General features: G+C 46.4%; 1 long non-coding RNA gene and 2 pseudogenes across 1 annotated transcript; all 3 read right to left on the minus strand.

Annotated features, from left to right (window-relative positions):
- Nucleotides 1-12430: 12430 nt before the first annotated feature.
- LOC126528666 (U2 spliceosomal RNA) lies at nucleotides 12431-12604 on the minus strand (annotated as a pseudogene).
- Nucleotides 12605-57180: 44576 nt separating this feature from the next.
- On the minus strand, nucleotides 57181-201154 carry LOC129384087 (uncharacterized). Its single transcript, XR_008611851.1, has 3 exons — nucleotides 201008-201154; nucleotides 107986-108068; nucleotides 57181-57373 (listed from the first exon to the last, which is right to left on the minus strand). It is a non-coding gene; the product is annotated as an uncharacterized lncRNA (long non-coding RNA).
- On the minus strand, nucleotides 81373-87195 carry LOC140213171 (uncharacterized; annotated as a pseudogene).
- Nucleotides 201155-288358: the final 87204 nt, after the last annotated feature.

Below are 288358 nucleotides of genomic sequence, written 5' to 3' on the forward strand. Positions count from 1 at the left end.
GTGGTATGTGCCACCCTCTGAATTTCATATTTGCGTCCTTTCGGACTTACTGGGCACTAATTCAAGCCAAGGCCGGTCTATTTGAAATTAATTGAATCTCTCTAAAGCAGAAGAAAAAGTTTGGTTTATGGTCTTGCAGTTCGTACACTATAAAAATCTGCAGTCAATGTTGCTTATATTGAGAGTTAGTTCACTACTGTAGGCCCGTTTCCTTCACTTCTTATAACCAGGCTTCGGCATCACCGGCGGGCGGGCACTGCCACCCCCCGAAAAACTTAAGAAGGGCCTTGGGATTCGGAGCCCCTCCTCTCCTCCATAGTCGGCGCCTATGCAACACAAAACAAAATAAAGCCTTGTTGCTTGCAGGTAATAGTTAAAGCTCGCAATAAATAACCCGGTCATTTAATATACTAAATTACTTAAAACGCCCATGTTACGGTGTCTACTGCAGTTATACCCCAGGACGCTGATGGTGTTCATTTCTAGTGATCCCACTCAAAAGGCAACTGATCCTTTTTTTTAAAAAGAAGATACCTTTAGAAGAGAACTCCCTGTGTTGAGGGTTATGTTAACTGTCGACATCGAGAGTTGAAACGCAGCCATTCCCTTATATACAGTAAATATGCAGATATTTCGCACAGTTCGTTGTATCACAAGTGACTGCCGCACCAAACCATCTTGATGTGATCATAGAGGGCCAACACAGTATCGGGAAGCACAAAATACTAAATATGCTCGATTCAGAATTTAAGATATTGGGGAAGTATCACCGATATTCTTTTTTATTCGTTTCAATTTTCTGTTGTCGTCGCATTTACCAAAGCTACCGCAGCTGCTCCGCCAATCGGTAAGTACCTTCGTCCAATGTCGTGCCTTCAAATTTAGTTTTATGTTACGTTTAAGACGCCGGAGCACCCTGTCGGAATTTTTATAACTGAGTGTTTTAAAGACGCACGCATACTTTCCCCTCTGCAGCACGCTTTTAGGAATGCGTTTTTCATAGTGCCACAGTTGGTAACGGTTGTTCATTCTTTTGCGATTATCATTGTAGTGCCGTACAGGTTGGTTTATCATTCCTTGTTTTTAGTAATGCGCAAAGCGAGAAGACGGTAAAAGCAGGAGCCAACGTTTCGACAAGTGAACTTACCTTTTTGTAGGCCTTGTAAAAGACGGGTATGCCTGTCGAAACGTTGGTCCCCGCTTTTACCTTGTTATGACTTTGCTCTTCGTCTTAGTTAGTTAATTTGGGTTTAATGGCGGAAAAGCGACTAAGGCTATGCTGCGCCAGCCACAACATATCAAGCAATCAAATCTTAAAGCAGCAATAGCTGCGTTACCTTATAGTCTGCACAAAAAACCAGTTTCTTCTAGAGAGCTCAAGGAGTGAAGGGCACTAGCGGATCATCTTCCATTATTGAGGCTGGGTGTAAAGGCATGTGTAAGTTATAGAGATTCCGTAAAAGCTTCCGTCTCTGTTTCAGTATGTAGACCTGTCATAATAACGTGCATTACTGTGAGTGGTTCATGTCACTTCTCGCAGGTTGGCGGGTTTTCGTTTTGAAATAGAAAATTGTGTGTCAGGTGTGTGTGCCCAATTGGAAGTCGACATAGGATAGCCTCATAGAAGCGTTGCTGGTGACTGCAAGACTTCCACTCGCCAAGCAGGGGTTTTATTGTGTGTAACTTGTTATTTGTGCAAGAGTCTCATTCTAGTTGCCACTCTGATGTCGGCCATATGAATCACTCGGGTACTGTCTTTGTATGGAAGTGTTGTTTGCGTTATGCCTTTGTGTGCTGCCATGAACGCACATCTATCTGCTGTTTCATTGCCTGGTATCCCAACATGGTTTGGGACCCAGAATAATCGTATAGTTCTTCCGTATTTATTATCGGCCAACATTTTTAGGATAACGCAAACCAGGTGTTCAGACACTGAGTTAAGGTTTAGAGCCCTGAGTGTGCTTAACGAATCTGTATATATGACAGCATTCATATACTTGTCGGTAGCAGTTTATTTTACTACCGTCCATATAGCACAAACTACGACGGTACTGAATGAAGAAAAATTATTTATCCGAAGGCTATTTTTCCTTTTTTGTTGATTCCTATACCTACGTATTGACGTGCGTTTTAGAGCTGTCAGTTTAAAATGCCGTTTAATTCTTACATTTCTCTTGATTAGCTCGGAACAGTTGTACTATGTGTTCTTGTGGAATGTCTTTTTTCTTTAAATGTGTTAGTGTGCAGTCACATAGCATTGAATAGTTGTACCATGGGGGCAATTATAGCGGCCTTTCAGCAACCTGCAGGACCTCATGACGAACTTCATAAGTCTGACAGTATTGTTCGTGTCGTAAGATAAGTGTCCGAATCATGTTCGGTTTGTTTGTGCAGTGTACCCGAGGTTTGCACTGCATTACGATGCTGTAGCATATATGTTGTGGCGATCACCGAATTCTCAGCACGTAGGAAAGTGTAAGTAGTGCACTGCGGTGCTGTAATGAAGGCTCATTGCAGTCAACGTATAAACTTTGGACAGGTAATGTTCTGTAGGCACCGCTCGCCAGTAGTAGGCCGAGATTGTGAACTGGATCAAGTCGGTTAATGTAGGACTGCCTATCTGCACCATAAACTACACTACCGTAGTCGAGGATGCTACACGTTTAAGGGCCCGTATATACGTAATAGACATGTTTGGACAGATCACCAGTGCTTATGCGATAGAACCTTGAGGATATTTAGTGCTTTATTTGATTTAATTTAGTTGCGTCAACGTGGGCCAGAAAGTTCAGTTTTGTGTGAAAAGTTACGCCTAAAAATTTGTAGTCTTGCGGAAATAAAAGTTTCTCATTCATTCATTCATTTATTCATTCAGTCGTAATTGACTCCCACCCATCGGACCCAGATTCGATCGCGGCGGCAACTGCGTATTTTTTTCTCTTTCCCGGCGATAACTACTAGGGACACCAGACTTCAGCCGCAACGGATGCTCATAGCACGACTGAGCGCGGGCGCGCGGGCCTCATCGTGAAAATGATGTGCGATGAATACAGGGTCTAGGTGCATCGAGGGTTCACCGCTTCGAGTGCGCAGTGTTTTCATCGCTTAGGTAGTTCACCTTCAAGCGGGGGAGATATAGCACGAAAGTAAATACGCTCGCTGCTGCTGCCGCTTTTCCTCGTGCCAGCGGTTTTTGACGGCGAGTGTCCGTGCTGATCGAATGAGATGTGTCTGCTTGCCCGTACGCGTGTGTTGCCTTGCTTGGTAATTGAGTTAGTGAGCGAATTTATACGAGTTTACACATATAAAACAGCTATCGTGACTTCGATTCGCTGTTTACCAATTTGCTATAGCAATCGTTGCTTCGCATGATCGGGTGAAACTGCGACTTTTCTTTAGATTAACAAAATGAAGTAATCATGCGGAATTAACTTCATTTAGATCCAGAGTGGACCGACGAAACTGTTGGAATTATCCGGTGAGTCGAATTAAACAAAAGGCTGAAGAACCGCCGAAGCACAGCATTGTATGTGGTAGTACTTGCCTTTAGAGCTAGCTTCGGCGCAACATATAGATCATTTAAGCAGCGAAATATAGTAAGCAGTTGAAGGGACCACTTTGTTTATTTATTTATTTATTTACTTATTTATTGATTTATTTATTTATTTAAAATACCTTACAGGCCCTATGCGGACATTGTGTAAGGGGGGTTACAAAATCAAGGCAAACAAGAGTAAGCATCCTTCTAAAGTCTAATACAAAAGATACACCTCAATGCAGGGCTCATCAACATTACTACCAAGATCAAAACATGAAAAAAGAAAAACTGAAGTAACGAAAGGCCACAAAGGTACACTTGAGGAAATAACCCGAGTAAAACTTAACGTAAGGAACTAATACTAGAAAGTAAAATACACGAAAAATGAACATATCAGGGAGTACAATTCTTGAAGGGATATTTCGGGAAAAAGACGCAAGAAAGCAATAATATATACAGGGCATACAAGTGAGCACGTGACGCAGTATGAACGACATGTTCCTTAATTAGCACACGCAGAAGCGCCGGGCACCATGACGCATGACACGTTTACCGGCAGGCCTTCAGGGTTTTAGAAATATTTTCGCTATTTTGTTGTGTTTAAACATCACCTCCACTTCCTTAACACCGACGCTCTTGCGGTGAGCGTCGGTGTCGGCGTAACCGAGCGAACGACCACAGCGAAAGAAGAAAGAGCGAACGCTGAGCACGGAGGGCAAGGAAATACGCGAGGAGGAAAGCGGAGGAGGAGCGTGCAGCGGAACCACAAGGCTGAAGGTACAGAAGGGGGTTATGACGAAAACGTGAGAAGAAAAGCGTAGCGCTGCGGCGATGGCTACGAGATGGCGCCAGAGTAGTGCCCGTCGTCTTGGAAGTCTGTTGACGGCGGCTGCTTTAAATCGCGCCCACACGTTAGACACGCACTGTTTCTCGCGATCTTCAAATTGCCAAGGTCGTCACGCCATACTTCGCTCCATTTGCAACGTACCACACGAGACAGATTGTCTGCCAGCCAATGTATCGCGAAATGAAAACACGTATAAAGCGGAGCTCAAAGTTCGCCTTAGAAAGGATCGTAATCGTCGATGAATGGTTTTAATCTTACGACCTTTGTTTTCGCTAGCTTTCCAAATACACAGATCGTGTTTCTCAGATTTTCGGTGCACCATGCATGAGAGCGCGCATGGATAAGAAACTCGTACTGGGCCTTAATGACGGCATCCAAGACGAAACAAGCATTAGAGATGAAGCGAGGGCTCAACTCGCCGCAAAAACGTCACAAAGAGCTCTGAATAGCTGCCAGTATGCTTATTAGGTGTCTAGCTGCGCGCACGGTGGGCGGAAATGGCGTGTGCCTGCCTGTGGAATTATATCCGTGTACAGTGGCCCCTTTCCATTCGTAATAGGGTTCATCGCAATAATTTAGGTATGCGTCACCGCATAACAAGTCAGCATTGCGGCGGAGCTGGCAAATCAACTTTGAATCAATTAGCGAAGGCCAATTTTGAGATCGAAATAACGAAAGATTGGGCCCATAGAAATCTGTGGGTCCCAACCGCAGCTTTCGATCGGGATCAAAATATCCGAAAAAGTTAATGAACTACACTCGAATTAACGGAAGCTTTCTGTATACCACACTTTACATAACTGAGCAGACTAAAAGTCACTTCGCTAGCAAAGCACCTACTTGTATAGTCTTGAATATCCCAACTTATATTTTAGTGTGTGTAGGTTGCACACGATTCCCGAGAACTCGGGCGTCAGCGTGTAATTTTGATATACTTACCACGCGTCCTTTCGAGCAGACCATGCTGGCTTCCCTCAAACCTTTCTTTGCCCAAATGCAAATAATTATAGATGGGCAAATGTGATCTCTTTTGGACGAATCCAATCCGAATAGTCAATATAGCGTAGCCGAATGCAGATGAATACACTTAAAGCAGGCATAATAACTTCACTATAGGTAACGAACATGCTTGTATTGGCTAGTAAAAAGAAAGAGTGCTAACTATAAGGGGAAATTAGATTATTTTACAGCGTAAGCTGTTATGGCCTTAGTGTTACAGCGATTTCGGGTCGCGATGGTGTCCGCCGCCAGCACCTCCGCCGGTGTCCGTAGCAGCTGCCGCCGGGAATGAGGAATGGATTACCCAGTTCTTGCTGGAACCGAACCAGGGCCCTCTGCGTGGGAGTCAGCTACCTTACCACGGAGCCACGCCAGTGCTTGCTAGCATGCAGCGGGAAAATGTCCTAGGAACCCGCCGTGTCACGCGCGGAGACACGCGATGTGACATGCACGCTGCGCAGCGTCGATAAGTGCATGTTGTGCATTGCATTTGCATAATATTACGCGAGGCAGAACGTCACGTTGCAGGTACACGTGTTGCGGTACAAGGCAATGAAAGAAGGTTTGATGAAGAAAAGGAACTTTAAGGAGATGTATACAGGAATGTTAGAAAATATATATACATTTTGTACCTGAATTAATCAACCTGGCTAGGCGACTATAGTCACCGCCGCGTTTCCAAGGGGATGCCAAGAAATCATTAGCATCATTAGCATCGTGTCGTCGCACTTGCCTTGGAATGTGAGATTTGCGCTGCGTGACGTCTATACGTGCGCCCTTTGCATTGCAGTTCATTGTTACAGCTGGTGGAACGCCATGTAGCAGTTGCACAGGCAGTGGTGCAAGGTAGGTGGAGAAGTCTGAGGAATTTCAGGAAGATTTAGGAGATGCATAAATACTTATGTGATGGAACACATGTATGACATACTTGAATATTTGAAGCAGACTTGGTGACTGTTTTTCACTCTGCCATTTCGAAGAGAAGGCCTTTAAATAAGCATCATCATAATTACCATCGTATTGTCTGATTTGACATGCGCGCCGCGTAGCGTCAATACGTAGAAACATTGCATTGCAATTCCATTATATTCCACAAGGTGCCCTGACTTGGAGCAGTCGCATATAGCAGTAGCGTACTGCATATAACCGACCCTGGATGTAGCAGGCTAGGTGATTATTTGACACAATACCGTTTCGAAGGGGTTGCCATCATAATCATCACCATCATCAACAGCGACATACCGCTGCACGGGTCGAGGTTTGGGAAGTGTGCGCCACGTAGTCTGGATACCTGTGCTTACGCTTCCGTACACGTTATGGCGCCTCCTCGCAAGGGGCGAACCCGAAGAAGCGATTCGTAGAGCTACGCGCGCGGCTACAACCAGGCAACTTCGGGCTCAGCAGACCGCTGTGCAGAGAGCAGGACAAGCAGTAGCTTGTCTTCGACGTCGGGCGGACAGTTCAGATCGTTCTCGTGAAAACGACGCGAAGGTACTTTGCCGCGAAGACCTGTAGTGCGTGTTGCCGAAAATGGAACTCATATTTAGCCGCTCCTCCAGCTTTCGCGGTGACTGTGCTGAGTGTGCCGCGCAGGCCTGTGGCTTCTTTACATCGAAGCTCACGAAATGTCACTAAAGAAAGTGCACAAATAACATCTAACGATGAATCGCTGCTGCATGACTAGACGTAAAAAAATGTTAACCAACACTTTGCCAAGAAAGAAAGAAAACATAGAAATAGTGGAAATAGAAAACTCAACGCAAATAAACAGGTTGGCAAACACCAAACCTTTCTAATAGGAATAGAAACTATCGAATTGTCGAACACAGGTGCATACAGTTACAGCAGGCCTTGGTACAATTAAGCACCATGCTTGTACTCACTAGTAAAGAAAACACTGCTAACTATCAGAGAAGACTTAAATTATTTTTAAAAACTTATACACTTAAACTTAAAAACAGCAGTTAATATATCAAAAGCTGCATAGACAGCCTATCAAATTTCTTAGAGCCTAGTGGCAAACAAGAATTCTAAGAATGAATAGCTTCTGTATGGCAAGCTGTAAAAAAGTGCTAAATGAATGGTTGCCAAAAAAGAAATCAGAAGGGGTGAAAACGAAAAACTAAATTTACTGAACGATCTCTTTGCTGTGAGCGCATGCAACAAGACATGCTGCAAGAAAAAGATCACTTATGAAAATTTACTTGACTAGACGGCTAATAATATTAAATGATAGACTATAAGAAAAATCGGGGTTTGTGTGTAGCCATAAAACCGAAAACAAAGCTTGTTTGCGTCTTCACTACTTCGAAAACATTCGTTATCCGCTTCTGATTTTTTAATATACTTTGTTAATAGACGGATAAAACTAACAGCTTTAACTCTGCTCATGCTAAACATTTGGCTACTTTTACGTAATAAAAAACACCGAATAATTTATCATGTTTGTATTGAATAGCTAGTATGCAATATCCGATTCATATTCAATACTTGCAATATTACTCGACCCCTTCGTTTATTAGTGTTCACGAAACAGCGCCCGCTTCTCCTTCTTATATGTACTCGGCATCCACCTCTAAAATCTTGAAGCTTGATGATATTTGTCGTTTCTTGCAAGTACCAATCTGGAAAAACTTGGATATGCCTGCTGTAATGAGTAACCGTGTCCAAACTGCACACGCTAAAAGAAAAGCTGGGATGTTCAAGAAAAAACAACTGCATATTTTGCTAGCAAGGTGACATTTATTGTGCTCAATTGTGTAAGATGTGCTTTAACGTAGACTTCTGTTATTTGAATCTGGTTAATTATATTTTTCTGTTAATTCGACGCAATAGAAAGTTCCGGCCGGCGCCTACACATTTCTATGCGCTGAACCTTTCATTTCATTCTCAAAATTGGCCTTCGCCAAATGACTCAAACTTTATTTGTGAGCTTTGCCACAATATTGCCCTCCTATACGGCTAAGCACACTTAAGTTATTGCAGTGAAGCATATTAAGAGGCGAAAGGGGCCCATGTCACGGGATATAGTACACGTTTATAGCAATACAGGCACGCACGCTCCATCTCTGGTCACAGTGCGAACCCCTAGACACCATCCGTTCTACCGCACCTTGACAATAGACCATTGTCAGTTGAAACGAGTTTCACGTCGCCGGCCGTAGACATCGCAGCTAAAGGAGATGAAGGGACTAGTTCGGGTTTTGAAAGAGACGGGCTTGGACAAGCAGCTGTGACAGTGATGTCACGTGCCACGCAAGAGTGACGTACTCTAACTGACGATGTGTGTGCTGTGCTATGTACTCTCTCTCCTTCCCATATTTCATCCCCCCCATCCCGCTCTTATGTGTAGGGTAGCAAACCGGTTGAGCTAAGCTGGTTAACCTCTCTGCCTTTCCTTCACCCCTTTTTCCTTGCTTCTTTCCTTCCTGGCAGCTATTCAAAGCTGTTTCTGACGTTCCTGCGGCGATTTGAGCCGTTGTCCCACGCTTCTTTCGTCTTGGATACCGTCATTAAGGCCTAGTAGGAGTTTCTTAACTATATGCGCTCGCATGCGCCGTGCACGGAGAGGCTGAGTAAAATCAACTGTCCTGTGGGAAAGCTAGCGAAAAGGAAGGCACCAAGATGAAAAACATTCATCGACGATTACAATACTCCCCAATGCCAAATTTGAGCGCCACTTTATGCATGTTTTCACTTCGCGATACATTGACTGGCGCAGACAATCTGTCTCGTGTGCTACGTAGCAAATGGAGCGAAGTACGGCGCGACTGCCTTGATAACTTGAAGATCACGAGAGGCAGCGCGTGTGTGACGAGTGGGCGCGATTCACATCAGCCGCCGCCAAGATACTTCCAAGACGATGCGCTCTTCTCTGGCGCCATCGCGTAGCATTGTCAAAGCACAACACTTTTCTCCTCACGTTTTCGCCATACCTACCTTCTCCGCTTTCCGCCTCATGGTTCCGCTGCACGCTCCTCCTCCGCTTTCCTCCTCCCGAATTTCTGTGCCCGTTGCGCTCAGCGTTCGCTCTTTCATTATTAGCTGTGGTCGTTCACTCTGTTACGACAACGCTTGCCGCAGTAACGGGTACCTAAGAGCTGCGCTATACAACTAAAAAAGTCGAGGGGACGTTTAAAGACAACAAAACAGCGAAGGTCTTAAGGAACACGTCCTTTGTACCATAAAAGTGGTCCCTTTCCCTCCGTAGTATTCTTCGCCACTTAAAGGATCTATGCTGCGGAGAAGCTAACCTTATAGGCAACTGTTCCCAGGCTCAATGCAGTGTTTCGGGATTTTATTCTGTCTTTTCTTTAATTCTACCGCCAGACAATTCGACCAGTTTTGTCGGTCTAGTGAGTACCAAATTACCGGAAGTTAACTGTGCCTAAGTTAACAGCTAACGGAAGTTAACCTGCGCAATTTGGCAATGTGAAGAAAATGTGGCAGTTGCACTCAATCAGCTGAAGCATCGATTGCAATAGCATATTATTGGACGTGGATACGAAGTAAAGACAGCTGTTTTATATGTCGAAGCTCGGAAATAGTCGCTTAATAACTAAATTACCAAGCATGGTGTCACACAATGCGTTGGCTGGCTAGTTGGTGCTAATCCATAATTACTTTGTTTAGCGCAAAACAACGGACACAAAGAAGACGACAGGACAAGGCGCTACTCGTAATTGACATCATTTTATTGTGTCATTCCTTTATAGACAGCAGAATCTAGAGGAACATGCGCAGTGAGCACCATGTGCAGGAACTGCCAACATCCGATCACAAGAGCGCACTCATGCGACAGAACAACAAAAAAAAAACTATATTCAGCACTGCACAAGGTCAAAGAAGGCCCACTAATGCACTAATGCACACAGTGTATTAGTGCACTGCATCACTACAGCCTTTAACTGTAGGTATCATTGTGTGAGAACAGATCAATGGAGATGCAGAGACAGTTGGGCACCTTAAGACGACATATTTATTTTGTGTGAAAAGGTGAATGATACACGAAATCGGACAAAAAACATGTGCTTTGATGTTTTTTAACACAAACAAAAAGCCGGAGCAATAAGGTTTCATCATTGTGCCATAGAAACTTTGTTTGATCTCAAAGGTAATTCTGATTCGGCACATATGCTTTGTTCCGTTTTTGTTTGCCTGAGTGTGCTTTAATTTTTACACATTATACTTTCAAACCCGTTTTTATTTTCACAGTCCCAACATCCCACGTCTCGGTTAGACTTCCTGGAAAAGGATGGAGTGATGGAGCAGACTGGTGTAGTTCTATTAAAAACAGATTTTGGCAGTATAGCAACAGCTCTGCAGCAAAAACATGTGCGCTGAAAATGAAGTGTGCCCACCCAGATTTCTGCTTGCCTAAGTATGCCTGTATCCAAGTACTCTCTACAGCAAACACACAAACACACACACACACACACACACACACAAACACACATATATATATATATCTATATATATATATATATATATATATATATATATAAAATATGTATATAGGCAATTTCTCGTGGTAGGTGCTTGTTATAGTTTTCAGGAACAACCTTGAAACCGCTGAACTTGTGCACTGGTCAAATGAAAATACAAAGCGCAATAGCAAGCACCAATGCTTGACACGCGATTTCTTGGACACCAAAGTGGACAGCATTTCCATAGAAAAATAGACTCTAGGATAGAGCATTCTAGCACTACAAAGCACTCATCTGTCATGTGAGGTGTGCATTACCACAAACTCTTTAAATGTGGTAACACGAGAAAGGCTGCTTTTAATGAGAAAATAAATTTGGTAAAGGCAGCTGGGAAACGTATTGATGAATAATGCAATGTGCCACATCTACTCGGTTCAGGGAACATCCAAAGGTGCCATAAGGCTTTGATAACTGTGGATGAGGGAAAAGTTGTAGCCCTATTTGGAGCATGAGAAATAAACAAATTCAAACGTAATCATGAGCAACAACACGTAATGCAAATAAATAATCTTGCTACACCTTTAAAAATGAGGCAGTGAAATGAAATTAGTGTGACAATCTGCTTTTTTTTTCTTCACTTGGTTTGAATGTACTTATTTTATTAACAAAAAGTGGAGGGGGCTCGAGCATATTAGAAATACAACAGTCTGTTTTTATGTTCTGCGTTGTCTACATATAAAGTTTAGTAACATTAACTTAGGAAACTACGGTGAAGCCAGTGGTTGAGCCTGTGTGGTGCATAACAGTGGCAATGGCCAATGCAAGTGCTTCCATATATAGTTGCTTATTTGAAGTACATACATACTTAGGCGCTGAGCTAGTGGAACGTTCATAGAAGTTACCAATATAATAAACAAGTAAAATAGATGGTGAATGGCAGAAATACAGAGCAGAGCACAGGGGGTGTATTCGATAAGTGGGCACCTAGTGCACATATCCATTGCATTTGCTACTGAAGCTCGTATTCACTGGACTGGGGTACGCGTGAGATGCTCAGATACTCCAATCAGTACATCAGCACCAGGTAAAATGAGCTCATCCGCTGGGTGAATACTTAAAGATCCCCCCCCCCCTTCTCCCCAAGCTTCGCGGAACATCGTACTTTTGTGACCCTAATGCTTGATATACCACCCCTGCTTGAAATGCTCGTCTTTGTCATCAAAAGTGTAAAACAACCAGGTTTGACAAGGAAAACTTTTTTGGAGGACATGGTGGTAATCACCGGTACCGATGGTTGATCCAAAGTTGTACCAAAGAAGTCACCTTAATTTCTCCTCCTTTCAGAAAGCTTTGGAACTCTGCCTAAACAAATTGTGGTGCATTATCGGACACAATGGCATCACGAAACCCTCCTCGACTAAACACTAAGGTTAGGGCGCACATAACAGCTTCAGGCTTTACTGAAGAAATTAACTTCAGGGCCCTTGGAGGGGTAATCTACCAGAACTACAGAAAAACGAGCCTGTTAAAAGCCTGATCGACTGGACCAGTAAAGCTTATCGCCATTTTACATAGAAGCTGTATATGGCTAGTTTCCAGTGGATCGACGACCGTAGACCAAAAACGTGGGCCGATCCCGAAGATGGTGCAATACCGGGCTGACCTGCGGCGGAGGTAAAGCAGGCTTCAAGCACTCCGCTAACTCAAAAAAGTAAATTTAATATCTAGGGCCCAAATACAACCCCTATCCAATATTAGGTTGATAAGAAGAGATACCACACTTCAAACAGCGTTGGCCATGCCTACGTTCGTATCGCCCTCTCTCTGTCAGCGTCCGAAGCGCTCACTGGCGTATCTCCTTTCGTCGCTTTCCGCTCTCCCATGGCGGCGGTCACGTCCAAACGTCACGCTTGTATAGTTTCCTCCGGCTTCTGGGACGGCGTCCCGTCGTCAACTCGTATGTATATACAAATATAACCGAACGTATATATAAATATTACCAAAGGAGGTAGTTCGTGGGGAACCAATTTGGTGTCACCTGCGTTGTGTGTGACCGCCTGTGAATTTCGAGTGACTTCAACACCATTACTGCACTGCGGGACACCGACAAACGCATGATCGCCTTGGCTACGAAGAAGCAGGTTTATCCTCGGAGTGCGGTGAGATACAACTCGGTTCTACGTGCCGGGATTCGTTAGTAAAAGATGTCGTGCCGTGTCGTGTCACGCTTTGCAAAAATAAATGGATATATATACCCCTGGTGCCTCATCATCTTCCGAGGCTCCACATCGAGGAGCGACTAGTCGTGACTTGCCTTTAATTTATGTGCGCACGGTGTTTGAGACCCATGCAGAGTGACACCAATGGAGAGTTAGACATTAAGAGTCCAACATACACAGGTTCGCTGGTCATCCAGCTTCACAAAATGAAATGGCACTGAGATTTTTTCCATGGCTTGAGTGGCCATTCGACTGGCTTGAATGAAGCAGGAGTTCACTTGGCATATTTATCTTCTTTCTCACACAAAGTGCAGCTGCGAACGAGCTTGCCCGTCTGTCTGAGGCCACCAGCAAATGCCTCGGAATTTGCGCTTTGTAATAGTAATGGCGACGTAACCTTCATGAGTGAACGAGAGAAGTTTCTGTGGCAGTAAAACTGGAAGAATGATGCGTTTTCTTCGGAAGAGAAGACTGTCCACGTCTGATGATTCGGACTGCAGTGATGCATATGGTTTGTATTCTGGCGGAAGATTAGAAGCATTTCTCCACCCACCGATGATTCTGCCTTTAAAGGCCTGACAAACTGGGTCAGCCTGTGTAGCTGTTCGAAACTCTTCAGCATTCCATGCAATCATGAATGACACTATTTCTTCTTCTTGAACTGGCTCTGACTCAGGAGGAACAGGGAAGCGCTACAATGGATGTCCTATTACGTTATGGCCGCCCTTACAGTACTCTGTGTTAAAGTTGAGTAAAAGGGTCGAGCGCTCCGTCGATAAATACTAATAGAGCCATGACCACACCCTTTGAAAGTCATTGCAAACATAGCTTGGTGGACAGTTCGAAACGTGAACCGATGACCCCACAAATAAATGTGCCAATGTTTACAAGAAAAAAGGCAGGATAATGCTTCACGTTCGCCTACTGAGTACATTCGTACTGCGGTGGTTAGAACATGACATCCAAAGGCCTCTGGAACGAGCTAATTTCAGCATTTTTGCTCAAGGACTACTAAGCCAACTTCTAGAGCGTCCACGCTTACAATGATGGCTCGGTGCGGTTTGAACAATCACACTAAAGGACGCGAATCAAGCACTTCCTTAAGCATCAGGAAGCTAGCTTCAGTGTCTAACACAGGGAGTAGGCTCCAGGCGAACTCTTGTGCTTCTCTTGTAAGTTTTCTAAGAGAGACTACCAATTCAGCACAGTGCGCGCCGAATTTACCGGAGTGTCCTGTGAGATAAAGAAATGAGCTTTTTATCAATTGACGTTGGAAACTCAACAATCACTGCGATTGTGTCTTCCATCGGCGACATGCTGCTTGCAGAAATTAAATGTCCTAGGAAAGTTAGTTCTGGGAAACTCGGAATGCACTTATGGTTCAACTGCAACTTATTCTAGAAAGGACCCTTTCAAATTTCTATCGTGGTGAAGAGTATGAACCTGTCGCGAGAACAAGAAAGACCGAAAACATGACCTTTTTACATGACTATCCTTTCAGATTGATGTTTATTTTCTTTCAAACAAGCAGCTCACACCACTCCTGCCTATCCTTGTTGTGCCGGCACCGCGTGCTCCGTGGCCAGACGTCGTAATAGGGATCCCCGCCTGCAGAGACGAAGTCTGCCATGAACGTGTTTGTTACGCCGAGGGGCTGGAGAAAGTGATGGCCAGGGAGTAGGAAGGAGAGAAAACGGGGCAATGTGAAAACTGTGAATGGCGGTGTTATCAACGAAAGCAGGTTTCAGCCTATCATTAGAAATTACTGTCGGCTAGTGATCGACGTTAATTGTGAAGTGTTTGGGCTTGCTCTCTAAGGCAAGATACGTCCCGTATTGGAGACTCCCGCGACAGCCGAGTGGCGTCAGTCCGCAGAAAAATGTGGGATGTCGTAGTGAAGTCCTTGAAGGTGGTGTGCTTCGGTGGTCTTGTGGCGAGGCTACACGGATCACTGCGCGGTGAACGTGTTTCAGTTGATAGATGAGTGAGGCCGCGTCCCATGTAGTGGAGAGGGGCTGGGCAATATTGGCCAGAAGACGCAGGTGGTACCATAAACGAGCTGGGCTGCAGAACTCTACAAGTATTTCTTAAAATCAGCACTGAGACGCAAAAGTACTACTGGAAGGGCATCAACCCAGTTTGACGAGTGGCGATGGGCCATGAGTGTCGCCTTAAGTTGTCTGTGTAGGCGCTCGACATGTCGGTTAGCTTGCGGGTGATACACGCATTCGTTTTGACGTGATGTATGCTGAGGAGGTCACTAAATTGTCAGAAGACCTTACTCTCAAACTGACGTCCTCTATCATTTGTAATCTTGACTGGGACACCGAATCATGACATCCATGCGCTTATGAGAGCATCAGTGACAGTTTTTGCCGTGATGTCCAGAAGTAGCGTCACTTCAGGCCATCGCATAAAACGGCCGATCATAGTTGAGGCTAGCGATGTTGTTTTGATGCAGGAAGGGGTCCGATGATATCATGGCGAACATTATGGAGAGGTTCAGTGGGCGGGCGGAATGACTGTAGATGACTTCGTATGTGGCGATGTATCTTAGCTCTTTGGCAAGCCAGACAAGAGCGTGCCCATGTCCGCATATCGACATTCGCGCCTGACCAGACGTAGCGCTGACCGACGAGCGTTTGGCAAATCTTTATTTCAGGCTGAGCGAGAGTTCAAATGCTCAAAGGCATGGCGTCTGATATGATGCGGAACGAATGGGTGGTAGCAACCCGTGGACGTGTCAAAAGGGAGGAGCGAATCGTCCTTCCAAGGAAAAATGTCGCAAGTTGCAAGCTGTTTCCCACGGAACACACGTTGGCCTATTAGCCTTCTACAAGACATCTTGGAAATTAATTTACACTTCTACAAGACATCTTCAGGACGACTTATCAAAACTTTGTTGGACGTCTTAAAACGTCTTGTAGCCGTGTTCAAGACCGTCTAATGTACGGCCAAATTAGGCATATCAGACGTTTTGCAAGGCATCTTAGTCATCTAAAAGACGTTTTGCAAGAAGTCTCGTAGACATCTTGAAGACAACTGAAAGTAGCTTTGCAAGATGTCTCATAGGTGTCTTAAGAACGTTTTGCAAGAGCTTTATAAATCTGGAAAACAGAGCACGAAACCTTATCTAGCCTTATTTATAAGATCTTCTTTTATAGCTGCTTTTTATACAAGCAAGTTAAAAGTTTTAAAGCGGCAGTAGTCTGATTTGAGTGTTTCGACTTCCATTCAACTGCCGGTACCTCGAAACTTGCAATAGGGCAAACACCTGCCAGGTATGTCAATTCATAGTGGGACTAAGAGTGCAAGGAGAAACAAACACAGAGGCGACCATACCTGAATCTGCAGCAGCGAGAATCTAATCAACTGAATAGATTCCTGCCCACCAAAACGGCACTTAGCTGTATTGGTGCCACGAACACCGGCATACTCCGCACGTGTGATAGAATCCATGTGATCAGTTCACTTACATTCTGAACACCAACTCCACATTCCATAAAAAACGCGAGCACGTCACTGCACTATTACTGCCTTTTTTCCCATTTCGTTTCTACCACATAAACAAGGTTGAGAAATACAAAACGTTGATTAGGAGACTCTTGGCACTGCGACATAGACATAGAAAAGTAATGGGAATGCTCTCACTTGTTGCATTCTTTAACAAGATGTGGCTACTCCAACAGCAGCAATATCCACAGCCCAATTTTATACTTCACTACAGCATGGATTCAACAAACCCTGTAAATAAAAATAGAGTCTAGGTCCACATTTGACTCAATGCTTATTCACTCATTTTTTAATAAACAAAATAATAAATAAAATGAGCAACTACACAAGCAACATTTTACTAAACATTGCAAAACAGTATAATGAAGAAAGCAAGCGAAACAAAAAAAGTAAACAACACAGCACGCATTCGGACAACACAGTTACACAAGAAAGGCAATTCAAGTGCCATGATGCTAACATTAAGAAACAAAGTGGCAGAATGACATCGTAAATTTACATTTAATAAATTTAGGAACCTTAAAAATTTTAGAACCTTTCCACTCTCCAAGTTGGAGGTGAGTTTAACTTGTAAAGTTTTGCATAGGTTATGACAAGGAACAGTCCACATATTATTACAGTACTTAAAAAGGAAAAAAAAGAGACTGCAGTCTCTCTACTGTTACAGGAAAACAAATAAAGGCGGTGTGACAGTGAAAATACAGTCGCTAAATACAATGAGCAGAACGAGAAAGTCTTGCTCATCTTCCATTTCCATCTCTCACCTTCCCCATTTTTCCCTGAAAGTATCAAGTAATATTCTAAACATGAATGAGTTCAATGAAACGCACAACGCGTTGCATACGTAAGACACAGTTCACGAGTTAACCCATATCGCCCAAGAAAAAAAAAGCCCAGACTCCTTAAACAACATGTCTACAAAAGATAGTGACGTGGAAATATACTTAGTCTAAAGTGTAGAGGACTTAAAATCTTAGCATGACAAAGCTTATTTCAACACAGAATGTGTTCCAAAATGTTATGAGGTTTTCCCCTTGAGGGGAAAACATTGAAGAAAAAATAAGCAAAAACACTATGACAGTGATACATCATAAAGTACAACGGACTTGATCTCTCTAAACTTTAGTTCCAATGCCTAATGTCTTACATTAGTTAGGCAATTCACATGCCATTACATTTACAGCAAGACAAAATCAGCAAAACCTTTACTCTGATAAAACATCAAAGAAAAAAATATGGCAACAGCAAAAACCTTTTAGACAAGTGCAAGGCACTTCATGTTTCTAAACCTGAGGTTAGTTAGCTAAATGCCAAATTGCAGCATAAGATATACAATTTGCGGATTGAAACTTACACTCCAAGAAAATAACTTAGCAGAGCTCTTACTGTGACAACAAAACATGAAGGGAAGAAAAGAACTGATAGGGGCAGTGAAAATATATGTCATCTAAAGTACATGGGACTTAACTTCTCTAAACATGAGGCTTCTTATTTAAACACCTATTGTATTGGGTAAAGTCAAGAGCACCAACAAAAAGATTCACAAGTTGTTGGATAAATGCCAAAAAAGAAGCGGTCCTTACTGTCATAACAAAACGTCCAAGAAAAAAAAAGTGTGACTGTGAAAGTACATGTACAAATAAAACACAAAAAAGCTTCATTCCTACAAATATGAGGAGAGTTCAATACCTAATGAGTTGAATAAGAACCAGAAATAACTCGCAAACTGTTACATACGTGGCAAGGAACAAATCAGCCGAGCCCTTAGCCATATTAAGCACTGAAAGTTGTCGACAGAGAAAATTTACCCCATGTGCTTATGCCTCTACATTTTCCTTCCTAGTTCCCTTTCTATGTAACCATTATGGTAAAAATTGATCATTCATGTAATAGAAACACATGAAAATAGCTCATGCTTACATTTGATAACATAATGGGTCATTCCCCGCGAAACATCCTATGACCCTAATTTGATAACTCTAGTAAGATGCACCCATGGTAGAGGTGCGTCCATGCGAACTTGCCATCTTGAGTTGTCTTCCTACCTTGGGAAATTTGCATGTGTGGAATTACTGCGCTGAGCAGGAGGCAGCAGGCTTGGAGTTGATCCTGTTACATAAAAATATTTGACATATGTGTCAATAAAATTGATGTTGAAAATTAATGCTTATACCTTACCCTGTTTAAAGTCACATAAATTATTATTTTACATTAACCCTTAGAAACATGGGCATATCAGTAACAGGCATATCAGTAAGGATTACAAATACATCACGTAGCATTTCTGTAGCAATAAATATGGACTCCACTAAATGGCTTCTGTGCATATTGTACAGGAAAGAACAGCAATAGCTATTTATACTGAAACACACTGTATTGTGATCTGCAAACTTAGATGCAGCTGTTTTCGTACATATGTTGAAAAAGTGGTAAGCACAGCAACTTGTAGAATAGAACCAGTGACCTGCTCGTATGCTACTTCCAGCACATTGTGAAATAAAGGTTTTCATATATCTCTTGTCAGTGCGCTAAGGAAGTGGCAATAAAATAGCTGTGGAATACATGTGCAAACATGAAAATGAAAGACGCACACAGTCTCATTTCCTTTGTGCACTTCAAGGGTCTTATTCCATAAAGAAACTGGCAACAATATGAACTATACTTCGGACACTAAGTTTGTTTTACACCCTTTGGGTAGTTTAAGATCTCAAATGGTTGAAATGCACACTGAGGTGAACCTTTTTACAAGAACTGCTTCTATTTTGTTGTTTTCTTGAATGCAGAAGAAATGTGGAACTGGTGATAGAAATAAACATGCACTTACGACGAAACATGCACATGGTAGTCTGAAATTAGGTTTCAAGTATAGTCTACTGCCTGTAATGTGTGTTCATATTGCACTACACGAATGCATAAAACATTTTGTCTTAGTGACAAGGTTTCAATGTCAAACTTGAGGAAACTTTTCATAATTTAAGTTCATTGTGAGCATTATGCAGTGAAAATTTCCACGCTTAATATTGTGTTGTTATGTTTCACAACTGCAAAAAACTGTGACATGACCACAAATTATTGCCTAAGTTTAACCAAGCAAAATCATGTAATCTATTGGCGCTGCTATCCTACTAGAAAAAAAAACATTTCTGTGTAAAGCTGTCACTAAAACAAAATACATGCTAATTTTCAGCTGAGAAGCGAAAATATAAATGGAATTTCTTGCATCTTGCTTGAGACCTCATCTTGCAAACCACGTTTTTGGAGGAAGCAGTAAATATTATAGCAATGTTACTAGGAGGCAACATGTCTTACGTCATTGCAGCTGTCTTGGCACGTGCCGGGCAGTTCTTGAGCCATGTCTTTACACCCTCTTGGATGTTTTGGAGTGAGGCCATTGACATCCCTGCCATCCGCCGGACAGCCTCTGACAAAAAAAGAGAGACACATATGAAAACTACATAACATCGAAATTCCCTAGCATTGTTTCACAGTCGTTAATGCATTAGATGGTGTTGTGGGTCCATTTTTCATCATACTATAACTAGAAGAATGAAAACAAGAACTAAATGAACTGCAGGACACCAAAGAAGTGCAGTTTAGACAACTTGAACCCTTTCTCCCAAAGCAGCAGTAACAAGCTTGTTACTGCCCACAAATGAAATCGGTAGTCGACAGATAGCCCAACACTAATTTTCATATAGTTCCTATAATTCCAATCTGTTAGCGCCGAGAACTTGGAGTTGCCCGCTCTCACGAGTGACATCATGGCCAGGACGTCGTTCGTTCTGGCTCGCTCGGCTGCCGCGCGCCCTCATTCCCTTCGTGCATGCTTAGTGTAAGGGGGGCTCGAACTGTACTTACCGAAGGATATGTCGGCTTCTTTCTGCTGTCATGCCTGAACCAGAGTTTCTTCAAAATCGCGCGGGTTGATGAAAGTTGCAGCTTTGACATCACAAGCTATGTAGCATTGAAGAGGTCTACTGGTTTTGCCATGCATATATGCGCCGTCTGTCCATATATATTATGTCAAAAGGATGTCTGCAAATTCAACACGTAAAATTGTGTATGATGCTTTGCTAAATACTTAACATTCCCTTGGTACTTAGCTATGAGAGACATTGTATCTTACATGGAAGAAAAAAACTTGGTATTTGGTGTCAACATGTAATCCATGTTAGAAAGACACTGCCCAGCGAAGCTGCAATCATAATTCCTATTACTCTGGGGAGTTCTAGTCAAATATGGCCACTCTATTAATGCATAAAAGAGAGAGGCGTGCATTTTGTATGAAAAAGTTTGCTGCTACTTTCAACGCTCTCTGAAACAGGCCCCCATAAACCAAATGCTCATGGCTGCTTACACGACGGCGCGCCATATAAACTATTTTCATAGGTTATTCACAAATACTATGGTGGCAATCACCCGAAAGAGAAGTTTCGTGGTCAAGATAGAGCCAATCAATTGCAAGCGATCAAATGTTTTATAATGGCCCGCAGCAGACAATATGGCCCACCCCTCGCGCAACGGTAGCAACAGACTGTCGTTATGGCAAGGTAGGCATTGTTCGCGACAACCATCAGTTTACTACAACTTTGAGTTGAAATCGTGAAGCAGTTTTTGCAGCAGCAATTGCAATGCCTAAAGTGTACTCGAGGTATTACAGCGCTGCTTAGGGTGCCTAGAAAAGGAAACTTCAAGCGCCTTCCTCACCATGTCTCAATCCAACGTTAATTATACAAACGGAGAACTATTAGCTTCGTCAGTATGTTAAAGAGAACCCCGCAAACCATCATAAGGTAGACAGCACAAGCCCTACACGCATCACGTGATTTTTGACTCTCGATCGGGGAATTATATTATCTTCAATATGTCCCATGCTACAAATGAATGACGCTTCGGCTTCTTTCTGGCTGCAGCCGTATGGTCAAAAAGGCATATTGCACTAAAGATTTGGGCCGAGCAGCATATGTCAGTTGCCAGACTCGTCATGTATATTCCTCAAGCAACAAACAGCAGTAAATTGCTGAAGTGAGTTGAACGTGTTGCACGGAAAGGGAATATATATTGGTACATTCCTTTTCGTATTGTGCAAACACCTGTAAGCTTTAATTAGCTTTACTTCAAATTACCGCTCGAAAAACGAACATTTGAAGAACTACCTAATCTTGATAAGCTGGTGAGGGTAGACGCTCCTAAAGATAAGTACTAAAGATTTGAAAATTCGCCCAGTTATAGGCCATTGCAATCAGATTTCAAATATCTCATTAATTTCTGTGTATCTGCTACAGTTCTTGAGATAAGTCCTACACAATGACAAAACAGCATGATTTTATGGGCACTATATTGTGTAATAAATTTTTGCAGAACGCTTGGTACTGTCGCTTATTTCGCTCTTTGTAGACCGCAAACTGCCGAGATCTATTGAAGCAGCGTGTACAATTACTGGAACTGTAAAAATGAATTAGGACCCTTCAACTAATTTTTATCACAATCACATGAAAATAACTTTGTGCACTTACAATTGCCTCATAGTAGCAAAATGGGGCACAGATACTTTTGCAGATATCTACGATGCTAATATATACTTGAAATTGCAATATCTCCAAGCAGTAAGTTGTAAAAGTACATGGCTACATTTCAGAGAATTTACGAAAAATTTGTTCAAATTTTCTCAGTTTTTACATAGTTTCAGTAATTGTACAGACTGTTCGGCTACAAAGAGCTAAAGAAGCTACAGCACGATGCTTTTTGTGAAAGTTTATTACATATGTATGACTATATTTTGACATTGTGCATCACATACCTCTAAAACTATAACAGCTACACAAAAAGAAGTACCATACTTGAAATTTGCATACAAAGCTCTATACTTGACTGAATTTTGAAACCTCTAATACAAGCAATAAAAAAAGTTTCTTCGAGGACCATCTCCCCTTAAAGAAGGAAGTGGTGCTGGTAGAATATAAACCGTAGTAATAGTTAAGTCCTCGTGTTACTGCCGAGCGTTTGTGTGAAGAAATGCCAAAATTCAATATTGTAAGACGAACTACTCGTCATGAGGAAACATGTTTACCGGATTAAAATCAAGGTAACTGTTGTAGAAATCATATATTGTCAGCGTTTGCGACATACTTGTTGCTTCGCGGCAGATATGGTATCACAATTGGATTCTTGTATGCTGTGTTTTTGCGGTTGTCGCTCTGCCTATGAAGAAACCGCAATGGGCTGGTCTGCGCTCCTTCGCCTGGCACTGTACCATTGCCTTTGAAAACAATTTTTGTATAAGAAATAAGCTCTTTGAATGAATTTGCACGAAAGAAAACATTGCAAAAATATATTTGAGACGACCGCCATAAGTATACAAGAAGAGGGAACGAGAGCGAACAAACGGGCTGTTTATGTGTTCTCTCCCTCTGTCCCCGTCTTTATTTGCGGTCAATATGATATGAACAAACGAAAATACTACAGAAGGCACCCAGACACTGCCCGAACTGTAGCAGACGATAGGCGTGAGTCCATGCCCTGACGCCATGCGATGAGAGCTCACAGCGGCCCTGTAGGCTTTTCCCATGTCTTATAGTGTAAAAACTACTGTCATAGCCTCACTGCTGGAGATGCTTGTGACCAAATTTGCTACTTTTAGCGACCAGGTAGAACTTAACGCCTTGTTGCTCGCCGAAGCTTCACTTTCCTAATGCATTGCAAACATTTCATATCACACAACCTGCTGAGCAATCATCACAACTTGGAGCAACAGTTGATTCACATGCCTTCACAGGGCTGATATACGTGAATCTTAAAAGAAGACACAGCAAAATAAACAAGGTAGCTTTCAATCTGGCTTTTCTTGGACTGCTCTAATTATCCATATCACCGGCGTACAAGGGATAGTACAAAATACACAGATACATTACACTGAAAACAAAATCTATTGTAATTCTAAGTTGTAATATAACATCTCTTTTTATCTCACGACTCTTAATCTTTTTTGCATTTACAATTTTTGCGTTTAGTGCTAACCAATCATAAAACCAGAGGATCCGATACACCATGAGAAATTACTACTGATGAAGGCAGGATGGGCTAAATTATTTAAAATTTCTGATAAGAAATGCACATACAACCCTTAATCTGCATTTCAAGTTGCAAAGTCCGCATAAAAGGAGGTATTTAGAGCTAGAAGCCATGCTTAGCTATGACCTGTGTAAAGATTAACTGCCCTCTTACACCTTATGAGCTGAACATATATAGTGCATACGTTATTTTGGAACTACTTTATTTGGTCCAATTGAGTGTTGGGGCTAGTTGGTAGCGCCTTACCAAAGTCTTCCAACTCACACCCAAGAAATTGACTTTCCTGTAGTCCTCGACTTGGTTTATTTTCCTAGGAGCTGCTATGATACACTTCACACCAGAAAAATAAAAATAATATAGACACAACAGAGCTGAACCACACAATGCAATCTGCAGAAGCATCCCATGCACACTTTACTCGTTGCACGCTAGGAATTCTCACTCTGTACTTGGCCACAGCCACAATGACATCCTCGATATCCATCCTCTATCAAAATTTCTTGTGCTTCGAATATTATTCGGCCAAGTCTTTCCTTTCATGATTAGGCATGTTTGATCTAGAGGCTAGTAACCATCATTGCGGCAATGCGCTTCAACATGCCCACTAACAACACTTTTGACATTAGACCGGTGTTTGACGCTGTAGTTCTGCGGAAACCCGCAAGGTAGCGGGAATTAATAAAGGGAAAATCAGACATCCAGCCAATTATAGCAATTGCTACAAAGGAAAACCATACGGGTTCCTCAAAATAAAAGGCTCGCAGTTCCACCGCCTTTCCGGGGCAGCCGCTCTACCACCTGAGGTAACCAGACGGCTAGGAGATGGCAGGGTGATGTCAAATTTATCGACAACTCGAAGCAAAGGCAAAAGTTTGACGTAACAGTTTTGCGAAAACCCGCAAGGCGGAGAGAAGTAATTAATGAAAGGAAAATGAGACATCCACGCAATTGTTGCAATTGCTACAAAGGAAACCATTCGCTTTCCTCGAAAGAAAAGCCTCACAGTTAAAAAAAAATCGTCCTGGTCCGGAACTCGAAACCGGGACCACTGCCTTTCTGGGGCAGCCACTAACCAGACGGCAAGCAGATGACAGGGCGAAGTCTTATTTATCTACAACTCGGAGCGACGGCAAGAGTTTGATTCACATACAACCTGTGTTGTCAAAGATATTCATTCAGGCAAAGCCATGTTTGACCTACTTGGCCTACAGGATCGCTCTTGCATGATAATGGTACGTGTACTGTAAGCTATGCCTTTCCAATACAGCATGAAATTGTCTTAAGGCTAATTGCACCCACTTGTCTGGAACAAGGTAGTGGAGAAAATGCGACATTGACACACATTTGCCTATGACCTTTTCTTGCTGTGGCTCATTGTCATCATCAGACTATTTTATGTCAACTGCAGGACGAAGGCCTCTCGCTGCCATCTCCAAATACCTGTCCTGCGCCAACCGATTCCAACTAGGACCCGCAATATTCCTAATTTCGTTGCACCACCTAGTCTTCCGCCGTCCTCTACTGCGCTTCCTTTCTCTTGGTATCCATTGTCACCATAACGGTCCAACGGTTATCTAATCTGCGCGTTACATGACCTGCCCAGCGGCATTTCTTTCTCCTAATGTCTATTAGAATATCGTCTATACCCGTTTGCTCTCCGATTCAAACCGCAGTCTTCCTGTATCTTAAAGTTATGCCTAGCATTCTTCGTTCCATCGCTCTTTGCGCGGTCCTTAACTTGTTCGCAAGCTTCTTTGTCAGCCTGGAAGTCTGTACCCGTATGTCAACACACGTAAAATGTGCTGATTGTATACCTTCCTTTTCCGCGGTAACGGTAAGCTCCTAGTCAGGAGCTCACAATGTCTGCCGTATGCGATCCAACCAATTTTTATTCTTTGAATTTCCTTCTCATGGTCAAGGTTCCCTGTGATTAGTCGACCACGGTGAACGTACTGCTTCACAGACTCTCGAGGATGACTTGCGATCTTGAACTCTTGGTTATTTATCATTATCTCTGTCTTTCTGCATATGAATCTTCAACCCCACTCTTACGCTCCCCTTGTTAAGATCCTCAATCATTTGTTGTAACTCGCCCGCAGTGTTGCTGAATAAAACAATGTCATCGGCAAACCGAAGGTTGCTGAGGTATTCGCCGTCGATCCTTACTCCTAAACCTTCCCAGTTTAATAGCTTGAATACTTCTTCCAAGCACGCAGTGAATAGCATTGGAGATTGTGTCTTCTTGTCTGACCCGTTTCTTTACAGGCATCTTCCTGCTTTTCTTGTGTAGAATTAAGGTGGCTGTGGAATCTCCGTTGATATTTTCCAGGGTAATTACGTAAGTGGTCTGTTCTCCTTGATTACGCAATGATTCTTTGACTGCTGGTATCTATACTAAATCAAGTGCTTTTTCGTAATCTATGAAAGCCATATACAGAGACTTATTGTAATCTGCGGATTTCTTGATAACCTGAATAATGATATGGATGTGATACATTGTAGAGTATCCCTTCCTGAAGCCAGCCTGTTCCCTTGCTTGACTAAAGTCCAGTGTTGCCCTTATTCTATGGGAGATTATTTTGGTAAATATTTTATATAATACTGGGAATAAGCTAATGGGCCTGCTGTGGCTAATCTAATGCAAATACAGAAGTGCAGCTCTTGTATAATATGTGCATGCTTGTGACTGTTGTTGCTGGTATTGCTTCAATCAAGTGCATGTAGTGAAAGGAAAAGATAGAAATACCAGAGAAATCATCAAAGCACAAGAGATTTCGAAACCGCATGATATATGCATCTGTATGGTTTTGTTGCTCTTGCAAATAAGGAGTCGAAATCCTACCATGTAGTAGCGACACTAAAGTGGGGCGTGTCCGCAGAATGAACCAAGTGCTTTAGCACTGTTGTCTCTAGTTTATTTCTGGTTTCCTCATGTACAACGCATCTAGAGTTACTATAACAAAAATAAACTCCCGTGTTAGTTCACTATTGTAAATGCACATTTATTGTTCCCGTTGTCTTGAAACTCTTGATGCGTTGTGAAACAGACTTCTATGGTCTAGAGAATGAATCCTTGCTTACAACCAACTCTTCATGTAACGAACACATTAGCCACGACTGCTTTACAAATGTTAATAATAAACATCTGAAAACTTATAGCAGATTGAGTATTTCTATACACCCCATTTTGGATGCAATTTAATACACAAAAAAATCTATGCAATCAGTCTTTGAAACTTTGTTAAACATGAGAGACAACATTGTTAAACATGAGAGACAACTTTCTTAAACATGAGAGACGCACAAAAATGTTTTCATTGCCAGTGTACTCTTACATAATGGGGTTTCAACCACAATACAATCTAATTTATTGAAAAACTTTGTGAACTCACTCTGGAGTACAGTGAAGAGCCGCAAGACAGAATACACTAGCTTGCCCTTCTAGCCACACAGCCTGTACTTTTGTCCAAGCTGATCCTCGAACAGCCTGGCCATCACACGGGCTGTTGCAGAATTACCATTACTGCCTCCGACGCCGGTGAGCGAACTGACCTGTGAAAAGAAATTGTTCTTTTTAGTAAAGGTTGTCTTTATACATTTCATTAGCATCTGTTTACAACATGTCAAGGACTTGTTTTGTATCTTCAGCGTATGATATCTTCCAGGCATCCAACCAGCCAACCTGTTATATCAGCAATTTCAGAGTAGTCACTGCACACTGCTGAGAGTGCCTTGTCAATCGCAACAGCCTAGTCTTTGCGTGGTCATCTCAATTTACATACAAAGGGAACCTCACCTTAAAAGCAGGGGTTTCTAATAATCAAAAAATGCTATTCAAGGAAATGTTTTAGGATCGCATTGTACTAAAAACAAATTATTCCAGCTTAGCAACTGCCACTGAATTCTTTAGCACATAAACTACTGATAGACTCTCGTTACCATTTTGTCCGTACTATTTCTTAGGCCATGAAGACTTCATTGCAGAGCTCTTTGGTTCACGAGAGCAGAATGGTATTGCATGACATGCAAGATTGTTGGAGCAAAGCAGGTTCATCCCACAATTGCCAGTGATCTTGTGGCTATAAGTGATGACCTTCCTTCATAATTCTTGGGCAAGAAAAATTGATAACCTTTTCAACTAGAATTTCCTCTGTAACCACAGTAATATTTCATGATCCTAATCATAAGCGTTCTCCCGCTTTTGTGGACTAGAAAAATTGAAAACAACTACTTTTAACTACAATTGCCTCTGCAATCACAGTACAATGTCAGTAGTGGAAAGTAGACAAATAGACTGGGGCTGATTAAGAGGCCTATGTTGATTTACCACCAACTGTACAATAAGCATAAAAGAAACTAGAAAGTAGACTTGTGCCAATTTTTTCGGCAGCACATAAATAGCTCTGCTGGGAACTGCTAATGTGAACACTGGTCACAAAATAGACAAATTCTCCATACGAGGAAATATTATGCACATCGCACATAGTATGGGAATCGGTGTTGTGTGCAAAGCTTTTTCACAGGTAGCTAGCTGACTATCCTGCCTCGATTAGGGTTGAGCTAAATGCTGTCAGATGGCCCGTGTCCATGTAAGGCAAGAAATTGCGCAATGTGAGCTTGTGGGCACGCAAGGCGGCCACAACAGCAAGGTCGCCACGCGATACTGATGACCAGAATATGACTTGAAGATGACAATGACAATGGCCTAGCTAGTGGAGGATGATGATACCATAAATATGGCGGGATGGTGCTATGACCGATATATTGTACTATATCTCACAGGTACACACCGGAACATTGATTGAAGAAGCAATCACCCTATGCCCTCGATCATTGCGCTACCGTCGCCGCCAGCTACAAGCGCGTTTGCGTGCATCACCTAAACCGCGCCACGGGTGCAACTGGCGCAGCTTAGCGAGCATGCACCGACCGGACTGTGCCGAAGACCGTCGCAGCAGCGGTACAGAACACCAAGCTTTTAGTAGGACATGGATGCAGCTTTTCGCGCACAAGATGAGGACAAACATTAGGCTGACACATGACAGCACACTTAAAACAGTGGTTTATATTGAAGAAAGTGACCAGATATATAGCAGAATCTGACACATCACGTGTGCGCCACCCGCAAAAAAATCCTATTTCTACGCAAGAAGGATACATCCTTGCTGGAAAGGGCGATAGACGGTTTTGACACACAGCTATTATCGCACCTGTCAATCGATTCCACTTCGATAATTTCTCGGGTTAACTGATTCCATTTTCGCTCACAATGCGCTCATGCCCTATATAACGGTTTACACGTGACCGTATTTGTGGCGTGTACCTGATTACGCATACATTTTTCTACAGTGGGCATCCAAAAAGCCGACTCCCGCCTCTCATTTGCGTCGAACTATGTAGGTCAGAGCGGACGATGCCTGAATGACAGGCTACGGGAGCATCGCTACAATGTGACAGTAATGAGAGAGGGACTTTCGGATGCCCACTATAGAAACTATATGAGTAATCAGGCAGACGTCACAAATACGGTCACGTGTAAACCGGTATATAGTACATGCTCAATTAGCAGCGAAAATCGTAATCAGTTAACCTGAGAAATCATCGAATTGGAATTAATTGACTGGTGTGTTGACAGCAGTGTGTCAAAACCGTGTATCGTCCTTTCTAGCAAGACGCAATTTTTCTTGCGTAGAGATAGGAATTGTGTGTGGCCGGCGCATACGTGATGTGTCACAGATTCTGCTATATATATGGTCACTTTCTTCAAACAAAAACACTGTTGTAATTCTGCGCTTGTGTCTCAGCCTCTTTGTCCTCGTCTTGTGCACAAAAAGCTGGATTTTGGTATAGAAGGATGCACAGTGCCATGCTAAACTTTTGCGGCAACCTTAAAATTGCAATTTATGTCCATATCCCGCTAAGAGCGTTGGAGGAAATAGCTTTAGGAGAGTAACACTTCACCGACCATGCCATGAAGTGCAGGTAAAATAAAAGGCAAGCAAGAAACAAACCAGCAGTTAACAAAAGCGTGGAAATGCGTAGCTGGCCTGGTGGGATTTCTATAACCAGCGAAACCCACACGGGCACAAGGGCCGTACAATGGGGGTGAGCTGTACGTGGATATGTGTGCACCTCTGCAAAATTCACAGATCAAAGGAATGCCCGTCCGTAAGGTGACGGGGCATCTATCGCAATTTCCATCTGGCGAAGGCTAAACCGTACAGCATGTTTCATCCTGGCGTCAGAGTACAAGTCCTTTAATTGTTATAAGATATGCACACAAAAATAATCAATTAATGATTCCTTTAAAGCACAACACGATTCCGTATCATGATTTATGTGAATCAGTCCCTCTCCTATTGATGGAATTAAATACGCGATGTTTGTGGCGTTATTCATCACAATCGCCAGGTTTAATTTAGACTGGCATGCGAATTCTGAAAACCTGTGTCTTACACGGGTGCTCGGGGCGGCATAACAAAGTCACAATAGCCAAAGTCATTCACACATGTGTAATAATTGAGTGTCTTGAAAACTGCTTGCATGCCGTCTATTTTTGTCAGCAGAGGTTGAACGGCTAAATAAGTGCAAGCATTACCCCTCACCCAGAAAAACAAAGTCACGCAGAGACTCCTCTGGGAGTTGTCTAGGTACGCGTAAGCAATTTGCTATCTGCGCTTATCTCCACGCAGCCCGGTGATGCTATGAGTTGCGATCCTAACAGTATAAACGACAGCGATGCAGCTACAAGAACTGATGAGAACGGCGGCGCAAGGTCAGAAAACTACTGCAGGGGGCGGCGGCAGACGGGGCAGGCGCAGCGATTATGTTCCGATCATTATAAGCCGTTATCGCTCTTAAGCGCCTTATCCATCCGCATCGAACCATACTCTAGCAAACCCGCCGTGGTTGCTCAGTGACTATGGTGTTAGGCTGCTGAGCACGAGGTCGCGGGATCGAATCCCGGCCCCGGCGGCCGCATTTCGATGGGGGCGAAATGCGAAGACACCCGTGTACTTAGATTTAGGTGCACGTTAAAGAACCCCAGGTGGTCGAAATTTCCGGAGTCCCTCACTAGGGCGTGCCTCATAATCAGAAAGTGGTTTTGGCACGTAAAACCCCATAATTTAATTTTATTACTCTGGCAGCGGCTGCGTATCGCGCGGGCATTTTCTCGAAAGCTGCCAGCGATGGGGACGGGTCTCGCGTTCAAGGGAGTCGCAGGGGCCCCAATCTAGAGAGCGATCTGCGACGGCGGCGAGTTGAGCTTCGTAAGCGCTGCGTTCTCGCCGCTTGGTTTACGTTGAAGCGAGAGGCGGCAGCAGAAAGGTGAATTCGTTCGCTGCTGCGGGCCCTATTGTGACAGTGATCGTCTGATTCGACGGGCGGACGGGTTTTGTGGTTGGGTACGCATAGAAATTCTCACGCATTAAAAGGAAAAAAAAAAAGAAAAGCCCCTTCAGACGCAAGTGATCCTAATCGCGAAGTGCAACGAACGGTAGTCAGCTCGGTGCAGCCACATGTTCCGATTGGGCGCGTTAAACGTGCCCTTCACGCGGTATCTTTGGTATAAACGCTCGATTCAACTACATGGCAAGCCTGCAATTTATAAAAATTAAATTATAGTGTTTTACGTGGCAAAACTACGATTTGAATATGAGGCACGCCTTAGTGCGCTCAGGGAATCTTGACGACTTGAGGTAGGGTCTTTAAAGTGCGCCAAAATCCAAGTACACGAGTGTTTTTGCATTTCGCCCCCATCGAAATGCTGCCGCCGTGGCCGGGATTCCATCCCGCGACCTCACGCTTAGCAACCCAACGTCATAGCAGCCTGTAATCATAGACAAAAATACCGGATGTTTACGATAAAGTAAATAGCCTATCACCATATGGCACTAAGTTCCTTATTCTGCAGTATTAGCAGAAGACGCAGAAGCAGTATTAGCAGAGAAATATTTTATGGTAAACCAATGCATTTCGTAGCAAACACTCGGAACGCGTATATCTAAATTGAAGTCATCCTGAGAACTCGTTGAAAGTGGATATGACATTCAAAGTATAAAAAAAAAAATTATGGGCTTTCACGTGCGAAACCCACGGTCAGATTACGAGGCACGCCGTAGTGAGGCACTCGGGAAATTTCGACCACCTTGGGTTCTTTAACGACCACGACATAAAAGTACACGAATGTTTTCGCCCACATCGTAATGTGGCCCACGCGGTCCGTATTCGATGCCGCGACCGCGTGCTTAGCAACCCAACACCATAGCCCCTTAGCAATGACGTCGGATGGCCTTCAAAGACACCGGCTAGAACCTGTACATTACGACATGTGCGTTAAGGTAATTTCTTTAAAGGGTAATTAAAAATTGTTAATAAGTCAAAGATTTTGATTTCTCGAGCAAATAATGCCGGCCGCTGCGTACATGAGCACAAAAAGCAGAACCGCGCCGCATGCAACAAGCGATAAAAATAATAGCACGCCGTATAATACGTGCGAGAGCTCGCACGTAGGCACGGCCCTATTAAGACGCATTTCGTCGGAAGAAGCGGCTGTACAGAACAGAAGCCGTGCAACTGATCTTACTACGAAGTCGCCTATAAGACCCAGAATAATATCCAAGTCACAGCAACCGCATTTCTATTGGGGCGAAATGCGGTTGCCGTGATCATATCGGGATCGTGGCACGTAAAACCCCAAATTTTCATTAACTACGAGTTCGCCTAAAGTTTTATCATGAGCCCGCGAGATTAAGCAGATTTAGATTCATGGCTTACTGTACGAACGCTGATGCCAATTAGCGTAGGCCAAGAACAATTAGCGGGTCAAATGGGTGGCGGCAAAGCAAATCATGCGCAAAGTGGCGTGCTCTCATCTTCCTCCCGAGAATGCAATCATGAGCAGTCAGCCATGATCGCAATATTTTAATAATGCCGACCAGCAGTCAGACGATTCGAAGCGTGACTGTACATCGACCGAATACGAAGTATGCACACTCAAAATAAAACAGGTGTGTCACACGCAACCAGCCCACGTTGAAAAGAAACACCTTGAAGCGTGCGAACTGGCACGAACACAAAGGCGAATCACATTAGAGGCGGGAATATTTACGAACGGCGTCTGCATTAGAGGCGGAAATACTTTTAAATGGGGCTTTCATTAGAGGAATCAATGTTTTTGAACGGTGCTGATGCGCCACCCAGATACTGATGAATAATAAACGTGCCAAACAAATCAATTGGACTACGAGAGTTTGCCTCATCGCGTACGTGATACTAAATGCACGAATAGCGGGCCAGTGGAAGCGCAAACAACGCAATATTATGTCGCGAAACGACCGACACTGGTTCACTCCTTGAAAGTTATGGGATGCGTACAGCACCCGCTGTGAAAAGCCTGCCATAAATAATTAACACTCCCTAATGTCTGTGCATATACAGGGGTACTAACTCTCGCGTACGCATTGCACGGACCGTGGATGGCTGCAATTAGGAATTAAAGTTTGTCTGTTAGCGCTCCATCTTGCAAGCGTGTCAGGATCACGGAGAAAAAACATGAGAACGCAAAACATAGTCGCTCACAAGGTGGAAAAAAGCACTCATTTATCTGTGAAATTACATGTCTTAAGGTTAGATTGGACGCCTGGCAAGCTCAAGGTATACCCTTCGAGCGCGGCGCGCTGACGGGACGTGTTCATGCTGTAAGGATTGGGGGCTCAATCCCATCACTCGTAATCAGTTGTCCAGATTGGAGTCTGGCATGAATTAGAAGGTAGCAGGTCCATTACATCGTCCAACTTATCCACGCTGAGGACGTTGTTGAAGGGAAGGACTTCATCTCATCGAGAACGAGCAATATGGGTTTATTTACAGTGTCTACTAAGGACGTTGCAGTTCATCAGTCTAGCATGACTGCTAGAGAATGTAGGTCAGTCTATCATGACTGCGAGAGAAAGTACTGAGCAGCCGCACAACAGCGGTTTATAAACACTCGGTCCTTCCTCGATCCCAAAGTGAGGGAAAACGTTCGACCAAGAGACGAGACGCCTTTTTATGAGAGGGATGACACACACACACGCACACACACGCCCGCACAGGTTCACGGTCCCCCCTGAGGGCAGACGGCCTTCGCAGAACTCGGAGCTGACCCCCGCAGCACGGCCGCCATGGTGTCCATTGTATTGCGTCTTGAACGACGCGTGGGAAGGGGTCTCCGTAGACGTTCCCGCGGCAACTCCCCCGCTCATAGCAGATCAGGTGGGCGGTGGCGGGTTCAGGCACGATACCTGCTTCGTCGAACTCGGCTCCAGCGACGGAGAGACGAGGACGCGCGTATTGTTCTCCACACACAGTCGACTTAGTGACACCGTGGCTAGCGGTTTGCGGTGGCATTCCAGGAAAAGTTGACGCCCGCTGTCGCAACTGGCTGGCAAAACTTGCATGTCAGTGGGCCGTTATTAACAGCGCCTCCATGGCCAGGCAAATCTCGACTGTCCAGCGCTGACAACCGCTGGGCGGGAAGAGAACGGCTGGTGGCCAGGGGGTGATGCCTTGGCTCGCAGCGACCACTTGTGTATTCTGTCACCGCCCCGAAAACATCCAACAAGGACAGGCAACTGCAAAACGAACCCCACAACACGGCTCTGCGCCGAGATGACGTACCTTGGATCTCACTTTAGACCCGCTAGGCTTCAAAGAAAACATAAGTGCAGAAACAAAAAATGCTGCATTTCGCTACGCCAATTTTTGAAGCAATTTTTGTGCTGACAAATTCAGCAATCATGAAGGGAATCCTGCTAAATGAGAGGAGATTTTCTTGGCTTAGCAAAATTGACACTAGTAACCCTAAAATTTAGGCGGGACCCTCAAACGGAGAATTCAAATTAGCCTGCTCAAACCATCCGCATTGCTATGCAACTTTCCCTTCTTATATCTAACGGAGAAGTTGTACTCTCGGAGAGTGAGACTATCGGAGCAAGCGGCCATTTTTGTGTGACATTTCATTGCGCCACGTCAGAGGACAGTGGTCTGTCTCGAAGATGAACTTCGCTCCGTACAAGTAACACGACAACTTCTGGGCGGCCGAAACTAAACAAGCGCATTCATTCTCAGAAGCGATGTAGGCTTCCTCTCTTATATTTAGATTACGGCTGGCATAGAGGATAGGATGCTCCTTGTTATCGTCGCCGACTTGACTAAGTACCACGCTCATACCTCTGTCGCTTGCGTCGCATTGAACTATGAATTCCTTTGTGTATTCTGGCGCGCGAAGGACAGGACGAGAAACCAATAGCGTTTTCAAACTTTGGAAAGCGTTCTCTTTGTCCTTAGCGTAGTGCACGCTATTCGCTGCTCCCTTTCGGAGGGTGTCCATTAAAGGAATTGCCATTTGCGAGTAATTCGTAATGTACCGCTTATAGTACCCCACAAGGGCCAAAAATGAACGAATGTCTGTTTTCGTGCGTGGCTGTGAAAATTCTCCAATGGCAGTTGTTTTCAGCTCAGCCGGCCGTCTCGGGCGCTGACCGACAACATGGCCCAGATACGTAACCTGCGAACAGCCAAACCTACACTTTTCCGCCTTCATCGTTAAGCCGGCTTCCCTCAACCGTGAGAACACCTGTTTGAGGTGTGATGTGTTCTGTTCCCAGTTTTCCAAAAAAATTGCTACATCCTCAAGATATGGCAAGGCGAACTCCTGCAAGTCTTTTAGGACAATATCCATTAACTTAGAGAAGGGAAACGGCGCGTTCTTCAGCCCAAAGCTGAGGGCGAGAGGGCGAAAAGTGCCTACAGGTGAGCTAAACGCGGCATAGCGGCTGGCACTTTCTCAAAGGGGAACTTGCGAGAATTCCCGCACGACATCTGTAGTTGAAATGTATTTAGCAGCGCTAACTCTTTCAATTCGTTCCTCAATGTCTGGTATCGGGTACAGCTGATCCCTGGTGATGGAATTTTACTTCCTGTAGTCAACACACGGACGAGGGTCCTTGTTAGGGGTTTCTACCAGTATTAATGGTGACGTGTAGGCACTCTCAGCAGGCTCAATAACTCCCAACTCTAGCATGCGCTGTATCTCTGCCTCCATAATTACTCTCTGCCTTGGAGACACCCTGTAAGGCTTGGATCTTACGGGTTCGGTTGATGTCAGCTGTATTTCATGCGTTATTAGTTCGGTTTTACCTGGCCGATCACTGAATCTGTCGAGATATTTCCCTAACACCACTTTTAGCTCATCTAGCTGCTCGGGTCTTAGAGCGTTCGAGCTTACCGAAAGTTTTACTCATTCTTCTAGGCCGATTTCTGAGTTGGAGGTCGCCCTATACTCCTTAAACTTGGTACTAGTGCCATCCTGCTCTTTGATGGTACAATTAACGACTCCGCTCCGCTCTATATACGGCTTCATCAAATTGAAGTGATATGTCCTCACCTCCTTCCTGCGACCGGGCATTTTCAGAGCATAGTTAGTATCTAAAAGTTTGTGCAATTAGCAGCTATAGCACAAGATGCTGAGAAAATATCTGATGAAGAAATAAATAAATTTGTTTATTCAGAATTTCAAAAACATCTCCAGAAAAATGGACATTCAACCATAATCATTAACTAAATCAGCTATATTTGAATATCTATAAATTGATTTTTGTATTATCGCAACTTAAAACTAAACAAATCAAAAGAGTTTGGAAAACCTTTTTCATTTCTTCTAGCTGTACTAATAATAAGCTTCTTAGTTATAAAATTAAACTTTCGAGATTTAGAGGTGATAAATAGATAAAAAAACCTAAAAATGATCTTTTTACAAACTTTTATCGCTCCAAACTACTACAAAGGTGTACAAACTTGGAACTACAATTGTGTAAAGGAGCAAAAATTAATAAATTAAAAGCAAATAAAAGTTATCTAGAAAAAATTTTAGCACTCAATGGAAGTACATGAGTTTTGTGAGTCCCTTTGCATTTAACCTACGAATAAGCTGTGCGATTTCAGATGCCAGAGGAGAGAGGCTATCATCCGATGCACCTAATAGTACTATTTGTACTGGAACTGGGAGGCGATGGAGCAACAGCTGCTGGAGAAGTGCCCGTATCCAGCTTTTCTGGACACAAGGGTTTAGTTCGCGTGAGTGCCACCACGTGGCGTACTCACCTTAATCTTTTCAAGCTTCCCGCGTTGACGCGTGATGACGTCAACCAAACAAAAATAAAAAAGTAAAATCTATCTCTGCGCATTGAACTTCGCCACAATGCTTGTCCCGCCGGCGTTATCAGTGTTCTTGATCAAGCGTAATCGCTCGTCGCCTGGAAATTACTCGTCATCCAGCGTTTACTCGCGACGAGCAATTGTTGATTCTGGGCTTTTGATGCGGTTCTTTACTTTCTCTTTTTTTCTTTTCCTTTTCTTCTTCTTTTGTTTTCATTCTACGGAGTAAAGAAGCTAGCCGAACCGTCAGAAGCGTTTCGGGGCAGCCTTTCTTCTGTCGGCACACATTGTTAACGTCCGAACATCGCACAGCGCCTACTAGAGACGCCGTCGAGGACGGATTTTGATTTTCCCCTGTCGAATTCGTTGAGGTGCTCACAATTATTTCACTAGCGACTTTGCAATGCGCACTCATGGGCTACCGCCGCAGCTGCAAATCTAGATGTGCTTAAGTATTAAGACATATACATGGATATGTTGGTTTTTCACCTTGACACAAAAGTCACGAAACAAGAGTTGAGCAAACTGTCCCTGTGTCATCGCAGGGTGTGAGACCGGGCTAGTTGGTATTCCATGCTAAAGTGACTAGCGCAAGAGTGGACACGGGACACTAAAGAGGCGACAAGGATAAGCGCAAACTTTCAACTGGGCGCTTGTCCTTGTAGCGTCTTTAGTGTCCCCTGTCCACTCTTGCGCTAGTCACTTCACTCTGTGTCGTCATCCGTTAGCATGCAATGGCAGAAGCTGCTCGCAATATTAGGTAACATTTACTGGCCACCAGGCCAGGTACACCCTTGGGTACGACATCAGTACTTGCAGTTACTTTCCAAAGTAGTCTCCTATGGCGGTTATCCGCGTGCGTGAAGCAAGAACGCTATTTAAAATTATTGTGCAGTAATATATGCGGGATTTGTATGTTCTCCACATTATATACCATGTTGCCATTCCGCCTTTATTATATAGCCGCAGCTATCGAACGCCGTAAAGGCTATCCAGATATTAAACCCCTGATGACCATCGGTTATCTTCCCTCCTCATTACATGTCCTGCCCATGTCCATTTCTTTTTCTTGATTTCAACTAAGATGTCATTAACTCGCGTTTGTTCCCTCACCCAATCAGCTCTTTTCTTATACCTTAACTTTACACCCATCATTCTTCTTTCAATAGCTCGTTCCGTCCTCCTCAATTTAAGTAGAATCCTTTTCGTAAGCCTCCAAGTTTCTGCCCCGTAGGTGAGTACTGGTAAGACACAGCTATTATACACGGACTGGATTCTAAGAGATGGGAAGCGTACCAGAGGGCGGCCGAAAGTTAGGTGTGCGGATGAGATTAAGAAGTTTGCAGGGACGACATGGCCACAATTAGTAGATGACCGGGGTTGTTGGGGAAGTATGGGAGAGGCCTTTGCCCTGCAGTGGGCGTAACCTGGATGATGATGATGATGATGATGATGATGATGATGATGATGACATATTCAAAGACCTCACGCGCAACTCCTGGCACTTACTTGTATGCAAGAGTTGTGCGAATGCCGAGGACATCCTTAACGAATGTTGCATAACCCATTATGAGGCTTTACTTGCCAAAACCACGATTCCATTATGAGGCACACCGTAGTGGAGGATTCGGGAATAATTTAGACCACTTGGGATTTTTAACGTACACCTGACACTAAGTACGCGGGTTTTCGCATTTTACACCCATTGAAATACGGCTGCCGTGGTGGGGATTCGATCCCGAGACCTCGTGATTAGCAGCCGAACCCAATGAAAGCTGAGCAACTACGGAGGGGAAGGAATGTTGGCAGTAGGAGGAAGGAGACCGCCGACACGTGAGACAATTTGTTCCCGTCCTCACTGCGCGGGAATGGGTACCATGTCTTCAAGAATGACACCGTAGAATGCACTGCAGTCAATGTGATGAAGTCCGCGTCCCAAATCATACTGTAACTACTGACGACCAGGCATCTCGCTAATACGTGCAGTCGCTTGACAGCTGCCGAGCGCTGGCGTCGGCCACAGGACCTAGTTGACCTTTGTTCAACCTTTGCCGACATTCTCGCCTTATTTCGCACCATTGCGTTTCCGCTGAACTGCTTCAACAGCCGATTTATTTGTGCCGGAATTTGGCCACCCAGTCAACGTTATGGTTTCTTATTTTTAAGTCATCTTTTATATTTAGGCTAATGCTGTCCAGAAATTTCCAGCGGTTTCACCTTTCCCAACATGCCCGCATTTTTGTCGGCCTCTGTTCATATTTTGGAGGATTTTAATAGGCGTGGAAACCATTGCGTGGCCACCTGACCAAGCGGCTCAAAAAGTCATTTTATATCCCTGAGGTCTTGTGCAAGTTTCCGCCTTGTTGCCGTTCATCAACCTCCTGATTTCCCTGTCAACTGTATCCCATTTTGACGACTCCAGTCCCACGGAAGTTGGCAACGATATAATGTCCATGGGATTAAAGCCATTTAAATCAATTCTACTGTGCATACGACAGCCGCTTTTGCTCACTATGAATGGAAATATTGCGTTAATGAGCGCCACTCTTAAGCATTTACATTGACATCAAAAAAATTATGCGGGTCCCATGTATGTGCGAATCGATGTAAGCAAAACTTTCTGTGTTTGTTGTCATTGTCATACGTAAACTCCTCAGAGTAGACAGGCACTCTCTAATGAAATGCTGTTAATGTTTGCCTGATTACGCCTGCCATTGTGATGCAAATAAACGAAACTTCAACTCATTTTCTCAGAAATAAACGCGGAATGAAATGCTGACGTCATCCTAAACAACATCAACAAGCGCCGTAGTGCTCGATCTTATGATGTCCCTATTCGTAAGCTTATATTCGTGAGTTTTTTTTTCGGGGGGGGGGGGGGCGATGTGCTCTTGAACCCTAGAAATGTCCCTCGGACAACACTGATGTGCTCGTTTTTATTCTCAAGTACCCAATGAAAACTCTCATCGCTGCAACTTCATGATGTCCTGGTGGCAGGACACCATGGCCTGTCGCGCAAGTATGACCACGCTGATTCAATTGGGTTGACATATACTGTTTTGTGCGTCATACATCGCCACATTCATTTTTCAAACTATGCCAGAGCTCGAAAAGGCCGGCCAACTCACTACGTCCATTTCCTCTGTTTACTTCCGCAAAATGTGTGTTTATCGTTGTGGTTACCAAATACGCCCAGTCGTATGCTACCACTCAAGCCTTTCTGGCGGCTGAGCAACTGAAGTCGCAGGCTTTATTCAACATGGCGTCGACGTTCAATATGGCTATCCTCAATTACTTTTCGCAGACTTCTCTCACCGCCTTCCCTCCAGTCTCATCTCTTACACTACTCGCTCCTGCTAGACACAACACAAACACGCAACGACCTCAATGAAGTATCAATTACACGCCAGTAGACACGCTGTCGATGTGTATTTCCGCTGAGCACCGGGATCGGACCGTGGTCCTGTCTATGGTGACATTATCCGTCTACAGCTTCGCTCAACAACACCGCTCGTTACTCATCACGTTTTTTTTTGTCGACAAGAGCATAGTGTATTTCCTCTGGATGTGTCTTTGGCTTTAGGGGTGACCTTGCATGCCCGCTTATTCTGTTACGTTGACAACGACCGTTGTCGTCAGGATGCCGCCTCATTCTGAGCTTCGCAGTCACCAGAGTGCACAGAAAGCTGTCTTCACAAACAAACCACCGGGATTCGAGCCCATATCCCAAATGCACCATCTTGCATTTGGGAGATGGGCAGGCTAACCATTACGCTACCACCTGCCTCCACCAATTTCTGTTTATCTGCCTTCCCACTTCACGTTTTTGCGGCAGACGCAGGCAGAACGGATGCAGAAACGAAAAAAAAAGTTAGGATTGCTTGAGCCGCCAGCTGACACATGACCTTAACTTTGGCAGGTTATTCTCATTGGAGCGCATGTGGGCTTGCGGCTGCGTGCATATTGAGGGTCCTCTTAGCTTTATTGTAGGTTTGCTTTCACCGACTCTTTTTAGCTAGAACTCAAATGCCGGACAAAAATGATACCCACCGCTGAATACCTTTTCTTGTTTTCTTGGTTTAAACCAAAAACGCTCACTTACACAAATAATGATTTTTTTTAAGGAATGGCATAAGCTTGCTATATTTCGAGGTCATGTCGTTGTGTCAATACGGGCCGGCACCATGTATCTACGAAAGGGCATCACAGTGCCGATGCATGCGGCAGGTTACTGAATGAAGAAAGCAGGAAACAACTATTTTTCAGTTCTCGCAGCATATTGTACACAGAACACAAGGCACCCACCACCATGACATGTTATTTTTGAACACAGCGGCACACAATGGCGGCCTGGTATACTTCCTCCAGGTATTTTATTTTATTTTTTCACCGCATAACCGCAAGCACAGGTTGCGTCACGCGTATACCGCAGCCACGTATTGTGGACGCGCTCCTTTTCCTCTAACAATGTGGCCCCCGGCGGCTTCACGCGCTACCGTAGGTGGCGGATTGGACTCTCACACCAGAAGTTTAAATACATGACCTCTTTACTTAGAAACGACGCCATGATTGTTAACATATTGTTGGCTTGGATATGCTTGGCACGAGGCCCAAGACTCAGTCTTCTAACGCGTTCTTATGTTTGCGTTCGCGTCTCTGTCTTGAAGGGGCGCGCACCGTAACATGCTGAAATGGTGCTTGTGTTGAGCGTATGTAAGGCGAAAAACGCAGTTCTAAAATGTCTGTTCACTAACTTGTGCAGTAAACCCATGTTTATAGTATTCGCGCAGTATAGTAGTAGTATAGTAAGAGTCACGAGTGTGGCATCCGTAACTGCAAGCGCTGCTTTATGGTCGTAACTTGTCGGGACAGCGTAGTTGTAATCTACAGACCCTGCCACTAAGGAATACGTGGCAAGGCATGGCTGATGAATAAGTAATTGCGAAGATTTTCAGTAAAGGTTTGTTATCAAGAACGGCCGGAGCTTATACTGCCGCAAAGGACGGATGCTGGGCGGTGACTCCAATCATTTACTCGGCACATCAAACATCTGCACTGGAATTGAACTGGTTTCTCCAACTCTTGCTTATATTTTCTCGCCCCTAAGCTGCGACTTCGCCTGCCACCCGGGCCCCAGCTTTTCCTCTTTGTCCCCCGCTTCTTTCCCAATCCGCTGAGACATGCTTCCACTGATGCTTGCTCCTCCTTTTTCTCAATAAATGAAGGCATTCATTCATGCATTCCTAAGTTACTGCAGAAAACAGCGTGTCTTTATCTCCATAAGCACCCGGTCCCTCACCTGGACTCTCCCATCGCAAAACAAAGTTGCTGTGTTGCAAATGGCTGGGCGTCACATATACAATTTTCTAGGAATGGCCAGTAGCACGGCGGGCAACTTTATGTGGGTGACGAGACAGTATACAGAACACCTTCTCTGCTATATCCACACTCAGTGCTCTGCTTCGTGAGCTACCATTAGCCGCTACGAACCTAGCTGGCCTGGTCGCGGGCAGCTCTTTTTGGATTCATGATGCGTCGATTTGAAATATATATATTTCTTATATAAGCCTAATTGACAGCGATATAGGCGAGGTGAGTTACGGTAGCTGGTTGGCTTGGACTAACGACGCTCTTCACGCAGCACTTTCGTCTTATGCGTGTTTGCGAACGAGAATGAAAGACAGGAGGGTAACACGCCTTCCTGAAATGAAACATTCGGAATAACCCTTTGTTTGGCGGTTGGACATAGGTCGAAGGTCCCCGATGCGAACCACCTGCAAGTCTGTATCACCTTGCAAAGGGGAACTCAGATGAAACGTTGTCAAACGGATAGGCTTTTAATTATCATAAGTATGTCTTTATATAAATTCTTTACCATGAGGTGAAAGCCATCTAATATGCATTTAAATTTTCTATGTTATTAAAACATCGTGGTAATAAAAGGTTGCTGCGCTTTACAGCCCCCTAAATTAAAAAGTAAGTTATGAAAAACAAATTAGTGCGGTAAATGTGTAAACGCAGACGCAAGAGAAGGCCTAGTCCGTTTCCCCGTATTCACTCAATGAAGATGGAGCACCTCTACTCTCACGTTGTAGTAATGTCAAGAACAAAACACTTCCAAAAGAGTCAGTCACGAATGTTACTCATTCTAAGGTGAGCTTGCGCTGGAAAGAAAAAAAAACACTCAAACATAACGATGGCTGCGCGCAAAGTGCTTCCTCTGATTCCGATCTACGGATCAAGGCATCGGTGCGTCAGATTGGAATGCTCGTACATTGCAGCGCAATCTCGGGTCGTCAAATGTGATGGAGAATGAACGTCAATATTCGCTTCACGCGCGCAATGTGATAAGATTGCGCGCGTGAATCCGTGACAACATACTGGATATACCCATACTCTTTCGCTGTTGAATCCGTGACAACATACTGGATATTAGAAACACATGCAGGCGCATCTTGAGCTAACTGATAATCTTGGATCTGTGGTTAGACGCGAAAAAAAGCCCCCCCCCCCCCCCCCCCCCTAAAAGAAAGAATACATTTGCTTTCAATATTAGCTGAAACATAGTGCTAGTGGTTTGAAAAGGGCCCCCACCACTGCACAGCGGCGCCGACATACAGGAAATTCAAGAGCAAACCACTTTCCAATTACTGGCATTTATCAAACCAGCATATCGTGGTTCAATGTAGCCCTGTAGCCCAGGGGCAAGTTCTATCGCGGGTACTGTGTCGGAGCTCATATTTCATGTCAGCATTATTGTCACAAAATCACAGTACTTTTTTCTACAGATCTTATTATTAGACAGCTAAAATACATCCAGTGAAACCCTCACCTGAATATTTCTGTACTTTTCGTTCTAACGTACATATCAGTGCTGATCCATATGTTACAAAGCACTGAAAATGTGCCCAATGCTTTGCTCCAGGAAGCTGTTTTTATTCCTTATAAATCCAGGAATCCGAGCCTGATGACACCAACGCTCAGAAACCTAATCGGGAGCGCGCACAATGTTCTCGCACACCTTGTGGGATGTACCGTAGCGCCGAGGTGCTTCTTGTATAATGTATGAGAATCGGTTGTAAAGACAGACGTGCAAGGTTGGGCGGTGTGCTTAAGCTCATAAAGTTGATTTGTGCCAAGATAACCTGTCCAAGCTTTCACACTTACTTTATAAGAAGTCAACAGCACCATCAATATGCCGGCTGTTTTTAACTGCAAGAAACAAAACTATTCAAACGATACAAACAATGTTAACATCATTTTATCATTCGAATGCTCAGATTGGTAACCTCTAGATGCGGAGTAAGTTGAGAAGTTGTTTGCGTAAATAACGAAGCTACGTTAATTAAATTTTCAGTAATGGTTCTTACGTGGCTAAAGAAAATGAGCAGTTTGGAGCGCGAACTCGAGATTATGCAGCCAAGCGAAAAAATTTCGACTATACATGCTTCTGTAAGATCCAGGCAAACTAAAATTTTCCAAGTAAACACTCTTGGAAGACGTAACTGACGCAGAAAAAGAACATCTGTAACGTCACAGAAAGAACAGCACTTCACGACGGGACACAAAGGAGGACCCACACACAAACTGCGGTAACTTTAAGCGCTTTTCTTTATGTGATATGAAGCAACTAGCCCGTCAGTCATTCCTTCCAAGCCTGTAAAGTCAACCTGACCACATCTAGCCTTTTGTGATGCTGTCATCAATAGTATGGCCCCGTGAACATGTTCCCCATGGCCCCACAGTCGCGTTCCATCTCGAAGGCAAGCATTTTAAAGTTTTAGTGTCAATACGGCAGTGAACATGTGCCGCCGAAAGCTTGCTTGGTCGCAGAAGCGATGCATGACGGAATGATGGTGCAGATTTAGCGCGTCGCTGGCATCAAGACAATGCGCTGCAGCCGAGGAAAGGAAGATAACGAAAGTGAACAGCTTGGTAGCTGCTCACGGAGCCGTGCCGATGGTGGCACTGCCATCATGACGAAATCTGAGGCGGTGATATTTAAGGCTGAGGCGTTTTTTTTTCTTTTATTCTTTTATTCCTTTGTTTACAACGAAGACGTTAAGAGTAAGCTTTAACTCGGGCCCAACTCCGACGCGGCCTATTCAAATAGATGTAAAACGCCGAAACTCTTTTCTGAGATAACCCCTGGGCCGATTTTAATGAAATTTGCTGGATTCGGGAGAGAAAGGTAAATTCTAGTGACTATTGCAAGCGAAATTTCTATTTAAGGCTTCAATTCTGGTAAAAGATTTTCAAAAATTCGAAAGCGCGAAAAATACAGAAGCACGAAGTTTACAAATTAATAACTCCGCATCAAGAACTGATATCGCGGTTCTGTAAACAGCATCTTTTAGACAATTCAAAGTGGACAAATCCAATATGCCGATTTATATCTTACGTGAAGTCATTACGTTGTGAACAAGGGTTTTCCACATTACTAATTTCTTTAGATTCATGCGTAATATATCAATTTTGACCGCTTTAGATGTGCTGTTAGATGCAATGTACAGAATTGGGATAGTTTTCATTGTCGAAAGACAGAGTTGTGAACTTGATGGTTTCGTTTTCTGAAAATTTGCGATATTTGCCAATTTTGAATAAACAAATGATGACATAAATCAAAAATGCTAAACCAACAGTCACTAGATTTTAAACTTTTCTTTTAAGTGCAACAAACCTTGTAAAATTTGATGCAGTGGTTGTGGAGAAAAATGAATTCTCCTTTTAGATGTACTCAGATAGGACCACCAGAGCTAAAGGTTCCTCTTAAAGGCTACTTTCCCCACTATTGCGTCCGCGTGTAGAGCAAAATCCCGAAGATAGCGTAATACCGGCCTGACCCGCAGCGGAGGTGAAGCAAGCGTTCAGCTCTCCCCATACGTGGGCTGATCCGGAATGTAACGCCATGCCAGGCCGACCTGCGGCGGAGATGAAGCAGGAATTAAGCAGTCCCCATACGTGGCCCGATCCCGAAGTCAGTGCAATGCGGGGCCGACATACGGCGGAGGTGCAGTTCGCCATTAAGGGGCCCACCTACACAGCTTTGCTGGTCATCTTTCTTCAGAGAGTGGGAGGGCACTCAGATTTTTTACTTATAAAACATCAGGTCATCGAAGGCGAAACCAGGGACACCAAAGCCGCCCTCTGGCTCGGCCTAGAAAGCGCCTTCGACAAAGTGACGCACTCTGTCATCCTCGCGCAGGTGTCCCATATAAACCTAGGTGAGAGATCACACAAATATTTCAAAGACTTCCTCACCGGCTGAACGGCGGAGCTCAGAGCCGGCGACCTGAAGACGGACGAGAAGACATTAGGGAGCCAGGGCACTCCCCAAGGCTTCGTCATCTCACCCAGGCTATTTAACCTTGTTATGACTCAAGTTGCCAAAAGACTATGCCAGCTTGAAGGACTGAAGCACACGATATACGCGAAGGCGAAACCAGGGACACCAAAGCCACCCTCTGGCTCGACCTAGAAAGCGCCTTCGACAAAGTGACGCATTCTGTCATCCTCGCGCAGGTGTCCCATATAAACCTAGGTGAGAGATCATACAAATATTTCAAAGACTTCCTCACCGGCTGAACGGCGGAGCTCAGAGCCGGCGACCTGAAGACGGACGAGAAGACATTAGGGAGCCAGGGCACTCCCCAAGGCTCCGTTATCTCATCCATGCTATTTAACCTTGTTATGACTCAAGTTGCCAAAAGACTATGCCAGCTTGAAGGACTGAAGCACACGATATACGCGGACGACATTACGCTGTGGGTGGAAGGGGGCTGTGATGCCCGCATAAAATCCACACTACAGACGGCCGTCGACACGACCTAAGAAAGCCTGAAATGTACGGGACTGCATTGCTCCCCAACTAAGTCGGATCTCCTGCTTTACCAATCGATCAAAACGCACCGAATCAAGAAGCAAAGAAAACACGAAAAGAATAAGATCCGCACCAGGGATGGTAACACAATACCGACGGTCAGCAAGATCCGAGTCCTGGGAATGACGATCGAAGCGCTCGGCAGGAACGGATACACCATCACCCGCATCATGGGTAAGGCAGCCAACGCCGCCAGACTGCTCAAGCACGTTACCACCAAGAAAGGAGTCATGAAGCAGGAAAACTTCATCAGACTTATATGTGGCAGACTCCTTCGTAGTCTGCCACATAGGGTACGTGGCAGCCTTCCACAAGAGGGTGAAAAGCGAAAATAACAAGCTAGACATCCTAATCCGGAGGGCTTACAAGACACCACGCGGTCTACCCGAAACTACCAACACGAAACGTCTCCTCCAGCTGGTGTTGCATCTGGGTCGCAAGCCCCAAGGGTAGCGTTGGCCTGGCGGCCTGGGGCACAGCTGGAAGCATCCCAAGGTCCTGGCAAAGGATGAGTCGACTGCTAACAGAACAACTTGTTTATTAAAGCATAGCAAGAGAGCGGCCGGTCAGGTCGACCGAAGTGGAGAAATGGGAGACCACGTTACTCGACTGAATAAATCGAAGTTTCTCTCTTGGCGTCCGGGGGCAGCTGCTTTTATGCTGGCGGAGTCGAGGGCAAGAAGGAACGGCTCGCGAGAGGCGCCCATGACGGCGGCGCACGGACACGTTGAGACAGAAGTGACGCATCCGCCGGGCCGGCGCCGGTCAGACCTCCTCGCTTCGCAGTTGGGGAGCTCCTCTCCCCGGCTGCCGCGCTTTGACAAGCGTGGGCACCAACATGTACACACACTCACACACACACACGATGACACGTGGCATTGAAACATGCCTGGACGTGCATAGCAGGAGGCGTTGGGACAGCGCTGAACTGGCCAAAATGTCCGCCGCTGTGAACGAAGCCCCGGCATCCGTTGCATCCGCGCCGGCATTACAACACGTCGGAGGCGAAACGTAATACAGGACATACATAACACGCTCGACGAGATCGCCGAAGCTCAAAGAGCCGCTCAGTTGGAAAGGCTGTCATCAACAAAGGCTGGCAGAAAGATCCTGCGCAGTCTAGGCATCGGTTATCACGAACAGCAGGGACCAAAATGCCCCGTCCCCGACCACGTACGACGGAACGTGTGGATTGACCCCTTGCCGAGGAACATGCGCCCGGAATTCAACGAAGGCAGTAGACGAGCTAGAGCCAAGACACTGACGGACCTGCACGCGGAATACACCGGCGCAAGGTACGTGGATGCAGCCGAATAGGCCGGCCGCAACTGCTTCGCGATCGCGGTGGTCGACTCCGGAGGCAAGGTGCGGGCGACCGCCAGCACATCGAGCAAGCAAGTGGAGGAAGCAGAAGAAATAGCCATCGCCCTGGCCATCGTAGACCGAGAATGCCACCTGATCGTCAGCGACTCCAGACAGGCGGTAGGAACTACGCCAAAGGAAGAATTGCCCCAACTGCGGCAGGCGTCCTGCTCCGACAGGCAGACCGCGACAAGTGGACTCGAATCAAGTGGTTCCCGGCACACGCAGGACAAGCGTCGGAGAAGCATGGCAATCGCAACGAAACGGCACACGCCTGACCGCGAGGACTAAGCGACCGCGCCCAAGGCTACGGCTGCCCGCTGTGGTTCAGCGCCAAAGACCGGATGACCAGCCATAACGAACTGACCAAGGCTTTCGGCTGGCCCGCAGACTTCTCCCGCCGCCCTGCAAAGGGCTGAGCAGGTCGCAGGCCGTGCTGTTCAGGCAACTACAAACGAGAACGCTTCCAAGCCCGGCGCTATTGCATAGGACGTACCCAGAATCGCACCCACATGACAAGTGCAGAGCGTGCTGCAGGGAGACGGGCACATTCGAGCACATGCTATGGGATTGCTCCAAACATCCAAGCGAAGCTAACTCAGGACGTATATCGCCGCAGCTTGAGGAAGCAATGCGGAGCGACGACCAAGGAAAACAACTCCAGGCCGTCCAGCAGGTCATCGAGACACTGGCTAGGCAGGAGCCTGGCGAGCCGGCAATGGCGAGCGGGGATCCCCGCAGAGCACCTGCCACGATGACGACGTAGGCCATTTCCGAAGCGCGCCTTCGCGCTTTACTGCAGGCTTAATAAACGTTTTCCCAATCCAATCCAATTACTCATCCGCGTTTGTCTTGCATGCGTCTGCGATGAAGACAAGAAGCAGTTATGCATAGAAAATCTGAGGTGGCGGCGGCAGGTGGTAGCGCTGAAGTTAGCATGCCCAGCCCCTGCACGTACTTATATCTGCATTGACATGGGTTCCTGGTGTTCTAGCGACCAAAGCTCTACTTTTTCTGCGTGCTCTAGCCGTTGTGAAACTAAGGATGTAGTTAGCATGCCCAGCCACTGAATGCAAATTACAGCAGTTACGAGTGGTGGAATCCCGCTCGGGCTGATTGTGAATAAAGCTTCCTTGCTCTGTCCACCCTCGCGATGGTGAAGCTAAAATGAGGAGGAGGCGTGACGGACACAACGTTGATGGTCACCATAACAGAATGGATGGACGACCTGCGAAAAGGACAAAGCACACCAAGTATTTAGCAGTTGTCGTAGTATAAATCGCTACAATGGCTAGTATGCCCTCATGGGGATGGTAGACCGAAGTGCTTCTCACTGCTAACACTGGACTGATAATAAGAAAATATTCCTTTCGTAGACACCACGGTACACTGACATGAGCAAAACAATATCAGTTTATAAACGGATAGTGACAATTATCTGGCGTCCTTCTTGTGTGTTTGGAGGGCATAAAGGTCCTGGCAATGAAATGGTAGCATCTTTGTTTTTCCTGCACTTGCACACAAACAAAATTCGTTGACGAGATCGGAAAGTGATCTACCAGCAGAGAAAACCAACCCACAAATAAAGAATAATTGCTGGTTTCAGATCTTCCAATGTACTTTGCGCTTAGCTACTATCTGCAATATTTTTTTTTCTTTTTGTGCTCTTATGGAGAGGAAAACTCCACATTACTAAAATATCAACAACACTACACAGTCGTACAGGGGCAACACGTTTGAACAAAATCATCAGGTTTTCGGTCAAAGCATTGTTACAGGCGGGAAGAAATCGTTGTCATGCCCGGCCGATACAATACCACCATCTGAAATCTTATTTACTTATACATATTTTTTGAAAAATCACTATAACTCCTTTATACATATGCTTCGTATGAGTTATATACTAGCTTGTCTGGTCAATCTCAAAAATGTATTCTCTGTGCGGGAGAAGGCTTTCGTGAAAAACGACGCAACCTAACAGTAAAACATCCAGCACGGTTCCTATCCAGATTATTGACGAAATTGTGCACTGAGAATGTGTCGACTTGCGTGCGATTGAAAGTTGAATTATGATCGTTGTAAGCTTGTGTTGCGTCTAGCACGAGCGAGTAGTGTTAGCAATGACATTGGTGTGATAACGGTCAGCTCGGTCTGTGATTTGTTCTTTTGGATCTCCCCATTGAACGTCGCAGTCGTCACGATGAGAGCACTCCTCTGACATTATTAGCTCAGTCGGCTGGGAAGGCTCGAGTGGTAGCTCACCTTGAGGGGTATTGGGCAACAATTATTAATATACGTACTTTGCGATGATGAAAAATTGCACAAACACCAATGCTGTTGTCTAACTATTCATAAGCAGGCCCCCAAATTTCAATTGGCCCGCCCCATACATTCAGTAGGCCCACCCCCAACTTTCAAGTTGGCACACCATCAAATATAAATTGGCCCACCCTCAAATTTAAAGTCGGTCACGCCAGAATTTTTTTTCGCCCAGCCTTAAACTTCAAGTTGGCTCAATCCCAAATTTGAATTGGGCCACCCCTAATTTTGAAGTTGGTCCACGCACGAATTTCCATAAATTGTCCTCCAAATTTCGAATCGAGGCACCCCAAAATTTAGGTTGGCCCTCCCCCCTATCGCCCCCCAATTCAGATTGGCCGACCCCGAGATTGCCCCCACATTTAGGTAGCACCAAGCCCATATCATCCCCAAATACAGATTGGCCCGCCTCCACAACACCACCAAATTTAGGTTGGCCCACTCCAATACCACATGCAAATCGAGGTTAGCCCACCCCCATATCCGCCCCAAGCTAACGCTGGCCCACACCTCGATCACCTCAAATTTAGGATGGCCCACCGCAAGTCAGCCACCAATTAAGGTTAGTCCACCCATAGATCCCCTACCCCAATTCAGTTTCGCCCAGCCGCACATCCCCCCCATGGTTAGGTTAGCCCGTCCCCATGTCACCCCCAAATTTAGGTTGGCCCACCCCCATATCATCCCCAAATCCAGGTTGGCCCATCTCCATATCAGTTCCAAACTTAGCCTGGCCCACCCTCTATCACCTCAGATTTAGGATGGCCCACCGCAAATCTCTCCCACATTTAGGATAGATCATCCCCATATCACCCCCGATTCAGCTTCGCCCAGCCCCATATCACCCCCGTAGTTAGAATGGCCCACCCTCCATATCCCCCAAATTTAGGTTCTCTGACCCCCGTATGGTCCCCAAATCCAGGCTGGCCCACCCCCATATTCCCCCAAACTTCGGCTTACCCACCTCTATATCACCTCAAATTTAGGTTGGGCCACCCCCATATCAGCTTAAAATTCAGCTTCGCTCATTACCATTTCACTCCAAATTCAACTTGGTTCATCCCTGTATCACGCCTGAATTTATGCTGGTGCCACTTCCAATTTCATGTTGGCCACCCCAACCCTTTTTTTAAACACCTATGTATTCATGTGGGAAATGCGTCAAGTTTTTTGGCCTTACAGACATGATATTGCACGATTTTGCTACCAAATTGCTGGGGTACTCGCCAAAGAGTGCTGCGTAATAAAAGCAACTGCACCGAAGGAGCGACGCCATATGTTCATCCTAAATACTGACGGCTAGCCATGCTAGCTTCTCTGTAGAGCGACCGGGGAGGCACAGCACGGGACATTTATTCAAATGGTTTTTTTACGGCCACACCTACGGATTCAAACCACTTGGTTGTAGGGAACACATTAACAGTAGCTATTAATCCACACACTGCCCATCTTCCCCTAGTTTGTGCGTTTCCTATTTGGGTGAATCTTTAAAAATAATTAACGGTCGGGTAACGACTCAGCTTAGCAGACCCTTTGTTCTGCACGAATGTTGCATAGGAATGGCACTGGCCACCGGGTGGCATTGCGGCCCAGGTGGACCTGATTCGCTCGGAGTATGTGCCATTAAGGACAGGCGAAAGTTGAAGAAAATTGACCTTCCAGAAGAACGCAATAATAATAGCCATTTTGTTCTCCCAGGTTCCACGCTACAAAGCACGAGTTTCTTTTTTTGCATAGAACAAAGCTATGCGCAAGCTTCTAGTTATGATGTCCAATGAAAAATATCTTCATAAATGCGATGACTTAACAAATGAACACGACACTGCTATGTTTTAAAAAGGAAAAATAGAAAACATAATATTTAAGGAGAACCACTGGAAAACCAGAACCGAAAGCAAATCACGAGTTTTGTGTCTCTGCCATCTGGTGGGAGACTATGCCACTCCTATGCGGCTTTAAAAAAAAACTGTTTCACTGAAAAACCAGCACCGAAAGCAAATGGTTGGTTTTGTGTTTTTGCCATCTCGTGAAAGACTACAAAACTAGGTCCTATGCGGCTTAAATAAAAGTGCGAAGCGGGAATCGAACCGCGGCCACCGCGAAGGGGGACTAAAGGTGCGCGTGATTCTACCACTCGGCCACGGCTTCCGAGGCTTTGCCCGTTGGTACGCTCATGTTTTTATAAATACCACGTGAATTTTTGCGACAGTGTCACAAAAAACGCTTTTGGGAACAGTGTTACGCCTTGTGTGGAGAGTCGAGATAGGCATCCATCGAAAGCTGAGTGTCCGGACTACATACGCTGCACGGGGTATTACGATAGATGCAGTATAGTTTAAACACAGGGACCGTTCTCGCCTCGAAAATCGAGTACAAATTTTCGTCGTTTCCATAGGCTTCCATTGCTAAATTTTTAACCACTGTGGGAACAAAATTCTTACGTGCCATAGAGTGATCACTGCATTTGGCTCGTGTGGATTGTCTTCCAGAACACGTCTGTCACCTGCCTTTTTCGATAATCGACCTGCAGCTTTTGTTATTCGCGAAAGACCCGCTCGTTCCATTGAAAACGCGCTAGCTTCGTGCCGGGGCCGCTTGGGGCGCTAGTTGGTACGTGTCCACTAAAGCAGGATATGTCATCGAAGGTGGAGGCCTGTGGTCTAAGCAGATGCTGAATATGTCGAGAGAGGTGGAATGGCTGACGATCGCCGAGCTCTGTGATAGATAGGAACTCTTGCAGGCGGCGTTTCTGGGAAAGGATCATGCGCTCCAGGATACTGGCCTCCTGGGTGCGTAGGCCGTCAGAGACTGAAGTGCAGCCTGGAAGTCACGTACCTGGAAGGCCAAGTCACCAGGTAGGGCAGTAAGTAGGTGAACGCAGTAGGTCTGCTGAGAGGTTACGTGCGTTGCCTGGGAGCTGGCCTCCAGCTGAAGAAACCAGATGTCAGGATGCTTGTGGCTGTACGGCGGCATCTTGATGGCGTAGTGGGCCACAGGGATAGAAGGAGGAGCAGAATGTCGAGCCGAGCCGTCGAGGAGCTGTCGGAAGGTGTGGCTATGTCCATGGTCCGGGGTCACCAATGTTGCGAGAACTGGAAAGACCTAAGGCACCACTTTCTCGCAAGGGTACCCCTTCAGACTGATCCCTATTTCCTTTCCAACGCCATGTCATACCTCTCCTGCCTCTTGTTTTGCAAGTACCGCTCGGTCATGGCCAGGCTTCGCTACAACACCAAACGAGGACGTCGTCAAGGTAACATAACGCACCCGGACAGTCTATAAAGGCAGGTCAGATCTGCTGAAAAGCGAATCGCGCAGATACCAAAGCGAAACCTATTCCGTTAAAGCGGTGGAGACCATCATGAGTAATAAATGTTGTAAGATCTCGGCTTTCCTCGGCTAAAAGGACCTGGTGATAGGCAGATTTTAAGTTCAACTTACTGAAAACAGTGGCATAAATCAGTCCATGGAAATGTTAATCAGCTCTTCGTAGCGGAAAAGCGTTGACCAGTATGGCCTTGCTGAGTTCCCGGCGATCGACGCAAAGTCGAGTGCAATTGTGATTTTTCCGAAGCACAACATGCGGAGAAATCGACTCGCCGGCTGAGACGCGTTCGATGGGGTCAGCTGTCTCCAACTGATGCATATCAACTGAAACTTGCTCGTGGAGCACCAGGGGTAGAGGATGAAATTTTGCTGTTGCTGTTGCTGTCGAACGTCACGAATGAAGCCATTGACGAGTCCCAATTGTCCTGAGAACGGACGGGAAAATTCCTCTGGAGCATCCTCTCTGTGGCAGAGAGGATGCCTTGGCACCTGCATCAGCTGAAGTTGGTGACACTTGATGAAAATGAGTCAAGATTCCTTCATGTAAATGCCCAGGGGTTTGATGGCTTCTAGGCCTAGGAGGGAACTGCCTTGATAGGTGACAATGAACGTGATCCTTGGAAATATATTGCGGTATTGGAACACAGCAGAAAAATTTGCTGCTTGTATTATTTCTTGCTGGGAATAGCTCTTGAGTCGGAGGCTCGAAGCAGACAAAGAAAATCTTGAAAATGCTCGTGGTACAAGCCGATGCTCATTATGGAAACTGGACCTTTTGGGTCGACGAGCAACTTGAGTGGTGTGTCGGCCACGAACACTTCCGTGTGAATTGTCGGAAGGGGGCTAGGCGCCTACATTGTAGATTGCTGACTCTATGTCTGCAGACGAACAAATGATATGAGCTCTTACAGGAGACGCTCGACGTGCTCGGTTCTGCGAACAGCCTGAAACGTAATGTCCCAGTTTCTTAAAAGCGCGGCGTGTGACATTACTTCCTGGACAGCCTGGATCGTATGCTCTGTGGTGAGTTGATTTACAACTGCAATAATGAACTGTGGCGTACTGACTGGCCTCGTGAAATTCTTACGGAGCGCCATGCTGTCTGGTGCCATCTTGACCCCGTGGGGTCGAGGAAGTAGCTTGGCAAAAACCGCAGTCTTGAGCACCCAGAGAAGGGATGCGACCGTCAGTGACGTCATTTTGCCGCTGAGAAGAAACGCCCTGCTTTGAATACCCCTTGAATACCGGGAGTGCCTTGTGTGCTAGTTCCACACTCCATCCAATTTCTTGGGCTTTCTTGGACGTCATCCATGGTCCCTCAAAAGAAGGTGCACCAGGATTTCGCTGTGTAGCGCTTCGTCGTGCCAGGCGCCGAACACGGAGGCTGGAGCCAAACGTTTTAACGAATTGGCGGTCTTAAGAAGACTCTCCAGCTTGCTGTCTTTGGTCCCTGAAAATAATTCGATGAACGAGGCTTTGATGCTGTCTTCGGGGTACTTCTCCAGCACTCGGATGATATCTTGGAACTGCATAGTGATGGGGTCCGCTTGCGACGTTAAGTCGTGGAAAAGGCGTTGACACTGGAAGCTCAAGTTCGACAGCAAAGCGACCTTTTTCCTGTCGTCGAGCAAGAACTTGCCTCCCGTTGCCAGTAGAAAAGTCTGGAACGAGCGTTTCAGTGTTTTTTAGGGTACTGCAGGTGTACCGGGCGAAACAAGCAAAGGCCGTAACGCCGGACAAAGCAGTGTGAGTAGCCGGGGAAGCAGCAGCAAGGGACGATTTGGCGGCTTCCATGCCTGCATTAGAGCAGAAGGTTTTACTTCGTCACCGCACTGTGTGTGTAATATATATATATATATATATATATATATATATATTGTACGAAGCTTGAGAATAAACCTTAGTGTCACTTGAAAGACGTTGTTGATTATACTTGATGAAATATGTTTGATATATCATGACATATCATATATCATATATCATAATGTTTGATATATCAATTTTTCAGTCAATATGTGACCGCATTATAACATATTGAATGTAGCTCAGCTCGACTTTCCTTTTAATTTTTCATGCTGCCAACAACACCTGATGAGTTCCTTGCTCTTCTCTCCATTTTGAATGCTCGGTGTTGTTTGGCTGGATGGCATTCAACCTTACCATATAAATTAGCTGCTCATCTGATACTACATTTCTTGTTAGGCTTAACAAAATGTTCAAATCTAAATTTTTTTACTAATGAGCTTAAGAAGAAAAGGCTTACTGCCATTTTATAAAAAGGTGACTGTTGTCTGAAGACAATCTATGGGATCATTTGTGCTTGGCTTTCTTCAGTACAACGTTACAGAGAAGGCAGTGGCCATAGGCTTGACGAAATCCTTATAAATGTTCGATGTTATTTCTTATCAGTTTTGTTGCCGGAAGGTATATTCAACTGACCTAGTCCTAGTCTCCTTAGCTGATATTTTACATGGAATATTACCAAGCGAAGCATTACGCATGCGCTTTTCTCGATCTCAGTAAGAATTCGGCACAGTTGAACATATCATGGTCTAAAAGCTTTTGATTATGACGCCCTCCTCTGCTACTTTCCAAGAATTACTAACGTAATAGAATTCAAATTGTCACTCTTTTCTATGCTATTTCAGACATGATAACTGTAATTTGGGTAGCTTCAAGGGCTTGTTCTTGGTGCTGTTCTCTTTATAATGGAGATCAATGATATGCGCCTGACTGAAATTATTAGTCACACTGTATGTTAGTAGCCAGTTACCCGATTATACTCAATTCTTTTGATGGCATTTGAGCACAAGTATGTAAACCTGACTTTGATCGTGCAAATAATCAATAATGGTGCAATAAAATTAATGGCGGTTAATGTATTTAAAATCATTTATTTGTTTTCCTTACTACGCAACGGCTAATAAATGGAATACCGGCTGTATAGGTTCGTCAGCATCGAATTACCATGAGTAAATACGTCACATAGTTAAGCGCCAAATGAAACCATATTACTTGGATAGAGAAAATGGCTTAAGGCATACGAGTCCTGAATAATGTGCTTTACCATTTCCGTCATACAGCAGTGGCCCTCTAGCATGTATTTTATTCACATATAAACTACGTTGCAGCGGGTTTGCGAAATAGATGCCATACCGAGATCAGCTAATTGCAAATCATACTAAATCATGCCATAACGATACTAACGTATAGTCCTTAAAATTCGAATGCAATACGTCCTTGAACTAATACAAAGCTTACAGCGTCTCTTATAGTTAGCTTGAATTGACGCATCTTAATGTAAAGGCTACTAATCAATTAGCTCCTTGTGTATACCTTCAGGATTGAAGCGCTAAGCGCTATTTTGGTTTAGTTCGTTAGTCACTTTGTCCAATACATAAAACATATGGTAGAAACACTGAAAGAATATGCATATATGGCTTGTACAGCCTACTTGATCAAAAGAAACACACCGCTGTGATGTCAGGATAAAAGCCATACTCTGGATTGTAAATAACCTTACGAGCCATAAGAGGTGTAACTATAGAAACAACAGCCTTGTCTCTTGTTTTCCTACTTCGAATCAGCAGGCCCACCAAAAAGAACGTAAAACTGTACTCGAGACGCTTCAGTGAGGGTGTAAGTAGTTTATCGTCAATCTTTATGGCAACGCTAAAACAAAAATAGGTAAAAGAGTTAGATGACTGAATAAATAGAAACGTTCCTATAAGTGTTGTTTATTGACGTACATAGTTTTAACGTGAATCATTACAGCGATTCATCACATTGTTCCCTCCGTGAAAGGCCGGGTAGTATTATTTATTCTTGAGCAATGAAATAGCAGTTGTGAACGCTGCTCTCATTAGGGTAAAGGAACAATAAATCACAATAGTGACACCATGCACTTATTTAACCCTTCCTAGGGAACAGTATTTCACCCGCTAACAGCTTAATGCTTTCGCTCTGTGCAAGACACGCCAGCATGCTTTGGAACATACTCGGGTGTTATCGTTGGCTCAATATGTTGTGTATGTTCTCACGGAACTTCGAGCAATCGGACGGCATGCGCGACACGAATTGTGTAGTACTCTCTACCTACCTTTATACGTACCTTACCTGCGCTACCTTTCGGCTTAAGCCCCGCCGTTGCGCGATGATACTGAATTCTGCTTATATAATTTGAGCACTAGTATGTAAACCCAACTTTGATCGCACGAATAATGAAAAATGACCACAATAGTGAGCACAACACATGAGAAGCCGTTCTTCCGTACGTACCCTTAGGTTATAATAAGGCAACGCAAGAAACACACAGATCACGCAGAGCAAGCTGGTGTGCATGCTATTACGGAACTTCGAGTAATCGGTTCGTATGCGCGACAGAAATTGTGTAGTACTTTATATTTACATTTCTACCTACCTTTCCTGAACTACCTAACTACCTTACCTGTACTACCTTAAGGATAAAGCCCAGCCGAAAGGCAATGCAGCCTGAGTTTCGGCGGGGCTTCAGTGCTGCCAAAGTGGCGAAATTCCTCGTCGTGAACATGTTCCTTTGGCATGGTGCTCCATAAGTCTTCATTACCAGAAGAGAAACGACCTTTATAGTAGAGCTCACCCAAGACATTCTGCAGCACAGCGAGACAAGCTACCGAAAGACACCTCCCTGCAATCTGCAGAAAAATGGTCTTGCAGAGTAGCTGAGCAAACCCCTAGCCGATATGTTAGCAATGTACGTCGACGTTGAGCAGAAGACGTGAGAAGCCGTCCTCCCGTACCTAAGCTTGGCCTACAACACGACAGTGCAAGAAACACGCAACTTGCGCTGTGCAAGGCGGTTTACGGAAGTAATGTCGCGACGGACTTTAGACGCCATGCTTGCCGCACCTCACCGATGAAGAGAATCTCGACGTCGCCGCCCATCTGCAGGGCGCCGAAGAAGCACGTCTGCAAATGAAGCACCAGCAAAGGACGAAGAGCCGACAGTGAATCTTCGCCGACGCTATGTGGAATACCACCGTGGCGACTGTACTTGAATATAGATACCGAAACGCCGACAAGGGTTTTATGAGAATATTTTGCTAAGCTGTTTCCGACACCACCAGATCATCCAACGTCTAGGCGCACTCAACTGTGAGATCGTGCCAGACGGAATTACGAAATCACAGCGGCACCACTCGTGAGCTGAAGTAGTCCATGTTGTGCGCCTTAATCCTTTTTCGAGGGCTGGTGGACTCTTGGGCTTTTTTTTTCACAGCGACGCTGTATATAGCAAGGTTTCCATGTATTTTTTGTGTACGTGCGTCAACAATAAAGAAAGGTGAGCATGGGCTGATACCGGAGGTACTGCAATACCGGGCCGACCTGTGGCGGAGGCAAAGCACGCTTCAAGTGCTGTGCGCCTAATAACCATAATATTGAATAATAAATTAAATACATATCACGACCCAAGCACTTTATACAGATGGTAAACCAGCCAAGGTGAAAGGTGCGGCCCCGTACATTATCCCTGGGTTAATCTCGACGGTCCATTAAAGTCTTTCTCAATTGTTGGTTACGTCTGTGTTTCTTAATGAGGCTACACACACATTCAGCTGCCCGCAGTCCACCGTTGTCGCTTGCATTCAATGTCTCGACGTTGCTCGATGGCGTGGTTACAGCATCCGCTCGCCACTGACGCTTGCGATTCTTCAAAATTGCATTGCTTCAAAACTACATCTTTCCGTCACGTAAGACAATGAATGGTTGAGACTCCCTTACGCCATGGCTTATACCCCCCAAAAGGCGGCCTCCCCATTATAACTACAGAACAGAAGTAAAATTCTGCGCCGGAATGATCGGCCTCAACGGTGCTAGCTGTGGAAAAAGACGACGACGCTGGAGCCATTGCTGACGATAGTTTTCTGTATACAGGCGGCCACAGACATGTTTTCGTTTCACCTAGCCACATAAAGTTTCGCTTTAAAATCAAGATGCATTGTTTTAAGTCGATAAATATACAGAAATTGATTGTCAACATCACATGGACTATTGAGCAGGAGGCACTGCTATATCCGCAAGGGACAAAATGTATGTATAGCCATGCACCATTGACTCGCAAGACGATTTCCACCGCTGTAAGGATGGCTGTGGCGTACAAAAGAAAGACGGAATGGTGATATCGACTGGGTATATATTCTCAGGCACACTGTGATATCGATAAATTCATGAACACGCACTTGCCATGGATTAGCCGTGATGACACTGCTCCTGAGATCATAGTTGGAAATTTCAATGTGGAAATTTTAAATCCAGAAAAGGAATGGCTAAAGCATTTTGTACTAGAAGAGTGTGCTTTGAAACGCCATACCAATCCAAGTCACCCAATTGCCCAACAACAGTCGTGTACAAATTTAACTTTGACTAAGATTGTGTCCAAGGTCGTAACCGAACCAATCAGTGTAAATCACACTAATAAGAAAGCTATCGTCACTACCATCACCAAATAATGAAAACAAATACATGTGCCCGATTATAACGCTGTGTGATGCGCTACAGCCAGGCCGCGCACATTGTCAGGTTGCAGCGATCGCCACAGAGGGTGAAAAATCAATCGCGGCGTGTTCCAGTATGAAGCGCGCAAACGGAGCTACTGTAATTCTGTCGGATACTTTATTTTGAAGTTTCTTGTGCTAGGTACCTTCAAGGCGGCAAAATATTTGACCTAGAAATACACATTTAATAAACGACTAGCATAGTAAACAAGAAATTATTGAGAATACTAGTAGGTCATAGTTTTTATGAGACATGTATAAAGTGGCCCTGAACCACTTTTTATCAAAGTGTAGAAGGGCATTTCAAGTGCAAATATGCTATTTCAGAAATATTTGGCCACGAAATGTGCTTCAATATATTCAGCAGAAGCGAAATTATTGGCAATCAGAAACGACATCCCCCGTGCTCCCGTTCCTTCTCCCATGCCTAGCACTGCAAAGGCTATGACATAACCTTCTAAATGTCACCATGGCGCGTAGTTAGAATTTCATTTGGCATGTTAATGTAGACGCCAGGATTTCCGCCTTTAGTGCCTATGACGCGCAAACAAGCCAAATGCGGTTGTCATCAGCGAGCCAGGGTGCGCTTAGCCAGCGGACGCTGGCGGCAGCGGTATTTACGCCATGTAGCCGACCGTAGCTTGATATCAGCTACCCGCAAATAGTAGCCGATGGTGAAATGGTTCATCTAGAAAAGAGTGAGGACACGGCATTCTGTTGAAAAGAAAGAATTTGAGAGAAAGGTGACTTCGCGATCCGCTTGTGAGCTCCACGCACCCCGTACGACGGCACAACTTGGCTGAGATATTCACAGCAGCGTAAGCTACCCGCGGACTATGTTATTTCGCCAAGCCAAAGTGGTGGTTCAGGGCCGCTTCAACCAAGTCCCTGCTTTATTAGATGAATAAAGATTTTCAGACGCTTATTCGGATGTTACCCGACTCCTTTCTCACCATCTTGTTTCTTCGCCTGCAGAAAGGCCACGTACAACATTTAGTCGTATGTTTGCTGCAAATTGTACCTCGTTGCCATCGATCTACATGCCTGCAGCAAGACAATCCTCGCCTTTATGATGCCTGTACAAACTTACCAGGAATCATGAAGAAAGCTAACATGCCATCATTTGCGCGGACACAGGCCACATCGGGACATTTACATGAGGCGCACAGTGGCCGAATAGGTGTTTAATTTAATGGACCAGTCCCACCTACTCGTTCAGCTGCCGCGGTGGTGATTACAGCAACATTAATGAAACTACAACAGAAAAACGTCAAGTGTGTCATCAACGACAGGTGCTGAAATGATAGCCTTCGGGGTGGCTCTTCATTTCACTCAAGAGGAATCACCTCACCCATGGTCAATCTTCTGCCATTCCAAGGCAACCAGGCCGAGTTTGCTAGCACTGTGCCATAGATTACATGAGAAGTTAGTTGCAGAGATCAAAAAGTCCACCATCGCTGTGGCATACATGACAATGCTGAAGCGGACGCAGCTGCCCGATCTGCCCATGATGGCGTCAACTGAGTTGCCATCCCTATTTCTAGAGCAGGCGCAGCGAAAAAGCTTTCTTTGCTTACACGTAAGCTAATCGTCCTTGTTGGAATTCATCCCATTTCACACGTGCACGTCTTCATACCATAAAGCCTCAGACCTACCCTATCCAGCTTTTCTGGAAAAACACCACTTAGCGCCACAAAGGGCCGCGGCGCCAAACCAGTGCGTTTTCAATAGAACGACTAGTTGTAGACCATTCGTGCCTTGTAACATGGAATGAGCCTAAACACAAACGGGATCCTGGAATTATGGAAGCCTCTATACAGTATTTGTGGTTAGAGAAAGGAAACAATAAACCGAAGTTTTCATGCCTAAGCATTCTTTGGCGAGTGCCCAGCGAAATCTGTACATTACGCGAAAAGTGTACTGCCTTCTACGTGCAAAAAATGGGGAAGTCTTGAAGTTAGGACATTTAATCATTAGATTACTTTAAGTATGGATGATTAGTTGCTTTTTAGGCAATAATGAACTTCTGAAACAAAAATAAATTATTCAGATACAATACCCATAGGAGTACATATGGCTACACATAAAATTTATGGGAAAGCCTATCGTGGGTGTGGGACAACTAGAATTTTGGGTTGGGACAATCTTAAATTTGCGATGGGCCAACTAAAATTGGTGCATGGGCCAATTTGAAAGCTGGGGGTGGGCACGCCTGAATATTGGAGGTGTGCCAATGGAAAGGGGGGTGTTGGCCAACTTGAAAGTGCAGGTGGGCCCATTTCAATTCAGGAGTGGGCAAACTGAAATTTCGGGGTGGGTGAACCTGAAAGTTAGGGTTGGCCGAAGTAAAATTTGGGGTAGGGCCAAGTGAATTTCTGGGGGTGGGATATCTTGAGAGTCAAGGGCGGCCCAACTGAAGTTTCGTGGAGGGCGAACTGAAATTTGGAGTTGGCATAACTTGAAAATTGGGGGTGGACCAATTGAAATTGGTTGTTGTGCCAACATCAAATTTAGGGGTGGCCCAACTCGAAATTTGGAGGCGCACGAACTGAAATTTAGGAATTTTCGGGGGTGGGCCACAAAAACTTTGGGGGTATGCATACTTAGACAACTCCAGTGGAGTTTCTGCCTGCATTTCTGAGCGTAAACAGCGCAATACGGCGAAGGCAAGCAACGGACATAAATGAGAAATTAGTGCTATGCATTGCTTTTCTGTGCAGGATGCACTGGAATTCTAACATAGATCGCTGTCTTAGAGGCGAAAAAGACATGATTGAGGCTTTCGGCTTAACTTATCTTTCATTTCTTAGAAGACGAGCTGCATCAAAATTACGGGCAGCAAAAGCGGCTTTGTTGCAGAAAGCATACGCTAAAATAACTTTCATGCAAAATATTATGCTTGAAGCACAAAGGGTGCGTTAGGATGAGCTAGAAAAATAGATGTTATGGACACCGAAACTGACAAAAATGCCGCTCACATGCTGAAATGACACACAATTCAGATTATTGAGTCTTAGCTAGCTCAAAACATTGAAACATCGTGGGGGCTTGTGTCATATCCGCTAACTACGGTGTGGACGCACCGTCTGCTTAAGTGATAGTTGCTGCCTGTTAAAAAAAAGACAATTACCAGCCCCACATCTGTGCCAATATTGATATGATAGCATATATGCTACTCTTGTATAACAAACTTTGACGAAGTGAAGCTTTATTGCAGCTAGACTTTACATGGCATCTAAAGCACCATTTGGATTTCAGTACTTCGAATCGATTTCGACACATCAGGCCGGACGGCGATGGAGCCACAGCTGCCTAGAGTGGCGCACGCACTTGCGCAAGTTTTCCGCAGGCATCCAGATGTAAATATTCTTAAGCTAGCACTTAACACAGCTGCGTTTCGTGGCTGCTTTTATGACTAATGAGCCTGACCACCAGCTGCCCAAAATTTAGTACGCTACCTAGAAGAACAAAAAGGCTATTCGTATTGCGTTCTGCGCGGCGTGTCTAAGACATTCGGTTGTTCTCAGTACGCAGGCAAAATACAATTTACACACAGCTGTTGACATAACGTAATGTTGGCCACATCACCATGCTGGCGATAATATCGTGAGTGATATCTCCTATAACTAGCGACGAAGTTAGAGGGGCCTTGCAAGACATGAAACGGGAAAAAACGGTAGGAGAAGATCGACTACCAGGAAGACCCACTAAGCTTCAAAAAGACACTCCCTCACCAGAAGGGAAATTGGCCTCTTCGGGGCAGTATTCGGCCACTCCCTTCCCAAATGACTCATTCTATTGCCCAATGGCCCTCAGTGCCATGCAGCTGCTGAGCGCCTGATCAAGGCGGCGGCGAGACCTGTAACGCTGCAGAGGGTGCTAAGAACTTCTGGACCCGGACAGGCCGCCATTGGAAACTGACCCTTGCAACGTTTACCACCTGAACCTTATCGATTAAAGCTAGCCTAGTAAGACTCTTTGAAGAACTATAAGGCATTGTTTGAGATAGCATTGGGCTTAGTGAGGCTAACACTGGTGAGGGATATAGTTCACTGGCTTACGGCCACGTCATCTGCTATAGAGTACTGCCAAATAAGAAGCAACATGGGGTAGGATTCATAATCCATAAGAACATACCGGGCAACATTGACGAATTCTACAGCATTAATCAGAGGGTAGCTGTAGTCGTAATCAAACTTAGTAAGAGTTATAGATTAAAGGTAGTAAAAGCCTGCGCTCCAACTTTCAGTCACGATGATGAACTAGAGTAGTGGGGAAAAAGGTGGCTGGGGAACAAGCAATTGGCAACTACGGCGTTGATTCTAGGAAAACTCGAGGAAAGATGTTGGTAGAAATCGCGGAAAGGAATAAGCTGCGAATAATGAACACTTTCTTAAGGAAGCGTTGAAAGAAATGGTGGACCTGCAAAAGTTCTAATTGTGAAACGAGAAATTAAATTGATTTCACACGTTATGCCGATCCCAGCATATTGCAGGATGTAGAAGTGTTAAGCATGGTAAAGGGGGGGTGCAATGATCAGAGGTTAGTCAGGGCTAGGATTCACCTCAATTTGAAGAGAGAAAGAGTAAAATTAGTCAAGAAGAAACAAACCGACCTAGACGCAGTAAAGGTAAAATCAGACCAATTCAGGTTGGCACTTGCAAACAAGTATGCAGCCTTAGAACAAAGAGATGAAGATGACATAGAGGCAACAAAATGAAACCGAAACGAGGCTGGCTTCAGAAGCAGCAACTGAAGTGGGAATTAAGGCACCAAGGCAACCAGTAGGTATACTCTCCCAAGTGACAACTAGCTAATAAAGAAACGACAAAGAGTGAAAGTGTCCAACGCGAGATCAGTTAAAATTCGTTTAACTGTTAAAACTAATGAACAAAGAGAAAATAAGGGATATTATAAATGATAGCGTGAGAAATACGGAAGCAGTAAAAATGGACGCAGCCTTCAAACAGTAGAGAAGGAAACTAGGCATTGGACGAACCAAATTAAAGATAGGCAGCGTAATATCATCAGCAGTGTCGAAGATATAGTAAAAGCAGCGGAAACATTTTATACTGACCTGTACAGTACCCAAAGGAGCCCCGATACCCCCATGCGAAGTAGTAATGAACAAGTTATAGAGGCTCTTTCAATAAACAGCTATAAAGTTAGAAGGGCCTTGCAAGACATGAAACGGGCAAAAGCGGCGGAAGAAGATGGACTACCAATCGATTTAATGAAAGATGGTGGAGACAATGCGAAATGCGGCCATTTGTACGAACTATCTATCTACTTGAATGGACCCAGAGAGCTGGAAGAATGCCAACAATAAGCTAATCCAAAACAGATAGACTTTTAAGGATTGAAAAATTATAGGCCCAATTAGCTTACTTCCAACATTATATAAAATATTCACCGAGATAATCTCCAATAAAATAAGGGCAACGCTGGACTTTAGCCAACCAAAGTAAGAGGCAGGTTTCAGGAAGGGATACTCTATTATGGATGACATCCATGTCATCAATCAGGTTATCAAGAAAGCAATCAGCCTCACTATATGGCTTTCATAGATAACGAAAAGCCATTCATTTTATTACGGATACCAGCAGTCATAGAGGTATTACGTAAGGAAGGAGTACAGGACACTTACGTAAGTATCTTGGAAAGTATCCACAAAGATTCCACAGCTACCTTCATTCCCCACAAGAAAAGTAGGAAGATACCTATAAAGATATGATGCAGACAAGCCACACAATCTCTCCAATCCTATTCATTGCTTGCTTGGAAGTGTTCAAGCTATTAAATGGAGAAGGCTTAAGGATAAGAATATCTCAGCAACACTCAATTTACAGATGCCATTGTCCCCTCCAGCAACACTGGGGACGAGTTACAACAAATAATTGAGGACCTTAACAGAGAGAGTATGAAAGTGGGTTTTAAAATTACTGTGCAGAAAAGAAAGATAATTATGGGCGAGAGAACAAAAGTACAAGATCGCTAGTCAGCCTCTAGAATCTGTGGAGTACGTTAACCTCGGTCTATAAACATAGGGGACCCTGATTACGGGAAGGAAATTTACAGAAGAATAAAAATGGGTTGGAGCGCATTCGGCAAACATTGTCAAATACTGACTGCAAGCTTACCATTATAGCTAAAAAGAAAGGTGAGCAGTCAATGCATTCCACCGGTGCTAACATATGGGGCAGAAACTTGGCGACTGACAAAGAAGCCCGAGAACAAGTTAACGACCGCGCCAACAGCGACGGAATGAAAAATGTTAGCCATAATGTTAAGAGACAGGAAGAGGGCGGTGTGGATCAGAGTGCAAACATGGATGGCCGCTATTCTAATTGACATTAGGTGAAAGAAATGGAGCTAGGCAGGTCATGTATAGCATACGTTAGGTAACCTGTGGACCATTAGGGTTACAGAATGGGTGCCAAGCGAAGGAAAGCGCAGTCGAGGGCGGCAGAAGACTAGGTGGGATGATTAATTTAAGAAATTCGCAGGCGCTAGCGGAAATCGGTTTGCGCACGACAGAGATGATTGGTGATCGCAGGGTGAGGCCTTCTTCGACATAAAATTGGCTGCTTATGATGATCTTGCCAGGTATCTTTGACATAACGGAACAAAGTAGCAAAGAGGCATTTACAGATTCTTGCTCTTTGTGTCGGTGACTTTTGGTACCTGTGCAAGCTGAAATCTACGAAGTGGAGTCTTTATGCGTTCACCTTGCAGACGTTTGGGCAGAAATCATGGCGTGCATGACACGGATTTGTAATAGTTTCTGGAAAGCACGCGGGCACTCACGGATACAATAGAAGCTTCGATCAGGGATGTATAAAAGCCGACTCGTTTGGCCTACTGGTCAAATTTCGACGATCGGCGAATGTGTTCGGTGCTATCATTGTGCTTAGAATGTAACGTGCTTTTGTGGGCACAGGTTCGCCATATTGAAAGTTAATTAGCTAGTGACAGCTTTGCTGCTGTTTTTTCACGGCCATTTGTACGTGACAATGCAGACTCTGAATGGGGCTTGATCTGCAGGCACCTGCGGCCAGGCGCATACCCAAATGGTGGACGGGATGAAGCACCTTAAACGCACTCAGTATTGTAGAGTGGCATAGCGATAGGAGTGAACACATTCAGTGATCACCGGAATTTGATCAGCAGGTCAAGCGCTTTGGCTTTTATACATCACTCGTCGAATGTCGTACTGAAATTGCTAGTGCCCGCGTGGATTCCAAAAACTACTACACAATTCATGAGGGGCATGCAATGTTATAATACAAGGTTCGACAAGGGCTTATGTAACAGAACAGGTGACTAGACCAACAAGGCGGCCATCATTTTTATTTAAGCTCCTCCCAGCCCCACTTCTTCGCCTTGTGAAGCACCTTTCTTGCTTCTTCTTCGGATAAGTTACACTTCCCCCTTTTTCGGCATCAATCCTCCTGGGGTGATAACGAAAAACGTTGCCTATGGCCGCGAACTCCAACTGTCAATTATTTATGTACCCTACATTGTTGAGTACACCTTGTTGCACCGATAAGTCCACTACTTCAAAAGGTCCAAGAATATTTGCTTCACTGGCCGGCAATCGCTTTCCTTGTCGCTACTTGCCAAAGTGAAACTTCAGGGCTTTTTTGTATCTGTATCGCTCTTCAGATGATGTGTAACGCTCAGTTAGCAGTAGTCTGTCTGCAATTCCAAGCTCTTTGTCTGTGCTTAGCTTTGGAACCTCACCATAGGAAGCAAAATACGGACTGCACAGAAGACTGCTTGTATGAGTCCGGTTATAATGAGCCGCAGCCGCTTCTCGGCAACATTTCGAGCCGCCGCTAAAATTTGGATACATCGACATGAATTACTTTAAATCCCCTATCACCCTCTCCAACATTCTCTTTCGCTGCGGGTGATAGGGCGCACAACGCCGCATTGTCATGCCACTGTTCTCTGCCCACTCTTCAATCTTCCCGCTAAGGAATGGAGGCCCATTGTTTAATATCACAACCTTCAAATCGGACAATGTCCCTCTGTCAATGAGGGCTATGACACTGTTTGCATCTTCCTTGCCGGGCCATACAGCCACCATTCTGGTACACTGATCTATTACGACCACAAGTGACTGAGTTTCGTGTACACCTGGGCTCTTCTTTTTCAGGTCGGCGAAGTCTACATATATGACTTCAAAAGGTTTGTGCGAGTGTACAGGTAACATAAACTCGTCTGGTCGTGGCCGGTACTTGGCTTTGTTTATCTGGCACAAATGGCATGACCTACATAACTTTGAGTGTCTCTTTTTAGGTGTTCTAAACCTTTGAAAAATCTTGTATGTGCGCCATAAACCATCGTGGCTGCCAGACTGTGCAGCGTCGTGGTATAGGGGGAGTATTCTTGGAAGAAGAGCCTCGGGTACCATGAATTTTCCATTTTCAAAATATAGGTCGTCATATGCTTCGCCCAGCTTGGTCATATTAATCATCTCATTTGGGAGCTCAATTGCCAATCAAGACAATGCATCGGCGTCTGTCAGATGGGTGCCTGAACGACGCAAGATTTGGAAGTCATATCGTTGTAGTTCATTTATCCAACGAGCAAGCTTCCCTCTTGGTTCCGACGTGTTCAGGAGGTAAGTCACGGCTTGATGATGCGTGTATACTTTAAACTTTTTCCCATCGCTATCAGACCGAAAATAGCGCACTGCCGTGAAAACAGCCAGGGGCCCCTTTCTCGGTAGTAGCATGCTTAACTCCATGAGGACTGAAGGTGTAGGAATAATAACATATCACTCGTACTTGCTGACTCGGGGAAAGATCGTGTGTTCTTTTGGTATAAGATTGCTCCAACAACGCAGTTAGGAGCGTCAGTATTCATCTCAAAGGGCAGGCTTCAGTCAGGTAACGTAAGCTCTGGGTCAGACGATACACGATGTAGGAGTTCCTGGTAGGCTGCCTCACATTCTTTAGTTCAGAGAAAAGGGACATCATTTTTGCTAAGTTCAGTCAAAAATTTTGCCATTGTAGCAAACTCTTTGATAAATGGTCTGAAGTGACCAGCCACCCCGAAAAAAAACTCTGAGTGAATGCAGACCACGTGGCTTTGTAAGCTTCGAGATTCGTTGCTCCGGTTCATGTTTGGTGCTGTTGGTAACGCCATGAAACACCCTTCCAAGAAAAACTACCCGAGGCTTGAAGAATTCACTGCATCGAATTCACGAACTCACTGCACTAGTCTGCATCACTAAGCGATGGCAGACTAATGCCCAAGTTCTCAGAGTGCTCTTTTTCTGACCTCAAGTAAACTTTATTGTCATCAGTGTAGACGTTGCAAAAGCATCCCAAGATGTAGCTTCAAAACATTTTCATCATCTTTGAAACCAAGTTGGCGAATTCTTCCAGCCAAAAGGCTGTCTGCTATATTCATGTATGTCAGAAGGTGTCACAAATGCTGAAAACGTTTCGGTCTCCTCCACTAAAGGCACTTGCCAAAAGCCCTTGCAATGACCCAAGCGAGAGAATGAATGAATGAATGTATGATGTTTATTGGCGCAAGGGCCAGGTGTAGCCAAAGAGCACCAGATCCATGGTGATGAGTTCACAGTGTAGTTATGAGTACTATGAAGTTGATGTGATGTGGCTGTAAAGGCGCCTTAAATATAGTCGCTCTAAAGTGCGTAAAATCTATTTGTAATAAGATTATGTCGATGACAAATGACGTGTACTATGAGCATGAAAATCCATTGCGAAAGAATGATACAATGTAAAAAATATGTCAGAAGCTTAAATTGGCTAGGGCACTACTGCCCAGGCACGTACCCAAGGGGGGGCCCGGGGGGGCCCGGGCCCCCCCCGAAATCAAGTGGCATACCCCCCCCCCCTTCCCACCCACGCCACCACTCCTCAAACATTCCTAAAACGCGGCCAGGTCAATGTTGAGACTTGGCAGCTGTTCATCGGTCAGCATTATGCTGCCTTTTTCACTCCTTTTAGGTGGCGGTAGTTATCGGCATCTCTTGTAATGTGAAGGACGGTTTTCTCATAGATTGCGCACCCACGCTATTAACTCGAGATGCGTTCAGTTGTCACCATCTATTCAACCGTCCCGCGCATAGCTGTTGCTTTTGTTAGTTCAACCTTCTTTGTTTAGGCTGATCCTTGGACCAGGAGAGGGATGCGGCTGTTACTCAGCTGGTCTGTACTCTCATGGAGCGAATTGCGGCCGGAGAAAACGCCAGTTGCGTTTAACTTATCCCTTTGCTTCATTATTTCCTCGAGTTACGGCTCGCCGCGAGGCTGGCAGATGCGCCGGAAGCGCTGCCCGGAACCATATACACGTGATATGGGTTAGATATGGTGGGAAATAAAATAATGTTAAAGAGCGTCCATCATGAAACCCTGCAATAACCCTTAAACCCATAAGCAAGATAACTGTCGCCCGTTACCTCGTCTGTTTTTCCCTAATTGTATAGCACTTTTCGTGCAAAATTGGCAACTGGAAACAAAAATCGCAAGGAGTTGAGAAATTAAGCGATCTACTAAGGGAGAGAGCCAAGGCAACAACCAAACTGCGAACAAAAGCGAATAATAAAAAAGTTACCCGTTGTTTATGAGAATATTTATGGATCAATATCTTTTTATTTAAAAAGGAAATAGAGAAAACGCCGCCGGAAGTAGAGAACAATTGCTTGTTTTGAATGACGCTTCTACAGTTATCGGTCGAACCGCCTCACGTAGCCGCTTCTCTGCTGTGCTTATGTGGGTGCTTTTCTAACCTTTCGCGGTGAGCGCAGTACGTCTAGAATCGCAGAGTCCTGCGCTCTACGCGGTTGTATGGGACTGGCGGCCGCACAGCGTTACGCAATTCGCGGAACTGTCAAAACTGATCAACAAGGCGAAAATAACTGATATTCGAAACTATAACATGAGAAAGACTGAAGAAGCCGTAAAAAATGAACGCAGCCTGAAATCAGTAAAAAAGAAACCTGGCATAGGACAAACCATGATGTATGCACTAAAACATAAGAAGGATAATATCATCAGCAATCTCGAAGATATAGTAAAAGCAGCGGAAAAATTCTAAGCTGACCCAGTACAGTACCTCACTTAGGCACAGTAATGAACAGGATACAGAAACTCTCCTACAACTAGCGATGAGGTCAGAAGGGCCCTGCAAGACATGAAACGATGAAGAGCGGGAGGAGAAGGTGGAATACCAGTCGATTTAATCAAAGATGGAGGAGACATAATGATTGGAAAACTGGCGGCTCTTTATACGAGGTGTCTATAGACTGCAAGAGTCCCAGAAAATTGGAAGAATGCAGACATTATACTAATCTACAAAAAAAGGAGACGTTAAAGAATTGAAAAATTATAGGACCATTAGCTTGCTGCCAGTATTATATAAGATATTTACCAAAATAATCTCCAATAGAATTAGGGCAACACTGGATTTTGTCAACCAAGGGAACAGGCTGGCTTCAGGAAGAGATACTTTACAATGGATCACATCCATGTCATCAATCAGGTTATCGCGAAATCTGCAGAGTACAATAAGCCTCTCTATGTGGCTTATATAGATTACGAAAAGGCATTTGATTCAGTAGAGATACCAGCAATCGTAGAGGCACTACGTAATCAAGGAGTACAGAACGCTTACGTAAAAAGCTTGGAAAATATTGCTACATGCGTGTGGTATTTGTTTGTTTGAACGAGGTGCATAGGCGCCATCACTCCAGAAAAGAGGAGGAAGAACGAACTGGGCTCGCGGTGTGAATCTAACCGGTCAGCGCTGCAACCGTTGTTGTAAATATAATCTGTAAATAGTTTCTCGTCTTACTGACTCGTCCTTCGCGTAAGCATATCTACAGAGGTTCTACAGCTACCTTAATTCTACACAAGAAAAGCAGGGAGATACCTATAGATATAGGGGTCAGACAGGGAGACACAATTTCTCCAAAGCTATTCACTGCGTGATTAGAATTCAAGCTATGAAACTGGGAAGGCTTAGGAGTGAAGATCGACGACAAATATCTCAGCAACCTTCGGTTTGCCGATGACATTGTTCTATTCAACAACAATGCAGACGAGTTACAACAAATGATTGGCGACCTTAACAAAGAGAGTGTAAGAGTGGGGTTGAATATTATTGTGCAGAAGATTAAGATAATGATAAATAGCCGGGCAAAGGAAAAGAGATCAGGATCGCCAGTCAGCCACTAGAGACTGTGAAGGAGTACGTTTACCTAGGTGAATTAATCACAGGGAACCCTGATCATGAGAAGGAAATTCACAGAAGAATAGAAATAGGTTGGATCGCATACGGCAGACATTGCCAGCTGTTGACTGGAAGCTTACCATTATCATTGAAAAGGAAGGTGTACAATCAGTGCATTTTGCCAGTGCTGACATATGGGACAGAGACTTCAGAGCAAGTTAAGGACCGCGCAAAGAGCGATCGAACGAAGATTGCTAGGCATAACGTTGAGAGACAAAGAGAGCGGTTTGGATCAGAGAGCGAACGGGTATAGACGATATTCTAATTGACTTCAAGAGGAAAAAATGTAGCTGGGCAGGTCATGTAATTCGCCGGTTAGATAACCTTTGGACCATTAGGGCTACAGAATGGCTACCAAGAGAAGGGAAACGCAATCGAGGACGACAAAACACTAGGTGGAGCGATGAAATTAGGAAATTCGCGGGTGCTAGTTGGAATGGGTTGGCGCAGGACAGGGGTAATTGGAGATCGCAGGGAGAGGCCTTCGTCCTGCAGTGGACAAAGAACAGGCTGATGATGATGATGATGATGATGATGATGATGATGGAGGTGGTGGGCCCCCCCCGAAAAAAAATCCTGGGTACGTGCCTGCTACTGCCTCGTTAGAACCCTTGAAACACAAGGGCCTGGAGGCACGTGCTATCCAAAAATTATCACAGCGACATCCTCTGGAATAAGGACGCTCTACTTATAACATGTAGGATAACATCATTCGATAAACCGAGGACTACTTTAGTGCTAGAGAGTGGTTTGTGGCCAAGAAACATAGCGGGGTGAAGAGGGACAGAATAGCGGTATGCAAGAGGAAAATGTTTGTTTCTCTCAGCTTCGACCTCCCGACACTCCAGGAGGACGTGAAGGACGGTTAGCCTTTGAACACATCTATGAAAGGTTGGAAGTTCATTTCCATTGAGTACAAAATTATGAGTAGTACGAAATGTCTGCCCTATTCTCATACGACGGAATAGGACGCGCAGCGTATTATTTGTTTCTGTGTCCCACATGCCTTGCCAGTGGTTTCGAACTTTCTTTCGAAAGAAAGGCTTCAGATTTGCGACAGGGACAGCAGCGGTAGGATTAACAGCAGGCGATGGAATTGACGTGGCCGTCTTATCCACCGGAACGTTGCCCTCCATGCCCCAAGGCACCCAGCATATAATAGTATGCTGATTAGACAGATAAGCTTTGCACAGGTAGGAATAGAGTTCAGTAAGGACTGTATTTTTGTGCTTATAGAACTACATCAAAGCCTTCAGGATGCTTAGGGAGCACCTATATATAACTGCGTTTCGAAGTTTCCATTTCCGCATATACATCACAGGCGAAATACTACGTAGGCTTCGGCCGTAAATATACTTGATTCCCGATGTAGCACAGCGGATTCCGAGAAGCATGGACCGCCGGCTGCGTAGGATACCCCGGCATGTGCAGCGGAAGCGTCTGTGTAGAACTCTGTGCAGGAGTGCTTATACTGAAGTGCTAGAAAATGCATTCGAATTTCGACCTCTGGAGCATGCTTTGTACCTTTTAGAAAGGATACGTTACATTCTACCATCTGCCACTCCCAAGGGTACGGTAACAGCTTGGTTGGAAGCATTAAGTGATGCTGCAGGAGCGGGACATCCATTTCAACGCTAAGCGCCCTCACGCGCAGTGAAAAGGGCTGTCTTACAGAGGGAGGATTACGAAAGAGTGTAGCATATATCCTATCGTTTACGTTATGAAGGCATGGATGCTCATAATTAGGGTGTATTCTGAGAAAATATGTGAGGCTGATGTATGGTCTCTGTAAGGGGAGTGACCATTCATTTGATTCTGCATATAAGCTTTCAATCAGGATTGTTCTAAAAGCGCCAATGGCTAAGCGGATACCTAGATGGTGGACAGGATCTAGCATCTTTAGCGCACTTGGGGCTGCAGAGTGATATACCGCAGCACCGTAATCCAATCGTGACCCAATTAGGCTCTTCTAAATATTCATTAAACACTTCCTGCCCCTACCGCATGCATTCTGGGATAGAAGTATCAATGAGTTCATTGTTTTTAGACATTTTTCTTTAAGATATTTATTGTGTAGAATGAAAGTGAGCCTATAGTCAACAATAATACCTAGAAATTTGTGCTCTTTGTTGACAGCTATTTGTTGTCCACACAGTTCTAAGCAAGGATCCGTAATCAGGCCTGTATTTTTTGTAAAAAGAACACAAGAACATTTGTGAGGAATCATTTTTACAAATACCTAAAAGAACTAAAGCCAATACTGAAAGGATGGTTGAACGGTTAATTCTGTCTGCATTTTCTTATGTGAATGGCTTACATTCTTCTATTTGTTTATATTTAAGAAATGATTGGGGATAATGGGATGAACTTGACACGCTCTCAAAGTACTCCCCAAGTGTGTCTGCCTGGTCTTCCAGGGTGTCGCCCTGTGCGTTTACCAAACGGAGCGAATATGTTTGCCGCCCTCTTATCCTATTAACTCTGTTCCAGACTTTGCCCTTATCTGTATACGAGTTGATAACCAATATAAACTTCTGCCAACTCTCTCTTCTGGCCTGTCGGCGTGTTCTCCTGCCTTGGGACTTTACTTTCTTAAAGTTGATGAGATTCTCTGCAGTGACAGTAGTGCGTGGCAACCCCCATGCTTTGTTCTGTTTCCTACAAGCAATCCTACCTTCGTCGTTCCACCACGGGACACGCCGTTTGCATGCCAAACCACTTATGTCAGATATGTATTTAGATGCGGCATCTATTATGAAGGCTGTAAAATACTCCACCAGCAGCACCAATTCCTAACGAAGACATGTCAGCCAATGAGATACTAGTAAGAGTTCGGAATTTCTCCCAGTCGGCTGTATCAACCTTCCACCAAGGAGCCTGTGGGGGATATTCGTTTGCTTTAGATGTTCCTAGCAGTATGGTGAAGTGGTCGCTCCGTTAAGGGTTCTTGGTACCTTCCCGTTCAAGTTCAGCAGTGTAGACGGGGAAACTATGCTAAGGTCAATTGGAGAAAATGTTCTGTTTGCAATACAGTGATATGTAGGTTCTTTGTTATTCGGCAGACATGCACCAGCAGAAAAAAGGAAATGTTCAACAAGACGACCTCGCGCATCTATACGAGAGTCGCCCCAAAGGCAGCTGTGCGCATTGAAATCGCCAAGAACAACATAAGGTTCTGGCAATTCATCTATAAAGGACTGAAATTCATGTGTGTTTAATATTTGATGTGGGGGTATGTAAAGCGAGCAAATGGTGATGAGTTTAGGAGAATAACTCGAACCGCCACTGCGTCAAGGTGTCTTTGTAGCTTTAAAAATTGACACGTTATGTTTTTATGAATTACAATGGCAACACCACCCGATGATGCGACACCATCATCGCGATCTTTGCGAAACATAGCATCATCATCAGCCTGGTTAAGCCCACTGCAAGGCAAAGGCCTCTCCTATACTTCTCCAACTACACCTGTCATGTGCTAATTATAGCCCTGTTGTCCCTGCGAACTTCTTAATCTCATCCGCCCGCCTTACTTTCTGCCGCCCCCCGCTACGCTTCCCTTCCCTGGAATCCAGTCCGTAGCCCTTAATGACCATCGGCTATCTTTCCTCGTCAGTACATGTCCTGCCCATGGCCATTTCTTTTTCTTGATTTCAGCCAAGATGTCATTCACTCGAGTTTGTTCCCTCACCCAATCTGCTCTTTTCTTATCCCTTAACGTTACACCCATCATTATTCCTTCCAAAGCTCGTTGCGTCGTCCTCAATTTAAGCAAAACCCTTTTCGTAAGCCTCCAGGTTTCTGCCCCATACGTGAGTACTGGTAAGACACAGCTGTTTTATACCTTTTCTCTTGAGGGATAGTGGATAGAGACCTCATGCTCTGCGCCAACCCAGGCATCATATAATATGTGGACGTGCTCGGCAAGGTACGCTGCAGTTACCATAGGATGGTAAAAACTCGGATTAGCCTAAACTTGAGGAGGGAACGGAAGAAACTGGTACATAAAAAAACCGATCAATGAGTTAGCGTTAAGAGGAAAAATAAAGGAATTACGGATCAAGCTACAAAACAGGTATTCGGCTTTACCTGAGGAAGAGGACCTTAGTGTTGAAGCAATGAACGACAATCTTATGGGCATAATTAACGAGTGTACAATGGAAGTCGGTGGTAACTCCGTTAGAGATGATACCACTAAGCTATCGCGGGAGACCAAACATCTGATTAAGAAACGCCAATGTATGAAAGCCTCCAACCCTCTAGCTAGAATATACCTGGCAGAACCTTCCAAGTTAATCAACAAGCGCAAGACAGCTGACATAAGGAAGTATGGATAGAAGTCAACATGCTCTCAGGAACGGAGGGAGCCTAAAAGCAGTGAAGAAGAAACTAGGAATAGGCAAGAATCAGATGTATGCGTTAAGAGAGCAAGCCGGCAATATCATTACTAATATGGCTCAGAAAGTTCAAGTGGCTGAGGTGTTTTATAGTGCTTTATACAGTACCAGTGGCACCCATGAAGATAATGGAAGAGAGAATAGTGTAGAGGAATTTGACATCCCACAAGTAACGCCGGAAGAAGTAAAGAAAGCCTTGGGAGCCATGCAAAGGAGGAAGGCAGCTGGTGAGGATCAGGTCACAGCAGATTTGTTGAAGGATGGTGGGCAGATGGTGGGTCTCAGGAGGATACACAATGCCTCATGACCTCAAACGTACCGGAATCTTGGAAGAACGCCAACATAATCTTAATCAATACGAAAGGGAACGCCAAGGACTTGAAAAATTATAGACCGATCAGCTTACTGTCCGTTGCCTACAAAGTAATTGCCAAGGCAATCGCAAATAGAATCAGGAACGCCTTAGACTTCTGTCGACCAAAGGACCAGGCAGGATTTCGTAAAAGCTACTCAACAATAGACCATATTCACACTATCAATCAGGTAATAGAGAACTTTGAGGAATATAACCAACCCTTATATATAGCTTTCACTGATTACGAGAAAGCGTTTGATTCATTCGAAACCTCAGCAGTCTTGGAGGCATTACGGAATCCGGGTGCAGACGGGCCGTTTGTAAAGATACTGAAAGATACCTATAGTTACTTCGCTAGAGCAACTGATTCGAGAGATCGTATCTCCCTGCTCCACAGCCACCGTAGTCCTCCATAAGGAAAGCAACAAAATACCAATAAAGAAAGGCGTCAGGCACGCAGATACGATTTCTCGAATGCTATTCACAGCGTGTTTACAGGATGTATTCACAGACCTTGATTGGGAAGAATTGGGGATAAGTGTTAATGGAGAACACCTTAGTAACTTGCATAACTTGCAATTCGCTGGTGATATTGCTTTGCTGAGTAACTCAGGGGAGCAATTGTAATGCATGCTGTTAGGAATGACCTGCCGCGGTGGAGACATGCAGAGTTTTGACAGCCAGGTGCGACAGCGGCGTCGACATTTCTGGGAAGCCACCGTCATTTTCCAGTCGAACGGCGCCACAAAGTCTACAGTGCGCGCAGGACAGTGCGCCGCGTCAGCGACTCTCCGTCGCGGCAAGGCCGAGATGAGTTCGACGAACCAGGCATGTTACTGAACCCGCCACCGCCGATCTGGTCTGCCGTGAGCGGGGGAGTTCCCGAGGGAATGTATCTGGCGGCAACGTCCCGCTCGCCTTTCAGGACGCAAGACAATGGAGAACCGGCGGCCACTCTGCGAGGGTCAGCTTGGGGAATAAGAGGCGCCTGCTTTGGTCAAGACGTAAGCCCTAGCTCTGCGAAGCCCGTCTGGCCTCGGTGGGGGCAGTGAAAGCTGTGCGTACGTGTGTATGTAAGCCCTCCCGCTCAAAGGCGGCTCGGTTACGATGACTGGTCGAACGTTTTCCTGACCTAGAACGTTTCCCAGACCTAGGTAGATTTTCAGTTAGTGCATCATTTGCACTGAGAAGAGCTCTTAGATTCATTAGCGCGTGTCCCGTGTGGATGGAAAGAAGCAGATTTATGACTGGGTTGCTCGTGTGTGTTGAGGGCGACCGCCTTCTGACTTCTGTAATAAGCGTGCGTGGAACGAGTTATTAGCAGACGCACTTTTTAAGGGTTCTGCGGTGTGCGTAAGTTACGCAAGTTCAGTTTCTCAGTTCAGTTACGTTTCTTGTATGGCCTCGAGAACGACACGTGTGTAAACGTGATGGAACGTTTGCGTGCAACGCAAGCATGTGTTCGCAATAGGGACCACATAGCTAGCGCAATTGTGGTTACGTACCTGTGGAGTTGACCAGACTGTTCAGTGGCACCAGTACGTGCGATAAGTACGCCACTGTGATAGGATAAGAACCGGCTGTTCGTGAACTTAGGCTGCTTATGTTCGCGTATTGGTGGTAGAGAGCCTTCGGTTTAGTTCTGCGTAAACCTTTACTCTTGTGCAGTGCGACGGTCAGGTTTGGTCGAACTCAAGGGGAACGTCAACGTTCGCTTTGGCGACACGAAATTTTGGGACAAAATTTGGGGTTCCCAGTTGAGTGGCTTGCATTGAAATTTTGATAGGAAGCCTGGTTGGTTAACAGCTGATTCCGGGCGTTTGCACGCTGAGTGGTAATTTGTTGCCAGGATCGACCTTTCTGTGCCGGTTGTTGTGAGATGTTTTAGGGCATTCCAAGGCCGCAGTTGTTGCGGAGAGAAGCCGTATTCTAGCTCGCCAGCCATTCTCTTCCTGCCCAGCGGTTGTCAGCACTGGCCAGTCGAGATTTTTCGGGCCATGGAGGAGCTGTTGGGAATGGCCTGCCGTGGTGCAGACATGCAAAGTTTTGCCAGCCAGGTGCGACAGTGGCGTCCACATTTCTGGGAAGCCACCGTCATTCTCCAGTCGAACGGCGCCACTAAGTGTACCGTGTGCGCAGGACAATACGCCGCGTCAGCGACTCTCCGTCGTGGGAAGGCCGAGATGAGTTCGACGAACCAGGCATGTTACTGAACCCGCCACCGCCGATCTGGTCTGCCGTGAGCGGGGGAGTTCCCGAAGGAATGTATGTGGCGGCGCCGTCCCACGCGCCTTTCAGGACCCAAGACAATGGAGAACCGGCGGGCATGCTGCGAGGGTCAGCTTGGGGAATAAGAGGCGCCTCCTTTGGTCAAGGCGTAAGCCCCGAGTTCTGCGAAGCCCATCTGGCCTCGGTGGGGGCAGTGAAAGCTGTGCGTACGTGTGTGTGTGTAACTCCTCCCGCTCAAAAGCGGCTCGGTTACGATGACTGGTCGAACGTTTCCCTCACCTAGGGATCTAGGGAGCACGGAGTGTTTATAAGTGGCAGTTTGTCAGCTGCTAGTATGTGCTCGTCAGTGTGCTCGTGAGCAGTGTGCTCGTGCTCGACAAGCAGTGTGTATGGAGCTTCGTGCTCGTGAGCTGTGTGCTAGTGCTTGTATGCTGTATGCTTCGTCTTGCGGGCTCCTTTTGGGAGCCACGCTAGACTGTCGCATGTATCTCTTGTTTAAAATGTAAATACTGTAAATAAACCCTGTACGCCTAGTGCCTCCCAAGTTCCTCTCTACGACTTTCAACCCTTTCAATTGGTGGCAGCGGCGATATCGTCCGACAACTCTGACGATGCTCACTGGCCTGGACAGACAAAGCAGGAGGGTGGGTCTAAAACTAATCTGCAGAACACTAAAGTAATGTTTAACAGTTTCGGAAGAGAACAGAAATTTACGATAGGTAGCGAGGCACTCAAAGTGGTAAGGGAATACATCTACTTATGGCAGGTAGTGACCGCGTATTCGGATCATGAGACTGAAATAATCAAAAGAATAAGAATGGGCTGAGGTGCGCTTGGCACATGAACGGCAGGTCGCCATAATCTCTCAGGAGAGAAGTGTATAGCAGCTGTGTCTTACCAGTACTCACGTACGGGGCCGAAAACTGGAGGCTTACGAAAAGGGTTCTACTTAAATTGAGGACGACGCAACGAGCTATGGAAGGAATAATGATGGGTGGAACGTTCAGGGATAAGAAAAGAGCCGATTGGGTGAGGCAACAAACGCGAGTTATTGACGTCTTAGTTGAAATGAAGAAAACAAAATGGGCTTGGGCAGGACATGTAATGAGGAGGGAAGGCAACCGCTGGTCGTTAAGGGCTACGGACTGGATTCGAAGAGGAGTGAAGCGTAGCAGGGGGCGGCAGAAAGTTAGGTGGGCTGATGAGATTAAGAAGTTTGCAGGGCCTGTCTGTGCGTACCTATATCGCCACGAAGACCACATATTAGGACAATACATATGTTCGTACCTTTGTTGAATATTCTGGGTCACCTATGTGACATGCGCTAAACAGTTTCGATGGTCATCCACCTTCAGAGAGTGGAACAGCACTGAATTTTTTTCTATAACCGCCTCAGAACGTTCGGTGCCGTGCTGTATGAGTAAATATTTTGAAATGCAGCGCAAACGACTTTCAAATGAAATTGTTCGCTTGGTCTTGTCCGATAGCGATTGGTGCCGTGTCGAATTGCAGAAGGGACGCAGAATACGACAGGAGTCAGGCTACAACCAATAAAGAAAAACGGATCACCGACTAGGCGAGCGCTCACATGTGCAGCCGGCCTCAGTCGCTGCGGCGGCGCGCCTGGCGCATGACGCTTGCATGTGGCGCGTTGGCGCGTCACTGCCTTGTCGCCAGGTAACGCAATAGAGGGTGAAGCGTAACTTCATCTGTACGCATAGTTTTTAAATTTTAGCGAGAAAGAATGAAAATATATTACATTTAAGTTCACTTGACATTCTTTTTATCCGATGCTCGCGTCAGATCACGTATTGTGCGAACACTAGGCGTAACGTCTTACCTGTTGCTAGTTTTCGCCGAATGTCCCCTCTTGTTGAATTTCTTTCTCTATGGTATGTTCTTTGCATGTGCCGCAAGGGAACTAACGTTAAGTGCGGAAAACAAGTAGTGCGGCTGCTTAATCATGGGGTAGCACTTGGTGGTGACGGTTCCGAGTTTGTGGGACTGCAATCAACGAAATGCATCGGCTAGCGTTCTCTCCGGATTGGACTTCCTATGGTTGAATGTGCAGTTGCTGTGAACATTGGTGAGGTAGACTTCGCTGATGTTTGTAGTACGACTCAGTACCACGTTTACGAACATTTGCGTGTGAGTGTGGTTGTAGTGGTACACGACTTAATTGTTTGTGCGTGCCACCCTGTGATTTATGAATGATGATGTCGCCTGCTCAGCGGTCAGCTGGCATCGCCTCACCGATATCTTCGTCTTCTTATCGATACCGCAGGTAACTGTGCGCCTCGCCTCTCAATAGGTGTTCAGTTTTGCCGTATCTTTATGTTGAGCTTCCGTAACTGCTGGGATTTGGCGGCCGCCGTGGTTCCAATCGTAAGTTTGGAGCCAAGCTCACCAAACTGCAACCACATGTATTGCGGCTTCCGGCGTGGGTCGTATTGGATGTATTGCAGTATGCCTACTGACCCATTAACCAGGCTATCGGTAACCTCCATGTTGAAGGCAAGCACGTATGGTTTGTCAGTGCGCAGAATTTTATTACCTGGCAGGTTTCCATGTTCGGCTTAGGATAGTGTTTCGATCTTGCGCATTGCCTCTTTCTCCTGTTCCGTAGACCGTAGATGTGGTGGCTAGATGGGTAGGTGTGCCGTGCGCTGGGAGTGAAGCGTAGTTCAGCGCTTCTCCGCTTCATGACGAGAAACGTGGCGTTGCGGTCGGAGGCCTGTCACAAGTGGTGCGCATCGTGTGCTGCAGCGACCGTATTACACTGGAACTGCCGCACATTCAACAACGTGTTTAAACTGAAAACTGCCTTCCGAGTCACACATTAGGCAGTTAGAAACTTCTGAATGCACCAGAGCTCTGTCACTTATGAAGGTAACATGCATACCTTTTCCATCACCTGTTTCTTTCGCGGTCTGAGGAGCAAAATATATGAGCTATTACCGCTGTTTAGTTCGCTAAACATATTAAACTTGAGTCTACAAGGTGGAGCGCAAATTCTGTGTGGACGAATTAGCCCTTCAACAGTTCTTCTAGAGCGAGATAGACGAAAGTTTGCTTTGCGGAATGGATATATAATAGGTAGGGGTTGTATGCGAACGGCGATTCGTGGTGGGCTGGGCATTTTTATGTAAAGAAATGCGGAAGACAAATCAATTGGCTTCAAGGAATGTAAAATACATTCGCATAAATATTGATATTCGCACAACTGTAACCCTTTGGTTCGATTTCTGTACCCGTAGTTGGACTATTATAAACGAGACCCGCTTGCAATATTACATGGCAATGCTTCTTGACAATGCAAATAAGCTTGTTAGTGATGATAAACAAAAACAAATCCTTACGTTGTTTGATGATGTATGATGAGCGGAGTAGCCTGCAGCATAAAAAGTAATACTTGAAGAGTCATGATCATCCTATACACGTATCTTTATATGCAATAGTTGTTCAGGTAATTCTTCGGTCACACACGCAAACCAGCAACGCCTAGCTTTTACTTCAACTATAGCTTCACATATTACACTGTACTGCATCACGGCGCTCACAATGCATGCAGCGTAGTGTAAAGTACAATTTCTTTTCTCGAGTACGTTTAGGAGCTAAGTTCATGGTCGTCACAAGGAAGTGCATGCGAGCAATATATTAGAGCGATGATGCTGTTCGTAATTTCGATTTTACGCAGCTCATGACCAATCACTCCTAAACGCTTGAACTGTCGAAAGGAAACAAAAATGTTAACGCCAGCGGCAGGGCATCCGCTGGCCGTTTTGTTGTAAACCACGGCTACTGCACTACAAGCTGAATTTTTCCCACACAGGATCATTCTGTCGGCCGTTATTGAGGTGGTTCATTTCTGCACTTGTCTAAAGTACCCATTCTTCATCTGTTGAACGCGCGACATTCAGATTCTCATTTTATTTGCTTAAAGTGTGTGTATGTTCGGCTCGCTGTCTCTTCAGGATTATTTCAACAGCCGACATCGCGTCTGAACCTTGCTTGTGCTTTTTCCAGGAATTTTAATCAATATGTAAGCCGCTGCGTCAGGTAGCATCGAGAGAACAGCGTCACTCATTAGCCGCACATACGCCATCTGAATCTGCACAATCTTCCTGCCGGTTGCATGCTCGGTGGCGTGCTCCTTGAATTGGCGCTGGAAAATAACTAATGCTGTTGAAACATTTCGTTTAACGCCGCGAAGGGCAAGCTCACGTCTCTCTGATAGTTATGGGTCTCAGCGCATCGAAACCAATGATATTTTTGCCCGTAGCTTGCGTGTGTAGCCGAACTTTCAATTTGGTAGAAAGCAAGTGGTGCCCCTAGGACTTGTTTTCTTCCATGCAGGAACAGTTTCACTCTGTCCCCCAAATATTACGAGCCTGTTATTCACCAACAACGCCCACAGTCTTCACTTTGCTTCTTAAAGGTCTAAAGAAATTACAGTAACTGGGAGGACTATCTTGACTGCGAGCGCAGTGCACCGTGCCGTCAGCGTGTTAATAGACGATATAAATGACCGCTTATGAAAATTACCTATTGCAGCAAGAAACATCGCACTTTTATACACTGCTTCAGCATAACCATCTTATTTCATCTTTTACGGTCAAAACCAATTGTTTTAAATATAACAGGCGTGCAAAAACAACACACTCAGGAGCAGACCAGACGCGCTTCGCGACAGGCCTGTGACCGCAGTGCCGCTCCTGCTGTCATGATGCGGAGAAGAAAGCAACTACACTGGTCGGCTCACCTACCCATCTATCCCCCTTAACCGATACCCAATGATCCTATCCTGTGCCGTGCGTGCTACAGCCTTATTTTCGGCTACTATGGCCGTGCTTGCGTTTGTGCTAGTAGTGAGAGTCTTTGTCAGAATAGAACAAGCTGATGCCACAGGGTCAAGAAGCTTGTGCTTCCTGCTGTGTGACGAAGCGACCTTAGATCAGTGCGATTTCCTTGAGGTCTAATTCAACACCGTCCCCAATATTTGTAATTATGCTGGAGGACCTGATGTCGTTTTGCCGTACGATCTTCGTGACTGGAAAATATGAGAGATGGTGACATGCAATCGCCCTATTAAACAGAGTTTCTGTCTTGACGGGCTTGACCATCTCGGCTGTACGAATGGGGTAAGCTGGTGTAACGCCATTCTCCGCAGAGGATGACGTTTGACCTGCTGAAAGGCTGCAGGTATTTGCAAGAGATGGTGCAGGGTCACGTGTCGATTCTCTGAAGAATTTCGGCAGACATCATACTAACTTCTTTGATAATCACGCACTTGAATTCTTGAATGCATAGCAAGAGGTGTTCAATACTTTATCCTGGAGTCCGCCACACGTGTTGAGGCTAAGCTTGGATGCTGCGTGTACAGTTACTCCGCCGAATGCCCCCACTGCCTTTACTGTTGTTGACCAGGCCACATAGGCATTTACATTGTCCGAGCCAGCAGTGTTAGAGTGCCTCTTGTAGGCGTCTATGATGGTGCTCAGTAGAAATGTCGTCCCGGATGCAGCCACTCCCATGAAGATTTGCAGTGGTGGAGAGTCCGAGGTGATGGGGCGGTGGAAGACCGCTCGGACGATCTATTAATGTTTTTCATTCGTTTTCCGTATGGTCCCCTAGTACTGATCTCTGCTCATGACATTTTGGCACGTGCACATGGTGGGGCAGTGCTTAAACTGACCTTTGACTCGACCGCACCGATTCCTAAGGGATCAGAGTCGTCGTTCTCCATGACCGGCTGATGCAGTCTCAGATCAGAAAGTTGAGGAGTTGTGCCCCGTTCATTGTCATTGGGTGGGTGTAGGGGATCACAAACCCCCCAGAGTTCGTCAATGTTTACATCGCTCTGGTAGCAGGATTTTCGCTCTCAAATGAGGTACATGTTTGCCTCGTAAAGCCGCTCGAATCAGTTTTGATTTAAGATGCTTTCCTCCTTACGGAACGGATAGAAGGGCATGGAATGTTCTCCTTTGAAGTAAAGTAGTTCGTCGATGGAGTAACCGCAGTAGCGAAATATCACTCGCTGAAATTTCTTCTTGCAAGTGCAGTTGTTGAAGTCTGTAGCGAACTGCGCCATTATGATGGCTTCTATTTCATGGGCACGGTCTTCGTAGCGCTCGATCATACTCCCTTTCCAAAGATCTATGCTGGATTTGTCTAAACCTTCTTCCGCCATTTCTGCGTTAGTCTCCTCGAGGCAGGCAGTGTTTACAAAGATAATTTTGTGACTCGCCTCCGACATGTCCAGCTTGAGCAAACACCAGGCAGCCTCTTATGCAGTGAGCTCGATAGCAATGAGCATCTTTACACCCAGATGTCAGTGGCTGCGCGTAGTCGATGTCGCCGTCCACTTTCACAATTTCATGTACTACCCGGTTCAGGCTGAACGTAACTAGGTTGACTTTATTTACATATTCCACCACGTAATTGGTGGAATGTCAAGCATGATGATATGTCAATGCCAGTATATCATATGTCAAACACGATCTGAAAATTAATTGAATTTAGTATGGACGTGTCCCATGGGTTAAATTGATTCACCCACTTTTTTGGCACGGTACGGGGTAGCATTAGGGTGGGACGAGGAATACCCGCTCGAAGAACCGAAACATACTCTGCCTTGTCCGCGATACCATGATGCTCCCAGAACTGTTCCTTTGAATCGTAGCTGGTCGTTTTGAGGGTCTCATGCATGGCTTTGCTATTGCTTCAGAGGTGATTGATGTGTGTCTTCCGCGTCTTAATATTCATACTGGGGAAAGGCACTGTGACCATGTATTCCTCAATCGGCACGGAGCGGCGCTTGGTGCTATTGTGCTTGTTGCAAGTGTCGTTGTGTTGGTATACCTGCGCTCGCTCCTTCTTCAAGTACCCGGCGTCGAGGGAAAGCAGAGTGGCGGCGATTTCCAGTGTTCGCGGCTTGTACATAGATATCTCCTCTTTGGGGGTATCATAATGTCAGAGGAAAGTGAGTGCGTGTGCCGACCCGCGGTGCTGAATTTGATGCGCTTTAAGTAGTCGACGACACTATAAGGCCTGAAGGCGGATATCCGGGTATTGCGGAGTATGCCGAAAATTAGACGCAGGAGTTGGTCGAAGTAGATGGCACCGACTACTGGTGCGTCAATCACCACGTGCGCTCAATAAGTGCTGTTCATTTCTTCTACGACCACTACGCTCTCGCCAGGGCTAAGGCGGAGACGCTGAAGCAACTGTAATAGGTCGGGACAGTGCATCTCGGAGGCAGAAACGTTTAGAAATGCGGTGGCCTTACCCAAGTGGCAGATCATAGCAAACATGTGTTTCGGTTGCTTCATACAGCACTGCACGGTGTTGGGTATGCCATGCATTAAGGCCATGTTGTGCCCGACCGCTTCCTGCACAAAGACTTCCTCGAACTATTGCTTCGTTAGCGGTTCCACCGCCTTGACATTGCGGAAAGCCACAGGCGTGTCCCTATCTACTTGGGGTGGCACCTCGGAGGTCAAACTTGCGGATCTTGTTCATGGCATGCATGAAGACGGTTGGCTTTGCACTGGCGTCCACTAAGCGCTGCTCACCGATGTTATTTTGTCGGAAGGAGAGCACCTCCGCATTTTCGTCGTAAATGGTGCCCAACGGCTTCTTTCCCTCACCTGGCGCAATAGCGAGAAACTCGTCCTCGTCCAACATCAGAGTTGGTTGAGCCGGCGTCATGGCTGTTGAAATCTGTGCATTCCGAGCGAAACTCGATGTCGTCCTGCGCGTCCGCATTTATAATATCAACCAAACGGACCAAGCCGCACTTGATGTTGTAGTGCTTGTATATCATGTACCTTGTACAGCGTGCACACAGCACCCTGTGCCACGGCAGCACATTACATTGTCTCAATGCCACGCCAAGTACCTCGTCTCCGCTAGCATCCGCCACTTCAGATGCGCACTGAGGGCACCGTCTTGTTCGATGGCACGAAGCAGCGATGTTACACTACGTCCACGTGGATACAAACTTTTACAAGGGGTCCCTTAATGCCATATTGTCCTCCGCTATGCATCAGCCGTCGCAGTTGCCTCAACGAGATTTGTGGAGATATGAGCCTCTCACCCACCGCATTGAGTTGTGGGAGGTGAGCGGGCGTCAGGGGATATTTGTAATCGTTGGTCATGAAAAGATGAGGAATGTCACCTTACCGCATGTACGTGTAACATACTCTCAATTTACTGCACACTCAAGAACGACACAGTCTCGATAGTGTAAATTACAAAGTTCACGTTTTCTTTGGTGGGGGGGGGGGGGAGGGGGCAAATTTGTGCCCAGAAAAAATGTTACGCTCACACTGACGAGAGCAGCGAGAAGAGTCGGCGATCGTAGAAAATATGATCTGCGGGTCAAGCGCATCGGCTTTTATACATGACTCGTCGAAGGTAACAGCATGGGGAAAGAAATTCAGCAAGAGGGAGTACCAGAAAAAGACTGGCAACAAGAAATGCGTCACGCTAGAAATGCGTCACGATGCCGTCCATTAGTTGCCGGGAGCATCAGAAAATCAGAATAGAAAATGATGTAAACAAACGGTGTTTTATTTCTTTTAATCTTTTCCTCTGAATAAAATGTTTCTCATATAAATGAAGTTATACTTTGCGACATATATTTCTTGAGTTACCGAGCAGCAAGCTCACGAGCACGTCAGACGAGCCAGATTCATGCGTCATGCGCCAGACACACCCGCGAAGCAAACGAGGCCGGCGGCGCTTATGAAGTTCGCTTGTTCGGCGACCCATCTCTCTGCCTTTTTTTCTTTTGGATGTAGCCATGTTTGTAGGTTTTCCGACATACTATTCTGGTCCATTCTGCATTTTCGATAACTCAATAACGCGCAACTCTAGCAAGCGCTGTTTCTCTGCCTCCATAATTTACTCTGTCGAGGACACACCCTGCAAGGCTTTCATCTCGCGGGTTCGGTTGATGTCAGCTCTATTTCATGCGTTATTAGTTTGGTTCTACCTTGCCGATTGCTGAATCTGTCGAGAGATTTCCCTAACATCCCCTTTAGCTCATTACGTAAATGATATTGCGCGACAAAAAAGAAAAACTACACGGACGTGAGAGAAGACGACACACCAAGTTTGGTGTGTCGCTTTCTGTCACGTCGGTGTCGTTTTTTTGTCGCGCAATATCATTTAAGTAATGGATTACCAACTTACCCGGAATGCTGCTCTCTTTAGCTCATCTAGCGGCTCGGGTCTAAGAGCGTGCGAGCTTACCGAATGTTTTGCTACTTCTAGGCTGATTTCAGAGTTGGAGATCGCCTTATACTCATTAAACTTGGTACTACTGTCATGCTGCTCTTTGATGGTACAGTTAACTACTCCGCTCCGCTCTACGTACGACTTCATCAAATTGCAGTGGTATATCCTGAAGGTTTCTGAAGGTTTAGTATCTGAAGGTTTGTGCAACACTTTAACGGGCCCGTCCCAGTGAACTTCAAGCTTGTTTTTTCTTGAAGGTTTGAGGATCATTACCGGGTCTCCGGCGTTAAACGTACCAAGCTTCACATTCTTGTCGTAATAGAACTTGGCGTTCTTTTTCAGCTACGCTCATGTTCTTTTCGGCTAGTTTTTGGGTTGCACTTAGCCGTTCCAGTAGATTACCACGCATTCTACCACTGTTGGACGGTCTCGTCTTTCCTCCCACTCTATCTTAACATTCTCAGTGGAGAACAGAGTATCCTCCCATACACTAGTTCTGCTGGCGAGAACCCTGTAGCCTTATGAGAAGCCGTTCGCAAACAAAGTGGCCGGAAGGCAATTCTCCCTGTCCTCCTTGTGCTCGTAACAGAGCGCCCGCAAAACTCGCTTAAGCTCTGAGCGCTACCTCTCTACAATACTTGATCGATGGTGATAGACGGAACTGTGTATTAACTTTACCCCGCACTTTTGCAAGTATGTGGAAGTCAGTGCGCTGGTGAATACTGACTCTTGATCCGCCTGAATTTCGGCTGGAAACCCAACTCGTGCAAATACTGTCAAAAGCGCGTCTACTACTTAGGTGGAGCTGAGCTCTTTCAGAGGGATTGCTTCCGGAAACTTTGAAGCCGAACACAGCATGGTAAACAAGTACCTGTAACCCCACTTTGTCTTTGGTAGAGGCTCTACCGTGTCTATCACAAGTCGTCTGAAATGCTCTATTATTAAGGGCACTACCTTTGGTGAAGCTTTCCATGTTTCTCCTGGTCTACCCGAGCGCTGGCAGGCAGCGCAGGAGCTTACAAAAATTTTCTAAGTCTTTGAAACAGCCAGGCCAGTTGTATTCTGTAAGCAATATTTCCTTTGATTTCTTTATGCGTAGGTGGCCAGACCATCCATTTCCATGAGAGAGACTCAAAAGGTCCTCCCTGCACTTAGTAGGTACGACTAACTGATCTAGAGTCCTACCCTTTCGATCTCTGTAGCGCCGATACAACAATTCTCCTGTCGCTTGTATCGTCACGTTGCGCCTAGCAATGCCTTCTTTAGCTGTGTGATGTAGTTTAGCTAAGCTGTCATCCTTTTTTGTTCGGCTGCCAGTGACTCGTTTTGTACACGTAAGAGCCCATCAAAGTTCTTTGAGGCCGGTGATAGGAACGACCCTGTCTCGCTTGCGAGTGCATCAGCTGGCTCTTCATGTAGGCGTGAACGTTGATACCCTAGTGATCCGCTCTCATTGGGCTGGTCAGCTGGCAGGCTTTCCTCAACCGTTTTTTCGACCCTCGAGCCTAGCTCGGATTCAGTTACTGAAGTTACTTCTTTTGCTACTTCCACTGGAGCAGCTTGTGCATTTTCAGCCGAAAGCGACGCGATTTTACCAGCTTGTCCTCGCGTCAATGCCGGTACTACGCCCTCTCCCAGTGTAAGCCCTTTGTCACGTAGTAACTAATCCGAACGATTCGAAAAAATGTAGGGGTACCGCTGCGACAAAAATTTAGAAACTTCAGCCTCGGTCACGAACTCCCCAAACGGTCCTCTAATTTTGACTTTGGACACAGCGAGACAGTCGCTGTGTTTTTCTACAGCCTGTTTACACATGCTACTTCTCCAGTGAAGTCATCTGCCGTCACTTAAGACGGACGGACAATGTCCATCGTGGCGGCACTGTCTCGCAGCACCTGGCATGGTTTAAAATTAACTTGCAGGCCGTGAAGATATGGGATTAAACGTTCCATATTCTCGTCTTTTGCATCCACGTAGGAAAAAACTACGCTAGGCTTCCCGCTGTTTAGAGCGATATGTCCCAGTTTGTGGCACTTATAGCAGCGGATCGGTCTGAAAGATTCAAACTTTCTCATCCTTTTTCTACGGTTTCCTATTCTGATTTCTCCTCGCTCCTTTCTTAGGGCTTTTCCTCCTGGTCTCCAGGTTCCGGTCATCATTCTGCGAACCTTTTTTGAACGGAAATGGTTTCCGCGGTCCATTTCGACCGTCCCAATTTCCGTCCTCGGCGTTCAGCTTTCTACGCGTTGCGTACTCGTCGGCTAATTCAGCCGCTCTTTCGAGTGTTTACATGTCCTCCGTCTTGCACTCACAGCTTCACAGATTGAGGGATGCTTATGTAACACTGCTCTAGACACATGCATTTAACAATAATGTCTGTGCTTACGTAAGCTTCCGTGCTTTTCAACCATTCGACTAGGTTGGCCTTTAAGTTATATGCAAACTCCGGATATTCCTCGCTATCCTTCTTGCCTGTGCTTCTAAACCTCTGCCGAAAATCTTCGACTGAAAGGCGGTACTTCTTCAAAAGACTAGCCTTAACCTTTGCATAATCATATGCGTCCTGTGCACTGAGTCTGGGAATTACTTCCGCATCATCACACGGCAACATAGACAGCAACCGCTGTGGCCATGTACTCGGACCGAAGTTCATCTTCTCGCAAGTCCTTTCGAAATTTGCTAGGAAAAAAGCGTACGTCGTTCCCGACCTCAAACGGCTTTAACAGCCTGTCCATGCGGTATGATTCGGCTTCACTTGATCGTCTCAGAGCCCCTTGACTTCCTTGACACTGCTCCAAACGTTTGCTTTCAAGTTCAAGTTGCATTTTCCTTCACTCGCGATCTTTCTCACGTTCCTCTCTGCCCCGTCCTTCTCTCTCCCGTTTTCTCTTTTCTTAAAAATTTGTGACCCATTTTCAGTGCCCGCCTCACTGGCCTGATGGGAAATTAGCTGCAATAATTCCGATTTAACATTTCTTTACGTACCTCTAGGCCCAGTTCCTCACCAACAATCAACAATTCGTCTCTCAGCAGTGTTCTTGACTCCACGATTGCTGCTTTACTGCCTTGGTCCTGCTCGCTATCCCTACCTAGGGAAACACAAGCTAGCTAACAATCAACAATCCAGCTTCCCTGCTGTTCTACACAGAACAACCGCAAAATGAACCACTGTCAGCCAGTTGTAATGCTTGCAGTCGGGCATGAAATATATGGTAGCTGACCCATGCCTTCGTCTAACTCATGCACGCTCAGGACGTTGTTGAAGGGAGATACTTGTTCTCATCGAGGACGAGGAATATGGGTTCATATACAGAATTTACATGAGGACGTTACAGTTCATCAGTCTACAATGGCTGCAAGAGGAATGCACACTGAGCAGCCGCAAAACAGCTGCTTATAAACAATCTGTCCTCCCTAGATCCCTAGGTGAGGGAAAACGACCGTGCAACCTGCTACAAACTCAGAACGTTCAATGCCATCGTAGCCGACCCACTATTATTGAGGAGGGTTACGCACACTTCCGCTCATGTTTCACTGACCACGCCGAGGTGAGTGGCTTCTCAAAGACGCGGTGCTTTTCCCCGAGCAGGCGCCTCTTCATCCCAGTGTTGACTCTGCAGACAAAGGCCGCAGCGTCTGTCCATGTATACTAAGCTGCGCGAGACGGCAGCGCAATATATCTTCCAGGGACTCCCCTGCTCCAAACAGCCCGTGGCGGCCCACGGCGCATCCGACCGCGTTTAGTCATAGCGGTGGCGCTCGCTTGGGGACTCGGCGAATTGTTGTTTTCCCAGAACATGGTATCGGCAACGGGCCGGGCGTGTTCGAAGGTCTGGTTCTCTGAATATCGCCCCCCCCCCACCGCTGCGGCTGGCTGGAAATATTTTCATGATTCCAGATTTCTTTATTCCTCCAAGAGAAAAAGGTCGGGGACAAAAAGCTGCCTTGAAGCAGCTTGACGCGGTCCGGGGCCAATTTACAATATGGCAGCAGTGAAGGGAAAAAAGTACCATTTGACATACATCATGAATCAAAGAACCATACACAATTCAGAATTATAATTAAACCTAATGTAAGACAAAGTAAAATTCAAATATACAATGCACTTAAAAGTCGCACAAAGTATGAAATTGCAGTACAGCAGAAGAACAAGGATAAAAACATAATTGCAATTCAACACTACGAGATAATATATGAAGTTCAAACACAATGCATAGCAGTATTTACTTTTCATAAAACGGCAAAAAAATATAAAAATAATAGCCTAATTTGGGTTTGAACCAACCACATGCTCAAAAAATTGCTGAACAATTGTTTTTCTGTTTAGGTTCATATTTTCTGTGTACCAATTGTTGTGTTAAGGGTGCTCGGAACCAGCAAATGCAATATTTGGGAGCCATACGTTGTGCGAAGTCAGGCTAGATGCCATTTCTCTTTGTGTTGGTTCATGTATGAGTGTGCGTTCGTGTCACCGATGAGAGTTGGATTATGAACTTAGCCCGAGGTAAGCTCAAGTTATTTAAGGCGCGAAGAATGGTAAATGACACTAGATGATAAATGGGAGATATTCCATGTTTAATAAACAGTGGTCTGGCATGAGCTAGACAGTCTGAGCCAGAAACTATGCGGATATCTTTTTTTGCAGAAGTAGTAGTTGATTTAGACGCACGCGAGCCGAAGTTTCCCATGCAAGATGACAGTAGCTTATTTGAGAATGAAATAATGAAAGCTATATTAATTTTTTAACTTTCACGGGAAACAAGTCGCGACCTCGTGAAATAGCTCCTACAGATTTTGACAAGGTTAAAGAAAGATGACGGCAGTGATCAGCCCATTTAAGATGATCGTTAAATATTACGCCAAGATATTTATATTTACTTACGATTTCGATAGCGTAGTTTCAAATAAGCAGTGGGATTAGTATGGTTACTTTCCGATTTACAGAACGAAAAATAACCGCCTTTGTTTTATTATAATTATTCTTTAAGCTGTTTACATGTGACCAGTTATGGACGCTTTCTAATATGACGTTCGCTTTATAAAGGAGTTCATTCGATGAGTTTCCAGATAAAAATAAACTAGTGTCGTTGGCATATATTACAAATTTAGCTTTCTTGAAGACATGGACGAGATCGTTTATATATACGTTAAAAAGGAACGGACATAAGATACTGCCCTGTAGTACTCCGCATCTTATATATTCAAAACTAGAGCTACAACCATCGACACGTAGAGATTTCTGCCGTTTTCCAAAGTATGACCTTATCAGCTTAAGCGGATTGCCTCTTATGCATAAAGTTTATCTAAAAGAATGTTATGATTAATACAGTGAAATGCTTTGCTGAAATCGACAACAATGCCCAGTGTTAGCAGTTTAGTTTCACGGTTTTGCTAAATTAATTAGTTTTGCTCAAGTACCGCTGATTCCGTAGATAAGCCTTATCTAAAACCAAATTGGGAATCTGTGAAATGGCGACTATCATTCGGGTAAATTTCCAAACGCTTAAGCAAAATTTTTTCTTGTGGTTTCGAGAAAATTGGCAGAATCAATATTGGTCGATAGTTGCCAATGTCTTGTGTCGTCCCAGATTGATGGATCACAATCACTTTCACTAGTTGCAGTCTGTCTGGGAAGGCGGAGGAAGATACCGATAGGCTAAATATATACGATAAGTGAGGTGCAAGAAGGTGAGCTAAAAAGTTAATTGGTTTTACTGACAGGCCCTCTGCGTCAAGGCTGGAGATAAACTTCAAGGCCATTAATGTAGCAATAACTTCGAATGGGTGCGTAGGGTGGACAAAGAAGGAGTCAGGTGTCTGTACAGAAATTAGGCAGGTAGCATCTTTGTTCTCGTCTCTTTTAGGGAGACTAGTAAAGTGTTTATTAAAGCTATCTGCCAGTTCAGTGCCCATTAAGGTTACACCGTTCATTGTAAGACACCCTATAGAATTACAAGGCTTGGGCATGTTAACGACTGCGTTTATTGCTTTCCAAATTAATTTTGCATCACAGCGGCCGTCTTTCTCAAATATATTAGTATAGTAATCCTTACGCGCCTTGCGCTGTTTAATTTATTTCTGAACTGTTTCAAGGCAGTCAGGTCGGCTAAATCTCGGCTAGATGAAAATTTTTGATACATCTTGTCTTTCTTTTTTATCTGTTAATAAAGGGATGGCGTAATACATGGTTTTCTCATTTTTTTTTAAGATTGGCGCTTTGTGGACCACGGGAAACATGCATCATATATTTCACGAAATTTATATATAAATATATTCTACACTTCATCTGTACTGCTGTTAGCATAAATTTCCGGCCAGTCAGCACTGTTTATCCTTTCTCTAAATTTATTACGATTTGTGTCATTAATTGACTGATAGGCCGTCAGGGCATTTCTAGTGAAAGTTTAAAGTTCTTGTACAACCAACACAAAAATTGGACAGTGGTCGTTAAGGTCGGACGACATTGTACAATGTACTAGCACATTCAACAATAGTGTCTGCATTCAGGACGTATAAATCTGTAGTTGTCTGGCTGGAAGCAGTTTTCTTGCGGGAGACACTATTACGTTTGTAAAACCATTGGATTCAATTATGTTGACATAGCTAAGTGACGTGTACTTATCTTCAGCTACCTTTATATTGAAATAGCCACCAAAAACCACAATATAACGGTTAATAGAACAGAACTCTAGAAATTTGTTAGCATAATAGAAAAACTGGTCACTGTTCCAGCTCGGGCGCCTATAGACTACAGATACGATTTGATGGTTATGACGTAAGCTGAGAATTTCATAGTCACTTGTTATAACTGAAAATTCATCAACAAGCTCGAATGTGTAACAAGATTTAATATAGACTGCCAGGCCGCCCCCGCGGGTCCCTCTGTTCAAGAAAAAGTGCGAGAATGATTCCATCGAAATGAGATAATGTTCTGCGCACCATGTTTCAGTAAATATGAAGATATCAAAAGATACCGGAAAATTATGTAACAGCTTATCTAGTTGTTCGTGTTTATGCCTCATTGAGGGAATGTTTAAATGCAACGCTGAGAACAAGCTTTTCTTTTTCATGCTGGATCCCAGTTCACAGGAGCAAACACGTTGAAAATACCGATTGACTGTCATCAAGAAATGATAAGAAGAATAAAGCACGTGAGCATACGGAAAATGGTTAACAGGCGCAACATGTGTAACTGGAAGGCCGAGTTCTTGCTGTCATATGCAGATATCTCTGGTATAGTAACAATAACCACGTAGGGCTGTCAGTTTGTACGATATAAAATTGGGCAATCGAACTGGATGCGTCATCCCAACTGAAACTGTTTAGTGCCACAGCCTTAAGCACAGGCAAACAACAACGTAATATGACGGAATTCGTTCTGCGTGTAACATCCTTACGAGGGATGTACGAGGGTATGACAAATATTCTACAGAATAAACATGTCGCACTGCAAGTGCGCTTGGTTTCAGAAGCATAGACAGGTGACATGTTTTCAGGCGTTACCATTTCTGAGCAAGTGACAACTTTTGCTTTAGACACTATGTGATGATGCAGTGAGCCTCGCAATGTCATCTCTGCATGCAATTCTGATTGTGGGCGTATCGTCAGTTTGACGAGCAAGAATTTTACCATTGCGCCGCCAAGCATACTTCCATTTGGCTTGGCGCTTCTGCGCAGTTGCCTCGCCCAGAATGCGCGTGAGTTCAGGGCAAAGGTGCTCATTAACAAAAATTCGCATGTCAGAACCAAAACCAATGTCACAGCATACCAATTTTGCAGCGTGCGCTTTTTGAAGGAAAGCGTCAGGGACCTGCCTCCGATTGAACTGCACAAGTATATTTTTTATTGCCGAGTTTGCTGTCGGGACGCGATGAATTACGTCAATGTCAATTGGCAAAATAGAGGCATTCACTTTTGCTGCAATTCTACGTATTATCTCGGTTAGGTTCTCTGGCATGTTGCAATGAACGCCTTTAATTTCAACATTTGTGTTTAGAGAGTATTGTTCGGCATGGAGGAGACGACTTTCATGAGCCTTCAACTGCAGTGCAAGGTCACTGCAACGACTTTCAAGTTCAACGTTCGCCTCTTTCACTCCTTTGTTCGCCACTTTCATTTTATCATACTCTTTACTGATGAACGTCAGGCTGGTCTTCAACTCCCTCATTTCTTTCCGAAAATCTCTGTCAAATGCATCTCTAAAATCTTTAAACTCTGCAATACGTTCATGTTTCAGGTCATCGAAAAGATCCATGATTTCTTTAGACATTGCCATGCAAATACACCATGGCAGCAGCAGCAACAGCAGGAAACAAAACGAAAAAAAAATAATTTCAGTAAAATAGAGCAGCACAGACCTGCGTGAAAGAAGCACACGATTGTTAGTACGTCGTCACTGCACCGTTGCCGCTCCTGCCAAAATGAAACCTCGAGCGGGAGCGCTCGCTGCATTTGTAGTGGTCGTCTCTTCGTAGAGCCGATGGAAATGATAGTCCAGTTGACGTCACAGGCCTCTAGCAGCACGTGTCATACGGTCAGGTGACAAAGCTATGCTGATATGACGAGCGCACAGCTAGGTGACCAGCTATGTTAAGCCGAAGAACTTGATGTGGAACAGGCCTGCGTGGAAGAAGCACACGATTGTGAGTACGTCATCGCTGCACCGTTGCCACTGCCATTGCCGCCAAGTTTGTAGCTCAGTGCCCTTGCAGGCCGTTCGTAACATTCCGAAGAGCGATAATTAACACGTGACTGTGTTGACTGCCCCAGCAGAACACGCAGAAGATAGCGCCGAGGAGCTCAAACACCAGGAACTTGTAAATAAACAATTCTGTGTTTTGAACGACTGAAAACAGGCTTTGAACCAACGGATTTGTCTTGAGTGCGAGTAGAAGGAATTCTGCGAGCCTCTAGCATGGTCTCGTTGAGAGCCTGTGTTTTGGCCACTTCGGTGTATGTAGCGTATCATCGTGTCGGCTTAGGCCAAGTTGTGAAAACACGCGATCGCCCCTGTATTTGTGATCTTAAAAGGCAGGAAACAAGGCCTGGGAATGGGAGAATGCTTGGAAATTGGATGTTTTCTTCATATTTTATGGTATTGCTTGTGATGAGTCACGCATTTTCTACGCCATGCATATAAAAGCGAATTGCTTTTGTTTGTAACGCCACCCATTCATCATTAGTTATATCACATATTTCGCCTAATGTCGAATTAATGGTTGCATACCAAAATGACACATGTTTGTAATTTACTTTATTCAGCGGATGCGGCCCGATGGAGCTTCGTACCGGAACTACTGCTGCTTACGTGGTGCTGCAACGTTGGATTAAGGCACGAAAAGCCCGGAATTATTTTTTTATGGAGAGCAAAATAAGTTATGTCCTCATTTTCAAGGCATCGCGCGTTTTCTTTATGAAATTGGACGTGGCATAGATTTGATGAAGGCCTTTTAAGATCCTTCGCAATATTTTTGATTAAATAAAATGATTCCGTACCAAGAACGAGCGCGGTTCAGTAGTAGAAGCACCAACAACAACAACAACAAAAAAATGCCGCAACGATCAGGGCAGCCGGCACAACTCGTTCCTGCTAGCGTTCAAAACGCGCGCGCCCAGAACCAAAACCGGAAGTGGGGCTGAGGCATCAATGTCGGCACTAGGAGCGCTACAGTCGATTCGGCCCCTGGGCTCTATGGGAGTGTCCGCTCTTGTTTAATTTCTTTCTGTATGGTTCCAGTGTAATCGGTGGCGCCAACGCGGCTTCCAGAAAGTACTAGACGATTCGCGTCGGGCATACCGTGAGTATGGAGGGATGCTATGAGCGCCCCTTTGGGAACGGTTGCGCCACCAAGCTCTTCTTGATATATTCCGAATGTCGTACCTATATCCCCCAAAAAAGAAAAGAAAACACAAATAATATCCGTCACGAGACTTTCTGGACCCTTATTGGGAACATTGTTCCTGTACCACTCTGTTGTAATCGTTTCCCTACTTTTCTTCTACCAATCTTCCTATGGCCGATCAATTATCTCCATTTTCGATATTTTTGCTTTCACTCTGCTTTCACTGAAGCCCAGGGCTTCAAAAAGGCCAGTGGTATCTGAATTGACCGCTGGCCAGATATCTTCACATTCTAATAAAACGGGTTCCATCGTTTCCCTATCTTTACCGCAGCAAGCACGTATTTCTTCTTCCAATTGTTCTATCTCGATTCATAATGCGTTCCTTATGGCATGCTGATCTCGCTTTGAAAAGTAAAGAGCTTTGCTTTCAGGTATCGTAAATTGCATGTTTCGTGATTTCGTTTTTTCCAGTTCTGAGGCGAGTGAAGCTTACAGTAAAATTGATTATGAAGAACGACTGGAGGAATATGGAAGACAGTAAATGGGCTGGGAAAGCGTTGAGGTATTTATACAGAAAAAAACATTGTTTTACAGTAGAGGAAAATAACTTGGAATCCTACCAGCAAGTATGCGCCCTGTAGGGTAAGCAACAGAGCAATAAAATCGTCACGCACAAAGTCAGAGAGGCTGAAAAAATATTATGGGTGGCGGCAATGGAAAAGAAACTTTTTTTTTAAACTTTATTTTTCAGGAACATCAGAAATATATGTCCAAGAATATTTGGACCGATAGCCTAAAATGGCTAGTGGCCGGTCCAGCGCAATATACAACAAATTTGCATAGGTCAGTTAGAGAATAGAAAAAGAACGCAGAAAACACTAAGAAACATATACATTATACTGGAAGAAGAAGAGTACGGAGCAGACTAGTCTCTTACATCGGCGCCGTCTTTTTTGATGTCCCGCTGGCCAATTTTTCTAGGTACGACAATTTCAAGCACATCATCAGATTCGTGAAGTTGCCCAGACTCGACTGATACGAAGTTTCGAAGTTGGAACCAATTTTTGACAATTTTATTGGACTTTCTCTGTTCATCCCACTACCTGCGGAGCTAACCCTAGCGAGGAGCAGGGCCGATTAGGCCTTGCCGGACTACGTGCCAGGCGGACATGGCAGACTCCCGTATGGAAGAGGAAGAGGTCAACAACGAGGAAGATTTTGGTTGGTAAGTGACTACCGGGCTACGATCCCGTGCTGGAATGAAGAGCAGCAACGCGGCCAACGCGGCGCGAAGTACCTCGCAATATTCCGGTGGAGACGCCGCTACGGGCGCCAGTAAGGGACCCGCCACCTACACCGGCTCGATTAAGAATCGTATAGTCAAGGCCTCAAGGATGCCTAAACTGCCCGAGGAGCATCTGAAGATTATAATCAGGCCACGAGGAGGACTAAATTTCAGCAAAGTAAGTACCACCGCTATTGGAACTGCCGTGATCGAGGCTTCAGGCCTAACGGCAGAGCTAGCAAGTGAAGACATGGTGTGCCCTAACTTCACACAAAATATCGTCGTGGTGAGCGCGCCTGAACAAGACCATGCGGCAAAGTACGTGAGAATTAAGTCCCTAAAAATCGTGCAAACGGAGTACAAAGTCAATGCGTACAAAACGGCCCCGCACGCCACGTGCAAAGGGGTGATTATACGAGTCGACATCAGGGACTCCCAGTTCACTATCACATGAAATATCGTGCATGAGCGCAATCCGCTCGCTTTGGTCACCAAGCGCATCAAGACGTGGGGCTCAGTCATCTTCCTCTTCGGTGGACTGAGAGTGCCAAACTTTGTGCGCTACGGGACGACCTTGTTGAGATGTTATCTCTACGGGGAACAATTTGATGTGTGCTTCCCTTGTGGTAGGCTCGGTCGTGTGCTTGATCGTGTGCCCCACGCCGGACTCTGTTCAGTGTAGAGGGTGTGGAGCCCTCAACCCACGAGCGGACCACGTTTGCACGCCCAAGTGCAAGTTCTGTGGAGGAGACCATCCCACCGAAGACAAGGCGTGCAAGCAGGTCTAGATTTCGAACACCCTATGTGGTACGAGCTCACCGAAGCGAAGGCACCCGGCCACGATCGGCCACGATCGGCCACGAGGGAGAGAAGCCGCTCCAAGTCGGGAGAAGCGCAGGTGCAAAGAGAACGCGCCCGGTCGCCATCGGCAGCGAGGGAGAGAAGCCGCTCCAAGTCGGGAGGAGCGCAGGCGCGCTTAGAAGATGTAACAACTGGTGCCAAGCCGACAGTTGGGACCGCCTGGGCGGATAAAGTAAAAGGTACGGCGAGAATCGTCGGTGGCGCCACTACGCCGGCGGTGACTGGAAGCAATGATGCCAGTATAGAACAGTTAATTAGGGAGGCCAACTCTTTGCGTAAAGTTAACGAAGAGCTGACAAAACAGGTAGCAGAACTGAATAAGACCCAGTCAAGAAACAAAACAGGCTGCCAGCTTGTCAGCTTGTCGGCTATACGTTATTTTGGCTTGTAAGCCTGCCAGCCTGTAAGTCTGTCAGCCTGCGAGTCTGTCAGCCTGTCAGCCTGCAAGTCTGTCAGCCTGTAAGTCTGTCAGCCTGTAGGTCTGTCAGCCTCTAAGTCTGTCAGTTTGTAAGCCTGGCGGCCTGCAAGTCTGCTTGTACCTACTATTGGCTGCCGCCGCCTAGGGCAACATTATCTGACGATCACATTGAGCGATAACTTCATTTTCGCGAGATTTCACGACTCAGCCGTCAAGATTCTTGCATTTGCCCGACGCTTGTGTGCAGCTGTCCATTGTTGATCCTCGCGAAAGTGAAACTACCTCTGAAAGTGATCTGAGAATACCTCTCTATAGTGGTCTGCGTACCAAGCATGCTTGACTACGCTGATAGTTGCTGTATAGAAAATACACCTTCGATTGATCGTTTCAAAGTTCTATTACACAGTAATCCACCCGGCCATATTAGAACTACCATATTCATATATATCTAATACAGTTAAATCCCGCCGCAACGTATACCGCTACAACGAAATTTCCAGGCCAACGAATAATTCTTAATTCCCCGTCAGTATCCCATAGAAATTAATGCCCTACGTTTCTCGGCACGAGCCACTTTTGGTGAGCGTTTCCGCTTCAACGAAATTATCGCGGTTAAAATCGAAACCAGAACAAGTGTTATTGGCAAAAGAGAAGTCCAAGTTAAATCCAAAGCCGTAGTAAGCATGAAATCATGTGATTGCAGTTAAGCCATTTTGGGGTTTTTTTTCGTGGACGCGTCCCTCGCAGCGTATCTCTTCGACGACGACAACGAGCTTTCATCCGTGCGGGGGACAAGATGTCAACGCAAAACCCTTTGCCTAGAGCAGAAAGCTGAAATCATCGCCCAAGCGGTGAGTGGAAGGAAGAAAGCGGCAATCGCTGAAGACTTTGGGATTCCGGCCAGTTCGCTGTCTATGATTCTAGGGAATAAGGGCAGCGTAAAAAAGGCACTTGCTTCAGGCACATCTTCCAAGCACAAGAAGGTGACGCAGCCCCTCCATGAAGAGCTGGACAAGGCGGTACATGCGTGGTTTGTTGAAGGACGAGGTAAGAACGTCCCCCTCAACGGAAACACCGTCCAGCAAAAAGCCTTGAACCATGCCTGCCTATTCGGCATTGACAATTTTAAAGCCAGCGTTGGCTGGCTGAACTGTTTCAAGGCCCGCCATAACATCATCGGAAAAGCGTTGTGCAGCAAATCGATGTCCGCAGACGTTGACGGAGCTTGGAAGGTGAGCAATGTGGCCGGCATTTTAAGCAACTTCACGCCGCCAGACATTTACAACGCCAATGAGACCGGGCTATCCTACGAGATGTTGCCGGCTAGGATGCTCGAATTTAAGGGGCAGCGCTGTCACGGCAGCAAACAGCAAAAAACGTGTGACGGTGCCTCTTTGCACAAACATGGATGGCTCTGACAAGCGTCCTTCATTATTCATTGGAAAACGTGCCAAGCCATGCTGTTTCAATGGATACCGTAGCCTACCTGTGCAGTACAGGGCGAACAACAAGTCATGGACGACCCGCGCTATTTTTACAGAGTGGGTGGTGGCATTCAACCGCAACATGAAGCGGCAGGACCGTAAAGACGGTCAGTCATGCACAAAGAGTTCAAATAAATCAACGAATATTACATAACATCGAGCTACAAAAAAATGTTTTGTAACAAAGCGCAAGAACAATACAACCCAATTGCATAGGCTTGAAATGGCATGAACATGTAAAACAGCGATCGACAAGTAGAGGTAAAAGAATTCGAAAGCATGTACTATTCCTGATAATAAATGGACTGGGCGAAACGCTTTATGAGAGAATTTTGATTGCACGAAGGATCAAAATCATCATGGTTTAATAGGTTCAGAAGGGAAGGTAGCTTAGAGGACAAAGATTGTTCATCATAAGAAGTTCTAGGGGTGGGTACAGTCCACATTTCTTTGTGCCTGGTAGAACGAACACTTGTTTTTGCTTTTAACTTAACAAGATAATTATGGTATTGGTACCATACTTCACAAAAGCTTTATAACACAGCATCAGCCTATAATTATATAAACAGAACACTGGAAGAATTTCATACTTTGTAAAAAGAAGTTTTGTAGAAGAAGCATAATGTACAGCAGCAATATGTGGTATAGCTCTTTTCTGCAGCAAATACAGCTTGCGCAATTTGTTACGCCAGTAGTACGCCACACTATGCTGCAGTACTGCAACATAGAGGACAGTAACGCATTGTAGATCACAATCTTCACCTTTGTAGGAAGAATACATCGCGTACGTGCAAGGACACGAATGGCAGACGACATCTTTGAATGGAGGTTTTCGACATGTACAGGCGCCGACAAAAGTGGTATACTCCACGTAGCGGGTGCCGGAGCAATGGCAAACTGCATTGCAACGCCATCTACAGGCAGAATCTGGGATCGAGACAGCCAATGGGTGCCCTTTATTATCTGCATGGATGTCGCTTGACTCGTGTCAATGTTTCGTGCTTCAGCTCGCCAAAATACCGAGCGACGCCGCTGCAGTAGCAATCTGCGTGGAGTATACCACTTTTGTCGGCGCTTGTACATTCCATGCAAGGTGCTTCGAAAAATGTATTCCAAGGGTTTTAACAGAGTCCACCAACTCTAACTGCTGAGAGCCCAAAAACAAATTCAACGTCTTTGTCAGTGTTTTTCTTTTAGGCGTGTACAAAATAACTTGTGTTTTTGAAGGGTTTATTTTTAAAGAATTCACCGTGGCCCAGGCATCTAGGTTAGACAGCGTTCGGGGAATCGCACAGTGCTTTGCTGCAAAAACATGAAGCCATTGAACAAACCTTCAGGCTCTGCTCAATGCTCTCTGCCGGAGCAAGGGCCGCGTTCCGGTTTTTTCTGCAGGCAAGAACCAGCATCACACATTACACATCTGCTGAGGAGTTTTACACATACCCTCAGTGGCGACTGCACTTCACGCATGGGAACGAATAGTAAACGTCAAACTTGATTAGACATCTCATAGCATCACTAGAATATGATGTAAAGTGTCTGTCACATTATCATTTTGCAGTAACATTGTGCACACTGTATACATTTAGCATCATTTTATGTATATAACAATTATTTACGTATAACTCTGCGCTTCCGTTGGTCTATGTGATTATATGCTTATGAGTGAGGACTCGACGATACTTCGAAAACGTGCCGTGTATATAATGCTTCGTACATTGTATATGTGATCGTCCTGGTGGAATTGTACATTGATTGTGACTAAGTGTTCGTATCGTGTCTTTTTGAAATAAGCTTTTTAACACGATGTTTTTATTCTTACACTGCCACCTAAATATTCGGACGATTTTCCGCCAGTGTCACCCCATGCAACAAAAAGGGGCGACGTCTGTAAAGCTGCTACTGGTAGTTGCCTATCGCATAAACGCTCTGCTACACATGGCTCTAGTTACGGCGCTGCTCCTGCCAGCCAGCAGCAGTTCTCTGTCTTGCTGTGCCGTGGCATGTAGCCTCCGCGTATTCGTAGAACGTGATGCAAAATTGTCGTGAGCAAAGCTAAATCTTTCTGTACCTTTCATTCCTTCGTCTTGGAGAGAAACTGCGCCTTCTTGAGAGGTCACTCAAAGAAATTTGGAGGGCCCTTAAGGTTCGCCTTTAAAAGTAGAATGCGGTAGCCTTCAAGGATACTTAATTTCTCATGCTTCCCGGCAATTGCAGCTTATGCGTTCGTAACGTTTACCAGGAAACACTGGCCGTAAATGCTATGCAAGAAGGCGAGCTTTCTCGTAGAAACCCGGCCTATTGCGTGTACTGATACTCTGTTATTTTTTTTGCACTTTATTGTTTCAGTCGGAGAAGTTTTAAATTAAAAGGCATGCCCTTTTGGCGTTGTTTTTCATGGCATGCGTTTGTGGGCTGTCACTCTCAAAATTCCGAGGAATAACTTCGTAAAGAATGTCAGACAATGTATGAGCAAATTTAGGGATAGAATAACTTCAGCGTAGCAAAAAATATTTTTCGCTCAAGAAACGCCAACGCCACCCTTAATGCCATCGCGTTAAAACTGGATGTTAGTGAGACGCCGGAATGCAGGGAAACTGTTTCAAAAAGTAATGGTTTTGTTAGCGGAACTAGCGCGCTCCCAATAGCGATTGAGCTGATCTAACAAAATGGTTTTAGCTGGCGACATCGATTATGAAATGCCTGCTTAAGGGATAGAATAAAACCTTAATGATGGTTAACAGATGAGTGCACAAGGAAGACTTATGATCTGCGATCAACTTCTCTCTGCTGGCGTTAGGTGGCACCGCAAGACAGCGCTAACCCAAAAAAGCGTTGCGTTCTTATTGGCATTACTCGACATTTTGCAAACGCTGATGTGGGGTGGCGCATGTGTCATGTCTTGCATACTGAGAGCAGGAAAGGATGGCGTCACTGAAGCGCCATCGCCTCAGTCTGCTCTGGACCACCGTCGTTGCAATTTGCTCATCCAAGAGGCAGGACGAGTGTCGAGTGAAGTCAAGGTGTATGCGAAGCTAAAGAGGTGCAACGCAATTCTAACGCATTTTTCTTGCATATACCGCTAAATTGCCAATGACATTTTTTCTTGAGAAGCTTGCCTCAAAAATAGAAATGTACTGCCCTTGATATTGCACCACCGCCATCAAGCGAAGCATGCAGAAGTATAAGAAGGTATCCTTTCGCCTATGAGTGTTTCCCTGAACCGCATGAATGTGGCCTTGGGGCCGCGATAATTCCTTCTGTATGTTGTGGAAAGAGGAAGTCAGGTGGATTTAGACTTGAACGACAGGTCAGTGAATGTTCCTCCGAAGCACCTTCGTTCAAGAAAAATTGTCACTGTTCAGATGCACAGCATGATACTGCTGAAAAACAAAACTACAAAAACAGCGAGTTGGAACCGGTCACAAGCCCACAACCTGTGTAGAGCGCCAAGCTCGGTGCTGCGCTGCGCTGCCCGTTTCCTGAGAAAACGCTGGGAAACGAATCTGCCAAGTAGTACTAATAACTAAAAGCTCCAAGAGGAGCCGGGTCTGGTGCCCACGAAAAAACATTAGACCGGGTAACCTAGCTTTTATAGCCTAGACGATGGAATGCATGAAAATGGTATGAGCTCGGTGGTACACTTGCATAATCTGAGCCGCTATCTTGTACGCGTTCGAAAAGCGAACGTTCGGTTTCGTCCTACGCGATTCTTCTAGGCCACGCTGATATCGCTGCCTAGGTGAACTAAGCCAATCACGCGAGGCGAAGCCAACGTGGGCTTTTCCAAAGCTTGTAATATATCGGCCCTGGTTGTCACTGTGTCATGCTTCTGGTGCACCACCCCACTATTTACTGTCATTTCTAGCAAGTAGCGCCGCTTTCTCGATTAACTTGCTCAGGTGTACAGACGCAATGTAACACTGACCACTTAAGCCCAAGTATTAGCACTACTTCTGCAAATAACTGCTTTGTTGCGTGCTCATAGGTCATCCAGGCACCTTTTAACGTAAAATTATTCCATAATCTTGACATCAAATTTACGTAACAACCGATGCAAGCATCGGGCGGTAATCCGCAGCGTGGCTTGAACAGTCCAATCGTTCGCAATCCTCGTTTATCGTAGTTGACTTCCTTTTTGGCTTTCCAAGTGAATAGCACTGACTACATTGAGTAGTTTTTCTGATATAATTATTGGCTGTCGCGAGGCGGGGAGCTCACCCAAGTGAAGAGGGTTGCGACGAAGCCGAGCCAGCACAGTGAAAGTAGATAACCCGAAGACGAGGGGGGTGTTGGTGTCTGCTATTGGTGCACTTCCCCTTTGCTTGCGGTGGCTAGTCGAAAATCGTGGCGGCGCGTAACGGAAGGTAAGAAATGCAGCTAAAACAGATCTTTTACAAAGAACAGTTCGCACAGCAATGTCGTATATGTGTCGAAAGGGTCCTACAACGTCATACTGCCACGCAAAAATTTTTCTTATACGCAAAGGAGCCCACTCTCACCGGTAGCCCCCAATTTCCAGTACCAGAGCGATCATCGAGCAGCCATCTTCTGTCGCTTTCGGAACAGGGCCGTGTCCAGTTAAGAAAAATGTTTAATTTCGCTCGGCATACTAATGCATCTTTAACGCGTTCACGTCCCTTTGACTTGGTGAGTTTCAGTGGCTTTATGACGTCGCCTGATAGACAGGCGAATTGAGCGCAGCTCGAAAACACTTGACCTGTAGCAAAGGGCTAATGGCGGAAAAGTCGACGAATCAGACATAATTATTTTCTATCGCTTCGTTTAATCATGCATGATCAGTGTGCAAATATTATAGCAAGCTGGGCATTTTGGCGACTTCCGCAACGTCGCGTGAAAGACAGGCGAAGTGGGCTGGCCCGATTATTTTTTGACGAATCGGGGAGGGCTGACTGTAGAGTTGCCATAGGAAAGTTTGGCATATATATACGTTACAACGCCCTGGGATGAGGTTTACGGGAATGCTTTGCGCTGCCATAGATTCACCTAAAAGTTCACCTAAAATAAATTGAAAATGAATGTTCCACATGCTTTCACATTGCAGACACTCTTTTCCTGCCTAAGAACTCTTCTTGCGGCTTCCTTCACCCGTTCCTCTGCAAACGCTAATAAACCCCCCGCCGTAGAATAAACAAAACCTTAAATTTAATATTTTACACCATTAACTTTCTCCAATGTTGCCCACTGCTTGGTAGCACTGGGCCCAGGCTTGCTGCTCAGAATTTGAATTTGAAGATTTACGGATCAATCAAAATATTGCATAACTTAGGAAACGTGTTTAATAAGGATGTTTGGTCAGGTTAATTTACCGGAAGCACAGTATTTTCCTCCGAAAAAATTACTTACTAATCTTTTCTATGCGAGGTTAAACCAATCGACAAAATACAACCAGGAACGAAGTATTCATACTGATCTACTACATTATTACCCTAAAAAATAATGTAAGAAATATTCCCACGCAGTTTACAATCACCAATATTTTTGTGCACGCAGTGCTGTTTTCCGAATGAAGAATCAATATTGTGTCGTAAACAAAAATTTGTGATAATATGGCTTAGGCCTCCACCATATGTAGTCTACATGACAATGCTAGCAATTCTTGATATTTCTTGCATTAGTATTGCCGCGGTGCCATGCAGCGACACTGGATTAAGAAGGTGAAGGATGGTCTATATCTCCTGTATTCGTTGAGAACACCGAGATATGAACTCAACTCGCTTCGCTGGAAGATGATTGACCATCAGCAGTTTGCTCTCGCGGTGTATTATTCGAGGGTCATGGCTAAATCGCAGAACTGAAGTCACCACAGGTTTTATAATTGTTGCGGTCGTATTTCTCAGAGCCATACATCTATGCAGGAGCACACAATGAATATGACGCATCGGATATGCAACGCAACTCGCACAATATGAACAAAGTAACCACGAAAAAGTATAGATTTCACGTACTATTAGGACCAATCTCTTGCTAAAAGTTCGGCAGGTAACTGGCTATAAACTGCTACTATTTTTGATAGAATACCACAAAGGTATAGCTGGTCTGCAGGGCCGACTAACGGGCTAGGGTAACGTAAGAAATCGATGACTCAGGCCCAAGCCGGACTCGGGCCTAGGAGCTTCGGGCTTAGGTTAGGCTCGGACATCAGTCGGTCTAGTAAAACGCACGGGCATGTTATTTGCACCTCCCCATATTTGATAGCTATAACATATGCAACCCAGTGATAGCTTTAGATCAGTGGTGCTGCCATCGTCATGACGTCGTCATCATAGCGTAGTCGTCGTCCCGTTGTTGTCATCTTGTTGATGATGATATGTGGTGTTTAATGGCGCAAGGGCCAGGTGTGGCCAAAGAGCGCCATGACAAGTGGTGATGTTGACGAGGTATTATGGAGATGTGACTTGGCTGTAAAGTGCATAAAATCTACGTGATATAAAATTATGGCGATGACAAATGACGAATACTATGAACATTAAAATCCATCGTAAAAGAATGACATAGAATTGAAAATATATGAGATGGTAAAAATAGCTGGAGCACTGTTGCCTCACCGGAGGCCTTGAAACACAAGGGCCTAGAGGCACGTGCTATACGAAAGAGTTATCACAGCGGTATCCTCTGAAGAGAGGACCCGCTATGAACATGTGGGGCTAATAACATGCAGGACAACATCTTTCAGGAAACTTAGGACTGCGTTGGTATCAAATAGCGGTTCTGGGCCGAGTAACATTGCGGGATGAAGGGGGATCTGCTGCCGGTATGCTAGGGGGAAATGCTTGTTTCTCTCAGATTCGGCTGCCCGACACTCCAGGAGGACGTGGAGGACGGTCAGCCTCTCCCCGCATCTACCGCAGGTAGGAGGATCATTTCCATGGAGTAAAAAATAAGGTGTGCCAAATGTGTGTCCTATTCTGAGGCGACAGAATAGGACATCTGTTCGCCGTGATTTTGTTACGGAGGGCCAAGAACCTAATTGTGGCTTTATCACGTGCAGTTTGTTATGTACTTCTGCGTCCCACTTACGTTGCCAGTGGTTTCGCAGTTTCCTTCTTAAAAAAGGCTTCAGGTCTGTGACAGGGACCGAAGCAGTAGGATTAGCTGCATGCAATGAAATTGATGTGGCCATCTGGTCTGCTAGAACGTTACCCTCAATGCCCCTATGCCCGGGCACCCAGCATATAATGACATGCTGGTTAGACATGTATGCTCTACAGAGACTGGAATAGAGCTCGATTATTACGGGGTTTCTGTGTTTACAGTGTGACTTCAAGGCTTTAACGACACTTAAGGAGTCTGTAAATAAAATTGTTTTTTGAATATTTGATTTTCTGATTTTCTGATATGTTTCACAGCCGACAATAGTGCATGGGCCTCAGCCGTAAATATACTTGTTTCAGGGTGCAGTACACCGGATTCCGAGAAGGACGGACCAATGGATGCGTAGGACACCCCGGCATGCGACTTAGAAGCGTGTGTGTAAAACTCTGTGCACGAGTACTTGTACTGGAGCTCCAAGAAATGCATTTTGATATGTGTCTCTGGTGCATGTTTAGTGACCTCTATAAAGGATGTGTCACACTCTATCAGCTGCCACTCCCAGGGCGGTACTAGCTTAGCTGGAGGCATTAGGCGTTGTTCGAGAACTGGGACATCCATTTCCATGCTAAGTTCTCTTGCACGCAGTGAGAAAGGAAGTCTCATAGAGGGTCTGTTATGAAAAAGTGTTTCACACGTCAAGTCGTTAGCGATTGTGAAACACGGATGTTCCTTATTAGAGCGAACCTTGAGGAAATACGTTAAGCTGATGTTTGTTCTCTGAAGATGGAGTGGCCACTCATCTGACTCTACATATAGGCTTTCAACAGGGCTTGTCCTAAATGCGCCAGTGGCCAGACGGATACCCAGATGGTGAACGGGGTCTAACATCTTAAGTGCGCTCGGTGCGGCAGAGTGATATACTACGGCACCATAATCTAACCGTGATCGAACTAGGCTCTTGTAAATATTCAATAAACACTGTCTGTCGCTACCCCACGTTGTGTGGGATAGGATTTTAAGTAAGTTCATTGTTCTAAGACATTTTTCTTTAAGATGTTTTATGTGAGGTATGAAAGTGAGCCTGGAGTCAAGAATAACACCAAGGAATTTGTGTGCTTTGTTGACAGGGATTTGTTGTCCGCCCAGTTCTACACAAGGATCTGGGACCACGCCTCTCTTTCTTGTGAAGGGAACACAAGAACTTTTGTGGGGGTTGACCTTAAATCCGTTTTCGTCTGCCCACTTGGAAACCTTGTTCAAGCCCTGCTGTACCTGTCTTTCGCATACTGTGAGGTTACAGGATTTGAAGCCTATTTGTATATCGTCTACGTATACGGAATAAAAAATGGCAGGTGGTAGTGAAGCACGTAGCGTGTTCATCTTAACGATAAAGAGAGTGCAGCTGAGCACGCCTCCCTGGGGTACACCAGTTTCCTGCGTAAAGGGACGTGACAGCGCATTGCCGACTTTTACTCGGAAGGTACGATTTGACAAATAGCTTTCAATTGTGTTCAGCATATTTCCACGAATGCCAATTTCCGACAGGTCTCGCAAGATACCGTAACGCCACGCCGTGTCATATGCCTTCTCCATATCGAGGAATATCGATAGGAAAGACTGTTTATGTATAAAGGCATCGCGGATATTTCCTTCCATGCGCACAAGATGATCGGTCGTCGACCGCCCTTCTCGGAATCCACACTGATAAGGATCGAGCATATTGTTGGCCTCGAGGAAATGTATAAGTCTGCGATTTATCATTTTTTCAAAAAGCGTACACAGACAATTAGTTAGAGCTATCGGACGGTAACTTGCCGCCAAGGAGGGGTCTTTTCCGTGCTTCAGAACAGGGACTACAATCGCTTCTTTCCATGTGGATGGGAGGTATCCGGAAGCCCAAATAGTGTTGAATAATGTAAGTAGTGTAACATGTGTGTCAGTATGTAGGTTTCTGATCATGTCATACATGACTCTGTCAGGTCCCGGTGCAGTGCTTCTGCATGTGTTCAAGGCAGCTTTCAACTCGGCAATACTGAAAGGCCGGTTATACGGTTCATTCTGCCTGGATTTTCGTATGATTGGCTTACGTTCTATTATTTCTTTATGTTTAAGAAAGGACTGGGAATAATTGATTGAGCTCGACACACGCTCAAAGTGCTCCCGAAGTGAATCTGCCTGGTCTTGCAGAGTTTCGCCTTGTGTGTTTACCAAAGGGAGGGAGTATGTTTGTCGCCCTCTTATCCTGCTAACCCTGTTCCAGACTTTCGCCTCATCTGTGTACGAGTTGATGCCCGATAAAAAGTTTGCCAGCTTTCTCTTCTAGCCTGTCGGCGGGTTCGCCTGCCTTCGGATTTTACTTGTTTAAAGTTGATAAGATTTTCTGCAGTGGGAGAAGCGCGTAGCAAACCCCACGCTTTGTTCTGTTTTTTACGTGCGATCCTACAATCGTCGGTCCACCACGGGACGCGCCGTTTGCACGAGAGGCCATTTACTTGTGATATGCATTTAGATGCGGCATCTATTATAAAGGCTGTAAAATACTCCACAGCAGCATCAATTTCTAACGAGGAGATGTTATGCCATGAGATACCAGTAAGAGTTCGAAATTTGTCCCAATCAGCTGTCTCAATCTTCCACCGAGGTGCCTGTGGTGGATATTCGTTTTCTTGAGGTGTTCTTAGTAGTATGGGGAAGTGATCGCTTCCGTAAGGGTTCTTTGTAACTTTCCATTCATGTTCAGGCAGAATAGAAGGAGAAACTATGCTGAGATCGATTGAAGAAAAGGTCCTGTTTGCTAGAGAGTAATATGTGGGTTCCTTCTTATTCAAAAGGCACGCACCACAAGAAAAAAGGAACTGTTCAACAAGACGACCTCGCGCATCTATACGAGAGTCGCCCCACAGGGAGCTGTGCGCATTGAAGTCGCCAAGAACAACATAGGGTTCTGGCAGTTCATCTATAAAGGACTTAAATTCATGTTTAGTTAATTTGTAATGTGGGGGTATATAAAGCGAGCAAATAGTGATGAGTTTGTTTAGCAGAACAACTCGCACCGCCACTGCTTCAAGGGGCGTTCGAAGCTGTAAAGGTTGACATGCTATACTGTTATGTGTGAGAGTCGCAACACCACCCGATGATGCGATGGCATCATCGCGATCTTTGCGAAACGTAACATACGTACGGAGAAAGTTTGCGTGTCTGGATTTTAAATGTGTTTCCTGTAAACACAGCACTTTTGGATTATGTTTGTGGATGAGTTCTTGCAAATCATCAAGGTTTGTAAGGAGACCTCTAATGTTCCATTGAATGATTTGGGTATCCATATTTAAAATAAAATTGGTGCTGTGTTTACGGAAACGGATGGGATGCCTTAGATTACAGAGCCCTTTCGAGGCCCTGTAATAGGGGTTTTGTTCTTTCTGGAGCTTTCGAGGGAGCCTCGCCGCTCCTTAGGCGCTTGGTGCGCCTTGAGGATGGGTGTAGTGTCCATTGCCTCTTTTGAGGCGCCGGACACGTGCTCTTGCGAGCGAGATGTTTCCCGAGAGAGTCCCGCCTTGGAGGGCAAGACCCCTGCGCCCACCAGCCCGGAGGTCGATGGGGCTCCCTGAGGGATCTGGCTGCGCCGGCTGTTGCCAGCGCTGGAAGGGGCCGGGGAGGTTGGGACAGCCTCGCCGGCGGCCACCTTCGGGGTCGATGGTCCCTCATTCTGGGTCGACGGAGCAGCGCTAGCTGCAACCACCGCGGGGGCAGATGGCGTAACTGCCGACTCACTGCCTGTGGGTCGGACAGCCGCCGGAGGCCGTTGTGACGCTGCCCCCTGACGCGCCACATCGGCAAAGGTTTTCTTGGGCAGGTACGATACCCGCCTGCGTGCCTCCTTGAAACTTATATTTTCCTTTACTTTAACTGTTACAATTTCCTTCTCTTTTTTCCAGGATCGGCACGCCCGCGAGTACGCGGCGTGCTCCCCATCACAGTTTACACAGTGGAGAGCATTCTCACAAGCTTCAGATGTGTGTTCGTGGGCACTGCATTTTGCACATGTTTGCCGGCCTCGGCAGCTCTGCGAGCTGTGGCCGAAGCGCTGGCATTTGAAACATCGGAGTGGGTTTGGCACGTACGGCCTGACACAGAGCTTGATGTACCCGGCCTCGATTGATTCGGGCAAGATACTTGATCCAAAAGTAATTATTAGGTGCTTAGTCTGAATCTCTTTTCCATCCCGCCTCATCTTTATTCTTCTGACATTGATCACATTTTGTTCGCTGAAGCCCTCCAGTAGTTCCGCTTCAGTCAGCTCAAGCAAATCATCATCTGACACAACACCACGGGTGGTGTTCATTGTACGGTGCGGGGTTACTGTTATAGGGGTCTCTCCAAATGACACTAGTTGCGGTAGTTTCTCATACTGTTTTGCATCGCGGAGCTCCAAGAGGAGGTCGCCGCTTGCCATCCTCGACACCTTGTAGCCTGGACCAAAAATATCAGTTAGGGACTTTGAAACAAGGAATGGTGAAATGTTTCGCACTGCTTTGTTTGGCTTTTCGGAATGAATAACATGGAAGCGGGGAAGTTCAGTGTTTGGCGTCCGAAAAACTGAAATACATCTTCGGTGCGCCCTCGTTTCGTAGGGCGATCAGGAAGTTTGGGGAAAGAAGTTTCCATGAGAATATATAAGATTCGGCAACAGCGCCGACCGCCCACCACGGAGCCCAACGAGGGGACGCGGCAGAGCTTGTGTATAAGCCTGCACGACGCCAGCCGTACGCCATCACTATAACCCAATATGGTGTACCCAAGGTAGGATATCCACACAAGGTTAACCCTTGCCGCCGTGGAGAAAGGAAGTAAATGGAAGCGAGAAGAAGACAGGAAAGATATAAAGTGAGAGATAAAGACGAAGGTTTGAGAAGAGAGAAACAGGAAAAGACGACTGCCGATTTCCCCCGGGTGGGTCAGTCCGGGGGTGCCGTCTATGTGAAGCAGAGGCCAAAGAGGTGTGTTGCCTCCGCCGGGGGGCCTTAAAGGTCCAAACACCCGGCATTGGCTCAACCCCCAGGATCCCCTTTTCCCCGGACACGGATAAGCCGCGCACGGCTACACGCGGGAGGGTCCAACCCTCGTGTGCTCGGGTACGTGGTGTCGCAACACACCAAACGCCTGCTGACGCAGACGCCCCTGCGGGGTTGTCATCTTGTTGTCGTACGAGCATCAGCATTTAGAAATGTTATCCACTTTCGCCATGCCATCGGTTATTTCTAGTAGTAAAACATAAATACTCAAGAAATTGGATGGGAAAACAACGCCGCGGAAGCTTAACAGGTTAAAGCGTCGCACGTGTAATGCGAAGACGCGGGATCGTGGCCAACCTGCGGCAAGTTGTTTTTTTATCCCCTTTCATTGCCGTTGATTTACCAGTTCGTTAATTCACTTAGTAAGTATAAGTAATTTTCCACTATTTTATCTTAGGTGTCTTTGTTTGTAGGCCTCTGATGATGTGAGTATTAAATATCGGGCCCCTCGGGTAACCCCCTTTCTTCTCGTTCATTGCATTACGACGGTTTGGAATCCTCTCATTATGTGATTATTAAATATCGAGCCCCTGGGTTAACCCCCCTTTTTCTCGTTCATTACGTAACGACGGTCTGGAATCCGGCAACATTGATGCCTTAAGGTAGCATGCGGATGGCCAGTTGCCTTCGCCCGAAAAAATCAGGTACTCGTTACGCCTGTAGCAGAAAGTGTGTTCCGCGTCCGTCGGCAAGGTTTGTGAGTAGTGGCGATGGCTAACACTCCCAAGGTTACTCCTTGCAGTAAAACATAAATGTCTAAGAAAGTGGACGGGAAAACGGTGCCGCGATAGCTCAGCGGAGTAGAGCATCGCACAAGACGTGGAATCGCTCCCCACCAGAGGCAAGTTGTTTCCTCTACTTTCATTGCCACTAATGTACCATTTCTTTTTTCAATTAATAAGAACGAACATTTTCCCCTATGCTCTCTTTTGGGTCTTTGTTGGCCTCTCATGTTAGGATTGTTAAAAATCGGGCCCCTCGGTTATTCCGCTTTCTTCTCGTTGATTACGTAACAAGTCTCGAATCCGACAACATGGATGCGGTCAGCAAGCATGTGCGGGTTTATCGACCAGTTGCTTTCGCCCAGAAAGATCACGTACTCGTGGCGCCTGTGTTCCATATTCGCCACCAGGGTTTGTGAGTGGTCGTGCTGCCTGACACTCCCAAGGCTAGTTCTAGCACTAAACAATAATACCCAAGAAAGTGAATAGGAAAAAGGCACCACGGTAGCTTAATTGCTTAGAGGATCGCACGTGTAATGCGAAGACGTCGCGTCGCTCCCCACCTCCGACAAGTTGTTTTTTCATCGATGTTCGTTGCCATTATTTCATTTATTTATTTTCTGAAAGTGCCCAACAAGAGCTATTAGGCCTTAATATTGGTGCTCTTGTGTTATGAAAAGAACCTAAATCCGAAAAACTAAATATCTCAATGAACAGTGGTACTAAGTGGAAAAAATTGAATTAATGAAATACACAAGTCACATAACGAGGAAATAGTAGAGCTGAATATATCAAGATCATGACGCAAGGTACTTTGTTGTATTACGCGACGTGTTATAGCGTTAGAAGTCCAAGAGGTATTCACGTAGAAAAATGGTAGGATTACGGAAGTTATGGTGAGGCACGCAAAAAGTTAGAGCTGGCAGTGACCGCGGACAGGATAAGTCGTTGTGAATTAGTTGATACAAGAATAAGTAATCACTGTGTTTCCGCCTTATTTCTAGGGGTCTATTATTAAACACCATCCCAGCGAGAATCAGGACGCTCCCTCCACATATAACTACATCACAAAGCACTTTCATCTAGACCCCTGAATATACAGCACACCTCACAATAAGCTCACCAGGCCTCAAGCCCTCACGTTCAGAATGCTTCAAGCAAACACGTACCGCGCGAGAACAGACTACATCACTACATGCCTGACTTAAACACAACATCATAATGCGAAAATTGCCATAGCACACTACACGTATATCACTTGCTCTGGCCGTGTGATCGGGCCCACGCAAACAACAATCAAGACTCCGCCAGGCTACAAGAAACATTACGGAGCACGGACCTGGCGGAGCAGCTCTGGGCCGTCCCTGCAGCGAGCCCACGATGCGGCCAGGGAGTTACAACAACTGGTACCAATGTGGGAGTAAGTAGCCCGCTCTAGGAGGCCTTGCGTCCTGTAGCTCGCAGGACCTTTCATTAAAGCTATTCCATCCATCCAACCATTATTAAACATGCGCTGTACATGCCCATAGGCACAAAAAAAAAAAAAAAATACGCGGCCTCCAAGAAATCGATGGTACAGGATTCGAATGAAGCATCACTGCACACATTCAATTTTTGCAACATTGCTCAAATTAATACAGTTCCGTACAACTAAACTATACTCTAGCTTTGAGCGGACAAAAGAACAATACATGAGAATAACGCAGTTCACATTCGTCAATTTTTGGTGATCCTTGATATAAAACCTAACTTTCTGTACGCTGCAATAATGATGCTTGAAACGTTTTCTTCGAAAGTTAGCCGGGAGTCAAACAATATTCCCATGTCACGCATACAACTCGCTCTTTCCAAAGGAATGTCACGAAATGAGTAGTCGGCATAGTAAAGGGTATTTTTTTCGATTAAAGCAAACAACAAGTGTCTTAGTTGGATGAATGCGCAAAAAGTTGGAAGCACACTGCTCCGCAACCGAATTCACATCTTTCTGTAATAATTCACAATCCTGCTCTGATTCTATTTCACGATAAAATTAATAACCTCAGCGCATAAAGCAGATGCGAATGACACAAATATTCTTGAAGGTTCGCACAATATTCTTCAAATGATGGGCCTAAAATCGACCCTTGCGGAACAGTGGATGTTGCTTCATAAGGCAAAGCGTACTTAGCAACAACGCAAACATAATTTAACCTAGTTGAGGGGTAGTCTTTATTCAGCGTGCATAGGCTACTACTAAAGCCTTAGCTCAAGCGTTTATGGAGAAGAAAATGATCAGAATGAACATCAAATGCTTTTGACAAGTCCAGCCATACGGTGTCTAACTGTCTTCGGTTAGTAACAACGGGTCCTGCAGCATCAACAAAAGAAACAAGGTTTGTTTCCACAAACCTACCATGAATGAACAAAGCCATGTTGCTATACCCTAATGTTATACTTACAGAAAAACGATAGATGTGTAAACAAAGCTTTTTCAAACACTTTTGCAAACGGAGACAAGAGGGACACGGGGCGATAACTTTTGATGTCGCTCATGCGGCCATTTTATGAACTAGCACTATTGCCTTCTCCCACTGGGGATGAAACACACTTGTGTGCAAAGGAAGTTAAGTATGCGCGTAACGAGAGGAACAAATAGAGAACAGCCTTTGAGAACAAGACTTGATCTACGGTCGTAAGCAAGAGAATACTTTGGATTCAACTTATGGCCGCCGCGATATCGTGTTCTGTAAAACTAGAAATGTTGAAATGGTCACTGAAGCTATGCTGCCAGTCACCAGACTTAGGAGGATGCACTGTATTTAGGATAACCGAAAAAAAAAATTATGGGGTTTTACGTGCCAAAACCACTTTCTGATTATGAGGCACGCCGTAGTGGAGGACTCCGGAAATTTCGACCATCTGGGGTTCTTTAAGGTGCACCTAAATCTAAGTACACGGGTAGGATAACCGAGGGAAAATGTTCAACGAAGGCATTGGAGATATTGTCGCAGTTTCCAAGAATGCCACGAGATGGATGATTTATTAGATTATTCTCAGCCCGCTCAGAACCGAAATTTTTTACATAGGACCACAAACGTTTTGGGTCATATTTTACGCGCTCTTCGACAAACTTAATGTATGCATCACTGTCTCTACGCATTACGCATTTCAACTGGCTTTGCAAGACACTAAATTTTCCTTACCACTCCGATGATTCTGCTTTCTTGAACTTCCTATGGCACCTTATCTTTTTAGTGAGTAGATAGCGTAATTCCTCAGAAAGCCACTTAGGATAGCGAGAAGAACGAAATTCTTTGCAGGGAATGAAGGCTTCCAGACTACTTTTTACATTATCAGTAAGGATGCTAACTGCTGTGTTGATATATGTGGCATGGTACAATTAAGACCAGTCGGCATCATTCAAGTAGTGGTAAAGACCTTGTGATGACCCTAATATGGGACAAAGGTTCGTGTGCTCAAATGTTTTAACGGTTCTCTTAGGCGGAGCCTCCGAGAACCCAATTGAGGACAAAGCCGTTCGTTTCGAACACATACACACACAAACGTTTAATGGAACAAAAAAAGCTTAAAGGAAATAGAAGAAAATAGAGAACATAAAAGAAACACTCAAATACACATCAAGACACACATTTGGGGCTAGTATGGACCTAAGTGGTGCGCGAGTCCAGGCTTGCCACGGCGGTGGCACGAGCAGATGGCGGTGGCGTTCTGGCCAGGCAGCTGGGTGTAGAGCTCGGGCCCGTAGCCCGACTGCTGTGGTCCTGCCCACGGGCACAGGAGCTCGAACGCCGACCTCGGGCAGCAGGCGGCACGACAGACGGGGGCGGCGTTCTGGCCGGGCAGCTGGCGTAGAACTCGGGCCTGCAGCCCGACTGTTCTCGTGCTGCCCACGGGCGCAGAAGCTCACCGGCCTTGAGGAGCTGGCGGCACGCTCAGGTAGACGGGCGACGCACAGGAACAGGTTGGCAGGAGGCCCCGGTCGGGTGAAGTCCTGGTGGGTCGGGTCCGGAACCCGACGGCCCGTCTTCAACGCCCGGTCCGGTGGTTGACCTCCGCCTGCCGTCGCTTCCTGGGACTCTCCTGGCGTCTCCCTTGCGTCTCCTCTGCGTCTCCTTACGTATCCTCTCGTTCTGCCAGCGCACCACGCTTTTTCTTCTGATCTGGCCGATTTGGCATTTTCCGATTGGCTGCCTAACTCCCCGTGGTCTTTCCTAATTGGTTGCTTTTCTTCTTTTTGTTGTTTTTCATGCGCCGCGCGTTCTCGTGCCGGACGCTCTTCGGCGTCGTTGTTTTCCTTCTTCCAGCACGGAATCCGCCTCGGTGCACTCGCACTCATTGTCGTCTGCTCTTGACCGTCCCGATCACCGCACCATGTCGCGCACCACACATCACAGACCTAGGTAATCACCGTGTGGATTAAGAAATGAGCGAACAAGCTGCCCAACACATGAGTCGGGTCTAGAATAATTGCGAAGTTGAGCGGAACATGTCAATGGTCAACACGAACCAAACCGATAGCATCCACAGCAAAATCATCTACGCAGAAATGAATTAGAATCAACTCTAAAACACTGCCAGCGAATTAGGAACCGTGTTAAACTGCGTCAATCCAAGTAATTCGTTAAAGAAGAGCAACGTATCAAAGCGAGAGGATGTCGAAAACACTGATATGTCGTGAGTGAAGAATTGCAAACAATAGACGGAGCCTTGAAATCGCCAGTTACGAGGACATTATATTTCGCAACATCAATAGCTTCAACTAAGTTATTATGTGCTCAAAAAACTGCACGTTATTTATGTTAAAAGGAAAGTAGGCTGCGCAGAGCAATAAATTCTTGTCGCTCTTAACAGGAATTTCAACCCACGCTGTCTTTAGTACAATATCAAGGTCCGCACGCCTTGTAGCACTGAGATTGTTCCAGATGGCAATTAGCACACCACTGCCGTATTTATCAATCCCATCATTCGCCCAGTCAGATCTATAAACTGTCCGTTCCGGTGGAAAGTGATTCTTGGACAGTAAGTCATTGCAAAGCCAAGTTTCAGTTAACCATACAACATGGTCTGAACAGGGTAGCACGTCATCGTAGAAATAGAACGATTTTGTACGTACACCATGAACGTTTTGAAAAAAAAAACAGAGCACTTCATTAATGAGGTTAGAAAATAAATCACGTCATTTTGTTGCTGGTATCCCTGGATGCATCATGCCTGCCGTAGAAAGGCCTGAAAAGGCAACCCTTCGGCCCAATGTTGGCAGAGTTGATTTTTTCGAAAACGTTCTCGTTCACTGTAAACCGGAAAGAAGCCTAACTCTCGTGCTTCGCTTTTAGCTTTTGGAACGCAACATTGTTGCTATCAGCGACTTTTTTCAGCGTAGCGCAGATTTCCTCCCAAGTTGTCGAAGGAGTCAAGAGAGACACGACAAGCGAACGCCTTCCCGGCGCACAAAGTAGTGTGGAAGTACTTGCAACCCAGCGACGGCATCGCCCTTGCCTTGGGACGGAAGGAAATAGGTTGTAGGCCTAGGGTGCTATGCAGGATGCGCCGAGTTTGGCGAAACTCGGGATCTTCACGAGCTCTGGCGACACCCCAAGATGAAAGCACGAATGGTACCGAGACACAATTTATCTTTCGACAAGCCTCCAGTTTCATTGGTTTATCTAGATTCACTCTGGCTGGCTATCATTCCTTGGGCGTTGCCTTCTGGGCGGTCGACAAACTGGGGCTCACGTGATCATATCGTCGGTGCATGGTCGTGCCTTCTTTCACTTGTTTGTCGTTCCACCGAGTGCATTACATGCACAAGCAAGTTATAAAACAAATGCATTTAGTACAATATTATTAGTTACTTTAACGTGGTATAGAAGCATTTTAACGCTTAAAACATGTACACTGAATATGCATTAGACTAATTTGTAATTTAGTACGCTTCGCATTATACCACGAGGGAACGCTGTGGTGGCGTCATCACATCCATTCACCGGGCGAGCATGGCGGCTAAACATCGAAGAGGCCCAGTGTAAACAAACTCGTACAACGAGCTTGCAGTGCGCGACGTAGTGATCAGGCTCGACGATGACCACTATTTATTGGACAGTTCTGTTCCTCCGTCAGCAATCTTTCCAGGCACCCCGTAAGACTGCCAATAGCTTCGGCGATTTTACATATCGCAACGCGCACCTATTGTTCACGGCGCCGTGCTGAAGAAACAACTTGTCCGGTGCTGCTTCTGCGAGTTCATCCACTCTGCGTGACTGCGAGCGTCACGAACATTACATAGTGTGTAAAAAAGGAAGACAGCCTATATAGCTACGATGCGACAAGGAGGTGGTACCGACGATGGATCTCGCTACCAACACAGTGAAGGAGACATCGACAAACTGCAGATAAGTATATTTCTACTGTTTCATATTTAGCATAATAAGAGTGCACGGATTAAGTCACTTTCGTAGTAACGAACTGAATGTCCAGCAGTTTAAAGAAGGCAGTGAGAACCAATGAGTGTTCGTGCTTTTACATGCAAGCGGGCCAGCGAAAATATGGAAAAGATGAAGGTAACCTTCACTAACTTCGCGAGATAACAGAAATTCATGAGTGACATCAAGCCCGCAAAATTTATGGAAGAGTATCTTTATCCAGGTGAAATATCAATAGCAGGTACTGATATAAAGCAGGAAACTTATACAAAAATTTCACGGGTTGAACAGCACATGGAAGGCATTACCGAATTGTGATCGCCACGTTACCGATATCCTTGAAAAAAGTTTAAAATCATTGCATTCTGCCGGTTATGCAATATGGGACATAAACCTGGAGGTTAACAAAGAAACTTGAGATGTCAAGGACTGTGCAGAAAGCGATGTAACAAAAATTGTTGGAGATAGCATTAAGGCAGGAAGACAGTGGCGTAGTAAACCATGGCAACAGATATGCTAGTTGAGATTAAGAAAAAAAATGGAATCGGCAGGCAGGCCATGCACATATTCGATCACTTGTTGCCAATTCATAACAGGTGATTACATAAGCGTGACAGAATGGACGTCAAGGAGAGAGAACTACAGCCGAGTATGGTAGAAAATTGCGTAATTGGATAAAAACATGATGTTTGTAGGCATAGGATGCAATCAGCTCGTATAAGACGGGATTGTAGGGTGAAGCATTTGTTTTGCAGCGAACAAAAATAGGTTTGTGGTGCTGACAGTAGACTCGTGAATGTGGGGGGCACCTCAGCTGCTGGCACACTAATCAACATGACAATTGGCTCTGAAAAAGAAAACCCCAGTTATGAAAAATAAAGCAACGTTGTCCCGACACATTGTTTTATTATGCATACTACACCAAAGGCTTCCACAGTTAATAGCACTTGTTACTAATAGTGCAACGAGCATTTTTCTTTGTAAATAATAGTTTGTATGCAGCTGATTCATTCCAATACACTTTTTTTGCAGCAAAACATTCTGCTGCTGGAGGCACTCAACCGCTTGGTGGCAGTAGGCGAGCGCCAGGCACGTGCTCTTGAGTGTGTGGCAAAGGTCCAGAGGGCTGCTCTGCAACAGTAGTATCGGTGCCCTCACTGCTCTCCTGTCAAGCCCACAGAAGGCACCTTATAAAGGAGCTTTCAGTTTAATATTTTGTTTATTATTCAAGAATATAAATAAAATTATTGCAGTAAACATTGTGCTGTGCATATTAGGAGACTTCTAACATGCACTTGGTGTCCCTTCAAAATAGGCAAAAACATAAGACAACCTGTGCCACTCTTTGACCATGTAAATAAAAAATACACTAATGCAGCATACACGTCATTGTGCAGTTTGTTCTTTCTATGTGCAAGAATACAGTGCGTGTTGATTAGCCACAAGATGAACGGTGTGCATAATTCACAATGAAGACAGGAAACAGCAGGAGTTTAATCATGCTATCACCTATAGACTGTGCATATGACTGCAACACTCCCCAATTCAAATGTGCCATTACATACATGTTCGATACCACATATTCTTTAACATTGTCTTATAATTGCATGTACTAATTTTCACACATCTTAAGCCCTTGCATAGCACACTTCTCGTGTATCTATTTCATAGGCCAAATAATTGTACACTTTGTCCTTTCGTGTAGTATGAAAAGCAGCATCCTTTAGAGTCGGATAAAACTTCAGAAGACAGGAGAGGCCCCGCCCAGATGACCAAAGCGCAGCAGTCGATTGCCTCCATGTCTAAAGAAATAGTCCCTTTCCAACGAGCAGGTATTAGTCTGTCTGGCGGCACGAGTTCAGTCTAGAGTGCGTGCCCATTGGTGCAGGCTTGTGTTCACCTGCCTTAAAGTGCAGATTCCGCAGCCTCCTAAAGTTGTATCCGACTAGAGAAACATGTAATGCCTTGCACCAGTTGCATAGACTTCTGCAACTTGATAGCACACAATGATCAGGAGCAGAAATCTATAAAGGCATCCAAGCAAAGCTGGCTGGCCACACTTCCATTATGAGGGGCTGTAAAAAGGTCTCGCCAAATATTCCCATGACATCCTTGAAAAAGAGGTGGTGTTTGGCACTTCTTTAGAATCACAAACAGATTACAGTGAATGTTGTGTAGCACGTCAAAACAAACTGAACTTGGTTATCTGCACAGCATGTAATGGAAGGTTGTGCTTCACATAGGAAACAAACTGTTTGTCCAGTACAATTTTGAGGCTGGTATGGCACCTATTATGTCAACAGTGTAAATATACAAATTACACTTTTCACAGGCCATTGATTTTACCATTATTTTTGTATGATGGTTCTTTCAATCAGTGCTTGTATTACATGAGCAGGTGGATGTGAAAGCAAAGCTTTGTTTGCAAACCTTCCGACTTCCATAATTGTGTGGCAAGGCACTGGCATATTGTCGAATAGCTCACACTTCCTCGGTCCTGCACCAAAGAAGCCCAATGCTCTATTTGAACTTGGATCGCACAACAATTCAACGGCACACGAAGAAGAGTAACACATACAGCAGAGCATTCTGCTGTCTGTATTTCTCTTTGTGTCCCGTCGAATTGTTATGCAATTCAATTTCAAGCTTCTATACCAATACACCCAGTCTTCAACCTCACCAATGCTCTAGTTATTAGGCCACAATGGCGCACATCTTTGAAATGTCCCAACACAAATTAGCTCTCCAAAAAATCACAAGTGTTATATTTTGCAGCACAGGTGTATGTATGCACGTGCCATATTTTTTACCACTAAACTCACGCGAATCAAAGGGGCAAGCATTAACCAGCCTTGCTGCTGCCGTTACCATTACCATCATGACACCAACGGAAAGACAGTGCCAGGTTTCAGTAAAGGGAGTGCCGGAGGGAAAGGTGTGACAGAGAGGGCTTAGAATAAAAATAACGGTTACGAGACATGTTCAATGCCAATATATGCTGCATGTCGCTCATCCTACTTTGGCATTGTGGCAAGTGTTTACTCATTTGAGCATATCACATTTTGTGTAATCATTGTTCTAAAGCTGTACAAACGGTCTATATGCTCTGCAATATTTATTTTTATCATGGTGGGTTAAAGACCCACTTTTCATTGGCATCTGCACCACATTTCTCCCGATATGTAATTTTGCCTTGGTGCTTCATGACATCTTCACGTACAGAGAGTTCTGCAGAGCATTGGAAGTGCATTGTTCTACTGCTTAAGAATTAGAGCCCCATTATGAGACGAAAATATATGATTTATCAATTCAGAATAACGCCGCCTCCCCCCCGCCCGTCCAAAAAAAAAAAAGATGCATTGACCCTCTGGCACATGCATCGACAGTGAACAGAGCAAACACTCTTAAGTATTTTCTTCATGCAAGCCAACACACCAAGATTCTTAATGCATTTTCATTTCGCCACAAATGCATAGGCACAACCGGCTTGGCGCAACATCAACATCTCGCGCTGCAACAAATTGTGCAATGCCTCGCTGTTTCATAGTGCGGCCGATAGATTACGCAAGACCAAAATTCAGCATTGTGCATACTAAGTTACTTCACCAAGGAAGAACCCCAAGTTCTTTATGAAATTAGCATTCATAGGTTACTTCACACAATTTGTGACATCCATTTATCTATTTATACTTAATTAACCTCTTTCCCAAGAAACTGGGCGATTTGGAAGGCACCCTGACAGACAAGTAGAACAACCGGAAAAAAGTCATCAACCAGCGAAAAAGTCAGTATCATAAGCAGCCGCATGTGAGATGTCGCTAACACAAAATTTCAGTCGGCTACACAGAAGTGACAAATTTGGCAGTATGGCGCGTCTAAATATTGCTTCAATGTTAATCACGGTAACGCTGACATTGAAGGCGAATTCATTCCTACGTACGTTCCGTCGACACACCCGACTACGTTCGTAATGTTCCCACGAAGTAGGAAGCATTCTTTTATATATGCCCGCTCAGCCGCAGTATTCGGGAAAGCTAGCCACCGCTTACGCACTGCCGCATCGATAAGCGCGTCAGACACATCTCTGACACAGTGGCTAACAGTAGTTTGATGGCGTCCAATGTAACGCTCGGCGCCGACGCTTCCCTGAAAAGTCCCAGTCCCGTAGAAACAGAGGGCACAGAGGACTTGCTCTACGACGGTGAGCGAATGAAGCCCGCCACGCTGTCTCCGCAGACGAGAGCCTTCGCCTAGCACGTCACACAGCAAGCGCACTGATGTCTTCGACAGGCGAAAATGACGCTGAAACTTTCCGTCGGTAATGTAGGTGAACGGGTCCGGACGGTCATACTGACGCTTGCTGCCGCTGGATGCATTGACACAGGCTGCTGCTGCCGCCGCCATGTTCCCGAGTTGAACTCGGAGGGGGTTTCGCGATGTACGAGTTTAGCACGAGCTCGCCTGTCAATCAAAACCAGAGGTCACGCCCTACGCGAGGCATGTAACTCTTGTGCGCGCACCCACTACAGTTGGGCCACGCCCAACTTATCTTCCGGCAACAGCGACGCGGTGTCGAGCTGAGAGGCATCAACAATCTTGACCGGCGACATAAAGCACGCACAACGCACTGTCATCGGTGATGTACTGAGCACCACTATCAAAAAGAAAGCGTTGAGTGTCGCTGGCTTATGCATACATCTTCTCGGGCTCAGATGGCCCCACAACACGGTTTCATTGCCTGCATTGTGGCGCGTAGTGCACAGCAAATTGTCGGCACGTCACTGTAGCTGCTTGCAAGGTGTCGATGCGAGGAGGGGGACGACGATGCTGAGGAGTGCGTATCGCAGCAGTCGTATGAGATGGCTGCTCTGTCATCGGTGATGAAACGGAGCCACAGCGTCGTAAACACGATCAGCGTCTGAGAATCGCTCGCTCTTCTAGACCCAGTGCAATGGCATTTCTTCATCACAAGCACTGCGCACTCAACAGTTCCAACACCTCTCTCCGTTCGAAGTCTGATTTCATAACTGCACACAAGAGCCCTCACCTGCCAAATGCGATTGCTGCGGTGTCGTTACGATATCCATCTGCGATCGCTGCTGGCTCCAGCAGAGGTAATCCGCAAGCACCTTCGACTGCACAACACACTCATATACTGCGTACATGCGCCAGCAGAGGTAATCCGCAAGCACCTTCGACTGCACAACACACTCATATACTGCGTACATGCGCTCAGAGGCACCTTCACTGGGCAAGCGATGACAAGCGATGAATTGTGTCGCTGGGAAGCACGCACTTTTCGCAAGGTATCGCAGAGGCTTCGCGCACAAAGATAAACTGATACATTTTCACTGAACTGCGTCACTACAGACTCTAAAATAACATACCGCCATTTTGCAACGACAGCCGTTGTGTCGTTTTTAGTTGCTAAAGCTGGGGCCTTAATAGCCTAGTGAAGCACCTGCGATGAACAGCCGTACCGCGGCGCTGCGTTTCTATTCCCCTAATAGAGAAAGAGTGGCCATGACCCTCCATGGATCATGACTGACTTTATTGAGAATGGTACTGCAGCGCCCCTAGGCGACTTATCACTGTATGAACGCCCTCGTGTGTGTGACCCTCTTCAATGTATCTGCTTCTAAGCTTTCGCCTCACTGTCGCCACTCGCGGCAAGAAGTGCAAAATTTAATAATTTGCTCGATCTCCGTTTGTCATCACAAATTTCTAGCACTGAAAACAAAAAAACAGATACTTAAAGCAATAAAAATGTTCGTTATTTTATTTGTTGTACTTTAACGTATTCGTTTGCGTGAAAGTGTAGGCGCAAGAATGCGCCGCATGTACCCTGTTCGCATTCGAAGGAGGAAAGAATGATAGTGCATGAAAGAGGAGGCACGCCCTAGACGCGTCTGGGAAAGGCGTGGCAAGCGGTTCACGGCAAGTGTGCAGACACACAGCGGGGCAGTCACGGTATTGCTAAGTTGCGATAATCCGCTGATAACAATACGCGGCGCTGGCGCCTTTCGTTGTGCAGCCTTCTGCGCTTGAAACGTGGAAGCAGCGTGCCGCGCAGGGTGCGCTCACGTTGTCATACGCGGCTTTTTGTCTACATATTTTTTTGCCTGTAGCTTTTGCGCGTTCCGCGCTATCTCCGTTCACTGACTGCCGTCGGGCAAACTCGGGTAAAACTCGGGTGAACGAGAAACTCGGCGCATCCTGCATAGCACCCCTAGACGCATATTTGCTTCCCGCGAGGATACACCCACCGGAGCGGGAGCCCGTTTGACGCTGGGCTGTTGTTCACGTACCGACGTGACGTCCGCGGATAGGACAGGTAGACTTGTGGCGTGTGACCAAAGGGACGTCGATGAAGGCGCCAAAAGAGGCCTCTCCTTTCCATCGCATTCCTGCTGCTACGTGCACTCGCGCAATAGCTCTGTGTTCCGGGCCAGGTGCAAGCGAAGGCAGTCGCTGTCCTTTTTTAGATGAAGAACCACACTTCAAAGTGACGCGATTTTGTCCCACAGGGCCAGCAGGACGACGAAGTTGGCCGCAGGCTCCATCACAGGCGGTGGCGGCTTGCTCCAGCGGGGAACTTTCAGTAGGCATTGAGAGCCCTTTACTATCGCCCTCGTTGCGTCTATTACACTGGGGGCACTTGCACGTGCTCGATCGAGTGGACATGTATAGGTCGTACTCTTTGCCAACGATGTTCAAGCACTTGCAGTGGAACCGGTGGCCACAAGGCCCACAAAATCGGAGAAATTGCTGTCGACCGAAGAAGGGCTGCGAGCACGAATCGCACTTGTCCTTTGAACCCATCATGGAATGTCAGCACAATTAATTTATCAGTTATTTATTTCAACTAGTAAGTACAAGTAATTTCCCCTATGCTGTCCTTGGTGTCTTTATTTGTTGGCCTCGCATGATGTAACTATTAAAAATAGGGCCTCTTGGTTAACCCCCGTTCTTCTGCATCTCCGGAATGAAGATAGCTTATCCCGTAGCCTTCGAATATTCAATAAGTACGGAAATATTTCAGGTGCTGCACCTAATTTTCCAAAATGTCGTTATTGGTTCACCACAACCACGCCTCCGTATTCCGTGTTCAAATGAGCGATTCTTTTGTATTTTAGACCTTGGTTACACCTATGGTGGCACATCAGACTCTGTGTCGCTCTCAATTCTTGAAAATGTAAGACGAAATATTCAGAATGTTTCAGGATATGATTTAACCCTATTATACTGAAGGTACTCAGCACAGTGTTTGTTTTGCGAATGAGTGTGGTACGTTTGTCACGTGTACATCAACCATTAGGGGTTACTAGGTCCTTGCGGTCCCTTTTTGGATCTTTCTTCTGGTCAGCCAATATAGAACTGGTCTGTCGAGTGGCGCTTGGGCAACCACGCTCTCGCGGTGGGTTCGTCTTCCCATCCGTGTCTGTCCGTTGCCTGCAGCTTGCTCAGCGATTTCTATTCCGCCTGTAACAGCGTGATCAGTGTCCCGCGAATGAAGTTGCCTGCTACTTCCTTGGAACAAAAGTTCGTTATATGCTACTGGTCGTGCACTTAAAGCGTGAACCACAATTGTTAAACGCACCTGCATATTGCTCTGTACGGCCGTGGTATTTTATCGCCATGTACAACAAGTATGTCCTGGTGTAGGGGTACTTGAAAACCGTGTCGTAGATACAATGTCAACCTTACTGCTCCATCTAGTCTCCCTAGCGCACCACAAACGCTCCACTTTTGTGTCGTGGGGTGCGATAACGCGTCATATCTGCCTTGCCACATACGCGACTTCATGTGTCGTCTAGGGTGGCAAGTGCTCCCAACGCGTGACAGGCTATAGCGGTGGGACATGGTCCCATCTTCGCTTTGTCCCAATTGCCCCTTCAAGAATCCAATAAACATCTGCTGCTGCAATGGGTCGTTGATATGATATTTTACAGGGCGTGCAGTCTGGTTTCCATGGCCAAGGAGTTAACCGCTTTATTGCACCTAGTCGCTCTTCACGTGGCCGCATCGCGCGATATTTCATTGCTGTGGGAGCCTTTTGCCTATGGCCTAACTGGTGCGAGGCAGTTGCCGCTGTACATCGTCGCTGCGCTCTGTTTCCACTTCTGGAGAGGTTCTACTAGGAGCCACTGTCATTTCTGTCAGAGACGTTGTTCTTCCTTGAAGAAGAGGAGTTCTTTCAACAGTGGTCAGGCCATTTCCTGTCGGTGGCTGATGGACGTGTATGCCTTAATTTAGGCCCGGCCGGGTTCTTTTAGCCAGGCCATCAAAAGTATTTATTGAATGTGTATAGAATCTAGGTGCCCGTGATTTCTCTGTGTGTGTGTTCTCATACAAATGATCATTTTTGCATATACACATCTCATAGCATCACTAGAAAATAATCTAAACTGCCTCAGTTACATCGTCATTGCACATAACCATTGTGTACACTGTATATATTGAACTTCATTTTATGTATGTGACAATATGTGTATTTGTGATTGTGCGTTTCCATGGGCCTATGTGGTTTTATGCTAGTGAGTGAGCACTTGGACACTACTTCGAAAACGTGCCGTGTATACAATACTTCGTACTTTGTATATGTTATTCTCTTGGTAGAGCTGTGCCGTGATTGTGGCTTAGTGTTTGTATCGTCTCTTGTTTAAATAAACTTTTTCTAAACACACTCTTGACGTGTTTTCACTCTTTGCGCCGTCGGCCAATTTCGGCACCATGCTTCGGCCACGCCGCAACGCCGACGCCAAATTTTCGCTAAAGGGCAAGATATACTCCGGCGTAACGCGCGCGCGCGGCCACGCGCGTCGCGGTTAAGCGACGTCGGTGAAAAACGCGCACTCTACAGTTCGGCGTCACGGCGTAGCCGGCGTGCCCAGGTGCGCTTGGCGAACTCAACGCCGCTGGCGCGGAGATAGAGCGTGTTCTATTTCACGCGGCTGACGCTAGACCAGAATGCACTGCGCGCTGTAGCGGCAGCGAGCAGAAGGCAGAATGGCGGCCTGCGGTGCGCGTACTGACAGTGCGGCTGTGGTTTTTTCAACATCCGTGTCTGATGACAGTGCGAGTGAGGACGCCTGCTTGAAGCGATTCGCAACCATCCATGTGTATACGATGTGATGAAACGCATGCACTACCGCGACACAGAGCGGAAGAACAACGCGTGGGAAGCTATACGAAAGCAGTGTGGTCTCGCCACAGGTAAGCTGCATTTCTCAGCTCCTGTACTAGCTGGTGGTAGTCGCCGAGTTGAGGGCGCTTGTCGAATAGCTTTCGTATGTACATGGTCCGCTTCCGTTTTTGACGTAGCCGACGTACTAGCAATATGAGTGCGATGTTCTGGCTTCCAGGACAAGTTAACGCCATGCCGCAAAAGTTTTCGTTTCATGCGCGAGCCGTGAAGTTGCGCTCCCGGACGCAGAGATGGTGCCAGCCTCGCGCTGCGCGCGCACGCCGACCTGTAGAGGAAGCAAATTTCTTGCACCCCTGGCGTCGCTAGCGCAGCGTATCCGACTTCGCCTGCCGCGGCCTGGCGCGCCGAGAACGTCGGACTATATCTTGGCCTTTAATGTGCCATCTTACGCTTTCGCATTAATAAGGAAACTAAAGCATCGAAAACAATGAGGATCTTTAATGCGATAAGAATTCTTAGTATACTTCACATATTTTCGGCTATGCTAAGACCTTAATTAGCAGTGGACGTAGACGAACGGGCAGCGGTCACCCGCGTTCGGCGAAGGATATCAACTACGAGCTCATGCCGGTGACGATGACGCTTAGGCGTTTAGACGTTCGGCGAAGGATATCAACTACGAGCTCATGCTGGTGACGATGACGTTTAGGCACAGGCTACTATTCTTCGTTTTAACCACCCTCCACAGAAAATGGCGCCATTCTGGCGTTTTAAGACGAAGAGACTACTATTGGGTCATAGTATGACTTAATTATTGCGAGCGACATGGGCAAGTTCGCGGCCGCGATGGCGTAGGTCCGGAGAGGGCGTTTTCTCGAGAATGCGGTAGGATCTGAGGTAGTTTGCAACAAGTTTTGCGGAGAGGCCGGGTGTGGTAGCGTACACCAGAAGCCAGACCAGAGAGCTAGGGGAAAAGGTTGTTGCAGAACGGTCGGCAGTTTGACGAGATTGCTGCTGCCACTGGTCTTCGGTAGAAAAAGAGAGGACAAGCTGGCCGAACCTATTAGCTGGTTCTCGTCCGTATAAGAGAAAGTGCGGGGAAAATGGCAGTAGTTATTTGGACCGTATTTGGACCATACGCATACCCTACGGAAGAGAGAACTTCATCACAATTCGTCTCAATGATCAGAGGCGATGTACATTGGGAAGCATATCACCAAGAGAACGGTTTAAGCGCTCTCCCATGCCGTTAGTTTGCGTATGGTACGCTGTACTTGTCGGTGGACGATGCGGCACTCGGCGAGTAGTGCCTTCAAAGCGTCGGAAAGAAAGGCGTGGCATCCATCGCTCAGAAATTCCCCAGGGGAATTTCTTAACAGAAACGAGGCAATGTCGCAGGCGGTGGCAGTCGGCCGAGCAGCTGGTTAAGCATAGCGGGTCAAGTGATCCACCGCAAAAATAATGCAGCAGTTCCCTGCTGGAGTGGATGGTAGCGGTCCGTATAAGCCAATGCTAACACGATCAAAGGGTTTCGAAGGTCAGTGAAGGGGTTGTGACGGGTAGACTTGTCTCAGGTGGTAATTTTTAAATAAACTTTCGGATGTCGTTATCCATGTCGCGCCAAGGAAATCGTCGATCGTAGGTCTTGAAGAGGCCGGCATGCGCGCCCTTTAGGTCTGCGTGGAAAGCGTCGCATTTGAAGTCACGGAGATGGTGGGGTATCACAAGAAGCCACTTGCCACCGTAAGAAAGGTAGTTACATGTGATAAAGGAGGTCGTCGCGCATGCAGAAATGGGTAGCCTGGAGGCGAAGTGCGTGATATCGTGAAGACGCGGATGGATCAGTAAGGATGCTGGTGAGAGCACTGATCCAAGGATCCTTGCGCTGCTCCAACGGCATGTGGCGTAGAGCATATGATGGAAGCGTGCGCTCAAAGGCGGATAGCCAAGCGCTGTCAATGGAGATCGGTGAGCGACAAAGGGCGTCAGGGAACATGTGTTTGCGGCCGGTACGGTAAAGAACACGAATGTCGCACTGCTGTAGCTTAGGGGACCAGCGAGCAAGTCGGCGTGATGGGTGCATAAGGGTGGGTCTGCGACAAACGCGGCTTGGTGAGTGACGACATCGACAGGGCGACCATACAAATAAGGGCGGAATTTTCCAAACGCCAAAATAATGGCTAAATACTCTTTCTCTGTAACGGAGTAACTAACCTCGGCCTTGTCAGGGCTCGGATAATGTAGGCAACGACATAGTCATCGAACCCCACTTTTCTTCGCGCGAGTACGACGGGGAGTCAGACGCCGCCGGCATAGATGTGGACTTAGGAGGGGCTGCAGGATCGTAGTAGCGTAGGATAGGTGGCGAAGTTCGCAGGCTGCCTAATTTCGTGATGGCCTCATCGCAGGCGGGTGAGCAAGTTAAAAGTTCCTTGTTGCCGCTAGAAGGTCAATCAGGGGTGCGCTTATGGAGGCAAAATTGCGAATGAAGCATCTGAAATAGGAGTATCAACCAAGGAAACTGTGAATCTCCTTTAAATTCATTGGTTGCGGAAATTCCGCCACAGCACAGAGCTTGGCTGGATTCGAAAGAAGGCCGTCACGCGATGCAATATGGCCAAAAATGGTGAGTTTTCAGGCGCCAAGACGACAGTATTTAGGTTAAGTTGAAGTCCGGCGTGAGTGAGGCATTTCAGAACGGGCTCGAGATGGCCGATATGTGTGCGGAAATTAGCCAAAAAAGAACACTACGTCATCCAGGTACCAGAGACATGAGTTCCATTTGAGGCCACGTAAAATATTATCAATCATTCTCTCAAAAGTTGCTGGAGTGTTACACAGGTTGAAAGGCATCACGCTCAATTAGTATAATCCTTCACGTGTAACAAATCCTGTTTTAGGTCGATCAGATGCTGTCATTGGGACTTTCCAGTATGCAGAACGTAAATCCATGAAGAACTCCGCTCCCTGCAAACAGCCGAGGCGTCGTCGATTCCCGGTAACGAGTAAACATCTTAGCTCGTTATCTTCTTCAGACGGTGGTAGTCGACGCAGAACGGAATAGAACCATCTATTTTTTAAGAAGGACGACCGGTGAAGCCCAGGGACTGTTTTAAGGCGGCGCAACGCCGCACTTGAGCATCTCAGGAACTTGGTCGTCAATGACACAGCGCTCCGAGGCAGATACTCGGCAAGGGCGTTGCCGTCCAGGTGCATGACTGCTCGTATCTATCTGGTAAAAGACGGTCGATGTGTGCCTATACCGGAAGCATGGCTTCAAAACAAGCCGGGAATCGCTGTATGAGAGTTGAAAGCTGGTTTCGTTCTGAATATGACGTTTGATCGTCTATGGGGCGGTGGAAAGCTTCCAAGAGGGACTGATGAACCACAATGTTACAACTGCGCTAAGGTCTGTAGAAGTAGAAGCGGCACGAGCGTCAAAGATGCAAAAGGTGTCGATTGGTTGAATGAGGCCTACGCATTCACCATGAAATAAAGGTAAAGGGCACGCCGTGGAACTTTCGACGAGCATCTTCGTGACACCACTGCGAAGAGTAACAGAGCAAAGCGCAGCGGAGAACATTTGCGGCGAATGAAGGGCACAAGCACAAGCTTCTGCACACTACACAGGCACAAGCAGGGAAGAGCACTGAGGGACGGCATGGTCTTCGGACACAAGAAATTTATCACTGGAAGGCCGGTTGTTGAAAGTCTCAAGGTCAGCAAGTGCAGAAAGTTCGAGGTCGGCGTGGCAGCGCTTAATAACGGCGTACATTATTTGCTAGGAAGTCCCAGGCGAATATAATGCCATGGGAACACGAGGGCCGCACGAAAAATTCGACGCCATACAAAAGTCCTTGAATAACGACTCGGGCAGTACAGGCAGCGAGAGGCCTAATGTTTCGAGTGTTCGAGATTCGAAGGGAGTTGTCGGAGAGAGGCGTCAAAACATTTCTTAGCATGTGACAGAGTTCGGCGGAAATTGCGGATACGGCGGCTCCTGTGTCGACAAATGGCAGGACGGCAATTCCTTCGATGGATACTTCAATTACGATGGCTGGAGAGCGCCGATGACTTCGGCATTGTGACGTGGACGCAGTTCGTGCCTCGGAAACTGCGGCCATTAGTCTTCCTGCTCGGTGGACTCCGTACGGCGACGCGTCGCAGAAAGCGAGAGACGACTTGGAGATGGTGAGCAGCGGGTAGACGCGGTTGAGCGATCAGGGCAAAAGGAAGAGATACGAAGGCTGGAAGGCGAAGACAAAAACTGAGGGGGGAAAGGTGTCGCACGCCGGGTGTTCGGAGAAGGAAGCCAGCATCGACGGCGATGGTTTGTGACCAGCACCACCAAAAGCAGAACACAATGGACAGTCATCGACGGTGCGCCACTTATGGGGGTAAGTCCTGAGTTGTGCCTGTGGAATCGGAAAATGCTGTCGATCTGGTAGCGACATAGGAAGGAAATGCTGTCGGTCAAGTAGTGGCACAGGTGGCAGCACGAAGGTCGGCGGTCGATGCATAGGGGGTCGCCAGAGCGTGTGAGGATGAGATCAGGCAACTGCTTCTGCGTACGTGAGAGGTGCAGTGACAGGCGTCTGTTCACGGGCTGGAGGAACGGTTTAGAAACGTGCTCATGGATGAAGTCGTGGATTGGTTGTTAGAAAACGGGTGGTGGCCCCAGGGTAGAAGAAATCAGATAGCTAGCGAGCGACCTCTGCGTGAGCGAACTCCCGAATCTTTACGAACAGAGTAGCATGGTTTTCGGCGACTCCTAGGCTAGACAGAGAGTCGGTGAGCATAGGGGGTCGTCGGTTGTGAAGCCGTTGCCTGCGTAACTTGTTGTAACTCTGGCACAGTTCTATCACTTCGACGACAGTGCGAAGGCTCTTCGAATAACATTTTCAACGCGTTTTCCTCAACACCCTTCATTGTATGCTTGATTTTCTCCTCCTCTGGCATAGACGAGATCACGTGTTTGCAAAGGTGAAAAATGTCTTCAATAGAACTCGCCAAATTCTCACCGATCTCTTGGGAACGTGTGCGGAAACGTTGTTCTGCACGAAGATTTCATACTGTTGGCCGAGCAAGAACTTGGGGAAATGTGGTCTTGAAGACCAACCAAGTAGTTAGGTCGGCTTCATGGTTTAGAAACCAGAGTTTCGCGACGTCCGAGACGTAGAATACGGTTTCTCAACTTTCTAACATAGTGCCCCTGGTTATGGACGTTCACTCGCTCCTGAAAGGAGATCCGATCTTCATTGTCTTTGTCATTTCTGCCGGAGAACATAGGGGAATCTCACTGACGCAAAGCGCCGGCACAAACTAGGGTGGGTGACGTCGGTGGAGGAATGGACGAGGACGTGGGTCGTCGGGCATAATGGGGGTAGAGTGGGACTCCGAAGTTCCAGGGTGGTTGAAACCCCCCAATCTCTACCAGTTGCGGGGTGAGTACTTGCGGTTTTGTGATGTCGCGTGACAGGCAGGTGAAGTGGGTGCAGCCCGAAAACTTTTAACCAATAGCCGAGGGCTAATGGCGAAAAGGGGTCGAATCAGAAATAACTGTTTGTTTTTCTTTTTTCTGTCAAATCATGCATAATCATTGTGTACACATCATATCAGATGGGGAGGTATCGCGGTTTTGATGACTTCGCGTGACAGACAGGGGAAGTGGGGGTGGTCGAAAAAAGTGTTTGACCAATCGTGGAGAGCTGACAGCAGAATTGGAATAGAAAAGTTTGGAATAGCGTTACGTTACAGCGCCCCAGGTGTCTGGCATCTCTTCCGCTCACTATCGCACAAAGTGAAGGTTAAAAAATGGTTGCAAAAGACGCGAGCCGGAGAAGTCACTAGCTGGGCGCTTCCGCTCTTTTTGAACCCGTCCTTAACAGCACGCACAGAGCTCCAAGCCAGCCCATTGCTCTTTGGGTGATGGAGGGCTGTTCAATTGTGTACGATGCCGCTGCATTGCGTGAACGGACGGATTGCCGAGCCTGTGAAATGCGTTTCATTATCCCACACCACTGTTCGTGGTGTGCTAAACTGACAAAGCATTACTCTCAGAACTTCGACAGTACTGTGGGAATAAGCATGCGCTACAGGAACAGCCTGGGTCCATTTACTGTGGGAATCCACCAGAATTTAAACCATCTTACCGTGCATGGCTCTGCATAGTCTATGTAAAACCGCTACCACCTTTCCCCTGTCTCCAGTAAGTTTACGAGAGCTCGTACAGTTGTCATGAGCAGTACTTGAACATAGCTGCAACGCGCTGGATTTCCTGGTGCAAATTGTGCCACCAAATCAAGGACCTTGCTCACACCTTCATAGAAGACACTCCCTGATGGGAGTCATGAAGTAACATGAGCAACTCCTCGCGGCCTGCTGTGTCACGTCTAAGGGATATGCGGAGTAAAAAGAACGATCACTACGAATAACGCGGACAGTTCCAAACGGCACGAACACTCGAAGCGCTTCACCCAAACCGTGATCGGGAAAGGAACAGCACTGCGCGAGCATTGTGTGCCTGACTCTGGCTGAAGGAGGTTGTATTGCCAACAGCGTACTGGTGACGGGCGTAGCGGGTGCTCGACTCCGGAGGGCGTAACACTGACATTCTGAGGCGTTGTTGCCGACCTCGGTGAAGTTCGAGAGAAGCTGCTAGGACCTGTGGGAACCTCTCAGGATAGTTACGAGCACCCTAGTAGCAATCCCCTTTCGAACGGAAGACGTTACGCAAGACAGTCTCCGGGACGCCACGTCTCTGTTAGCACCGGGTAGCACCCACCGCCACCACGCCTAACCCTCCAGACCTGTTGTCACGTCAGCGGAAACCACGGTGGCCCAAGACGACGACTACAGAGGACTCAAGTTGCTGCGAAAATGACGACGTCAGGGACGCAACCAGTCAGGGACACAACGCGGCCGACAGAGGGCTTTGCTGAGTACCCAATAGACGCCAGAAAGAAAGGGTGTTCGATATTATCGGTAACTGAGAGGCGGACGAAGATGCTGCCCGACTGTGGTAAGATGGCATGATTGATGTTATATTTATTGGTTTGTGTTGATTTGCGTTCCTCGTGTTTATTTATATTCAAGGTGTGTCGTGCACTTTCGATGTGTAATAACATTCTGTGTGCTGTGCCGCTGTGCGTCAGCGCTCTCAAGAACGGTAAAAACATCGACGAGCCTGTAAGGATTCTATTCCAACCCAGTCACTAATATTCGTGAGTTGCACATGCAGCGGGATCGTATGGTGACAATAGCTAAAGATCTAAACTTATCAGCGGAGACGATGATGTTCTTTGAGAAGACTCAGACTCAGCAGGAGCTGCATAAAACACGGACGAGTGCGCGAATAGCACGAGCATGCATACGAGCAGTACGGACGGGAAAACGCTATCCTTGAGTGGATGTTGATGCTAAGTGAGATTTTCATGCTAGGTGGGGTCATCTGGCTGAACATTACAAATGCCACAAATGCCGTACGCATCTTCCTGGCACCAAGTTTTTGGCACGTTCTAAATATAGACTAGAAAGAGAGATATTTGAAGCGTTCTACATTGCAAAGGCGGAGGGCACGTGCATTACCTGCCCGTCAGTGGCACTTACCGAAAAAGAGCATTTCTGGTACGATAAAGAGGTCATGACGTCACGGCGGTAATATACTTGTTTCTATCTATATAAGCCCTGTTTCTTCAAATAAACATTTAGTTAGAAGTAGCGCCTGTCCGTCCTGCATGGTCTTCTTTTAGTCCGCGTCGTTGTAGCACTGTTTTTTCCTCAAGCAGAAACATAAAAAACGTATGAAGGGGTTCACGACAGTATTATAGATGAGCCATTCCTGGCCCTATATGGCAACAGATTGTCGATAATTTTTAAAGAGCGAAAGCTACACAGGTAGGAAGAAATGGCTGAACATGCAGACCAGTGTGTGGAGGCACAAGAATTAAGTAATCTGGGAAAGGGGATTAGATACTCTTCCACTCAAGTAGATGAGCTGAGCTATAGAGGCCAAAGTGGACGCAGGACGCATCAGATTTGTTTTCTCTGCGAAAGTGCTGGTCATCAGGCGATTGTCATATGGGACATGGTGACCAACATGAGCGGATCTATTGTGCATGGTGTAACAATAGGGCACACGAAACACAGGAATGCAGACGTAGACCACGACAAGTGTCAGCGACTTAGCATCAAGTGAAACTCGCGATGCTGGCAGGTGGGAAGAACGAGAGATTAGAGGTTGTAGATGTAGCCATTATATTGAGGAAAGAGCGAGATATGCCAGTAGTAGAAGGGAAATTGGAAAGAAAGAAGGCTACGGTATTAAGGTTAGTACGGAGAAGTTTGGTACCTCCAAAGACATGACACGGTAAGTGAAATCATCGTCAAGGATAAAATGGACGCCGGCCAAAAACATAAAAAAAAGAAAGCAAGACGCTTCGGCTCCCATACGGGGGCCTTGTCCACAAGATTGTTAAGAAGGCCTCCATATGGGAGCCGGCACTTCTGGATTTGTTTCATTTTAATGTTTTTGGTTGGCGTCCGTTTTACCTTTGGCTATGAGCGATCCCGACCAGACGAGTGTTCGTCGAAGTCATGATTTCCTGAAACGACTTATGTTCGTACACAAGTCTGTGAGATACCTCTCGGATGCTAATACCCACATATATTCATGCCGTATTATACAGGGATGGTTAAAGCCAGATGCGTAGAAGACTCCATGTATCACTTGATCTTAGCCAATGTACCAGGAGCGATAGGGGGCTCAATGAACGAACATGTCTGGGCGAACGGCGACGGCAGTAACAGGGATAAAGAAAAAGAGGTCAACAGGCCTCTAGTGCTGAGCCAACTTGGTGTATGTGTATAAGAGCTGGGAAGGCAACAGAGAGATGATAGAATATTCAGATAGGCTATGTGCAGGATCGGTGGTGGAACTATGCGAGAAACCTACACGTAGGTAGGAGGGACGACGAAGCAGTCCCCGCGCGTTGAGGACGGTGACTCTTCACGGCCTCAACGGCCAGGCGGATTGCTCGACGCTGGTCGTCTTCAGCCTCGCTCTGGAGCAAGGCCTCCCAGGGTTCTCTACTGTCAATGTTTTCCTTGGCGCCTGGGGAGCTAGCACACTCCCATATTATATGGTGTAGCGTACCTTTTTGCTTACAAATTATGCAGAGGGCGTCGTTATAGTCCCTCGTCTCCGTTAAGTAGACCCAATGTGGTGATGTATAATTGTTTCCCTGAAGGCGTCGCCAAATGCGAGCGTCCTCCAGAGAGAGAGACCGATGCCGAGGCGGAAAGATTCTTCTTTCTGCTTTGTAATGATCGACAATTTCCCTGTACGTGATGATGCTATCTTTTATCCCTGGAACTGGCTGCTCTAGAGTTGCCCGGTGGTAGAGCGCTCGGGCGAGCTCGTGAGCGGCTTCGTTGCCTGGGACTTCTTCATGGGCCGGTACCCAAATAAAAGTTATGTCCCTCCTGGGAGGGTTTTTCAGTAGAACGTGGAGGGCTTCTCCCAAGATTCTCCCTTTGTTAAAATTTCGTATAGCTTATTTGTTATCGCATAATATTACTCCCGCTTTTGTACCCACACAAGCGAGCGCTACTGCAACCTCCTCGGCTGTACAGGCGTACCTTCGGAAGCGTTTACGCACGTCCAACGGAATGTTTTTCTTGTCAGTCGGGGCACACCTGTCGCATTGGATCCCTACCCATTCCATGATTTTTGTCCCTGTTTTAGACTGGCCTAATCTTTCCAACTGAGACACTCGTACTGCCTCAGTGAGCTCAACTAGCGTGTTGTGGACTCCCATTTCGAGGAGGAGGTCTGTCGAGGTTGAGTCTGGGAGCCCTAGGGATCTCTTAACGCTCTTCATATGATCACATGTATTTTTTTTATTCCTTTTCTGCAATCCTGCTGTGTAAGTTTGATGGCCTAGATACGTCACTGTGGCCTCGTTAACCTGGCACTTGGGAGCGCGCCATTTAATGGTGTGCTATTTAAATTTCTGGAACACTGCTCACATGTTTGCGTTCGGCTTATCAGCAGTCTCTGCTATCAAAACGTCATCCAGATATAATTGTACCCTGGTATTCCATGCAATATTGACTCGATCATTCTCTGGAATACCGCCGATGCTCATGCAATTCCAAACGACAACCTATTACAAGAAAACAACCCTTTACGTGTTTTTATGAGAGCCAGCATCCGCGACTTTCTTTCACCGTAGTCGGGTTGTAGGCATTTCGCCAATCTAGAATACTGAATGGCTATCCCCCATGCGAGCTTACGTAGATGTCTATGACCAACAGAGGGTACCTTTCTAGTTCAAACACAAGCCACAAATGCGCACCGCGCCTACGGTTTTTAATACACGTACTATCGGCGTTGCCCATTCTGCATAAGAAACTGGCTACATTAGGCCGTGTTCCACTAGTCTATCCAGCTCAGCATAAACCTTATCTATAAATGCAAATGGAACATATATTGCGTTGCACAATCTTGGTGTTGCTGTGTCCTTGATGTACAACCTAGGCGGCGTTCCATTGAATAGTCCAAGGTCGTCGCGTAGTCTTCCATTATGCCACCAGCTCCTGCCGGTTCCCGCTGTGTTGTCGAGCTTGGTACAATCATCATGTGGATGAAAGGGATCGCTTCTGGTGCTTCACAGGCTGGCACCTTTACAGTCTAATAGCGTCAGTGAGCAATCAACTTCCACCGACTTGTAAAAAGCCTTCATTGCCAAAACACCCAGTACAAGTAGTTTTCCTGGATAGCACGAAAGCTTTAACTTTGCGCTTTGCAGTTGGGGTAAACGGATGCGATGTGCTCCGTAAATTGCTCTCTGAACCATTTAAACAGGACAGCAAGTAATAGAACAAAACTAATAATATCCTTTATTTGTCACTTTTCACAGAATACAGAAAGAAATCTTCCCAAATATACCACCTATCTTTACCACGTATCTTTACCAGGCTTAGTGAATTTGTTAGCGCTATGTGATTCAACCTAAACAATAACGCAACATACAAAAACAGACCTAAGGGCTAAAGCCGCATGCAACGGCTTGAGGAAACCCCATTATGTCCCTCATGACACTGTGGCGAGTAAACAGCTTTGCCTTGACAAGCGTACAGAAAATACTGACAACATTGGGACACATTGTGAATTCGCAAAAGAACAAGAGTAAAAGTACATACAGTAGGGATCAGTACAAAAATATATCAACAAAATGGAGAACAGTCTTAGTGAATTTGTTAACATTTTGTGATTCAGCATAAGAAATCACGCAACATACAAAACAGAATGAAAGACTATCTATGACTGCAGGAGCGGAAAAACACTAATTTACTTATTTTTCGGTATTTCTCTCAGTGAGTTAAGTGTGCTAAGGTAAGAGGGAAGTTTACAGGCGCTTGAATGAAAGCTGTACACTGACCGACAAATTGGTGTAGACCAAGTGGTGCAACGCGTACACTGTAGATTGGCACATGACTTTGAAGGCTGAAAAGTGTCAACATATCTACGTGGTTTGTTTGAATGGAATTTCATATATAAGAATTAACCTAAAGGCATAAAGAGTGGAGTTTGGAATGTTGTTAAACTCGCAATAATAGTTTTCTGTGTGGCCATACCATGGTATGTGAGCAACTAACCTTATCGCACGTTTCTGTGCAACAATAATCTTGGATAAATTATACTTCGCACTTGTGCCCCAGACAGTATTGCAGTAAAGCATTTGATCTAAGAATGTGTTCTAGATTAATAGTTTAATTCTTGTTGATAGCGCTTATCTTTGATGACATAGCACACCAATCACTCTTTCCATTTTCGATCGTATGTTTACAATTTGTGCATCCCAATTAAGCGATTCCGAGAAGGTTACCCTCAGACATTTGATGCTGCGCATGATTTCAATGTAGTTGTCCCCAAACGTAAGCACGATACCTTTTACAACTGCCCGAAGTACTATGGCTCTAGTTTTGCTTGTGCTAACCATGAGGCAATTTTCCTGCGACCACTGACACATGTATTGCGAAAACTCATTACCTGTATTGCACAAGTCATTTTCTCCTTTACCCGTAATGAGCACAGTAAGACCGTTAGAGTAGACAGTAAGGTTCACCGGTAACTTAGTGTACAATATATCTTTAAGTAAACTAAAACAATAAAAAGGCCTAAGACGCTGTCTTTAGGCAAGCCCAATTTTATGTATTAGGCATCAGACAGAGCATAGTTCTGTGCTACAATTTGGCTGCGATGTGGAAGGTAATCCGTATCAAAGAATTAAGATTCCTCCTCATGCCGTTGTGATTTAGTTTATTTACTAAGAATCGTGATTGAATAAGTCAAAGGCTTTGGAAAAGTCAATATAAATTACGAGGAGGACAAGGTGGCTCACTTCAGATGAATTTATGATTAATTCCTTTTGCTTGAGCACTGCCAACTTAGTGGATCTTTTTTGGTCTGAACCAGAACGGATCATTCGAGAAAACGTAATGCTTGTGTAAAAAATCCGTTATTCTCGTGTGAATATTTTTCTATATAAATTAGCGGTAGAATAGAAATTCGTGTATTGTTCGACAATTCAGAGGTGCCGCCTCCTTTTGAGTATAACAATAAGTTTTGCAATTTGCATCTGCTTAGGAAAGACTAAACTACTTAGACAATTGTTGAATATGTATGTTGATTGTGGCTAATGAATCAACTACATAATTTAGAGGTTTTATTTGAAAGCCGTTAATATCTAAAAGCCTTCTTGTTTTTAAGATTTCTGAATACAGAAATTATATTATTTGCGATTGTAGGGGACATAAATATCGATGTTGAGACCCCTGGTGTTAGTGAATTGACATGTTTGCAGAGCGAATAGGCCAGTTTGGTATATTTGGGATACTTACAAAGAAATCAATAAAGGCATTTGAGAGACCCTGCCATGTCAGCACAGCACCACTATCATAATGCAGATTCAACGACCAAGTAGTAAACCAATTTCATACCAACGACGATGAGGGCTTATGCAAGAATTAGCTGAAAAGTAATAGCTCAAGTAGTCGTACTTGGCTTGATGCAGTTGTTTGTTCATGCCGTTGCGATATTTTGTATATCGAGACAATTTCACGGTATGTTTGAATTTAATGAATTGCGCATCTAGTTTTGTTGTTTTTCTATTTTTTCAATAAGGCGTTTCTGATCCATGGTTATCTCGATTTTTGTATGAGACAGCATTTTAAAGGAAAGCAGCCTTGATATATCCGTTTCGAATGAGTCATTAGCGCATCGTATGCAACATCTGCGTCAAATAGTGACAATATATGGGAGAAGTTAGCCATACCTATTTCATTGCACAAGGTGTCGAGGGCTTTTGGATCAACGCATCGATAATTAGACGGCAGTAATATAGAAGTATGATTAGCGTTAGTATTAGCAATAAAGGCAAATACTGAAAAACAGTCACTGATGTCAGTTATCGAAGTTCCGGAAGTTATATTATTTTATCATTGTTAGTGATAAAGAAACATAAAGAAGATGAAGTGTAACAAGTTACGCACGTTGGTAAAGTAATTATATTTAATAGAGCGTAATTATCAAAGAAGCAATTTCTGTCTGCGCTAGTGACGCTGTTTGCATATAAATTTTCATATCACCGGAAAAGTATAGCACAAGCTCCTTTATAGACACATTATCAGAAAGGGCTCCTAATGATGAAAAAAATTCAAGCTTTGAATCTGGAGGGCGGTAAACAAGACCTAAGATATTTTAGTGCCTCTACAGTCACATTCTAAAAACGAGGGAGGGCATTAGAGGAGTGAGGCGGCCGATTTACTGTTCAATGCGTTGTTTTACTCTCGCAAAACGTCGAGTGGAGTGAAATGAATAGTTCACTCCGTCAGCAAGGAGAGTGAAATGTGCTTTTCATTCTGCCCTTCTGAGCGTATGCCCGTTCTACTATTGTGGCAATAGAGAACAAAATGTAGCGTAAGCTTCAGTTTCAACTGTAGGACGCTGGCCCCGAACATGGCGGTCTATCACTCACGCACGCTGAGCAAAGAACACACCCTTTTGCTTGTAAGAGAACAGGCAGCCACAGTTCAAAGGAACGCGGAGCGAGCGCTCTACTTTTTCACTTGGAGTTGCTTCAGCACCCGCGCGCTCAACATCGTGGAACAGCACAGCACCGGAGAAAGGTGATCCATCCACCGAGCAGCAACGAAGGCCATCCAAGGGGGGTCTGTGTCAGGCATCTCGCGTCACGGCGAAAACACGACAGTCGTTCGTCATTCGTTGAACATAAGAACATATCCTCCACGGTACACACTAAACAATTTCTCACCCTTAAGGGTGTAAAGAAGGGTGTTCAACAGATTTACACCATACTGCACACCCTTCCAGCACCCTGTTTGGGCGGGAGCACCCTACGAGCAGGCCGCAAAGGGTGCATTTACCGGAAGGGTGTAAACGAGGGTGCCAGAAGGGTGCTATAACTAATGGGTGCTGAAGTGCTGATAAGGGTGTACAGTAGGGAACAAAATTTTGCGGCCCATGTGATCAGCAAACGAAGCGGATAGCTTTTAGAGGTTGCCCGGTTAACCACCGCGGCCTCACCAGGAGCCTTGCCAACGTAGCGATCGGCTGAGTGGCGGTAGCGTCTGGCCGAGGTTCAGGTCCAGAAGGCACGGTGCGCAAGCTCATTATACTGTCGGCTGTGTACGGCACTTTGGGAGCTGAAAGAGCAGCATTTTGGACTTTCACCACTTGTGTAGCCTCCAGCCAGCGCTTAATAAAGCTATCAGCTTCGTTCGCGGAACACGTGGCCCACAAACTTTTGTCTTCGACTGTACATGTAGTGTAGTATATTTGTTAATGTACACAGGATACAAAGAAAGATTTAAACTAACAGGGCCACGGGAACACAATAAGGCTTTTGTGCAGGACAAATATTTATTTTTCTTGCTAAATACGAGTTTATGTCATTTCTTACCTTCACGAATGCATTGTAATTATATATGCATATATACGTAACGGTTTCAACGCAAAAAGCAGCACAAGTTCACTGTTTCACATCGTTTACATTTGTTATGTTCCTTCGAAGTCGGTACTGCTCGCATCCTCTTAGCCTTGCAAGCTTGCCTGCGCAGTTTGGGCCTTAGAACAGCGACGACACAGACCGAGCACACCGCCCCAACCCATAGGCAGGTTGCGAACGTAGTTCCCGCGCCTACAAGGGCGCCCCTCGCGGCGGCGCGCGCGGAACCGGCAGGATACGACCGGCGCGCTTGCGTTCGGATAGCCTGTCTGCGCTCTGTTTCGCGCGTAACTGTTGCCTTTTCTGAGCAATGGCGAAGTGCAACACGAGCTGTTGCGTAGTGGGCTGCAACAGCACGTACACCATCTCACGAGGAACAAAGTTTTACAGGTTTCCAAGCCGACCGTATGAAGCAGAACGGCCTCAACACTGGATAGCGCTCCTCCGACGGCATAAGCTGTTTTATGTTCCGGCGTTATGCCAAGCGCGTTAACGCTGAATTCTTTGCTTTTACAGCAATGATGGCAGCAACGGGACACCTGCAGTGCGTACCAGGATCTGCAGCAAACAAAGTAGTTTGTTCCCACACTGTACCGCAGTAAAGCAGTGGAACTCTTTCCCAATCCTCTCCCATTTAAAGAGCGCTATAGGGCTTGCTGAGAGATTTGAGGAGGGGTTGCAGCTCTTTGAGCTGGCATACACCCTTCTGCGCCCAGCATATCAACTAAGGGGCAGTTGAGATGAAAATTTTTGACGGCGTGGTTTATTGGAACCTCCTTTGCACGCACTGGAAAATCGCAACATAAAAGTATCGCACTTCCAGTAACTTGGGCGAAAATATTTTCCCAGCGTAATCTGACGCAACTGGTAAGCTCCTCCCACTTTTTTTGTGTTTGGGGAGAGCAACGTTAGAATACTTCGGGTAGGTCTTACGAGTCGTTGGTACGCCCCACGTTCTTGGATGAGATGTTTTGGATTCGTATTTGCCGTCCTGTATGTACAGGGAAACTACCGCGGCGTCCTTGCACTTCCCTGCGATGCCAGCACGGCAATCGCAGCTCTCCGCTAGGATTTGTCTGCTGTCGCCGATCTTCAAGAATCAATGTCGCCTATAATTTCATGCGTCCACACCGTAGATTATATAACGAAGTAACTTACGCTGAGCTTCACGCATCTCGCTGGCGCGTCATTTTTCGTTTGCGGAATACACCTAGCAGTCACTTCCGATCAGTGCGAGTTCAACACTTCCCTCACGTCATAGACGTGCCCCACTTCAATTAGACGACTTCCTTTCTGTAAATTCTTTTCATGGGAAAAGCTGTGAAGATCTTGTAATTCCCGAAACCCGGCTAAAATTAATATCGGCACGCTGTTTCGCGCCATCGCTACCGTTTGACAGGGCGCCAAACACGCAGCGCGGGCTGCTGACGCCGTGAGTCATCCTACCGAATTCGCGCAACTATTCGTCAGATGGCGCTAGGGGTCGGAAAGACAGGGCGCCGCCTAGCACTTGCAACGTGCCCATGCACGCCATTCCAGAACATGGACACCATAAAAAGAAAAAAAAGGAGAACCAACAGAATACAGAGTTTCCGACAGAGCAGTAACAACTAATGGCAGGTCTTCTGCTTTTAGAGTTAGACTATTACCAATAATTTATTATTACGCGTTTTCGAATAATAATATTACTTAGTGATTATGAGTTTCTTTTTGCTTTTGATTGCTTCACTGCAGCGATTGTTATCTTTTCACGCACTGCAGTAGGTGCTGAACATGGTCAGGTTTAATACCATTGCTGGCAACAAGGGTGAAGCTTCAGGTTCTCATTCTCTTAGTAAAAACGCAAAGGCGAAACGCAAACCGTACCAAAAAGTGTCAGTAATTTTTTCAATATCTAAATCGTTGCGCCATCTATGGGCAGTTTTGTGTACTGCACTTTACAAGGCAATAGGCAAAAATTAGCGTGGCTGTGCGCTGTTCTTGCTACCAGTCGGCGCAAAATATCTGTTTCTAAATAGTTTAAAGTTTGTTTAGACTATGGCATTTCTGCGGCATGCTGTAATGACAAATTTCGCAAGTGTCTCTTGTTCTGACATGGTTACTTAGTGCGGTTTGCCGCGTAATTCTCACTGCTCTTACTGCTGCGTCGGTTCATGTTTGACAGCCTGTTGTTTGCAAGTGCCAGGGGTACTGTGTATGTAAATTTGCTTGCGATGCCATGCTGCCTAGTTAGTGTGCCCCACCTTGGTACGGCAAGGACATATATCCTTGCGGATGGCTACCTCAACGCTCTCAAAGAAGCAATTTGCGCGTGCCTGGTTCTCGGCGGCAAAGTCGACCTGACGTCAAGCTCGTTTCAGGCAAGTGCACGTGTTCCCTTGTTTGATTCTAACTGCACCTGCTAATGTAGCGTTATGCGGAAGTACTGACGATTATGATGAGGCAGACTCTTCGCGACATGTTTGAATCCGAGTGGTGTTTACATCGCTAAAAGAAGTGTATCGCTTTGCATTAAACTGAAAGTATAATACTCGTTCGCGCTACATAATTCTCGCACAGGCGCGGTAGCGCTGCAAACCTCGCGTTGCGCTTTTTTCGTTGCGGGGTGCTTTTCTCGTCGCGACGGTAGATTGCATTTTTACAGCGAAGCCGCGTATCGCCAAACTCGCTATGTGCTTTAGTGTGAAGGCGACCAGCAACGAGCATTGTTGTCCATGTCTCTTATGTCGCCGCTTAGTTTTCGACTCTCCCAAAATTTGCCTTGTCGCCTGGAGGTGCTGCTTATACGGAGTGCGACTAGTCAGTCAGGCGCCCTCAGACCGTACACGCTTGCCCTTTGCCATACAGCTGCTCCCCTTGCTCAGTCATAGAGCGCGCGCGCGTGCAGCCTGTCATCGCCACTGTACCACTGTCCGCCATATACATAGAATTACTTTTGCAGTGGCTGTGAAGCATAGCAGAAAAAGAAATAGCATTGTGCATGTCAGCAACTAAAGGCTAAACATTTTCTGTGAGCTACATGTTAGCGCGCTCAAAGGTGTGATGCGTGTCCCTGTACGAGCGCCTCAGTTACTGTCCCGATTCGTTTTAAGTGCTTTGTGGAGGATCGCTCGCCAAGCAAATGCTTATTAGTGCATTTCGCTCATATAACAGCAAATCCAGGGGCACATTACTAGACTGCTTTCTAATCCAAAAACAACAGTCCGCTGTTGCACATTTACAGTGGTTTGCAGCACATTAAGTAATGGAGGCAGTTTACAGCCTTGTAGTGCATAGAGATTCCTCAGGTCTCTGCACGATATAAAAACCAGTTGTGCTTTACCGCTTTCAGATACTGGACAAGACGTTCGATGAGTATGTGGATCTCTCTCCTGAGGACACTATCCCAGACTTATCGAAAATGTTACTGCGCCCACAAGTGGCCAGTGAGCAGCAGTGTGCGTCAACAACGACTGAGGTATTTGTATTTGGTAGTCGCGTGTTCTGCAAATTCACAGCTTAGTTACGAATTCATGTGTCGGCTATTTATTTTAACAGTGGAGCTGTTTAAGCCGAGCGTTTCACATGCGAACAAAAAACTAGCACAGCGTTGCTGATTCCGCTAAACTGAGCTTAACCCAGTTGGAGCTTGGTTGTGCAGTTGGTTCATTTGTAAGCCCAGGTAAGGTAGGGGTAATTGTTTCAATCATAATTAAGCAACTTGTAATCGATAGTCAAGCAATACTCAATCGATACCTAATCGATAATCGATCAATAAATTTTGGAAAAACTTCATGTAGGTCGCCGGTAAGCATGGAAATGCGTAGTGTAGGCCAATCGATATCCATACGATACCTAATCGATAATTGATCAATAATCCGTAAATTTCAGAAAAACTGCTTGGAAAAAGTGCTATGCTATTTTTTTTCCTTGCAGCACATTGCGGCGAGCATTATGGTGGCCAGTGGCAGCGACGATCATGAAAATGGCCTTGGAATTTCCTTCGATCTGTAAGTGTGTTTGAGTGTCACATTAGAATTTTAGGTAGTCTCACAGGGTCGCAGAATAATATTGGTTTCACCCGTAATCATGTTTTGAAGAGAGATTTATTGAATGGAAAGGCATAGAAGTCGGCCTAATACATGCCTATAGCCTAGTACTCTGCACTTGGAAGGGGGAAGAGCAAACAAAGATTGTTAAGAAAACCAAGGCACCTTATAGAAAGATGGTTGAACACGAAGCTTTATCCCATCTGAATTAAAGTCCAAAGCCAACCATCACGTAACGAAACCAAGAAATGCTGAACCACCCGATGCAATGCATATGTGATTTGATTGCTTGTTTACGATTGTAGTAACTGGCGTTTGGCTGTGTTCACCTGGTTGTGAACCTTGGGATCAGCGCTGCCATGACTTCTAGCTTCTGTTTCAATGCGCATGCTCGATTGGATCAGAACGGCGGCGCCAATGTCAGTAACACATATAGCTCACTGGTTTGTTCGCGGCTCCCACGTTTATATTGTCCGCAGTGGCAAAGAAAATTGCTGCGCCTGAAATTCTGCACATCATACGCGCTGCAGTTGTGGCAGTAAATTTTACGAATTCGCATCATACTGAACTTTGTTGCAGATGTGACTGTATCACTGAGATTCTGTTCAGACTTAACTCCTCTTTCCTCATAATAACTACGACGGGCTTTCTCGGAGTGAGAATGTTTATTAAGGTCGAAGTACCCTAAGTATTCCAAAACACAACACGCTTTGTGTATCCTTGGCTGGTATTCTTGCAGTTAGAGTCGAGGCGCAATTGATTGTAACTTTCCCAAACAAAAGCACGAGAATGTTCATTGCTGTCCTTATACTCATATCAGTGTCTCCTAATGCCAGTGCTGTACTAGGTCTGGAACCTTAACAGTAAAATTAGTACTGGGCTTGGTTGGCACTGATATCATGCTATTTAGAATACTCTTATGCAATAGAAGAGCTAACATTAATTTTTTTCTGTGTTTACCTGTAGCTCACGTAGGGCACTGATATTTTTGTTACTGTAGCAACGTGTTGAAGACTGAGCTCTGAATGGCAGCTTTTTTGTAGGCCCTTTCTTGCAGCACACTTTTGTGCTGCCTAGCCTTGGCAATCTTCATGACAGTATTAGCACTGGTAGCCCGATTTCGTCCGCAGCGTTCCGGAAAATTGTGGACATGCTGTTCACAGAAATGAAGAAGATGGCACTAAGTAAATTACCCCTTACTTTTGATGGCTGTGGGGTTAGAAATGCCTGCTGAAGTATAAGGCCAGTCGGTACGAAATTTTGCAATATTCTTGCTACCACACTTAATGTGTAAAAATGTGACCGCCAGGTTTCCTTAATTTTTTGCGATTCTTTGGGAGAATGAGTAAAACAAAATGTTACTAATTGAAATTCGTGTACTTCGAAAAGCCACATAATTAATAAAATTGCCATTATCCCATAATTAGTAAAGGAAATTCGCTGGCTAATTTGAGCTGGAAGCACGCACTGTTCTGCACAAGTTCGAAAATGTACGCTGGAAAAACCTGCCGATTCGGAAATGTTGTGTGGTCAGACAGGCTTTTAATCTATGTTTCACTGCATTAGATTTCATTTATAAATTCATTTAATCTGCACACCTTGGAACTACAAAAATTTACTTGTTCTCCTCAAAGGCATTTGCAAAATTATTCATAGCTTCTCAGTGTGTTAGGGGCAAAGCCATAATCTCGCTAAATTTGGACAACAACAATCTTAATATTGCGAATATTTTTCAGGTTCCCAACTCGTACTTTCTATTCAAGGGTGACCTCACTTTTGCTTGAGAAATACCCGTAGCTGAAGGACGTAGTAGGAAGTGGAGCTGTAAGTAAATTGTTATATTACCGGGGACAGCCAGCTGTGGGGATTCTAGGCAGTGTGATTCTGGGCACATCGATTATCGTACAAATCCTTGAGCATGCAAATTGATTGAGACTGGCAGAGATAGCAATATTCCCATACACTGCAAATGTAATAACTGCAGACAGAAGCTTCACCAGACGTGCATTTTCATATTAGGGGAAAATGCCTAGGGAAACCTATGAAGCTTTCATTACCTACACGAGGGGAGAGACTTGTGTCAGCACGCATTCGATCACGCTCGTAAAGAAACTGCCCTACCTGAAACCTTAGGTTCTTTTCTCTCAGAAATTGTGTGTGATCTTTTTGTTTTTTGGGGTGTCTTTAATCTTTCCGTTCTTTCTTGACAGAACTTATTGCACATGCTAATAAAACCACTTTGAATTGGTAGTAGTCAGCATATTTCTTTCTCATTTGTGTTGTTTGCACTGCTTTGCCTTTTCCTTGTTTCTTTAATGCGTACTAAAAATTTCATTTGACCCTTTCCTTTACTATAAGCGACCTCTGAATTTGTCCACAATATTATTTTATTGTTCATGCAACTCTCAGGACTCCTGGAAGGTAGCCTTGCTCTACAGATTAAAGAATCAGCGAAGGGTTCTTCCGTGCGATGGTCGCGAGGGGGCGAGAACCGTGCAAAGTTTGGGTCACGCAGGAAGGGCAGGGAAGAAACAGCCACGGTAGAGCTCCAGCGGCACGAAGTGCAAAAGATGGTGAGGGGCATTCCGTAGTCAAATACAATATTTTGATTCGTTTATCTAGGATGATGTGTAGCAAGCTAATGGCGAGCGTAATATTTTCATTTGCTAATGCTTTCAAATGTTTCAATTTTTTTTCACTGAATAGAAGCGCTCCGAATTTAATTCTGTCTATTTAGTGCTCTCTGTTGTTTTAGGTGGCATTAAAGTATTTTGGATGCGTGATTGAATTTATGCTGGCGAAATATTTATCGAATCAATTTAGCTAGGCAAAACTAAAAACCACAAATCAGAAAGACCAATGGCAAAATAACGCAAGGGGACAGTTGAAACGCCTTTGGGGTACTAACAAAGTTGTTTGGTGCTCAACCGCAGTCCTTTGTGGGTTTGTTCCCTGTCTAGCAGGTGGGAACAAGGCCATATGTTAATCCATACAATTAGCTATGTAGTTGTGTGTTGGTGTAAATGTATCACATGAAAAGGATAGTGAATGGGGCCATTAGCATTTGACAATACCTCTTGAACATTATTGCAATGTTTCCTTGCATACGGCAGGTGTATTTATGCCGCAATCAGCTGTATTGGTGTTGCTTCCCACAGGATGTTGCTATCTCTACAATAGCCGGAGAAGAAAAAAGTTTTGAAATGCACACGGAGTGGCTCAGCTGTGAATCTCGCAAAGGCTCTCCTGACGAGGATGAAATCAATGAAAGGATGGCCTCGACATGGCGCCAAGGAATTTCTGACATCGCAACAAATAGTATTCATGAGGCGAAGAGGAAGTACCCATACATGATGAGCTTTGAGCGGGTAAGTAAACTTTTGCTACTATGTATGAAACAGCATTTGCATTAAGTTAACCTGCATGATTGAGGAGGCAGCTGCATATAAAAAGAGCTAGAGCTTCTGTAACTGCTTAAAAAACTAATTTTAATGCACACACATGTTCTATTGTACTGCGAAAAACACTTAACTACTGCTCTCTAAATATTGTTCTGACGAAAAAGTTATTGCTGTAATGCATTTGGGCAGAAGACTCATTAGCTATGCCACCAAGGCTAGCCTTGTGCCACAGACGCATGGCCATCAAAGGTACACCACAAGGCAATGAAAGTCGTTCAACGCTTCTATCAAGACACTGACATTTGTAATGACGACTGACTGAACTACATAGTGTGTGTACATTGTGCTTATGCGTGTGCAGTGCTTATGTGTGAAAAATACTAGAGAACTGTGTTGAAGATATAACCTATGAACTTAGCGAAAGCAACACTCCCTTTTTTTTAACTTCTTGTAGTAAGTGAGAAGGGGTAGCCATCGCCAAGACAGTGACAACTCCTCGATTCATTTCTATTTCAATAGAAGGTTAAACAATGAGCACCATAAATTGGTTTTCTTTTCTGTGTAACTAGAAATTTTTAGTTTCAAGTACAGCTTCAGAAAAAAGTTGCCATTTCTATTTTGTAAGGTCAGACTGCTCACTTGGATTGTTTACATCTGTCTCCTGCCCAATCTACAATGTAAATGCTGTGCTTGTAGATACCATGGTAAAAATAACTGCTATGTATTTGCTGGGTTTTTGTTGTAGTGCACTTTGTATATATCTTATTTTTTGCAGTTTTGCAGTGACTTTGCAAGACTAACTAAGATTGACCCTTCACCATGTATTGCAAAAGGGATCAACAAAATTGTGAAAATGGCAGAAATGAAACGCATCCCTTGCGAAGCAAGTGTAATGGTATCACTTGAACAGGCTCGTGAGATGTCACCGGAGAGGCTGCGAACACGACGTGAGTGCTGTTACAAAGGCTTAATCGGCAGCTTTTAGACCTACACTCCACGACAAATTATTTTTGCAAGATCTCATCTTATAGGCATAAAATTACAGTACATCTGTGTTTAACGATTTCGTTCTTTGAAGACAGTTCTTGAGGTTTTCAACTCATATCTGGTCTAAAACTGAAATTATTTAATGGTACGTTGTTTGATGTGTAGAATGGAAATAAACTGGCATAGTGTTGCACAGTTGCATGCCTAGATCAAGAATATTCTGGGCCATGGCAGGCACTATAGAATGTTGGAATACCCATGGGGAAGGTCTTCAAGGTGCAGTGGACATAAATAAGGGGATGTTACCCTAGCACCAGTGTTCAGTTGCTTTTAGGGACAGAAAATCACGGCGCGAATAGTTTGCAAAACCAACCTTTGTCACAGATTTAGGGAATTTTAGGAAGATACTAAAAAAGTGCATTAAAGTGTTTGCTATAAACCTTTCGCTTTGCAGACGTCCTAACAGTTGCAGAACTTCGGATACTGTCTTTCAATGTCAAGGAAGTTAATGGTCTGTCATCTTTGTTTGTGCGAGAGGAGGTAAGTTTCTTGCGAGTTTGTTCTGGTACAATGTATGATTAGTACCCATGAGCTTTGCTTAAAACTGGTCAGCAAAGCACGGTGCTTTACTGTGATAGTTCTACATCGAACACGGGAAGCATAATATCAACAAATATCTGGGCCCATCCAAAAAGGAATAAACGACTTTTAAATGGGCGACTTGAATTCCTGTAGAGACAAGTTCTCATTCTGCGTAGTCAGGCCCACGTGATCTCTGAAAAACTTGATTTGTCAAGGACGTAAGTTCAGCGCAATAACTCGTAAATAATTTTTTACAGCATGGCAGGCTAAATAATAATGCTGCTTGGAAGTGCTCCCGTGGATCTGTTCAGGATTCCTTGCGTGGCTTCTATATACCACAATTCTAGGTAGAACCTCCTCGTGTGGTTAGCTTTAGTGCCAATGACACTCATGTTTTTTCACAAAATGTATACTTATGTTAAGCATGTGTTGGTTATTCTCTTGTGTATTTGGTACCTAGCAACATATAGCACATCAATAAACATGGTAGATAAATACCACATACGGACAGTGGCTGTACTATTGTGTAGGCTGCTCCCCCAATTTTGGGAGCCAATAATATAAAAGCAATCCTAAGAATTATATTTCAAACAAAGTAGTAAAGAAATAAGTAAAGCCAGTACTCTAAAAGCATAAAGGTGTTTCCCAGGGAGCTGCCACCTACTCTACTCTGAATGCATGGTATGTTGCGTCTTCAGACTTTATGCGCTTAACGTTACTGGCGTTTCGAATGTGAATGGACTGAAGAGACTATTTCATTACAAGGGTGGTGATGACCAGGGCCCGAGCAAGCTTAACATTACTGGAATTTTGAATGCCAATGGGCTAAAGGGAGACTTCAATTACAAGTGTGGTGATGAGCAGGGCCCGAGCAGCCGTGAAGTATTAGCAGCAAAGAACCTGGAATAGGTCTTGCAACTAGGTACCAGAGAGAGAGAGGTTTATTTGAAGAAAGGCGAAGAGGTCGGCTTGAGCGTCAGTTTGCACTGGCCTGCTACTCTACACTGGGGAAGGGGGGAGAGAAAAAGAGCGATGAATGAGAAGATAAGGAGGTGCATATACCTGTATACATGTCCATCACGTTGAGGTCATACTAGAGTCGTGCTTAGAGTCCAATGGCTTGAAGGAAAGCTATAGTCACTCCAGTGACCACAGCTGTGCTGTTTGTGTCAGGTCAAGGACCTAATACAATCTCTTAAGATATTGGTCTTTTAGTCACTCGTTGAATAGTAGGAAAAAGGCTCTGCCGTTTTCGCACATACGCTGGGCATGAGCAAAATATGTGCCCAAGTGTTTCTGGCGGTTGGCAGTGATCACAGTTGGGACCAATGTCACTGCAGCTGATGATATGCGTATAGCACCTGGTGAGTGCAACACCAAGACGAATGCGGTGCATATTTTCCTACAAATGATTCATTAGACATTAGTATCCATTATCAACCAGTATTATTGGCCTACGAACGCCGAATAATTTATAATTGAATTTATTCTTAATGCTTCTGTTTTGATTTCATCTTAACAATGTCTGTGATGTGTAGTTGCTGTTTAGGTCACGTGAGACAGAGAAAAAGCTGCAATATAACTGCTGATACATAATTTGGGGTCTATAGCTCTTAAAACACGTTTGATTGTTGTAGTGAATTGAAACTATACCAGTGATTATATTGTCGTTCTTTCTTCATGTCTCGCGTGACGTAGTCAACTGCATCTCATAACCATCATTGGATTTATGAAATTGAATTATAAGAAAAATTCTAATAAGAATTATTTGGCGGTTGTAGGCGAATACCATATGGCCAACCATTTATTATGTCTACCACATCATTTAAAAGAAAGCACGCGACTAAAGTCTCTATAGTCCTTTAAAATGGAACTGAAAATGCCACTTTCAAATATGGACCAATCCCCTCCTTCCTAAATTGCAAGAAGTGCGGCCCATACCTTCTTCTATATGCCAGATAGTTTCCAGTGTTGTCACCCGAAGTATTAGCCACGCAAATTTTTGCTTCTGCCTGGTAATGCACTCACTTTTTTGTGAAAGTGGAATCTTAAAATGGCATGCACAAAACAGCTGGCTAGAGAAGTGCGCTGTTTTAGTTTTCATCAATGTATAAATTAAGTGTGAATTGGCCTCAGCGAATTCTGTGCAACATATTTATTATAAAATAAAGCTGCAATCTCAAGAAGTGGGGGCAATTCTGGGCGTGGTCCCAAAATTTTCGTCGGGCATAAACCAAAATGGCATGCATAAATGTCAGACTAGCCATTTGTATTGTTAACATCGTTTGTATTGCGTTGAAATGATGTATAACCTGCAGAAATCTTCGTAAAGGGTGACTAAGTATGAAGAGGTGACAATGTACTATTCATGGTCTATTGGTGATGATGCAATATTTTTTCTTGCCACTACAGGGCCCGAGCGTTCCTGCAACCCCTTGCATCGTATTTTCTGGAGCAGACGTTGTAGAGGCTGACCTTCTCCACATCAAGGTGGACCGCGACAGGTTGTTTGCGGTGAAAAATGGGGAGGAGGGGCTGGCGGCTGTCTTATCTGCTTACTGGCTCTTCAATATCCAGTACGACAGCAAGCTGTTCAACGCTCTTGTCGTGTTGGAGCGCCTTTTCCTCGGGCTCACATTGAGTACCCCTAGAGTAGTGGCTACAAAGTTCTTGAACAAAGTCACCAAAAGTGAGCCATGTTGAATGTGCTGTTGGCCGTCTTGGCCGTAACAATATTGAAGTGGTAACAAACTTTTGACAACAAAGTGGTAACTTTTGATAACAAAAGAAATTTAAGTCTAGCCAACTTCCGTTGTGGAGCCAGTGGAGGCAAATCAAGTAACCAATGCATTTCGGAAACAGAGTCAATGCGATAATACCGGGAAAGAATGAACCTTGCAGATTTTTTCTATATCTTCTTAATGCGATTTATTAATCCTGATTGAAACGGATCCCAAATGACGCTGGCATACTCTAACGTCGGTCTAATGTGAGTTAAATATGCAAGTACTTGGAAGGGTGTGGTTGCCAGCTTTAATTTTCGGCGAAGGAAGCATAACTTTTTTCTTTTGCAGCTCCACAAGTTCTGTTTACGTGTGATTTCCAACTTAAGTCTTTAGAAATTGTTAAACTTAGGTATTTTATCGTTTCGGCTTCAGTTAGAATCGTTGAGTTCATCTCATAATTACACTCAATAACATGCTTCCTTTTGTTTGTAACTCTGAGCAGTACTGATTTAGATTCGTTAATTTTCATTTTACTTCTTATGAACCAGACTTCTACAGCTTTAAGGGCTTGACTAAGTGACGCCTGGTCGTTTTGGTTATTGATTTCGCGATATAATAAACAGTCGCCTGCAAATAACAGGATGGTTATGTCGTTATTTATGTGATGAGCAATATCATTTATTTAAACTAGAAAAAGAAGTGGTCCTAGAACGGATCCCTGTGGAACGCCTGAGGTTATGTTTAATTGGTTAGATTTGTTACCATTTATACCAGCGTATTGTGTCCGATCTGTAAGATATGAGCGGATCCACATAACAACATAATTTACATTCATTTCCATCAGTTTTCTTAAATTAATTCGTTATGTACGACCAGATCGAAAGCCTTCGAGTATTCTAAAAATATAGCGTCGACCTGCTTTCTATTGTTCAGTTGTATTGTTCTATTTCTATTGTTCATATGTATTCGTGTTGCATTAATTATTGATGTTCTTAATAAACTTACTTTGATACCGAAACTATCCCGCACTCTCATATGTATAAAAACACCTGTGCCACGCATGTCTCAAATGGGCAAAAGATTACCAGGTGCTGTGTGGTGTATATTATTTGCCTTTGTTGCGAGGGAAACATACGACTGTTGCAGTTCAACAGTCGTATATTTCCTTGGAAAGCAATGGTTCACATGCATTGCTTTCCTGATTAAATTTTCCATTTCACATGGCATGCATATGTGCTGCTAGGGTCCTTGGATTATGGTCCAAGAATAGGTATAGCTATAGAACATTTATGCAATGTGTGACAAGTGGCATCCATGGGTGGGAAAGATGCATAATTTTGCACTATATATATATATATATATATATATATATATATATATATACACTGTTTTGTTCAAATATCGGTTGCTAGCATGCGGCCTGCACACAGCATTGTCTGTGGAGTAGAGCATTCTATGTTTTTCGTGCGTTAATCCTCGGCTTTTGCTGCTCGGGTGAATCAATGTAGAGCACACTTCCAGCACCCATTTCATAGGGTGTTACGGTAAAATAGCTCCCTTTAATAAGGGTGTGACCACTACACCCTTTAAAATTTTATGCTGTGCACCCTTCCTTAAGGGTGCTAGCCTCTGCACCCTTTCCTAGCACCCTTTTTTAAGCACTCAATAGGTGGCAAAGGGTGCTCGTCTGGGGACAAGCTAATTTACACCCTTATGGGTGAGAAATTGTTTAGTGTGTAAGTGAATTCTAACTTAGGTGCACATTCTGCGTATATGGCATGCTATCGCCAGGAAGTCGTCGTGGCGCTTAGCCGACGCGATTCACAACCGAAGACAAGCGCGCTGTGTCTCTCGATATCAATCGAAAAAGCCAGTCAACGGGATAACATCATGCGATTTTATGGCTTCCCGCTATCCGTGAAAACATTGAAAATCGCAAACGCTCCCAGCACCATGATTTCATCAATAAGACGTGATACGAGAGGACGCTAAAATGGTTTGTTCACCAGCTCATGATTCCGAGCGTATGCGGAGCGTGCTTAGCGGGCGTTTTGTATTTGAATTTATCCGGTTTGGCAATAAACTGCGTATGGAACGCTTCTGAATTTAGTAGTCGCACAAGAGAAGGCGTCATTTTACTGGCGGCATGCGTTCGTTATAAATAAGCTGCGCGCTTGGCGGTGTCTCGCCATGGGCAATCTGTGACCACTGAAGTTACGTGCAGCGCCAGTGCTATAGCACTGTATACATAGAAGCATGCATAGCAAGTGTACATAGAAGCCTTGCCGCCGGCATTCAGCTGCATGCTGCAAGAGGGCAGTTGAGCGCGTTATGAGGAAATCTCATGAGGAATTCATGTTTTGTGATGAATAAAGTATAAACCCCATATAGGCGATTTTGCGCGCGCAGCTACAAGCGATGCGATGGAAATGGCGGTCGAGTTCGCTCGTTGCCTGCAAGTGGTACTGCGTGCGAGCGACAATTTTGAGCGACGTCTCTCCCGGTGTTGCCGGTATGAGGGTTGGAAATACGCGTCGAAACTAGCGTGACGCGTGCTTCAATAATTCAAGTTGATGTATTTTACTGTAAAAAGTAGCATGAATATTTCTGAAGGTCTTGCAGCAAGTTCTTATCCTTGCAAGTACAAAAATTCAATCGTTTGCGATGTACATCCAGTTACGGTTTCGCGCTATTGGCTAGTCTCTCATAGTTCTTCCGAGTGACAAGAGACGAATTCTAGATTTGCAGAACCGCGCGATCTGTTCAAGCGACGGCCCGTTTTGTCGCTCGAAGCCGTCGCTCATCGCCGTCACGCACTAAATCGCTCTCGTGGGGTTTAGCCCTAAGACTCAACTGTTTTTGCTCAAGTATTGAAATGGTGTGATTATACGTCTGGTTTTATGTCTCCTATTGCGGTTTACGAGCACGGTGCGAATCTGAAAGGGTGCTTATGTCTACGAACTCGGTGAATTGTCAAGCAGCGAGTTATGCATCGGCATCGAATATAACGGCGGCTGTGTGGAAGTACATTTGCAGGGGCGCTTTGCATACGCTTATTGTTTTCGACGTGCCTGTGTATTTGCTAATATGAGTTGGCGTTGCAGAGTTATGTCATATGAACAGCTAAATCACCCTTCCTCTGGGGGTTGCAAGTGTAACGTGTGCATCTTGCTACTGCATGGCAGGTCAAAATATCTTTATCGCTTTAGTAATTTTAGTGGAGAAATAAACAATTCAGATAAAAGGTAGCATTAATTCCGTGTTACCAGTCGTCTGTCGTACACAAAACAAAGGGTTTGTCTTATAAACTAATAACTGCGGGCCAACTGCAACTTTTACATGCCTTCAAGAATGTAAAATGCTACATTTCAAACTTCAGCAGTAGACGAGTCTGTCAAAAATGAAGTCCATTGCGCACCTCATAAATTAAAATAAGTTCATGCATTTTAGTAAGCTTAGGTGCCGGCCGCAGTGAACTTTTTTGTTTGTATTGAACTGTGGGTAAGTTTGCCAAAGCAAGCCTTGTTGCTCTTTCTTATAGGCGCAATCAGTCGCATGTATTGAACTGGATGACCATATTTTCATTCCTACTGAGCATCATGTTTGCAGATGTGATCCTCAAATTACGGCTTGAGCGGTAGCACAACCAGAGATGGGGCGGGGGGCACGCCGGGCACGTGCATAAGATGTGTCACAAGTAGTGTTTGCAGTACATCAGAGCAGTGACAGACTGATTACATCTGCCAGCGACCAATGTTCTATTTATTAGTAGGAGTTTTTTAACATTGGTGTTTAAGAAGTATACACTGTCGGTTATTTCTTCTTCGTTTAAATTTAAAAATTGAAGTTAGTTTAGCAGTTGCTGTTGCAGTCATTTAGATGTTTCGCATGCATTTCAGTAGGAACACTATGAGTTAAGGCTTTCTTTTAGTGCCATGACCTTACTTCTTGACCCTCTTGTTATTGTTTTACACCATGTCCTCGTGTTGACTTTCGCATACGATATTTTCTCGGCACCCGCTTTAATGAGGCTAGAAGGCAGCTGCAAGGGCGCAAGGATATCAAAGAGCCAGCCCAGCGCGATTCCACGTAGTGCAGAGGAGCGTACGCCAAAGAAACAAAATACATTGCCATGCACTCTGGACGAGAAAACTAGAATGTGGGTATATTGGGTGCACCCCCCATTTGAATAAATGTCAGAAAAAACTTTCAATATACGGTATGTCACACCAAGATTAAAATTCTCACGTAGTCTAGGCAGTCATCTTAACATGGTATATTTATGTAATGTCTGCGATGGGAATGCCAAAATCAAGTATGCTCTCTGGAGACAAACAGATAGGAGAAAGTGTCATTGAATAGTTTGAAACGTGTTTTAAAATAAAGCTGATTAGTTTTATGAGCAGTGACTGCTTTTTGTCTTTCCTCTCAACAGATTTATCCTTGTGATAAAAAAATAGTCGTAAAATGCTTAGTTTTTTTCTTAGTGACAGGACACATACTTTCTATGAGCACGGTGCTTGTGTTCACTATAAAAAGCAACAGCTCATGCTTGATTAGGTGCTTACATTCATTTAACACCTTTCATAGCTTACATTTAGCAGCACGTGAATGCAAGGCTGCAAATACACACCACTGCCATTCTGTATTTTAAATGCTGGCATGAAGCAGACAGATTTTCATGACTTCCCTTTTATGTATTTTTTACACCTAATTTTAGAAGTATGGATTCCTTTAGGTTTCAGAAAGGAGAAGGATTGGGGGAAGAGAATCCCATGTTTAAGAAGTCATTATCGTTTACATACGTTCTCCCGAAATCAGTTCATTAGAACCGTTCGTGCCTCGCGAAGCGAAAGCAAGTAGCAATTAAGGCTTTTAACTGTGTACACCGTGATGCACACTTGCATCGTAGATTGCGGAGAGTCACTTGAAATTTCAAATTATTTTAAAATGCGAAATTCTGGTTTCTCCTTCCGTCAAATAGTCATATGATAGCTTCTGGCAGGCATTTGATATTTTGATTAGGGTCACTCAATCTACTTTGTAACGAAGTATGCTAGTGGAGGTAGAGACACGTTCAATGCAAAGAACAGAAAGCATCTGATTAGAACACTTGTTCATCGATTGGCGGATGTGAACATATAGCGTTAGGCAAAAGCCACTTAGTTTCATGGCTTCTGTAGACATAGTTTTTATAAGGCAAGATAGAATTAAAGCATTTTTGCACTATAAATCTCGGGACTTAAGATATAGTGCACAGCGAGGCGATGTACTAATCTTTCCAGACACATATGTACTTATTTGAAACGAAGATTCTGTGAAGTGCTATAGTTTTTTATTACTTTAGTGCATCTCAGCCCCTTCAGTAGGAAGAAAGCTTTGGCTTCAGGTAGTTGGTTCATTGTGCAAGTATATGAATAGTCGCACGCGAAATCCACATGCGTGGAAGAGGTATGTGAAACAGGAAATCTCAAAAATATCGATTTATCATTTGCTTCATTTTTGTCTTTCTTGGGCACTTCCCTGCCTGTACTTATGCTTATGTCGCCTGTGATGAACCATATTCATCAGATCTGATTTTTGGTCCACGTCTGAACCCATGCACACTTGTGTTAGATTGCATTTTCAACGAGTCACACTAATAGATCATGTAAATATGCAAGCTGCTCCTCAGGAGTATAGCGTTCTTACCACAATGGGAACGAAAAGCTACAATATATGAAAAGAAATGGGATGCTCAAGATTTCGAGGCCAATGATCCTTGGAGTTTTGTACTCATTTGCTGCACACTAAATAATATTGTAAATTTAATTTCATTTGTGAGAAAGTGTAACGGATCAATCCCAGCAGCACCAGGAAGCTAATTTTATGAGGAGGCCAACCGTATCGGAAATATGATACGGCTCTGTACTGGTTTGAGGCAGGGCAGGATATTGCTCCACAACCGCGACAACACATATTTAAAAACAATGAGGTGCAGCCCCCCCCCCCATACATGAATAACCTTATATAAATATCAACAAAGCTAGCTAGACCTGCGGCCTCACATGAGAATATACTACACAGTTCTAAATGCACTGTACTCTCAGTCAGGAACATTCATACGCTGTACAGAACGTTATCAAATGACCTGCTGTCTTAGAATATGGCACACAAAAAAGTTTCTTGTATAATTCATCTACAATACCAGCCCCATGCTTAGCAGCTCATCTGCTAACCTATGCCATATAAGTGCATGCATATTGTACCAGAAATGTGGTTGCTGGCCAACAATGTAGCACATATTTCTGTTCGATCATAGTGTCAATACTTTGTGAGGTGGCACACGTTTGTTCTATGTTTAACGTTCCATTGTATATTTCATTTTTGAGAAGCCGGAGCAAATTGAAAATAAAGGATATTTCTACACTGTAATACTGATGAAACTATAGAGAAAATATTTATGTTTTATTACAAGATGTATTCTAAAGTTCATGGGCATCATTGTAATCTGATTTTATGTATTTGTCAGTGTTCCTCATATTATTACTCAGTTTGTCTTGTGACTGATAAATAAAGGTTTTGACCTTTTAGGAGAGAAAATGATTTATTTGAGTAACTCGGCGACAAAGATTACATCCCATTCAGAAAGCACAAGTGCAGGAGCTGCTTACGCAGAAATGAAATATTCCCCACATGCAAGTATTGCGAATCCCTTCTAACGTGACCATGGATTTACATCGTGCTTTCACACTATTGGGAAGAGTACTAGCGCGCTGTTATGAAAGAGTACAAACACTCTGTTTGGGGGAGTAGGAGTACTCGGTTTGGAGGAGTAGAAGCACTCGGTCTGGGGGAGTACTATTACCCCTGTGGGAAGAGTGTTGGCTTTCTGCGGAAGATTACTAGCGCTGCCTTGCGGTGGACTAACAAAACTCTGTCAGGAGGTGTTATCCTACTCTCTCTCTCAAAGAGGGTCGATCTGCTCTCGAAAAGAGAGGGAAATATGGGAGTGCCCGGAACTTTTAGTTTTTAGAGTGCAGAACGTGAATTCCCAATTATTGTTGCAGGAAGCGAAATCGCAATTTGCAAGGATACAAAGCGACCTCTTTCACTCTGCTTGTAACTAGCGAAGTGAGCACAATTGTCTAGTACAAATATGTTGAATCATTGTGGTACTAGGTTTGAGGAAAATATTATTGCATAGACCGAAAAATTAGCGCAAGTAAAGAAGTGATGCATTTCATCATCCTTGATGCACACAGAACGACCGTTCATATTGCTACGGAACAGCCGCCACAGTGTGGCTACACTGAGGAGGACGAAGACGATGTGTGTGCCGGCTTGATATTGACACGTGTACTTATCTTTATCGGGCGACCACGTTTTGCCGCTTAACATCTGTAATCGCGCAGCGCGGAACGCGCCTGTATGTATCTGAAGTTTCTGGAAAGTTATCGATGCTTCTACCCGGCTTTCTGTTGTCGCCGAACCTTGTGTTATCTGATTTCATCGCGTAACGCGAATGGTGTAGAACTTTGTGGAAGGCACGCGGGTCCGAACGATTAGTTTGGAACATTCGACGATTGCTCTATAAAAGCCGACGCGCTTGACCCGCTGATCATATTTACGACGATCGCCGACTGTGTTCGCCGCTCTCGTTGTGCTTTAAGTGTAGCCTGTTTTGTGGGCACAGGTTCGCCCAATAAAAGCTAGTTTTTGCCTTTCACAGTATTACTACTGTGTTCTTTGACGTCACGACCACGTGACAATATAGCGCTGCCATTTTGGCCTCCCTGAGCTTCCCTGTAAATAAATTGTATATAGTATTCGGCTTCAGCTTCACTTAACATTAATTTGGTGGAGGTGGACGTTCCCCGTACCCGTCATGGAGCTTCGCGGCGGTCGCGACGGCGACAATGCAACTTCGGCTCCTGCTGGCGGCACTTCGTCTACGCAGGCGTCTCCGCCTGCAGCCCCGACCTACGTCGCCGTTTCCCCACCTCGGGCTCCTGGTGTTTTCAACGGAGTCGGCAGTCCTGATTTTGACGACTGGCTCCGCTTATATGAAAGTGTCAGCACCAGTCACAGGTGGGATCCGACTATTGTGCTTGCCACGTGCTTTTCTACGTCGACGGAGCTCCATTGGCGTGGTTTCAGGCGCACGAAGAGGAGATCTAGAGCTGGGATCTCTTCAAAGACAAGCCACGCGACCTTTTTGGCATTCCGTTTGGTCGACAAGTCAATGCCAAGAAAGCCCTTGCCACACGTGTACAGACTTCGACCGAGTCCTACGTGTCTCACATTCTCGACGACTTGGCCCTTTGTGCCAAGGCTGACCCGAACACGACTGAGGACGATAAGGTTAATCACGTCATCAAAGGCATTGCTAACGACGCCTTCAATTTACTGGTGTTTACGAACGTCACCAGCATCGATGCTATCCTCAAGGAGTGCCGCCGTCTCGAGCATGCCAAAAGCCGCCGGGTATCCCAGCACAGCACGCGACTTCCCAACAGAGCTTCTACGTCATCCTGTGACGTCCTCTTCCACCAGCCGTCGCGATGTGAAAACTTGACCCGCATCATTCGTCGTGAGGTCGAAGCGGCACAACCGGCGGCCCCTTCATTCCCGTTACCTCATCATTCTCCGGTGACAATCTCCTTGATCCAGGCCGTCGTCCGTCAAGAGTTGGCCAACGTCGGCCTGCAATCCATTCTTTCCGTACGCTCGGAACCTTTGTCTCCACGCACGTACCCACCGCGCTTCTCTTACTCCTCTTATGGACAGCGCAACGCCTCCGAATGGCGAACCGTGGACAAGCCGATCTGTTTTACCTGCCGACGCATTGGACATATCGCTCGCCACTGCCGCAGCCGCTGGACTTCTCTGACGCGCTATAATCCTGATTACCCCCCTCGCCCCTCTAGCGCATCCTTTTCCTTCGCCCCTTCTATGCCTGCTCCATCATCTGACCCTGCGACACCTTTGACAGGACCCCGCTACTCCCGCTCGCCTTCTCCCTCCCGCCGCTAATCACGCTCGCCCCCGTCACGCCGTGCTCCTTCTCCGACCTACTCGCCGCACCCCCGACCGGAAAACTACACAGTGCAGCTTCTGGAGCTGAAGCTGCATTGACGACATTGGCACGAAATCCTCGCTTCACCTTACGCACGAACAAGAGTCTTTTGAACGCTCTCGCCGACAATGTTCCTGTGTGCGCGTTGATTGACACCGGGGTGGAAAGCATTTATTGTTGGTGGAAAGCATTTATTAAGAGAGGTGTGGACTCGCGCAGCAGCCCTGCATACTAGGTGGAGTCCCTAGTCCAGGACCCCACTGGTCGAAGCCGCCAGCCTGGCCCTCTTGACCAAGGCCTCTTGGGCCTGAAGGTCTGAGCAACCAAGCAGGGCCGCCTCCCAGTCCTCTCGGGTAGGGTTGGGGTGGGGGGTGAGAGCCGAATTTTGCTGGCAGGCCCACACCATGTGATAAGTGTCAGCCACCTCGCCACAGTGTTGGCACCTGCCAGTGATCGCAGGATCAAAATGTTTCATTACTGCCGGGCACAGCTTTGTGTTGGTGTATAAGCGAAGTAGAACGCGTTCGTTCGCTTTCCCCAGTCCCTTAGCTGGGGCTGGGTACCGGCGATGGCTATCCTTATAATAAGTAGAAATGTCTTTGAAAGTTAAGAGAATTCCGCCTTCTGTTCCAGGACCTCAGGGGCCAAAGGGGACGCCCGGTAAGTGAGTGCCCGGGCTGCCGCATCAGCAACTTCATTCCCTTGAAGGCCCTGATGGCCAGGAGTCCAAACTATACAGCGGGGGGTGGGATCGACATCCTTGCTGCAGTTTCTCAGTATTCGTTCGGCCAATAGGGTGACCCAACCAGCCTCGTAATTGCGGCACGCGCCACGCGAATCTGTAATGATATATTTAGAATTAGAGTCCGAGGCAGCTGGGGCGATCGCTACCTCCTCTGCTTGTGTTGTACCTGGTGCACGAAAAGTGAGCCCATCCACCTGTGTTCCCTGATGTATGACTGCTGCTGTATACCCTCCCCCGTGGCTTGGCCCAGCGACATCTATTGTAAACTCCATGTTTGTTGCCATAGTGACGTTCCAAAGCTTCCGCCCTAGCTTGGCGGCGTCCAATATGGTCTTCTCTATCCATCTTGGTTGGAAGAGGTCGAACTCGGATGGCGCGTCTCCATAGTTCTGGCACTCTGACTCTTTCTTGTATGTGAAAGTCGTGTTGAATGTGTAGTCGAGCCAGAAGTAGTTGGCCCGATCGTGTTTGGGCTAACCTTGTGTATTGATTTGTTAGATGAGCTTCTTTGAGCTCCTGGAAGATGTTGACCATTCCAAGATCGAGAAGTCATCCGTTGGAAGTGGATACCGGAAGATCAAGAGCCCTTTTCATCATTTTGCGGAGGATAACCTCTACCCTGTCTTCATCGTGCTTCCGCAAGTGGAGGTAGGGTACTGAATGCAGGATGCGGCTAGTTACGAAAGCGTGAGCGAGCCGCACCGCGTCCTTGCTTCGTAACCCTCCTCTCTTATTGGAGACCCGACGGACCATTCGACCCACCTGGTCTCCAATCTTCCGGAGCTTTTCAAGTGTTGTGTCGTGGTGTACGAAGAGTCCCAGAATTCTAATCTCTTTAGACTCGTGGATGAGGCCACTGCTGAGGGATAAGTGGATGTTTGTATTATCCTTAGGGGAAGCCCTAAAGTGAACAAATTCTGACTTTGCTGCTGCACAATGGCGGCCGCAGTGCTCCGCGTAGCGATCCACTACCCGCGCTGCTGCTTGCAGACTCTCCTCCATGTGCCCTAAGTTGCCTTCGGTGGCCCAGATCGTGATATCATCAGCATACAGCGCATGCCGTATGCCTTCATCATCATCATCATCAGCCTGGTTACGCCCACTGCAGGGCAAAGGCCTCTCCCATGCTTCTCCAACTGCCCCGGTCATGTAATAATTGTGGCCATGTTGACCCTCCAAACTTCCTAATCTCATCTGCCCACCTAACTTTCTGTCGCCCCCTGCTACCCTTCCCTTCCCTCGGAATCCAGTCCGTAGCCCTTAATGACCATCGGTTATCTTCCCTCCTCATTACATGTCCTGCCCATGCCCATTTCTTTTTCTTGATTTCAACTAAGATGTCATTAACGCGCGTTTGTTCCCTCACCCAATCTGCTCTTTTCTTATCCCTTAATGTTGCACCTATCATTCTTCTTTCCATAGCTCGTGGGGTCGTCCTCAATTTAAGTAGAACCCTTTTCGTAAGCCTCCAGGTTTCTGCCCCGTACGTGAGTACTGGTAAGACACAGCAGTCATACACTTTTCTCTTGAGGGATAATGGCAACTTGCTGTTCATGATCTGAGAATGCCTGCCAAATACACCCCAGCCCATTCTTATTCTTCTGATTATTTCACTCTCATGATCCGGATCAGCAGTCACTACCTGTCCTAAGTAGATGTATTCCCTTACCACTTCCAGTGCCTCGCTACCTATCGTAAACTGCTGTTCCCTTCCGAGACTGTTAAACATTACTTTAGTTTTTTGCAGATTAATTTTTAGTCCCACCCTTCTGCTCTGCCTCTCCAGGTCAGTGAGCACGCATTGCAGTTGGTCCCCTGAGTTACTAAGCAAGGCAATCATCAGCGAAGCGCAAGGTACTAAGGTATTCAACATTTACTCTTATCCCCAATTCTTCCCAATCCAGGTCTCTGAATACCTCCTGTAAACATGCTGTTAATAGCATTGGAGAGATCGTGTCTCCCTGACTGACGCCTTTCTTTGTAGGGCTTTTATTGCTTTCTTTATGGAGGACTACAGTGGCTGTGGAGCCGCTATAGATATCTTTCAGTATATTTACATACGGCTCGTCTACACCCTGATTTCGTAATGCCTCCATGACTGCTGAGGTTTCGACTGAATCAAACGCTTTCTCGTAATCAATGAAAGCTATATATAATGGTCGGTTATATTCCGCACATTTCTCTATCACCTGATTGATATGTGAATATGATCTATTGTTGAGTAGCCTTTACGGAATCCTGCCTGGTCCTTTGGTTGACGGAAGTCTAAGGTGTTCCTGATTCTATTTGCAATTACCTTAGTAAATACTTTGTAGGCAACGGACCGTAAGCTGATCGGTCTATAATTTTTCAAGTCTTTGGCGTCCCCTTTCTTGTGGATTAGGATTATGTTAGCGTTCTTCCAAGATTCCGGTACGCTCGAGGTCATGAGGCATTGTGTATACAGGGTGGCCAGTTTTTCTAGAACAATCTGCCCACCGTCCTTCAACAAATCTGCTGTTACCTGATCCTCCCCAGCTGCCTTCCCCCTTTGCATAGCTCCCAAGGCTTTTCTTTCTTCTTCCGGCGTTACTTGTGGGATTTCGAATTCCTCTAGACTATTCTCTCTGCCATTATCATCGTGGGTCCCACTCGTACTGTATAAATCCCTATAGAAGTCCTCAGCCACTTGAACTATCTCATCCATATTAGTAATGATATTGCCGGCTTTGTCTCTTAACGCATACATCTGATTCCTGCCAATTTCTAGAGTGAGTGGTGGCGTAGAGGTAAAACACCCGGCTCGCGTGCAAGAGGTCCGTGGTTCGAATCCTGGTGCCGCGCCACTTTCCCCCGGATTAAAAAAAAATCCGTGTGTTGATAAAATTGCATAAATAGGCCTGGAGTGTGGCCTGATCCCGGTGACCAGAACCGGTAACGCACTCCCTCACCAGAGCAGGATTGGCCACCCTGGTGCAGTACTTGACCACAACCTCCTATATGAACACAACAATCAAACCCCGGCCCTCAGTCCCCAGCAGCTGCGAAGCAACTGACCACGGCGGCGGTCAGACCTGCGACGCTGCAGAGGGTGCTAAGAATCCCTGGCTCCGGACAGGCCGCCATTGGAATACGAACCTGGCAACGTTTAACGTTAGAACGTTATCTAGTGAGGCTTGTCTAGCAGTGCTATTGGAAGAATTAGAGGGCAGTAAATGGGATATAATAGGGCTCAGTGAAGTTAGGAGGCCAAAAGAAGCATATACAGTGCTCAGAAGCGGGCACGTCTTGTGCTACCGGGGCTTAGCGGAGAGACGAGAACTAGCAGTCGGATTCCTGATTAATAAGAATATAGCTGGTGACATACAGGAATTCTATAGCATTAACGAGAGGGTCGCATGTCTTGTTCTGAAACTTAATGAGAGGTACAAAATGAAGGTTGCACAGGTCTACGCTCCTACATCCAGTCATGATGACCAGGAAGTCGAAAGCTTCTATGAAGACGTGGAATCGGCGATGGGTAGAGTGAAAACAAAATACACTATACTGATGGGCGATTTCAATGCCAAGGTAGGCAAGAAGCAGGCTGGAGACAAGGCAGTGGGGGAATACGGCATAGGCACTAGGAATAGCAGGGGAGAGTTATTAGTAGAGTTTGCGGAACAAAATAATATGCGGATAATGAATACCTTCTTCCGCAAGCGGGCTATCCGAAAGTGGACGTGGAGGAGCCCGAACGGCGAGACTAGAAATGAAATAGACCTCATACTCTGCGCTAACCCTGGCATCATACAAGATGTGGACGTGCTCGGTAAGGTGCGCTACAGTGACCACAGGATGGTAAGAACTCGAATTAGCCTAGACTTGAGGAGGGAACGGAAGAAACTGGTACATAAGAAGCCGATCAATGAGTTAGCGGTAAGAGGGAAAATAGAGGAATTCCAGATCAAGCTACAGAACAGGTATTCGGCTTTGACTCAGGAAGAGGACCTTAGTGTTGAAGCAATGAACGACAATCTTGTGGGCATCATTAAGGATTGTGCAATAGAAGTCGGCGGTAACTCTGTTAGACAGGATACCAGTAAGCTATCGCAGGAGACGAAAGATCTGATCAAGAAACGCCAATGTATGAAAGTCTCTAACCCTACAGCTAGAATAGAACTGGCAGAACTTTCGAAGTTAATCAACAAGCGCAAGACAGCTGACATAAGGAAGTATAATATGGATAGAATTGAACAAGCTCTCAGGAACGGAGGAAGCCTAAAAGCAGTAAAGAAGAAACTAGGAATTGGCCGTATGCCTTCAATATCATTCAACTGTGCCGGAAGGTGCAGCGAAGCTAAATTGAAGGGCAGTGGGGAGAACACCGCGCCTTGTGGCGTACCCCGTGTGCCCATTTGATAGTGCCCATGTTCGGTGTCTTGAACACGGATCAGTGCAGCCCGATCTGTCAAGAAACCTTCTATGTAATTGAAAGTGTTGCGGCCGCAGTGCGTCTCGCTGAGGTGACTCAGCATGCCGCTGTGTTTAACGTTATCGAAAGCACCCTTTAAGTCCAAGGCTAAGATAACCTTGTCATTATGAGGGTGTTCGATAGGCTGTAATACATCTCTGTTAAGTTGGAGCAGGATGTCCTGCGCTGACTTGTGGGGGCGAAAGCCGAACATCGTGTCCGAGAAAGTGTTACGGTGTTCCAAATATTCTGAGTCTAACGCGCGCCATCGTTTCCATCAGTTTGCCCACACACGATGTGAGCGAGATAGGTCTTAAGTTGTCTGTGTTGATTGCCTTGCCTGATTTAGGAAGGAATGTAACCAGTGCTGTCTTCAAAATCTAAGGGTACCGGTTTTTCCCCTTTCCAAGTTGCGTTAATGTATTCGAGCAGGGCTTCATATGCCTGGTCCGGGAGGTTGGCCAGCAGTGTGACTGCGACCTTGTCCCTACCTGGCGCCGTGCCCCTGCGCATCTTGGCCAGAGCCGCCTTGAGGTCGTAGAGTTGGAACGGTTGGTCCAACTCCGGATTATCTTTGCCTGCATAAAGATATCCCATGCCTTTGGGGTCCTGTTTCTGGCACAACTACTTGTCGCGTAATGTCTCGGCCAGGTGTGTTGTGGTGCCTTTGAAGTTATGGAATGCACGTTGTAAATGTCTTTGTGTCTCTCCTCTTGATTGTGAGGGGTCAATAAGATGGCGGAAAAATCTCCAGGTGTTCTTACCAGACATTTGTATAGCTGCTGTGTTGCACCGGTCCACCCAGTTAGTGTCAGCCAGGTGAGAGGCACATTCCGCGGCGTTTTGGGTGAGCTCTACAGTTTGTCTTTTGAGACACCAGGGCGCATGTGTCCATTATGAGTGCTGCTCTTCGCCGTCGGGTCAAGAAAGTTCTGACGCCTGCCTCGAACCGAGTTGTACAAGTCGCTGACAGAGAGACTGTCGCTATTGTTGGCATGTGTTCTGCCCGACTCACCATTGCTGAGAGACACACCGTCGTTCTCTTCACCGGCATCGAGCATTGCCCTCGCGAACTCATTCTCGGTCTGGATTTTCTTGCCCATCATTCTGCCCTCATTGACTGTTCGGCCGGCTCACTTCGCCTTGACCTGCCTTTTCTTGCCGGCCCTGTGGACCCGCCTCCCAGCCATCTGAGCTGCATAGATTTTATTCGCCTACCACCTCACTCTATGACACACGTAGACTTGTCGTCCTCACCAGCTGTACCTGACGGCAATTACGTGGCCGCACCAATTCCGGCCGTTATGCTTACACATGGTGTTACCGTGCCACACACTGTGTTGAAAATTACTGGCAACCGCACCTGCCTTCCACTTGTCAATTTCGCGCTAACCGCGAAAGTTCTGCCTCAGGGATCTCCTTGGCTATAATTAGCGCTTTGCAGGATGATGAGGTCGAGCCATTCACAGTGGAAGATCGTTACAGCTCAGTCCATACCGTGACGTCATCGCACGGTACTGACGTCGAGATTAAGAAGATGGTTTCCTCTGACCTTACACCTGCTCAAGCTAAAGCTCTTTGCCGCGTTCTTGAAGGCTATCGCGACATTTTTGACTTTGACAATAGACCCTTAGGTCAAACGTCCGTCGTGACCCATCGCATAAATACTGGCGATGCGAACCCTATTCACAGATGTCCATACCGTGTTTCTGCGTCGGAACGAGCTGTTATCCAACAGGAAGTCAAAAAGATGCTTGCAAGGGACATCATTATTGAGCCTTCCTGTAGTCCCTCGGCATCTCCCGTCGTACTTGTCAAAAAGGATGGGACGTGGCGCTTTTGTGTAGATTATCGCCACCTGAACAAAATCACAAAAAAGGACGTGTACCCTTTGCCACGTATTGATGACGCTCTGGACTGCCTGTACGGTACCACCTATTTTTCTTCTGTCGACTTACGGTCAGGCTACTCGCAGACATCCGTCAATGACATGGACCGAGAGAAGACTGCATTTGTTACCCCTGACGGCCTTTATCAGTTTAAGGTGATGCCTTTCGGTCTCTGTAACGCTCCCGCCGCCTTCGAACGAATGATGGACTCATTACTTCAGGGGTTCAAGTGGTCCAACTGTTTGTGCTATCTGGACGATGTCATAGTTTATTTGCCCACATTCGACACGCATCTAGACCGTCTTTGAGCGATTATTGACGTGTTCCGCGGCGCCGGTCTTCAGTTGAACTCGTCAAAATGTCATTTCGCTCGCCGCCAAATCGCCGTCCTTGGACACCTCGTAGACGCCAGAGGCGTGCGACCCGATCCGGGCAAAATTCGCGCCGTTACGAATTTTCCTGTTCCGAAGTCTACCAAGGACGTTCGTAATTTCGTAGGGCTGTGCTCTTATTTCCGACGCTTTGTAAAGGATTTTGCGACCACCGCACGTCCCCTTACCGACCACTTGAAGAAAGACGCCCCTTTTTCTTGGGGTCCTCATCATGCCGCATCTTTTTCACAGTTGACTACTCTCCTTACCACGCCTCCAATTTGGGCCCACTTTGAACCGTCTGCCTCAACGCAAGTTCGAACTGATGCCAGTGGTCACGGCATAGGCGCAGTGTTAGCACAGCGCGAGCGTGGACATGATCGCCTTATAGCCTATGCCAGCCGACTTCTATCACCCGCCGAGCGCAATTATTCAATCACAGAGCGTGAGTGCCTCGCTCTTGTGTGGGCTGTTGCGAAATTTCGTCCATACTTGTACGGACGCCCCTTCTGTGTCATCACTGATCACCACGCTCTCCGCTGGCTATCCTCGCTCAAGGACCCCACGGGACGACTCATTCGCTAGGCGTTACGCCTGCAAGAATACACTTTCTCCGTGGCCGTGGTATATCAGACGGGACGCTTGCACCAGGACGCCGATTGTTTGTCCCGCTACCCCGTCGACGAAGCGGCTGATGCGGACGCCATCGCTTGCGCTTTCTCTGTGTCCCAGTTGCTTCAAATCGGCAACGAGCAACGGCGCGATCCTTCATTACGAGCCCTCATCGAACGTCTGGAGTCAACTCCTGGTGACGCCTCTCTCCGGATGTTTCTCCTTAAGGAGGGAGCATTATACCGCCGCAATTTCTATCCACACGGCCTTGACCTTCTGCTCGTCATTCTATCGCACCTGCGTTCGACTGTCCTCCTTCAACTTCACGATGCTCCCTTGACTGGACACTTGGGCGTCTCGCGCACATACGACCGTGTACGCCGTCGATTCTTTTGTCCGGGTCTCGCCCGCTCCGTGTGGCGCTACACTGCCGCTTGTGAGCTCTGTCAGCACCGGAAGAAGCCCTCCACACTTCCAGCTGGATGTCTCCAGCCCAATCGACATCCCACCCGAGCCCTTTTTCCGTGTTGGTCTAGACCTTGGACCATTTCCTCTCTCGGGCTCCGGAAATAAATGGGTCGCCGTCGCTACCGATTATGCTACGCGGCACGCAATCACCAGAGCCCTCGCGACAAGTTGCGCTACTGACGTTGCTGACTTTCTGCTCTATGACATCATTTTAGTGCACGGTGCTCCGCGACAATTACTCACTGACCGTGGCCGCAGCTTTCTGTCGGCAGTCGTCGAGGACATCCTTCGCTCCTGCTCGACAAAGCACAAGTTCAGCACGCCCTATCACCCACAGACCAACGGCCTCACGGAGCGCCTCAACCGGACCGTCACCGACATGCTTTCGAAGTAAGTTGCGACCGACTACCACGACTGGTATCTTCACTTACCATATGTGACGTTCGCGTATAATTCATCGCGTCACGACACCGCCGGCTGTTCACCATTCTATCTCCTATATGGCCGAGAACCCGTGTTGCCCTTGGACACTTTGCTGCCCTCGGCCACACGTTCCACCTCTGAATACGCCCGCGACGCGATCGCACACGCCGACCACGCGCGCCAGCTCGCCCGCACCCGTCTCGAGGCCTCCCAGTAGCATCATAAATGCCTCTATGATTGCCACCATCGTGACGTGCACTTTTCTCTGGGTTCTCTGGTGCTTCTCTGGTCACCCGTTCGACGTGTGGGCCTTTCCGAAAAGCTGCTGTCGCGCTACGCTGGCCCTTACCGTGTGGTACGACAAATGACCGATGTCACGTATGAAATCATCCTCTCCGATCTCTCAGCGTCATCATCAGCTGCAAGTGACATCGCTCACGTGGCAAGTCTAAAACCACACCACACACCTTTCATCGCGGATGTGTAGATTAAGCACCGGGACGGTGCTTCTACAGCCGGGGGTGATGCTACGGTACAGCAGCCACAGTGTGGCTGCACTGAGGAGGACGAAGATGACGTGTGTGCCGGCCTGATATAGCGTCGCCATTTTGGTCTCCGTGAGCTTCCCTCTAAATAAATTGTAAATAGTATTCGGTTTCAGCTTCACGTAACAATATGAAAAGCAGCAATGTTATTGTGATAATAAACTGTAGATCTGCGATTGGAAAGTTTTGAGGTAGTTTACAGGGGCATCACTGTTTTTAACTTACTTTATTCAAGTCGTTTAATCTAGAGATTAATCTAATCTGGCACTGTTTTCAGATTTGCGGGCGTAGATGTGCCCATCATGCACACAAACTAATTTCTAGTTCGTTTGACGTTTTTTCGCAATGGCCTGTGCAAGAAGGCGCTTTCTTTCTGGGCACAGGTGTTCATTGATGCAAATGGGAACAGACTCAGAAAAGCGAAGTTCCCTATCTATACGTTAGTCTATTTCGTCTTCCATTCTTCAGCAATGCATTCCACCTCTTTCGAAGTGCAAACTCGACAATAATGTTCTTCCTAGACTGGCTTTTTAGTGCTCAAAACCGGTGGCACACGTCAGTAGAAGACGCTGATATGGGTTCCACAATATAGCCACCAAGCCTTTTCATGATTTCCACCAGGTTTTCATCAGCATTCACAGGTATTCCTTTTATTTTGATATTGGCATTTCGCGAATAGCGTCCACGATTCGTGACTCGTTTGGTATTATTTGACTTTCTACCTGATGAAAACGCTTGTTTAGGTTGTAATTTTCAAAGCGCAAGGGTTACTTTTTTTTCTAGAACTGCTTTCAGATTGGCTACCATCTCATCAAATTTGTCATCAGTATACTTGAGATCAGCTTTCATTTCTCTGATGTCATTTCGAAAGTCTCGTTCCAGAGAATCTTTCAAACTGTTGAGGTCGATTCCAGTTACTCTCGTTAGGTCCTCAAGGGCATCTGCCAATTGTTCACTTATTTTTGCCATGATGACCAACAATAAGTTACAAGAAACCTTGGTGTGGTATCGTATGGCAGCAGTGGCGTGATGCCATTTAAAGTATAGTAACGAAGTTGCAAAAGGAACAAAGAGACTGCACCAACCTGCAGGAAAAGGATACTGCTCTCAATCCATGTGAATAATCCAGTCCTGTTCACGCCACTGCTGCCATTTTGTCGGTGGCCCACAAAGTCCGGATATTTGTAGCCATTTAGCTGATGATGCCAAGACGTATCCGCAAACGAGCAGCTAGATAGTCCACCCGTGTTGTCTTGGGGTCAGCGCTTTGCTTAGGCAAGTGGCAAATAGGCCCAAAATATAGATAGGAAGAAACGAGATTACCAAGCCTGCAGCAAAAAATGTCCAGCCATGTATATCCATATGGTGACGCCATCCCACACGATAAGCTTCCGAAGAGCCGCGACGAAAGGCTCAGTACCCGGGATTGACGAGATTTGCAGTGTGCTGTGTCGCCCGTCTGTCTTGGGTTTCCTGCTGTTGGCGCTAGTACTATTTTTGTACCTCTGTGCTCGCACACAGACGAGCCAAATGCCCTCTCCCGCCCACATTTGAAGCATCGCCGACTTTTTCGCGAACATGTAGAAATTTTGTAACCAAGCTGGCTGCAACACTTTCATTGTTTCAGCTCGCTACTCTGCTCATTCCCTGCGTTAGGTGGCATGAGACTGTTACAACCCTTTAGGACATTCACTGCATCGTTCAGCTTATCTGTTTGCTGCGACCCATGTCTGCCGTTTCCGCAGCCAAGGCAAGGGCTTTTATTTTTTTCAGGGGTAATTAATTTTTCGCGAGTGGTTGCTTTTGCAAACTTTTTCGAACAAGCGCTGCGTACAATACGACCCCAGAGCATCCTGTCTAAGGTCGGCAAAAAATTGCAATTCTGGGCAACCTTCCTTATCTCAACAATGAATGACTGCATGAACTCCTCTTCTTGTTGGTTGAGATGCAAAAACTTGAAGCTCTTTGAAATCTTATTAGGCGTTGTGTCATAAAACTTATTTACCCTACCTATCTCTTCTATGTAATTGAGCAGGTTCGGTGGAGGCGGTGCTGCCATTCCGCGCAAGACTTCAACCGTGTTAGACCCCAGCGCCGCCACCAACAAAGTTCTCTTCTTGGCGTCATCGGTGACTTCGCTTGCTTCAAAATACGCGTCAACCTTCAGCAGATGAGCGTGCCACTTATCTGTTTCTTGGTCGAAATCCGGTAGCCTATGTGACAGGGCTGTTGATGGGTTCGCCGCACAGCTGCTGCTTCTCCACACTAGCGTCTTGTCACTGCCTTCCGTGGGCAGCGGCGGCTCTCCTTGGTTGCTCGTCGCCGCTGTTACGTTGGCAGCGACCACCCCGCCTCTGACAAGAAGTGATCACTGTCACTATGCAGAACGAAGCACTGAGTTTCTGCAAAGAATATATATATATATATATATATATATATATATATATATGCCAAGGAAAACAGGTAGAGGGCAAGGCAAAATAATTATTGAAAGGAAGGTGTATGCGCGCTCTATGCTTCCGTTTATCACTGGGAACGCGTGTACCATAAAACTGACGGATACTGATGGCTGCATGCCCTGCTTCCAGATGTCCTGCTGACAGATGAGACCACCCGCATTGCCGTGCAGCACCAACATATCGACCTAGTCTTAGCGACGCAGGCGGAGCTCATCGATTTCAATCGCACAATACAGGACATGCTCGCAGATGCAGACCTGGAGGCAGACCTGACAACGGCTTTCAAGTACGAACAAAATGTCAGGTTTACCAAGACAAGCGTGCGCGTCACTACGGAGCTGCGTCCACCTATCCTTCTTGTCTCCCTCGACTCCACCGCGAGTCCTACAGCGCAACTTGCCATGCTACCGTACCCAGCTGTCCCTTCTGCCTCAGCCTGAGAATCGCAGGGAGTACTTTCTCCCACGCCAGCCGGAGAATCCAGGGACCGGCCCCTTCGCTTTGACCCCTTACCTGCGGGAACAGTGACAATATCCGAAGGTATGGATGCTACATTCGATACTACCAAGACTAACCCTGTGATGAATGCTGCGGTACTTACTCATTACACGCTGCAAAGACCGCGCGTGCCAGGTCCCTTCCATGCCAAAATTCTTGAAGAGGTGGAAAATTGGATAGCGGACCTCGAGCGCGTAGCGGAGTTCAATGGATGGGACAACAAAGCGAAGCTCGGAAGCGTCTACTTGAGCCTTTTGGATGGTGCTCGCAAGTGGTTTCAGAACCGCGAAGACGTCCTGACATATTAGCGTGAAGTCTGTCGCAGCTCCTTGGACACCTGCGCCAGCTCCAATCACCGGGAACGAGCAGAATGGACAGTGCAGTGTCGCATTCAGAAACCTAATGAGAGTGCGGCTATGTACGTGGAAGACATGAGGCGTCTCTTCATGTGAGCGGAACTTTCATGTCAGAGGACAAGAAGCTGCGTTTCGAGGCGAGGCGTGAAAGAGCAGCTTTTTGGTGGACTCGCTTGTAGTCCGCCCAAAATGGTTGCGGAGTTCCTCACTGCAACCATCGCCATGGAGAAGGCGCTGCACCAGCGCTCACACCAGTATGATCGGAAAGTGAATCACTCCTCTGCTACCAGTGCCATAGGAGCTATTGCAACTGGCGTCGAGTCGCTTCGTCAGATTATTCGATCGGTAGTCCGCGACAAGCTGGGATAGCTGCTTCAGGTGCAGCAGCCTTCAGCCAATTTCATAGCAAGTTTCGCGCGGGGTTCAGCGCAGCATGCGTTCGGCGCGCCACTTTACGAAGAAGCCACTTCAGGCCACTCCACCACTTCAACCGTTCACAACTTCAAGCAAACCTCGACGCACAACTCACGCTACCGTATGAAGGGGCGCCGTCCCTTCGCTGGCGACACCTCCTACCGTGAGCTACTAGCAGCGTACGAGTTATGCCGACGCATTCGGGCACCCTATCTCTGTACCAGCGCCGCTACCTGCCGTCACCCCGTATGCAATGCTTTAGTCAGCACAGGTGGATCCTTATTTGTGAGGGGCTCGACCGCACATTTGTCGCATGCCCGACCGAGGTCCGCTCTGTTACCATTGTAGAGAGGAGGGTCATGTCTACCGCGAGTGCCAGTACCGCCGCCTTGCACTCCAGGGGCTTCCTGTTAATTCGCCCCGAGTCTGTTTCGGACTACAGCCACTCGGGATTGAAGATTTTACCGCCCCACAGCGCACGCCACCGACATAAAGGCGTCACTGGCGATCGCCGTCACCACGACCATCCTATCAGGGATGTACAAGTCGGATGTCGCAAGGACGATCTCCGAGCCCTCGCCTGGAAAACTGACGTAAGTGACCTTTCGAGTTGAGGTCGCGCATACTCGACATGCGGAAGAACTCCCACGGACGCGACCTGAGACAGACAGAGACCTCACGACGCGGGTGTCTCAGGCTGGACACAACTTTTGAATGAACCTACCTGTGCTGATCGACGGCCGAAATGCTTGAATACACCCCGGCACTGACTACTCAATTATCAGCAGAAATCGGACAAGCAGTTTAAAGAAAGTTGTTACGCCTTGGACAAGGAAACAGTATGTACAACTGGCGGGCTTCTCGTCAAAGCACTTGGTGTGTGCACTTCTCAGGTACAAATTCAAAATTGTACTTTTCCCATCAGTTCCTTTGTTCTCCGGAAATGCTCCCGCAAATTCATACTTGGAATAGACTTTCTTCCTGAGTATGGCGCAAGCATCTGCTTGCGCCGACGCTGTATTTCTTTCTCCACAAAATAAAAAAGCGGCGCCATGGGACGCTTGCCTCCACAGAGCCGCTCGTCGAATTTCCGTCGGCAGCGTCACGACACCACTTCGTGCTAGTATAGTGATTCCGGTAATATCTCAGGGCACGTGCGAAGGCGAAGTACTCGCAGTGTGCAAGGTCTCCCTTCTGCTTATCCTCGGAGCTAGCGTGGCAATATGATCCGGGTTTTGGCACGTAAAAGCCGATAATTATTATTATGGTGCGACGAGCACCTGCAGCAGTGACGGACGCTGCTGGTTCAGTTGCTGCCAGTTGACGAACGAGTCAGGCGTTTGGACCCGAGTCAACCCTGTCGTTGTTTTGCTTCATTTGTAGTAGCTTTGTTTAACCAAAGTTTGTTACCGACAAATCTACTATACTTCGAAGCACGCTTACATACTATTTTGTATAGATTTCGGTTAATAACCGTCCATATATTCGGAAACATGTATGATTTTCATAGAAAAAACAAGTCATTTTACAGCGAAGCTGTTTACCTGACGGACCTCTATGAATGTGCCGTACGCGTGGTCTCGTACGGGGGAGGGGGTATCTGGGCCAAATTACATCCGTAAAGTGAACAAAAAAGATTGCGGGGCGAGGGCCGAATATGGGAGAACAAACGATAGTACGGCGGCGAAGAAAGAAAGCACACGGGATTTCACCACGCGCCGCACCTGGGGAGTGGGGGAGTGCACCCGCGGTGGCCGCCGTTACTACCGGCTGCGTCTGTTGTCGTCTGTCCTCAATATAACGAAGCAGCAGTTGAGGCGGCAAAACACGAGGCTGTGGGCCGCGGTGTCCACCGCGTTGTGTAAGAACTGGATTGCGCTTAGCAGAGCTAAACCATTGCAACAGGTGCAACTCCAACAAAATCGGGAAAATGGGAAGGCTACGAATTGTGCGCACGGCCGAGGAACAAGCAGAGTACGAGGAGAGGCGTTGATAGCAGAGGCGCGACTGTAACTAACGACAACGTACCCGTGTGAAGTCGGAGAATGCGACCAGTGACTCTGCCTCCGAAGAACGCCAGCGAGAGCAGATGCGAGAGTTTACTTGTTGGCGTCGAACGCAAGCTACCAATGAAGAGCGGGCACTGGAAACCGCAAACATTTTCCAACAACAAACAGCTTCGCTGGTTAATCCGCCCTCATATGAATGGTTCTGCCCGAAATGTTTATTTCTCAGCCTGTAATATTTTCCCAGTATTCTTGGCCTTGGTTCTGTACTCATCCGGGGTCATCTTCGTGCAGCCACTTATTGTTCCCTTAGATGTACGATGCTGTGAGGTCCGTTCTATTGGCCGTGAGAGAGAGAATCTCGAGACTACATTTCACGATACATGTACAAAGAACGGGAAACATTTTTTTACAGTGTATTAAATCGGCTTGTACAAAACTACTTATTGGAGATGAAAATAAGTTCCATCACAGCGACAGATGCATCGCAACCCGAAGAAAAATAAGGAAATGCAATTTTCGCTTCCGCGTTTCACTGGTTCTTCTCCTGAAGAATTCCTGACGACGTACAGGTTTCTTTAGCTGAGCTTCTGGCGGTTCCATTGGCTGTACGGAAAGTTTTCTTTCTTTCTTTCTTTCTTTATTCATTTATTCAAGACATTCCTTACAGAAATACCTTGGGGGACGCGACAAAAGGCACTGAACGTGCCTGACTGGGCCTCGCCACCCTTGGCAGCAGCAGTCTATGAAGTTAACGCGGCAATCTGAAAAGCTTTTATAGTAACATATTGTTTATCTTTATGGTAACCCACTTGAAAAACACAACAGGAAATTTTCAGCCTGTCGTATTTTGGGACGTTGTTTCTGTCGTTCTGTTGTCTGTAGTGTGACGTCCTGTAGTGGAAAGTTCTGTAGTTCCTGATCAATATTTCATAAAAAATTGACAGAAACCATTTTAAGGATATGTGAATTTATTGGTACAAAAAAGGAAAATATAGAAGTAAAAAAAAAAACCTTCCCGCCCGGGACTCGAACTTGGGACCTGAGGATCACGAGCCCATCATCTTACCACTGCACCAAGCCGAGTTTGTTTTTCGTTATTTTTCTTTATTCCATGGAAAACAAAACTGAAGGTGTATCACAAAGTGGACACAGCTATACACATAAAACTCAGGCAAACACACACATGCATTCAACAAGTACATCCAGTCTGGCGGGGGTTCCTGCGCAGCGTACGCACTTCTCACATAAGCAGCACTTTCGCGAAAGAAGGATCTTGTAGATCGCGGGCTTTCGGCGTGGCGATCACACAGTCTACTTCTCCATAGGCTATATAAACCAAGTACTATGAACATGTCATAGGGAGAACCACCGTAACCTTAAACGGTAGAAATCTAATTGAATACGGAGTCATGTCAATGTCCTTGTTAAGCGTCCGTTGGAGAATGTCCGAAAAAAATACAGCGTCCCTACAGTCTATGAAACAGTAATCTATGGTTTCGGCGCGTGGACAGAGTCGACAGTTTGAGGACTATGGCACAAAGAAACCCCTCGAATTTAACCAAGTTGTAACAGGGAGTTTTTCTGAATGTAATTTAAAGAAAAATGTGTTTACTCCAGGAGGTACACACATTTTTCGGACGAGCTTAAGTACATCCTGATAAGGTCTGCTTAAATAAAGTGCACGATACAAAGGCTCTGGGAAAATATAGTCCACCAGTGCCGCAGAAATTGCTTTTTGACTGGCAGTGAACTCGTACTCCAGGCTGAATCTAACTTTCAAGAAAAGAAATGTGTCAACAACCTCCTTGAGAAAGCCCCAAGGAGCCTGTGGGACATCTTTGGCATTTGATGACACTAATATATTAGGAACATGATGAACTAAACGGAGTTGCCACATTTCACGCAAAAATGGATGGTCACTGTCTCGAAAGAAAAACAGGCGAGAAACAATTTGCCTGATGAAGAGGTGGACTAATCCTAGACCACCACGTTCAAGGGGAAGGAACAGATTGTCCCGCGGCATCAATTCACAACTCGAACTCCAAATAAATGTTGCAAATACGCGATGCAGTGCTGTACTTGCAGCACATACATAAGACGGGAAGCTAGGAACGCGTTGCACACTTCAGCACGAATGAACATTGACAAATTCCGCCCTCGCCATGAATTCACTTTACGTTGAATTTTGCTAGCTTCTCCCGACCAATGAGCGTTGCTATTTCTATACTGTGGGAGAGGCACACCTAAATAATGCAGATCTTCCTTCCATTTATTGCCTGCGTAATGTGATGGCATTGTAGCCCCTAATCCTAACAAAAAGCTGAACTTTTTTTAAAGTTAACGCTTGCTCCAGAAGCCGCACAGAATTCTTCTATAATTGCAAGAGCAGTCATTACACTCTTTTTTTTTGTACAAAAAAAGGCCACGTCGTCTGCGTACGCAAGAGCCCGAACCTCATTAATCAGTAATTTAAACCCTTGGAAATTTTGTTCTTTAAGACGGCTCCTACAAAGTGGCTCTATATACAAGCAGAACAGAAGCGGTGACAAAGGGCATCCTTGTCGTACTGATGATGCAAGCCTAATCAGATCAGAGAGAGAGAGCCATCCACAATCAGCCTCGCTGAGCCTTTAGGGTAACATATCCTGACACCTCTAAGGAGCAGGGATCCGATATTTATATGTTCTACTACAGTAAACACGAATGAGTGATTCACCCTGTCGAAAGCCTTAGCCAGATCTAGCTGTACCATTGCCACCTGTCCAATCCCCTCAGCTACGCACTCTAGCACCGATCTTTCAACATGAATGTTCGTCTGAATGGACCGGCCCCTTGTGCCACATGTTTGATGATCACCGACCACAGACCTTATTACAATTTGCAAACGGTTAGCTAATACCTTAGCAAAAATTTTATAATCAACATTGCATAAGAAGATAAGTCGATACCCGTAAACGTATTGCAATTTTGTCTCATCATCGCTTTTGGCTATAAGGACGGTGTGTCCTTCGTACATTGTGGCGGTTAGGTACCCTACTTCCAAGGCCTCTCGGTACAGCTGCCCCACAGGGGCGTCTGCGTCAGCAGGCGTTTGGTGTGTTGCGACACCACGTACCCGAGCACACGAGGGTTGGACCCTCCCGCGTGTAGCCGTGCGCGGCTTAGCCGTGTCCGGGGAAAGGGGGATCCTGGGGGTTGAGCCGATGCCGGGTGTTCGGACCGTTAGGGCCCCTCGGCGGAGGCAACACACCTCTTTGGCCTCTGCTTCACGTAGAGGGCACCCCCGGACTGACCCACCCGGGGGAAATCGGTAGTTGCCTTTTCCTGTCTCTCTCTCCCTACAACCTTCGTCTTTTCCTTACTTTCCATCTTTCCTGTCTCCTTCTCATTTCTTCGTTACTTCCGACCTTCCCGGCAGCAAGGGTTAACCTTGTGTGAGTAGCCAACCTTGGTTATGTCATATTGGGTTATAGTGGCAACGTACAGCTAGCGATTGCAGGCCCTGTTTTTCAGGCCCTGCAGCGTCCCCTTGTTGGACTCCATGGTGGGTGGCTGGCGTTGCTGCCGAAAGCTACACGTCCACACATGGCTACTTCCTTCCCTCCACTACCTGATTGCCCTCAGAAAAGAGGGCGCACCGATGAAGTCTTCCAATTTTTTGGCCGCCAAAAAGAATCCTTACCGCGTTTCCATGTCATCCATTCTGAAAAACCAGATAAACCAGTAAGAACTATCTCACCTTTCTTGTTTCGAAGTCATTGACTGAAGTCTTTGGTCCTGGATATAAGGCGTCGAGGATGGCAAGCGGTGATCTCCTCTTGGAGCTCCGCGATCAAAAACAATATGAAAAATTGTCAACACTAGTTTCATTTGGGGAAACCCAAATAATTATAACCCCGCACCGCACGATGAACACTACCCGTGGTGTTCTCTCTGACGATGACTTGATGGAGCTCACTGAGGCTGAACTCTTGGAGGGCTTCAGTGACCAGAATGTTATCAATGTTAAGCGAATTAAGATGAGGCGAGATGGAAAAGAGATCAAAACGAAACACCTGATACTCACCTTCGGCTCAAGTGTCCTTCCCGAGTCCATCGAGGCCGGTTATATCAAACTTCCTGTTAGGCCATACGTGCCCAATCCCCTTAGATGCTTTAAGTGCCAAAGGTTCGGTCACAGTTCACAGAACTGTCGAGGCCGGCTGACTTGTGCCAAGTGCAGTGACAAAGAACATTCCTCCGAAACATGCCAGAACACTCCACATTGTGTCAACTGTGATGGCGAGCATGCCGCATACTCGCGGTCCTGCCCGTCCTGGAAAAAAGAAAAAGAAATTGTGACCATAAAAGTAACAGAAAATATCACTTTCAAAGAGGCACGGAGGCGAGTGTCATACCTGTCTAAGAGCAGCTTTGCCGATGTGGCGCGTAGGGGGGCAGCGCCACAACGGCCTCCGGCGGCTGTCCGACCCACAGACGGTGAGTCGGCAGTTACGCCATCTGCCCCCGCGGCGGTTGCAGCTAGCGCTGCTCCGTGAACACAGCAGACGGGCCCATCGACCCCGAAGGTGGGCGCAGCCGAGACTGCCCCAACCTTCCCGGCCCCTTCCAGCGCTGGCAACAGCCGGCGCAGGCAAATCCCCCAGGGAGCCCCATCAACCTCCGGGCTGGTGGGCGCTGGGGTCTTGCCTTCCAAGGCGGGACTCTCCCTGGTAACTCCTCGCTCGGAAGAGCACGTGTCCGGCGCCTCACAAGAGGCAATGGACACCACACCTATCCCCACGGCGCGCCAAGCGCCTAAGGAGCGGCGAGGCTCCCTCGAACGCTCCAGAAAGGGCAAAATCCCGATTACAGGGCCTCGAAAGAGCTCTGTAACCTAAGGCATCACCTCCCTTTCCGTACACACAGCACTTATTTACATTAAATATGGATACACAAATCATTCAATGGAATGTCAGAGGTCTTCTTACGAACCTCGATGATGTGCAAGAAATTATACACAAACACAATCCAAAAGTGCTGTGTCTACAGGAAACACACCTAAAATTACAACACACAAACTTTCTCCGACAGCATGTTACTTTTCGCAAAGATCGCGATGATGCAATCGCATCATCGGGAGGTGTTGCAATTGTAATCCAAAAGAGCATAGCATGTCAACATTTACAGCTACGAACGACCCTTGAAGCAGTGGCGGTTCGAATTGTTTTGCTAAACAAACTTATCACTATTTGTTCAATTTATATACCCCCACACTACAAACTAAGCAAACATGAATTTCAGTCCTTCATAGATGAATTGCCAGAACCTTACGTTGTACTTGAAGATTTCAATGCGCACAACAGTCTGTGGGGCGACTCTCGTATAGATGCGCGAGGTCGTCTTGTTGAACAGTTCCTCTTCTCTTCTGGTGCATGCTTGCTGAATAAGAAGGCACCCACATATTATTCTCTCGCTAACAAAACATTTTCATCAATTGACCTCAGCCTAGTTTCCCCGTGTACACTGCCTGAACTCGAATGGGAAGTTATGAACAATCCTTACGGGAGCGACCACTTCCCCATACTGATAAGAATATCTAAAGGAAACGAATATCCTCCACAAGCTCCTAGGTGGAAGATAGACACAGCCGACTGGCAGAAATTTCGAACTCTCTCTAGCATCTCGTGGGCTGACCTGTCTTCTTTAGAAATTGATGCTGCTGTGGATTATCTTACAGCATTCATAATAGATGCCGCGTCAAAATGCATATCCGAAGTAAGTGGTTTGGCATGCAAACCACGCGTACCATGGTGGAACAGCGAATGTCGGACCGCCCGTAAGAATCAGAACAAGGCGTGGGAGTTGCTGCGAGCTTCTCCCACCGCTGAGAATCTTGTCAACTTTAAAAAAATAAAATCCCAAGGTAGGAGAACCCGCCGACAGGCCAGAAGAGAAAGTTGGCACAAGTTTTTATTGAGTATTAACTCGTTTAGAGATGAGGCCAAAGCCTGGAACAGGGTTAATAGGATTAGAGGGCGGCAAACATATTCACTCCCTCTAGTGAATACACAGGGCGATACACTGAAAGATCAGGCCGACTCAATTGGGGAGCACTTTGAGAGTGTATCAAGCTCAAATCATTATTCGCAATCCTTCCTGAAATATAAACAAATAGAAGAATGCAAGCCACTCATCAATAAACGCCGACAGAATGAACCGTACAATTGCCCTTTTAGGGCTGCCGAGTTGAAAGCTGCCTTGAGCGCATGCAAGAGTTCCGCACCAGGATCTGATAGAATCATGTATGAAATGCTCAAAAACTTACACAATGAGACGCAACTTACACTACTCACACTTTTCAATACCATCTGGGATGCAGGGTACCTTCCAACCGCGTGGAAGGAAGCCATTGTGGTCCCTGTTTTGAAACAAGGCAAAGACCCTTCCTCAGTGGCTAGTTACCGCCCGATAGCCCTCACAAGTTGCATTTGTAAGGTGTTTGAAAAAATGATAAATCGGGGACTCATTCATTTCCTTGAACAGAGCAAAATGCTTGATCCTTATCAGTGCGGCTTCCGAGAAGGCCGCTCTACAACCGATCATCTCGTACGTGTTGAAGGGAATATCTGGGACGCATTTATACACAAACAGTTCTTCCTATCGATATTTCTCGATGTGAAAAAGGCGTATGACACAACGTGGCGTTACGGAATCGTAAGAGACCTGTCAGAAATGCGCATCCATGGTAATATGCTTAATATAATAGAAAGCTATCTGTCAAATCGTACCTTCCGGGTAAAAGTCGGCAATGCACTCTCACGTCCTTTTGCGCAAGAAACGGGTGTACCCCAAGGAGGCGTGCTCAGCTGCACGCTCTTTATCGTGAAGATGAACACGATTCATGCTTCATTACCACCCGCCATCTTTTACTCTGTCTACGTAGACGACATTCAAATAGCTTTCAAATCTTCTAACCCCGCAGTCTGCGAGAGACAGGTACAGCTTGGCCTGAACAAAGTGTCAACGTGGGCAGACAGGAATGGATTTAAGATCAATCCTAACAAAAGCTCTTGTGTTCTTTTTACAAGAAAGAGAGGACTTATCCCAGATCCTTGCATAGAACTGCGTGGAGAACAGAAACCTGTAAACAAAGAACACAAATTTCTAGGTGTCATACTTGACTAAAGACTCACTTTCGTCCCCCACATTAAATATCTTAAAGAAAGATGTCTAAAAACGATGAACATAATCAAACTTCTATCCCAGACTACATGGGGTAGTGACAGGAAGTGCTTAATGAATGTCTATAAAAGCCTCATTCGATCACGACTTGACTATGGCGCCGTGATTTATCACTCTGCCGCCCCGAGCGCACTAAAGATGCTAGACCCAGTCCACCATCTAGGAATCCGACTGGCCACTGGCGCTTTCAGAACGAGTCCCATACAAAGTTTATATGTAGAATCAAATGAGTGGTCACTTCATCTGCAGAGAACATACATCAGCCAAACATATTTTCTGAAAGTCCACTCAAATCCAAAACATCCCTGTTTTAATACCAATAATGACATGACATATGCTACACTCTTTCGCAATCGACCCTCTGTAAAACAGCCTTTCTCGCTGCGTGTGAGGGAGCTTAGTGATGAAATGCATGTTCCACTGCTCGAGTTTCGCCTAATGCATCCAGCCAAGCTGCTACCTCCTTGGGAGTGGCAGCTCATGCAATGCGATATATCTTTCGTGGAAGTCACAAAGCATGCTCCAGAGATTGAAATCCAAATGCATTTCTGGGAACTCCAGTACTAATACTCCTGCACGGAGTTCTACACAGATGCATCGAAGTCACGCGACGGGGTGTCCTACGCAGCCGTCGGTCCATCCTTCTCGGAGTCCGACGTACTGCATCCGGAAACTAGCATCTTTACGGCTGAGGCTTACGCACTGCTGTCGACCGTGAAGCATATAAGGAAATCAAAACTCAGAAAATCAATTATATATACGGATTCCCTAAGTGTTGTGAAGTCTTTGATATCGTTCTGTAAGCACAAAAATCCTATAATAATTGAACTCTACTCCGCACTGTGTAAAGCATATATATCTAACCAACATGTGATGATATGCTGGGTGCCTGGACATAGGGGCATCGAGGGAAACATTCTAGCCGACCAGATGGCCACATCAACTTCATTTCATGCAGTTAATCTTACTGCTTCGGTCCCTGTCACAGACCTGAAGCCTTTCTTAAGAAGGAAACTACGAAACCACTGGCAACGCGTGTGGGACGAAGAAATAAATAATAAACTGCATGTAATAAAGCCACAATTAGGTTTCTGGCCTCCTGTAACAAAATCCCGCCGGACAGATGTCCTATTTTGTCGCCTCAGAATAGGACACACGTTTGGCACGCATAACTTTCTTCTCACGGGAAACGAGCCTCCAACCTGTGGTAGATGCGGGGAGAGGCTGACCGTCCTCCACGTCCTCCTGGAGTGCCGGGCAGCCGAATCTGAGAGAAGGAAACATTTTTCTCTAGCATACCGGCAGCACATCACCCTACATCCCGTAATGCTACTCGGCCCAGAACCTTTATTTTACACCAACGCAGTTCTAGGTTTTCTGAAAGATGTTGTCTTGCATGTTCTTAGCCCCACATGTTCGTAGCGGGTCCTTTCTTCAGAGGATACCGCTGTGATAGCTCTTTCGTATAGCACGCGCCTCTAGGCCCTTGTGTTTCAAGGGCTCTGGCGAGGCAGCAGTGCTCCAAGTAATTTTACTATTTTATGCATTTTCCATTTTGCATCATTCTCCTACGATGGATTTTAATGGTCATAGTATTCGTCATTAATAATTGCCATAATTTTATAGCACGTAGATTTTACGCACTTTACAGCGACTATTTTTAGGCCACTTTACAGCCAAGTCACATCTTCCATAATACATCGTCAACATTAACACTTGTCATGGCGCTCTTTGGCCAAACCTGGCCCTTGCGCCACTAAACACAACACATCATCATCATCATCGGTACACCTGAAGTAATAATGGCGATAAGAGGGAGCGAAAACACTGATGAAATTCGGCAGTAAGGCCATCCGGGCCGGGCGTCTTGCCCTTGGCTAACGAATCGACGCATGTAGTTACCTCATTAATATCAATGTTTTCATTTGTAAAATCGTAGCCATCCTGATTTTACTGGAGCAGCAACGATACAATTTTTTTGGCAGCATCTGTATTCAATGGCTTATGGTCTCGAAATAGTTTTTGATAATGTTCGAACAACGCTTTAGTTATTAGAGTAGGCTCATTAACAATGATTCCACCATACTCTATATCTAGTATTTGTTTATACAGCAGGTGTTGGCGCTCATCACAAGGGCCCTACTGCAAGGCTGTTCTTCCAGGAAACGCTGCTCTCGCGCACGCACTAGTGCACCTCTGTATTTTTCTGTGTTCAAAGTTTGTAACTGTGCCTTTACCTTATAAATATCATCAATATATTGACCCGGATGTAGGCATTCAAGCTCATGCTATTCACTCAGAAGTCTACGATATATTCACTAGAAGCCAAGATGCGCTTTCACTCCACCACGTCAACTGCCGCATCTCTACAAGAGCAAAAGTGTTGTTACCATCGACAGGTACATCGTGGAGTGCTAGAACATCGATTTTGCTGTACGATATCTATATTGAATAACAAATTCAGAAATAGACAACAGTGACCGGGGCACTCTTAGGTTTCTCACTGCTACTTTCGACAGTTGTCTCTCGCTCTTTACACTTTTGAGCGCGCATATGATTCGTAGGTTCAATGCAAGATAGCTACATGAAGACTCGTGGATGAGTCCATTCTGACAGCATACTGGCTTCTCACGGCAGTTCTGTACCAGATTAATGAGACCCGAGCAAGACAGCTTTTCACGCAACTTTGTGGAACAACCCAAAACTTCTTTTCCGCTTCGCGTAAGTTTGTGCAATATTTCTGGGAAATTAACTAATGTGTCAATGTATGTCCGCAGGCCTGTGTGCCACATCTTACCAAATAAAACAAAAAGGATACCCAGCCATTCACACAGATGGTTTAATCTTGATCAGTGGCCCATTTTTAGGAGGCCAGTAGGGCGTTGCTGGTGCGGCGTCGTCACGGCACAATTATAACAATTGGCCACGTCGACTTTAATACCGGTTTCGGTGCAATCAGCATGGCCGGCTACAGAGAAGCACGATGGAATACCGCGCAAGAGAAAAGTACAGTGTACACCACCGATGCGAAACTGACATACAATGTTAAAGGGCCGCAATGGAAAGCGCTTCTGTTGCGACTTCAGAGCTCTTGGCCGTCGCGATCGAATGTTTCTGTGGTGACGTCAGAATTGCTGTCGTAACGTCAGAGTCGCTGTCACGATAGAAAGCTGTTGTTCCGACTTCAGAACTCTTGTCGCAACAGAACGTTTCTTCTGCAATTGCAGAACTCTTGGTCTTCGCGACAAAATGCTTCTGTTGCGATATCAGAATTTCTGTCATAACACCAGAAATGTCTGTCGCAACTACAGAAACGTTAGAAACTTCTGTCGTACAACAGAAATTTCTGTAGTTGCGACAAGAATTCCGGTTGTCTTTTTCTACTGGGCACTACAGAAGTTTCTCACATCGCATAATTTCAGTGCACTTCTGTTGTCATCATTGGGTACATGTTGCGATGATAGGTTTCTGTCGTAGAACAACAGTTCTCTGTAGTACAACAGAAGTTTGTCGCATTACTTCAGGAACACTTCTGTTATGACGAGTGGGGGCCTGTTGCAACGATAGCTTTCTGTCGTACAACATTTTTCTGCAGTACAACAGAAGTTGGTCGCATTACTTCAGGAACACTTCTCTTGTGACAATTGGGGGCCTGTTGCCACAATAGGTTTCTGTATTTCAACCGCTCTCTGTAGCCCTACAGACGTTTGTCCGGTTAATTCAGGAACATTTCTCTTGGGGTAACAGGGTGTCTGTTGTGATGACAAATTTTTCTGTAGTACTACAAAAATCTGTTGTAGAGCTTCAGCTTTCTGTTGTCAGAACATACATACGGCAGAGTGTACTTCTGTAGTCACAAGATGAAATGTCTGTTGTACATCAGAAAAGTCTGTCGCTCCATCAGGAATCTGTAGTTAATACAGAAAAATCCTGTTGTACAACAGAAATTTATTTAGTACCGAAGGCAACCTCTGTTGTCATTTTCAACTGAGAAGCTCTCACTGCAAATAGTGGCTCATACATTTCATTGTCTAATACCCTCTCAATCACCTTTGAATATTTTTATACTGGTGTCTTGTCGCAAGGGATTAGTTACGAATGAATTAGCAGACAGCTTGGCGAGACTGGCTCTTGGTGGTCCCGCTCTCCCGATCCATCCTCTATGAGCTTTTATAAGTGCTGCTAGCTTCAGGAGTCGCGCAGTCATGAAAGATTGTTGCAACCTTTCATTAACAAATTTAACTGAGTACCGACATCTCCTATTACAGCGAAGCTGCATGCCGCTACAGTTCAAGGAAATTTTCGTGTCATTTCTGGAGGGGTAAGCAAGAAATCTATCAGCACTTTGCTGAACTAGACTGCGATAGGCGAAAGCCTATCGATGACTGCCTCTGTTACTGTTGTCTGAACCGTTCTGCGAACGGACGCCGCCATGGCCACGAGCATGGGATGAATTCACAGCAATATGGCTGCAAGGTTTGTCGCCAATGCGCGCGCAGCCCAACGCGCATGCCCACGCTCTCCCACGCGCCCACTCGCACAGCGCTACTGGCATGGCGCCTCCTCTACTTCCTCCTCTCGCCGGTGGCGGCTCGTCTCCTTGCTCCCTTCGCCGGTGATCACCGCTTTCCTGCGTCCACCATGGACTGCGCCCGGACGCTCATGAGACACTAAAGTCTTACGCCTTAAAAGCTCCCTACACGTGGGTCGATCCCGGAAATAGTGAAATGCCGGGCAGACCCGTGGCGGACGTGAAGAAGGCGTTAAGCACTCCCCATACGTGGGCCGATCGCGAAGATAGTGCAATACAGGCCCTGGCGGTGGTGAAGCAGGCGTTAAGCACTCCCCGTGCGTGGGCCAATCCCGAAGATAGTGCAATGCCAGGCCGACCCACGGCAGAGGCGCAGTTCACCATTAAGGTGCCCACATACACAGCTTCACTGGTAATCGTTCACAGAATGGAAGGGCTTTAAGGTTTTTTCTTGGACTGGAAACCTCTGCCGTACAAAAGAGTTGAAATCATGTTTACCAAATGATCATGAACCAACAAGACTTTTCTTCCTGTCATAAGGTCGTCTTTCATCCTTGGTAAACATGCTTTAGAACAATAATTTCATGGTGCTTGATTTATTCTAACCATACCCCATATTCAATCTCTAAGTCTCTTGTCTAGACTTTGGGACATTATCATAGGATTGTTGGTGAAGCTGTAATTAGGTGAGAAATTGAATAAGGAGGATTTCCTTGCTGAACTACGACATTTATATCTTACTTGATGTTTTTATCGGTTCAAATATCTCAACTGGGCACCTTTTTTTGGATTCGACTAATTATTTTTCAACTCAGCTGATTCTCGCCCGATACCGCATAGTGGCTGTTACTCATCTTGGAGGCAAACAAACAAATGAACGAACAATCAATCAAACAAACAAAAACACCTAGGTTGAGAATGATAACGAGGCTATATTGTGTCGTAGCACAATGGAATGAAAGCCAAAATAAAGGCTGGAGGGGATACCCTAAAAGGAATATTTATTCCAAATGTAGAAACTAGAAACAAACTATAAAATAGACTGATGAAACCTAAACTGTACGTGACTGAAAAATTGGACTAACTGTTGCTTTCTTCTTCACTGCTGAATAACGGGCAAGTTCTGATCATCGCTCATGCGTATTGTCCTAACCATTCCTAATATCTGGATAACAGGGATGACGATGACTTTAGCAGCCTTCCATGCCTGAAGCATTGATATTCTTTGTGGCTCTTTATTCGCTAGAAGTGCTGTTTTTATGAAATCCTTCAAGGTTGTTACTAAAATATTTTGCACAGTTGTGCGTATGCTGGCAATAAGCTCACTATGAGTTGTATTGTGGGTTTTGCGAAGAATATAATATGTAAAAGTTTAACTATACGTAAATGTGATTTGTTGTTTAGTTTCTCAAAAACGCCTTCAGAAGCTTAGTTGGTTTCCTGTTTTCAACAAAGCACTACATAGGCATTCGATTCTTATAAGTCTAAAGGTGTTGATTTGACAGAGTTCGAAGCAGCGCAACGTCAACGGTAAGGCCAGTGACAGCTTCCAGGCACAAGAGCCGTCGCCTTGCAAGAGCGCTTCACCCACTAGCCTTTTCATCCAGTGGCACTGAACCTACTAGAGTCTCTCTTCTTCGTTACAATCACCCCCGGGAGCGGGCGACCTAACAGCTCGTCAGGATGAGTCGGTCGTAGTAAGGCTTTAGACGGTCGACATGAGCAATGTCTCGTATACGGTGGCGCATGTCTGAAGATGGCTGAACTGATCTATTACATATTTTACGGGTAATGCGCGTTCGAGGACACGATAAGGGCCTTAATACTTCGGAACCACTTTTTAAGAGAGGCCAGGGGCAGTGAAAGGGAATCGTAGTCACACCAAGGCTCCCTGATCGAAGGTGACCTCGAAAGTGGCGCCACCGCGAATGCTCTTCTGGCGCTCTTGATCATCGGAAGGCCCGAGCGAGGCCGCGGCCCTCTTCTGCATGTCGGACTGTGGCAGAAATAGACAGGCACTCGGATGCATCCGGCCGGCACGGCAGAATTGCGTCGATGGCATGCGAAGGGTACCAACCATATAGCGAGAAATAATGCGAAAATCCAGTGATGGTCTGCATAGCGGTGTTGTACGCGCAGGTTACAAAAGGTAGGATGGCGTCCCAGTTCGCGTGGTCGAAGGCGACGTAGATTAGAAGCATGTCGCCGAGAGTATGGTTGAAGCGTTCTCTGAAACCATTCGGTTGAAGGTGGTAGGCCGTAGTCGTGCGATGAACAACGTGGCACTCTGAGAATGGCTTCAACTACTTCCGAGAAGAAGACGCGTCCGCGATCGCTGAGCAGTTCTTGAGGTGGACCGTGCCGCTGAGTGAATTGGTGAAGCAGGAATCTGGCAACGTCACGCGCTGTAGCTGCCGGAAGGGCGACCGTTTCGGCGTATCGTGTGAAGTGATCGACTGCAACAATGGCCTAGCGGTAACCAGCTGATGTCAAAGGAAGTGGTCCATACAGATCGATTCCAACGCGGCCGAACGGTCGGTCAGGGAAGTGTAGAGGCTGCAGACCAGCTAGCGAGAGCTGGGGTGAAGATTTCCCGCGCTGTAATTCGGGGCCTGAGCAAACGAACTTGTGAACCTAGTTGGACATTCCTCGCCAGTATACGTTGTTGGAGGCGCTGGAAGGTTTTGAAAAGTCTCGTGTGCGCACACTGTGAATCAGAGTGGAACAATGCGCATATTTCAGAACGCAGGCTGTGAGGTACTACTGGTAACCGTCACTGGCGGCCGTCAGTGGTGTAGTTGCGTCGGTGAAGCAAGTCGTCGCGAACGGCGAAATGGCGAGCTTGACGGCGCAACGCACGAGTGGTTGGCTGCGTTTACGGATCAGTAAGGAAGTCTATGATGGAGGAAATCTAGGAGGCCTTGCGCTGCTCGAAAGTGATGGTTCCAATGCCGATGGAAGAAACGTCAAGCTGTGATAATGAGCAGCGGGCATTGTCTGCAGGCAAGGCGGAATGTGAACGGGCGTCAGCGTAAGCATGCTGACATCCGTTCGGGTACAGTACGCGAATATCGTAATCCTGCAAGCGAAGTACCCAAAGGGCGAGACGGCCTCAGGGATCCTTCAGGGACGACAGCCAATAGTGCATGGTGGTCTGTGACGACATCAAATTGGCAACCATGCAAATAGAGCCGGAACTTAGCAAGCGCCCAGATGATCGCCAGGCATTCTTTTTCCGGGACGGTGTAATTGGTCTCGGCCTTAGTAAGTGTACGGCTTGCATATGCCACCACATATTCAGAAACTCTTGTTTGCATTGTGCTAGGACTGCGCCAAGGCCAACACCGCTAACATCTGTGTGTGCCTCAATAGGTGCCGTTGGTTCGCAGTGGCGCAAAACGGGAGACGTCAGCAAACGACTGAGCTTAACGAACGCTTCGTCGCACTCGAACGACCACGAATGGAAGGGCCCAATGCTTCCAAGGATCAGGGGCGATATGACGGTGGCCAAATTACGAATGAAGCGCCTGAAGTAGGAACACAAGGCCAGGAAACTGCGCAGTTCTTTGACGGACGTCGCTTTAGGGAATTCGGCGACAGAACGAAGTTTGGCTGTATCGGGGAGGCTTGCCATCCTTCGAGACGACGTAACCTGATATCGCGAACTCCCGCGCTGCAACTCGGCACTGCTTTAGGTTAAGTTGTAGGCGAGCGTTTGTTAGGCACGTCAATACACGCCGTAGGCATTGAAAATGCGTAGTGAGGTCAGGGCAAAACCAACAACGTCGTCTTGGTAACATAAGCACGTGTGCGACTTCAAACCGCACAGAACTGTGGGCATCACGCATTCAAAGGCTGCTGGCGCATTACAAAGTCCAAACTACATGACGTTAAATTCGTGTCAGCCGTCGGGTGTGACAAAGGCTGTCTTCGGCCTGTGGACGTCGGCCATGGGCACCTGCCACAAGCTGGAGCATAAATGTAGGGATGAAAAGAATTCAGCTCCTCGTAGGCTATAGACAGCGTCATCGATTTGCGGTAGCGGGTATACATCTATGCGAGTGATCTTGTTACGGCGCCGATAGCCTGCACAGAACCGAGAAGAGCCGTCTTTTTTGTAACAAGGACGACAGGTGATGCCCATGAACTGTTTGAGGGTAGGATCACTTCGCGGTGAAGCATTTCGTTCACTTTCTAATTATTCACATGACCTTCAGCGGCAGAGACGCGATATGGCTGTTCACGCAGTGGCGATTGGGAGCCAGTGTCAATATGGTGCGTAACAGCACACATCCGGCCCAGGGAAGCTTGCAAAACATCAAAAGAAGAACGAAATCCTTTTAAGATGGTCAGAAGCTGAGGACTCTGAGCAGGGGTAAGGCCATCGGCAGTAGATGAATCGAATACACCTGTGGGCAAAGGGTCGGACGTAGAGAGAGAACTGAGCGTGCAGTAACTGGTGCAGGACGTGTATTCGGTGACATCCGTAAATTGTACGGCGTCAATCGCTTCCCCATAGCCAAGACATTCGCCTTGAAGCAGCATCACAGGGTACGTCAAGGGGTCTGGAAATAGGTGTGGAGCCCTGTTTGACGTTCACTGTCGCAAAAGGTAGCAGCAGACTTTTTTTCAGTATATAAGCGGCCAGACAGAGAAAGTAGTGCGACGGCGTCAGAGAGGCTGCTGGATGCATAGAGGCAATCATGGACGAGTTGGGAGGCACGGTGGTGTCGTTACTGACGAGTAGTTTGTTCGCAAAAAAGTATTATTGGTAAGCGTCATATCTGAGATCGGCGACAGTTCTAGTTCGGCCCATGCGCAATAAATGACGGCATTGTGGCGGGTGAGAAAGTACCACTACCTCAGGATAATTTCGTGGGAGCACGATGAAATCACAATAAATTCAACGGCATATATAACGTCCTCGATCAGTACACGAGCGGTGCACGCCGCTATGGGGTCAATACGCGGTGCGCCTGCTGTGCGGTGGGAGAATCCAGCAAGGGACGTCGTGACCTTTCGAAGAAAGCTACAAAGCTTTGCGTCCCTAACAGATACAGCGGCTCAAGTGACCACGGCATATGTGCGCATACCATCAACTAACACGTCTATCGCATTGGTCGAGCTACGTTGATGACTTTCGCGTTTGAACGGCGTTGCAGCCCTTGCCTCACGGACTGCGACTATTAGTTTTCCTCTTCCTGAGCTACGGGACGAGGCCGCATCGGTGATGGGGAGCCTCGACGTGGATAAAGTGAGCGGCGGATGTTGGCAGACCGGCGCAATGGTGGTGATGCTGCCCGAGGTTCGTCATCCTAATATGGGCGCGATGAACCCACCATAAGACTTGGCGCATATGGTGTAGCGCTAGGTGACCACACACGACTGTAGTGACATGTGACGTGGCCTGCGTAAAACATATCGCCCGATTGTCCGCGGTACGCCACCCAGTCGCTGCAGCAGGTCCCATCCATGTAGGAGTAGGCGTTGGACGGGGTGGCTGGTGAAGTGTTTGCATGACAGGCTGTTTTCGGGGCATAGCTAAGACTTCGGCGTATTTGAGAGGTCCCCCTTGAGGGAGTTGTTGGCCCTGGGTGACGAGAGCCGTCAGAACGTGCTGGTGATGCTCAGGCAAAATCTCATTGATATCTTGCGCTATGGCGCAGCTAAGCGGAGGCGCAAATCTCGGCTTTCGCACGTGTACCGGTTGCGGCTGTGCAAAATCCATCAATGAGAGTGGCCGGGAAACTTCCTCGGGGACGAACGCTTTCATTTTTGCGAGCAAAGCTGCCTGGTCGGACATGACAGCCAAACCAGTGAGGTGTTCGTTACGCGGTAGAGATCGATAGATAAGTGACCGCTGCCTGCGGAGTTCCTAATAGCTTTGACACAGTGGGAGAATTTTTGGCCAGAGACATGTTAAAGGTGTCGTTCTCTATGCTCTTCAGGAGGCTTTGGATTCGATCAGACTCCACCATAGTCGAATTGACTTTGCGGCATAGGTCTAGGGCATCTTCAATGTAACTGGTGAATGTTTCACCGGGCTGTTGTGCTCGTTCTCGCAAACGCTGGTCGGGGCGCATTTTGCGAACAGCAGGGCCACCAAATAAATCGGCTAAGGAAGTCTTCAATTCGGACCATGTCTGAAACTCTGCTTCATGGTTATCTTACCACAGGCTGGGCACACCAGTGAGGTAGAACAGAACATGGCTCAATTTGGCCGCTTTGTCCCACTTGTTATGGGAGCTTACCCTGTCGTACGCCGCGAGCCATTTGTCCACGTCCGTGGTGTTCGCTCGAGTGTAGATAGGAGGGTGGCGGTGACGCGGCACCCCGGGACACGCAGTGGGTGCGGAAGGAGGCGTTTGCTATGACGCGTCGCGGGGCATGGTAGATGGTAGGGTACGGGACCGGAGTTCCAAGATTATTGTCTGAGGCTATCCAGCACACTCCACCAATTCCAAAGGTGTTTATTTGGCAGAGCTCGAAGTAGGCAAGCGTCAGCGGTCAGGCCAGTGACAGTTTCCAAGCCAGAGAACCGATGCCTAGGAAGAGCGCTCGACCCACTAGCGTTTTGACCCAGTAGCGCTGAGCCCACTATCGTCTCTCTTCTTCGTTACATAAGAAAATATTTTGATGAAGGTAATGAAGATAAAAGCAAGATTTCTTGGAGCCTGTGTGATGCAACAGAGAATAGTGACACGTGTACTTGTCTTCATCGGGCGACACGTTTCACCGCCTAACAAATGTTATCGCACAGCGCAGGGTACGCTTGCATGTGTCGGAAGTTTCTGAAATGTTATCGGTGGTTCCATCCACTGTCTGTGAACGAACCTTGTGTAATCTGATTGCATGTGTGCGCGAACTGAATAATGTAGAACATTGTGTAAGGCGCGCGGGTCCCAGCGATTCGTCTGGAACATTCGACGATTGATGTATAAAAGCCGACGCGCTTGATCTGTTGATCAGATTTTCAACGATCGCCGACCGTGTTCACCGCTATCGTTGTGCTATAAGTGTAGCCTGTTCTTGTGGGCACAGGTTCGCCCAATAAAAGTTAGTTTTGTCTTTCACAGTATTGCAACTGTGTTCTTCAACGTCACCACCACGTGACAATAGTAAGCTGTCATATCTTCTCTTCAACCTAAGGTAGATGCTAAAGAATATTTGCCATACACATACTTCAAGTTTTTCTTGGCTTGGTTCAAAGTGGTATTCGTGGAAAATTATAGGGTTTAAAATCTTTGTACTGCTCTCTAACTGAATGAAATCTATTAAATATAAATTCAAATCTTTGTACCGAAATTCCACTCGTTCTTCACCATCAACGCAATACTGAAATGAACGAAGGTCAGTATAGTTAAATACATCACAGTTATGTTTATTGAACACTAAATGGATCGTTATCCATGTTCTGATAGTTAAAACAATACAAGTGTTTTAGACCCTTCCAATAACCCCTGCCAAGCGCCGGTCACCTTAATCACATGCCTGCCATTTTTGTTGCATAATCATCTTTATTTTATTTAAAATGCAGAAACATCTCTGATATCCCGCTTTCCTGGACGCGTACTAACTAGCGCCCCAAGCGGCCCCGGCACGAAGCTAGCGCGTTTTCAATGGAACGAGCGGGTTTTTCGCGAATAACAAAAGCTGCAGGTCGATTATCGAAAAAGGCAGATGACAGACGTGTTCTAGAAGACAATCCACACGAGCCAAATGCAGTGATCACTCTATGGCACGTAAGAATTTTGTTCCCACAGCGGGTAAAGATTTAGCAATGGAAGCCTATGGAAACGACGAAAATTTTCACTAGATTTTCGAGGCAAGAACAGTGCCTGTGATTAAACTACGGCGTTTATCGTAATACTCGTGCAGCGTATGTAGTCCGGAGACTCAGCTTTCGATTGATGGCTATCTCGACTCTCCACACATGGCGTAACACTGTTGCCAAAAGCGTTTTTTGCAACACTGTCGTAAAAATTCACGTGGTATCTATAAAAACATGAGCGTACCGCTGCACGAAGCCTCGGAAGCCGTGGCCGACTGGTAGAATCGCTCGCACCTTTGGTCCCGCGTCGCGGTGGCCGCGGTTCGATTCCTGCTTCGCGCTTTTTTGTAAGCCGCATAGAACCTAGTTTTGTACTCTCTCACTAGATGGCAGAAACACAAAACGCAACATTTGCTTTCGGTTCTGGTTTTTCAGCGGCGCAGTTTTTTTGAAAAGCCGCATAGGACTTAGTTTTATAGTCTCCCATCAGATGGCAGAAACACAAAAATCATGATTTGCTTTCGGTGCTGGTGTTCCAGTGGTTCTCTTGAAATATTATGTTTTCTATTATTCCTTCCTAAAACAGTAGTGTCGTGTTCATTTTTAAAGTCATCGCAATTGTGAAGATATTATTCATTGGTCATCATAAATAAAAGCTTGCGCATAGCTTTGCGTTTTGCAAAAAAAAAAAAAAAAATACTTTCGTGCTTTGTAGCGTGGAGCCTGGGAGAACAAGATGGCTATTCTTATAGCGTTCTTCTGGAAGGTCCGTTTTCTTCGACTTTCTCCTGTCCTTAATGGCGCATACTCCGAGCCAATCAGGTGCACCTGGGCCACAATGCCACCCGGTGGCCAGTGCCATTCCTATGCAACATTCGTGTGGAACAAAGGGTCTGCTAGGCTGAGTCGCTGCCCGAACGCTAATTATTTCTAAAGATTCATCCAAATAAGAAATGCACCAAATAGCAGAAGATGTGCAGCGCCTGGATTAATAGCTACTTTTAATGTGTTCCCTACAGCGAAGTGGTATGAATCCGTAGGTGTAGCCGTAAAAAAACCATTTGAATAAATGTCCCGTGCTGTGTCTGCCCCGGTCGCTCTACAGAGAAGCTAGCTTGGCTAGCCGTCAGTATTTAGGATCAACATATGGCGTCGCTCGTTCGGTGCAGTTACTTTTAATGCGCAGCATTCCTTGCTGAGTACTCCCGCAATTCGGTAGGAAAATCGTGCAAAATCGTGTCTGTAACGCCAAACAATTTGACGCATTTCCCATATGAATACATAGGTGTCTATAGAAAGGGTTGGGGTGGCCAACTTAAAATTGGAAGTGGCATCACCATAAATTTGGGGGCGATACAGGGATGGGCCAAGTTGAATTTGTTAGTGATATGAAAGTGGCCCAACCTAAATTTGGAGTGAAATGGTAATGAGCCAAGCTGAATTTGAGGCTGATATGGGGGTGGCCCAACTTAAATTTGGGGTGATATAGGGGTGGGTAAGCATAAGTTTGGGGGAATATGGCGGGTGGGCCACCCTAACCATGGGGGTGATATGGGGCTGGGCGAAGCTGAATCGGGGGTGATATGGGGATGGGCTAACGTAAATGTGGGAGTGATTTGCGGTGGGTCATCCTAAATTTCAGGTGATAGAGGGGTGGGCCAGGCTAAGTTTGAGACTGATATGGGGATGGGCCAACCTGGATTTGGGGATGATATGGGGGTGGGCCAAGCTAAATTTGGGGGTGACATGGGGACGGGCTAACCTAACCATGGGGTGGATGTGCGGCTGGGCGAAACTGAATTGGGGTAGGGGATCTATGGGCGGACTAACCTTAATTTGTGGCTGACTTGCGGTGGGCCTTCCTAAATGTGTGGGCCAGCGTTAGCTTGGGGCGGATATGGGGGTGGGCCAACCTCGATGTGCCGGTGGTATTGGAGTGGGCCAACTTAAATTTGGTGGTGTTGTGGAGGCGGGCCAATCTGTATGTGGGGGTGATATGGGGTTGGTCCTACCTAAATGTGGGGGCAATCTCGTGGTCGGCCAATCTGATTTTGGGGTGCGCCGACTCAAAATTTGGAGGACGATTTATGGAAATTCGTGCGTGGACCAACTTGAAAATTAGGGGTAGCCAAATTGAAATTTGGGGGCCTGTTTACGAATAGTTAGACAACACCAGTGGTGTTTCTGCATATTTTTCATCATCGCAAAGTATGTAAATTATTAATTGTTACCCAATACCCCTCAAGGTGAGCTGCCACTCGAGCCTTCCCAGCCTACTGAGCTAATAATGTCGAAGGAGTGCTCTCATCCTGACGACTTCGTCGTTCAATGTGGAGATCCACAAGAACAAATAGCTGACCGAGTTGACCATTTTCACACCATTGTCATCGCTAACACTACTCGCTAGTGGTAGACGCAACACAAACAACGATCATAATTCAACTTTCAATCGCAAGCTAGTCGACACGTTCTCAGTGCCCAATTTCGACAATCATCTGGATAGGAACGCTGCTGGATGGTTTACTGTTATGTTGCGTAGTTTTTCACGAAAGCCTTCTCCCGCAAAGAGAATAGATTTTTGAGATTGACGAGGCAAGCTAGTATATAACTCATACGAAGCAAATGTATAAAGTGTTATAGTGATTTTTCAAAATATATGTATAAGTAAATAGGATTTCAGATGGTATTGTTTCGTCCGGGAATGACAACGATTTCTTAACGCCTCTCACAGTGCTTTGACCGAACACCTAATAATTTTCCTCAAACGTGTTGCCCCAGTACTACATGTGCTGAATGTACAAAAGTGTGGTGCATGGTCACAGCTTCAAAGCCAGTCTATTTTGTGTAGTGTTGTTGATATTGTAGTAATGTGCAGTTTTGCCCTTCATAAGAGCACAAAAAGAAAAAAAATATTACCAATAGTAGCTAAGCGCAAAGTACATTGGAAGATCTGAAACCAGTAATTATTTTTAATTTGCGGGTTGGTCTTCTCCGCTGGTAGATCGCTGTCCGAACACTTCGACGAATTTTGTTTGTGTGCAACTACAGCGAAAACAAAGATACTACCATTTCATTGCCAGGACCCTTATGCCCTCCACACACACAAGAAGGACACCAGATAATTGACACTATCAGTTTATAAAGTGATATTGTATTGCTAATTTTAGTGCAGCGTGGTGTCTGCGAACGGAGTATTTTCTTAGTATCAGTACAGTGTGAGAGGTGACAAGCAGTTCGGTCTACCATCCCCATGACGGCATGCCATACTAGCCATTTTAGGCTTCATACTAGGACAAGTGCTAAAAACTTGGGATGCTTTGTCCTTTCCGGAGGTCGTCCATCCATTCTGTTATGGTGACCATCAGCGTTGTATCCGTCAGGCCTCCTCCTCATTTTAGCTTCACCATCGCGAGAGTGGACAGAGCAAGGAAGCTTTATTCACAATCAGCCCCAGCGGGATTCCACCACTCGTAACTGCTGCAATTTGCATGCAGTGGCTGGGCATGCTAACTGTATCCTTAGTTCCACAGTGGCTAGAGCGCGCAGAAAAAGTAGAGCTTTGGTCGCTATCACTACCACGAACCCATGTGAATGCAGATATAAGTACGTGCAGGGGCTGGGCATGCTAATTTCTGCGCTACCACCTGCCGCCGCCGCCTCAGATTTTCTATGCATACCTGCTTCTTGTTTTCATAGCAGACGCATGCAGGACAAACGCGCATAAGTAATTGGACTGGATTGGGAAAACATTTATTGAGCCTGCAGTAAAGCGCGAAGGCGCGCTTCGGACATGGCCTACGTCGTCATCGTGGTGGGCGCTCTGTGAGGATCCCCGCTAGCCGTTGCCGGCTCGCCAAGCTCCTGCCTAGCCAGCGCCTCGATGACCTGCTGGACGCCCTGGAGTTGTTTTTCTTGGTCGTCACTCCGCGTTGCTTCCTCAAGCTGCGGCGGTACACGTCCTGAGTTAGCTTCTCTTGGATCTTTGGAGCAATCCCATAGCATGTGCTCGAATGTGCCCGTCTCCCTGCAGCACGCTCTGCACTTGTCATGTGGGTGCGATTCTGGGTACGTCCTATGCAATAGCGCCGGGCTTGGAAGCGTTCTCGTTTGTAGTTGCCTGAACAGCACGGCCTGCGACCTGCTCAGCCCTTTGCAGGGCGGCGGGAGAAGTCTGCGGGCCAGCCGAAAGCCTTGGTCAGTTCGTTATGGCTGGTCATCCGGTCTTTGGCGCTGAACCACAGCGGGCAGCCGTAGCCTTGGGCGCGGTCGCTTAGTCCTCGCGGTCAGGCGTGTGCCGTTTCGTTGCGATTGGCATGCTTTTCCGACGCTTGTCCTGCGTGCGCCGGGAACCACTTGATTCGAGTCTTCTTGTCGCGGTCTGTCTGTAGGAGCAGGACGCGTGCCGCCGTTGGGGCAATTCTTCCTTTGACGTAGTTCTTCACCGCCTGTCTGGAGTCGCTGAGGATCATGTGGCATTCTCGGTCTACGATGGCCAGGGCGACGGCTATTTCTTCTGCTTCCTCCACTTGCTTGCTCGATGTGCTGGCGGTCGCCCGCACGTTGCGTCCGGAGTCGACCAGCGCGATTGCGAAGCCGTTGCGGCCGGCATATTCGGCTGCATCCACGTATCTGGCGCCGGTGTCTTCCGCGTGCAGGTCCGTGAGTGCCTTGGCTCTAGCGCGTCTTCTGCCTTCGTTGAATTCCGCGTGCATGTTACTCGGCAAGAGGTCAACCCGCATGTTCCGTCGTACGTGGTTGGGGAATTTTGTTCCCGGCTGTTCGTGATAACCGATGCCTAGACTGCACAGTATCTTTCTGATCTTTACAGGATCTGATGACAGTCTTTCTAACTGAGCGTCTCTTTGTGCTTCGGCGATCTCGTAGAGCGTGTTGTGTATGCCCAGCTAGAGCAGACGTTTCGTGTTGGTAGTTTCGGGTAGACCGCGTGGTGTCTTGTAAGCCCTCGGGATTAGGATGTCTAGCTTGTTCTTTTCGCTTTTCACCCACTTGTGAAAGGCTGCCACGTACCCTATGTGGCAGACTACGAAGGAGTGTATAAGTCTGATGAAGTTTTCCTCCTTCATGACTCCTTTCTTGGTGGTAACGTGCTTGAGCAGTCTGGTGGCGTTGGCTGCCTTACCCATGATGCGGGTGATGGTGTATTCGTTCCTGCCGAGCACTTCGATCGTCATTCCAAGGACTCGGATCTTGCTGACCGTCGGTATTGTGTTACCATCCCTGGTGCGGATCTTATTCTTTTCGTGTTTTCTTTGCTTCTTGATTCGGTGCGTTTTGATCGATTCGTAAAGCAGGAGATCCGACTTAGTTGGGGAGCAATGCAGTCCCGCACATTTCAGGCTTTCTTAGGTCGTGTCGACGGCCGTCTGTAGTGTGGATTTTATGCGGGAATCACAGCCCCCTTCCACCCACAGCGTAATGTCGTCCGCGTATATCGTGTGCTTCAGTCCTTCAAGCTGGCATAGTCTTTTGGCAACTTGAGTCATAACAAGGTTAAATAGCATGGGTGAGATGACGGAGCCTTGGGGAGTGCCCTGGCTCCCTAATGTCTTCTCGTCCGTCTTCAGGTCACCGGCTCTGAGCTCCGCCGTTCAGCCGGTGAGGAAGTCTGAAATATTTGTATGATCTCTCACCTAGGTTTATATGGGACACCTGCGCGAGGATGACAGAGTGCGTCACTTTGTCGAAGGCGCTTTCTAGGTCGAGCCAGAGGACGGCTTTGGTGTCCCTGGATTCGCCTTCGATGACCTGATGTTTTATAAGTAAAAAATCTGAGTGCCCTCCCACTCTCTTAAGAAAGATGACCAGCGAAGCTGTGTAGGTGGGCCCCTAATGGCGAACTGCACCTCCACCGTATGTCGGCCCCGCATTGCACTGTCTTCGAGATCGGGCCACGTATGGGGAGAGCTTAATTCCTGCTTCATCTCCGCCGCAGGTCGGCCTGGCATAGCGCTACATTCGGGATCAGCCCACGTATGGAGAGAGCTGAACGCTTGCTTCACCTCCGCTGCGGGTCAGGCCGGTATTACGCCCACTTCGGCATTTTGGTCTACACGGGGACGCGATAGTGGGGAAAGTAGCCTTTAAGGGGAACTTTTAGCTCTGGTGGTCCTATCTAAGTACATGTAAAAGAAGAATTCGTGTTTATCCACAACCACTGCATCAAATTTCACAAGGTTTGTTGCACTTCAAAGAAAAACTTAAAATCTGCTGACTGTTGGTTTAGAATTTTTGATTTACGTCATCATTTGTTTATTCAAAATTGGAAAAAATCGAAAATTTTCAGAAAACGAGACCATCAAGTTTACAACTCTGTCTTTCGGCAATAAAAACTGATATCACAATTCTGTACATTGCATCAAACCGCACATCTAAAGCGGACAACATTGATATATTACGCATGAATCTAAAAAAATTCAGTAATGTGGAAATACAGCTTTTCCTCATGCCTTGTTCACAACGTAACGACTTTACGTAAGGAATAAATCGGCATATTGGATTGATCCGCTTTGAATTGTCTAAAGGATGGTGTTTACAGAACCGCGATATCAGTTCTTGATGCAGAGTTAATAATTTGTAAACTTCGTGCTTGTGTATTTCTCGCACTTTCGAATTCTTGAAAATATTTTACGAAAATTCAAGCCCTAAATAGAAATTCCGCTTCTAATACTCACCAGAATTTACCTTCCTCTCCCGAATCCAGCAAATTTCATTAAAATCGGCCCAGGGGTTATCTCAGAAAATCGTTCCTGCCTTTTACATCTATTTGAATAGGCCGCGTTGGAGTTGGGCCCGAGGTAAAGCTTAACGACTTCGTTGTAAAAAAAGGAATAAAAGATAAAAAGAAAAAAAAAATCGCCTCAGCCGTCAATATCGCCGCCTCAGATTTCGTCATGATGGCGCTGCCACCATCGGCACGGCTCCGTGACCAGCTACCAAGCTGTCCACTTTCGTTATCTTCCTTCCCTCGGCGGCAGCGCATTGTCTTGATGCCAGCGACGCGCTAAATCTGCACCATCATTCCGTCATGCATCGCTTCTACGAACAAGCAAGCTTTCGGCGGCACACGTTCACTGCCGTATTGACACTAAAAATTTAAAATGCTTACCTTCGAGAAAGCAGCATGAATAAAAATGGAACGCTACTATGTGGCCATGGGGAACACGTTCATGGGGCCAAACTCTTGATGACAGCATCACAAAAGGCTAGATGTGGTCAGATTGACTTTACAGGTTTGTAGCAATGACTGAGGGGCTAGTTGCTTCTTTATCACATAAAGAACAGCGCTTAAAGTTAGCGCAGTTTGTGTGTGATTTCTCCTGTGTGTCCCGTCGTGAAGTGCTGTTCTTTCTGTGGCTTTACTGATGTTATTTTTCTGCGTCAGTTACGTCTTCCAGGAGTGTTTACTTGGAAAGTTTTTGTTCGCATGGTTCTTACAGAACCATGTTTAGTCGAAATTTTTTCGCTTGGCTGCATAATCTCGAGGACGGGCTCCAAACTAGTCCTTTTCTTTACCCACGTAAGAACCATTACTGAAAATTTAATTAACGTAGCTTTGTTAATTACGCAAACAACTTCTCAACTTACTCCGCATCTAGTGGTTACCAATCTGAACACTCGAATGATAAAATGATGTTAACATTGTTTGTATCGTTTGAATAGTTTTGTTCCGTGCAGTTAAAAGTAGCCGGCATATTGATTGTGCTGTAGGCTTCTTATAAATTTAATGTGAAAGTTTGGACAGGTTATCTTGGCACAAATCAACTTCATGAGCTTAAGCACATGGCCCAACCTTGCACGTCTGTCTTTACAACCGATTCTCACACATTATACAAGAAGCACCTCAGCGCTACGGTACATCCCACCAGGTGTGCGAGAACATTGTGCGCGCTCCCGATTAGATATCTGAGCGTTGGTGGCATCAAGCTCGGTTTCCTGGCATCATAAGGAATAAAAACAGCTTCCTGGAGGAAAACATTGGGTACATTTTCAGCACTTTGTAACATATGGATCAGCACGGATATGTACGTTAGAACGAAAAGTACTTAAATTTTAAGGTGAGGGTTTCGCTGGATGTATTTTAGCTGTCTAATGATAAGATATAAAGAAAAGAAAATACTGTGATTTTGTGACAATTAATGCTGACATGAAATATGAGCTCCGACAGAGTACCCGTGGTGGAACTGGCCCCTGGACTACAGGGCTACATTGAACCACGATATGCTGGTTTAATAAATACAAGTTATTGTAAAGTGGTTCGCTCTTGAATTTCCTGTATGTCGGCGCCGCTGTGCAGTGATGGGGGCCCTTCTTATACCACAAGCACTATGTTTCAGCTTATAGTGAAAGCAACTCCATTCTTTTCTGTTAAGGGGGGGGGGGGGGGCTTTTTTTGGCGTCTAACCACAGTTCCAAAGTTAGCAGTTAGCTCAAGATGCGCCTGCATGTGTTTCCAATATCCAGTATGTTGTCACGGATTCAACAGCAAAAGAGCGTTATCTTATCAGATTGCGCGCGTGAAGCGAATACTGACGTACATTCTCCATCGCATTTGACGACCCCAGATTGCGCTGCACTGTACGAGCCGACGTCTGTGTGACGAATCGACGCCTTGATCGGTGGATCGGAATCAGAGGTATCACTTTGCGCGCAGCCATCCTTATGTTCAAATGTTGTTTTCTTTTGCACAGCAAGCACATCTTATAATGAGTAACATTTGTGACTGACTCTTTAGGAAGTGTTTTGTTCTTGGCATTACTGCAACGTGAGAGTACAGAGGTGCTCCATCTTCATTGAGTGAATACTGGGAAACGGGCTAGGCCTTTTCTTGCGTCTGCGTTTACACATTTACTGCACCAATTTATTTTTCATAACTTACTTTTTAATTTAGGGGGCTGTAAAGCGCAGCAACCTTTTATTAACAGGATGTTTTAATAATATAGGAAATTTAAATGCTTATTAGTCGGCTTTCACCTCATGGTAAGAAATTTCAATAAAGATATGATCATCATCATCATCATCCTGGTTACGCCCACTGCAGGGCAAAGGCCTCTCTCATACTTTTCCAACTATCCCGGTCATGTACTAAATGTGGCCATGTCGTCCCTGCAAACTTCTTAATCTCATCCGCCCACCTAACTTCTTGCCGCCCCCTGATACGCTTCCCTTTCCTTGCAATCCAGTCGGTGACCCTTAATGACCATCGGTTATCTTCCCTCCTCATTACGTGTCCTGCCCATGCCCATTTCTTTTTCTTGACTTCAACTAAGATATCATTAACTCGCGTTTGTTCCCTCACCCAATCTGCTCTTTTCTTGTCCCTTAACGTTACACACAACATTCTTCTTTCCATAGCTCGTTGCGTCGTCCTCAATTTGAGGAGAACCATTTTCGTAAGCCTCTAGGTTTCTGCCCCATACGTGAGTATTGGTAAGACAGCTGTTATACACTTTTCTCTTGAGGGATAGCGGCAATCTGCTGTTCATGATTTGAGAATGCCTGCCAAATGCACCGTAGCCAATTCTTATTCTTCTGATCATTTCAGTCTTATGTCCGGATCGGTGGTCACTACCAACCCTAAGTAGATGTACTACCTTACCACTTCCTGTGCCTCGCTACCTATCGTAAACTGCTGTTTTATTCCGAGACTGTTAAACATTACTTTAGTTTTCTGCAGATTATTTTTAGACCCACCCTTCTGCTTTCCTCTCAAGGTCAGTGAGCATGCATTGCAGTTTGTCCCCTGGGTTACTAAGCAAGGCAATATCATCAGCGAATCACAAGTTACTAAGGTATTCTCCATTAACTCTTATCCCAAATTCTTCCCTATCCAGGTCTCTGAATACCTCCAGTAAGGACGCTGTGAATAGCGTTGGAGAGATAGTATCTTCCTGCCTGACGCCTTTCTTTATTGGAATAATGATATAGTTATGATAATTAAAAGCCTATCCGTTTGACAACGTTTCATCTGAGTTCTCCTTTGCAAGGTGATACCTACTTGCAGGTGGTTCGTATCGGGGACCCTCGACATATGTCCAACCGCCAAACAAAGGGTTGTTCCGAAAGTTTCATTTCAGGATGGCGTGTTACCCTCCTGTCCTTCATTCCCGTTCGCAAACACGCATAAGACGAAAGTGCTGCGTGAAGAGCGTCGTTAGTCCAAGCCAACGAGCTACCGTAACTCACCTCGCCTATATCACTGTCATTTAGGCTTAGATAAGAAATATATTTATTTGAAATCAAAGAATCACGAATCCAAAAAGAGCTGCCCGCGCCCAGCCCGGCTAGGTTTCTTTCATTTCGTACTTCGGCGCAGCGGCTAATAGTAGCTCACGAAGCAGAGCACTGAGTGTGGATATGGCAGAGAAGGTGTTTTACATACTGTCTCGTCACCGACTGAAGATTGGCCGCCGTGCTACTGGCCATTCCTAGAAAGTTGTATATGTGATGCCTAGCCATTTGGAACACCGCAACTTTGTTTTGCGATGGCAGAGTCCAGGTGAGAGACAGTACGGTTATGGAGATAAAGACACGCTATTTTCTGCAGTAACTTAGGAATGCATGAATGAATGCCTTCATTTATTGAGAAAAGAAGGAGCAAGCATCAGTGGAAGCACGCCTCAGCAGATAGGAAAAGAAGCAGGGGACAAAGACGGAAAGCTGGGGCCCAGGTGGCAGGCGAAGTCGCAGCTTAGGGGCGAGAGGATATAAGCAAGAGTTAGCGAAACCAGTTGAATTCCCGTGTAGATGTGTGATGTGCCGAGTAAATGATTGGTGTCACCGCCCAGCATCCGTCCTTTGCGGCAGTATAAGCTCGCAACATTCTTGGTAACAAACCTTTACTGAAAACTAATTTTCGCAATTACTTATTCATCAGCCATGCCTAGCCACGTATCTCTTAGTGGCAGGGTCTGTGGATTACAACTACGCTGTGCCGACAAGTTACGACCATCACGTGACGCTTGCGGCTACGGATGCCATACTCGTGACTCTTAGTATACTACTACTATACTGCGCGAATACTACAAACATGGTTTTACTGCTCAAGTTAGTGAACAGACTTCTTAGAACTGCGTTTTTCGCCTTACATACGCTCAACGCAAGCACCATTGCAGCATGTTACGGTGCGCGTCCCTTCAAGACAGAGACGCGAACGCAAACATAAGAACGGGTTAGAAGACAGGGTCTTAGGCCTCGTGCCAAACATATCCAAGCCAACAATATGTTAACAATCATGCCGTCGTTTCTATGTAAAGAGGTTATGTATTTAAACTTCTGGTGTGACAGTCCAATCCTCCACCTACGGGAGCGCGTGAAGCCGCCGGGGGCCACATTGTTAGAGGAAAAGGAGCGCGGCCACAGTACGTGGCTGCGGTATACGCGTGACGCGACCTGTGCTTGCGGTCACGCTGTGAAAAAATAAAATGAAACCCCTGGAGGAAGTATATCAGTCCCCGTGTGTGCGCCGCTGTGTTCCAAAATAAAATGTCATGGTGGTGGGCACATGGTGTTCTGTGTACAATATGTTGCGAGAACTGAAAATAGCCGTTTCCTGCTTTCTTCATTCAGTAACCTGCCGCGTGCATTGGCACTGTGATGCCTTTCGTCGATACGTGGTGCCGGCCCGTATTGACACAACGACATGACCTCGAAATATAGCAACCTTATGCCATTTCTTAAAAAAAATCATTATTTGTATAAATAATCATTATTTGTATAAAAAACAAGAAAAAAATATTCAACGGTAGGTATCATTTTTGTCCGGCATTTGAGTTCTAGCTGAAAAGAGTCGGTGAAAGCAAATTTACAGTAAAGCTAAGGCGACCCACAATCTGCACGCAGCCGCAAGCCTACATGCGCTCCAATGAGAATAACCTGCCAAAGTTAAGGTGATGTGTCAGCTGGCGGCTCAAGCAATCTTTACTTTGTTTTCCTTTCTGCATTCGTTCTGCCTGCGTCTGCGGCAACACGTGAAGTGGGAAGGAAGATAAACAGAAGTTGGTGGAGGCAGGTGGTAGCGTAATGGTTAGCGTGCCCATCTCCCAAATGCAAGATGGTGTATTTGGGAGATATGCTCGAATCCCGGTGGTTTGTTTGTGAAGACAGCTTTCTGTGCTCTCTGGTGACAGCGAAGCTCAGAATGAGGCGGCGGCCTGACGACAACGGTCGCCGTCAACGTAACAGAATAAACGGGCGTGCAAGGGCACAACTAAAGCCCAAAGCACATTCAGAAGAAATACAGTATGCTCCTGTGGACAAAAAAAAAAAAAAAAAAAAAAAAACGTGATGAGTAACGAGCGGTGTTGTTGAGCGAGGCTGTAGACGGATAACGTCCCCATAGACAGGGCCACGCTCCAATCCCGGTGCAAGCAGAAATATACATCGACAGCGTGTCAACTAGCGTGTAATTGATACTTCATTAAGGTCGTTGCGTGTTTGTGTTGTGTCGAGCAGGAGCGAGTAGTGTGAGAGATGACACTGGAGAGAAGGCGGTGAGCGACGTCCGCGAAAAGTAATTGAGGATAGCCATATTGAACGTCGATACCATGTTGAATAAAGCCTGCGACTTCAGTTGCTCAGCCGCCAGAAAGGCTTTAGTGATAGCATACCGCGGGGTGTGTGTGGTAACCACAGCGATGAACCCACACTTTGCGGAAGTAAACAGAGGAAAGGGACGTAGTGAGTTGGCCGCCCTTTTCGAGCTCTGGCATAGTTTGAAGAATGAATGTGGCGAAGTATGAAGTACAAAATAGTATCATCATCATCATCATCATCATCATCAGCCTAGTTACGCCCACTGCAGGGCAAAGGCCTCTCCCATACTTCTCCAACTACCCCGGTCATGTACTAATTGTGGCCATGTTGTCCCTGCAAACGTCTTAATGTCATCCGCCCACCTAACTTTCTGCCGCCCCCTGCTACGCTTCCCTTCCCTTGGAATCCAGTCCGTAACTCTTAGTGACCATCGGTTATCTTCCCTCCTCATTACATGTCCGGCCCATGCCCATTTCTTTTTCTTGATTTCAACTAAGATGTCGTTTACCCGCGTTTGTTGCCTCACCCAATCTGCTCTTTTCTTATCCCTTAACGTTACACCCATCATTCTTCTTTCCATAGCTCGTTGCGTCGTCCTCAATTTCAGCAGAACCCTTTTCGTAAGCCTCCAGGTTTCTGCCCCATATGTGAGTACTGGTAACACACAGCTGTTGTACACTTTCCTTTTGAGGGATAGTGGCAACCTGCTGTTCATGATTTGAGAATGCCTGCCAAACGCACCCCGACCCATTCTTATTCTTCTGGTTATTTCAGTCTCATGATCCGGATCCGTTGTCACTACCTGCCCTAAGTAGATGTATTCCCTTACCACTTCCAGTGCTTCGCTACCTATCGTAAACTGCTGTTCTCTTCCGAGACTGTTAAACAATACTTTAGTTTTCTGCAGATTAATTTTCAGACCCACCCTTCTGCTTTGCCTCTCCAGGTCAGTGAGCATGCATTGCAATTGGTCTCCTGAGTTACTAAGCAAGGCAATATCATCAGCGAATCGCAAGTTGCTAAGGTATTCTCCATCAACTTTTATCCCCAATTCTTCCCACTCCAGGCCTCTGAATACCTCCGGTAAACATGCTGTGAATAGCATTGGAGATATCGTATCTCCCTGCCTGACGCCTTTCTTTATAGGGATATTGTTGCTTTCTTTGTGGAGGACTACGGTGGCTGTGGAGCCGCTATAGATATCTTCCAGTATTTTTACACATGGCTCATCTACACCCTGATTCCGTAATGCCTCCATGACTGCTGAGGTTTCGACTGAATCAAACGCTTTCTCGTAATCAATGAAAGCTATATATAAAGGTTGGTTATATTCTGCACATTTCTCTATCACTTGATTGATAGTGTGAATATGGTCTATTGTTGACTAGCCCTTACGGAATCCTGCCTGGTCCTTTGGTTGAGAGAAGTCTAAGGTGTTCCTGATTCTATTTGCGATTACCTTAGTAAATACTTTGTAGGCAACGGACAGTAAGCTGATCGGTCTATAATTTTGCAAGTCTTTGGCGTCCCCTTTCTTATGGATTAGGATTATGTTACCGTTCTTCCAAGATTCCGGTACGCTCGAGGTTATAAGGCATTGCGTATACAGGGTGGCCAGTTTCTCTAGAACAATCTGACCACCATTCTTCAACAAATCTGCTGTTACCTGATCCTCCCCAGCTGCCTTCCCCCTTTGCATAGCTCCTAAGGCTTTCTTTACTTCTTCTGGCGTTACCTGTGGGATTTCGAATTCCTCTAGGCTATTCTCTCTTCCACTATCGTCGTGGGTGCCACTGGTACTGTATAAATCTCTATAGAACTCCTCAGCCACTTGAACTATCTCATCCATATTAGTAACGATATTGCCGGCTTTGTCTCTTAACGCACACATCTGATTCTTGCCTATTCCTAGTTTCTTCTTCACTGTTTTTAGGCTTCCTCCGTTCCTGAGAGCCTGTTCAATTCTATCCATATTATAGTTCCTGATGTCCGCTGTCTTACGCTTGTTGATTAACTTAGAAAGTTCTGCCAGTTCTATTCTAGCTGTAGGATTAGAGGCTTTCATACATTGGCGTTTCTTGATCAGATCTTTCGTCTCCTGCGATAGCTTACTGGTTTCCTGTCTAACGGCTTTACCACCGATTTCTATTGCGCACTCCTTAATGATGCCCATGAGATTGTCGTTCATTGCTTCAACACTAAGGTCATCTTCCTGAGTTAAAGCCGAATACCTGTTCTGTAGTTTGATCCGGAATTCCTCTAGTTTCCCTCTTACCGCTAACTCATTGATTGGCTTCTTGTGTACCAGTTTCTTTCGTTCCCTCCTCAAGTCTAGGCTAATTCGAGTTCTTACCATCCTGTGGTCACTGCAGCGTACCTTGCCGAGCACGTCTACATCTTGAATGATGCCAGGGTTCGCGCAGAGTATGAAGTCGATTTCATTTCTAGTCTCACCATTCGGGCTCCTCCACGTCCACTTTCGACTAACCCGCTTGCGGAAAAAGGTATTCATTATCCGCATATTATTCTGTTCTGCAAACTCTACTAATAATTCTCCTCTGCTATTCCTAGAGCCTATGCCATATTCCCCCACTGACTTGTCTCCAGCCTGCTTCTTGCCTACCCTGGCATTGAAGTCGCCCATCAGTATAGTCTATTTTGTTTTGACTTTACCCATCGCCGATTCTACGTCTTCATAAAAGCTTTCGACTTCCTGGTCATCATGACTAGATGTAGGAGCGTAGACCTGTACAACCTTCATTTTGTACCTCTTATTAAGTTTCACAACAAGACATGCCACCCTCTCGTTAATGCTATAGAATTCCTGTATGTTACCAGCTATTTCCTTATTAATCAGGAATCCGACTCCTAGTTCTCGTCTCTCCGCTAAGCCCCGGTAACACAGTACATGCCCGCTTTTTAGCACTGTATATGCTTCATTTGTCCTCCTAACCTCGCTGAGCCCTATTATATCCCATTTACTACCCTCTTTTCCTCCAATAACACTGCTAGACTCGCCTCACTAGATAGCGTTCTAACGTTAAACGTTCTGACCGTCAGTGAGCACGCATTGCTGGCCTGGAGAGGCAAAGCAGAAGGGTGGGTCTAAAAATTAATCTGCAGAAAACTAAAGTGCAGCACATATTGGGTAAATATTTTAAACCGCGGACCACATTGAGCTACGACTTTGCAGCAGTCTGCGCTGCCTGTAAGCTGCGCTTCTTCAACACTGCCACGTCACTTTTTAGCTCTGTAAGCGAAATTTTATTCATAATCTCTTTTCGCGGAAACAAGCGCTGATTGCTGAGAACTGCCTGCAAATCACGCTAGGTACGACATCTCTTACCCATGGCTGGACAAGCACCTCTCTCACTGAACACACATTAGTCTATTAGCCGTTTACTAGACGTCTTGACAAGATAAGCAAGACGTCTTCAAAATTATTATGAACGTTTACAAGACGTCTTGGCAAGTTATTTAAGACTTATTGATGACACTTTACTTCAACTTTGTCTTAGAACGAATGTCTTAAAACACCTCGCCTCGTAGCCGTCGTGCCGATCGTCTGATGCACCGCCAAAGAGGGGATATAACACATTTTGGAAGACATCTCGTAGCCGTTTTAGAAGTGACTCTAAGATGTTTTGCAAGATATCATACAGTCGTTTCGAATACAGCTGTAATAAATTTTGCGAGATGTTTTGTACCTGTTATAAAAACGTTTTGCAACATATTAAACGGATTTTTCAACTGCTAGGTACGATATCTTCTAGTCAGTAGTTGTGTAACCTAGCCCTATAAATTAGTAAAGCAATTTGTTGATTGACATTTCTATAATTTTCTTGAGTGGCAGGGGGTCGTTTAGGGCCCCACTGTGACGTATGTACAAGCCATTCAAAGATCTTCAAAAGAAGGCGGAATGTTTATTCTGTATTTAACATTCATTGCAAGTATTAGAACTTTCAAACTGGATCGAAAAGCACTACTTGTTCATTGGGCTAGGGAGTAGTTGAAAAAACGACACCAAGATGTATCAAACGTGCCAATTTCCAGTGGGAACACTTGCCAGGGGAAGCACTAGCACAAATATGATATTTTAGACAGTCTCTAGACGCTGAAATTCAGTCATGCATTCTAGATGGTCTGCCTCCTTCCATATCAACTGTCCAACTAAATGCTTAGCTGCAGTGATGTGGTTACGAACGGCCCACACAGCACATATGCGATGGTCTCAGTAGACCCAAACTCATTTTTCTTAGCCTGTCAACACTCTTCAACATTTGTGCTGTGGAATTATATAAAGGACTCCAGCTACACTGTTACGCAAGCTTTCTTTTGCATAAATGTTTGGCACCCACAGGAATATAGAAACACCATGCACCTTTTCATTAAAGCGTTACTTATAAAGAACTTCAGTGTCTGCTGATATCTGGTCGTTGGAAAAGTCAATGGGAATATTCCTAATCTGCGAAATATTGAAAAACGCTTGGCTGTATCGACAGCACCAATGCCTATGGCCATTTTTTTCAATCCACCGTAGCACCATTCCAACATTAGCAAGGCTACAAAAGCGATAGCAGACGTTAAAGCCACGCTTGACATAAAGCATGATTAATCGCACAAATGTAGTACTAAAGTGGCCAAAGGTTTCAAACATGTTTTGATAAATAAAATCAATAACACCGCTACATAAGCAAAATGTTTCAAATGCACGTTCTAGAGATTTGCCTTGTGACGGTTATCACACATTGGTCACTTCATGATTCAGGGAGCTGGCTTAAACAGCGCCACATGCTGATGTACCCACAAGAATTCAGCTTGTTCTTAATAAAGGTTGAGCTCAGATTTGGCACCAATAATTAAAAGGTAAGACAACATATTAAGAAATACAAGTTAGAGTGAAACTTTGTTATAAAGAAACGCGATATAAGAATTATTGGACCTAGGAAAGGGAAATTCCACTTACCACCTCCATAGATATCTGCATTATAAAGCCTCGTTTCAAGGAAGTGAAATTACCCTGCCAATACATTTGCGCAACTTGATTCCGAAAGAAGAAATGCCCGACCCTTTCAGGCTCAGTCACATTCCGCGGGGTTCAGCACACATTCGGTGTCCATGTTCAGGATTTCGGTTACTTGCGTTGAATATGCCGTCCCGCGAACACTGTTCCTGCTTCCCATTGCGCGTGGTTACGCATAAGCAGAGGCTGTTTATCGCCATCGCAATTTCTTTCACTGCGGCACCACGCAGACTAGTGCAGCTAGACGTGGCCTTAGAGATTGCACCGGTGCAATCTCGGAGACCACGCCTGCCTGTGTGGAACGAGCTGCTCGAACGCGGCAGCGTGGCGTCCCAGCGTGGAACCTATTCAACTGCGTCGTCAATTAGCCGGTTTCGCGATGCTAGAGATGAGCCAACTAAAGGCGGAAACGAAAGGCAATCACACTGAAATAGAACGCTGCTATCGTAAAAATAACTGTGTCAAATCCTGAAGTTTTGTGTTAAGGATGCTCACATTTTTGTTGCTGTTTTCTGTTGCGCGCGCACGTGGCCGTGTAGTGGTTTGATACCGTTACTCCACGGTGTAAGCTCGCCACGCTTGTGCGCTTGTGACAAGCGAGCCAGCGCGCGAAACAACAGCGAAAGATAGGGCGGGGTCAGGATCTGCACGACGTGATTCACAGTCGATAATAAGAAACGCGCCACGCGCCTGTCAAGTCGTCACATCGCGGCGCTTCAATAACCCATCAACATGATGCAGCCTTACGTAAGGTGGCGACACGACAACGGCGTCACATCGGTCACATGACCAAGCGTGTGGCCAAGCATGCCGTGTGAAATTGAACTGTGCACAATTACGTAATTGCGCTCGTTTGGGTAGTCGTAAGTTTGTGACTGTTTTTCTTTGCGTTGTCATTTGTGATGCAGGTATTGCAGTGTTTTGATGTATTCCTTGGCACTGCGTGCGCAGCGATTTGTTTGTACGATTTTGATTTGGAGAGCAACTGAGTTTTTCATTATAGAGCGGCGAGTGGAGTGCACTAATTTGCTCTTCAAGCTCACTGTCAGGTAGCTATAGCTATGCGAGGCGCTTTATCACTGACCTTGTAATTAAGGCGTTAAGAGCAGTGTTAAGATGAAAGTTAGAGAGACGAAATGTTGTTTATGGATGCCTGTATAAGGATCGGTCGTCTTGCCTGAAGCCAGCAAAGAAAGGCTGGAACTACTGTGCCTGTGCCCATTGCCTATATCCTCTAGGCAGCCGCTATCATAATATTTCAGTCCCTCGTATAGTAAGAATGCTGCAGACAAGAGAACTGAGAAGCGGGCACTTTGTTAATGGTTCATTACGAGTACGAGTAGCGCAAGAGATGAGGTGAAGTGCCCCTCCTATTTCCTTGCATGCCTTTTGCTACAGCACACGCTTAGAGTATTGCGTCAACGACGCCGTATTGTTATCGCTTGCGATTCAGCTTCGACTGTGTTTCGGCCCATTTTATCCCACGTGATTTGTATTTCATGGTCTTAAGAGGAGGAAGGAGGAAGTAAACTTTATTGCCCTAGAAAGAGTAATTCAGCGGTCGGGCCGGATGTCTTCATCTCCTATTGGTTGATGCCGATCTCCGGCCTGCATGGTTGGCGCCCCTATTCCAGGGCACCACTGAGCGTGGCTGCTCGTCGGGCATGATCCACCAGCCTCCGTTGGAGGCTAGGGTCGCCGCTGGAGAGCACGCTCTCCCACTGCTCCGCACTCGGATTTTCTATTTTGTGGAATGCCTTATTCGTATTGCACTCCCATGTGACGTGATAAAGTGTGGGTATTGCGCCACACCACGGGCATGTGTCCCTGTATTGACCTGGGAACATTTTGTATAGTTTATGTAAATTTGGGAAAGTTCCTGTCTGCAGCTTTCGCCAGTAAACTGCCTGTTCTTGAGTGAGTGTATTGTGAGGCGGGGGATATCTGATCCTCGTCCCTCTATGGTAATTTAGTAAGTCAGAGTACGTTGGGATCACTGTCATGAAGTCCTCAGGATCTCTGTTTAGGTCCGCTCGGTTTGTATGCTCGCGAGCGATCCTATCTACCCTTTGGTTGCCCTCAATCTCAGTGTGCCCCGGTACCCAAAAGATGGTGTGTCTAATGGGTTTATTCTGTTGGCCAGCGCGGAGGAAGATTTGGAGCGCTTTTAGACCGATTCTGCCGTTAATGTAGTTTCGGCATGCTTCCTTGGAGTCTGTTAGAATTATAAGGGATCTATTTGTGCGGTAGCCCTCCACAGCTGCTAGAGCAACAGCCATTTCCTCTCCCTCGGTTACCGTACAATCCCGTGCCGACGCGCAAGCGATTTCCCTATAGTCCGAGCCTATTACTGCCGCGACGACTCTTTGTTCTTTTTCCCTTCGTTCTCGAAGATATACCGCGGCGTCCGTGTATACCGTGTTCGCTTTGGTTGCTAGGTATTTTTCTACATACTTTGCCCTAGCGTTCCGCCTGGCTGTGTGTAAATTCGGGTCCATGTTTCTTGGCAGGGACCCTACCTTGATGGTACTGCGATACTCATCGGGTAGGTTTGCCGTTCTTTGTTCTTCCCTTTCAATTTCTTTATGCCCCAGTTTTTTTAGGAGCTCTCTGCCCGTGGTAGTCTACTGGAGTCTGAGTAGCTGCGACCCTAATTGTGCTTCTTTGAGCTCCTCGAACGTGTTGTGGAGTCCGAGGGCCAGCAGCTTCTCTGTCGAGGTGTTGGCCGGCAGGTGAAGCGCTGTTTTGAAGGCTTTCCTTATGATGGCGTCGGCCTGGTCCCGTTCGCCTTTGTTTGTCTTGTAATATGGGAGGGCGTACGTAATCCGGCTGATTATGAGGCTCTTAACCAACTTGAATGTATCTTCCTCCTTCATGCCACTTCTTTTTTGCGAGATGCGGGTGATCATACGTGCCACCTGTGCCGTCGCTTGCTTGAGTAGGTTTATGGTGTGTGTGCAGCGTTGATTGCTCTGAACCCACATTCCCAGAATCCTGATGGCTTCTTTTTCTGGTATTTTTTGTCCTTCTAGGGTGACGCTGATTTGTTCTTCCGAGCGTTTTCCTCTTCTGACTCGCAGGAGCTCTGACTTCTCCGTCGAGCAGGCGAGGCCTCTTTCCCTAACACATTCTTCCACGCATGTTGCTGCGGCTTGTAGTCGTTCTTCTTTTTGGCTGAGCGAGCCTTGGTTAGTCCAGATGGTGATATCGTCGGCATAAATGGCGTGATGTATGCCGTCGATCTCTTCCAGCTTCCGTGCTATCCCAATCATTGCAATGTTGAAAAGGATCGGTGAGATCACGGATCCCTGCGGGGTTCCTTTGTTAGGCGTGTGGAACTTGTCTGTCTGCAGGTCTCCTAACCCCACCGTGGCTGTTCTGTTTGATAGGAACGCTGTCACGTAGCCGTGGATTCTTCGTCCGCTATTGAGATCGTCCAGTCCCTTGAGGATGGCCGCGTGGCTGACGTTGTCGAATGCTCCTTTGACATCGAGTGCCATTATTATGTTTTCTCCGTTGTAGGGGATGTTGCTTAGAACCCCCTCCTTAATTTGTAGTAGGACGTCTTGGGTTGATAATTTGGTGCGAAAGCCGAACATACTGTGGGGATACAGACCTTCATCTTCCATGTATTGTTGTAGCCTCCTTGTCACGATTCGCTCGTACAACTTGCCAAGGCACGAAGTGAGTGATATCGGCCGTAGGTTTTCTACTAGTAGCTTTTTCCCTGGCTTGGGGATCATAACTACTTCCGCATGTTTCCATTCCTCTGGAAGTGTCCCCGCTTCCCAATGTGCGTTGAGGAAGTTTGTCAGCTGTGTGACCGCCTCATCACTTAGGTTGCGGAGTAATGCGTTCCGAATCTTGTCCGCACCTGCTGCTGTATTCCGGGTCGATGCCTTAACGGCTGCGAAAACTTCCTCCCTGGTGATGGGTCTGTCTAGGTCGGAGTTTTCTTCGCCTCGGTATCTCTCCGTGTACGCTTCGGGTTTATCTTGCCCGTAGCACTTTACACGGACTGTTTCCAGTAGCTCTTCTTCTGTCCCTTCAAATTGGTGTACTAGTCTTTGGATGGCCTTGTTACTTTCTGACTTGGTCTTGGTTGGGTCCATTAGAGCCTTGAGGATACGCCAGGTCTTTGCGGTGCTGAGGGTTCTATTCAGCGAGTCGCTAAACTTTTGCCAACTCTGTCGTGTGAGTTGGGCTGCGTATTCCTCTGCCTCCTTGGTAACCTGTGCTATCTTCTTCTTTAGCTTCTTATTTAGACGTTGTTTCTTCCACCTTTTTGTTAGTCCACGCCTTGCCTCCCATAGCCTGAGGAGTCGCGAGTCCACCTCCGGTGTTTGCTCTGACCTTTCGACGTCCTGGGTGTATTGTTGCTGTATTTCCTTAAGTTGTTTGCACCATTCCTCTATGGAGGTTATCGCCCCCTCCATGTGCTTACATTCTTTGCAAAAAGCGTTCCAGTCCGTTATTTTGGCTGTTCCTATCTTGCGCTTGATGTTCTCTGCTGACACTTGCGTTCTTATAATATAATGGTCGCTACCCAGGTTCTCCAGCAGGTTCTCCCACGTGGCTTGCCTAGCTCCCCTGACGTATGTCAGGTCTGGGCATGTGTCGGGACTAACACTGTTGCCTAGGCGCGTTGGATGGTTTGCGTCCGTTAAAAGGGTGCAGCTTGTGATTTCTGCTGCGTCGCCAACTTGCGTTCCCTTCTTAGTGTCTTTTTGATATCCCCAGCTCTGCCCCCTGGCATTAAAGTCACCCATTATAAGCAGGGTGTTGGATTTCGCTAGCTTGCTGGCTCCTATGAAAAGTTTCTGAAAATCCCCGTCATTTTGTCGCGGTGGACTGTATAAGTTAATGATAAAAGTGCTTTTTTGTTTTCCCTTTTTCTTTGGAATTATCTCTGTCACGATGTGTTCTATCCGCGTGTCCGGAATTTCATCGTGTGCTATGGCGACTAGTTGTTTACTAATTAAGGTGGCCGTGCGATCTTTTTCTTGGCACGTGTATCCCTTGAGTGTCGGCACGGTGTTTGTCTCCTGTAGCGCGATTATGTCAGGAGGACTTAACTGTGAATTTATGAATTGCTGCAGCGGGCTTTGCTTTTTGCGGTAGCCTCTGCAGTTCCACTGCCATATATCTAATGTGTTGTTTCTAGCCATGTTGGTTTATCGTTGGTTGTTGTTATACTTTGGTTTTCGGTGCCGAATCTTTTTTCGTGATAGAGTCTATCTCTGGCCTCATTTGTTATCTTTTGCGTATTTTGATTTTTTATGTAGTTGCGAAAGCTTTGATCTTGCATTGCGATCTTTTGTTGCATCAAATTCATTTGCTCCTGCATTTTTTGCATAAATGATTGCATTTGCAATTCTATGGTTCCCTTTTCCGGCTGATGTGGCTGTTGCTCCATAGCTGGAGGTGGAGTCTGCTGTCGCGGCAGGCTACCCACCCTTTGCTCTCGCAGTTCCCTGATTAGTTCTTTGATTCTCTCCTCTAGTTGTTCTGTTTTCTTCCTACTCTGCTCTAGTTCTCGCCTTAGAGCCTTGTTTTCTTCCCTTAGTAGTTTAAGTTCGTTGTCGTTATTGTTATTGTCCGAGTGCGGAAACAGTGATTTGGGAGGGCCTGCCCCCCAGCTTACCTTAACTCCGCCCTTCTTTTGTTGTTGTTGTGGTTTTGGCTGCTGTTCCCACTGCCCTTTGGCTGCGGGTGGTGGCCCCAGCGGTGGGAAGGAGCTGTCCCTGGAGTGGCTCCGGTCCCGGCTCCGCGTTTGGCTGCGGCCCCGGCTCCGCGAGCGGCTCTGCTCTCCTTCTGAGCTCAGCCACCTGGGACGGCGCCTACGGCTCCGGCTCCGCCCTCGGCTTTTCTGCGAGGCTCGTCCTCGCAGCTCGTCGATGTTCTTGAGGCGCATCCGGCAGTCCCGGGTACCGGCGGCGTGTTCACCTCCACATACCAGGCACTTTGGTTGGCACTGATGTCCTTCAACTGGGTTGTTTGCTCCGCACTGCCTGCAGGTTCTCGCTCCCGGCGTTGGGCAGACGTCCGAGCGGTGTCCTTGCGTGCCGCATACGTAGCAAAACTGTCTGGTTGGTCTGTAGGGGTATGTCTTGTATTCTACTGCGCTGAAGATGACCCACTTGGGAATGATGGGGCCGTCGAAGGTGATTAGCGCCGTCTCCGACTTGCCCAGCATCCTTGCCGCCAGGATCTCCACCCCTTGAGTACGTAGACGCAGCTTGGATTCCAGTATTTCAGATGGTAATCCTATAGGTAGCCCGTGGATGACCGCCCGCTTTACGTCCCCAGGCATGGCCACGTAAGCGTTTACTTCGTAATTGATGCCGCTGTATGGTAGGTACTTGATCTTTCTGATGACGTCCGCTACTTCTTCCTTGGAAGCACTTGCGATGACGATGTTGGACCCTGGTCGGAGCCTGACCAGGAAGTCTTCTTCCTTGAATTTCATCCCGCAGGCCTCTATGATGGCTTGCGTTGCTTGATATGGTTTCATGTCCTTGATTTTCAGCCCCCCTCTGGGCCGGATGATGATCTTCGCGTCGTCCGTCGGTAGCGGTGGCAGCCTCTGCCTCGGCTGCCGCGGCGCTCCCACCTTTTGTTGTTGTTGTTGCTGCAGCGCGCCCGTCACGCCGTCTTGCGTGACGCCGCTGCCAGCTGTGGCTGCCGGCGTCGTCTTGTTATTGTTCTCCGTGGCTTGGGATCCTCTCGTCTTCAAAATGACGTCGCTCTCTGTAGCGCGCTTGAGATTCTTTTTCTGGCGCCTGGAATGGTAGATTTGCCAGTTTTTTTCCCCGTCTTGCTGCCGGCTCGCCTCGCCCGTGGCGCCCTGCTGCATGAGGTCCTCTTCTGCGGCTCCGGTGCCCGCTTCCTCCGTGCTCGAGTGCGTGGTGGCGGGCGCCTCCTCCATATCTTGGAATTCTGCCGGGTTTTGGGCCGGCCCGGCAATAAAATTGCTTGTCGCAGGGTTGGTAGAGCCCCGGGTATCCATTTCGGTCGAAGTCTTGTCGCTCCGACCTACTCGGTGCCCTCCCGGGTGTCGGGTGTGGCTAAGCCTAACGCGAGACTTAGCTCCCCGGCCACGTCGGAGATCTTCGAAGTCCGATAAAAAGTCCAAAAATGGGCCTACCGGCTCGAAGGTGGTATCCTCGTGGTCCTGACGATCAGCTGCGTTGATGTTGCCAAAAAATTTGGTGGCCTAACAAAATTGTCCTGTCGAAAACTTCGAAAATTTGCTGAGCCCATGCGACGTGCGTCCGCTCGCTTCGACACTTCTTCTTCTTCTCTCTTAAGAGGAACTTTGCGCCGAATACGAGACGACCGAATTTTATTTCCTTTGGTGCCTCGGATTGGTAGCAATATATTGAGCAGCTTGTAGCGTTGTTCTTATTGTAGTTTTTATTGTTCGCGAACAGATACCACATACGCTCAGTGTAACTCGCTAGTGGATACTGCATTCGTGAGTCGTGAATACTCTTGGCGTAAAATATCCTATTACACCATGCAATAACTATTCTTTGCAGTTCATATCTGATGCCCATCTCTACGCTGCGCGACCTTCGTGGTACTTAGAGCCAAAGAATGAAATCTTCCTTACCTCAGTAAAGAAGCCTTCATTGCTGTGAGGCCACCTTATGTCACTCTGAAAGCTTCCTTACTAAGGGGCCCTCACTGAAGGCACCCGCCGTGGTTGCTCAGTGGCTATGGTGTTGTGCTGCTGAGCACGAGGTCGCGGGATCGAATCCCGGCCACGGCGGCCGCATTTCGATGGGGGCGAAATGCGAAAACACCCGTGTACTTAGATTTAGGTGCACGGTAAAGAACCCCAGGTGGTCGAAATTTCCGGAGTCCTCCACTACGGCGTGCCTCATAATCAGAAAGTGGTTCATAATCAGAAACCCCATAATTTAATTTTTTTTTTTCACTGAAGGCGTCCTTGGCGCTTCCTCAGCGTAAGGCAGCTCCGAAGCTACCTTGATGCGTCCTTACACCGCTCCTGCCCTGAACGAGCGCTTCACCTCACTGCTTAGCAACGTGACGTTTGCTTGCGCATGCGCGCTCTCGCCTGCCTGCGGAGACGCCTGCGCACGGTACCAGGTCCCGCACACTCTCAAGTTCCAGGGATCGCCATAAAGGGCGAAAAATCAACCGCGGCGCGTTCCAGCATAAGCGCGCAAGTCGAGCTACTCTAATTTGGTCGAATACATTAATTTGTATTTTGTGTGATAGGGGCGCTCAACGCGGCTAAGGATTGGATCTGCAAATGTACATACAGTAACCGTCAAACATATTTAACGTGCATTTTTTTTTTTGCAAAATAAAGATACAAATCTTTTTATGAAACCTACTTTGTTAAAACCTGTACTTTACTACTTAAATAAAGGTTTTGAGACCTCACTGACGTGTGATAACCAGCCGCCCACTAGTATCGACTGCATTCCGTGCCGTTTATTGATTCAAACTGTACGGCGGGTATATTTGCGAACGGGGTGGTCGTTTCATTTATGCAGCATCACGCGGTTTCCTTTTAATTAGACACCAATAATATCTCAGCCAGTTTGTGCGTCCGACATTCGATTGCCGCTACCTGGGGAACGTGTTTAAAGACGCTGAATTTCATACATGGCTTCCGTCGTCAGTGATCTGCAGCGTCTGGCCGCGTAATGACGGGTTGGTTGAAAACAAATGTACTAGCTAGCGTGAAAACTCGTCACTTGACTAGAGCACAGTCTGTCTGGAAACTACCCAAGAGAGCAGATAAACCTTGTAGCCTCTGGGTCTGTGCACGGGTGAGTAAAAAAACACTGCTTCGCACTTTCAGCTTTCAGTTTCTTCGGGTGCGAGGCGGATTAAACATATTCCTGTAGTCATTTTTTTCTCATTGTGGTCAATCATAATTAAGGTATTGCTCTTCAAGGGCAATTCAAACAAGGTGTTTGTTATTTCGCCACGTTCGTAAAATTCCTAACACGGAGTACAGTATAAAGAATAAAGTGTTTTGGCTGTGTCTGCATTAATGATACACTGCAATAAATTCACAGCACATTAGTGCGAGTGTACTTCCGGTGATACAGTTCGATTAATATCGTTTGATAGATAATAAGATTACAGTGTTTATTACCTAGTAGCTAGCAAAAAAATTAATCGAGGCTTCGCTAAGTACAGCCCGTACAAGGACACCATTTAAATAAATGCACACTAAAACACTGCGTGCGGGCGCGCGCGCGCGCGCGTGTGTGTGTGTGTGTGTGTGTGTGTGTGTGTGTGTGTGTGTGTGTGTGTGTGTGTGTGTGTGTGTGTGTGTGTGTGTGTGTGTGTGTGTGTGTGTGCGTGTGTGTGTCATGAAATGTTTTGTGCACTGTTCTTAGTCATTCATGAATCACAAACTCACCCACGCTTCCATTTTAGTAACTGAGGTATTCTTCTTTTGCCAACAGCCTCCAAGATGCTGCTCACATCTGAGCACCACTTTGCACTCCATTGTCTCTGGACGTATACGTCAACAGTGAATGTGCCACCACAGAGCCGGAATCCTCGCAAGGAATGTTTCTGAAAATTTTAACTAGAACTGTGATTTGTTCATTATATGGACAAACTTTTGTTTCACCATTATTTGTTTGCATGTTTGTCATGGCTTCATGGTTTCTCTTTTCAGGAAGTACAAAAGAGAGATTATTGGTTTGCAAGCTGCCCACGCGAAGCCATAAGAAACTCAACGGTCATCATAATGACAATAGCTCCTCTTGAACTACGTGCTTCACCATGAAATATTTGCATGTTTACCAGATAGAGGGCTATGAGCGCTATCAGGAAAGCAGCAGTCTACAGTTTTGTATCAAACCGAGCGGGAATGATAAAATTTGACATACAAGCTTATTTGATTTTAAGGGCGTTTTATGACAATCGGAGAAGTAACAAGTTGAGTCCCAACTTGTTTCTTTTCTCGTAATGTAGCAAGCTCCTACTTGGTAATGCACAAACTCTGTCATCTGCTATTTGCAAATCAGATTCACGGGCATTACCACCAAGTCTGGCATGCTCCCTAATAGCGTTAATTTGTTCCACGAAACTGCAAAGAATTTTAAAGCCTTCAAAACCGCTCAGTGTAATTTTGAGGAAATTATGCTCCATGCTCACTGAAACTCGGGTAGTCGCTCTTCACTTTATTATTCTATTTTTTATTTGAAGTACGCTCAGGGTCATATGCCATTAAAGAGGACAGTAGGTACAAAGCAGTCGAGTAAAACAAACGAACAAGAGCAGTGAGTTCTGGTAATGCAATGATTCTCCTGAATGTACAATGTTAGGTAATGTTTTGCAAAAAAAGTTGTTTATCGGCGATGGCTACGATACTTGAGAGAAGGTGAGTGGTTCCATTCCTCAAATGTACGGGGGATGAACTATTGAAAGAAAGACTTCGCGTATCAAGAATAAATTCCTGCGTTACTGCGATGATCGATGCAGTTTGAAATATACATGAGGCCGCGACATGAAGCCATCGTGAAGTGTGGTATGACGGAAAATTTTATGAAATAGGCAAACAAGGCGATGGCGGCGATTAGCTAGGGGAATAAGTGCTGGTTAGGTTCATTAAGGTTATATTCGCGGTAGGGTTAAAATAAGAAAGAATGAAACGAGCAGGGTTATTTTACACTAGTTCTAGTGAAGTAATAAGACTAACGCGACTTGGATCCCATATTGCAGATGCATATTCAAGTTTTGAGCGTATTAGCTTCTAGTAGGGAAGTAGTTTTAATGTAGACAGTGCTTTGGAAAAGTTGCACTGCAAGTACCCGAGGAGGTGAATAGCATTGTTAATTACATACTCCATATTGGTCGAATTTAAATTATTTGTTATGTGTACACCGATATATTTATACGACATAACGAAATCCAAGGGATCATTGTTAAGATGGTTAGTGATATGATAAGAATTAGATCTGGATATTGCATTTTTCATTTGTTACCTACAAAACGCTCATGTACAGTTTGCATGAAATCAGTAACTAGGCTAGCCTTGCACCGTAAGAGATGGCTAGAACGGGCAACTTCACACAACTGGCCTACTCACCACTTCTCAAACATGACAAACCAATCAAATCAATTTTTCTTTCTCCTCAAATAGCAGATGACATACTTGAGGACAGTGTGTTCACAAAAAGTTTTTGAATACGCTCAAAGTTTGGCTTAACATTCAGCCAATCAACAGAGGACGAGCAAGGGAAGCCTCAGCATGGGAACTTTTCTTCATCACGGCCCTCACAAATATGTTTGATTGTTTGCGCTGAGGCTTCCCTTGCTCACCTCTGTTACTCAAGTGCAGTGACTCCTTGTGACCTTTTTGCACTGTTTTAGCACGCAACCCGAGATGTCTTTTTCAACATAAAACAGTAAATGGCGTTTTACCAGGATCCGTGGAATTAGTTGGGCATACTTATATGTTTATTTAGTGTTCTTGTTTAAACATAATATATGGAGAACTCTTTGTAGAAACGGTTGTCTCCATAACCTTACTCGCCTTCCTACGACTACGCCACTTGTGTCAAAGCCTTTACTGCTGCACCTCAACATTAAATGTGCAGTAGAAATATCAAGAACACACAATTTGTGATCTAAAGTTAAGCATTATGTTTTTTCCCCTCTACACTTCGTGCGTATCTCTAATATGTTATGGAAACAATGAGACATTGAAGCTCGAGCTTACCTTATTTACAGTACATCTTTGCCGAGCACTTCTTATGTTTATTTTTTTAATCTAGCTGAAATCGTCGAAGGCAGACAACATACGTATAGTATTAAACATGTCAAACAGCACTGTATGCAACACAAGTACGAGTGTAGCCGAGCACAATATTCTTGTCCTTGCTTTAGAGGCACGCAAAACACGATGACAAAACTTCGCTCGATTTCCGTTTTCAGTTCCGTTAAATAAATTACTATCTGTGTTTGTACTATCTGTGTATGTTTGTACTATCTGTATGTTGTAAACTCAGTGATTGGCAGCATTGGCATCACCTGACCTGTACAAAAATTGTGGGCATGCACTGCTTCATTCACGATTGACAATAAACAATGTAAGCTTACTTGTTTGACATATTTTTTTGCCAGTTGAGGCCTCTCGATCACCTACCAATATAATAAAGGTATCGGTAGTCATTTTAGAGTATCTTGCACACGAACACCGCTCGGAAAGCGGCATCAAAATGCCCATAACCAGAGAGCGAGCAGAGCAACGAGCCCCACCGGCCGCTACCGTGAGCCATATTGCTCACTACGTAGTGATGATGATATTAGTTTTGATTTTTCCAGCGCCATTTCTTGGTCGCATACTTTAGTTCCCAACGCCACCACTACTCTTATTTCTGTTGCACTGTGGAAGGTACAGTTTCCTTTTTCTAAGTTATTATAGGTGCTCTGTGAGGGTATGTCTTGCCAACCATGTGCATTTCATTCGCACGTTCGGCATGAGTGGCGTTCCTCGGCGTTACAGGGCGTTGGAGGACGCCGGCATGCCAGAGTTGCTGGAGCCCATCAAGTTTTCCGCTCTAGTGCGGTACTTTTTTGCGTTTAGTAAATAAAACTTGAAGAAAGCGTGCACGCGTCTCTATGCCAGGGCTTCAATTCAAAATTGTGTGACGATACAACATATCTTTATTGAATAATGGTGTTCGCGTGAAGCTTTAAAGAGATCCTCTCGAACCCAGGCATGCGGCAACCGTTGCTTACGTGAGGACGGGCGAAGGGAACTTTCAGAGTACGCTTGGTTCTTCCATCAGTCCTTCGCTGTAACGAGGCCTCAAATAAGGCAAGGAAGCGGTCGAAGGAAAGGAACGTTTCATTACTTGGGCCTTTGGCGGCTGCCTGCGCGGTTTTTTTCGATTTGTGCGCTGTTCGTGCACCTCGCGAAACAGGGCATGCCGTGGTTTTTGGTACTTGTGGAACGAATTTTCCAAGCGTACTTCAGACAGAAGAACCTCTATGTAGGCATTTAGGCATGACAATGCAGCAATTATCTTGAAGGGTAAAAGTACGTAGCATTTGCTGCTGATAGTCTATGTAATACGGGCTATTTTCGCATCAATTTTAGCTATATAGTTGCGGAATTGATTTCTGCATGATTCATTGCATATATTGGTTCCTGCTAAGAGCTCTTAGTAGATGATGTGCTTAAAAGGTGACAATGCGCCAAAAAATGCAGCAATGTCGGACAATACTTGCGCAGAAATTGAGATGCAAAAGTGACTCAACAATAAAATTTCACTAAATATATTTGTAATTATTTACGTTATGGCCCATGTTGCAATTTACAAATTCTAGCTATGGAGTACACAAGGCGGATCCATATGGAACGAATTTTCAAGATGACACCAGTTCGAGATATAAATTTCCGAACGTGCCGGAGAAATGCGTTGGCATTCCAGTTAAATTGTTAACAAAACGTCCTTTCATGCACTGAAGCACACAAGTAACTAAAACGCTAATGCATTTCTCCGCAATGTTCGAGAATTTGTCTTGAAACTGGTGTCGCCCTGACAATTGATTCCAAGTGGATCCGTCTTGCTAAGTCCACTGCTAGAATTTGTAAATTGTAATATGGGTCATAAGATAATAAGCTAAAATGTTATTTGTGAATTCTTGTTCATTATTCGATATTGTATTACAATTTTTTGTGCAGTAGTGCCCGCCGCTTCGAGCAGACCAGCTAATTAACTAGAATTGAGCTATGTGCCACAGGCACCATTTAAAATCTTTTTGAAAGTGTTCTCTGAAACACCCTGTATACAGGGTGTCGTTTCACGTTACTTGAACTCTAGACGTATCTACCGGGTGGGTAGGTGCACAGTGCCTCCTGCCCACCATGTAGGTGCGCCTATAGTTCAAATTACGTGACTTGGTCCCTCTCCCACTTTCTGAAGTAAGAGAGGGGCCAATATATATATATATATATATATATATATATATATATATATATATATATATATATATATGACTACATGGTAGCGACATCTACGGCTACCGCACGGCTTTGTTTGAAAAGTTGATGCACTTGAAAAACTCATTCACACACGTTTATTTATGCCGGGTGTCCCTGCTAACTTTCATCATAATCATCTTCATCATCAGCCTGGTTAACCCCACGACAGGGCAAAGGCCTCTCCCATACTTCTCCAACTACCGGTCATATAAAAATTGTGGCCATGTCGTCCCTGCAAACTTCTTAATCTCATCCGCCCACCTAACTTTTTGCCGCCCACTGCTACGCTTTCCTTCCCTTGGAATCCAGTCCGTAACCCTTAAAGACCATCGGTTATCTTTCCTCCTCATTACATGACCTACCATGCCCCCATTTCTTTATATTGATTTCAACTAAGATATCATTAACTCGCGTTTGTTCCCTAACCCAAACTGCTCTTTTCTTATCCCTTAAGGTTAGACCCATCATTCTTATTTCCATAGTTCGTTGCGTCGTCTTCAATTTAAGTAGAACCCTTTTCGTAAGCCTCCAGGTTTCTGCCCCATACGTGAGTATTGGTAAGACACAGCTGTTATACACTTTTCTCTTGAGGGATAATGGCAACCTGCTTTTCATGATCTGAGAATGCATGCCACACGCACTCAAGCCCATTCTTATTCTGATTATTTCAGTCTCATGATCCGGATCCGCGGTTACTACCTGCCCTAAGCAGATGCATTCCCTTACCACTTCCAGTGCGTCGCTACCTATCGTAAACTGCTGTTCTCTTCAGAGACTGTTAAACATTACATTAGTTTTCTGCAGATTAATTTTTAGACCCACCGTTCTGCTTTGTCTGTCCAGGTCAGTGAGCATGCATTGCAATTGGTCCCCTGAGTTACTAAGCAAGGCAATATTATCTGCGAATTGCAAGTTAGTAAGGTGTTCTCCATTAACACTTATCCCCAATTCTTCCCACTCCAGGCCTCTGAATACCTCCTGTAAACATGCTGTGAATAGCATTGGAGATATCGTATCTCCCTGTCTGACGCCTTTCTTTATAGGGATTTTGTTGCTTTCTTTGTGGAGGACTACGGTGGCTGTGGAGCCGCTATAGATATCTTCCAGTATTTTTACATATGGCTCATCTACACCCTGATTCCGTAATGCCTCCATGACTGCTGAGGTTTCGACTGAATCAAACGCTTTCTCGTAATCAATGAAAGCTATATATAAGGGTTGGTTATATTCTGCACATTTCTCTATCACTTGATTGATAGTGTGAATATGGTCTATTGTTGAGTAGCCTTTACGGAATCCTGCCTGGTCCTTTGGTTGACAGAAGTCTAAGGTGTTCCTGATTCTATTTGCGATTACCTTAGTAAATACTTTGTAGGCAACGGACAGTAAGCTGATCGGCCTATAATTTTTCAAGTCTTTGGCGTCCCCTTTCTTATGGATTAAAATTATGTTAGCGTTCTTCCAAGATTCCGGTACGCTCGAGGTTATGAGGCATTGCGTATACAGGGTGGCCAGTTTCTCTAGAACAATCTGACCACCATCCTTCAACAAATCTGCTGTTACCTGATCCTCCCCAGCTGCCTTCCCCCTTTGCATAGCTCCTAAGGCTTTCTTTACTTCTTCTGGCGTTACCTGTGGGATTTGAAATCCCTCTATACTATTCTCTCTCATATTATCGTCGTGGTTGCTACTGGTACTGTATAAATCTCTATAGAACTCCTCAGCCACTTGAACTATCTCGTCCATATTAGTAATGATATTGCCGGCTTTGTCTCTTAACGCATACATCTGATTCTTGCCTATTCTTAGTTTCTTCTTCACTGCTTTTAGGCTTCCTCCGTTCCTGAAAGCATGTTCAATTCTATCCATATTATAGTTCCTTATGTCATCTGTCTTATGCTTGTTGATTAACTTAGAATGTTCGGCCAGTTATATTCTAGCTGTAGGGTTAGATGCTTTTATACATTGACGTTTCTTGATCAGATCTTTCATCTCCTGCGATAGCTTACTGGTATCCTGTCTAACGGAGTTACCACCGATTTCTATTCTCCGATTGTTCCAGCTGTCTGCCAGCATGTAGCAGGACGAGCCAGCAGGCACTTCTACTTCAACCATCTCGGCCTCGACTACCTCATCCTCTCCCTATTGTATTATCAGTGGGCACCAGCATGATCCCCATCTGTTTGCTGGACTTCGGGCTGAAGACGTCGAGGATTGGCTGGACGACTACGACCGAGTGAGTTCGTCTAACCGTTGGGACGATGCGTCCAAGCTACCTCACGTCGCCTTTTATATCACAGGAGTAACGAATACTTGGTTTTTCAACCATGAGGTTGATTTCACGAACTGCGGTGCTTTCAAACAGCGTCTTCACCAAATCTTCGCACACAGGCCGTTCGTTCCGGCCTCGCAAGAATGACGCTCGACACTCGCAAGCAACAACTCGGGGAATCTTATATGTCGTACATGGAGGATGTGCTTGCTCTTTGCTCAATTCACCGAGCGTCGTCCGGAAAACTGAATTATGCAGCTTTTGAAGGAAAAGCTGCATCGAACGACAGGACAGAAATTCCTCCATCGCGTCCGTGCAATATGATATTGGTTGTAGTAGAAGGCGTATAAGTGGAAGCTTTGATAGACACTGGTGCTATTGTTTCAGTTACTCACCGTGCATTGGTCCGCGACTCCGGAAAGTTACGACCCCTATGATGGACCTACGTTACTCGCTGCTCAAGGGGCCGCCATTCGACTTACCGCCATGTTCACTGCTCGTATTTCCATCGATGTACTTCTGCATTACGGACAATTTGCAGTGCTAAGTTCGTGTGCCCAGCAGCTCACATTGGGATGGAATTTGTTTTCTACGGCCTCCGCCACCATCTGTTACGAGCAACGCATTCTCCACATGACCGACACGACTTATTCACTTCATGCAGACGACGCACCGCTTCACTTGCTTGCTGTAGAAGATACCGCGCTACGTCCTCGCCATCAAAGCATTGTTGCTATCATGTCTGATGTCATTGACTGTGACGACGTGCTCGTATTGCTATCTGCATGCTGTCTCGCAAGAGGGATAGCCTTTCGCCATCAAAGCATTGTTACTATCACGTCTGATGTCATTGGCTGTGACGACGTGCTCGTATTGCCATCTACACGCTGTCTCGCAAGAGGGATAGCCTTTGCATCAGGGCTGGTTCGGTTTCTTCATGGCTCTGCACCTTTCTACGCTACAAACCCGACATCCGAAAAGATTCTCATCCCTAAAGGCACTACATTGGCTAGCGCCACTGAATCGGAGTCTATCTCTATTGTTTTTTTTAAGCAGCTTCCTCTGAATTTCCTTGTACTGGACAGGCCGCGTATCCTTCCCCTCTTGAAGCTGCCATTAGTTCCGACCTGGCACCTTCGCCGTCACAACAGTTGCTAGCTTTGCTCCAAAACATGAAGCTTCGTTTGACGCGCCTTCATCTTCGTTGGGAAACACTTCGCGTATGACGCATCGGATAGAGACAGATGGCACATCCATAGTGTGCCGCAGACCGTATCGCGTATCGCTAGCCGAGAGGAAAGTCATTGACGAGAAGTTCAGCCTATATGCCCCTCTGCTCTTCTTCACCCTATGTGCCCCTCTGCAAGCCCTTGGTCATCCCTCATTGTTTTGGTTCGCAAAAAAGACGGGTCTATTCAATTTTGTGTCGACAACCGAGCACTTAACATGATCACACGCAAGGATGTATACCCTATGCCGCCAATAGACAATGCCTTGGATTCCCTGAAGGGTGCCGAGTACTTCTCCAGTCTCGATCTGCGTTCTGGCTACTGGCAGATACCTATGCATGAGGACCATAAAGAGAAAACAGCGTTTTCAACACCAGATGGGCTCTGCGCGCTTAATGTCATGTCATTCGGCCTCTGCAATACGCCCGCAACGTTCGAGCGCATGGGCGACACCGTTCTTCCTGGCCTGAAGTGGAAGACATGCTTTTGCTATCTCGACAATGTTGTTGTTTTCTCGTCAACCTTCTCTCAGCACCTTAAATGTCTGGATGAAGTTCTCACGTGTCTTGCTAACGCTGGACTTCAGCTAAACACCAAGAAATGTCATTTTGCGAGAAAGACTACCAAGGTATTAGGTCACATTGTGAACGAAGACAGCATTCGTCCTGATCCTGGCAAGGTTTCGGCAGTTCGGCACTTCGCTCGTCCCGAAAAGGCCAAAGATTTGCGTAATTTCCTAGGCCTCGCTTCCTATTTTCGCCAATTCATACGAGGCTTCGCCTCAATAGCGCAACCTCTGCACAAATTACTGGGTTCTAATGTTCCCTTTGTGTGGTCTGCCGAATGTGAATCAGCGTTAGCCCATCTGAAGCGCGCTCTCACATCTGAAGCAGTACTTCACCTTTTTTGTGAAGCTGCACCAACCCTCCTGCATACGGATGGAAGTGGTAAAGGCATCGGGGGAATTCCCCTACAGCGAGACGACACTTTAGGTGAGAGGCTCGCCGCGTTCGCAAGTGGCGTTCTCACAAACGCCCAAAAGAATTACACCATCACGGAGCAGGAATGCCTAGCTATCCTTTGGTCTGTGCAGCACTTTCCACCTTATCTTCACGGCCGGCATTTTACCATCGTTACAGACCCTCATGCATTATGCTTGCTTTCAACGCTGAAGAACTTGTTTGGACGACGTGGTCGGTGCATTCTTCGCCTGCAAGAATACCACTTTACTATTACCTACACGTGCGGGAAAAAACAACAGCATGCAGACGTGCTTTCTCGCTGTCCGCTTCCTACGACACTATGCAATGGACCTCCAACTACCATCCATGACAAGCTTTCGCACGATCCCTCTTCACATGCTTTCTCGTTGGCCACTGTTGACGAGATGCCTACACACGACAACACATTCTTCCAATCTCATCAGCCTGCCAACTCTCATTGTCGGTGCATCATAGACCACTTTCAAGGAGCTTCGCGCCCGCCTAACGCCCGCCTTCGTCGACAGCTGGCGCAATATAAAATTGACAACCGCGTCCTGTACCGTCATGTCTATCAGCCTGACGGTCAACGCTGGGTTTCTGTCCTGCCACGCTCTCTACGCGTTCATGTCCTGCAGGCTTCTCACGACGACATGACTGCTTGTCCCCTTGGTTTCCAGAAAACCTATGACCGCATCAAAGGTCGCTTTTACTGGCCTAGCTTGTCCGCCAGTGTAGCGAGGTACGTCCCTTCCTGCGCCCTATGTCAGCGTCGAAAGCTCCGTACATCTATTTCAAGCGGACAATTGCAACTGGTTCCGTGTCCGTCGCAACCATTTGAAGTCGTTGGCATTGACCTGTATGGTCCTCCTCCTGTGACTGACCGGTAAACGATGGATTGTGACAGCCGTTGGGGACTTGACATGCAACGCCGAAACAGCTTGTGTGAGTTCTGCCTCAGCCTGTGAAGTTGCTGCATTCTTACGTCAAGCCTTAACACTGCGTGGCGGTACTCCTCGCGTCCTCCTGAGCGACTGTGGAAAAGCGTTCCTCTGGCAACCAATAGACGAAGTACTCAGAGCCTCCGGAACCACCCACAAGACTACCTCCAGTTACCATCCGCAAACCAATGGCCTAGCAGAGCGATTTCATCGCATGCTGTCAGACATGCTGGCCATGTACATTGAACCAGATCACAGGAACTGGGACGAAATTTTGCTATTCGTGACTTTTGTGTTCAATGCCGCCGTTCAGCGCACGAACGGTTACTGGCCATTCTACCTCGTCTATGGTCGTTCGCCCTCTTCTCTTCTTGACGTCTCTTTCTTCGCGCCAATAGTCAATCGATGTCCATCCTCCTGTGAAGAATATGTCCCGCATTCTACGTAATCACCAGATCGCCCGCATTAACACCTGAGCACAGCAACAGCATCGCAAGCAGCATTACGACGCCTCTCATCGCGTCGTGTGTCCGCCCTGGCGAGGAAGTGCTACTCTGGACACTAGTTCGTACTCCTGGCTTGTGTGACTAGTTTCAGCTTCGGTTCATCGGGCCCTACAAAGTCTTGGAGGAGACCTCTCCGGTTAACTATCGCTTGGCACCAGTTATTGCTCCAAATGACCGCCGCTGCCGCGCTGCTGAAGTTGTCCACATTTCCCTTATGAAGCCTTTCACGAGGCGTACGCCGCCCCTTTGAATTGCGGCCAGGATGGCTGCTCTCGTGCGAGGGGACATTAGTGTGGGCTTTTATAGGCTATTTTTTGTTATGTGTACATGATCATCATCATGTGAGGTTCACATGGCGTTCTTCATCAAAGCTTGTGGAGCTCGCTCTTGTGTGTGATCCGTGCCTTGGGCGCGGTCGGTTCACCGCATCTCCGACGCGTAATAAACGTCGTAATAACTGCTGCAACACAACACATTATATATATAGTCACGTAGTAGTGACGGTGAAGAAGGCAGCAAAACTGTGGTTATAGAAACGCGTTTTATTGGGGGAACTTGTACCCTCAAAAGAACAACGGTAGCGGCGAACACAGTCGGTGATCATCGAAAATCTGATCAGCGAGCCAAGCGCGTCGGCTTTTATAGAGCAGTTGTCGAATGTTCCAGACTAATCGCTGGGACCGGCGTGTCTTCTACAAAGTTCTACACCATTCGCGTCACGCGATGAAATCAGACAACACAAGGTTCGGCGAGAACAGACTGAGGATAGAAGCATCGATTACATTCCAGAAACTTTCTATACAGGCAGACGCGTCCCGCGCTGTTCGATAACCTATGTTAGGCGGCGAAACGTGGTCGCCCGATAAAGATAGGCAAATGCACGTGTCAATAACCCCCCCCCCCCCCCTCTGAAGAAAGCATCGACTCGACGCTGCAAACAAACGAAAGCAATAAAGAAAAACACCCGTAGCAGAGAAACAACAAAAGAAGCGAGCTTGTCAGCGTGCCTAAAAGGGTTTAAGACGCACCACCTGGACTACTTCAGGACATGCACGGCGCCGCTGTGAATGCGAAATGCCGTCTGGCACGACCTCATAGTTCAGTGCGCCAATACGTGGAATGACCTTGTAGGGTCCGAAATAGCGTCGCAGTAGTTTCTCACGAAGTCCTCGTCTGCGTGTGGGGATCCAAACACGGTCACCGGGCTGGTACTCAACGGAGCGTCGTCGGAGGTTGTAGTGTTGGCTGTCGGTACGCGGCTGGTTCTTGATCCGTACGCGGGCGAGCTGTCGGGCTTCTTCAGCGCGCTGGAGATAGCTAGTGACGTCAACATTCTCTTCGTCAGTGACGTGCTGCAGCACGGTGTCGAGCGTCGTCGTCGAGTTCCTGCCGTAAAACAGCTTAAACGGCGTGATCTGTGTTGTTTCTTGCACGGCCGTGTTGTAAGCAAAGGTTATGTACGCTAGGACCGCGCCCCACGTCTTGTGCTCGACGTCGACGCACATTGCTAGCATGTCGGCGAGGGTCTTGTTCAGGTGCTCCGTGAGACCACTCGTCTGCGGGTGGTAAGGAATTGTCCTCCTGTGGCTTGTATGGCTGTATTGTAGAATGGTTGGGTGAGCTCTGCTGTAAAGGCTGTTCCTCTGTCGGTGATGAGCACTTCCGGGGAACCATGTCGCAGCAGGATGTTCTCTATGAAAAATTTCGCCACTCCGGCTTCGCTTCCTTTAGGTAGAGCGTTAGTTTCAGCGAAGCGGGTGAGATAGTCCGTAGCCACGACGCTCCACTTATTTCCGGATGTTGACGCCGAAAACAGTCCCAACAAATCCATCCCGATCTGATGAAATTGTCCGCAAGGAGGTTTGATCGGCTGTAGTAATCCTGCTGGCCTTGTCGTTGGTGTCTTGTGTCGTTGACAGTCTCGACATGTCTTGACGTAACGGGCGACGTCGGCGGTTAGGCGCGGCCAGTAATACCGTTCATGTATCCTCGACAGCGTTCGGAAAATCCGAAGTGCCCAGCGGTTTTGATCGTCATGTAGGCCGTGCAATACTGCTGGACGCAGCGCTGATGCAACAACAAGAAGGTAGCTGGCGTTGACTGGTGAGAAGTTCTTTACGAGCAGGTTGTTTTGTAACGTGAACGAAGACAATCCGCGCTTAAATGCTCCAGGGACAACGTCGGTGCTCCCTTGCAAACATTCGACGAGGCCTTTTAGCTCTGGGTCTGCTCGTAGCTGTTTAGTGAAGTCTTCCGCGCGTATTATTCCAAGGAAGGGGTCGTCGTCCTCGTCGTCTTGCGGCGGGGGATCGATAGGTGCGCATGATAGGCAGTGGGCGTCAGAGTGTTTTCGTGCGGACTTGTAGATTATACTGACGTCAGATTCTTCCAGTATGAGGCTCCACCTCGCCAGCCGTCCTGAAGCGTCCTTTAAGTTAGCTAGCCAACACAACGCGTTATGGTCGCTGACCACTTTGAATGGCCTGCCATATAGGTATGGGCGGAATTTGGCTGTAGCCCAAATGATAGCGAGGCATTCCTTTTCAGTCGTAGGATAAGTGCCTTCCGCTTTTCACAGCGACCGGCTAGCGTAAGATATCACTCGTTCATGGCCGTCTTTGTTCTGGACTAGAAGTGCACCGAGGCCTAGGCTACTGGCGTCAGTGTGGATTTCGGTATCGGCGACTTCGTCGAAATATGCAAGTACCGGCGGCGACTGCATGCGTCGTTTTAGTTCTTGAAATGCGTCGGCCTGCTGCATTTGCACTTGAACTCGACATCAGATTTGGTCAGATGCGTTAGCGGCTCAGCGATGCGTGAAAAGTCCTTGAAAAGCGCCTGTAGTAGGCGCACATTACAAGGAATCTACGCACTGCCTTCTTGTCGATGGGCTGCGGGAACTTTGCGATGGCAGCTGTTTTCGGCCGGTCGGGGCGTACTCAGGATTTGCTCATGACGTGGCCTAGGAACAGAAGCTCATCGTAAGCGAAGCGGCACTTTTCCGGGTTCAGAGTGAGCCCTGATTATTTGATGGCGTTTAATACTGTCGCAAGCCGCCTAAGGTGGTTGTCGAAATTTCCGGCGAAGACAACGACGTCATCAAAGTAGACAAGATAGGTCTGCCACTTCAATCCTGCTAACACCGTGTCCATGACGCGCTGAAACCTTGCAGGCGCCGAGCACAGTCCGAATGGCATGACCTTGAAATCGTAGAGGCTGTCTGGCGTGATGAAGGCGGTCTTTTCGCGATCTCTCTCGTGGACTTCTATTTGCCAGTAGCCAGACTTGAAATCCATCGACGAGAAGTATTTAGCATTGCAGAGCCGATCCAATGCGTCTTCTATCCGTGGAAGGGTGTATGCGGCCTTCCTCGTGATCTTGTTCAGTCGAGGATAATCGACGCTGAAAGGTAGGGTTCCGTCCTTTTTCTTTACCAGGACAACAGGAGATGCGCATGGGCTTTTCGACGGTTGGGTGATGTCGTCGCAGAGCATTTCATCGACGTGTTGCCTAATAGCTCGACGTTCTCGCGTCGAAACTCGGTAAGCGCTCCAGCGGAGTGGTTGAGCGCACTCTTCGGTTATTATGCGATGCTTTGCAACTGATGTTTGTCGAATCCCTGATGACGTCGAAAAGAAGTCTTTGCATCCTCGGAGAAGACTGATCGTGGGGAGACTGAGCTTGATCGTGGGGAGACTTGGATTTACGTCGAAGTCTCGTTCGGGGACTATGGTCGGCAGGGTAGATGCGGCAGAATGTGAGAGGGCAAGGGCATTGCTCGTTTCCACAACGTCCTCGATGTACGCGATTGTCGTGCCCTTGCTGATGTGCTTGAACTCTTGGCTGAAGTTGGTTAGCATCACTTCCCCTTTCACTCCGTGGAGTGGAGCGATCCCTCTTGCGACGCAAATTTCACGGTCTAGCAGTAGACGTTGGTCACCCTCGATGACGCTTTCTACATCGGCAGGTGTTTTGGTGCCGACGGAAATGACAATGCTGGAGCGTGGCGGGATGCTCATTTGAATTTCGAGCACGCATAAGGCATGGTGACTACGAGGGCTCTCCGGCGCTATCGCTTGATCTTCAGACAGGGTTATCGACTTCGACTTCTGGTCGATGACTGTACCATGTTGGTTTAGGAAGTCCATGCCGAGAATGACGTCGCGTGACCATTGTTGGAGGATAACGAAGGTGCAGGGTAAGTCCGGTCATGAACGGTAAGTCTTGCCGTGCAGATTCGAGTCGGCGTAATGAGGTGTCGTCCAGCCGTGCTAGTTTGGGAGCCCTCCCATCCAGTATTAACCTTATTCAACTGGGCGGCGATGTGTCCACTCATGACGGAGTAATCGGCCCCTATGTCGACTAAGGCAGTGACTGCGTGGCCGTCGAGAAGCAAATCGAGGTCGGTGGTTCTTTGTCATGCGTTACAGTTAGGTCTTGGCGTTGGATCACGGCTGCGTCGCGTTGACCTGTGGCTGGAACGTCGCGTCGTCAGGTCATCTTTCATCAGCCTGTTCTTTGCTGCCAGACTTCGTAGGGACGGCGGTGTGTCGTCGTTGTTATGCCGTCGAGATAGTCTTTTAGGCGTTCTCGTCGGCGGCGGTGGATTTTCATCATTTCGACGAACAGCAACCGCACCTCCATCGGTTGCTACTTTTAGTTTTCCGGATATGGGCTCACGGACCGGCCCCTGGTTGGTCCAGCGTATGGTCGTCGTTGCGGCGACAGGAAGCGGCCTGGCGACGGCGAACGGGACGGTCTTCGAGAGTTCCACTAAGCGGCGGCTAGCTAGTCGGCGATGTCACGTGGGCGCTCCCCAAGTTGTGGACGCGGCGCGTTGACGGCGAACCCTCTTAGTCCCAAGGCGCGGTATGGGCATTGGCGGTACATATGGCCGGCTTCTCCGCAATGATAGCAGAGCGGGCGGTGGTCGGGGGCTCGCAAAATGTCCGTCTTCGTCGCGTAGGTGCGCTGGGTAACGGGTGGGCGTGCTGGCGGTGGCGGACGACGGAATCGCAGCGTTACAGCGCCCTGGCGCGGTTGCGGAGGGGGGCCTTGACGGCGTGCCACGGCAGCGTAGGTCATCGCTTCTGACTGGGGCTGCAGTAATTGAGGTTGCACCTCAGGAACTACAAGCGATCGCTGAACCTCGTCTTTCACAATGTCGGCGATTGAGGCCCCTTGAGGCTGCGACGAAGGCAAGACCTTGCTCAGTTCTTCGGGCACAATGGCCCTGATGGTCTCTTGGAGGTCGTCGGAACCGAGTCCTTGGATGGCGTACTGCGGCGTGAGCACATGGCGGTTATATTGCCGGGTACGCATTTCCAGAGTTTCCTCGATCGTGGATGCCTCTGCAGAAAACTCAGCTATAGTCTGCGGCGGGTTATGAATAAGTTTTTTTCTCCTCCGAAATTTCCGAGTCGGCGTGCTGGAAAAGACTCTCTCCTCCGTTAAGATCGCGATCGTCTGATTTGGCAGCTGCACTCTGGATTCTAGTAGAGCTTGGGCTCGCGCTTTTCGCACGACGCTTGTAAATGTTTGCAAGAAGCCGCTTCGCAACAGATCCCACGTCGTTAAGGTGGCTTCTCGATTCTCGAACCAGGTACTGGCGGCGTCTTCCAATGCGAAATAGACATGTCGCAGCTTGTCGCTGTCCCAACTGTTAAACGTAGCGACCCTCTCATGCGTCTCCAGCCAGCTTTCCGGGTCCTCAAATGTGGAACCTCGGAACGTCGGTTGCTCTCTGGGATGCTGCAGAACTATACGGGCAGCTGCGGCTGCCATTGTGCTGTCATCTTGGTCGTCTCTGGACGATCTTCTTGGTCGTCTCCGGTAGCATTCCATGTTCCGGGGGCTGCTGCTGTAGCGGGCGGCTTGCTCGATGTTCCGGCACGACGTTGGTGTTGTCTTTGTGGTCCAGGCTTCGATTACAGTTTGTCGGGGACGTCCGGTACACGAACGTAAAGCACCTCCACAAGATGTCACGTAGTAGTGACGGTGAAGAAGGCAGCAAAAATGTGATTATAGAAACTAGCGTTTTATTGGGCGAACATGTGCCCTCAAAAGCAGGCTACACTCAAGAGAACAACGATAGCGGCGAACAGTTTCGGCGATCACCGAAAATCTGGTCAGCGGGTCAAGTGCGTCGGCTTTTATAGAGCACTCGTCGAACGTTCCAGACTAATCGCTGGGACCCGCCTGTCTTCCACAAAGTGCTACACTATTCGCGTCACGCAATGAAATCAGAAAACTCAAGGTTCGGCGACAACATACAGCGGATAGAAGCATCGATAACATTCCAGAAACTTCCGATACATGCCGACGCGTCCCGCGCTGTTCGACAACATTTGTTAAGGCCCATTCACACTACTATAAAAATTCGGCGAACGAATCGGATTCGCTCGCCGGAAAAAAGAGAGCGTGTTCTCATCTGTTGACGCGCTCTTTGGCGGATCCGCCGCCGCTTCTCGCTTTTCCGCGACGACAGCGAGATGTCGCGGCAGTTTCTTTTTTGGTTTCGCGACTTTCGGAACGAGATGAGAGTTCACGTGAGTGCCTCTCGTTCGCAGGCTTTTGTTGCGACTGCTTGTATTGCGCCGTTGCTGGGCTTCCAGCTGCGGGATACTGAGCACAGCACCATTGCGAGCTTTTGAGAAGGCGAGGAAATGTCGCAAAAATCAGAAATTGTCACGATTCTGCTCTGCAACTCAATGATGACTATGCTTCAAAAGCTGCGACGGGCTGAGCAACCAAGATCGCCGCGGCGACGGTGGTGGGTCCGCCCGTCCTGCAGGAGCGGGATAGGTTGGGACAGGCTGGACAGGTTGTCAAATAGAATGAAGCGAATTGATGGACTGTTCGCTTTCAATCACGCTCTTTTGAGCCGTTCAGCATAGCACCTCCGTTAATTTTAACGGCTATTTACTGTGCTCTGTTGCAATACTCGTCCACCGTTATTTCTTTGGCTGACCACAACACAACCGCGGTTGCTCCCGGCAATAATTGCCGGGCGTCGGCTGTAGCCGCAGATCATGAATTGTTAGAAACACTTTACTCTCACCGTTGTAGCGCAGAAAAGTTTCTATTGTAACACTGCGTTACTCTCGCGGTGCCATCAGTGTCGCGCGTGCATGCCTGCGCAGGCATTCGAACAGCGCACGAGCTCAGCATGCGCATCAAAAACGCAGCTTCCGGCGGCGGCGAAAGCGGTAAAAATGGGTCCTGGAGCGATTGCCTTCACCGCGCCGCTTTCGGCCCTCCTCGGCATCAAAAGCGGCCGAATCCGCTTCGCTCGTCGGATATTTCGTGTAGTGTGACCACGTTTATATACGTCCCTACAAGAAGTGACCAACAACCGATGATTGGACGCATCCTGCATTTCTATCGGCGTCCATTGTAAGTCGCCAGTATTTTGGCTGTGTGTTAGGACACGGCATTGCCTCCATGGCAAACATGGGTAAGATGGCGAAGAAAGATGGCAAAACTCAAGTCTGGGGTTTTACGTGCCAAAACCGCGCTTTGATTATGAGCCACGCCGTAGTAAGAGATTCCATATTTATTTTGAGCACCTGGGGTTCTTTAACCTGTACCAAACGCGCTGTACACGGGCGTTTTTGCATTTTACCCCCATCGAACTCCAGCCGCCGCGGCCGGCATCAGATTCCGCGCACTCTGGTTAGTAGCGAAATACCTCAGTCACTACGCCACCATGGCGGGTGCGGCGGTTAAAGTAGTCAAGATCGTTTTTATAGAGTGCGTTTCGCTTAGATGTGACCCCTTAGCGCACAATAGAACGAAACAAAAAGCTTCCCTATTGCAAAATCCTATTTAAATTAAAACTGGGTTATACAGGTTCAAACTGGGTTTAACAGGGACCTGGGCGCTATTCTGCAAGAATCCACCTAGTGGACTGTCCACTTCGGCCTGACGTCATCAGATGCGCGTTCAGTTGTTCTGAACTTCGGCGAGTGCTGACGTCATCAGAAGGGAATCCGAACTTGCACTAAAATGAAGTGGAAGACCTTGTACACGACGAACATAGTGCCTGGGGCACCCTGGAAGTAACCGTGACAACGTAAATCGAATGTAATGCCGTTTAGCCGTTTGCTATTAGTTTCGGTTGTGGTTTGCCGAGTGAAGATGTTAGACGAGCATGGCTGCGTGACTGGTAACAACATAATGTGTCTGAAAATTTTATTTTCGTCATCTTTGTGCGCGGTATAGCACCGGCGTTGCAGGAAGCATGAGTACTGCAAGCCGTAAGTGTGTCGTGTATGAACGTAATTCCGACCTCACGCGATAAATGTGTGCATTCAATGTCAACATAGCTGTAATAGTGATATAGATGTTCCTTGTACTGGTCACTACAGATGAAAGGCACCTTGCAGTACTTTATGCATGTGAGACAAGCATGTCAAGTGAAGAAAGGAAACCACACACAGAAGGTAAACTCAAGAGAGGTACTACAACCAATTGATTTTATTGCTGCTTGGTCAGTACCAGTGTACACACAGAGCCACAGCAAGGCAAAAAAGAAAGTAAGCACAAAAGCCCTGTAGATCAAATAAGTTAATGTGGCATTTGCTTGTTGCGTGCACATGTTGACATTTGTTTTTCTAGCTAGGAACCTACATCTCATGACAAAATTAAATTACGCAAAGGTTCTATGTGTACTGTGTGTGCACAGTAAATGTGTACTGGTTAGTGGTATGTCAAAAAAATGCAGTAACCTTCATTGCGGTGTTGTGATGAAGAGACTACGCAAGACCTATTTTAGCTAAAATTACATGGATTAGAAGTTTACGTCCGAACCGCCAACTGCTGTCACCATTGCTTCCTACGCTCATGCTGAAAGGAAATACTAATGAGGTGTTAGGCATGCACACTTCTTTGCACTACATACGAGCATAACATGTCAAAAAAGTAAACCGCTCCTCGATGATAGGACGCAAATGTGTGTCCGCCTCAGAGGAAAAATCTCCTCATATTAACGACTTCCAGCACAAATAAATCTCGATGTGCGTCACAATGTAACACACGTAGGTAAACACTATGCAAGTATTCAACAACAAACTAAAGGGAACACGATTAATATGGCCAATCGTTCAAAGAGGACAAATTCTATTAAACGAATTGTCGCACGACACCACTTGAGCAAGCACAGTAACAGCACAGGCCACATAGCATGTCTTCCAGTGCATACAGAACAACAAACTGTTGCCACAAAAGTTCGAGTGCGTTCCTTTACAGCCTGTGCTACGAAACCTGTCTTTTAAATAATTCACATGGACATAAAGGAGGTGGAACCTACGGCTTGGCATATGAACTGCATGCATTTTTGGTTTCGGTCATGAGTGAACACGACCTCGTAGGAGTACATGGAAATACACGGTAATAAGAAGCTTGTCTTTGCCAGCCATGCAACAAAAATCGGACTTTCTCAGTCACAGCAATACAGGTGACACTTTGAGATACATATGATAATGCAACATAGCTCGTAACATATCATTGAACCAAATGAGGTGACCAGCGAATTGCAAAACGCACCTAAAAACAGAAAGCTTCGTATGATCAGCCCCACATTGCTTTTAACACAATGCTTATTTTCCGTTGTAAATTTATTTTCACAATTGTGCAACACAAAAGGGAATGCAATTTAAATTTTGTCAGCCGCTCAAACGAAGAGCCATTGCGTAAGTTGCAGTTTTTAACATGAACCTCATAGTTCGAGTCCGCAAAGGTGTTGGAAATATGCTGCCAATATTGTACATCGTAAAGCGTACTGAATGTGCAGCAATGCTATGTACGCTGTACCACATGTTTGAAGATCATTGGTGGCTGTCATTCACATTCATGTACATATATATATAATCGTGTTATGTTACACATTTCACGTCATGGTGACCTTCTTTCAGTGAAGCTTTCCAAAATTACCTGTCAGCGGATTTGTAGTAAAATTTGCCCCTACGTTATCCACGGGTGCCATTTGTCTTGTAAGACCGCAATTTTTATTTCTCTTTAAAGTTCAACACATTTCAATGCGATTGCTTTGACGGTTATGTCACGCAAGCCACTTGTACAGTTTGGATACACTTTAAATAGAACTTCTGGTGTTTAAGTACATTAGGATGTTTTAATATCCAAATGCCATTGACATTCCTGTTACCATGGGGTGGTATAATTGGCTTAGAAGCTCATCCCTAATTTTAAATTGCGAATAAACCTTCGATTGCTCAGAGTTAGCACTGCAGGATCGATATTTTTTTGGCCACTGTGCAAGGCAGCTGACATGCCCAAACACAACACAGTGTGCTGCAGGTAGACGAAGAAAAGTACCGGTTGTGACGTATCTCAATATGATGATTGCTGGCCATTGACTCGTGCGAAAGGGACCTAGCTTCGTCGTTTGTGGTCTAAGTGGTCGTGTAGTGTACGACATCACAAACACGGTGCGCCAAGTGCAGAGTTATACATCCGTGGGCATGGCCCGGGAGCATGCAACCAATATTTGAGGTTCGTGATAAGGAAAACTAATTCATGTTTAGTCACCTCGTTTGACATGAACAATTAGAGTACAAAAGGGAATGCATACTCAAAATTTCAATTTCGAGGTCAGTGGACATAGAAAAAATTCCAAAGCTGCCTTTTCAGTGGCCATTTTCAGTTGGCCGTGAGGTGGAGCTTCCTATTATATAGATGGTGGAGGCTACAAAATGCTTCAACTATTTAAAGAAAAGGAAGTACGCAACACTTTCACATGTTTAGAAACTTCCGCAACATTGCAGGTTAGGAAAATATTACACATTTAGCTCGAAGTGGCGCTTTTGTGCTAGAAAGAAGCAATCACGTTAGATTACATGCATAAAAAATACTGCTCCTCCACATAAGGTGAACGTATGAGTCCCACTTTCATTTAGCAAAAATTGTTCTTGCAGTCTCATGCATTAAAATTGCTTCACGCAACCCTTTCGTCTATGTTTTTGAAGAAAGCTGTTGCTCCTCGAAAATTAGCAACTGCACACTAAATGGCTCATACGAACACTTGCAATAGACCTCCTTGCTCTACAGTGGTGCAACAGAGTTGATACCAAGTTGAGAAGATTCTGTCAAGAGAAATGCGAGACTGGACCCACTACTACATCACTGCTATGATACGACCGGAATGTCACAAGGCCGACAGTACAGCAACCATTGAATGACAGTTCTGGTTGAAGCATTCACGACAACAAAGAAACCATACGATGTACACGATGGTGTGGTGATGACGGCATTACGACCACTGCAAGTCAACCATGAAATGTTGATGCTATGGAGGATATATGATGCCAATGGCCTAACACACACAGTGAGATGACATGATGATGGAATCATGAACCTGGTATGCTGACAAAAACAGGATGACAATGGTGTCATCATGAGATCAAAGCCAATGATGGAGATGGTATTGTGCAATTCTGACTCAGAGATGCTGGCACAATGAGTGTAACGGCATGACTGATGAAATAATGACAGCTGATTTCACGGTACCACGACAACGGCATGGACAGCAGCACAATATGCAAAGGCAAGGTGGTGAGAGTGATACTGAAAGTGACACAAATACGATGAAGTGACAAGAAAGAAATCACAACAGCATTAGGGGGATGAACTAATGGCAACATCGCAACGGCATGCTATAATGCCATTACGCTATGATGCTGGAATGTTGTAATGATACGAATCCAGTCTTACTGCTCTTCTTTTCTCACTGTTCATGCAAGAGGCACGGTGCATTACATTCATCTACTGCCAACAGAAAGCGAGAACACTACAGCTACACATACCCACACTGCACGACACACAGCCACACAGGTGTTGCGTCTCAGAGGCGGTAAACTGCTAGCTTCAGCCATAACACAGCACACAAGCAAAACTGCGACTACGTGTACCCACACTGCACGACACACAGCCACACAGGTGTTGCCTCTCAGAGGCAGTAAACCGCTAGCTGCAGCCCCTAACACAACAAGCTAGCAAAACTGCGAGTACGTGTACCCACACTGCACGACACACGACCACACAGGTGTTGCGTATCAGAAGCAGCAAACTGCTAGCTTCAGCCAAAACACAGCACACAAGCAAAAGTGCGAGTACGTGTACCCGCACTGCACGACGCACAGCCACACAGGTGTTGCCTCTCAGAGGCAGTAAACTGCTAGCTGCAGCCCCTAACACAACAAGCTAGCAAAACTGCGAGTACGTGTACCCACACTGCACGACACACGACCATACAGGTGTTGCGTATCAGAAGCAGTAAACTGCTAGCTTCAGCCAAAACACAGCACACAAGCAAAAGTGCGAGTACGTGTACCCGCACTGCACGACACACAGCCACACAGGTGTTGCGTCTCAGAGGCAGTCAACTGCTAGCTGCAGCCCCTAACACAAGAAGCTAGCAAAACTGCGAGTACGTGTACCCACACTGCACGACACACAGCCACACAGGTGTTGCGTCTCAGAGGCGGAAACTGCTAGCTTCATCCAAAACACAGCACACAAGCAAAACTGCGAGTACGTGTACCCGCACTGCACGACACACAGCCACACAGGTGTTGCGTCTCAGAGGCAGTAAACTGCTAGCTGCAGCCCCTAACACAACAAGCTAACAAAACTGCGAGTACGTGTACCCGCACTGCACGACACACAGCCACACAGGTGTTGCGTCTCAGAGGCAGTAAACTGCTAGCTGCAGCCCCTAACACAACAAGCTAGCAAAACTGCGAGTACGTGTACCCGCACTGCACGACACACGGCCACACAGGTGTTGCGTATCAGAGGCAGTAAACTGCTAGCTTCAGCCAAAACACAGCACACAAGCAAAACAGGGAGTACGTGTACCCGCACTGCACGACACACAGCCACACAGGTGTTGCGTCTCAGAGGCGGTAAACTGCTAGCTTCAGCCAAAACACAGCACACAAGCAAAACTGCGAGTACGTGTACCCACACTGCATGACACACAGCCACACAGGTGTTGCGTCTCAGAGGCAGTAAACTGCTAGCTGCAGCCCAAACACAGTGAAGGAGAAAAATTGGGAGTAACTGTAGTCCCACCACACGGAGCACAATGACGCACATGTGGCGCCGTGCCGGAAGTAAGCTCATTGTGCATAACTTTCTAGCTGTCCAGTGCGTGACGTTGCGCTCGATGGCGAGGTCGCTGAATGTGTAGCAAACGTGCATTGCGACTGATGCCATACAGTGCTATTTGCCTGTCCCGTGTGGCCTTTCCCCTTGCGTACAGCGTTCTGCGGCCATCGGTCGGACCGCCGTCATCACTTGGCAAGACGTCTTCCTGGTCATCGTCGTCATCCTCACCGGCAATGTTGCTGTCGTTGTCAAGAAGCAGCTCGCTGGCGTCGAGACATATGTTATGCAGCGCTGCACAAGCCGCGACAATCTTTTCCGCTACAGCGGGGCAGTACTGCAGCGCACGATAACGCTGCAAGCAGCGGAACCGACTCTTCATAAGGCCGATGCAGCGCTCCACCACAGACCTCATTGACGCGTGAGCTTGATTAAAACGGCCCTTCGGAGACGATAGCGCGGGATGTCTCGGAACCGGCGTGATGAGCCATGGCTCCAGTGGGTATGCACTGTCGCCTGCAGAATAAATGTAGCGAAGCAATTGCGCCGAATTCATTACAGACATTGGCTGTGGTTCATAAAAGCGTTTACATTCATTTCTGTACTGACAAAGGAGAAACTCTCCTGTGTGGACGATTTGGGTGTCCGCGAAAATGCTCCGCAGGGCTGAGCCACATCACACGTATGCGTCGTGACGCGAGCCCGCGAAGCGAGGGTCGATGGCCAGCACTCGCATATTAGAGTCGCACACCTATGAATTGTAGTATATCAGTAAATTAAGTCGCTGTCGCGAGTTGGGGTTTTATATATTGTCACGTGGTGGTGACGTTGAAAAGCACAGTAGCAATACTGTGAACAACAAAACAAACTTTTATTGGGCGAACCTGTGCCCACAAAACAGGCTACACTTATAGCACAACGATAGCGGCGAACACGCTCGGCGATCGTCGAAAATCTGATCAGCGGGTCAAGCGCGTCGGCTTTTATACAGCAGTCGTCGAATGTTCCAGACTAATCGTTGGGACCCGCGTGCCTTCCACAAAGTTCTACACCATTCGCGTCAGGCGATGAATTCAGATAACACAAGGTTGGGCGAGAACAAACAGCGGATAGAAGCATCGATAACTTTCCGGAAACTTCGGATACATGCAGACGCGTCCCGCGCTGTGCGATAACATTTGTTAGGCGGCGAAACGTGGTCGCCCGCTAAATATAAGTACACGTGTCAATACCCCCCTCTTAAAAAGCATCGACCCGATGCTGCAAACAAACGAAAGTAAAAAGAAAAGCACTCCTATATCAAAGAAAACAACAACATAAGGAAGTTCGTCAGCGTCCGTAAAAGGGTTTAAGACGCACCACGTGGACCACTTCAGATCGTGCGCGGCGTCGCTGTGAATGCGAAATGTCGTCTGGCACGACCTCATATTCCAGTGCGCCAATACGTCGGATGACCTTGTAGGGACCGAAATATCGTCGCAGTAGTTTTTCACTGAGTCCTCGTCGGCGTATCGGGGTCCACACCCAAACACGGTCGCCGGGCTGGTACTCGACGAAGCGTCGTCGGAGGTTGTAGTGTCGGCTGTCGGTCCTCTGCTGGTTCTTGATCCGCAGGCGGGCGAGCTGTCGGGCTTCTTCGGCGCGCTGGAGATAGCTAGCGACGTCAACATTCTCTTCGTCAGTTACGTGCGGCAGCATGGCGTCAAGCGTCGTCGTCGGGTTCCTGCCGTAAACCAGCTTAAACGGCGTGATCTGTGTTGTTTCTTGTACCGCCGTATTGTACGCAAAGGTTACGTACGGCAGGATCGCGTCCCACGTCTTGTGTTCGACGTCGACGTACATTGCTAGCATGTCGGCGAGGGTCTTGTTCAGGCGCTCCGTGAGACCATTCGTCTGCGGATGGTAGGCAGTTGTCCTCCTGTGGCTTGTCTGGCTGTACTGCAGAATAGCTTGGGTGAGCTCTGCTGTAAAAGCCGTTCCTCTGTCGGTGATGAGGACTTCTGGGGCACCATGTCGCAGCAGGATGTTCTCGACGAAAAATTTCGCCACTTCGGCTGCGCTGCCTTTTGGTAGAGCTTTAGTTTCAGCAAAGCGGGTGAGATAGTCCGTCGCCACGACGATCCACTTATTCCCGGATGCTCATATCGGAAACGGCCCCAACAAATCCATCCCAATCTGCTGGAATGGTCGGCGAGGAGGTTCGATCGGCTGTAGTAATCCTGCTGGCCTTGTCGGTGGTGTCTTGCGTCGTTGACAGTCTCGGCATGTCTTGACGTAACGGGCGACGTCGGTGGTCAGACGCGGCCAGTAATACCTTTCCTGTATTCTCGACAGCGTCCGGGAGAATCCGAGGTGCCCAGCGGTTGGATCGTCGTGTAGGGCGTGCAGTATTTCTGGACGCAGCGCTGACGGTACAACAAGAAGGTAGCTGGCGCGGACTGGTGAGAAGTTCTTCTTCACGAGCAGGTTGTTTTGTAGCGTGAACGACGACAACCCGCGCTTAAATGCCCTAGGGACAACGTCGGTGTTTCCTTCCAAATACTCGACGAGGCCTTTTAGCTCCGGGTCTGCTCATTGCTGTTTAGTGAAGTCTTCCGCGCTTATTATCCCAAGGAAGGCGTCGTCGTCCTCGTCGTCTTGCGGCGGGGGATCGATGGGGGCGCGCGATAAGCAGTCGGCGTCGGAGTGTTTTCTTCCGGACTTGTATATTACCGTGACGTCATATTCTTGTAGTCTGAGGCTCCACCGCGCCAGCCGTCCTGAAGGGTCCTTTAAGTTAGCTAGCCAACACAATGCATGATGGTCACTGACGACTTTGAATGGCCTGCCATAGAGGTAAGGGCGGAATTTAGCTATAGCCCAAATGATGGCGAGGCATTCCTTTTCAGTCGTAGAATAGTTGCTTTCCGCTTTTGACAGCGACCGGCTAGCATACGATATCACCCTTTCAAGTCCTTCTTTCCTCTGGACTAGGACGGCACCGAGGCCTAGGCTACTGGCGTCAGTGTGGATTTCGGTATCGGCGTCCTCGTCGAAGTGTGCAAGTACCGGCGGCGACTGCATGCGTCGTTTGAGTTCTTGAAATGCCTTGGCCTGCGGCTTTTCCCACTTGAACGCGACGTCACATTTGGTTAGATGTGTTAGCGGCTCTGCGATGCGTGAGAAGTCCGTGACAAAGCGCCTATAGTAGGCACACATGCCAAGGAATCTGCGCACTGCCTTCTTGTCGGTTGGCTGCGGGAACTTTGCGATGGCAGCTGTCTTCTGTGGGTCGGGGCGTACTCCTGATTTGCTGATCACGTGGCCTAGGAACAAAAGCTCATCGTAAGCGAAGCGGCACTTTTCTGGTTCCAGAGTGAGCCCTGATGACTTGATGGCCTCTAGTACTGTGGCAAGCCGCCTAAGGTGATCGTCGAAATTTCCGGCGAATACAACGACGTCATCCAAGTAAACGAGACAGGTCTGCCACTTCAATCCTGCTAAAACCGTGTCCATCACGCGCTGGAACGTTGCAGGCGCCGAGCACAGTCCAAATGGCATGACCTTGAACTCGTAGAGGCCGTCTGGGGTGATGAAGGCTGTCTTTTCGCGATCTCTTTCGTCGACTTCTATTTGCCAATAGCCAGACTTGAGGTCCATCGAAGAAAAGTATTTAGCGTTGCAGAGCCGATCCAATGCGTCGTCTATCCGTGGAAGGGGGTACACATCCTTCTTCGTGATCTTGTTCAGTCGACGATAATCGACGCAGAAGCGTAGGGTTCCGTCCTTTTTCTTTACCAGGACTACAGGAGAGGCCCACGGGCGTTTCGACGGCTGGATGATGTCGTCGCGCAGCATTTCGTCGACTTGTTGCTTAATAGCTTCACGTTCTCGCGTCGAAACTCGGTAAGGGCTCTGGCGGAGTGGTCGAGCGCTCTCTTCGGTTATTATGGGATGCTTTGCGACTGGTGTTTGTCGAATCCTCGATGACGTCGAAAAGCAGTCTTTGTATCGTCGGAGAAGACTTCTGATCTGCTGCTGCTTACTCATAGGAAGACTTGGATTCACGTCGAAGTCTGGTTCGGGGTCAATGCTCATCGGGGTAGATGCGGCTGAATCCGAGAGGACAAAGGCATTGCTGGTTTCCACAATTTCCTCGATGTATGCGATTGTCGTGCCCTTGTTGATGTGCTTGAACTCTTGGCTGAAGTTGGTTAGCATAACTTCCACTTGCCCTCCGTGGAGTCGAGCGATCCCTCTTGCGACGCAAATTTCGCGGTCGAGCAGTAGATGTTGGTCGCCCTCGATGACGCCTTCTACGTCTGCGTGTGTTTCAGTGCCGACGGAAATAATAATGCTGGCGCGCGGCGGGATGCTCACTTGATCTTCGAGCACACTCAAGGCGTGGTGACTACGAGGGCTCTCCGACGGTATCGCATGATCTTCCGACAGCGTTACTGACTGCGACTTCAGGTCGATGATTGCGCCGTGTTGGTTCAGGAAGTCCATGCCGAGAATGACGTCTCGTGAACACTGTTGCAGGATAACGAAGGTGGCAGGGTAAGTCCGGTCATGAATGGTAATTCTTGCCGTGCAGACTCCAGTCGGCGTAATGAGGTGTCCTCCAGCGGTCCGAATTTGGGGGCCCTCCCATGCAGTCTTAACCTTCCTCAACTGGGCGGCGATGTGTCCACTCATTACGGAGTAATCGGCCCCTGTGTCGACTAAGGCAGTGACTGCGTGGCCGTCAAGAAGTACGTCGAGGTCGGTGGTTCTTCGTCTGGCGTTGCAGTTGGGTCTTGGCGTCGGATCACGGCTGCGTCGTGTTGAACTGAAGCTGGAACGTCGCGTCGTCAAGCCGTCTTTCGTCGGTGTAGTCTTGGCTTCCTGACTTCGTCGGGACGGCGGCGTGTCGTCATTAGGTCGTCGAGATGGCTTCTCTGTCGTCTTCGTCGGCGGCGGAGGATCTTCGTCAGTTCGACGAACAGCAACCGCACCTCCATCGGTTGCTGCTTTTAGTTTTCCGGATATGGGCTCGCAGAGCGGCCCCGGGCTGGGCCGGTGTATGGTCGGCGCTGCGGCGACAGGTAGCGGCCTGGTGACGGCGAACGGGACGGTCGTCGAGGGCTCCACTGAGTAGCGGCGAGGTAGTCGGCGATGTCACGAGGGCGTTCACCTTCCCTCGGGCGCTGTGCGTTGACGGCGAAGCCTCGCAATCCCAGGTCGCGGTATGGGCATCGGCGGTACACATGGCCTGCTTCGCCACAGTGGTAGCAGAGCGGGCGGTGGTCGGGGGCTCGCCAAATGTCCGTCTTCCTCGCGTAGGTGCGCTGGGCGACGGGTGGGCGTGCTGGCGGCGGCGGCGGCGGCGGACGACGGAATTGCGTCGTTGCAGGGCCCAGGCGTGGTCGCGGAGGGGGACCTTGACGGCGTGCGACGGCGGCGTAGGTCATCGCTTCTGGCTGGGGCTGCGGTAATTGAGGTTGCACCTCAGGAACCCCAAGCGATCACTGAACCTCATCTTTCACGATGTCAGCGATCGAAGCTACTTGAGGCTGCGACGAAGGCAGGACCTTGCGCAGTTCTTCGCGCACAATGGCCCTGATGGTCTCTTGAAGGTCGTCCGAACACAGTCCTTGGATGGCATACTGCGGCGTGTGCCCCTGGCGGTTATATTGCCGGGTGCGCATCTCCAGAGTTTTCTCGATCGTCGATGCCTCTGCAGAAAACTCAGCCACAGTCTTCGGTGGGTTACGAATAAGTCCGGCGAAAAGGTCTTGCTTGACGCCGCGCATCAGGAAGCGAACATTTTTCTCCTCCGACATTTCCGGGTCGGCGTGCCGGAAAAGACGGGCCATCTCCTCCGTGAAGATCGCGATCGTCTCGTTTGGCAGCTGCACTCTGGTTTCTAGTAGAGCTTGGGCTCGGTCTTTTCGCACGACGCTTGTAAACGTGTGCAAGAAGCCGCTTCGGAAAAGGTCCCACGTCGTTAAGGTGGCTTCCCGATTCTCGAACCACGTCCTGGCGGCGTCTTCCAATGCGAAATAGACATGCCGCAGCTTGTCGTCGCTGTCCCAACTGTTAAACTTAGCGACCCTCTCATATGTTTCGAGCCAGGTTTCCGGGTCCTCGAATGTTGATCCGCGGAACGTCGGAGGTTCCCTGGGCTGCTGCAGCACGATGGGGGACGCTGGGGCTGCCATTGGGGTTGTCTTGTCCACAATCTTCTTGGTCTTCTCAGGTAGAAGTCCGTGCTCCGGGGGCAGCTGTTGAAGACGGCGGCTTGCTCGATGCTCCGGGACTACGTTGGTGTTCTCTTTGCGGTCCGGGCTTGGATCACGGCTTGTCGGGGGCGTCCGGTACATGAACCAAAAGCACCTCCACCAGATGTCACGTGGTGTTGACGTTGAATAACACAGTAGCAATACTGTGAACAACAAAACAAACTTTTATTGGGCGAACCTGTGCCCACAAAACAGGCTACACTTATAGCACAACGATAGCGGCGAACACGCTCGGCGATCGTCGAAAATCTGATCAGCGGGTCAAGCGCGTCGGCTTTTATACAGCAGTCGTCGAATGTTCCAGACTAATCGTTGGGACCCGCGTGCCTTCCACAAAGTTCTACACCATTCGCGTCAGGCGATGAATTCAGATAAGACAAGGTTGGGCGAGAACAAACAGCGGATAGAAGCATCGATAACTTTCCGGAAACTTCGGATACATGCAGACGCGTCCCGCGCTGTGCGATAACATTTGTTAGGCGGCGAAACGTGGTCGCCCGTTAAATATAAGTACACGTGTCAATATATCATGAGTAGAGCGTGCTTACCACCATGGTGTTCAGCGCGTAGTATCCCTTCCGACACCAATACGTCTGCTTCTCGGCTGGGGGCCGGTACGGGCCGGTTATGGCGATGTAGGTGCCGTCCACGCATCTTACGACGTCAGAGATATTGCCGCTCCGCAAGAAACCTTGCTTGACGAGCGCTATCTCCGATCTTGTACGCGGAAGCAACACCCAGCGCTGTTGGGTGCCGACACGGACGATTGCTTCCGATACGGCGCGAACGCGGCGGCTGACACACGGCTGGGAAAGCGATACGGTGGCTTCGCTACCGACAGCCGTTTGGAAGCCACCGGTAGCATAAAACTGAAGGGTGAAAATCACCTGATCTTGAACGGTGAGCCGGTGAGCCCTTCTCTGTCGCGCGCCAAGTCGTCCGATAACTGCTCGCACAGCCACATCGCCGTCGTTTTCCAAAGGCGAAAGTGCCTCCGAAAAGACTCGTCGGACATGGCGAACGGGTCCCGTTGTTCTCGAAGTCGCCTCTCTCCTCCGTTATCAAAAAGCAAAAAAAAAAAAAAGCAGGCTCGCATCCATCGTAGTGCTGCGGTCTACTCCAAACAAAGGAATCGCAGAAAGATCCATTGATGCGCGGTGACTGTTTGAATCACGTGTACGCGCCGAAGCATGTTCAGTTATCACAGGAAACGTGAAGAGTAAGGGGAACACCACTGACGTCACTCTGACGTTTTAGAAAGGAAACAGAAGCTAGGAGCGCCGGTCGTCATCGTTATTCCTAGGCCTACAGCCAATCAGCGGCGGCCGAAGTGGACCAGTTTACACATGGACACATAAACAGGACCAGTTTACACATGGACAGGTCTGAACGGGGTACCGTTTGGCAAGCAAACAGGTTTAGGCACGACCACTTTACACGAAAATAGGTCTTAACAGAGGTCCTGTTTGCAACTAAACTGGCTTATACAGGACGCACTGGCACCATACAGGGGCGCCTGTTTGGCACAAAAGCTGGTTTAATCTGGAGCTCTGTGGCAACCATACTGGATGGTATCATGCATACCAGTTTAATGCTTGAGCAGAACATGGGAGGAACATTTTCATTTTTGATATCCTGACAATTTAGCCCCTAGTGCTAAATTGGGGCCATTCTGAAGCTCTACAGAGATTGCGTGCCCAATGGCTGGTATTGCAGCTTTCACATAAAGCTGCACTCACGCACACATACACACAAAATGATTTCGGAAGCCGTGTCCTTTATTAACACCTAGATTTTTGAGAAACTCTGACAAACTAACGACGCATACAGCACGCGGTCGCGCACGCATTCACACACATGCAAACAACGCAACCCGGGTACGAAAGCGCCGGTGACAGACAGTACGGACGTTCATATACCAGTGTCACACCAACACTTAGATCGCGATCAAGCCCGATCCAAATCGTAATTCTTCACTGCGATTGGCTCCTGCGCGCAGCTTACGCAAAGGAGCTAATCATAAACGAGAAATTCGATCCGGATCGGGCCTGATCGCCATCAAAAGTGCGCCGTGTGACACCCGTAGAGTAGAAACACGTTCACAATGAAGCAACAAATCAAGCCACCGTGACAGCAACGTCCGATGCATGGAGGGCACTACTCTTGAACAGTACACACCCGAAAAACGACACACAAGAAACAAGGCGAAACAATTCGTCGATGACACTGCTGTACTCCAAATGTGTCGTGAATTACGCCTCAGAAAAACAGGAACATCTCGGAACATTCACAGCACAAACTACAATATGCTGCGAATTTCAAACCGATTCCCGGTCCTGAGACGTCTATACGGCCACTACGCAGATTGCTGTCCTCTCTCTTAAAAGCAACGTTGCTGAAACACGCCGTACACGATGCGGTACGACTCGCATAACATCCAAATACGACGCTGTCACCATCCATGAGATCACCGGTGGCCTAGAGGTGGCGGCACCGGTAGCGCCGGTAAAGTTACAGATGGTATTATTTTCTCATCTTCAGCTGTCGCTACACGTGAGTGCTCGCTGCATTGACGCCGGTTGATTTGGTTGTTTATTCGTGTGTACGCTGTGCCGAGAGACATTGTGGTGCATTTTGTATGCATTGAGAATCACAAAACCCCTGGGACCACGTAATGTAGTTCGCAGTATCTTTCGTGTGGTGCGCCGATGTCGAATATTGTAGATATGACCCTTCGCGCTTTTTTCTTCCGGGCTCATTAAAAGCCTCTGTCTTAAGAATCTCCTCCTCTGGCACTCTCGTATCATATCACACTGTACGGAAGAATTTGGTGAAAGTTGTGCCATTACGTCCTGTAGTTGATCCGCAATTCAACACTGTGTGCGCCGGAAGGACCGTCGGTGCAGTCGATGCCGCGGCACCTGTGACACTAAAAGGAGCGTTTCCCGAGTATGCCTAGAAAGGTAAGGGCCAAACAATGAAATCTTCCTTACCTCATCATCCGCGCTGTCCCCCACCTGCGGAGAAGCGCGAGCACGGTACGTCTTTCCAGGCATGTTCGTTTCAGTCACGCGTGCGGCATGGAAGCGTTGCTAGGCGTTTCTAGGCGTTGCACGACGCCGGTGTGCCACCGTTGATGGAGCACATTTAAGTTTTGCACTGTAATGCGCTACTTTCTTTAAGTTTTGTAAACAAAGGTAGGAGAAAGCGTCCACGCTTCTCTATATTAGCTCTTCAATTTAACGACTGTGCAACAATACAACATCTTTTATTGAATAATGGTGTTCGCGCAAAGCTTTTAAGAGATAATCTCGAACCCAGGCATGCGGCAATCGCTCCTTACGTGAGGACGGGTGAAGGCCGCTTTCAGAGTACGCTTGCTTCCTCCATCGGTTCTTCGCTGTAAGGAGGCCTCACGTAAGGTTAGGAAGCGCTCGAAGGAAAGGAACGTTTCATTAATTGCGCATAAGTCCGGCGCTTGCGCGCATTCTTCTAGTCTATGGTTCGTAACGCGTGCGTTGTTGTACGGATCGCAACAACCGATTCCGCATTAGTAAAGCAACAAGAATTATAAATGTGCTTTCAAATGTTTGTTCCTCATGTCGCAATGTACATTTATCAAAAAGTTACATGGAAATTGCGCTAAAACGCATTGATGTCGCCAACAGCTTGATCTATGGTTTATTTGCTTTCTCCTGTGAAGCACGCCCGCGCGGGTGGTTCTTTGATGTAAATGGCCACAAAAACTCAAGCAAGGAATTTTACTGTTTGCGTACATAATTTTTCATTGAGAAATGGTATAGGCATTTCTAGAAGAAGTACGTCGATGCGTCGTCTTCACAGCTAATAGCTGCGCAAGATAACCCCCGATTGCTGTGGCAACGCATGACCCGATTTAGCTTGTATTCAAATTCTTCTGTTTATAGAGTGTCGTCAGATTAGTGTCCTGTGTGTTTTAGTGTATTTGTAAAGGGTTCCGATCTTGCATACAAGCCGAAATTACAACAGCAATGTTTCTTTTTAATCGGAAAATCTTTCTCTTTTCTGTATTGTCCCTCCAGAAAAAGTTAGTGGTCTGTTGTAATCTTTAGCGCATCATCCTTTTCGGACAGTGCTTTGTTCCGCCGCATAAACAAATGAGGTATTTGAACACTTTTCATGTCCTAACGAGTTTTCTTGGTAGTACATTTCACATTTCACTTTATACAGATGTACGTTTGTGTGAAGCTTTTCATAGTAGATTCATGTTCACTGCAGTTAGATTTACGTGTGAGATAACCGCCTGTGATGTAACAATCACATATTTGCACAACCAGATGCAGCGTCACGTAACTGGTTGTATGAGGCTTTTCAAAATATAACGTGAGCTTGTTATATCCCAAGTTCGAAGTTTCGGCAGGGATTACAATAAATTAAACATTTTTTATTGTTCAGTGATGTCAAGGTTTTGTGAACGAGAGGCACCTCCACCTATGCACCTGCGGGACTTCTGCAGCCTCAACAGCACGGAAAAGTGTCTGATTGGCATGCTGCGACAAGGTGTGTACAAAGCAGTCGCTGCCACTTGCACGAGCTGCATATTTTGTTGGTATCATCCACATTAGGAAACTCTCCTGAATTTTTCGTGGGTTCACAAATGTGGACTCATGGTAAAATTCTATGATGGCTCATGTGAAATTCTATGACTCTAGCGAATGAAGTTGTGTTGGTTAAGGTGTTTTAAAGCTGTGGAGAGATGGGTGGCATGACATTGTTAAACTGCATGTAAAATAATTGATTGTACTTGTACTGCTTTTATATTAGCAATGCAATACCTCTGACGAGAACATCAGAGGGGCACTTGCTTTAGGGAAGTTTGGTCAGATAAATTCCTGAAGGAGCCTAAAGCGGCAGCAGCAAACGCACTGAAAAAGCTCTGTAATCTAAAAACACAATGTTTTCAGTTATTGGTTTCATGATCGCTGCTGCTGTTTGAGCTGCACGACAAGTTAAATAATGGTTGATAATGTGTGTGTGACGTAATAGTTCTGCGGAAACCCAGGAGGTGGAGATAAGTAATTAATAAAGAGAAAGTCACGCATCTACCCGTTCGTAGCAATCGCTACAAAGCAAACCTGTATGGGTTCCTCAAAAGGAAAGCCTCACAGTTGAAGAAAAATTCGTCCTGGTCCAGGACTCGAACCCGGCACTACCGCCTTTCCGGGGCAGCCGCTCTACCATGTGAGCTAACCAGGCGGCTAGCAGATGACAGGGTGAAGTCGAATTTGTCGAGAACACGAAGCAAAGGCAAGGGCGTGACATATTTTTTCTTCGCCTTTATTAATTACTTCTCTCCGTCTTGCGGGTTTCCACAAAACTATTACGTCAGACCCTTGCCTTTGCTTCGTGTTGTCGACAAATTCGACTTAGCCCTGCCATCTGCTAGCCGCCTGGTTAGCTCAGATGGTAGAGCAGCTGCCCCGGATAGGCGGTGGTCCCGGCTTCGAGTCCCAGATCAGGAGGAATTTTTCTTCAACTGTGAGGCTTTCCTATCGAGGAACCCGTACGGATTTCCTTTGTAGCAATTACTAGGAGCGGGTGGATGTCTGATTTTCCCTTTATTAATAATGTGTATGTGTATGCAACAATGTGGGTGCTGAGAGAGCAAGCTTTAAAAAAATGCGTGCTACGTCCCCAACAAAGAATTGAGTGTCTGCAGAATTTTTATAAAATATTATGTTCACAGGTTAGCAGGTGCGACATAATGTACAACAATAATGTACAACACTATTGCCGTAGATGCCCTATTCATAGCATCCATTTTCGGTCTACTTGAATCATATATTTAAAATTTGGCCCACCTTCAGTTTGATCAAGTTACATAGGTAGCCCCTTCTGAGTTAACTATAGTTAGGGGCTATTGTAGATATGCATGATATACCTACTTACTGCATTGTGATAGATATTTTTAGGGACTGTGTAGTGAGGCATGCATATTCTTTTACCTGTATGTCTTGCAACAGGTTGCCCGAGAAAAGCAGAAAAGCTTGGCCCACCTTTATTATTATGCTTTCATGTAGACTTCTAACATCTGTGCCCACAAGACACTATGTTCTTAATTACATTTTCTTAAGTATTCTCTATTGTGTAATACATTATTGTGTATTACATGTTTTTCTTTGATTTTTTGGAGGGGGTATTCATTCCTATAATTCTACAGAGAAAGCGACCTCAAAAAAAAAAAAAAACACGAAAGGTGGCCTAAAGTGTATGAAGCTTGGAATTCTACATTGCACCTCCTAAAGCGCTACCAGTAGTAAAACATTTCTAATTGGCTATTTATAAGCTAGCTGTCAGATACTTATTCCGATTGTGAGAGTACGCTATTTTTTCTTCTTTCGTCTGACTTGTTTTGTTGAATGTTCACCTTGTTAGTTCAGAATTTGTTTTCTTGCCACCTCGCACAATACTCCAACTGGAGCCTATGAGCTATGTGTATAATAAATAATTCCTGAAGCATGCAACAAACCATGCAGCATAACACTTCAATGTTGCCAGTTTATAATACTTCTCGAGTGCAGCACAGCATGGAGCTTGTGGCTGATCTCTTCAGATGTAATAAAAATTGCAGGTTATGAAAATGTGGTCCCACAAACTGCTGGTTACGCATGTCATTCAGCCTGTTGCGGCGGTCACAAGGGAGAATGTAACCGAAAGCTGGGCATGTTCGACCCTTTTGCATATGACACATGATAAAGCTTCAACTCTGCTATTGCTTCTCTTATAACAGGAGCCTCCCTCTAACCTTCCCCTCTTATTATTCTGTCAAATTGCCAATATGCATGACTAATATTGTCTTGGTTATGAGGTTGACCGCTGAACTTGGCTTATGTGTGCCTGAATAGATAGTGGTACCCTTGAAGCAATGCTGTGCATTGCGCGCATGTTAATATGGTCAACGTAAAATATGCAAATGTCTTTGACATTCTTAGGGAAACAACGTATTATGCTGTGAATAATGTACAACCAGTTCCCTAAAAAGGACAAGAAACAATATTTCCTCACCTAAGAAAAGTGGTTAGGCACGCCATGCTCAAGACATGCTTTCTTAAAAAAATAATATTATAGCATATTGTGTGAACAATGCTATTAAACGTGGCAAACAAAGTTCAGACCACGCTTCAATTTGACGAATACAATGTGTATGACCACCTAACTTCTATCCTTAGCCCCTTTTGTCGTAGACACACCATTGTGGTACTAAGGGATCTAGCTCTTGCTATCTTCTGGGTTAAGTAGGGACTGAATAGACACTTGTTAATATTTTAATGTAGTACCATACTAAGCCCCATCCAAAGCTTTCTTTTCTTTTCCATTTAGGCAATGAAACCACTTTTCTCTTAAAGGGAAAGGCAACCATTCAGATCCTAATTCGAGATAGCCTCGCTGATGGGAAAACTGCGTCTCACATTCGCTGAAACGAGCACTGTTTTTCTCATTAGAAAAGGATTTATATTTTTGATACTTGACAAATAGCGAAAAATGACCTTTGGCACCCTCATGTGGCATCAGCATGACAAAAAATAGGATGCCCTATTATGTAACCTTTTATAAGTGTAAGCGGCTACTCGGCTTCGTTAGATACATTGAAATGTGGTACATTTCTTTCTAATAGAAGCTTTCTGTGTAATTTGCAAAACGCATCTAATACATGAATTCTTATGAGCAGAGAATTGTCGTCACAATTTCAGAAGCAGGGTGGTGCACGCTGTAGCCCATTCACGGAGACCATAGTGGCATTGCGAGAACTTGCATCTTGCTTGTTAGCGCAAAAAACACAAAAAAAGAAGACAGAGGGAAAAAAAAGGAAAGACGAGCGCTACACTGATAACTCTTTATTCCGAAAAAACAGAGCATCTAAGATATACACAAAAATGCACCTGCACGAATGCATAAAACAAGCAAGGGATGTCAGTCAGCCGAAGGCATTGTCATCATGAATACGTTGTTTAGCGCAAAACAACAGACACAAGAAAGAGGACCAGGACAAGGCGCTACTCTCAACATCAGTTGAGATGTCGAAACAACAGTTGAGAGTACCGCCTTGTCCTGGTCGTCTTTCTTCTGTCTGTTGTTTTGCGCTAAACAAAGTATTCATGGATTCACACCAACTAGCCCGCCAACGCATTGTGCTGAACTAGCATTGTCATCAATTTTTATGCGCTTGGCAATCTGAATTACGAATCATAAAGCGAAACAGAAATTTGACTCATGGAAGCTATACCAGTGGCATGGATATGAAAGGCCTCTAACAGTTCACGTGGGGTTATGTTTTTGCTTCTGCCTAGGATCCTGACATAAAAAACACCATGGTTCACAGTCGGGACCAGACCTGCAATATGGAGACAGGTGCGCAGTCGTACCTTTCTTTAAAATATTTGCACGCTCTATCATTCGGTTGTTGATGCAATGCCCAGTTTGCGCAATGCAGCACTTGCCACAGCTGAGCGGAATCAAGCAAACCACTCCATTGGAGCAATACACGTAATGACTAATATGCTGTACTGCACACCCGTTCCTAGCACCACCCGTGATTCGGGGGCAGAGATGGGCCATCTTGTTCGGGCGAAGAAGACCACAGATAATCCATACCTGTTCGCCACTTTCTTGAGATTGCGGCTAACCCTGTGAAGGTACAGCATCACTTGTGTCTTTTTTCGAGTGCTACGCTCAACTTCATCGCCCTCCTTAGGCTTTCTGTTGCCTTTTAGCTTCCAGAGCGAAGTTTCCCCCACTGACGTCAACACCTAGCGAGGGTAGCCGGCTTTTAAAAGCTGCTCGATCTGATTTTCAAAACTCGTCTTGATCCTATGAACACATACTTTAGGCGCAGACCCCAGGCAGGTTATTGCAATCCCTCGTTTTACAACTTTTACAACGTATGGTAACAGCTCTTCTTTATAGCATGATGAGTAGTACCAACAAACATGTTCTTTTAAAAACATCACATTTAAATCTAAAAACTGTAGCACGTTCTCCACCGGAATCTAATGGGTAAAACGCAGGCTCTTGTCATGAAGTTTAAAAAGCCTGAAGACCGCGCTGATTTCATTATTGTCAGTTGAAGAACACTGTTTGTCCATCTCAAAACCTTTACCACGTGCGTATTCTTAAAAACAGTTGTCGAGGGTTATATCCATTTCAGAAAGAAAGAGGCCCCGTAGCAGAGGCGCTACGTGAGTACAGTTTACTGTAAGTACAGTTGATTGTCAAAAAGAATAAAAGTGCTTTTGAGACAGCCTTCCAATAAGGCCACAAAATTTTCTAGCCTTATTCTGTGAAGGTACGTTCCATACCTTCACAGTGTTAGCTACAGTCTCAAGAAAGAGGCGTACAGGTATGGAGTACCTGTGGTCTTCTCCATCCCGAACAAGGTGGCCCGTCTCTGCCCCCGAATCACGGGTGGCCCTACGAACGGGTGTACAGTACGGTTCGTTAAGTGTTACGGGCATTGCTCCATTGGAGTGCTTTTCCTGACTCCGCTCAGCTGTGGTAAGGTGCTAAATTGGGCAAACTTGGCGCTGCGTCAACGACCGAATGAGAGAGCACGCAAGTATTTTAAAGAAAGATGCAACTGACCACTGTTTTTTTAACGTCAGGATCCTAGGCAGAAGCAAAAACAAAACTGCACGTGAACTGTTAGAGGCCTTCCATATCAATACCACTGGTCTACTTCGCGTGAGTCATACTTCTGTTACGCTTTGTGATTCAGAATTCAGATTGCTAAGCATATAAAAATTGAAAATGCCGTGGGCTGACTGACGTCCTTCGCTTGTATTATGCGATTGCGCATGTGCATATTTGTGTATATATGGGATGCCCTGTTTTTTTAAATCAACAGTTGTTAGTGCGGCGCTCGTCTTTCTTTTACTTTTGCGTATCACTGTCTTCTTTTTTTCGAGTTTTTAGCGCCAGAAAGCAACATGTTCAGTAAGCACCATCTTACCCAAGAAGTATTTATCCTCGACAACTTGAATACATAGGAGGAATAGGGCACTACAAATGCAGTAGCGTATTATGGTAGCATTTTATTTTCCGAAGGGGCTTTTGCAAACGGTTAACGAACTCATTCCTTCGAAAGATACCCATCATTCTGCTTTCACAATTAGTGAAATAGGCTATAGGCATTGCTGTCGCTTCTGTGTTTCTGGCGTCGGGGCTCCTATTTTTTTAGGGCGGGGGCAATCCTGATCGAACAATTCTGCTTACGAAATTTCCACGTGATATTGTAAGCGCTGCAGGTGTAACTACTTCTGAGAAAGAGCATTTAAATGTGCGCCAAATGACCCGGCTCCTTAGAAATCGGTTGTCAGTCCCTTTAAAACTCTGCTGTGGCATCACACACGGGACATCCCATTTGTTCCTCCCTTTACAGTGACTCCTGTTATTCAGTTTTATGTTGCATGGAATACCAAGGTACCTTAAACGAGGCCAAGAATAAGTGCACGGTTTGAATGCGTATAGGATGACTAGGCTCACATGACTCGGTAAACAAGCTTGCAAATTTCGCTTTAAAAAAATGTCAAAGAGAAACACTAAATCATTTTAGATGGATTAAGTATTCACCGAGGACGTTTTCTCTACTAAATTTTCAATAAGATTTTAATTATAAAGAGAAAATGAAGGTCAAAATTCAATTTTTCAAAATTTGTGCCAGGATTTCACGGCCGGCATGTTAGGCGCAGATCATGCATTCCAGAATATTTTCTTGTATTTTATCTATTGCAGTTCAGTTCACTTGCTTAAAACTTGCGAAGTTCAGTTTCTAGCTCACTTATAATGCAATGTTGTCAATATTTGCCAAAGTCACATTTATTAGACCCCTAGCAGGCTTCGTCAATATTCAAGGCATCATGGCAAGCTGGAGTGGGAACTTTATTGTGGTTTGACCATCCATCTTTTATTCTGTCTTTATTGGCATATTGAAGCCTCCTCTCTTGGCAACTCTATTTTTGTGGTAGTCTGGTAGAGTAATCTACTAATGCAGCTCAAATAATTATTTTCTGTGTAGTGCCGTGTAAAGTTTTGCATGAATCATGTGGCACGAGATGACACTGCGCGAATGCTCAGTTGCATGTCAGCAGTTTGTGTTACATAATTACCAACATTGTCCTCAGGCGCTCAGAGATGTCACATCACTGTCTCCTTATTGTAATAATTTCCTGAAAATCCATAAAGAGGATCTATTTATTATCCTCAGCAGTAAGCTCAATCATACCGGAGGAGTGACAAACCTTTGCAGCAGAAAAGCACTATATAACTTTAAATATTTGTTCTTTAACATCTTTAATTTGGATATACCGTTTTCCCCAAAACATGTTGAGTGTGTCGAGAATGTTTCAGCACTTGTTTTTACCTCAACAGTCGTGGAAAGACCAGTTTACCATTTGGTCTGCCGCATACTAGTACCTAGCTTGATCTCTGGAGTTGACTGTATGATTATTTTTTAGACAAAAATTAAGGTGGTTTTCAATAATTCCACCTTTCCACAATACTCCATAACCACCAGTTTGTCGAAGTAATTGAACAAATGCAATGTTCTGTAAAACAAACTTGCTTTGCACAGCAAATCGAATACGCCTTTTTCAGTGCAGTGGCAGGTATCTTATATTGATGGAAAACTGTTTCATCAAGATTTACTGCATCAGAAGGTATGTTTCTTACTCATTCTATCCAACGTAGGATTATCCTGTCTTTATGTTCCTTTTCGTTCTATTAAGAGTGCATACACACTAAAGATATAAGGGACAGGGAGATGAGGTGCTCGCAGTGCCCACATATCGAGGAAGTAACAATCAGACAGAGATTAAAAGAGCACAGCGCTCTTTCACTTTCATTGTGAGCACCATCAAAATGAACTCTTGCCAATTTTCCCGAGCTTCAACTGTTGTGGTTGGTGTTCTCTGTCTACAAAATGCTCATATGCACTTCGTAGAACTGGTGATTTTCGTATGTATGGAAAAGGCTTATGCAATTCCAGAATAATTTCGCTTGTTCAAATAATGGTATCGAACTTCCCACAGTTTGTTGTAAAGGCTGAATGGGATAGGAAGCTATTGCGGTATTCTCTACGGTGCGCGGATGCATTAACCTTGTGCATATGCTTAAAGCTTGTACTATGGATGGATGAAAAACTATATTAAAGCTTGTACTATGTTGATGGAAATTAGGTTGAAGCGATAGAAGGATGATTACCGAATTGTGATAATAGCCTCCGGGTACACACGCTAAGTTATACTTCTGGGGACACTTATTAGTGAACCTTATCAGGTAATACCATTAGCCTTATAGGTGCTATAATGATGCAGTGCCTGCAGGATGACCAGCATTACAATACACATTAAACTCATTGTACAAGTTATGCAGTGGTATCGGGATTGGCCCACCAAGTGACAACCTTTGATTGCACTAAGCCTGGGATCAGCCCAGCTTACTCAGCCAGGGAGACATCCATGCATAAGGGGAGGGGCATGACAAAAAGAGGGCGTTAGATTATTCTTTCTCGCATAGATAGTTCATACATATAATCTTTCTTAACTTGGATGCTTTGCTGCTCAAAGTGAAGTTAGTTATGGACATAATGTCTGCATTTCAATCCTATTTATGCTTACGAAAGTTGCTTTGTTCAGTATCACTCTTTATACTGTTTCGCTTGTGACACTAAGCTCACTTGCTCTAGAGCTGCTATACGTATGACTGGACCTGGATAAGAAGTGTAAGCACAGCATTCTATGTTGCTAATCTGCGTCAATCTCCACATCCAAGTTGGTCCCGCGACAGCTGGGCACCACTGTGCCTTGCTTCATTGACAAGGTGATATAATAGGGTGAGCTTGTACCTAAATATTGGTATTGAAAAATATGTTAAGGAAAAAAACGAGGGTTGGCCTTTATGATAGATGCATTCATGTTGTTTCATTAAAGCGCTCTTTTGACACTGTTTTACATGGGTATCATTTTAGAGAATGCTAACACTCCTTTATTGCAAACTGCCATGGAGGTAGTTGATGCATTAAGCTAGCACTGTTTCACCAAAAAAAGCCTTATTTAGCACACAATTCACAAGGAAGGAAAGGAGGCAACAGGATAGAGCGCTACTAATAGTTAAGTTTTATTACTCGCACAGTGATATCGTGCGAAAGCTGAAAGGGGAAAATATATCTGAATACATACTGCTCACAGAGAAAGGAAAAGGACACATGGCATGACTAGCGTGACACTTGTTTCAGAATGGTAACAAGCAGTCTCACTGTCTAGTAATTCTCTGCATGGAGAGCTAGTGCTAGGTTCCCCGTCATACATATAAGAAAAGCCTTAGATGCATCTCTAGCACTTTTGTCTTTATATTTTGCCACAATCAAGCCGCTGTCGAACATAGGTGCATGTGCACCGAGAGCAGTGCACTACCACTGCTAACTGACCCATGCATCAAGTTTGCTTGGTCACGCTGCCAGTCATCTATACATTGGCCGGGTTAGCCAATGTAGCACCTACTGCACGAAATGGTATGATAGACACCGCACCTGTGCACTGTACGTTCTTTTTGCATGCTTTTTTTTTCACACATAGTGATGCAGGCCTTTTTATTATTTACATACCTACACAACAAACCAAACGTTATCTGTGTTTAGAAAGAACTGTAGGAAAAGCCAGCATGAGGTTTCTCATTCTGGCTCATGCAATTCGTGGTTTCTCATGCAACTTTTCTCAGCACGAAGCAAACTTGATTCGTTGGTTTTCGTTCAGTGGTGCGATTGGTTTTAGAGCCCATGCAGCTTCCTTCTTCACACTAAGGCAGACAAGCTTGTAGGCTGTGCTTCTGCAATTTGTACAGCACATGGACAGCACTGGTGTGGGCCTCATCTGTGGGCTGATTGACGGCACCTTCCACGGCGCAGATGAATTGTGTTCGGCGAGGCACCAATGTTGATTTTCGTTCCCTCGTGGAAAACAGCAGTCTTAGGTTTCGAGCAGTTGTAGGAAGACAAGGTAAACATAACTTCCATGGCTTGAGTGGGCTCATTTCTCTTGGAGCATCTAGCTTTTTTTCTTGCAACTGTGCAGAGGTGCTTCCTTAGAGTCGGCGTGAAAATGGCATAGAATTGTGCATTCTGGAACTCCTAAACAATGATCTGCTGAAGTTAGGGCTTCGTGAAGAATTCACCGTGTACCAAGCCACTGGTTTTCTGTTGGCATTCTTGTACTCGTGCTTTCAGTAATTTCTTGGCTTGCCGAATTATGTGGAGACCCCACGCTGATGCTACCGATGTCTTCATGTGCAGACTTTTCAGGATCAGGTATATGCTTTGCAATTGTTGTTGAAGGCAGGCGCGTAGCCAGGGGGGGGGGAGGCTTATGGGGCTTCAGCCCCCGCCCCCCCCCCCCCGAAATTATTTTATGCTGTCCATGCACCGCCGACCAAAGCAACCTCCGGCGACGGAAATGATTCTGGATTTTGTCTGGAACGTCTTTTTCACGCTCGAAAAGACATTTCACCGCGAAATTTGAGAACTCGGGCTGGATTTCGCGGCAACACCCATGCACTGGGAGTCACATAACGCAAGCAGCCCCATCCTAGTAGAAAATTTCAAGGGCGTTTTGATGGTGAACGGGCTGGCCACGGAATTTACACTTAATCATGGAATCTACGGAGCGCGCGGATGCCAATTCCGGAACTTTATGGGTATAAAGTTCCCATAAACTTTTCATGTGAAAGATGCATTGACATTTCCAAACAGGTGCTTTAGATTTCCAGTTGCGGAACCTTGTGGGTTTAATGTTCGTATACATATTTGATGCCAAAGGTGCCTTGACTTTTCCAGTCTTATATCGGAACATACAAGACAAGCCAAATCAACACACTATCAGAGAAGTTGGCAAACCCCGCAGCGACGTCCGATGAGGCTAAGCGTTGCGGTGGTTCATTCGTGCCGCCAGGTCACTTAAAAAATAACATTTTTTTTTCACCTGCGCCAAACCATTAATGTGAGATACTAAAGCCAGCCAAGCTAACTACGTTCTTATATATTTTTTCTACTTTGACTTTTATTTGCGAGGACACATTGAGCAAACAGGACCCAAACAAAATATCTTCGATTACAGTACAGTTCAGATGGTTTCACGTCGCATTCTTTCGTGCTCATTAATAAGGCTAACTGAATCGGTGTGTGAACACCGCACCAGAAATCTTGGCGCACAACATGCCCTGTGTTAGCAGGCACCACATAGCTGTCTTACGACACCACAAGCGGAGTGTGAAGTTACACCAGGACAAAACTTCATGTTCAACACCACAAATATCGTGCTGTATAACCAATTCTCGCAACGGAATGATAGTACTAAGAATGAAAACTAGAAAACAGGAGCGCGGATGACACGTACAGGGCACTGTACGCATTTTCGAGCTTTTGTTCACCGCGTCGCAATGGGCGAACAATGGAAATTCGTAACACTCACTCACCTTTGATATCGCTGAGTCGGAGGCGATCATGGCGATCTTCGAGGCAACGAGCCCATAAAAAGCGAGCAACACGGAGGAATATTCCTAAGAAGCCACAGCGAAGCATACAAAGAAGGCAGAAAAAACGCAGGAAGCTCTCAAGCAAACGGCGTGCACAAACTCCCGGGATGCATCGAAGCGTCAACAAGGCAAACGCGCATTCGTACCAGTACACGCATGCAAATACGCGCTTATATCATTATGAATTGTAACATGTAATAACAAATTTTGTTTTATAATGTTAGTGATGCACAATTGCTCCGATTTTCAAGTGTATGAAAGTTTCATCTTCGCTTTTTTTTCTAAGCTCCTTTCTTTATCGCAGTAAGACGGTGCACCGGCTGCAGGTAATGGAGTGCGCAGGAAATGGCGCAAAATTCAAGCGTCGGAAACGTCGCGCCATGTGTGCGCGTTCAGTTTTCATCGTTTGGATGAAAAAAGTAATGCGTACGCAACCATGCGAACTGAACTATTGACCAGAAAAGTACAGAAATGTCGCTGTTTGTGCTTGTTAGCTCGGCATCATGGCAAACCGCAGACGGTCGGTAGTCCGATTCTTTAAAAATTTGTGCGTGTGCTTCTGCGCTATATGATTTGTCACCGGAAAAGTATAGCAGCGCACGTTGTGCTTGGTGCCCAAGCCGATTCCCATGGCATTCACCTGCATCCAATCTATGTCATAGAAAAGACTTTGGCCTACATATAAAATGTGAGCGCCATGTCGTAGATATCGGCCAACCCTACTAGAAAATCGTATTTGTTTTCAAACAAGTTTCATCAAATAGGGATATGGAACAGGACCCCGTTTGATCCTGTTCAGTCCCGACCTGTTTAAATCCTGTTTATTCCTGTTTAATCCTGACCCGTTTATATCCTGCTTAGTCCTGTTCAATCCTGAACCGTTTAATTCTGCCCTGTAGAACCCATATCTGTTTGCCCCTGTTCGGAACTATTTTTTGCTACATTCATCCCAGGTCCATTCAGAATAAATTGATGTTGCTCATTATAATTTACTCTTTAAACCTATCTTGTACACTTGTGTATTTGCGATCAGAATTGAAGACAAGTAGGTCTGCAATATGTTTTCAACAAGAATGCCACTTTCACATGCAGGCTTGCCTGGTACATTGCTTGATTCGAAGATAAAAAAAATTTTCGGCATAAATTCATTAGAACTACCGACAGTGATGTGATACGTCACGAACGAGTTTTGTATGACCCACGAGTACGTTTTCTATGTATGACCTGCAAGAAAATGCACCCTGAAGAAGACTGTACCTGATTTTCATATTTACTATAAGTATACGAACATAATTCTTGCAAGTTTGTTACATGTATGATTACTTGTACTTGTCTTAGTGTAGTGCATTTATTGCTGTAATGGTTTGTTCAAAAATCTGCAGTAAAGCGTAATTTCGGAGTGCGAAAGGTCAAGCAAAATATTGGCATATACTTTTAAGTTAAAAAGATACGTATAATTTACGTAGGTATTTCTGTGCACCTACTTGAGCTTTTATTAAGCCTGAAGTCCTCCGGCTTAAGCAAAAGCATGTCATACATGTCACAAGCACTGTTTATTGGACCTTTTAATGGTACTTCGATGCACGCAGTCTGCCGAGAGAAGAGCGCTGGAATGTGTTGCTTGGGTGTTAGCGAGCAGGGCACCTGAAAAAGTAAAGCCAACTTATCTTCGCTCATACAACATGTAAACACATAGGCTAATTTGCCTAGGTTGAAACAGATAATAAAGGTTCAGCATTCAGGACATAGAATGTAATGAACAAATCTTATTTAAAAACATGTGGTTTCAGGCAATGCTTATGTTTCAAGGGAACATGGATTACTGTGGGAGAATGAGCTATCATAATTAGCAGGCTACTGAAACAAGTGGTATAGGGAAAAGATGGACACATCGTTTGATTAACAATCATTACTAGTATTGAAGCAACAGAATACAAACATGAAATACCTTTAAAAACAACGCCGACAGGGTGAGATAAATTATTCAGAAACTAAGCCCTTCTTCCTGCAAAGTAAATACCGTAGTGTACTGGCTCAGGCATTGCGCTGCTCAGACAGAAGGCATGGGATCGAATCCCGAATCCCGGCCAGAATGGCTGCATTTCTATGGCAGGGAAATGCAAAAACGCCTACGTAAGGTCCATTGGGTACACGTTAAAGAAGACTAGGAATCCCGTCAACTTGAAGCTATAAAAACCTCGGGAAATTTTGGAATAAGCGAACTCACAAAAGTAGAAGGCCCTTGCCATGCGAAGACCATATAAAGGCTTTCAAAGGAGATGCCAGCAGCCACGTAATTTCTTGCAAAAGCTAAATATAGCAGAAGCGGTATTTTTCGGCAGATCACTTTTACAAGGTATTGTACAATATGGCAGCCGACATGTTGGGCATCTACGGGCACCCGCAATTCCTGCCCAGATCATTGCAAACACTGTTGCAGATAGGTATTGACACGTCCAAAGCCTAGTCGCACAATATACTGCGAAACTGCTCATATGACAAAAAAGTAATCAACAGTAGCCATGCATTCCGCTTGACTATGTGCCACTTTTTTTTATTCGAAAGCATGCCCTTAGGCATAATACAAAAGATGTTAAAAATACGCGAACAGATTCGACTCGTGCAAAAAATCTAGGAGCGAGCGATGATGGGGTCCATGAATCCAACGATCAAGGTCGGGTGGGCGGCCAGGCCGAAGGCCTGTTGCCCGGAGGTGGCGGACACGGCTTAGATGAAGTCCTGGGCACGTCCATAATAGGTGTGTCACTGTCACATTTTGGATTCCTGTGTTGCAAAATGGGCACCATGAGCCGTGAGGACCATGGTATTGTTGAGGCCAGAGAGCGGTCACAGACGGGGTGAGCGCGACCCCGACACGTAGCCTCCTTAACGTAACCTCCTCTCGGCGGCTTAGCCCACCAGGGAGGTCTGACCTACACGGAGGTATGAGAGCTCGCGTGGTACGTCGGAGGTTTTCCTTTTCCCGGATCAGTCGTGCACAGGCGTCTTCAGGAAAATGTGGAAGTGGGTATGTTGTAATCTGTGGGTGGGTTGCCATATCTGCTTCAAGGAGACCCGGCAGGGCTGCTCGAGGCACCCACTGGACGCGTATGAGGATATTCGTAGTGGCAGCAAGACGGTGAATGCTATCTGAGAATAGAGTGGACCGAGACACCCTACGTATGTCGTGGATGGCTTGAGTCGAGTCTGTGCGATGATGAGTTGAGAGTATCGAGCATCTTGAACAGTAGGTAGCAACGCGGCCAAGCCGTCTCGTATGGCAGCAAGCTCGGCAAGGTAGGCCGGTGGTGCAGCATCGGCAACATACGAGCACGTTTGGCCTGCCTCTGGTATCAATGGACACACGAGAGCTGTGTGAATCATGTTGCCATTATCACTGGCATCATGTATGCTACAAGAGTCGCATCGTCTTGATTGTCATCGGCGCGATGAAGGCGGGAAACGTGGGCATTCGCCTGACGAGGAACCGGGCTATACAGACGACCAAGAGGCTTATTGTCACCTAATTGTACCCTTTTCCACGGAGCTACATCGGGTATCGTAGATGCTGGATTGTCTATTTCGTGTCCCATGTACCGGGCCAGTGAAGCAGCCGAGCCGAAATATGATGGCTTTAGGGCACGCGCGCATCGACCTTGGTGTACCAGTTCGTCAATAGTGTTGAGTTGGGACTCAGCCTGTAGGGTTGGCAACGGAGTGAGACGTGGTAGTCCCGTTATGGCCCACATAGCTTCGTTAATAATGGCCTCAAGGCGAGCCCATTGTGCCTTCGTGAGATGATGAAACTGGGCTCTGTAGACGAGTCGTGGTTGCAATACAGAACGGACAAGAAGGCGAGCCATGTTGGTGCTCGCTCCGCCAGATTTCTTCGCAATCCGACGAATCAACTGTATCGTTTCTGCGGCCTGTTGCTTTGCATTCTTGACCCATGGTCCCGCAGATCCGGAGGAATCCATTTCAAGGCCGAGTACACGGATAATTGAAGCCTCGTGTAATGGTTGCTGATCCAGAGTTAACTGAAGAGGCCGGAGTGGCAGTAGACGGCGCCTAAACTTGTTCGCTACTGACATGTACGTCGTTTTGTCCTTGGAAATGTCAAGGCCTATCTGAGCACACCAGTTGTGCGTCATGTTTGGGGCCTCTTGGAGCGCTTGTTCTTGGTGGCAGATTTCAGGATCAACTGACCAGACAGTGATGTCATCTGCGTACATTATGTACTGTGTGTTATGTATCGTGGCTAGCTTCCAGGCTAGTGGAAGGAGAGCAATATTGAAAAGGACTGGTGCGAGCACAGATCCTTGTGGGACACCCCGATGTGCAACGAACTGACCTGCTGCTTGGCCAGCCAGGCGAATGGAGAAGGTGCGAGCTCACAGGAAGGCTTCGACGAATGTGAAGACACGGCTAGGGAACTGAAGCCAATAGAGAATTCCGACAATTGCTTCGTGACTCACATGGTCGTACGCTTTACGAATATCCATTGCCAGAATCGTGCGAATTTTTCGGGAGCGGCCTCCGATGAGAACCATAGAAGATAGGTACGCAAGGCCATCCTCTGCGCCTAGATGAGCACGGAACCCGATTTGGCCAGGATGATATCATGAGTACCGCTCGAGCCACCATGTAATACGTGTCGCGAGCATACGCTCCATCAGCTTGCCTAACGTTGAGGTTAGTGCTATTGGGCGCATATGAGCGATATTATCTTGGGGTTTTCCGTGTTTGGGAATAGGGACCATTTCTGCATGTCGCCAAGGATCGGGAATGACTCCTGTAGCCCAAGCTTCGTTTATGGCCCCCAACAGCACTTCGAGAACCTTGCCTTCCGTGTTTTTATAAAGTTCATATGGTATGCCATCCGGTCCTGGTGCCTTGCATGGCTTCGACAGGTCGATTGCCGCTCAAAATTCCGCCATAGTTGAAGGCAGCTTGTATACCCTCGATGTCAGAGAGCGTAGGTGGCGTGCCTGCGTCCGCGGGAAGGCAGTTTTGAACAACGAAGGAAGGCGGTGCTGTGTCCAAAGCCGGAAAAAAGGTGTGGGCGACAGTTTCTGCGAATACTGCTGGTGTATGGCCGGATGCTAACAGGGCGTAGGCTGCGGGCTCTGGAGGGCGCCGACCACGTTCCATTACTCGGAAGGTGCGCCAAATGGAGGCATTAGACGACGAAGGTCCGAGAGAAGAGCACCAGTCCATCCAGCTGCCACGTTCTAAGCGGTGTTCCAGGCGCCGAGCTACTGCATTAAGGCGTTGGGCCTCTAAGCGAAGGGTATTTGATGCAGGGTCACGTTCTGATGCAAGTTCTGCTTGGCGGCGCGACACCCAGAGACGCAGAAGTTGCAAATCAGGAGCGGTTCGCGATTCATCAACCCCCGACGTACGTGTCGCTTCAACTAATGCCGCCTTAAGACAATGGGACGGGTCCACCATGAAGTTGGACACATTGCTTTCTGATACCGCCCTGTATCGATCCCAGTCCACCACTCGACATAGTCGGCGGAGGCGGCCTGTTCCGCCCGAAGATTAGCCAAGGTGAATCGGATGATGGCCGCTACCCCAGCAGTTGGGTTCACATGACCACGGGACGGTCGTCCTTCCTAGCCACCAAGATAAGTCCGGTGAGTGTGGCGGCGCGCGAGGGTGGTCTCGCCGACGAGTAGGCACTGACACATTATTAAGCAGAGTGAATTGGGCGTCTATAAATGTGTCCAGCACACAGGTACCACGCGCACTGGAAATAGCGTATCCCCATGTGGTGTGGGGCGCGTTAAAATCTCCTGCTACCATAATGGGGCAACCAGGATGTTTCTGTCGTAGGTGCGCCAGCCAGCCGAGACACAACCGAGCCGCACGACCGCTGTAGGGGCAGGCATAGTATGAAACGACGATAACTTCCGTGCGTTGGAGACGAACCAATACGGCCACGACTTCTTGCCACAGAGTACACCACCGTGAAAGATCAACGCGAGCCTGATGAAGAGTGCATCTTACATACGCTGCAGCCTTTCCTGGAGGGACATCGGGCGTAGCACTCCTACGGTCGAACATTGAAGGCGATGAGCATGCCACAAATCCTGAAATGGGTGGCAGGCCGTTGGATTCTTGAAGCAGTAGAGCCCAAACACGCAGCTTCCCATATGTGAGACGCTGACGCAGCTCTCCGACCTTCCCCGCGATGCCGCGACAGTTCCACTGTAAGATGCCTTCTGGCACACTTGAAGACGTAGCAGCCATCATAGATTAAGATTGGCCAGTAGAACCGAGGTGAGATGCTGGAGCTGTTGCGCAACGAAGCGCAGGAGTTCTTGGGGTGAAAGAGGCTTCGACACAGATGCCGGGTTAGCCATATGAGCAGGACTTGACGTCGACGGCGAATGCGACGGCCGCGCTCCGTCATGACGACGCCGGAGCACTGTACGGCGTTCCTTGAGACGTTGGATTTCCTTTTCAAGGTTGGCCAGGCGAGCGTCGATCTCGAACTCTTTCTCTGCCAAAGGAAGCGGCGTGTCTTCTATCGATTGTGATGCCCGTTGCGGTCGTGAAGTGGACGACCTAACAGCTGCGCTATAGGTACGAGTGGCAGCATCACTTGTCGCTGTACTTGCTTTTGTCACCTGGCTAGCGTCCTCTTCCAGCGAGGCCAGAACGGCGTAACGGCTGTACACAGGGACTTGTTCCATTGATGAATCTCGAGGGGTCCTTGCTGGCTGTCGAGAATGGCGTTGTCGAGCCTTCTTAGTGGCCTTCAACTTCGTAGGACACGTCATGGAAGTGATGTCATGATCGTTTGTTTGGCATAGGCCGCATCTAAACGATGCCGACGGTTCAGGCTCCATGGTGTCGTCCTTAGGTGGGTAGGGGCAGGATGATTTCATGTGTTCCTGTCTAAAGCAAGAGTAGCAGTACACAACGGAAGGCTTGAACGGACGTGGTCGCAGTACGCAGCCGTAATACAGGATACGTTCAGGTGGGGAATTAGGACCTTGAAGCGTGATTAGGCACGTACGACCGCTGCCTAGGTAGCGAGCAGCCACGACCTTGTGTGTGGGACATGATAGTTCCTGCAGGAGCATCTCGGTTTCTTCGTCAAGGTCAACGCCATTAACCACGTAGCGTCTTAAATCGGTACCGCTGGCGAAGTACGCCTGGACTGGAAGGACACACTCTTCCAAGACTTGTATTTGTTGCAGTTCTTCGAGTTTATAAACTAGTGCCATAGCAGACACCCATACTGAGACCGTATTAGTGGGTTTGTGTAGAGAAAAACCTTGAAATCGGGAAGTCTCGAGGTAGGCGTCCAGGGCCGCTTAAATGATACGGTTGTGCAGAGTGGACATGTCATATCTAGCACGAGGCTTCATAACCACTTTGTACCACGATGTCGTAGGCGACTCCGGAGACGTGCGTGTCGGTCGTGCGGGCAGGCCTTGTGATGAGCGAGGTCTTTTCGGGGCTGCTGGAGCTACATTTTCATCCGATGGAAGGCCAGTAGCTTCCTTCGTTCTCTTGGCTGAGATGTGCGCCACGACAGCAGGGCTGTTCTGCTCCATGTTGGTGGTATCCATGCTCAGGGTACCGCCTTCGCACGTTGCACTTGTCCCCACGAAGGAGACGCTCCTGAGTTGGATGGCAGTTGCATCGGCAACGCTCCGCTCTTTCGACTCAGCGGACAACAGCTTGGATGCTCCGCGCCGACGCGGCGAGTGCCGCGGGGGCACTCGCACTCGCGAAGCCGCGCAAGAAATGGAGTTGGACGACGCAGCAGGAGGGTGTAGATGACGACGGACCTTGTAGATAGGCACCAGTAGTAAATGCGAACCGCCAAAGCGGTCCATAAGTAACAGAGTTCCAGTAGCGGGGAAAAGAAACCAGCAAACGGGGCGAAATTCCGGAGCTACGGAAAAACACGTCCGAGCGGAACGAGCGCTGGAAACGCCTCCGTGCCACTGGCACGGAGGCGTTTTTTTGGCTGGCTTAGCCCGTACTGATAACGCGGTTGGCGATCACTAGGACCACTGACGTAGTGCGATTAGAAACGGCGTCGGGAAACGTTGTAACAAAACTGCAGCCCTGAACTTGTTAACAAACAAAATACCTATTGCATACCAGACATTTGGCGCAGTGCGAAGCGTGGCGTAGTGCGCCCGTCGGCACAGAGCACAGCAAGCTGACAACTCGCCGCGCACACGCGAACATGCATTTTGTGGAGGTAACGTGTGCCTTGTGCTCATCGCACTTTTTAAGGGCTCAGAGAAACACTCCGCCAAGATTATCAATGAGATCGCAGCCACACGAGAGCAGTAGGCAAGAGTGGCGTAGAATGAAGTGCAACTTTCTACAAACTTGCGATCTTGCCACTTTTTGGCAATGTCACAGCTGCGCACAAAGTATGGAAACCTTTCGGAGATGAGCAGGGGCGTAGTCAGGGGGGGGGGGGCGATGGGGCTTCGGCGCGCCCCCCCCCCCCCGAAATTACACCCATCATTCTTCTTTCCATAGCTCGTTGCGTCGTCCTTAAATTAAGTAGAACCCTTTTTGTAAACCTCCAGGCGTCTGCACCATACGTGAGTACTGGTGAGCAACTGCTGTTATATACTTTCCTCTTGAGGGATAATGGCAAACTGCTGTTCATGATCTGGGAATGCCTGCCAAGCTTACCCCAGCCCATTCTTATTCTTCTGATTATTTGAGTCTGATGATCCGGATCCGCGGTCCCTACCTGCCCTAAGTAGATGTATTCCCTTACCACTTCCAGTGCCTCGCTGCCTATCGTAACCTGCTGTTCTCTTCCGAGACTGTTAAACATTACATTGGTTTTCTTCAAATTAATTTTTAGACCCACCCTTCTGCTTTGCCTCTCCAGGTCAGTGTTCATGCATTGCAATTGGTCCCCTGTGTTACTAATCAAGGCAATATCATGAGCAAACCGTTGGTTACTAAGGTATTCTTCAATAACTCTTATCCCCAATTCTTCCCAATCCAGGTCTGTGAATACCTCCTTTAAACACGCTGTGAATAGCATTGGAATAGCAATAGCATATCTCCACTGACGCCCTTCTTTATTGAGATTTTGTTGCTTTCTTTATGGAGAACTACGGTGGCTGTGGAGCCGCTATAGATATCTTTCAGTATTTTTACATATGGCCCGTCTACAACCTGATTCCGTAATGCCTCTATGACTGCTGATGTTTTGACTGAATCAAACGCAATATGCAATATGTCCGATGTAGTTATAAATGAATAAGTAAATTTTTGAGAATCAGTTGAATGTGTTTCCATTTCTTGTGCTAGTAATGTCCACCTCTGAATAATCCAGCACAAGAACAAAAAATATGTTACCTGGCAAAGGGAACTTTAAAGAAATAATCTGGAAAACTGATGAAGAATCATTAGGTACAATACTTATGCGAATTTCAGTAAACATTGTATACTTTTGAAACATGGCCATCGCAATAAGTAACGCCGTAGAGCAGTTCATTGTGCTGCTGTGCTTGTCGCATAATCCAGTTGTGTTTTCTGCCATGGTAACGTTCTTGCGCAGGTCATGTCGAGCAACTTATTCATATTGACTACTTGACAGAAGCCAATGCCACAGCAAATCAAGTATTGAATAGCTTCTGAATAATGAATAGCTGATGTCACAAATTATGTAAAGTAACGTTCACATCCTAGTATCCTTAAAGTTAGCAATTTTTGTCATTGCATACTATGGTATGAAGAGTTCTTCATTACAAGCACAAATGGAGCAGAAAAAGTTTCTTCGCATGTAAAGGGCTCTTCATTAAGCATGAAAGATTGCTGTACAGCCTCTAATGTACAGCTACTTAAGTAGCGTAGCGTGGTCTGCTATTTGCACTTCTCACGTCTCATTTCTATACTATGTTCTTGGAGGTGAAAAGTTACCGTACTTTGGTTCAAATGTATTTTATTGGTGTTTTAAAATATTCCAATAATATTTACATTTACGTGACTATTCAAAACTGAATCGAATAGAACTGTTCAATTTGTTATTCGAAAGTTTCGAGCATTTTCACAGCACTAACAATATAAAACTTCTAAATTGGAGAGATATATTTCTCCAAAATCTGATCCTCAACGAGCTAAACAAGAGCAACAAGAAAGCCAATTCATCGTTTTCGTAATTTAGGCCCATAGCCTACGTAGCAATCGTTTATAACAACCCTGTAAACTAGCAAGTGAAATAAGGGAGCAGAAGACACTTCCAACAATTTCAGAATGGGAGTAGTGGACATGTACGATGATCTGTAAGAAACTTTAAATAATAGTCGCCAAGGATCTTTTCAGTGCTGCTCAATTTATTTAGGCATATGGGCGAAAGCCACATACATAATTTTGTTCATATCTTAGATTACAAATTGTTTAAATGCATGTTAATAAATAAATAGGTTAGCTGCTTAGACTGAAGAAGCGTTCACTAAACATGGTACTGTTGACACTGATGCTGGTTACTCTGCCTCTGTTGTTTCTTTCATTGAAGCAAAAGAAAAATGCCACACAACTCTTGTTCCCTCTGTTGAAAGGCTGCTGTCTGGCATCACATGGACCTCCTTCAATAAAGGAGCAACCTTAATTCAATGTGGTCTGTTAAAATTGGCGAAACCACTGGCACATCACATAACCTGCAGAGCCGTTTCGATTGCTTATATTTGGTGAACGTACCGTTCCGCGAGCAGTAACCGCACTTGAGCATAGCTTCTCCGCAGTTCCTGTATTACGATAACACTTTCAGGCTACTTAAACATGTCCTCCATGCCACTAGAATTGAGGCGCGCTTCACAGACAACTATTCATTGTAATGACAGGCAAGTAGCACTGCTAATGCAGAAATGTAGCTCATCTAGTGGAGTCGCCAAATACTTTGGCAGTGAAGGCAGCTTTTAAATTTTAGAACCATTTGAGTATGGAGGCATTATGCACTTAAGATCCTATGAACAGTCATTAAGGCAGTCTTAAGACAGTCATTAGGACAGCCTTAAGTCAAACACTCTTAAGATCATATGAACAGACAAACCGACGCGACGAGCGGATCATACGCAACTCGGGGCCTCTCGGTAAGCGCTGAAAAACTTTTCCCTTTTTTATTGTTACGCGCAAGTGTTATGTGCTGTTCAAATTCAGCGAAAATATATCATGTACCGAGGCGCGCTCAAGACCGCGTGCATGCATAAGATTCTAGAAACAAGAGGTTAGGGCCACCAAGAATTGACACTATGTCATGCAACACAAGATCTTTACGAAACGGGCTGTGCAAATACACTACGGACATACCTTGCACATACTTTCTAATGATAACACTGCAGAATATAACGCAGAAAAATTCTGGACATCTACAGCTGCCAAGATTCCCACATTATAAGCCACAATACATAGAAGCAAGCTCATACTCTGAAAACAAAGAGAGTTCCGGGCACTCTCTTTGAGGGAGTAGCGGCTTGTCCCATATTTCACTCTCTTTTCGAGAGTAGATCGACCCTATTTGAGAGACAGTAGGTCAACTCCTGTTGACAGAGTTTTGTTACTCCACCGCAAGGGATTGCTAGAACTCTTCCGCAGAGTGATAATACTCTTCCCACAGGGAGTGCTAGTACTCTTCCGCAGAGTGCTAAAACTCTCACCGCATGGGTAATGGCACTCCACCAGACCGAGTACTTCTACTCCCCCAAACAAAGTGCTAGTACTCTTCCCAATACCCTCTTAGCGAAGTCCTGGCCGCGCATGCAGGCAGGAAATCACATCAAATTAGGGCCGCTGATATACCGTTCCCTAGGCGGCTCCTCAGAGTCAGTGGCACAATTCCAAGCGGCCTTCAGAATAGGCGTGAACAAAGTTATGCAGGATTTTAAAGTCATTTTGCCTGGCTATTGCTGCCTACCATGAGGCGTGACTGCTCGGAATCGGCTTATGCGTATGCGTCCCGAACACCACTGCGGAGAAAAAAAAGCTAATTAACACTTAATCCGCAATTATCTTCGCAAATTTCACAATCAGGAGTCACATAATCTAATTAGAACACAATAGTCAAGGGAATCACATACTTATGAAGAACCACATTGCTCTATACATAACGTGGATTCGAACCCGCGTACACTCGCATCTATACAATTCAAAGCACACATCCTAACCATTACACCACAGAGCCACCACGCCTAGTCGTGTTCTTTTAGAGGTTGTATATATAACAAATGTATTTGAGGAATCGGCTGTGGTGGGTGGAGTTTCTCTGCAGTGTGCTGTGCTTTTGTGTACTGGAATACGTTTGCGTTTGCATCATTTCCATTCCTTGCTACGACTAACGAAGGAATACAACGTAGACGACGACGTGAGAACTATTCACGGCTTGTCGTCACCCCAGGAAAAAAACAAATGTGCCGTTCAGCTCACGATCGAGTGCTTTTCCAGTCCATGCATTATATGTTCTGCGAAAATACGCTGATACAAAGTATCGTGCCAACCATCCACGTATGTGAATTTAAGTCGCGCGTATACTGGTGAGCATTTCTGTTTATTTTTTCCGCCAGTTGCATTCATTCGTATGTGGTCAACTGCGACGCCAGTACCAGGCATTTCGACGTGCCTCACGCTGCCGTGTAGGCGTTCTTTTCAAGTGCTTTAGTTTAGAGTTTGGTTCAGTCCGCTGTGAGCTGTTGTCCTGCATTAGCAGCGGATCGTTAGCGTTTTGAAGAGCATGCATTCCAGCATTTGGAGACTGCTTATGCCGATAGCCGCGTCACATGCATTGGCACGCATGTTTAAATGACGAATGTGTCCACTTGTTACGCGTGCACTGCTCGTATCCTGTGGCAGTCCTCGTTCTAAAAGCTTCGAAGACCATCTACATTCATACGTGTGTTCAATATATATGCACAGGATGGACTTGCCGGCTAGTTGGTTGAGCATTTTATAAGAAACAGCGCAACACAAGGACGACGCAAAAACATGGACCACACCACGAAGCGCTGGTGTGGTTGATGCTTTTTTTCGTCCTGGTGTTTGCGCTGTTTCTTCTTCCACGATACACGCACACCACAGGTACGCGAAAGTTTAGGAGCATAGGGCGTTAACTTTGTTTTCCCCGTTTCCTCTCAGTGTCAATGGCACAATGCGTTGCCCGGAATTGCGCACACTTACCCCCATATTCAGAAATGAATCATTACTTGAAGCCCATGCTTGGCTTGATCTAAATGACGCAAGTCGTGAACGCACCAAAAGAAAGGCAATGAGCGTCTGGGGGACGTTCGCACCAGGCGTCGTTTATATAAAGTCAAGCATGAGCTTCGTATTAATATACATTTCTGAATACGGGGGTGAGTCATCTACTTCTCACAGAAAATGTCGAAGAAACGCCCACCAAAACCAGGCACATTCGTAAACTTAACTAGGCAATACGAAGCTCCATAGAAAAAGAGTGGTATTAAAAGCTTTCAGTATTTTTCTTTACTCCAATATGGTTGCACTCTCGTGGCTTCAATGTACAGAGATAGTGCAGCGTTAGCTAAGAAGCATGAATTTCCGAACTCCATGCCAAAATAAGCTTGTAAAATTATTTAGGTGCTAGAATCCAGGGTTTGTAGCGATCCTTGAAACCACTTTATTTCTAAAATGCCATTTTCAAGGCATTGAAAACCCTGGAATTTTTAGAAGTACTGGAAAGTCCTTAAATTTGTACACTTGGCTAGACTTAGCAGACATTGCCAAGCGTTTTTTTTCCCTTCTGTGACACTCTTCGCATGTCACAGAGAATTGTCTGTGGAGGTAATAGAAGGAAAGCGACATCCTTAAAGTTTAAATTACAAAGGAGCTGCAGATACCAGTTTTAGGCACATGGAACCGGCGACAAATGTACTAGGAGGAGCAGAAGCAGGAAGCTGAACAGCTGAGGCATTCAAAGAAAAGCCGTGATGAGTAAATTGAGAGCTACAGACACAATAAAAGGAAATTACAAATGACGATTGCTTATTTGGTGGTGAAACGCTGAGGCAGCAGATGACGTCCCATACACTGTCAAACCAAACAGTATTCAAAAACTGCAAATGTTGCAAGTCCATATAGTTAATTGTGCTATAGCAGAAAAACATTGAGCGCTTTTTTGAAATGCTTCCTTGTGTGCGTTTAGTGATGGGCGGTGAAAGGAAAATTAGCAGTCTTTCAAATGTTTGAAATAAGTGAAATGCGATTTGTTTTGCATTCTTTTGTTTGCATTAAAGTTAACGATGTTGTTAAACAAGTTATTGCCTGTCCAAACTACTGAAAAAATCGCACGAGGTCCTTGAAGTTACTG

Source organism: Dermacentor andersoni, chromosome 9 (assembly GCF_023375885.2).
Source record: "Dermacentor andersoni chromosome 9, qqDerAnde1_hic_scaffold, whole genome shotgun sequence".
NCBI lineage: Eukaryota > Metazoa > Arthropoda > Arachnida > Ixodida > Ixodidae > Dermacentor > Dermacentor andersoni.